Genomic DNA, 259,366 nt, shown 5'->3' with positions numbered 1-259,366 from the left:
CAGGAATTTACTTGGTGATGACATGGCTTACTTTTCCAGGAAGGCAATGAAAGAGAGCTACTACAGCAACAACTCCTGGAGGCCAATCGAAGAGCCCAGGAATACCGACACCAGCTCCTAAAGAAAGAGCAGGAAGCAGAACAGTACCGTCTTAAGCTGGAGGCCATAGCCCGACAGCAGCCCAGTGGAGTTGATTTTACCATGGTTGAAGAGGTGGCTGAGGTAAATGCTGTAGTAGTCACAGAGGGGGAGCTGGAAGAGAGAGAGACACAAGTGACTGGGTCCCCAGGGACCACAGAGCCTCACACTAGAGTTTCCATGGAAACTGTTTCATCTTAATATGCAAGGGCCACAATTTGCACTGTGTTCATATTAATCCTCTTTTAAAAAAGAAAATATACAGAAGACAAACATTGCATAAAAACTAAGAGTGTCTTTAAGAAGAAAACTATAGCAGGGTGCAACGCTTGGGCTCAGGAAGGTTCTCTGTGCAATTGGAAAATTCAAAGCCATATTTAGGGAACATTTCTTCTGAGGGGCCAAAAGAATAAGGACCAAATTTCTTAGCTCACATCATTGCTTTAAGCATAGAAGTAAAAGAATACTGCATGCTGTGGGTTGATTTTTTTTTTTAATTAACTTTCTCACAGAAGATTTTAAGATAACATTTCTAATATATATGCACCAATATATATGCCTTTAATAATTATACCATCAAGTGACCTGAAAATGCCCCTTAGATTTATGATGCGTATCTGTTGGAAAAACTAATTGGGAGGGAGGTTAGACAAGCTTTGGGGAAGAGAAAAGGAATATAGTCCATTTCCAAAGGAGCAGGAACGCCCAACCTTAAGTTAATTTCACTGAAGAGAATTTTCTTTTTTTTTTTTTTTGAGACACGGTCTGACTCTGTCACCCAGGCTAGAGTACAGTGGTACAGTCCTGGCTCACTGCAACCTCTGCCTCCAGGGCTCAGCCTCCCGAGTAGCTGGGATGAAAGGCATATGCCACCACATCACTGAAAAGAAATTTTTGATTGTCTGACAGATATGCATCCATTGTGTGTCTGTAGCTCAGATGCTTGTGTAAGAAACTGAAATAAGCTGGGTGTGGTGGCTCACATCTGTAATCCCAACACTTTGGGACGTTGAAATGGGAGAACTGCTTGAGTCCAGGAGTTTGAGATGAGCCTGGGCAACATAGTGAGAAACGTGTGTCTACAAAAAATTTAAAAATTAGCCAAATATGGTGACAGGCACCTATGGTTCCAGCTACTCAGAAGGCTGAGGTGGGAGGATCCCTTGGGCCTTGGAGGTCAAAACTGCACTGAGCCGTGGTTGCACCACTGCTCTCCAGGCCTGAGTGACAGAGCAAGACTGTATCTCAAAGGAAAAAGGAAACTAGGCCAGGCGTGGTGGCTCACACCTGTAATCTGAGCACTTTGAGAGGCGGAGGTGGACGGATCACGAGGTCAAGAGATCGAGATCTTCCTAGCCAACATGGTGACACCCCATCTCTACTAAAAATACAAAAATTACCTGGGTGTAGTGGCACACACCTGTAGTCCCAGCTACTTGGGAGGCTGAGGCAGGAGAATCGCTTGAACCCAGGGGGCAGAGGTTGCAGTGAGCCGAGATCGCGCCACCGCGCTCCAGCCTGGTGACAGAGCGAGACTCTGTCTCAAAAAAACAAAACAAAACCAAAAAAATAGAAAATATTAGCCGGGCGTGGTGGCACCCGCCTGTAATCCCAGCTACTTGGGAGGCTGAGGCAGGAGAATTGCTTGAACCTGGGAGGCGGAGGTTGCAGTGAGCTGAGATCACACCATTACCCTCCAGCCTGGGCGACAGAGCCAGACTCTGTCTCAAAAAAAAAAAAAAAAAAAAAGGAAACTGAAATAGAGTTTTTAAAAACTGAACTGGAAAGCCGAGGCCAGTAGATCACCTGAGGTCGGGAGTTCCAGACCAGCCTGACCAACATGGAGAAACCCTGTCTCTACTAAAAATACAAAATTAGGGCCGGGCCCGGTGGCTCACGCCTGTAATCCCAGCACTTTGGGAGACCGAGGCGGGTGGATCATGATGTCAGGAGTTCAAGACCAGCCTAGCACAGATGGTGAAACCCTACTAAAAATACAAAAATTTACCAGGCGAAGTGACAGGCGCCTGTAATCCCAGCTACTAGGGAGGCTGATGCAGGAGAATCTCTTGAACCCGGGTGACAGAGGTTGCAGTGATCTAAGATCATGCCACTGCACTCCAGCCTGGGTGATAAAGTGAGACTCCATCTCAAACAAACAAACAAAACAAAACAAAATTAGCCAGGTGTGGTGGCCCCATGCCTATAATCCCAGCTACTTGGGAGGTTGAGGCAGGAGAATTGCTGGGAACCCGGAGGCGGCAGTTGCAGTAAGCCGAGATGGCGCCACTGCACTCCAACCTGGGCAACAGGAGTGAAACTCCATTAAAGAAAAAAAAAAACACACTAGAAAGGAAAGAAAACTTGTTTATGTGGGAGGAGTATATATAAAACCAAAATCCAGGCTGTGTTTCCACAGTGCTGGGAAGTGGCCAGAAAAAGGCTTATGGGGGCTTTGAAACTCTGGTCTTGAGATATAAACTTTGCTCTGACTGGATTTTATAAAATTATAGTGAGGAGGGTACTCTCTTGTCAGAACAACTTGTTTCCAAACATTTATGTAATGTCAAGCTCAGTCTCTCTCTTTTTTTTTTTTTTTTTTTGAGACAGAGTCTTGCTCTTGTCGCCCAGGCTGGAGTGCAATGGCGTGATCTCAGCTCACCGCAATCTCCACCTCCTGGTTTCAAGTGAATCTCCCGCCTCAGCCTCCCAAGTAGCTGGGATTACAGGCATGTGCCACCATGCCCAGCTAATTTTGTATTTTCAGTAGAGACAGGGTTTCTCTATGTTGGTCAGGCTGGTCTCAAACTGCCAGCCTCAGGTGATCCGCGTGCCTCGGCCTCCCAAAGTGCTGAGATTACAGGCATGAGCCACCAAGCCCAGCCTAGACTCTTTAATTTTATCAAACTTTGTTGAATTTTCTAAGTGTCATTTAGGACACATTATGCTTTTCTGTGGAGCTTATATCTTATCCTCTTACGTGCAACAAAAAGGGGGTTGGAGGTAAATGCTGATGATGATGTTTAGTTTTATTTTCTTTTGATCTGGCATGAGTAAATTGCTCTGTTTCCTTAAGCTTGGTCTATTACGGAGCTTTGTGCCTTATAGGGTACTCAGTGTGTGTTGACAAAGGGAATAAGAACTATCAGTGCCATAAAGAACCAAAGATTCTGGCTACTTTGTCTTCTTCCTTTCTCTCCCACTATGCCTACACTTCCTCTGCCCACTTTTGGAAAGTGTTTAACTGCTGGGTTTTCTTTTTCTTTTCTTTTTTTTTTTTTAAACGGAGTTTCGCTCTTGTTGCCCAGGCTGGAATGCAATGGCATCATCTCGGCTCACCGCAACCTCTGTCTCCTGGGTTCAAGCGATTCTCCTGCCTCAGCCTCCCGAGTAGCTGGGATTACAGGCATGCGCCACAATGTCCGGCTAATTTTGTATTTTTAGTAGAGACGAAGTTTCTCCATGTTGGTTGGGCTGGTCTTCAACTCCTGACCTCAGGTGATCTGCCCTTCTCGACCTCCCAAAGTGCAGGAATTATAAGCGTGAGCCACCGCGCCCGGCCACCTGCTGGGTTTTCTTTGTATGTCAGCATGGAGTTTTTCCCAAAGAAAGGGAATATGGGTGGAGAGAGAAAGGTTATGAACAGGTTACATTACAGAGGTTATTGCCTTTGAAACTGGGCCCTCATCATTCTAGACTTGCTTGCTTTGTTATAAATTAGAATAAACCAGAGGGAGATGTGCCAAGTAAACATTCGAATGACTGTTTAGAATATGGTTTTCTTAATTAGCAGTCATGGGGAAAACATGCATTTTTAATTTGGAAAAAAACCTGACAGTTAACATGGTTCTGTTTACCTTGATTAGTGAAGTAATTTGCTGCAGTGTTGTCAGAGGAGCAGAATCATTTGGGTCTCAAAATAGACTGAAAACTTAACTCCCAAAACCATATTTAACAAACAGAATTGGTTATTAGAGATTTATAGGCAAAAATATCAGTTTGGAAATTAACCTTGTCTACTGGCCACCTTAGCTAGATTTTCTCCACAGGTCTGATACTGAACACTTCTCAGATTGGAGAATATTCTGGGCTGTTGGGAATGACAGGGAAATGTGAGGGGGAGTAGCCTAGGTAAGGGTGATGATGAAATTGTTCTATCTGCTGTCAAATAATTGTTTCCTGTTTGCAATGTTTTTATTTTTTCTGAGTCCCTTTGGGAACCAGGTGCTAACAAGAAGCTGTTATGTGTGGGATTTCGGAGCCTTACTTTAATGATAGAGGAACCAAGTATCATTTTAGATGTCTTTTATTTATGTTCTCGGTGCATATGTTGACTTTAATCCCTCTTTCCCCACACCCCGCCCATTAAGGGGGAGGAGGTTAACTCTGCAGATGATATTCAGGCCCAGCCAGCTCATTCTCTGGGGTAGCTACTGACGAAAGGCAGAGAACGTCCATCTAACATGTCCTTCTGAGTATACAGTCACCACTTTTTGGGGGGAATTCTTTAGCAGATCTTATTGTTCTTTCTGCAGAAGCTATCATTCCTACCTCCCCAATCCCCAAAATCTCTAATATAGGCCAAGTCATTTTTTATGATGGGTCTCTGAGACAGGGAAGTTTGTTAGAGGAGAGGCTGGGGTAGAGAGGGAGAGAATGGAGGTATCTGAAAAAAAGTAAGAAAAAGGCATTCATTTTTATTTACTCAGAACAGTCCTCTTGGCATCCCAGATAAGGGAAATAGGATTTGATCTCCAATTGTATTGCTATGGAGAGAATGGCAGGTGAGGATGCTTTGAAGTAATTAGAAATTAAATATTGAATACATTAATGGCAATACCATTTCATGATTTTGTATGTCTTTCTGGATTAGTCATGGAAGTTGGGGAAATATTGCTTAGATCTTCTGGGTTAGAGGATTCCAACTGGCTTATTGGCAAGGTTGGATTATTAAGAATCAAATAGCAGACAAAAATGGCAGGGCATGGTGGTTCACGCCTGTAATCCCAGTACTTTGGAAGGCTGAGGCGGGTAGATCACTTGAGGTCAGGAGTTCAAGACCAGCCTGGCCAACATGGCAAAACCACGTCTCTACCAAAAATACAAAAATTAGTTGGGCATGATGGCACATGCCTGTAGTCCCAGCTACTCTGGAGCTGAAACATCAGAACTGCTTGAACCCAGAAGGTGGAGTTTACAGTGAGCTGAGATTGTGCCACTGCACTCCAGCCTGGGCAATAAGCGAGACTGTGTCTCAAAAAAAAAAAGAAAAGAAAAGAAAAGAAAAAGGAAAAACAGAGAAATGGATCAGAGTTGGTGCTTGAGCACGAGAAACTTCAAGCTTAGGATGGTTGTCTACTTTAAAATAAAGCTGCTGGCCGAGCGTGGTGGCTCATGCCTGTAATCCCAGCACTTTGGGAGGCCAAGGTGGGTGGATCACGAGGTCAGGAGATCAAGACCATCTTGGCTAACACGGTGAAACCCCAGCTCTACTAAAAGTACAAAAGATTAGCTGGGTGCAGTGGCAGGCATCTGTAGTCCCAGCTACTTGGGAGGCTGAGGCAGGAGAATGGCGTGAAACCAGGAGGCAGAGCTTGCAGTGAGCCGAGATCACCCCACTGCAACAGATCACCTGGGCAACAGAGCGAGACTCTGTCTCAAAATAAATAAATAAATAAATAGAATAAAATAAAATAAAGCTGCTGGCTGGGCACAGTGGCTCATGCCTGTAATCCCAGCACTTTGGGAGGCCGAGGTGGGAAGATCACTTGAGGCCAGGCCAACATGGCAAAACCCAGTCTCTACTCAAAATACAAAAATTAGCTGGGGGTGGTGGTGCATCATCATACTGGTGAGAGAAAAAAAAAAAAAGAGGCCGGGCACGGTGGCTCACAAAAAAAAAAAAAGAAAGAAAAAAAAAGAAATTTATCAGTTTGAGAAATGATGAAGATTATTATTATTTTATTTTTGGAGACAGAGTCTCTCTCTGTTGCCCAGGCTGGAGTGCAATGGCATGATCTTGGCTTATTGCAACCTCCATCTCCCAGGTTCAAGCGATTCTTCTGCCTCAGCCTCCTGAGTAGCTGGGATTACAGGTGCGCACCACCACGTCTGGCTAATTTTTGTATTTTTAGTAGAGACAGGGTTTGACCATATTGGCCAGGCTGGTCTCGAACTCCTGACCTCGTGATCTGCCCTCCTCAGCTTCCCAAAGTGCTGGGATTACAGGTGTGAGCCACCGTGCCCAGCCTCTTTTTCTTTTTCTCACCAGTATGATGATGACCATTTTAAGAAAGCTTGTGTGGCTCTCTCCTATCATTACAGACCTCCAGAGTTTGCTGGAAAATTTGAGGCACTTACTGAACTCTTCCTGAAAGTTTCATGTGGAGTGGGAATCAGTTTTTGTCCTAATTTATTAGAGAAGGCTTCCTCTTCTCTACTCCTTGTGCAGACCCATCTCTGGATGGCTAGAAAAGGAGCTTCAGAATGGACTATATGTCATGACCACCTGTATGCACTCTAGGCTCTCATCTGTCTCTATTTTATGTGGTGACTATGTCCCCCTTCTGAGTAGTACTCTTATTTCCTATGCCATTTTTTTTTTTTTTTTTTAGTCTCTGATGCTGCCCTTTGTAAATTTTTATTTTATTTTTTAGCCTCTTTAGTATTAGGGGGTGAGGTGACATTCCTAGACTCTACAGTAGCAGTTTGGCATGTTAGTGGCAGGAAATTGTGATTCCCTATACCCCCCTCCCCCTACCTTTTCTGCTTTAGTGATTCTATTGTTCCTCTCTCATTGAGGCTTTCCCAGGCACCCGAATTTAGTTAGTAGGTCATTTCTAATCTTTGGGGCTTGTCTTTTGTCTCTCCATTCCCCTCCTTCTCTACCCCATATTTTTTGTTTATTCTGAGGTGGTTTGTTTCTGAAAGTTAATCTAGGTCACCTTCTATATCCTGTGCTTCCTAGTTGGCTTTAGACATCTTGTTATAGCAACAATGATGGTAGCAGCTCTGTCCCTGGCTTTGCCCCATGTGCTGTCCTTCTGTCAAGGCCATTTGTGTGTGTACTGGGGCAGGTGTTTGTTGGGGGGATGCGCCCAGACTATTCTCACAATGTCCTCAGTTTTTCAGGTTGTCTGACAGCTTTATGTACAGCATATTTTTAGAAAAACTTAAATATACTTCTTTATTTAGAATAGGGTTTTATTCTGATGAGCAAGTTTGTGTGTATATGTGTGTATGAGCATTTGTATGTATATATACTTATACAGATCTATATTATATATACAGTTTTTGTACTATCATTTAAAATAAAAATATTTGTTTTTTTTGTTGTTGTTGTTTTTGTTTTTGTTTTGAGACGGAGTCTCGCTCTGTCGCCCAGGCTGGAGTGCAGTGGCGCGATCTCGGCTCACTGCAAGCTCCGCCTCCTGAGTTTACGCCATTCTCCTGCCTCAGCCTCCTGAGTAGCTGGGACTACAGGCGCCCGCCACCGCGCCCGGCTAATTTTTTGTATTTTTAGTAGAGACGGGGTTTCACCGTGGTCTCGATCTCCTGACCTTGTGATCCGCCCGCCTCGGCCTCCCAAAGTGCTGGGATTACAGGCGTGAGCCACCGCGCCCGGCCTAAAATAAAAATATTTCTCAATAAAATGTCAGAGCTGATCATTTCAGGGTGCCATTGAATTTGTTTTCATCTCCTGGGCAAAAATTTGTATCTATTTTCTGATCACAGGTGAACCACAGAGCTCATTTTCCCTGTCCAACTGAGCTAATTGAAGGGGGAGGAGTATAGATCTACTAACCCATGCATGCCCACTGCCTTTTCCTTATCCACCTCTCTCAGCGTGGTATTCTTGACAGGCAGAGCAAGTTGAGGTAAGAAATGAAATGAGAATTAGGAGAGCTTTTGACTGACTAGTTAAATGTACATTTTCCTTCTTTCTCTCATCCCCCACTCCCTTCCCTAAAAGCAAACAACTAAGGGAGGAGAAAAGTAGCTGAAGAAAATGATTATGTGCCTTGTGTGGGAGTAAAGTCAATGCTGAGATGTATGGGGAAAAACACCAGACTCAGGAGTGCTTGGAAAGAGTAGATTTACTTTGCCAGCTTCTCAGCTTTTCTTGGTTAATAGGGTGCTTGCTGCTATCTTAATCCAAAATCAGCACACATTTATATTTAAAAATAGGAGGGTCAGTCTGGTAGTAGCACAATCCCCATTGATAGCCAGGGGTGAACAAACCAATTTGACTAGCAAGATGGGTGTCCCATCTAGTGTACAGAGTTCTGAAAAGCTGTTTTGTTGGCAAGAAGGATACCTTTCTTTATAAAATTAGCTTTGAGCCTGTCCAAAGTTAAGGACATATAAGCATCTGTGTTCAGCGACTGGAATCTTCAGCAAGTTCTCAAAGTCAATATTTAGGAAATTGGTCACCTACCATGTACTAGGGTACATGCAGATAATTTCTTTTTGGTAAATACATATAGTCAGCAAATCCTGTGCACATATTCAACTAATAGAAGGTAATTCTGGCAGGCACTTAAGCAATATATATAGTCTTGGCTGTGCTGATGGAAAAAAAGGCAGGAACTTGAGGAGCCTTAAGAACCAAAGCACTAAAAATCTTGTTGAGGCCGGGCGCGGTGGCTCAAGCCTGTAATCCCAGCACTTTGGGAGGCCGAGGCGGGTGGATCACGAGGTCAGGAGATCGAGACTATCCTGGCTAACATGGTGAAACCCCGTCTCTACTAAAAATACAAAAAACTAGCCGGGCGTGGTGGCGGGCACCTGTAGTCTCAGCTACTTGGGAGGCTGAGGCGGGAGAATGGCGTGAACCCGGGAGGCGGAGCTTGCAGTGAGCCGAGATCACGCCACTGCACTCCAGCCTGGGAGACACAGCGAGACTCCGTCTCAAAAAAAAAAAAAAAAAAAAAATCTTGTTGAATTAAATCCTGGTGAGAGAAATTATCAAGATGGGAAAGTTGAGGGGAACTGGAGAAATAAGAACCTAGAGTTCTCTGATGGGTGATACTTTTTTTTTTTTTTTTTTTGAGACAGAGTCTCACGCTGCTGCCCAGGCTGGAGTGCAGTGGCACAATCTCGGCTCACTGCAGCCTCTGCCTCCCAGGTTCAAGTGATTCTCCTGCCTCAGCCTCCCTAGTAACTGGGATTATAGGCATGCACCACTACACCCAGCTAATTTTTGTATGTTTAGTAGAGACGGGGTTTCACCATATTGTCCAGGCTGGTCTCAAATTCCTGACCTCAGGTGATCCACCCGCACTGGCCTCCCAAAGTGTTGGGATTACAGGCGTGAGCCACTGTGCCCGGCTGGGTGATACTTTTTTTTTTTTTTTTTTTTTTTTTTTTTTTTTTTTTTTTGAGACGGAGTCTGGCTCTGTCGCCCAGGCTGGAGTGCAGTGGCCGGATCTCAGCTCACTGCAAGCTCCGCCTCCCGGGTTCGGGCCATTCTCCTGTCTCAGCCTCCTGAGTAGCTGGGACTACAGGCGCCCGCCACCTCGCCCGGCTAGTTTTTTTTTTTTGTATTTTTTAGTAGAGACGGGGTTTCACCGTGTTAGCCAGGATAGTCTCGATCTCCTGACCTCGTGATCCGCCCGTCTCGGCCTCCCAAAGTGCTGGGATTACAGGCTTGAGCCACCGCGCCCGGCCGGGTGATACTCTTAAATAATGGGAAAAATCATGAACTAGGGCAACTTTCCTAAGAGTTCCTTCCTCTGTGAAAAAGAACCCTCTACTCCAAGGAGATCAATAGGTGAAAAATACAGGTGAAGGCTGACGTGGGAGCAATCTAGTGATAACTACAACTATGTAAGGCTTGTGTAAGACATCTGATAGGTAATAGAGTAAGTTAAGACTATAGGAGACTTCTGAACAAAAGTGTGGGGTTGCAGTCTGCTCCTATAACCAGTCCTAAAGTTTAAGGGTAGTGCTGTAAAGGAAAGGAAAGTTTGGGATAGGGCCCAATATTATAAATAATAACAATAGCCACCATGCTTTAAGATTTTGCTGGCCGGGCGCGGTGGCTCAAGCCTGTAATCCCAGCACTTTGGGAGGCCGAGACGGGCGGATCACGAGGTCAGGAGATCGAGACCATCCTGGCTAACACGGTGAAACCCCGTCTCTACTAAAAAATACAAAAAAAAAAAAAAAACTAGCCGGGCGAGGTGGCGGGCGCCTGTAGTCTCAGCTACTCGGGAGGCTGAGGCAGGAGAATGGTCTAAACCCGGGAGGCGGAGCTTGCAGTGAGCTGAGATCCGGCCACTGCACCCCAGCCTGGGCGACAGAGCAAGACTCTGTCTCAAAAAAAAAAAAAAAAAAAGATTTTGCTACGTGTATGGCAATGTGCTAAGTACTCTGCATATACATATAAATACCCATTTTGCAAGGTGGGTATTATCCTTATCATATAGTTGTAAAAATAAGTTGACTTTGCAGAGTCACACACTTGTAAATATTGTCCTTTTTTTTTTTTTTTTTTTGAGATAGAGTCTCGCTCTGTCGCCCAGGCTGGAGTGCAGTGGCGCAATCTCAGCTCACTGCAAGCTCTACCTCCCGGGTTCACGCCATTCTCCTGCCTCAGCCTCCCAAATAGCTGGGACTACAGGTGCCCAACACCACACCCGGCTAATTTTTTGTATTTTTAGTACAGACCGGGTTTCACTGTGTTAGCCAGGATGGGCTCGATCACCTGACCTTGTGATCTGCCTGTCTCGGCCTCCCAAAGTGCTGGGATTACAGGCGTGAGCCACCACACCTGGCCTTTTTTTTTTTCTTTTTAAAGACAGGGTCTCACTCTATTGCCCAGGCTGGAGTGCAGTGGCATGATCTTGACTCACTGCAGCCTCGACCTTCAACCTCCAGGGCTCAAGCAACACTCCTGCCTCAGCCTCCCGAGAAGCTAGGACTACAGGTGCGTACCACCATGCCTGGCTAAATTTTGTATTTTTGGTAGAGATAGGGTTTTGCCATGTTGTCCAGACTGGTCTTGAACTCCTGAGCTCAAGGGACCCACCTGCCTTACCTTCCCAAACTGTTGGGATTACAGGCGTGAGCCATGGCACCCAGGCTAAAATTGTTCTTTCTAAAACTACAATTTCTGCATTGAGTTAATTAGTGTACTTTCCTCTGTGGTTTCCCTTTTGTCAGAATGCTATTTTATTCACTAGCCTTGGGCAGCTTAATTCATCTGAGATTTGCATTTAAGAAACTGAGGGCGCCGGGCGCGGTGGCTCAAGCCTGTAATCCCAGCACTTTGGGAGGCCGAGGCGGGTGGATCACGAGGTCAGGAGATCGAGACCATCCTGGCTAACACGGTGAAACCCCGTCTCTACTAAAAATACAAAAAACTAGCCGGGCGAGGTGGCGGGCGCCTGTAGTCCCAGCTACTCGGAGGCTGAGGCGGGAGAATGGCGTGAACCCGGGAGGCGGAGCTTGCAGTGAACCGAGATGGCGCCACTGCACTCCAGCCTGGGCGACACAGCGAGACTCCGTCTCAAAAAAAAAAAAAAAAAAAAAGAAACTGAGGGCTTGGCACAGTGGCTCAGGCCTGTAATCCCAGCACTTTGGGAGGCCGAGGCGGGCAGATCACGAGGTCAGGAGATTGAGACCATCCTGGCTAACATGGTGAAAACCTGTCTCTACTAAAAATATAAAAATTAACCGGGCATGGTGGCAGGCGCCTGTAGTCCCAGCTACTCAAGAGGCTGAGGCAGGAGGCAGAGCTTGCAGTGAGCCAAGATTGCGCCACTGCACTCCAGCCTGGGTGACAGAGCGAGACTCCGTCTCAAAAAAAAAAAAAAAGGCAGCTGCCAAACTGGGGCAGATCACCTGAGGTTGGGAGTTCGAGACCAGCCTGGCCAACATGGTGAAACCCCGTCTCTACTGAAAATACAAAAATCAGCCGGGCATGGTGGCACATCCCTGTAATCCCAGCTACTCGGGAGGCTGAGGCAGGAGAATTGCTTGAACCCGGGAGGCGGAGATGGCGCCACTGCACTCCAGCCTGGGCAACAGAGCAAGACTCTGTCTCAAAGAAAAAAAAAGAATGAAAGAAACTGAGAAGAAAAATATGATCCAAGCAGCATTTCCTATAAGCTCCCCATAGTAAATTTTGCTTCAAAACTAATTTGGGGGTATCTGCATAGAGTTTCTGGACAGCAATAATTGAGCAAGAAGAGTAAAAGATAATCTCTCTTGTGGGGAATGAATAGGGTCTTCATCTCTAGGTATGCTGGATGTTTTCTTTCTTTCCTTCCAGATTACACTCCTCTATTCTGTAGGCTGTTCTCTGTCCTGGGAGACTGACCTATATGAACATCAATGGGCTTCCTGTGCTTTGGCATCCAGTTGGATTCAGCCAATAGGGAGCCCTGACAGGAGACTGGGGAAAGAGAAAAGACTTAAGTCAATGTATTGACATCTGCCAGGTGCAGTGGTTCACTCCTGTAATCTCAGCTACTCGGGAAGCTGAGGCACGAAAATCACTTGAACCTGGGAGGCAGAAGTTTTGGTGAGCTGAGATCACACCACTGCATTCCAGCCTGCGACTCTATCTCAAAAAAAAAAAGAAAAAAAAAAAAAGTCACTGCTTCTCTCAAGGCACTCTCCCCCTCCAGGACCTAGAAACCAATAACTCCTTTTATCTTTTTAGGCCTAATACAGTTATTAGCCTCCAGTTACTGACCTATCTATCCTTTGCCCATATCTTTAAAAATAGCCCTTCATTATTTTGAGAATGTTGTTTCCTGTTGAGACCCTGTCCGATACACCTAGTAAAGGTAGGTGATCTTTTAGATTTATAGGCTTCATATTTTATCCATGTACTTGAACCTTACTCTCATACATATAACCTTATATTCTTTTTTTTTTTTGAGACGGAGTCTCGCTCTGCCACCCGTGCTGGAGTGCAGTGGCCGGATCTCAGCTCACTGCAAGCTCCGCCTCCTGGGTTCACGCCATTCTCCTGCCTCAGCCTCCCGAGTAGCTGGGACTACAGGCGCCGCCACCTCGCCCGGCTAGTTTTTTTGTATTTTTTTAATAGAGACGGGGTTTCACCGTGTTAGCCAGGATGGTCTTGATCTCCTGACTTCGTGATCCGCCCGTCTCGGCCTCCCAAAGTGCTGGGATTACAGGCTTGAGCCACCGCGCCCGGCATATAACCTTATATTCTTATGAGCCAACAGTTCTGAAAGGTCAACTGCTGGATTAAGTAGCAGAGAGTGACACATACCTGTGTGGTTCTCATGGATGGGACAGTGACATCAAGGAGTTAAAAACCTGAGAGACAATAATAGCTCAGGCCCTTGTGACTTAGCCCCCAAAGAACCCAAGATGTTGAACAGATTTTCAAGCACTGTGACTGTGGAACCTTCTGTGTTTCAAGTCCCCAAAGCCTTACACAAACTGATGGACTCTGACTGCTGGGGCCCTGGTTTCTCCATAACCTCCCAGGATGCCTCTGAGAAATCAGCTTAGAAATCCCTGAGGATGATGATTCTATCCTACTGTTGGCACATTCTAGTTTCCTCAAGACAAAAACTGAGCTAATAGTATGATTAAAAAAAAAAAAGTATTAGCAGATTTCTTGAGGTCATATTTATCCTTCTATTGTCAGGGATAATTTATTTGAATTCATCCTCCTAATTTATTATTCACTACTCTCTATCAGGGAGAGGTATCTGTATTAATGAACTGCATATTTGGTGGAAGTCTACTTTCTTTTGGGTAAATAATTTTCTCACAAAGCACTTAATTTAAATATATATATATTCATATGGCACTTTACAAATCCCTGTTGCCATATGTTCTTTCCATTCCTTACCAAAAAAACAGCCTCAAAGAGGTTGGTTGAATTGCCAAGGTCACATAGAAAACAACGGGTAGAGATCCAGGACTGTTGCTCTCAATGCAACATGATTACTTCTGTTAGCTCTGAGAGTTCAGTTTAGATCTCAGCTCACTGCAAGCTCCGCCTCCCGGGTTTACGCCATTCTCCTGCCTCAGCCTCCCGAGTAGCTGGGACTACAGGCGCCCGCCACCTCGCCCGGCTAGTTTTTTGCTAGGTTTCACCGGGTTAGCCAGGATGGTCTGGATCTCCTGACCTCGTGATCCGCCCGTCTCGGCCTCCCAAAGTGCTGGGATTACAGGCTTGAGCCACCGCGCCCCGCCTAGATACTCTTTGGCTAAAGAAGTCACCATAGTGATAAATACTAATAAATGAACATACTTTATAATTAAACTACAACCAGGACTTTAACCTATAAATTACTGCTGCCTGCGAAGAATTACAAGATTAAATTTCCATTGTATGTATCTCTCTTTTAGGTCTATATGTAAACCTTAGGATCATTTACCCTTTTTCTTTGTGACCACCTTCAAGGCAAGAACTATATTTGAGTTTTGTCCCTCAGAGGACTGTGAAAGGCTGCAGCCTTGAAATTTTTCCTTGTCCTTGCTTTAAAATCTCGGTTTGAAGAGGATAATGAAGTCAAGTGACTGGATTCTCTACTCCTTCCTTGCTTGCTTTCCTCCAGTATCTAGGAAACTAGCACTGGCCCCGAGGCACCTTGGTTTAAGTAAGGCACCCCATACGGGAAAAACTGAGACCTAAAGGACCACTTCAACCTGGTGAAACAAGCGCCACGCAAAAAGAGGTCAGACTCTGGAGGACAACCAAATTTGGCCAGACAAGCTTAACTGAAATGGGAGTAATGTTCAGAGAGCATTAAAAAAAGCCCTGAGGGTAAAATCTATAGATGAAAAGTATAAGGATACAAAGGGAAAGAGATTGCCTAGTGAAAACAGATCGCAAAGTTAGGAATAGGAATAGCTTATGCGCTAGTCTGAAGAAATTACTATCTCACAAGATACCATGCCGTTGCCTTTAGAAAGCGTTTTCACATTCTAGTACTTGAGCTTCTCAAACCCATTTTTCAGATGAACAAATGGAGGCTCCGGGCGAAGTTTTGACCAATCATGATCACAAATAATAAAGCGCGGAACTAGAAACAACTTCAGGCTTCTTCCTCAAATTGTTCTCAGCAGTTTCCCGCCAAGGACATTTAGGTAGCAAACGGGAAGGGGACTGGTGAGGCTTCCTTAGCAGCAAGGGTTGGCTCGGCCCCCAGGCGGCGCCAGCGGGAGAATGTGGGGCTCGAACTGGGCGGACATTGCAGCCAAGTGCGGGTGAAAAACCCCATTTGCAAATTCGCATCAGCTCGGCTGGGCACGGTGGCTGACGCCTGTAATCCCATCACTTTGGGAGGCCGAGGCGGGCGGATCACGAGGTCAGGAGTTCAAGACCAGCCTGACCAACATTATGAAACCCCGTCTCTACTAAAAATACAAAAATTAGCCGGACGTGGTGATGCATGCCTGAAATCCCTGCTACTTGGGATGCTGAGGCAGGAGAAATGCTTGAACCTGGGAGACGGAGGTTGCAGTGAGCCGAGATCAGGCCTCTGCACTCCAGCCTGGGTGACAGAACAAAACCCTGTCTCCAAAAAATAAAAATAAAAATTCGCACCAGCTGCCGCCTGCGTTAGGCCTTAAGCGTCGTTAGCGCGAGGGTGGTGGGCGGGGCAGGTGGTCCTGTTCGTCCCTCTCATTGGTGTCGGGGATAATGGACAGATATCCGCAGCCAGTCCCAACCGGAGCAAAGGGAGCACCACGACAGCCGCACGCTACCTGGTCCTGAGCGCGCGGAGCTCGAGCGCGGCAGCGGCTTCTTGGGGGGTGGCTAAGCGTGCGTGTGACGCCGCGCGAGCTCTCGTCGCCGGTCCAGCTCTCCGCGGGGTCCTCGCCTTAGGGAAGAGCTGGGGGCAGACCCTTGCCTCCGACAGGGCCGAATCCTTTGCTGTTTTTTTGCAGCCTACCCCTCATGCGACCCCAAATCTTCCAGCCAAATTCTCCTCAGGACAAGATTTTCTGATGTGGAACTTCAAAGTAACGTACGCTGTAGCTTCATTTTATTTCTCAAAAAATTCCCTCCGCCGCCCCATCCCATAGACTAGGCCTTTAAGAAAGTCCCTCTTACCTCGATCCAGAAACGAGCTCCGAGGGCCTTCCCCAGCCCCAGCTAAACTTTACGGGGTCTCCCGGGCCCTGGCTCACCTCGACACCATTAGTTCGCTCGTCTCCTTTAGGAAACCTTTCCAGACTCCCCCCGCGGCGAGACCGCAGCCATCCCCTTTCCCGGGAGAGCCCAGGGCCCAGATAAAGGCAGAGGGCGAGGGCGCCCAGAGCGAGCCGACCGACTGCCGCCCTCCCCTGCCCGAGTAAAGTCAGGCAGCGGCTGCGGACACGGCTGTATTGGGAAGCGGAGGCTCCTACACAGTAGGAGAGGCACGTCCCAGACCCGGGAGGCCCGAGGACTCTGGACACAGCGCGCGCGGCCCGCCCGGGGCCCAGTCTCTGCGGGAGCCCCGAGGGGCGAGTTAAGGCAGCTTGGCTGGAAGGGAGCGGGGAGTGGGAGTCCGCCAGCTCCCCCCGAAATGCTGGCTCACTGAGGGGACGGGCTTCTCACCTCCCACTCCTCTCTCGAGGACGGGGGAAAGACAGTCAATAAATAAACCCGAGGCGAAAAGGGGCCACGGGAGACTCTGCGAGTCGGGAAGGCTGGAGGTGCGGGGCGAGGGGGCGGTGAGACGTCCTGAAGAGCGTCCAGCTCGCGGCCGAGAGGACTCGGGCGCCCCCCACGCTGGAGGCTGTGGGCTGCTCCCTTTAAAAGTTGAAACGGCCGCCGTTCGGGACGGCCTGGCGGGAGGAGGGCCTGACGAGGGGAGGCTTCGGGGACAACTGGGGCTTCTCGACGTCCACCCTCTTCAGGGCGCGGCCCCGGTAGCCCTCCGGCCGGCCCGGGTACAGGAGGTGCCTCCCGGGACCCCCGGAGTACCTGGAGGGACCTCCCGAGGGGACTCGAGTGAGCAGGGCAGGGGGAGCCCGGTGGCCGGAGAAAGGTAACCTCCGGCCTCCGCCGACGCCCAGCCGGGGAGCGGGGGCGGAGAGCGCGGGCCGGGCGGGGGCAGAGGCGCACCTGCCCTCGGGGGGCACGTCCAGCCTCAGCGGCGGGGCACACTCGTGGGACCTGGGGCTGGGACAGCCCAAGAGGGCGGGGGCGGGCTCCGGCGGGAGCACCCGCGAGGTTAAAGGGGCGGGGGGCTCGGCCCCCTTTCTGGGCGGCTGCGGGCCGTGCAGGTAGCGCAGCAGTTCCTCCAGGGTGGTGACTTCCACGGCCTGCCCGGGACAGCCGGGCGGCGGCGGCCTCACCAGCACTCGGGGCGCAGGCCCGCCCGCCGCGTGCCCGCCCCGTGAGCGGCCCGGGCCCTCCTTGGCGTTGTTCCTGTTCTGGTTCCACTCCCAGGGGTCCCCGGCGGCGCGGAGGTGCTTGACCGGCAGCTCCGGCGTGGACTCGGGGGTGGGCAGGCAGGTCAGCTCCGGCGGGGGCACGCCCTCCGGAGGCGGCAGGAAGGTGGTGTAGAGCTGCGGCGTCTGCACCGCGTCCCCGTCCTTGGACGGCGGCGGGGGCTCTGGGCCCCCACCGTGGAGCCGGGCCAAACTGCGGAGGGAGAGAGGGCGCGGGAGCCCCGGAGTCTCGATGTCCTTGCCCCGACGTCGGTGGGCGCGGCGACAAGCACAGGAGACCAGGAGGCCAGAGACTGAGGCGCCCAGGGCAAAAGCTGCGGCCACACTGGCCAGGAGGAGTGGGATGGGGACCGAGCGGGAGGCCGAGGCTGGGGGCAGGTCCCGCCGCACGCCTGCCGACCGAGAGGGAGGAGGGAGGCTCAGCCAAGGGGAGGCGGTGCGGGGCACCTAGGCCCAGAGGCGCCGCCGGCAGTTCCCAGGCCTGACATCATCGTCCCTCCCGCTGCTACTCAGCCTCACTCCCACAGCCTTCGCCATCCTCAGGATTCACCTCCCCTGACCCCTCAGCATACAGCCCACGCACTACCCCTCACACTCAGGCCAGAGCTTGGGCCTGGGGATTCCCCATCCCACTTCTGGCCTCTGTAGCCATGCCAAGAGCAACTGCCAACAACTGCTCCTGCAGGAGGACTTGGGGCTGGGATGCCCAATTCTGGGGAGGGGAGGCTCCAAACAGGCGTTAGTGAGCACCAAACACCAGTCAGTGAGGGGCTTAGAACGCTCCGAGAATCAGCAGCCCCACACTTCACTCCTGTCCCTCCCAGGTAGCCCTCTTACCCCGAGTGTGAGCTCCAAGAGTGGAAGACTGGGGCCGGGGGTGGGCATCACTGGGGGGACTGGGGGTCCCAGGGGAAGGGCCAGGACCCGGAAGCACTGGTGGCAGAGACCAGGTCAGAGCCAGTGAGGCTCCTAATCTCTACCCCTGACACCCTTCCAGGGGTCCTTCCTCCCTCCTGTGGAACGCCAGCCTCTAGTTTCTTCTGGGCCTGGGGGAGGGCTCATCATGCAGGACATTGATTTATTTGTTCAAAAAGTACCCTACTGTGTGCCAAGTACTGAGCTACATGCTGGGTATCTGGAGGATGCCAACCCTTTTCCGATACTCCCAGGGTATTCAGAATGCTGCTCTGCTGCTACCACAGGACATACACTCAGGTATGTGGGCTGAGCAAGGGAAGGTGAAGTTGGGACAAGAGGACTCACCATAAGCAGAATCCCCAGGGCCAGACTGACTCCCAGTAGCTCCGTCTATGAAGAAGGGAGAGGGTGAAGATGGGGGGAAGGAGAAGCTTCATGAAGAATTGATGGGGTGACTGTGCCACAGAAGGAGAGAAGGACAAAAGCCCAAGCCTGGGATGGTGTCTGTGGCCATCATGGCCATGTGCAGCTTTGGCGGCAACCGCAGCCGCCTCTTCTGTTTACCTTGGCAGTCACCATGCTCCATGGATTCCTGGTTCCCAGCCTGATCCACATCAGTCCTAGGAGGAAAACGAAGTGGCTCTAGAATTCTGCACCTTGTCCCTATCTCCCACTCTGGCCCTCAGCTCTTAGTGGTGGGGAATTCTATGCTCAGGAAGCCCAAGGACCTGTCACTTACCCACCAGGTTCCCTGATATCCACACAGCCCCTGGAGCTATGCCATCCACAGTATGGGTCCTGAGAAGCCAAGCAGCTCCTAGGGAAAACAGGTGTGTGAGGCTGGATCCCCTTCTACTCCAGTCACTTTCCATTCTGCTGCCTCTTCCCACCCTGGCTTACAGGAGTCTCTCAGCCTCATTCTCTCCTGTCCACCTCAGTCTCTCCACACCCTGGTTGCTGCCCACCTTCAGAATGCTTGAGGTACCTACACACCCCGCAGCCATCCCCTGTGTTTCTCTGCCACCCCAAAGACCTTCGTTTCTGTGCTCTTGCTGGCCCGGGGAGCTTGCCCACACAGGGCCTGGTCTCAGGCCCCTCTCACCTCTGACAGGCTCCATGCCGGGCACACCGGCTGAGAGGGAGGTAGACAATACAGCCAGAAAAAGCCACAAAGAGCCTGTGACCCTCAGTGTCCAGCTCCAGCCCTATGATCCGTCGTGCTGTTTGGGCTGCCCGCTTCCCACTGCACCTAGGGTGAGGCCAAAAGGAACCAGAGATGGACAGATGAGGCTACCTTTTCCCTGCGTGAGTGGAAGAACAGAAAGGGGGGAGGCGCACAAGCAACTGAGCATAACCCATGGAGCTGCCCTGCCCTACCACACTGTCCAGTCTTCTCGCCAAGCCTCTCTAACCCAGAGCTCCCACCCTGCAAAAGCCAATGTTTTTGATGTTTCCAAGCTATTCCCACATCTGCTGCTGCTACTCCCATCCCATCCCTGCTCTGCAGCGAGCCTCCCCTCCAAAGGCCTCACCGGGCAGGGCTGTAGGCATCAATCTCTTCCAGGAGGATGGGCTCAGGTCCCCCGGATCGCCCACCTGGGGGCAGCACCTTCAGCACTGTCCCATCGTTGGAGCCAAGGAACATGACTGTGATGTTACTGTGGGGACCAGCCATGCCATCCACAGCTACTTGGGTCAGTAAGGCCCTGGAGGAAAGGGCCTCAGGTCAGGGAACCTGTCTAGTGGAAGCCTGAGCATTTCAGGGAGAGCCCAGCTGTCCTGGTAGCTGTGCCTGTGCCCTTCCCCCAGGTCCCAGGGTTCCCTTCTTAGCTCTCTCCCTTCTACTTTCACAAGTTCTTCCTCCCACCAATGCGGTTCACCTTACTGGGTCAAAGAAAGAGGAGGGTGGCTGAGAATGGGGTCAGTGGTCAGTGTTTTTCAGCACCATACCTGCTAGTGAGAGTGAGTAGAGGCTGATGGGTGGCAGGCGGTACAGCGGGGTCCAGCAGCGGGTGAGCCTTGATGAAGGTCAGGACATCATCAGGGAGGTCTCGAGAAGAGGAGAACAAGGCAGCTCCCCCTATTCCTGCACAGGATCCTGGTCTGGTGGGTGAATGGGAAGGGGCTGCCTTGGGACTGGGAGCTGGAGCTCAGTTAAGCTCTGTGCCCCCTACTGCTCTCAAACCTGACTGGAAAGCCTTGCTCCCCCTCCACATGACACTCACAGCACTGCTCCCTTCCCTGCCGCAGCTCTTCGGCCCCGCTGCCACCCCACTATAGCTCCCCACCCTGAGGCCTTAAGACATCTCACTCACTCCTCACAATCCCATCTTGGGGGCAGACGCTGCTTGCTTATGCCCCCACAAAAGCCATTTTCCATCCTGGGTACCTGGGTGAGGGGACCCTGTCCTCAGACACAGGAGTCCAGGCCCCATCCAGACTCCTCTGCTCCTTGAACTTGCCCTCAAATCCACGCTCAATCTCATCCAGGTAGAAGGCGCAGACGGCAGAGCCAGGGATGCTGGAGGAGCCAGAAAAGATGCAGGATAGGTGTTGAAAGGAACTGCACAACTTCCCCCAGGAAGAAGTGGTGGCACCCTTCACACCACGTTAGGAGGTAGAGACTGAGGCAGTGAGGCAGCCACTGGGTGCCACACTAGGAGAAAAAATGGTGGGCGACACAGCAAACTGGCTTTGCTCAGAGGTTCCCTTAACTGCCCCCATCAGTAGGCTGTGAAAGGGGAGTTTGGAGGCTGATGAGGCAGGGGACAGATTGGGTCACACTAGTCAGCCTAGTACCAACCTATTGGTCTGGGTGGTGAAGACCCCAAAGAGAGCAGAGCGGCCATGCAGGTTCACAGGCCCAGTCAAGGCCTGTAAAACATCAAAATAGAAAGTAGAGTCCCCAGGGACAGAGCAGTTGAGCCGCAGCTTCAGGAAGGATGTCCAGTGGCGGTCCAAGGCCCGAGGCGAGCCGCCCATGTCACGTTTACATACTCGGGCAACGCGGGAGAACTGCACCTAGGGGAGAAGAGTGGAGTAGACAATGGTGAGACAGACCCACAGGGCCAGCTGTGTGCAAGGAGTGTGGTGAGTTAAGAGCACCAAGGGGCCGGGCGCGGTGGCTCACGCCTGTAATCCCAACACTTTGGGAGACTGAGGCGGGTGGATCACGAGGTCAGGAGATGGAGACCATCCTGGCTAACACAGTGAAACCCCATCTCTACTAAAAATACAAAAAAATTAGCCAGGTGTGGTGGTGGGCGCCTGTAGTCCCAGCTACTTGGGAGGCTGAGGCAGGAGAATGGTGTGAATCCGGGAGGCGGAGCTTGCAGTGAGCTGAGATCAAGCCACTGCACTCCAGCCTGGGCGACAGAGCGAGACTCCGTCTCAAAAAAAAAAAAAAAAAAAAAAAAAGAGCACCAAGGGAGCAATGTGAGGGGCACAGTGAATGATGGGTGTGGCATGGTAGGACAATTTGAGTCAAGGGTGAGGGACAAGCAGGATGTGGGGGCAGATGGCTCAGGGCTATTCCAAGTTGAGGGGTGAGAGTCCAGGGAATTGCTTGTGGAGATTATGGTCAGGAGCTCTCTTCCCACTCAGACTGGCTCCTCAGGATCCAGCAGAACCCTCCAGGTACCCACCCTGATGCCCACCTCCTTACCCTCCCCAGCCGAGCATCCTCCACAGAGACCTCGCGGAAGAAGAAGTAGACATGGTCTCCATGCTCCAAGGCATGGACAAAGTGTGGCTCTAAGATGGGGAATGACAGGAAAGGGTATAGAAGAGTATCTGTACCTGCTCAGAAGCTCCTGGCCCCACATCGCTCTCCCCATTGCATACGTACACATTACCACACCATCTGCCTGCTCCCCACCACAGTCCTCCCTCCCAGGAACAGTCTCCTTTCCCCAGGCCCGCCCTGACCTCGGAGCCACTTGGAGTCGTACTTGGCGGAGCGGAGTGGGGGCTGGGGCCCAAGGCTTCTGTAAACTACAGCATCACTGGCCTGGAAATCCGCAGCTGTGGCTGAGTACAGGCTGCCCTCTGGAGGGATGGATGGAGTGGGGTCAGGGGAGGGCTTAGGGATCTGTATCCTGCCTCTTCTTGGGCCTCCCGCACCCCTACCTAGGCCTGGCCCTGGCCCCTACCTCAACCCTCCACTCAGGGGAATGGGGGAAAGACCCACTGGGAGAGGAGCTGAGGCAGGAGCTCCCTCCAGCCACATGCTTTGTTCTCTCATGCCCGGCTGCACACCTGCAAAGACGGCCACGTTGGACTGGGTGGCATCAAAGGGGCATCGAGCCTGTCCACTCAGTTCCTCACCCTCCTGCTGCAGCGAAGTTATCTGGGGACAGAGGGAGCAGATGCCTAGAACCTTCAGGGTCTTGGAGTCTGGCTCCACAGCCTATTCCCTCCTGTCCCATTGCCTCCTCCCCAGCCCCTCTGGACCCTTGAATTCTGGGCACTCCCATTCCCCTACCCCAGTTCCTGCTCCTTTCCCATCAAACCAATTGCCCATCTTGGGGTCCCCCCAACTCCCATCCTAACCCCCACCCTGTCTTTTGTACCCCATAGCTGCGGCACACAGGACTGAATGAGTTCGTTCCACAGGCAAGGAGCGTCTGGGAGTCCCAGGGAACAAGAACACGAATATAGTTGTAGCACTCGTCCTAGAGAACCCAAAATTCTAGGTCAGTGACAGAGGGTCCTGGGACTGAGACCAGGAGGTAATAGAAAGGTGGGCTTACAGGGTGGGCGTGGTGGCTCACGCCTGTAATCCTAGCACTTTGGGAGGCCAAGGTGGGCAGATTGCCTGAGCTCAGGAGTTCAAGACCAGCCTGGGCAACATGGTGAAACCTCGTTTCTACTAAAATACAAAAAATTAGCCAGGCGTGGCAATGTGCGCCTGTAATCCCAGCTACTTGGGAGGCTGAGGCAGGAGAATCACTTGAACCATGGAGGCGGAGGTTGCAGTGAGCCAAGATCAAGATCGTGCCATTGCACTCCAGCCTGGGCGGCAGACTGAGACTCCGTCTCCAAAAAAAAAAAAAAAGAAAGAAAGGTGGGCTACTCCTCTTGAGGGCAACAGAGCAATGCGAGATAAAGTCTCAAGTAAGCTGTTTGCTGGCCCTCTGGCCTTAGGCAAATCCTTTGGCCTCTCTGAGGAGCCTCACTTTTCTTTTCTGTGAGGCATGAAAGAGAAACTGAAAATCAGGAATTCTCTTTCCTTTCTATTTTCTCCTGTGGCCTGGGATGGAAAAAGTGTGAAGGAAATTCGGCATAGTAGAGGACCAGTTGGACAGGGACTGGGGGCAGAGTAATCCTCTCCTTCCCTCCACATTCTCGTCTCACTCCTTACCGTCAGCTTTCCTCGTACAGCACAGTTCTCCACATCTTGGCTTCTCCATGTTAGATACTAAAGGGAGAAGTTGAAGAGGGAAAATCAGGGGGCAACGGGGTTCCCTCCTCACATTATGGTTCCTTTTGGATTCTTCTTCCCACCCACCTGACCCCCATTAGACCTTTCCCAGCCTCATCTCCATGTCTGCACCTCTTCCCACACAGCCCCTCACCTTGTTGGGCACCAGCCCCTCCCCTTCTTCTTGGGCTTGAAGATCGAAGGAGAAAACGTGATCCCTGAAGGGGTAGGTAAAGAGGGATCAGAGCCTAGTCAAGGCACCCCAGCTGAGCTCCTTAGCCCCCACCTTACCCACAGTCAGCTGTTCAGGGACAAACAGTGCAGACCTTCTGTCCCTCCCCTCCCCACTTCCTCCATGCCTTGGCATTTGTGCTCTGGGTCCAAGCATGTCCACACCCCGTGGCTTGTGCACCTGCATGTGTCCCCTGCAAGATGCTGCAGTGGCCATGCAGGTCCCATGTCTGCCCAGGAGCATGCATGTCTGCCCCACAACTGTGCCACGGCCAGTTTACCGGGCAGCCACTAGCAAGGTCCGGTTCAAGGTCAGGAATCTCTGAAAGTCCAGCCCAAGTTCTGCAGCCACAGCATCATCCTCCAGGCCCCGAAACCAGGATAATGGGGAAGAACCTAGAGGACACAGAGAGGTAGGGTGCTGAGGGCCAGCCAGGATACCACAAACTTCCCCAACACCCTCTCCAACCAGATGAAACCCAGCAGCGGACACAGTGGATGTGTGAGGTTAGAGTGCCCAAAAGCTATTCTTAATACCAATAACACTGAGTACTTAACCTCTGCCAAACACAGTGTTAGCACTTCACATGCATTGTCTCATTTAATACATGGTCTATGAGGTAGCTTTGGCCCCATTTTACAGATGAGGAGCCTGAGGCTAGAAGTCATTTAGGAATTTGCTCATTTAGCTGGGAAGTGGCAATATCAGGATTCAGATCCAGGTCTGTCTGCCTCCAGAGTTGAGCCTAGTCCCTTCTTGGAACTGCCTTACGGCTAGCAATTTCCTTTCACTCCCACCTTGTGCACTGTCCCACTGGAGCATTTATTCACTCCGTTTCCGTTTCTCCCAGCCCTCTGCACCCTCCCCTCAAGGCTCTTCAGAGGCCACCTCAGCCCTCCAAGGTTTCTGCCTCCTCTGACCACCTCACCTCCAGCATCCACCTGGCCTGATCATGGTGGAAATCACAGTCATCAGTGGTCAAAGGATAGCCAGAGTTCAGGGATAAATGATTTAACATTTACAATGTGCTTGGCCGGGCGCGGTGGCTCACACCTGTAATCCCAGCACTTTGGGAGGCCAAGGTGGGTGGATCACAAGGTCAGGAGATCGAGACCATCCTGGCTAACACGGTAAAACCCCGTCTCTACCAAAAGTTCAAAAAATTAGCCGGGCATGATGGCGGGTGCCTATACTCCTAGCTACTTGGCAGGCTGAGGGAGGAGAATGGCATGAACCCAGGAGGCGGAGCTTGCAGGGAGCCGAGATCGCGCCGCTGCACTCCAGCCTGGGCAACAGTGCAAGACTCCATCTCAAAAAAAAAAAGAAATTTATAATGTGCTTGGAGCTGCTTCTAGTACATAGGAGTGTTTGCTATTCTTATATATCCCTCAACAATTACTCCCAGTAACCCAACTGCAGTTCCTCCATCTTTAAAATTACTCTAAATCCTACGAATATAACAGGAACTGCAAATAGATAAAGGTTCTTCTCAGAAAAAGTGGGTTTATGCTTTCTATCATGGTGGGCTTATTGGTGGTACCAGTGGTAGAGAGGTGGGTAAGAGGTGTTAGGAACCACTGAACTAGTGTTAGGCCTTCTCTATGTAGCTAAGAATAACAGCAAACACATATAAAGCATTTATTTGTGCCATACCGTGTTCTCAGCACTTTACATGTATAACCTCATTTAATCCCTAAATAATTCCATGAGGTAGAAGACTGTTTTGTTTTTTGTTTTTTGAGATGGAGCTTCACTCTCATTGCCCAAACTGGAGTGCAATGGTGCAATCTCGGCTCACTGCAACCTCCGCCTCCTGGGTTCAAGCAATTCTCCCACCTTAGCCTCCCAAGTAGCTGGGGTTACAGGCGCATGCCACCAAGCCCAGCTAATTTTTTATATTTTTAGTAGAAACAGGGTTCCACCATGTTAGCCAGGCAGGTCTCCAACTCCTGACCTCAGGTGATCCGCCCACCTTGGCCTCCCAAAGTGCTGGGATTACAGACGTGAGCCACCGTGCCCGGTGACTTTTTTTTTTTAATCTGCCTTTTTTTTTTTTTTTTTAAAGAGATGGGGTAGGGGGTTGGGGGGTGGGAGGACTCTGGCTGTGTTGCCCAGGCTGGACTGCAGTGGCTAATCACAGGCACCATCACAGAGCACTACATCCTGGGCTCAAGTGATCTTCCTGCCTCAGCCTCCTGAGTACCCACCACTGGCTCAGAATACTATTCATTTTACAGCTGAGGAGACTGAGACAAAGAAAGGTTAAGTAACTTAATCAAGGTCATACAGCTAGTGAGCAGCTTAGCAGGGATTCAGACCTGCTAAGGTTTGGTCTAGCTGAGAGTCCACATTCTTAACGTCCACACGATGCTGCCTGTAAGTGAAGAAACCAGGCCCAGGAATGAGAAGCAGCTGGCAGGAGGTGTCAGCTCACTCTACCTGTTTGCTTCCTTTTGCTGGTCTGGCTGTCAGCTTCCTTGAGGCTGGGAGCCTTCCTGCATCTTGCCTCCCACACAGGGGGTCTCAGTCTCTAATTGTTCACAGAGATGGGGCAAGGTAGGTACTGGGCACTCACCTTGAAGGTCAGAAATCAACAGAGGGAGGGGGTCCTGGGGAAAGGCGGCCTGAGTATGGGAAAGTGAGAGCAGCAGCAGCAGCAGCAGCAAGGGCATGAAGTGGGGGGCACGGGGCATCCTGTGCGGGGCAGCTCAGGCCCCAGGGGGTGCCCCCTCACCCATATGCCGGCCCTGAAAGGGGAGACAGGGAAAAGTGGGGGAGGAGCCAAGTTCCCTCTCCCCTGACGCAAGCCAGCAGGCTCCTCTCCTGGTCTATCCCCAGAAGACCCTGTGGGGTGGGGGAAAAGAACCCTGTCTCCAGCACTGCCCCAGTCCCAGCCAGCTGTCATTGTCACTCAAGGTCCTTCCCTCTCCAACTGGCCCGAACTGGCTGCTGTGAGGCCTGCATGCATGACCCCAGGTAAGGACAGGACACACTCGGCCCCCCCTCAGCCTTCTCACTCAGCTTTTCCTCTTCTCTCCTGACTGGGTCTGGGACATTCAGTAGGTGACACCTCCTGACCCCCCTCTTGCTAACCCCTTCTCAGCTATAATTAGAGACTGAAGCCTTAAAATTATAAATAGTGACTCCTTGGCACTGGGAGGAGGAAGAGGGCACCGTGTCTGACTCCCCCTCCCTCCCAGACACCCCACAGCACTCTGGGAGCAATGCAGGCACTGCGCCTAGCCGGGGGCAGCTGTGTGGCTGCCACTGTCCTTTCGAGAGTTGAGGAAGACAGAGTTGGGGGAAGCAGCCTAGAGGTCACTGTCCTGGTCTAAGCTCATGGTCCGGGGGCCCTTTCCACTGCTAGGGAAGAAACTGAGTAGGGAGGAGAGTTGGTGGGGGGGACTGTCTTCACCAAAAATGAATGTGCATCAAAGCCAGATCAGAGGCTAAATTTAGCTCTGGCTGCAGCTGTCTGCCCGACCACTGTGCCACCCCCTCCAGGCTCTCTAGCCCCCTGCTCCTTCCCTGGCTCCTAAGAACCAGTGCATGTACTTGAGTGGGGAAGAGCAGACCCACCCCCTGTGAGAAACCAGGGGTACAAGGGACTAGTGAAGCAAAATGGCTAAACATGCCCCTCTTTCCCTTCCTTCCCTCATCTGCTGCCTCTGAAATTAAAATATAAATAATTCAGTGACAGGCAGGTAATTGTAGCCCAAAGTCCAGGAAAAGATGGATATGGTGGAAGAGATGGTGAGACAGGTCTTCCACCCATCAGCCTCCCTCAGCCAAATGACCCTGTCTGGGGCCCACAGTAGGAGGTATATACCAGCTTCCTGCTTTCCCCTAAAATTGAAGTGAGGGGCTTGGTTGGCTCCAAAAATCAGGTCAAGAAGGGTGAGAATCCTCTCTTTTGTGAACAGATAACTATCCTTCACCAATCCTTAGTTGCCCATCCCACCGTGTCCCCTAGAACAGACCCTAAGCTTCCATGACAAGCACCCTTCCATCTCCCCAGTAATTCTACTCTTGGAGCCAGGACCCAAGTGTGCCCCCACTCCCAATCCAGCATCACTGGTGGGGAGGCTGACGTCAGGTGGGGTCCCAAGAGAGCTGGAGGAGGGAAGAGAGTAGGAACACCTAATGATGACCCCCCCTTCCCCAGGGGCAGAGTAGCAGCTAGCTAACGACCCTCTGGTGTTGAAAGGCTGGGCCTTCCTCCCTCCCCTGACATGTTTCCGGATACTGTTGTTCCCAGGGGAAAAGAAAGGAAGAGAAAGGGACATAGCTTGTCTCTCATCCTCCCCAACCTGCTCTTCCCACCACCCCCCTGCCTCCAAGTTGCCCTGAGCAACTGGTATCTTCACCCTGGAAACAACTTTGGTCTCTGGCAAGTGGGGAGAAGAGCTGGCCCCTCTTCTTGCTCCCTGCTCATGCCTGCTTCCACCCCGTGCCCTCAGGAGCTGCTGCCCTTTCCTTACCTGGGGTGGTGACTCCTTTGGGGGCTTGAGTGGGATAGGAAACCTCTGACCTGATGGAAGACAGGACAAAGGAGGGAAGAGACTGTGTTACACTCCCCTTACCACATCCCTTACAAGTAAATATAAAAATTCAAGAAAAGTCTGCTGAGGCTTGGGTAGGGGAGATGCTGCCTTGAAAATGGGAGGAACCTGATGACACTTCTTAATAGTTTGGTTACAAAGGTGCTGGTAGCTTCATGCCCAGAGATGTAGGGGAAGGGGATGGCCCCTTTCTAGAAACTCCTAGAACTACAGGGCTAGCCTTGGCAAAGGGGGTCACTGGGAGAGTTTGTGGGGCATGGCGACCACTCCCATGTTAAAACCCTCAGAATCCAACAGCCTTCTTAGCAAAAGCGCCTTAGCTAGGGACAATAGAGGCTAATTTGCATCTCATTTACATGCTCTTCATTTCCAGGCAAAATGATCTGATAGCAAGCACCCTCGGCCCTTTCCTTCCTCCCTGAGAGAGCAGGCTGTGCCTCCCTTCCACCCACTCTACACACACACACAAACACACACACACACACACACACACACACTCTCACACCCCACTTTAGGCTGGATTAGTCCAGCCTCTAAAAACGCTTGGCTGGCCTTTGCATTGGCCCTCTAGACTCAACTATGATACATCTTTAAGAGGGCTTCTTGTAGCTGTTTTTGGGGAGCAGCATCTGGTCAGCTCCTCAACTCCTGGCCTGGAGAAAAGATCACTCTGCCCTGGAAGAATCCGAGCTGCTTCACACCCCCCATCTGAAGCACATGGGAGAGACCTGGCTGATTCTCCCCTTTCCAGATCCTCCCCTTGCTGGGAAGAGGAAACAGCCCTTCTCTCTCCTGGCCCCGAAGCCACCTCTGGGGAGTGGTTGGGGTCATAGCCAGAGTCTAGCAGAGCTGTGGAAGGGATGGAGAAGGGGAGACTGGGCTGGGGACAATAGCAGGAAGCCTTTGGGCTGGTCGCCCGCCCCAGTCCACCTTCCTCAGAGGGAGCAGGGTCGCGCCAAGGAGCCTGTGGAACCGGAGCCTTCCTTTCTCCAAGCCATTTCCCCCACTCTTAGCCCTTAGCCCCACACTCAGCACCTACCCTCCTTCCCACCCAACCCCCAACCAGGACAATCCAGGTGTCTAGAGCCTCGAAAGAGGTGGGCCTAGGGCCAGGGGCTCGACGTGTCTCCCCCTCACTGGATCCGGGGCTCCAAGGAGGGGCCGGTAGCAGAGTCTGGGCCGGGACCGGGTCCCAGAGCCACGTTAGCGGGAGGAGGGGCTGGAGGGGCCTGCAGGCGCAGACGGAGAGGGGATGGGAGCGGGGGTTGGGGAGCGGAGGCGGGTCTCCCAGGCCAGGGAAACAGGGCCAGAGGCTGAGAACCGACGAGGGCGGGCCTGAGGCCGGCGCTGAGTGGGGTCCGTGGGCTTAGGAGGCAGTTGCCAGCTCGGATATCCTCCTTGGGAGACCTCAGTCTAACAAAGCCCCGGGCCGAGCGGGCTGAAGGAAGGAGATAGGCGCTGGGACCGAGGTTGCTCGGGGACCCCATTTGCCGCCTCTTTGCACGAGCCAACCCTTCAGAGGGTGCTCAGATTCCGGCTTGCACAAGGACAGAGGAGCACCCGTGACACAAAGTCCAGAACGATGCGTCCCTCTTCCCATCCCTTCAGGGACGTCAGGAGGGTCTAGTTCTCCGCGGGTCTCAGATCCCTAGTTTCCCTGCCGGGAAAGCAAGGGGCCAGATTTTCCACCCTCTCTACGGTGCGCGCCTCAAATAATCCCTTTTCGCGCTTCCCAATCCAGCGGGATGCGACTTGAAGAAAGCCCAGTTGAATGAGGTGCCCAGACTCTGCTCCCACCAGTACAGTTACGGGACTCGGCTACCGTGCCTCCTTCTTCCCTGCACCCCAATTTCGTTGACCCTCTCCGTCAGCCAGGCACACCGGGCGCCGACACCCTCCCTGGTCCCCTGGCGCTTCAGAAGCTTGGCCCCCGCCGGCCGCGCCCTCCTGCTCCCTCCCCGCCTCCCCGCAGCCCCTTCCCTGCCCCGGGTACTTGCTCCAGGATTCGGGTCAGCGAGATGGAGATCGCCGCGGACGGCAAGCGGCCACGCGCTGCGCTGAGTTCGCAATCCGTGGTTGTGCTCAGGCGAGATGCGATGAGCGTCCGAATTGGATGGTGCTCGAATTTGGGGTCCAGGGCGCTGTCGGGAGAGCCCTGGGTCCGAGTCCAGCCGCGGATCCGCGGAGGAAAACAATGCGACCGCCCGGAGCTCTGGGCTCGGCCCCAGCGGCCCCGCCCGCCTCCCAGCCGGGCCCACCTCCTGCCCGCCTTTGGGTCGCGGCGACTAATCCTGCCCTTGGAGGGCGGCTAGACACCGCCTTCTCGTCACCTCTCCGCCAATAGTGCCGCCCGGGGAGGGGCGCCAGGAGCACCGTCCACCAAGAGGGCCAGGCCGGGAGGCTGAACTGGAGACCAGAGACAGACGCGAGATGGAGAGACCCACGGACAGTCGCTGACACCGGGCAGAGGAAGAAATACATACAGAAGCAGAGATCGGCTGGCACAGGAGAGGCTCTGGGGAGAAATTTCACAAGAGAGGAAGAGGAGCTGGGAGGAGAAAGAGACAGGAAACCTGGGAGCCTTGACGGGGCTGGGCTGGGCTGTCAGAGCCTGCGCGATCCGTCCTCCCTTCCCCTCCTATACGGTTTGGGCGACCCTGCTCCCGAGGGAGCCTCCCGCATCTCCCTGACTCTGCCCCCAACTCTCCGTTGCTCCTCTCAATGCTTTTTCCCTCTTTCTCCTTATTTCTCTCCGTAGGCCTCCTCTCGTTCGTCCTGACCCTGATAAGGAGGCCTAGCATGCGCGTGGGGGCTGGAGGCCTGGGAAAGGAAAGGAAGGTGTCAGCAGGAGGTTTCCCTTGTTTCCATGATCTCCTCCCCTCCCACCTCTACAAAGCAGCATGAGTTTGGGCCACTATGGCAAGAACTAGCTAGCAGTCAGGCTGTTGGGTAATGGAAGAGGGCAGGTGAGAGAGGCTGAAGCCAAAACAGATGTGGAAATCAAGACTAATTGACTCAGAGAAAGACACAGACAGAGTAGCAACTCTAAGACCTGAGACAGTAACCCACACAGCCTTACTGCCCCCAGATATATGTCCCACCTTTCCTCAGAGGACCCTGACATCCCTCCAAACAGCAGAACTGTCCCTTCTCCCTCCCCACCCTTCATAAAGCCCCTGGGAATGTCAGTGAGGAGGAAGAATAAAGCTACTACAGACAGGATTGCTTGGTACCTTGGTATTGCCTGGTAGGATTCTTCTCTATGTGGGGCTGGGACAAAAGACATTCTCAAAATTCTCCAGGAAAGTGGGTGGCCTGGGAGACACTGGCATTCTCAGATAGTTTTATCTGACTGAACACTTCTACCCACATCTTGGACTCTGGACTAGAGGAAAGGAGGGGAAAAGGGTTTGCCGCTTTTAGGCCAGCCTTAACTGGACTGTGATCAGGGAGGGGAGCATCGACAACTAGGCTAAGCCCCACAATGAGTACGCAAGAGACCTAAACATACACACACATGTGCACACACACACACAGAGAAAGAGAGAGAGAAAGAGAAGACAGAGACAGAGACAGAGATTTAAGGCCAGGTGAACCAGTAAGGTGAACAGTAACTCAGTAAAGTCAGATCTAAAACAATAGAAGAAGATAAACTGGGACAATATCTACACAGGATTAACTGCGGAGAGATCGTGGGCCCAAGGCAGTTCAGCAGTTGGGGTTGTTTTAAAGGCTGGAAAGAAATTTTGAGAGAGGCCGGGCGCGGTGGCTCAAGCCTGTAATCCCAGCACTTTGGGAGGCCGAGGCGGGTGGATCACGAGGTCAGGAGATCGAGACTATCCTGGCTAACATGGTGAAACCCCGTCTCTACTAAAAATACAAAAAACTAGCCGGGCGTGGTGGTGGGCGCCTGTAGTCTCAGCTACTTGGGAGGCTGAGGCAGGAGAATGGCGTGAACCCGGGAGGCGGAGCTTGCAGTGAGCCGAGATCACGCCACTGCACTCCAGCCTGGGAGACACAGCGAGACTCCGTCTCAAAAAAAAAAAAAAAAAAGAAATTTTGAGAGAAAGACACCTCAAAATATAGAGGCACTGAGAGGTTAAAAGAAATCTCCCCAGCTCCTAGCACAGGGTTTAGGTACTCAGATACATGCTTATTGAATAGATTAGTGAGTGGGGATTAGGGTATAATTCATTTAAAGTTTTAGGACCCAGCTCAAATCTCAGTTCAGTAAGTATTAAACACTTACTTGAGACACAATCTACTGCACAATCCACTGCACAATCTACTGGGTTGTGGTCCCAGACTTTAAGAAAATGATAATACATTTGAATTAAAATAAGATTTACATGTACTAAACTATTAAAAAGCAACACCAAGTCTCAAAAGAAAAGCTACATTGAACATAAATTTCCAAATGTGCAAAGAAGATAATAAATTTTCTCCAAAGACTGCACAGAAAGACGTTTGATACATTTTATCATGGAGGACAGGAAAACTTTGGTGGGAGTTGGCTTGGTGCAAAAGAAGAAAATGTTCTCGAGGGACACAGCTTCAGCAAAAGCTTTTACTTGATGAACAAGGAGCCTGCAGCATGGATAACAAAAAGGTGCTGTGAGGCTGGTATGTGGGAAAGGCACTAGTTAGGAGCAAGGAGAGGGAAAAGGGGAAGACAAATTACAGAAGGCCTGGAATGCCTAGGTGAACTGGTTAAAATCATCTGACAGGAGTAGGATGTCATTTTGAATTCTTGAAAAAGGGTGCAACTTGTCTTTTTCTTTCTTTTCTTTTTTTTTTTAAGCAAGAAGACAGAGACCTACTAGCAAGAAAATAGGTCTAAAGCTGAGGGGAGAGGGACAATCAGACAAAGGCGATGGGAACAGGTTTAGAAAGAAATAAATGAATCTGAGGGCTATTTTGAAGGACAAATCAAAATGACTCTCTTGGCTGGGCGAAATGGCTCACCCCTGTAATCCCAGCACTTTGGGAGGCCGAGGTAGGCAGATCACCTGAGGTCAGGAGTTTTGAGACCAGCCTGGTCAACATGGAGAAACTCCAGCTCTGCTAAAAATACAAAAAAATTAGCTGGGCGTGGTGATGGGCATCTGCAATCCCAGCTACTCAAGAGGCTGAGGCAGGGGAATTGCTCGAACCCGGGAGACGGGAGGTTGCAGTGAGCCGAGATCGTGCCACTGCACTCCAGCCTGGGTGACACAGAGAGAAACTCTGTTAAAACAAAACAAAACAAAACCCTCTCTTCCTACTCCCTTAGTGTTTTGAAGAAAATCACACAGTCCTGGCTAGACGTAGTGACTCACACCTGTAATCCTAGCACTTTGGGAGGCTGAGGTGGGTGGATTGCCTGAGCTCAGGAGTTTGAGACCAGCCTGGGCAACGACAGTGAAACCCTGTCTCTACTAAAATACAAAAAATTAGCCAGGCATGGCGGCATGTGCCTGTAGTCCCACCTACTTGGGAGGCTGAGGCAGGAGAATCGCTTGAACCCGGGAGGCCGAGGTTGCAGTAAGCCGAGATTGCACCACTGTACTCCAACCTGGGCAACAGAGTAAGACTCTGTCTCAAAAAAAGAAAATCACACGTCCCACAGATTGGATTGGAAAAGCACTCTCTTCTAGTCCCCAGGGAGCCATTTCAAACTTCCTCCTTTTTTTGCAAGTTCCTTTCCTTACCATTTCCTTGTTCATCTCAGGAAAACCCTTTTCCATCTTCAGAGAACATAAAGATAATAAAGTGAGGATTCCACCAACTTTTTGCTCTCTACAGATATACTTAGCTGCATCATCATGCCTCTCTCATCCTAGTGAATGCCATCTGTATCTCCTGTCGAAGGTTCACCTATGACTTTACTAGAAGTTCTATGCAGTCCCTGATTGTCTATCTTGCTCAACACTGTATCCTTTCCTTGTAGCATAGTGCCTGCACACAGAAGGTATTAACTTAAAAAAAAAAAAAAAAAAAGGAAGAAGAAGCAGGGTCTCATTGTGTTGCCCAGGCTGGTCTTGAACTCCTAGACTCAAGTGATCCTCCCCTCTCAGCCTCCCAAACTGCTGGGATTACCGACGTCAGCCACCATCTTTAACCTGTCCTTTTCTACTGATATTTTCCCCTTAGCATATACACATGCTCAAGTAACTCCCATGATTAAAAGGAAAACATTCCAAACTTTCTCTTGATCCTTGTCCGCACTCAGTCATCACTCAATGTCTCTCTTCCCTTCATAGCTAAGCTTCTAGAGTTACCTATACTTGCTATATCCATTTTCATGATTCCTATTCTCAATCATTTTAGTTTTTGCCCCCATCAGTCCACCGAGATTGCTCTCATTAAGGCCACCAGTGACCTCCTGGTCACATTCAATGAACAACTCTTCAGTCTTTATCCTTTTGCCCTCTCTGTGCCATTTGACCCTGTTGACTCCCCCTTCCTTGAAATGCTTTCTTCTTTTTTTTTTTTTTTTTTTTTTTTTTTTTTTTTTTTTTTTTTTTGAGACGGAGTCTCGCTCTGTCGCCCAGGCTGGAGTGCAGTGGCGCGATCTCGGCTCACTGCAAGCTCCGCCTCCCGGGTTCACGCCATTCTCCTGCCTCAGCCTCCCGAGTAGCTGGGACTACAGGCGCCCACAACCGCGCCCGGCTAATTTTTTTTGTATTTTTAGTAGAGACGGGGTTTCACCGTGGTCTCGATCTCCTGACCTTGTGATCCGCCCGCCTCGGCCTCCCAAAGTGCTGGGATTACAGGCGTGAGCCACCGCGCCCGGCGAAATGCTTTCTTCTTTAGGCTCCTGAGGTCCTTCTTTCTCTTGACAGAGACTAGGGGCTTAATAAATATATACTTTTAATGAATGGATAGTTTCACTTCTATTGATATGGCTTTTTTTTTTTTTTTTTTTTTAGACAGTCTCACTCTGACGCCCCAGGCTGGAGTGCAGTGGCATAATCTTGGCTCACTCACTGCAACCTCAGCCCCCTGGGTTCAAGCCCTTCTCTGTCTCAGCCTCCGGAGTAGCTGGGATTACAGGCACCCACCAACACGCCCAGCTAATTTTTATATTTTTAGTAGAGACAGGGTTTCGCCATGTTGGCCAGGCTGCTTTCAAACTCCTGACCTCAAGCGATCTGCCCATCTCAGCCTCCAAAGTGTTGGGATTACAGGTGTGAGCCACCACATCCAGCCTAATATAACCTTTCTTAGCCTTCTCTGAACTCCCTTTAAATGCTAGTGTTTCCTATGGTCATGTCCTTAGCCACCTCTTTCTGCTCTACATATTCTCATTGGTCAAGATAATCCAACAATAAGAACAGTTACAAAACCAACAGTTACAATAAACTGTTTTGTTTTTGTTTTTGTTTTGAGATGGAGTCTTGCTCTGTCACCTAGGCTGGAGTGCAGTGGCTCACTCGGCTCACTGCAAGACTGCAAGCTCCGCCTCCTGGGTTCACGCATTCTCCTGCTTCAGCCTCCTGATCTCCTGCCTCAGCCTCCTGAGTAGCTGGGACTACAGGCACCTGCCACCACACCCGGCTAAATTTTTGTTTTTTTTCATTTTTAGTAGAGATGCGGTTTCACCATGTTAGCCAGGATGGTCTCGATCTCCTGACCTCATGATCTGCCCGCCTTGGCCTCCCAAAATGCTGGGATTACAGGCGTGAGCCACCGCACCCTGCCACAATAAACTGTTTATATGCTGCTTACCATAAAATCTAGGTGTTCAACTCAGGTCTTTCTCCTGAGTTCTCGACTCACGTATACAATTGCTTATTGGATACTTCCATTAAGATTTTTCATGTTTACCACTTAGTCTAAAGACAGGAAGTGGCTAGGTGCAGGGGCTCACACGTGTAATCCCAGCACTTTGGGAGGCCGAGGTGGGCAGATCACCTAAGATTGGGAGTTCAAGACCAGCCTGACCAACATGGAGAAACCCTGTCTCTACTAAAAATACAAAATTAGCTGGGCATGGTGGCGGGCGCCTGTAGTGCCAGCTACTCAGGAGGCTGAGACAGGAGAATCGCTTGAACCCGGGAGGTGGAGGTTGCGGTGAGGCAAGATCACACCATTGCACTCCAGCCTGGGCAACAAGAGCGAAACTCCATCTTTAAAAAAGAAAAAAAAAAAAAAAAAAAAGGCCGGGCGCGGTGGCTCAAGCCTGTAATCCCAGCACTTTGGGAGGCCGAGACGGGCGGATCATGAGGTCAGGAGATCGAGACCATCCTGGCTAACACGGTGAAACCCCGTCTCTACTAAAAATACAAGAAAATTAGCCGGGCGAGGTGGCGGGCGCCTGTAGTCCCAGCTACTCGGGAGGCTGAGGCAGGAGAATGGCGTGAACCCGGGGGAGCGGAGCTTGCAGTGAGCCGAGATCGCGCCACTGCACTCCAGCCTGGGGCACAGAGCAAGACTCCGCATCAAAAAAAAAAAAAAAAAAAAAAAAAAAAAAACAGAAAGCTTGTTTTTTATCTTTCTATCCCCAGCACTTAATCATAATGCCTGGCATGCAGTAAGTAGAGGAAGAAATAAATGCATCAAAGATTAAAAACAAACAAACATCCTGTGGCTCAGAGGAAAAACAACAACAACAACAACAACAAAACAAAACAAAAAAAAACAAACAAAAAAAACAAGCTGGGTACGGTGGCTCACTTCTGTAATCCCAGCACTTTGGGAGGCCAAGGCAGGCGGATGATGAGGTCAGGAGATCAAGACAGTCCTGGCTAACGTGGTGAAACCCCATCTCGATTAAAAATACAAAAAATTAGCTGGGAGTGGTAGCGCGCGCCTGTAATCCCAGCTACTCAGGAGGCTGAGGCAGGAGAATCGCTTGAATCTGGGAGGCAGAGATTGCAATGAGCCTAGATCGTGCCACTGCACTCCAGCCTGGGTGACAGAGTGAGACTCCATCTCAAAAAAAATAAATAAAAATAGGATGGGCACGGTGGCTCACGCCTGTAATCCCAGCACCTTGGGACGCCAAGCTGGGCGAATCATGAGGTCAGGAGTTCAAGACCAGCCTGGCCAACATAGTGAAACCCAGTCTCTACTAAAAATACAAAAATTAGCCGGGCGTGGGGGCACACACCTGTAATCCCAGCTACTCGGGAGGCTGAGGCAGGAGAATCACTTGAACCTGGGAGGCAGAGGTTGCAGTAAGCGGAGATCACACCACTGCACTTCAGCCTGGGCGACAGTGCGAGACTCTGTCTCATAAGTAAGTAAGTAAATAAATAAATAAATACCCAAAACAAAAAAAGAGTAATCGGCCGGGCGTGGTGGCTCAAGCCTGTAATCCCAGCACTTTGGGAGGCCGAGACGGGCGGATCACGAGGTCAGGAGATCGAGACCATCCTGGCTAACATGGTGAAACCCCGTCTCTACTAAAAGATACAAAAAACTAGCCAGGCGAGGTGGCGGGCACCTGTAGTCCCAGCTACTCGGGAGGCTAAGGCAGGAGAATGGTGTAAACCCGGGAGGCGGAGCTTGCAATGAGCTGAGATCTGGCCACTGCACTCCAGCCTGGGCGACAGAGCAAGACTCCGTCTCAAAAAAAAAAAAAAAAAAAAAAAAAAAAGAGTAAAAGCTGTGAACTATCTCCAGCTATGTCAGGCTGACTTACTTGACTGCTTTAAATCACACTAAACTTACTCTTTCTCAACTGATATGAGAGTACCGATCTTAACCATGGTAAAACCTCAACTAAAACAAACATAGGACTGTTCCATCCTGAATACTTTCCCAAATAACTGAAGTTTATCCAATTAAGTGCAAAATATCTTCATTTTGCTTCAAAGTAGAAATTGCTCAAAAAAGTACTATTCATTTCCTGTAGATTACACAGTGGAAAGAGCACCATTGAAAGTCAGTGAGACTTAGCTAGATTCATCTCTGGAGTATGGCTTTGGATAAACTACTTATCTCTAAGTCTGACTCTGTCTTCTGTAAGTGGACATACTACCTTCCTGCCTACTTCTTAGGATCCAATAAGATACTGTAGGTGAAATGGTTTGCAAATTCAAAAGTGTTTTGCACATTTAAGATACCATTGTTTCGCCAGGGTGCACAGTGACTTACTCCTGTAATCTCAGCACTTTGGGAGATTGAGGCAGGAGGTCTGTTTGAGTCCACAAGTTCGAGGCTGCAGTGAGCAGTGACTGAGCCACTGTACTCCAGCCTGGGCAAGATAGCAAGACCCTGTCTCTAAAAAAAATTTGTGGCCAGGTGCAGTGGCTCACGCCTGTAATCCCAGCACTTTGGAAGGTCGAGGTGGGTGGATCACAGTTCGAGACCAGCCTGGCCAATATGGTGAAACTCCGTCTCTACTAAAAATACAAAAAAATTAGCCAGGCGTGGTGGCACATGCCTGTAATCCCAGCTACTCAGGAGGCTGAGTCAGAAGAATTGCTTGAATCCGGGAGGTGGAGGTTGCAGTGAGCTGAGATTGCGCCACTGCACTCCAGCCTGGGTGACAGAGCGAGACTCCATCTCAAAAAAAAGAAAAAAAATGTTTTTGGCCAGGTGCGGTGGCTCACGCCTGTAATCTCAGAAGTTTGGGAGGCTGAAGTGGGTGGATCACAAGGTCAGGAGTTCAAGACCAGCCTGGCCAGGATGGTAGAAACCCCATCTCTACTAAAAATACAAAAATTAGCCAGGCATGGCAGTGGGTGCTTGAAATCCCAGCTAGTCAGGAGGCTGAGGCAGAGAATCTGCTGAACCTGGGACGCAGAGGTTGCAGTGAGCTGAGATCGTACCACTGCACTCCACCCTGGGCAACAGAGTGAGACTCTGTCTCAATAAAAAAAAAAAAAGAGAGAGAGAGAGAAAATAAAAGACCTCCCCAAGAATGAAGTAAATGAACATTATAACATGTGACTCCTATGTTACTACCATTTTCCCCTCATATCCTGGTTTTGGATATGTTTTGACTTTATTCTTTCAGCACATATTTATTGAGCACAGTATGTGCCAAGCACTATGCAGACACTAAAACATAATCTGAGCTCAGTGGGTAGAGAGTTAATAAAATCACAAATTACAGATGGGTGCTATGGCTCATGCCTGTAATCCCAGCACTTTGGGAGGCCAAGATGGGCAGAGAGCTTGAGGCCAGGAGTTCGAGACCAGCCTGGTCAACATGGCGAAACCCTGTCTCTACTAAAAATTCAAAAATTAGCCAGGTGTGGTGGCGGTGTAATCCCAGCTATCAGGGAGGCTGAAGCAGGAGAATCACTTGAATGTGAAAGGCAGAGGCTGTAGTGAGCTGAAATCGTGTCACTGCACTCCAGCCTGGGCGACAGGGACAGAGCAAGACTCTGAGAAAGAAAGAAAAGACAGAGAGAAAGAGAGAGAGGGAGGGAGGGAGGGAGGGAGGGAGGGAGGGAGGGAGGAAGGAAGGAAGGAAGGACGGAAGGAAGGAAGGAAGGAAGGAAGGAAGGAAGGAAGGAAGGAAGGAAGGAAGGAAGGAAGCGGAGTTTGAAACTGGAGAGGAAAACAGGTGAAGACTAGGTAGCAGAATTCTGAATCCAGAAGTTGTTATTGTATTTGCATCTTCGTATATTTTTATTCCCTTTATTCTTTTTCTTTTTGTTTCTTTTCTTTTCTTTTTTTTTTTTTTTGGAGACACAGTCTCACTCTATCACCAGGCTGGAGTGCAGTGGCACTATCTCGGCTCACTACAACCTCTGCCTCCCTGGTTCAAGCGAATCTCCTGCCTCAGCTTCCCGAGTAGCTGGGACTACAGGCGCGCACCACCATGCCCAGCTAATTTTTGTATTTTTAGTAGAGACAGGGTTTCACCAGGTTAGCCAGGATGGTCTTCATCTCCTGACCTCAGGTGATCCACCCACCTTGGCTTCTCAAAGTGTTGGGATTACAGGCGTGAGCCACCGTACCTAGCCGAGACAGGGTTTCACCACGTTGACCAGTCTGGTCTCAAACTCCTGACCTCAGGTGATCCACCCGCCTTGGCTTCCCAAAGTGTTGGGATTACAGGCGTGAGCCACCACGCCCGGCCTGGAGCAACTTTTTTAAAGCTTGCTATGATCTGATCTTTTTCCTTCTTCACTTATCTCTCAAACAACCTACATTCCAGACATATATCACCACTTCCTGAGAATGTCCTGTATTATGTTTTTTTCCTGTATGTGCTTACGCCATCCCCATCATCTGGGACTTCTTCCCTATCTCTGGCTATTAAGTAGTTGAATCTATCTTTCCAAGCCCTATCATAATTAAGCTTTCAAAATTATTTAAGTCCCCATTAAAGTTAATGGCATTGTTTGACTAGTATTACTGTTATTTACGCTTAAGGTTATCTCCCTGGCCAGATTCCCTGTAAGATTCTTGATGGCAAGTGTTTTTGTCTCATTCAACAACTGTGACTTCCAGCATGGGTGCAGTGGCTCACACCTGTAATCCCAACACTTTGGGAGGCCAAGGTGGGAGGATTGCTTGAGCCTAGAAGTTCAGCCTGGGCAACAGAGTGAGACCTTCCTCTCTACAAAAAAAAAAAAAAAAAAGGAAGGCCTGGTGGTGTGCACCTCTGGTCCCAGCTACTAGGGAGGCTGAAGTAGGAAGATCTCTTGAGCTCAGGAGGTCAAAGCTGCAGTCAGCTGTGATGATGCCACTGCACTCCAGCCTGGGCAACAGAACGAGACCCTATCTCAAAAACAAAACAACAAACAAACAAAAAAAAACTCAATTGTGACTGCTCCTCATTTTGTATCCCTTTAGCAGCTACAAAGCTCACCCTGCGGTGTGCAGTGGCTCACACCTGTAATCTCAGCACTCCGGGAGGCCAAGGTGGATCACCTGTCAGGAGTTTGAGAGCATTCTGGCCAACATGGTGAAACCCTGTCTCTACTAAAAATACAAAACAAGCCGGGCATGGTGGCATATGCCTGTAATCTCAGCTACTTGGGAGGTTGAGGCAGGAGAATCACTTGAACCTGGGAGGCACAGCTCGCAGTGAGCCGAGATCACACCTTTGCACTCCACCCTGGGCTACAAGAGCAAAACTCCGTCTCAAAAAAAAAAAAAAAAGCAACTCAGTAGGCTTGTTCCTCTGGGCTAGTGATTCAGTGCTGTGCTGGCACCTGCTGGTCACCTGTGGTGTAGCAGCCCTGGTCCCAGCACCTTCCTCCCTTCAGTATTAAGGGTTGTGACAGTCTGTGCCCTTACCTAGCAATCACTGGAATAATATATTAAATACTCGCCCCACAGCACCACCTTTCAATCTGCAGAACTTTTCCCACTAGCTTCCTACCCCAGAAATTTGGACTTTACATCCTTCCCAGTACTGCAGAAATATAAGGACAGGATCTCCAGGAACTGGGCAGCAAGAAAAGAAAGAAGCAATGTGAGAGTAGAGGATGCAAATCCCTTTTCCCCCTTCAAAGAATCAAGACTGTTTCCAACAGAATTCCACTCTTTTTGACCTTTGTCTTATTTCTAGGTTGCTCTTGGGCCAGAGGCCTTCTTGGAGACAGTAGTGATGAACCGGAGGTTGAGCAGAGAGTAGGTAGGCGGGGCTCAAGGGGTGGGGCCAAGCCAAAGGGCTCTCACACTAAGTGAAGCTTCTCCATTCTGTAAGCTTTCCCGGAACATCCAAGGCAAGACTGGCACCCAGCACAGCAGGTGAGGGACCGGCAGTGACAGAATGGTAGACTTTAGGGGTAACGGTGGCAGAGGAGTCTCCAGCTCTTTCAGTCTTAGCTTTTCATATTGTGAAACTCTTGCTTATACAATTCTTGGGTCCTTTGTAGAGCTTAACTTAGTTTTTCTGGTGGCAAGGCAGCCTCTGAAAGACCTGGTTTTGGATGCAGTGGGGGCAGGGCTGAGGGATGCAGGTGGATCCATATCCGTATGGATGTGTGTGAAATGCAAGGAAGTCTTAGGAGACAAGGAGATGGACGGGTAAGGGCCAGAGGGAGAGTATGGCCAGGCCAGAGAGGATTATAGGGAGGACCCAGACAAGAGAAAAAGGGAGACTGAAACAGGGAGAGAGGGAGAGGACATCGGAACAAATGTGAGACGGCAATGGGGGCAATGGAGAGCTGGGTAACAGGAAGGCCAAGGAGGAAGGAAGGCTCACATGGAGCAATCTCCTCTTCCGGCTGGGGAACATGGTCCAGAAAGCCCCAAGGCAAGCTGGGAGCAAAGCAAGGTTCAGGTTTCCACTGGAAGGATTCAGCTGGGGAAGAAACCCCCTCAGTCCCCACCTCCCCTGCCTCTTCAGACTCCCATTTTGGTTTGGGGGAGAGGGCGAGGCTGCTCCTCACTGCGGTCACAGCCACATCCTGCAGAGCAGGGGAGGGGGAAGTAAGAAGCAAAACAACCAGAAGAACCACAGGCGAAGACCATGGGGAGAGAACCCTGGACACATGGAGCTGATATGCCGCCAAGAAGGTCCTGAGTTCAGTGCAGCAGAAGGCTCAGACCTTCAGGACTGCCTGCCCTTCTTGAGGTGCTGGTTTCTTGTGCTTCCTCAGTTGGCTTTAACCACACTGGGAGCATTCTGGGGAAGGAGGTTTCTCTGGATTATTTGGTTTGAAGCCCATCTTTATCATTTACTAGTGACTTTGGCCAAATTGCTAAATTTCTCTTAGCTTCAGTTTTCTCACTGCAAAATGGGAATACCTACCTTAACCTTATACAGGATTGGGAAGACTAAGATGACTGACATAAAGCACTTGGCACATAGTAGGTTCTCAGTAAATGTTAGTTATTACTCCTATTAGGATTCCTGGGATGCTTATGCTTCTTACTTTAAAGGAAGTACAGTGCAATAGCTGCCACTGGCTTTGGGGGCCAAAAAATGAGTTGTGTTTGATCTTGGGTAAATTATTTAATGTAAGTATCATTTGCTCAGCTGTAAAACAAGGATGGTAATACCTATACCACACAGACATATGGCACAGAGTCAGTGTCCAAAAATGGCAGCTGTAAGAATTCTGTCAGGCTGGGCGTGGTGGCTCACACCTATATTCCCAGCACTTGGGGAGGTCGAGGTGGGTGGATCACGAGGTCAGGAGATCAAGACCAGCCTGGCCAACATGGTGAAACCCCATCTCTACTAAAAAATACAAAAATTAGCCGGGCATGGTGGTGGGGGCCTGTAATCCCAACTACTTGGGAGGCTGAGGCAGGAGAATAGCTTGAACTTGGGAGGTGGAGGTTGCAGTGAACAGATATCACACCCCTGCACTCCAGCCTGAGTGACAAAGCAAGACTCCGTCTCAAAAAAAAGAATTATCTGTCAGGTAAGCCCTGTCTTCACTGCAGCAGCAACAGCCATCTTCCCCTTGAGAAGTAACTTGTGCTAGGCTAGCCTCCCGTGTGCCCACATTCCTCCAGCCGGAGCTATCGCCACTCCCATGGGCTGTTTTGGAGTCAAGATTTGCTACAGCACTAAGGGGAAAAAGCAGGAGAAAGGCATAGAGGACTGAGGGGCCTCAGGGGGCGGGGAGGATGACAAACAAAGATGATGATGACATGGAAACTAAAGAAGCAACAGAAAGGGGAAAAGTCATTTCTCTCTTTCTAAGGAAGCCTGTGGCCTTTCTTCTAGTGACTGACCACATACCCCACTCTCCAGGACCCATGGAGTCCTTCAGCTCAAAGAGTCTGGCACTGCAAGCAGAGAAGAAGCTACTGAGTAAGATGGCGGGTCGGTCTGTGGCTCATCTCTTCATAGATGAGACAAGCAGTGAGGTGCTAGATGAGCTCTACCGTGTGTCCAAGGAGTACACGCACAGCCGGCCCCAGGCCCAGCGCGTGATCAAGGACCTGATCAAAGTGGCTGTCAAGGTGGCTGTACTGCACCGCAATGGCTCCTTCGGCCCCAGTGAGCTGGCCCTGGCTACCCGCTTTCGCCAGAAGCTGCGGCAGGGTGCCATGACGGCACTTAGCTTTGGCGAGGTAGACTTCACCTTCGAGGCTGCTGTTCTGGCTGGCCTGCTGACCGAGTGCCGGGATGTGCTGCTGGAGTTGGTGGAACACCACCTCACGCCCAAGTCACATGGCCGCATCCGCCACGTGTTTGATCACTTCTCTGACCCAGGCCTGCTCACAGCCCTCTATGGGCCTGACTTCACTCAGCACCTTGGCAAGATCTGTGACGGGCTCAGGAAGCTGCTAGATGAAGGGAAGCTCTGAGAGCCCCGAGTCTAGCACATTCCACTTTGACAAAATGGCTGACTGAGAAAACACAGATAATGAGCTTCCTAACCCTGCTCAGCTGCCACTAACGCTTTTCAATCTTCAGGCTTCATTCCTTCCCAAGAGTGCTTTTGACTCTGAGACCAGCCCATCCCCACACAGCTGGTGGAGAAGGAGCAATGCTGAGGGGTGAGGCCTCTCTCCCACTCCAGCCCCAGGACAGGAAACAGAACTGCCTGAAAAAGGTGAAGTGAAACTTGGATCTCTATTTCTCCCATAAGGGACTTCTGAAACAGGGAAGCCCCCTCCCATGTGAACCAAGGAAAGGAGGCACAGCCCAGAGAACCCCTCTGGGGACACTAAAGACAGAAGAGGGGAAGGTGGCCCTTAGAAACAGAGCTTGGACAGATGCCAGAGGCTCTGTTCCAGAGTGCAGGAGGAGGGGGCTAGGGCAGGGGAGATTCTCATAGGGGAAATAAAACTACTAGAATATGCACAGGGCTCAATGTTTAATCTGTCCAGCTTCGTATACCTTATAGTCATCACAGAAGAAAGGAGGTATATAAACACCACTTCTCTCACCTTTCATCATTTCCAAACAGGAGACTGAGGGAGATTTCCATTATTATTGAGGTTCCCTTACCTACTTCTGTTTGAGAAACAAACAAAACTGTACCATAGATCAGTGCTACAAATTGCAAATAAATATGCAGTGAGGAGGAGGGCATAGAGAGAGAGGGTCTAGAGGGTAGGGGGCGTAACAAAGAGACTCTCACAACTGGCTTCCTCTTCAAACCCCAAGGAAAGCCTCCTTCCATCTGTTCCCCTCATCACAGGCTGAGCAGAACAGGTCAGAAGGGTGAACTGGTAGAATGGAGGGTTCAGGTCCCTACAGTGCTGCTTTTTCTCAGGGTCAAGAATTGTGAAAAAGTTACAGGGAATTGGTTAGTCAAGACTGAGCCCATTCAACAGGAATGGGGTACCAAAAAAAAAAAAAAAAACTCAGTTCAAATCTGTCCCTTTAAGATTGGAGAAAAGGCCAGCAGTCATCCATTCTCTGCGGTAGGCTAGGTCACCGATTGCCTCATCCTCAATCACATGTCTGGCCAACAAGGTGGGGAAGGTGGAGAACCAGCACTCATTGGCTCACTGTTCCCAGGTTCTCTCACCCCAGGGCTATAGAAATTCCATTTTTTAGCTAAGAGTGGGAAGGAATAAAATATAGCAAATAAATATTACTTCAATATTAGCACCAAATAAATTATGTCACACAGTTGGAGATGAGGAAGAAGCTGAGGGGGAGTCTCTGCTTCCCTGTTCTAAGGCCAGGGAATGGTAAAAAGGATAGGAAAGGCAACAGGGATATAAAAAGAGCCTTTTGAGTCTAAAGGACTCAACTCTAGATTCAGCCCAAGAACTGGGAAAGGTCCAGTTCCCATTCCCTAATCTTGCCAATAAAACTGCCCCAGGCCAAGGAATTTTTGGCGGACAAGGAGGCTGGGGAAGATGGCTGGAGTGGAGGGAGGCAGGCTGGTAAGCCATGTTCTTGAGCCTCACCTCAGGCTCCTCTCCCCCTGAAGTTTCTCCTTCAACATCTTGCTTCTCTCAGTCAGTTCTGGGGACATCAGAGTTTGAAGATTTCATCCTCCTGGTCCCGTAGTGTCCGGGTCCGAGAGGTACGGGTCAGCGGCACGGGACCTAGGACTGCTCGTTGCTGCATCCGAGGGGAGCTCAGGTGGAGACCTGCATCTTCCCCAGGTACCCTGCAAGTGAGGAAAGGGGGGAAAGAGTGACAGATCAAGGGAAGAACCTCACAATGGGCTAAGTGAGAGGTACATGGAAAGCTGTCTTCTAATACATAAGCTGCTGCTTCAAGACAGTCTCAATACCTTCTAGATAAATCCTAACCCTAATGCTCCTTCATGGATGACCAGAGCAGTAAAAACAGTTAACTGTCGGCTGGGCATGGTGGCTCACGCCTGTAATCTCAGCACTTTGCGAGGCTGAGGCGGGCAGATCATGAGGTCAGGAGATCGAGATCATCCTGGCTAACACAATGAAACCCCGTCTCTACTAAAAATACAAAAAATCAGCCAGGCGTGGTGGTGGGTGCCTTTAGTCCCAGCTACTTGGGAGGCTGAGGCAGGAGAATGGCATGAACCCGGGAGGCGGAGCTTGTGCCACTGCACTTTAGCCTGGGCAACATAGTGAGACCCCGTCTCAAAAAAAGTCAACTGTCTGACTCCAATAAGAACACAGAACCCAGTTTTCCACTGCCTCTACCTGTGTCAGCAGGCATCGTCTCTGCTCATTGCTTTGGGGCCACATGGGGGAAAGGTATCACCTTGCCTCTGTTGGCACTGTGCTTACTTACTTGTGTTTGTGGTTAGGTAAGATAGGAAGAATGGAGGAGTCTAGGGAGGAACTTATAAGGAACCATTCAACACTCACCCACTTTCCCCTTTTTTCAGCTTCTGGGCAGCAGCCTTCTTGGACAGGCTGATCTGTGAATCAAGCTTCTTAAGGAAATCAGAGGCAGAGAGGTCATGGATGGGCGTGGGGGTTTCCTGGCCAGGTGTGGGGAAGACTTCACCATTGGCACGTCCTGCTTCTGTCTCTTGTTTCTTCCTCTCAGTTGAGTGTGGCCAAACTTCATCGTTACTTGGGCGTACTTCTTCCTCTCCATCTTTTTCTTCCTCAGAATCCAAACCATTGAACAGGTCTCTGGGCTCTGTCAGGATGGGGATGTAGAGGGTTTTCTTCAGGAAGATGGAGTCATTAGTGTAAAGGCGGTTTGCACGTTTAATCTGTTCCATCTTAAAAAAAAAAAAAAAGAGTCAACAAAATTCAGGACAGTAATAATGATCAATCTTACATTGCATCTCGAGCTTTTTAAAGTGACTGCACAGAGTCTTCTTTGATTCCATAACAACCAAGCTAAAGTACAAAGGGCTGACATTATTTCTACTTTATAGATGAGTGGTTTTCACACTTTTTGGTCTTAGGGCCCCCTTACATTTTAAAAACTTATTGTGCAAGCTGGGCACAATGTCTGATGCCTGTAATTCCAGCTACTCAGGAGGCTGAGGCGGGAGGACAGCTTGAGCCCAGGAATTAGAGTCCAGCCTGAGCAATATAGTGAGACCCCATTTCTAAAAATAAAAAAATAAAATAAAAATAAATGAATAAATAAATTAAAATGAAGGAACTGAGGCTCAGAGAGGTTAAGCTACTTGCCTGAAACTATCTATCAAGTTAATGACACAGCTAGAACGACAATCCTGGGTCTTTTCACTGCTTCTGGGAAAGGTTTTCACACTACACTATTAACAATGTCAGTAATAAATATTTATTTTGTCCTATCTATTCATCACTGGACCTAGTGACTGGCATCACCATCTATTTGCCTGGCCTTCCAAGGTAAAAACATCAATGTCATCCTTAACTAATACTTGCCTTTCATCACCATACCAAGTGGTCAACAAAACTGCTTCAAAAATCTCTCTCACATCTGGTCTCATCTTCAGGCCTATTGCCAAAGATTTAAAATAGACCCAAAGTATTTCTCATCTGGGGTTATTACAACAGTTTAACTGGCCTTCCTCGCTCTATTTCTACTCATCCACCTCTTGGCATCTATCTTTCTAAAAAAATAAATCTGATTAACCCACTACCCTGCTTATAAACCTCCTACGGGGTCCTCATTGGCTAAAGATAAAAACCAAATTAGCATTCAAGGGCTTTCTCAATCCAGCTCCCAAAGGAAATGTCTAGATTAATCTCCCTTTGCCACCTCTACATTTTGCTATCCTGAACTTTTTATTTTTCTTTGAACATTCCATGATCTTTTTCACACTTTATTCATGCTGTTACTTCTGCCTGAAATGCTCCTGCCCCTCTACTATCCCATTCTCTGCTTGGAAAACTTCTATTCATCAACCACCACTCCCTTTGTGTTACCTTCTTCAGGACTCCTAATGCATACTGTAAATATTGCTATAATCATACATAACCCTACTATAATATTATTCACCTCTTTAAATATTTGCTTTGCCTAAACCCTATGAGTCCTTTAAGGGCAAGGATTGTGACTTGCTGTCTCTGTATCCCCAGGCAGTCGTTAGCATCCTACAGACTTTGACACATAGCAGGGGCTCATTAATGCTTTATTTAAAAATTATTAATTATAATTATCTAATTATTATAATAATTAGATAATGAAATATAGAAACTACAGATATAGTATATTAGTATTTTTTTTCTTCTTTTTTTTTTTTTTTTTTTGGAGACAAGGTCTCACTCTGTTGCCCAGCCTGGAGTGTAATGGCACAATCTCAGTTCACTGCAACCTCCGCCTCCCAGGCTCAAGTGATCCTCTGCCTCAGCCTCCCCAGTAGTTGGGATTACAGGCACATGCCATCACACCCAGCTAATTTTTGTATTTGTTGTAGAGATGGGGTTTCACCACATTGCCCAGGCTGGTCCTATACTCCTGAGCTCAAGCAATCCACTCGCCTCAGCCTCCCAAAGTGCCGGGATTACAGCACAGGCATGAGCCACCACGCCTGGCCCACCCCAGCCCCTTTCCAACTAAAATTTAATCTTTCTGATTTCCTATCCGTTTTTTTATTTTGAGACAGAGTCTCGCTCTGTTGCCCAGGCTGGAGTGCTGGAGTGCAGTGGTGCGATCTCAGCTCATCACAACCTTCACCTCCCAGCTTCAAGCAATTCTTCTGCCTCAGCCTCCTGAGTAGCTGGGATTTCAGGCGAGCACCACCACGCCCGGCTAATTTTTGTATTTTTAGTTGAGACAGTGTTTTGCCACGTTAGCCAGACTGGTCTCGTACTCATAACCTTAGGTGATCCACTTGCCTCAGCCTCCCAATAATGCTAGGATTACAGGGGTGAGCCACCATGCCTGGCCCTGATTCTTTGTTAATACCTTTACAAATTCACCACGTTCTGTCATTTGTAATCATTATTTGTGTACCTGTTTATTTCTCATTAGGCCATAAATTACATGAGGACAGCAACCATATAGTTTAAGTTTCTGTCTCCCAGAAAAGTTATCACAGTGCTTTAAATGTTGGCTAAAGCATAAAAATGTTGGCTAAATTCAACATTTGCTTGAGTGAGATGGAACAAGAAAACAGGGGTGGGGGTAGGGGGAGTAACCTCATCAACTTCAATGCTATACATTTTTACATCTATCCAATTTCCCCCATGCATGACCTGAAATACTTGGTGTAGAGTACCTGTTTTGTGCCAGGGAAGCCGCCTTACTAGAAAGAAGGCAGAGCACTGAGGAGGAACCAAGAGCAAGGAGAGGTAGGCACTTTAGGAACTGAGAACTAAAAATAAGCTCTCCATTATTTGCTGTAAACGTTTAATCACTCTCAATGTAAAATTTTCTGTGTGGTTTACAGAGTCAGACAGACCTGTTTGAATCCCATATCTGACAATCATTATTTGACCTTAGTCAAAATGGTTAACCAATCCAAGTCTCAGTTTCTTCATCTGCCAAAAGGGAACAATAAATGTATACTTGATATGGACGTGAGGGTGAAATGAGCTAACGTATGTGAAGCCCCTAGCACAGTGTCTGGCATGATAAAATAGGAGCTGTTCCTCTCCATTGGAATAGTAGAGCAGAACTTGTCCCAACCACGCAGTGCAACACTGTGATGGGAAAACAAAGATAAAGGCAGAACAGAGTTCAACACATTAGGAACATTTCAGGGGAGGTTACCTAGAAGGTCCACTACATTCTTCTCAGGACTAAATCCCTCCTGACTCTTGTCTGCACCCCAATCCTGGAAAACTCACCGTCACCCCATATTTGAGTGCTAGTCCAGCCAGGGTGTCTCCGGGCTCCAACTGATGCTCCAGGCGTCTTTCCCTCACTGGGGAGCAGGCCGATTGCACCAGGCTTCCATATGAACGAGCCCGGCTCCCGTGAAGCAGTCCTGACCCCCCTGGCGGGGGCTGTCTAGACGGGGAAGCCATCTCTTCACCCTGCCGACAGCTAGGTTGCAACTAGGGGAGGCCCGACCGAGACTGCGAGTGACAGGCCTGAAGTCTGGGAATAGATATTCAGGGGATTCCTTTCCCCTTCTCTCTTCCCCTGTGTCCCCGCCTCCCCAGCACTACGCCACCTGCCCCCTCCCGGTTTCTCCTCCCTCCAACTCCTTATCCACAAATCTGTCCCTTGAGTATTCAGTCCCTCCCTGATTCGCCCCTAAGCACCCCTCCGACTTTGAACTCCCCCACAACTCCTCGCTACATTGACCTCTGACCTTTGAACTCTAGAAATAATCCTCAACACTCTTTCCTCAGTTTGCCCCCAAGTAGCCTGGCCTCAGGGCGCTCCCACATCCCAGCTCTGCCCGGTCCCGGGGTTTGTTTGCTAGAGCCAGGAACAAATCAGGCCCACCCCAGGTGAACTGTCGCCGCAGACGAAGAGCGTGAGGATTGCGAGAATTTGTAGTACACCTTCCACTCAGAGATCCTCACAGGTCCGCTCCGCATCAGATAGGTCACACCCTCAAATTTCGGCTCCACATCTAGGTTCTTGTCCCTCTAAACGCCTCAGATCCACCAAGATGCAAGGGCCTGGATCCAGCTGAGCGGCAAGGTCTTTGAGGAAAAGACTTCATTTCCCAAAAGGCGTCGCGTCTGCAGAGTCGCACGGCACCATAGGAAATGCAGTTCCCTCCACGCGCCAGAGAGTGGATATCCGGATGGCGCAATGCATGCGTGGAAGTGCATTCCCGGAAGTACGGGGGCCGACAGGAAGACAAAGAGAAAAGAGAAGGCGCTGTCCCGCTCTTGCTACGGTGGCCTAGAGGAGTGGCGAAACCGGAACAAGAAAATTTATCACTCTGGGACTCACAGTCGTGATGTCTTTCAAGAGGGAAGGAGACGATTGGAGTCAACTCAATGTGCTCAAAGTAAGCGTGAGCGGAGAGGATCTGCAGCCTCTTCAGTCGCTCTCTGAAGGTTGGGAAGGAGCGTTGTTTCATTGCTCTGGCAACAACTCGGGGGTGCAGGAGAGAACCAGGCGACTTAGAGCTGTGTAGTGACTCCTTTTTCGGTCTATGATCGCTGTTCTCCCCAGGGTCCTTATGTCCTTATTCCGTTTGACTCCTCATTTCTGTCATTTAACTTCCATCCCTCTCTCCTATCCTGCTGATCCGTCCGGATTTCTTCCCCTACTCCCTGCAGAAAAGAAGAGTCGGGGACCTCCTCGCCAGTTACATCCCAGAGGATGAGGCGCTGATGCTTCGGGATGGACGGTAAGAGCGAGGAGTGGCTCAAGCCTGAGGGTTTTGCGGTTAGAGGCTCAATAGCTGTGTTGCCCAGGCTGTCCTTGAACTCTAGGGCTCAAGTGATCCTGCCTCCTCAGCGTCGCGATTAGCTGGGATTACAGGCGCACGCCACCACGCCCGGCTTCAACAAACTTTTGTTATTAATTAGGACAGCAGAAGTATCTAGGATTCTTTGGCGGCTAGTGAGGACTGGAAGAAGTGGAGATTGGGTCACCAGGGAGTTGGGTTTTGCAAAGACTGCTAGGACAGGGTGGGACTTACGGCAGGGACAGGCCCAACCCTCTTCCCCTGGACCAGTTATCCTCTTCTCTACCCCTGCTCAGCTTTGCTTGTGCCATCTGCCCCCATCGACCGGTACTGGACACCCTGGCCATGCTGACTGCCCACCGTGCAGGCAAGAAACATCTGTCCAGTAAGTTCGGGGGAAGACAGGGGATGGGGAATAAATCGAAATCTCTGCACACCAGCCTTGGTGCTATGCTTTTAATTCTGTTTCCCTTTCTCTTCAGGCTTGCAGCTTTTCTATGGCAAGAAGCAGCCGGGAAAGGAAAGGAAGCAGAATCCAAGACATCAGAATGAATTGAGGAGGGAAGAAACCAAAGCTGAGGTAATCAGAGAGTGGAGAGTGTGTTCTAGGCAAGACCCTGCTGCACACACCAGGCTGGAAGGGCAGAGGGCTGAAGGCTCTGACTCTGTCTCCCATCTTCTTACCAGGCTCCTCTGCTAACCCAGACACGACTTATCACCCAGAGTGCTCTGCACAGAGCTCCCCACTATAACAGTTGCTGCCGCCGGAAGTACAGGTATGGGAGGGGAAAGCCAGAGGTAGGAAGGCTCGGAAGGAGATAGAGGGCTCTGAAAGTGTTTTCCAGTCTGTATTCTGAGGAATACTAGCGTTCTGGAGATGTTACTTAGTGTTTCAAGAAAAGGAGAATTTTGGCCGGGCACGGTGGCTCACACCGGTAATCCCAGCACTTTTGGAGGCTTAGGCGGTGGATCACTTGAGATCAGGAGTTCAAGACCAGCCTGGCCAACATGGTGAAACCCCGTCTCTACCAAAAATATAAAAAATTAGCTGGGTGTGTGGTGTGTGCCTGTAATCCCAGCCACTCAAGAGGCTGAGGTGGAAGAATTGCTTGAATCCGGGAGGCAGAGGTTGCTGTGAGCCAGGATCATACCACTTCACTCCAGCCTAGGTGACAGAGTGAGACTCCATCTCAAAAGAAAAAGAAAAGGAGAATTTTGTGATTTTTAAATAAAGTTTGGGAAATGGCACTTTGTAATTCTACTTGAAGAGTAACAGTTTTAGGCCGGGCGCAGTGGCTCAAGCCTGTAATCCCAGCACTTTGGGAGGCCGAGACGGGTGGATCGCGAGGTCAGAAGATCGAGACCATCCTGGCTAACACGGTGAAACCCCGTCTCTACTAAAAAATACAAAAAACTAGCCGGGTGAGGTGGCGGGCGCCTGTATCCCAGCTACTCGGGAGGCTGAGGCAGGAGAATGGCGTAAACCCGGGAGGCGGAGCTTGCAGTGAGCTGAGATCTGGCCACTGCACCCCAGCCTGGGTGACAGAGCAAGACTCCATCTCAGAAAAAAAAAAAAAAAAAAAAAGAGTAACAGTTTTAAAAGCTATACAAAGTCTTAAGAATTAAAAAAAAAACTTGTAAAATTTAAAGCTAGCCTTTCCCAAATTCATGATTCTAAAATCCTTTGTATGCAGAACTTACTAATATCTTGAAAAATATAGTTTAAGAAACACTGTTTTAAGAGGTTGGGAGTCATAGGAGAGTTGGCCCTTTCCCTTACTGCTTTTACAGACTATTCTTCTCTACCTAGACCAGAAGCCCCTGGTCCCTCTGTCTCCCTTTCTCCTGTGCCACCCTCAGAGGTCGAACTCCAAAGCGGGAAGATCAGTAGGGAACCTGAACCTGGGGCTGGCCCACAGGCTGAGGAGTCAGCAACTGTCTCAGCCCCTGCACCCATGAGCCCCACAAGAAGACGAGCCCTGGACCATTATCTCACCCTTCGAAGGTGAGTGTGCCTAATCAGTTTCCTCAGATTTTCTTTTCTCTCTGACCCTTCTTGTTTCAAAGCTTTTTTTTTTTTTTTTTTTTTTTGAGACGGAGTCTCGCTCTGTCACCAGGCTGGAGTGCAGTGGTGTGATCTCATCTCAGCTCACTGCAACCTCCGCCTCCCAGGTTCAAGCGATTCCCCTGCCTCAACCTCTCGAGTAGCTGGGATTACAAGCATGTGCCACCATGCCTGGCTTATTTTTTGTATTTTAGTAGAGGCGGGGTTTCACTACGTTGGTGAGGATGGTCTCAATCTCCTGACCTTGTGATCCACCCACCTCGGCCTCCCAAAGTGCTGGGATTACAGGCGTGAGCCACCGTGCCCGCCCCCCAATTTTTTTTTTTTTTTTTTTTGAGACAGAGTTTTGTGTGTTCCCCAGGCTGGAGTGCAATGACACAATCTTGGCTCACCACAACCTCCGCCTCCGGGGTTCAAGCGATTCTCTTGCCTCAGCCTCCCAAGTAGCTGGGATTATAGGCATGCCCAGCTAATTTTATATTTTTAGTAGAGACGGGGTTTCTCCGTGTTGATCAGGCTGATCTTGAACTCCCGACCTCAGGTGATCCACCTGCCTTGGCCTCCCAAAGTGCTAGGATTACAGGCGTGAGCCACCATACCCGGCCTCCTATTGTTGTTTTTTATCTTTGGTTTCGTTTTGTTTTATCCACCCAACTTACATGGCTCTCAATTTTTTCTCACCACTAACTTTTTTTTTTTGGTAGAGACAGGGTTTCACCATGTTGGTCATGCTGGTCTTGAACTCCTGACCTCAAGTGATCCACCCACCTTGGCCTCCCAAAGTGCTGGGATTACAGGTGTGAGCTCACCACTAACTTCTTAATAAGCCTCTTTCCTAATCGATGCTATTTTCTCTGATGTTTCCAGCTCAGGATGGATCCCAGATGGACGAGGTCGATGGGTAAAAGATGAAAATGTTGAGTTTGACTCTGATGAGGAGGAACCACCTGATCTCCCCTTGGACTGACACCCTTTTCCCATTCATTCACAAATACACTGCAATGGGTGCTGAGAACTTAACTTTCCTTAAGTCTGGTTCCTTGTCAGATCTCAGGATTTCAGATCTGTTCATTCTCAATCCAACTACTCCTTTCCTGCCATGTACACAGCTCTCCATACTTTTTTTTTTTTTTTTTTTTTTTTTTGAGGCAGAGTCTTGCTCTGTCGCCCAGGCTGGAGTGCAGTGGCCCGATCTTGGCTCACTGCAAGCTCCGCCTCCCAGGTTCACGCCATTCTCCTGTCTTAGCCCCCTGAGTAGCTGGGACTACAGGTGTGCACCACCACACCCGGCTAATTTTTTGTATTTTTAGTACAGACGGTGTTTCACTGTGTTAGCCAGGTTGGTCTCAATCTCCTGACCTTGTGATACGCCCGCCTCGGCCTCCCAAAGTGCTGGGATTACAGGCGTGAGCCACCGTGCCCAGCCACAGCTCTCCATACTTCTAGCCCCTCCCCCACCTTCTACCAAAGCCATGCCAAGCGTCAGCTGCATCAGCCTGGTGCCCTATTAATAAGACTGTCAAAAAGAGGTCTTTGCCCTTCATGTTGTCTGCCTCCTTCTCCACTACCACTCAAAGTCCTTTCCCCCTTCAAACCACATGAGGACTGTGGGTAGGCACTGGAGGGACCTGGCTACATCTGGAAACAGGGCTGCGGCTAAGTTCCCTGTGAAAGTAGAAGAGTTGAAAGGCGTTGGCAGGGTTATGGGGAACACCAAGGGAGGGAGCTCCCCCACCTCCTCCTAGTAACCTGAACCTCTCTGCCTGCTGATCCCCAGAGTATAAATAATCCCCTGGTGAACTGGCAGTAACCCTTGGGGGTTAGCGCCAAGATTCTCACCCCAAAGTCCAAGGAAGGAGGCAGGCAAAATGGATATAAGGGCTTTTATTTACAGGAAAGGAGGACAGATGAGAATTTAAGTGTCTAGTGCTCCCAGCTCTAGTTGGTAAAGGGAAATGCAGTATTATCTCTTCTTTTGCTGGCGACCTGTAAAGGAGGAATATTAAACATAAGTGTTTGTTCCAGCTACTGCTTTCTGCAAAGGCACTCTTCTCCTTTCCAGTCCCTTAGCCAAACTCATAAATTGGTAGTGTCTTAGGCCACCTTACAGGCCCATCCCACATTAACGAAACAAGAAACCACACCACAAATAAAATTACAATACCTCTAAACAAGTATTGTTATCTCTAGTATCCTTTCTACCTCTCTACTCGTCCATATTTGGGGCAGGGGGAGTTTTCTGTCTACTTTCTGATCACTCTTGGGATTTGAACTTCTCATGTGAATAGCTCTTTGGTAGCACGCTGGGCTATTAGTCATTAGGTCTGCTTTCAGGAGGATCCACCAATTTCTGCACTTCCCTGCCCACTCCACACATCATGTCTGCAGTTACTCACGTAGTTCATTGTTTCGGGTCATGGCCTGGGCTGCCCGAGCTCGCGGCCCCTGCTGCGTGAAGTGGTAGCCAAAGCGGACAATAGAGGGACACTGCTCTAGCACGGTGGCCATCTCCATCTCCACTGCATCACCAGGCCACTGGCGCTGGGGGAGGGAGAGGCAAAAGCTGACCGTCACCCTCTCTGGGCTGTTTACCATCCCAGACCACAGATCCCTTTGGGAGGTCAAAGAAGCTTGTTTCTCCACAGTGGTTGAAGAGAGATGCTGACTTGGCTTCCCTCATAGAGATAATGAAGAGGAGAATTCAAACAAGATTAAATAAGATAGCTGCCCCAGTGGCTGGCTCAGGGAGGAGACTCCTCAATGAGACTGAATGCTAACATCAGGGGAAGGGAAGGCTGACCTGATTGTCTACACGGAGCTCAGTGAGTGTGGCATTTTCCCGAACTGCCTTCAGCACAGCCATGAGTCCTGTGCTGCTAATGAAGTTGGATTCGATGTTTAGGCTCTGGAGGCTACGATTCTCACGCAACATATCAGCCACTGCCTGGGTAGTAGGGACTTGGGTTAGGATTAGGGAACAGTTTCACAGATGACTGAGGAAAGAAAGAACAGGAGCAAGAGGGAAACACAGCTCTTTGAGAAGAGTCCTTGAGGAGCTATAAATGGAGCTAGAGGGATACAGAAAGCAGGGTGGATAGCAGGGGAAAGCAGGGAGATGAATGTGCAGTAGGACTGGGGGTGTTAGAGAGGGTTGAGAGTTAGGAACCATGGCACTGAAGGTAGGAGTCTCCATGAGGGCTGCCCTAAGAAGGCATGATGAGAATAGTACTCCCTAGCAAAACCCTTTATGACAGCCATGCAAGGGGTGCATGTAAGATGTGGAAGAAGGCTGGGGATGTCGACTAGCCTTACATTGGCGATGGGGTCACCACTCCTCGTGGCTACCAGACTGAAGCTCCGCACATAGGTATTTGCTTTCATTGCTTCACACAGCTCACTTAGCATGGGTATTGGGATGTCCTACCAGAGGAGAATAGGAGATGGTGGGCTAAGGGACTCTTGGATGTCAGTGGTTATCCAGAGTTACGGTTTGGAGGATGCAAGTCAAATACCTGTATATTATTCAGGTTCACCTCCTCCAGCTCTTTGTCATTGCTTCGGACCCTCTTTAGTATCTCCTCAATGTTTGTGGGATTTGGGGGTTCATCCGGCACTGGCTTATACTTGTCAGGCTGTACCACACCTGGTGAGTGAGGGCAGGAAGGGAACCCAACATGTTCCCCACAATCTCCTCCCCATTGGTTTTTTCGCTCTATCCACCTAGGCTGGAATGCAGTGGCACAATCTCAGTTCACAGCAGCCTTGACCTCCCGGGTTCAAGCAATTCTTGTGCCTCAGCTTCCCAAGTATAATAGCTGGGATTACAGGTGTGCACCTGGCTAATTTTTGTATTTTTAGTAGAGACACCATGTTGGCCAGGCTGGTCTCGAACTCCTGACCTCAAGTGATCCACCCTCCTCAGCCTCCCTAAATGCTGGGATTACAGGCATGAGCCACCACGCCTGGCACTCCACAGGTTTTCTCATCACTCATGCAGCATGTTCTCTCCCAGAATCATCAGTTTCACCCTTTTCTACCTTCTCCCAGACACTAGGACTGCCTGCCCAGAGCCCTGGAGACCATGCTCCCCAAACACACTCACTACTAATGCCTTCGGTATTGCAGATTTCTCCGCTGCAGAGGGCATCATAGTATTGCTTGTTGCTCATCAGTGTGTACATGTCCAGAATTGCTGGAGAGGGTAAGCAGAGGGGTCACAGGGAATGAGAAGGAACCTGTTCCAAGCCTCCCTCCTACCTCTTTCTGAATATGCTGCATTTTTAAAGCCTGACCACTTACACTTTGTCAAAGAAGTTCCCTACCCTCTCTCAGCCCCAGGGGTCCTTTCCATAAACTTCTGAAGGCAGTAGTTTCTAAAACATTGAGAAAGGGCTAAGGGAAGGTCCCTTAGGAGCCACTAGAGGGTAAGGGAGTCTGTAGTGACTCTCCTCTTTCAGCCAGAATGGTTCCACTTTTTTTGTTTTGTTTTGTTTTGTTTTTTGAGACAGTCTCGCTCTGTCCCCCAGGCTGGAGTGCAGTGGTATGATCTTGGCTCACTGCCACCTCCACCTCCCAGGTTCAAGCAATTCTCCTGCCTCAGCCTCCCAGGTAGCTGAGACTACAGGCGCACGTTGCCACGCCTGGCTAATTTTTTGTATTTTAATAGAGACGGGGTTTCACTGTGTTGCCCAGGTTGGTCTTGAACTCCCGAGCTCAGGCAATCTGCCCACCTTATCCTCCCAAGTGCTGAGGTTACAGGTGTGAGCCACCGTGCCCAGCCCAATGGTTCCACTTTTATTTGCTTTTACAATCCCTGTAAAATTGCTCTTGAGGTGTTATTAAATTTAAAAATGAATAAATATATAAACAAAGAAGAAAAGTTTGAAACTACTGCTTGAGGCTTTCTTAGACATCCACATTCTGGTTGAGGCCCTTCCTCACTAATCCCATGTCATGACTAGGATCCGCCTGCCCCTGATCCTGTCACCCTTAACTTCCCACAGCTACCCACCTGCGATGTCACACATTTCAGCATCTGTGGCATGTGCCAGTGCCTCCTCCAGCTCAGGCTCCAGGGTGATCTGCTCCTCTGCTGGAATTTCCCTCTTGGGCTGAATATAGGGTTTCCCTGATAGGGAGATGAAGGATGGTTCAGGTAGAGGTAATTTCTCCCAAGATCCTGGCCTCCAGGTTTCTTTCCTTCTCCAGGAGGTAGAATGCTGGGTCACGAGGGGACATTGGAAAGCCTGAATCCTGTACAAGCTCAGGACTCCTAGTCCCCTGATCTATCAAGAACTGAAGAGTGCAAGCTGGCATTTAAGTGTCAGGGCATCTGAGTCCCTAGGCAACTAGGAGCTGGAAGGTGAGAGGAAAGCTGGAGTGGGGGACAAGTGAGAGACAGCATAGCCACTTGGGTTCTACGAGGAGGCATGGATGTCAGGGTCCCCATACCCTTCTTCTCGCCTGTGAAGGGCACCAAGTCATCACGCTCTTTGACTTCTAGTGCCTGCTGCTCCAAGTACTGCAAAAGGGCCTCTCGGTCCAGTGGCCCCGTTGGGCTCTTCTTTGTCTGGTCACGTTGTCTCAGTCCAGCTGGCAGGAGCATGTTCTTAGGGATGAGTTTTGGGGAGCAAGTCAGACCTCCCCTCTGACCTAGGTACTGCTAGGGCTCCCTAAAACATCTCCAGACACCTTTCCCCTGGCCTTCTTAGGCCTCTAGGTCCTGTAGCAAACCCTATTCTCAGCCACCCAGAGCCCAACACCGTTCCCAAATGCCTGGGACTGCCCCTGGTTCCCTGTGCTAGAGCCCTTACCTCAGGGTCCATCTCCTGTAGCTCGCAGTCCAGCTGCTCTAGTTCCTCGGGGCTCAAGGTCCTTAGGATCTCATCTTCATCTATGTCTCTGTATTTCTCCAGTTCCTTCTGATATGATGACATGGTGGCCCCCACCCCCTCCCCACTGTGTGGCACTCACAAAGCCTGGGGAACATGGAACAAAAGGATGGACAATGGTAAGATGGACAGGGGCACAGCAGGGACACAAAGAGACCAGCCAGGGGGCAGAACATTGAATTGAATTTCTTGGAGATTAGAAATCTAGTTGAAGATGGGAAGTTGGAGAAGATTAGGTTGTTTAGAGTTACAACTAGAGTCTCCTTTCTGCTTCCCCAGCTTCCAGCCACCCTGGATGAGGATCCCAGACATCTAAGCTGGGTTTGTCTTCCCATAGTATGACAGAGAAATCCTGGCAGCACCCCTCCCCTATAACCTCACTTGTCCAGTGCCTTTGCCCTAACACAGCTGCTGGAAGCCCTGCCAACACAGCTGGTCCCATGCCCAGTTCCTATTGAAAGGGGGCGAGGGGCGGGGGAATAGAGAGTTTCAGGGAAATTCCTCCTCTCCTCCTCATAATCCAGGCTTTTTCCTAAACTGGATTTAAAAAAGCAAGGAAAATGGGTGTAAAGGGAAGAGACAGTCTCTTACCCCATTCTCATTTCCCTTTTTATTGTGGGGCATCAAGATTTCATTTTCTGTGTTTGCTAAAATTTTAAATCTTAAGGGAAAACAAGGGCTCGGAGCTGTTGGGGAACTTCCAGGTTGGGGGAAGGGTAGTAAGGCCTCTGGAGAAGGGACCGAGTCCCCATAATCTGTCCCTTGCTTTGGACAGGAAGGTGACACTAGACCAATAGGTGTAAATGGAGTAAAGTTTCTTTAAAAACAGTGGGAATATTAAACTCACACAATTTTGTATAATATAAGATACACACGAGGAACTATACATACACACTATGCTGAATATGAAAGATCCAGAAAGTATGTGAGACACTCACATCGACAATGTAAACTATATACAGTTAAGGGGTAGGACGGCACAGTGGCAGAAATATACAGAGTAACAGAGACAGGGACACACTCCACATCATTCCACATAGGAGCCACTCTTCTCCCCCCACCTCCCACCGGGCTCTCATCCATAAGCCCCCTGTCTCCCCCACCTACCAGTTCTGGTGGCCACCTCCCTTCTCACCTCCCGTGTCAGTAGGTCTGTCTGTTCTACTAGAGCACCGTCCCAGCAGCAGGAGGAGCCCAGTGCCGGGGGAGAGGGTGGGGGAACAGTGAGCTCAGCATTTTATTATTTTAGCTCTGGCCAGGTGGGGGGTAGTGGGAGATCACATATACACAGCCCCCATACCCTGCCCAGCCCTGAGAGCCTCTAGTGGTCATTAACAGCCATGGCATCTCCTCCACTTCCCTTCATACAAGCCCCAGTCCGAGACATCGGAGTTCGACTAGAATCAGCCAGTTCCTCCTCATTTGGTGCCTGTTGTATTCAAAAGAGTGAGTGTAAAGTGATATGAAGGTCAATATAAGGATGTATTTTGGTGTGCAATTTTCAGATGTTTATAATTTAGCTGGAGGAATGAATACAATTTAGAAACGACAGCTCATAATAAATGCTATCAAATAAAGACCCAAATATATTTAGGTATTCATAAATACTTCTTGCTCCCAAACCTAGACTGGACACCAGACAAAAGGGATCTTTCTATTTTATTAGATTAAAAAACACAACGAAACCTGTAAGAACTAGGGGAAAAAGAGAAAGAAATAGAGAAAAGATAGGGCAAAGATCAGAGGTGACAAAGGGGAGAAGCAGGGAGAGGAGATGGAACAGCAAGAGCCCCAATCAGGGCAGGAAAGAAGTTTCTGAGGACTAGACGTCTCTTCATTTAATGACAATTTTCTGGCGCAAGGCTCGGGGCCCAGAGCCAGGGAGGGGCTCAGGTGGCGGCGGGCCGGGGCCCAGGGCTGAGGCAGTGGGTGGCAGTCCATGGGCAGTAATGTACTTCTTGTAGGCCTCGCGAATGATCTTGAAGGCTCGAGCAGTGGCGTAGGGTATGTCTGTAACAGGGTCCCGGTATAGGGCTGGACGATGGGTCACTGGACAGACCTCCCGAACAGGGACTTTTGGGGGCCGCCCTTGGGGGAACCACTCCTCGAAAGTTGCATCATCACTAAAAGTGATGAAGGTACGTGAGCAGCGAGCAGGGGCGTTGACGGGTCCCGTCCCAGCATGAGGAGTCAATGCAGACGCTGAGGGAGCAGGATCAAGTCTGAAGACAAAAGACAAAAAAGCACAAAGAGCTGAGGAGAGAAGATAACAGATACAGAAAGAAGGAAATCAGGCTGGGTGCAGTGGCTCACGCCTGTAATCCCAGCACTTTGGGAGGCCAAGGCAGGCAGATGACGAGGTCAGGAGTTCGAGACCAGCCTGGCCAACACGGTGAAACCCCGTCTCTACTAAAAATACAAAAATTAGCCGGGCGTGGTGCCAGGCGCCTATAATCCCAGCTACTCAGGAGGTTGAGGCAGGAGAATTGCTTGAAGCCAGGAGGCAGAGGATGCAGTGAGCCGAGATCGTGCCATTACGCTCCAGCCTGGGTGACAGAGGGAGACTCCATCTCAAAAAAAAAAAAAAAAAAAAAAGAAAAAAGAAAAGAAAGAAGGAAACCAGATGTGAGGAAAGAGAAAAAGGAGGCAGGGTGTTGGGAACATTCTGAGGAAGCTACTAAGTGATTGATGGGAAAAAAAGCTAGGCTAGAAGGAAAAACAGGAAAGAGAAGAGAGAAGCTAAAAGAAAAAGGAATAAGAAAGAAATAGTCCAGGCGCGGTGGCTCAAGCCTGTAATCCCAGCACTTTGGGAGGCCGATACGGGTGGATCACGAGGTCAGGAGATCGAGACCATCCTGGCTAACACGGTGAAACCCTGTCTCTACTAAAAAATACAAAAAACTAGCTGGGCGAGGTGGCGGGCGCCTGTATCCCAGCTACTCGGGAGGCTGAGGCAGGAGAATGGCGTGAACCTGGGAGGTGGAGCTTGCAGTGAGCTGAGATCTGGCCACTGCACTCCAGCCTGGGCGGCAGAGCGAGACTCCGTCTCAAAAAAAAAAAAAGAAAGAAATAAGCTGGGCTGGGTGCGGTGGCTCACACCTCTAATCCCAGCATTTTAGGAAAATGAGGCGGGAGGATTACTTTAACCCTGGGCAACACAGCAAAACCCTGTCTCTACAAAAAATACAAAAATTAGCGTGTGTGGCTGTACTCCCAGCTACCTGGGAGGCTAAGGTGGGAGGATTGCTTCAGCACAGGAGATGGCGGTTGCAGTGAGCCGAGCCTGCACTACTGCATTCCAGCCTGGGCGACAGAGTGACACCCTGCCTCAAAAAAAAAAAAAAAAAAGAAAATGAGCTGAAGGGAGTGAGGAATCTGAAAGAAATCTCCAAGTGTTAAGGAGAGCTGTGTGAGACAAGCAAGCAAAATGGGGCTAAGAGAACACGAGCTGAACACACAATCTCTTTTCTGGAGATTCACTCACCCTTCTATGTCAATATTCTCTTCCTTGGGACCCGGCTCCCCAACAAGTGGCACTGTCACTGAATGATAGGTGATTATGGGCCCAGGGCACTTCCGCTTCTTATGAACCTGCTTCTTTTTGTCAGCCTCAAGCCGCTCATATGTCTCTTTAGGGTCAAAGGAAGAAATGAGGGGATGATCAGAATGCCCCTTTTTCCCACATCCCAGTTCTGTCCCACGATCTCTCAATTATCTTCCTGGCTATCTAGTCACTGCCAACTACCAGAGAGAACTATGGAAATCCCCTAAGGCCCTCTGGCACCTCCCATTTTGTAAGTTTTCTGCTTATAAGTTTTTTCTTGACATCCTCTCTGCTCATTTCTCAAGTATACCTGGGCCCTCTATACTACCTCAGAGTTGGAAGGTACGCTTTGATGAAGAGCTTATTTGCTTTCCCAGATACCAAAATCTCCTCTACAAATGCCCTGTCAATTCACTCCCATAGCTGGGTGTGCTGGCACATGCCTGCAATCCCAGCTACTTGGGAGGCTGAGGTGGAAAGATTGCTTGAGCCCGGGAGGCGGGGGCTGCAGTGAGCTGAGATGGCACCACGGCACTCCAGCCTAGGCAACAGAGTGAGATCCTATCTCCAAAACCAAAAATTAATAAAGTAGGAAATTATATTTAACTATAGAGATTTCTGGTCGCTCTTAAACAACAAGAAAATCTGGCCACCCTGGGTCTGTATTCTTACAGGGGAGCAATTAGCTGAGCTGAGTAACTGTTCCTCCTTTCAGGCACTCCTCTCCAGTTCACCACCATCCCTCTGGCTGGCTGCACACTTCATGTTACCTGCCTGGTCTCCGTGACACTGCTCTGTGGCAATGCACTATTGGTGTATATGTCTCCTCCTTAAGGGCAGTGACTATAACTCATATTGCCCAAATATTATCAGGGTGATACAGCATTCTGCATATTACAGGAACTCATTAAATATTTGTTAATGAATAAATGAATCAAGGCTGGGCACAGTGGCTCACGCCTGTAATCCCAGCACTTTGGGAGTCCAAGGTGGGTGGATCAGCTGAAGGTCAGGAGTTGGAGACCAGCCTGACCAACATGGTGAAACCCCGTCTCTACTAAGAATACAAAAACTATCCGGGTGTGGTGGCACATGACTGCAATCCCAGCTACTTGGGAGGCTAAGACAGAAGAATTGCTTGAACCTGGGAGGCAGAGGTTGAAGTGAGATTGCACTATTGCACTCCAACGTGGGCAACAAGTGCAAAACTCTGTCTCAAAAAAATAAAAAAAATTGTAAAAATTAAAAAAAAACGGGTCGGACATGGTGGCTCACACCTGTAATCCCAGCACTTTGGGAGGCCAAGGTGCGTAGATTATGAGGTCAGGAGATCAAGACCATTCTGGCCAACATAGTGAAACCTCATCTCTACTAAAAATACAAAAAATTAGCTGGGCGTGGTGGCGCGCACCTGTAGTCCCAGGTACTCTGGAGGCTTAAGCAGGAGAATCGCTTGAACCCAGGAGGCGGAGGTTGCAGTGAGCTGAGATTGTGCCACTGCACTCCAGCACAGGCGACAGAGTGAGACTCTGTCTCAAAAAAAATTAAAAAAATAAAATTAAATTAAAAAAAGAGGCTAGGCACAGTGGCTCACGCCTGTAATCCCAGCAATTTGGGAGGCCAAGGCAGATGATCACGAGGTCAGGAGATTGAGACCATCCAGGCTAACGTGCTGAAACTCCGTCTCTACTAAAAATACAAAAAATTAGCCGGGTGTGGTGACAGGCGCCTGTAATCCCAGCTACTTGGGAGGCTGAGGCAGGAGAATCACTTGAACCTGGGAGGCGGAGGTTACAGTGAGCCGAAATTGTGCCACTGCACTCCAGCCTGGGCGAAAGAGTGAGACTCCATCTCAAAAAAAGAAGAGTATGGCCGGGCGCGGTGGCTCAAGCCTGTAATCCCAGCACTTTGGGAGGTCGAGATGGGCGGATCACGAGGTCAGGAGATCAAGACCATCCTGGCTAACACGGTGAAACCCCGTCTCTACTAAAAAATACAAAAAACTAGCCGGGCGAGGTGGCAGGCGCCTATAGTCCCAGCTACTCGGGAGGCTGAGGCAGGAGAATGGTGTAAACTCGGGCGGCGGAGCTTGCAGTGAGCTGAGATCCGGCCACTGCACTCCAGCTTGGGCGACAGAGTGAGACTCCGTCTCAAAAACAAAACAAAACAAAACAAAACAAAAAACAAAAAAACAAAAAAAGAAGAGTACTCTGGAAACCCTTCCAATGACTGAACCTCTCTTGCACTTGAACTGTTTGATAATACTGCTTTCTTTCCCTTGAGCCAATCTTCCAACCCCTCTACTTTCTTCTTCTTTTTTTTTTTTTTGAGACAGAGTCTCACTCTGTCACCAGCCTGGAGTGCAGTGGCGTGATCACAGCTCCCTGCAACCTCCCCCTCCCAGGTTCAAGCAATTCTTCCTGAGTAGCCTCCTGAGTAGCAGGGACTATAGGCGCACGCCACCACGCCCAGCTAATTTTTGTATTTTTAGTAGAGACGGGGTTTCACCATGTTGGCCAGGATGGTCTCGATCTCTTGACCTCGTGATCCGCCTGCCTCAGCCTCCCAAAGTGCTGGGATATCAGGCCTGAGCTACCACACCTGGCCCAACCCCTCTACTTTCAAACACTTGCCTACACCCTCTGGAATTCATGCTCTGTAATCTGCCAACTCATCTATATCCTCGAGCTCCTCACTCAGCATTCCTTCCATGATTTGCCTTACCAGAAACCTGGTCATTCACTGAGGCCACCACTCCTCTCTGCAGCCCTCTGGTGGAGGTTGCTCATTCTCTTCATCCCTACAGGATATACCTATGTCCTACTGGGTCCCACCCTGTAGCTTTCAGATCACTACTTTTCTGCCTACAAGCAAAACTCCTTTCTCTTTTGAGACCTGTGCCAAGAGTCTAGATTAACTTCTGTCCTTCCTAATCATGGTCACTCCCTCCCTCAATGAAGACTTTGGCAGTGGTTTCTACTCTTCGTCTCTACCCTAATTCCTATCATCTTAGGGTCACCCTGGTGACTTTGAAGTGCTCATGGGTAGCCCCTTCAACACTGCATGGCCACAATTTATCACCTCATCTCTAACAACCTTCTTTTCCTTGTCACTTTACTTTTATTTTTTTTTGAGTCTCACTCTCTTGCCCAGGCTGGAGTGCAGTGACGCAATCTCCACTCACTGCAACCTCCGCCTCCCGGGTTTAAGTGGTTCTCCTCAGTGATTCTCAGCCCCCCAAGTAGCCAGGACAACAGGTGCACACCACCACGCCTGGCTAATTTTTTGTATGTTTAGTAGAGATGGGGTTTCTCCATGTTGGCCAGGCTGGTCTCGAACTCCTTACCCCATGATCCGTCCGCCTCGGCCTCCCAAAGTGCTGGGATTACAGGTGTGAGCCATTGCGCCGGGCCACATTTTCCTTTTTAAAGCATGCTTAGGTTGCTCACTGTATTATTTCAATCACTTCAGTCACTCTCCTGTCAATAATTCCCTTGCCCTGATCTGGACTGCTGAGTGCTACTGGAGAAAAATAACAGCACAGACTGCAACCACCATAAATTCATTCATGGTCCTAGTCTTCAGCAGGTCCCTCAATACTGCTCGATATCCCACATCAGTAACTATTTTAAATGCTCCTCAGTCTCATCAAGCTTCCAGCTGTATCCCTAATGTTTGACAGATGGAGCCGCATAATGAAAAAGACATCAGGTGAGAACCACTGCAATGCCCTCCCTTTGGATTACAAACCTACAACTGTAAGCCACATTTTAAAATAGAGACAGGGTCTCACTATGTTGCCCAGGCTGGTCTTGAACTCCTGGGCTCAAGCAATCCTCCTTCCTTGGCCTCCCAAATTGCTGGGATTACAGGCATGAGCCACTGCACTCGGCTAAGCCACACTTTCTTTTTTTTTTTTTTTTTTTGAGACAGAGTTTTGCTCTTGTTACCCAGGCTAGAATGCAATGGCACGATCTCGGCTCACCGCAACCTCTGCCTCCCGGGTTCAAGTGATTCTCCTGCCTTAACCTCCCAAGTAGCTGGGATTACAGGCATGTACCACCACACTCAGCTAATATTTTGTATTTTTAGTGGAGATGGGGTTTCTCCATGTTGGTCAGGCTGGTCTCGAACTCCTGACCTCAGATGATCTGCCTGCCATGGCCTCCCAAAGTGCTGGGATTACAGGTGTGAGCCACTGTACCCGGCCACCACACTTTCTTTCTCACCTCCCCCATCTGAGGCCAATTCCTCCACCATGCTGCTCTATCTCCCAGCCTTGCCTCCCATCTCCAAAAACCTACACTATTAATAACCTTTCTTTCTTCTCTTTCTTTAAACTCAGTTGTTTCTCATGAAAGATATAGTTTCTAATTATCTTCAAATAAAATAAAAACAACTTTACCTTAATCTCAGACCCCTCTGTAGCTTCTATTCCCTCTTCTACCCTTCATAGCCAAGCTTGCAAAGTTTTGCTCCCCAATATACTTCGATATGGCTTGGTCGCCAATAAGTGCTAAGGTCATGTCTGACCTCTATCTCACTGAAACCAATGGGCACTTCTCAGTTCTATTAATCATCATCTCAGCAGCAATCAGTAGTCACTCTCTCGAGGCATTCTCTTTCCTGGCATTTTTAACACAAACTCTCCTGGGTTTCTCCAACTCGTTGGTCACTTCCAGGCTCTTTTCAAAGCTCCTCCTCTTGTATGAAACTATCACGCTTTAGTGTCTGCAGGACTCTATCAGGCCTCTGTTTTCTCACTCTGTGCTTTCTCCCTGCATGCTCAGATGCACTCCAATATTGTTAATTACCATCCATATTCTAAAGACTTCCGAATTTATATTTTCAGCCCAGATCTCTTATTGGAACACCAGATTTGCATATTTAACTGACCTCTCATCACTGCATGAATTGCTCACAAACTCCTTAAATTCAACATGTTCAAAAATAAATTTATTTTTTCCCCACTGAACTTGCTCCTCCTTAAGGGTCTCCTAAGCCAGTTACTGACACGGAAAACCTAGGAGTCACTCTCCTTACGGTAGTCCAAACCAATCAATGTGGACAAAGGATGCAGACTGTAACTACAGTAACATCAAGGTGACCTTGTTGCTTGTGAGCCACCACACCCATGCCCAGCGAAGTTATCTAAATTGCAAAACTATTATTAGGCCAGGCGTGGTGGCTCACGCCTGTAATCCCCGCACTTTGGGAGGCTGAGGCGGGCGGATCACGAGGTCAGGAGATCGAGACCATCCTGGCCAACACGGTGAAACCCTGTCTCTACTAAAAATACAAAAAATTAACCGGGCGCGGTGGCGGGCACCTGTAGTCCCAGCTACTCGGGAGGCTGAGGCAGGAGAATGGTGTGAACCCGGGAGGTGGAGCTTGCAGTGAGCCGAGATCGCGCCACTGCACTCCAGCCTGGGCGACAGAGCGAGACTCTGCCTAAAAAAAAAACAAAAAAAACTATTATTAATCTGGTATGGATGGGTCCCAGATATTCCAGGTAAATAATCTCCCACTTCTGGGAAATTACATCTGGCTTATGCATATTCAATTATGTATGGTTGGCCAAAAAGAAAAAAAAAAGGAGAGAGAGAACAACAATAAAAAGGAGATTCAGAAAGAGAAAAATAGCCAGGCACGATGGCTCACGCCTGTAATTCTAGCACTTTGGGAGGCTGAGGCAGGCAGATCATGAGATCGGGAGATAGAGACCATCCGGGCTAACACGATGAAACCCCGTCTCTACTAAAAATACAAAAAATTAGCCGGACGTAGGGGCATGCACCTGTAGTCCCAGCTACTCGGGGGGCTGAGGCAGGAGAATCGCTTGAAGCCGGGAGGCGGAGGTTGCAGTGAGCCAAGATCGCGCCACTGCACTCCAGCCTGGGCGACAGAGAGAGACTCCGTGTCAAAAACAAAAAAAGAGAAAGAAAACATATTAAATACTGTAGGTGATTCCACATGCTATTTCACCCAGAAAGTATGTACCAGGAGGTATGAATCTGCTGGTCCCTCAATTTCTCATGTACCTTTCATGATATGAGACTCTTACTACTCTATAAAGAAGTATATATTTTTGTATAATATAATACCGTACATGGTTCTATGCCTATAAACTGGAGAGGTTTTTGTTTTTTTTTGAGACGGAGTCTCGCTCTGTTGCCCAGGCTGGAGTGCAGTGGCGCGATCTCGGCTCACTGCAAGCTCCGCCTCCCAGGTTCATGCCATTCTCCTGCCTCAGCCTCCCGAGTAGCTGGGATTACAGGTGCCCACCACCACACCCGGCTAATTTTTTTGTATTTTTAGTAGAGACGGGGTTTCACTATGTTAGCCAGGATGGCCTCGATCTTCTGACCTTGTGATTCGCCTGCCTTGGCCTCCCAAAGTGCTGGGATTACAGGCGTGAGCCACTGCACCCGGCCGAGGGTTTTTTTTGTTTTGTTTTGTTTTTTTTGAGATGGAGTATCGCTCTGTAGCCCTAGCTGGAGTGCAGGGGTATGATCTCGGCTCACTGCAATTTCCATCCACCTCCCAGGTTCAAATGATTCTCTTGCCTCAGCCTCCCAAGTACCTGGGATTACAGACATGTGCCACCACGCCCAGCTAATTTTTGTATTTTTAGTAGAGACAGGGTTTCATCATGTTGGCCAGGCTGGTCTGGAACTCCCAACTGCAGGTGATCCACCCATCTTGGCCTCCCAAAGTGCTGGGATTACAGGTATAAGCCACCACGCTTGGCCCAAACTGGAGAGATTTTTAAAGCAATACCATAAAATGAAGAGATTTTTAAAGCAATTTATCTCATGAAGGACTAATCTGCTGACTTTACATTCTCATGATTATCATTAAAGTCAACATTATCACCCCCTGCTTTTTTTTTTTTTTTAAAGAGATGGGGTCTCACTATGTTGTCCAGGCTGGTTGTGAACTCCTGACCTTAAGCAATACTCCTGCCTAAATTCCCTGAGTCATTAGGTGTACACCCTATTTTATAAACAAGAAAAGCAAAATGTGAATAAGTAAAGTAATTTACCTACAGTCTGAAAGCAAGTGAATAGCAGAACCAGGATTTGACCTCAGTTCTATACAACTCTTATTTTACACCAAAGTACCTTAGCTTGTTCTTCAGAGTGCTCATAACTGCCTAGACCTTTGCACCTAATCATCTACTCTCTGCCATTTCTTCCTTCTGATTCTCTCATCCCAAATTTCCATCTCTCCAATTCTTTGGTTCTTCAGGTCTCATGGTTTTTCTCATGCCCCTCAGCCCCTCTACCCACTTTTTCTGAAACCACAGACTGACCCAGTGAACGTAAATTAAGCTCTTCTGTGATCTTGGCCTCCCGGAGCAGCTCCTCCTGGGTTAGTGGCCGCTCACAGTGGGGCCCCTTTCGCCGTCTTGACTGGCCCTGCCTCTCCTGTACCCGAAGGAACGTTTGTCGTGTATGCTCAGCTGTAGACTGACGCATGGACTTCCTACCTGGAAGAGAGTGAGATAAGAAGAAATCTTTGAATTTACGTCCACCTATTTTATTTATTTATTTATTTTTATTATTATTTTTTGAGATGGAGTCTCGCTCTGTTGCCCAGGCTGCAGTGCAGTGGCACGATCTCGGCTCACTGCAAGCTCCGCCTCCCGGGTTCACGCCATTCTCCTGCCTCAGCCTCCTGAGTAGCTGGGACTATAGGCACCCGCCACCACGCCCGGCTAATTTTTTGTATTTTTAGTAGAGACGGGGTTTCACCGTGTTAGCCAGGATGGTCTCGATCTCCTGACCTCGTGATCTGCCCGCCTTGGCCTCCCAAAGTGCTGGGATTACAGGCGTGAGCCACCACGCCCAGCCCCCATGTCCACCTATTTTATTTATTTATTTTTAAATTTTGTGTTTGGAAATAATTTCCTTTTTTTTTTTGAGACAGAGTCTCGCTCTGTCACCCAGGCTGGAGTGCAGTGGCACAATCTCAGCTCACTGCAAGCTCCGCCTCCCACGTTCACGCCATTCTCCTGCCTCAGCCTCCCGAGTAGCTGGGATTACAGGCATCCGCCACCATGCCCGGCTAATTTTTTCGTGTTTTTAGTAGAGACGGGGTTTCACTGTGTTAGCCAGGATGGTCTCGATCTCCTGACCTCGTGATCTGCCCGCCTTGGCCTCCGAAAGTGCTGGCATTATGGGCGTGAGCCACTGCGCCCGGCCAGAAATCCTTTCTTTTTTTTTTTTTTTTTTTTTTTTTGAGATAGAATCTCGCTCTGTCGCCCAGGTTGGAGTGCAGTGGCACAATCTCGGCTCACTCCAACCTCTGCCTCCCGGGTTCAAACGATTCTCCTGCCTCAGATTCCCGAGCAGCTGGGACTACAGACACATGCCACCATGTCCAGCTAATTTTTTGTATTTGTAGTAGAGATGGGGTTTCACCATGTTAGCCAGGATGGTCTCAAACTCCTGACCTCAAGATCCACCTGCCTCGGCCTCCCAAAATGCTGGGATTACAGGCGTGAGCCACCATGCCTGGCCTCAAAATAATTTCAAACCTACAAAGTTGCAAGAATAGTACAATGAATACTCATGTATCTTTTACCCCATCACCTATTGGTAATATTTTGGCCCTTTTGCATTTTGTATGTGTGGTTTTTTTCTGAATGATCTAAATTAGATAACTAAAGTTGTAAACATCATGGCCTTTATCCCTAAATATTTCAGTGTGTATTTCCTAAGAATGAGGATTTTCCTATCCATAGTAAGTTATCAACATCAGTAAATTTTTTTCTTTTTCTTTTTCTTTTTTTGAGACGGAGTTTTGCTCTTGTTGCCCAGGCTGCAGTGCAATGGTGTGGTCTTGGCTCACTGTAACCCCTGCCTCCCAGGTTCAAGCAATTCTCCTGCCTAAGCCTCCCAAGTAGCTGGGATTACAGGGGCCCACCACCACACCTGCCTAATTTTTGTATTTTTAGTAGAGATGGAATTTCACCATCTTGGCCAGGCTGGTCTCGAACTCCTGACCTCAGGTGATCCACCCGCCTTGGCCTCCCAAAGTGATGGGATTATAGGCGTGAGCCACTGCACCCAGCAACATCAGTAAATTTAACACTGATATGATATTGTATCATCATATTCCAATTTTCCCAATTGACCCAAACATCCCTACTCACTGTCAGAGCCGTCATCTTGTAGTTCTAGTGGCAGTAGTGCCTTCTCTTCTCGGGCCTTTTGAGAGCTACCAGCCGGGGTGTTGACCTTTCGAGGCCTTAAGCTCTTGAGAGGCTCCTGAGGACAGATTGGAATCAGATACCAGGGAACAGAAGAAGTAAGGAGAAATATGAGGATCTCAATGAGAGAAAACTAGCATTGCCAGAAATGGAAGTGGCAAAGGGAGTACTGGGACCTGATGAAAGAGGGAATAGGAATTGAGGAAATCCAAGAAAACTAGGACTCCTCCTGTACCTTATAGGCCTTGGTGACTACTCGGCGCTTCCTTCTTGGCTCTTCTGCTTCTCCATCGCTGGATGGTTCATCCCCTTCATCAATATCAAAGTCAGAGTCCACTTCGTCCTCTGTATCTGACTGGTCCCCTTGATACTCATCATCTCCGGATTCCTAAGGACACAGGGAGATGAGGGTTGGCTGGCAATGGAAGCCTTAATGACCCTTCAGGAAGAACAGAATCTCTCAACTTTCTTGATAAGGGTTGCCCTACTCTCCTTCCTAATCCAGTCCTTCATTTTCTTCAAGCAAGAAAACTTTCTAGCTAATGGCCTTTGGCTCCAGTACCACCTCCTTCCAACATTAATTGATAGCGCTTTACCTGCAACACACTGTGTTAAGTACTGGGAAACAAAAGGATATGGTTTGGTCTCTACTTTCAGGGGCTTACAGTAAAGGGGATAACATAATCTTACTTTTTTTTTTTTTTTTTGAGATGTGGGTCTTGGCCAGGCACGGTGGCTCATGCCTGTAATCCCAGCATTTTGGGTGGCTGAGGTGGGCAGATCACTTGAGGCCAAGAGTTCGAGATCAGCCTGGCCAACATGGTGAAACCCTGGCTCTATTAAAAATACAAAAATTAGCTGGGCATGGTGATGCACACCTGTAGTCCCAGCTACTTGGGAGGCTGAGGCAGGAGAATCACCTGAACCCAGGAGGCATAGGTTGCAGTGAGCTGAGATAGTGCCACTGCACTCCAGCCTGGGCGACAGGGCGAGACACTATCTCAAAAAAAAAAAAAAGGCATGAAGAGGAGTTAAACTATGGTTGAAAACACTGTTAGTATTTAGACAGTCAAGAGGGAAGAAGGAATCATGGGCGATGAAATAGCAGAAACAAAGGCGCAGAAATGGTAATTTCTGTTTGGTACAGCATGTTTATGGAATAAAGATTTAGATCTAAGTAAAACTTTTCTCTATCAAGAAACCTTGTTAGCCAACTGTGTTTCGCTCCAGCACTGCCTCCTTCCAACACTGATTGCACTGTAGGACTATATGATTTGAAAAGAAGGTTGCGGCCGGGCGCAGTGGCTCATGCCTGTAATCCCTGCACTTTGGGAGGCCGAGGCGGGTGGATCATGAGGTCAGGAGATCGAGACCATCCTGGCTAACACGGTGAAACCCCATCTCTACTAAAAATAGAAAAAAATAGCCAAGCGTGGTGGCAGATGCCTGTAGTCCCAGCTACTCAGGAGGCTGAGGCAGGAGAATGGCGTGAACCCGGGAGGTGGAGCTTGCAGTGAGCTGATATCGCGCCACTGCACTCCAGCCTGGGCGGCAGAGCGAGACTCCGTCTCAAAAAAAAAAAAAAGAAAAGAAGTTTGCATTCCTGCATTCCATTTATGGAGAAACTTAAATGTCACACTAATAAACACAATTTTAACCTGCAGGCCAATAATTCTCAATCCCCTCCATCTCCTTATTTGTCCGACCATTGATAATCATTGTTTATGTAAACTAAAGTTACTGAGAGAAATATGTGTCATTCCTCAGATGTGTTGGGACAGAAAAACAGCTGAGTACTGCTACTATGGATAACGGAGAGCCACCGAAGATATAGGGGAGGGGTAACAGTATGTACAAGGGGTATTTCAGAGAGCTCTGGAGGCAGTTAGATGGCCTGAGTAGAGAATGTGAAGTACAGCCTAGACCTGAGGTGATACTGTTTAGGGCTAGAATGGCAGCCATATTAGAAAGAAAAGGGAAAAAAGTCAGTTGAGGGAGAGGGAGTCAACTGGGCTGGGTGACACCTCACACATGTGGCTCTCTCTTCAATCAGTGATGCAGACTAAAGGGCTAATCTTGGTACACATGATGCCAAAGCAAGCAAATAACACAGATGGTTGACCCTCCAAACCAGCCAGAGTTCAATTTTGCACTGATGACCATCATTTCCTCCCAATTGATGCCTGTAAAAGACAGCCTGGGAACACATTAATCCCCTCAGCCTTTATCTGGTATTAAGCCATATCACCGGAGGGTAGTAGATCAACCACACATTAGCTTAGTGCCCAATCAAAATACTTGCACTAAATTACTACCATTCCTTTGCCTTTTATTGAGTCATTAATACACATCACTAGATAAGAGAATGTTTGTATATCATCTACGAAAACCGTTACTTTTTATAATATAAGGATATAATGATAAATGCTCCCTAGGATTTAAGACTGAATAAGTTTGTCTCTCTTGAACAACTTGTATGCTTCTTTCTTACTAAAAAAAGAAATACAAGGTTTGGCTACCAGGAAGCTCACAGCTAAATTTAATATCAATTGCTATTACCATTTTAGCAGAGGTTCCTGGTACAATTACTTCTGATCTGTCTCTATTTTTACCGTTTCTACTTTTTGTTTATATTGTAAGCCTCCTTAAATCCTTGTTGGAAGCATGAAGGGTACATATTAAATAACGAGTCGTAAAATGACAGAAATAGGAAAATGGCCTTAGAGGAGGGATGAGAAAGTTCTATTTTAAACTAGTTGGTCAGGGCTGTGTCAGTAATGACTCAGTGATGTGGGGTTTTTTGTTTTTGTTTTTTTTTTTAAACGGAGTCTCACTGTCGCCCAGGCTGGAGTGCAGTGGAGTGATCCACTGAAACCTCCGCCTCCCAGGTTCAAGCTAGTAGCTGGGATTACAGGCGCGTGCCACCACGCCCAGCTAATTTTTTGTATGTTTAGTAGAGACAGGGTTGCACCATGTTGGTCAGGCTGGTCTCGAACTCCTGACCTTGTGATCCACCCGCCTCAGCCTCCCAAAGTGCTGGCATTACAGGCGTGAGCCACCACACTCAGCCCCTAAATCCTGTGGGTTCTATTCCTTAATTTCTCTTGAATCTTTCTGTTTCTCTACTGCCATGCCGCCTTCAAGCCATTCTCATTACAGAGTAAGTAATCTTTCTAAAGTACAAATTTTATCGTGGAACTCGGATGACTCTTCTCAGTCCTCTGGATGAACAGCAAAACTCCTTAACATGGCTCACAAGGCCCTAAATGATCTGGCCCATGCCTACTCCCTCCAGGCTTATCAATCTTTAGTCTCCTTCATGCTCTGGAGAATGAAAGTAGACTTGCAGGTCCTAGACCAGGATCTCAACGTCTTTACATACTCTCCCCGATCTGCTCTGTGGACTACCTTTCTCCTTCTCCCACTTTTCATCAAGCTAAGGTCTACTTTTCAAACTGTCCTCAGCTTAAACATCATCCCTCCAGGGATGCCTATCCTGATCAACAGCTTTGGTTCAGATGTATTACCTTAACACTCTATCTTATATCTTACACCTTGTTTTAGTCCTTATCACACATTTTGTTTGTTTTTGAGACAGAGTCCTGCTCTGTCGCCCAGGCTGGAGTGCAGTGGTATGATTTCAGCTCACTGCAACCTCCTCCTCCCAGGTTCAAGCGATTCTCTGCCTCAGCCTCCTGAGTAGCTGGGACTATAGGCGCACGCCACCACGCCTGGCTAATTTTTGTATTTTTAGTAGAGACTGGGGTTTTACCATGTTGGCCAGGATGGTCTTGATCTCCTGACCTTGTGATCTACCTGCCTTGGCCTTCCAAAGTGCTGGGATTACATGCGTGAGCCACTGTGCCCTTCCTATCACACAGTATTTTAACTGTTAACCCAACCAGTTACCCCACTGGGGCATGGAGTATGTAAGGACAGAGCACTGTTTTTAATATTCTCGGTTTCCCTAGAGCCCAATACAACCTATCACCGATGGCATGCACTGGGTATTCAACACATTTAAGAAACGGGTAGATTCAACTAAAAAAAATTTAGCAAGTGGCAGCCCAGTCCGGACACCTCACACATAATGTTGAACAAAACAGACCATCCCTAACTTTATACAGTTTACAATGCAATAGGAAAACATAAGCAAGTAAGCAAACCGAATCTAATTACAAACTGAAATATGTTCTGTGGGAGAAATAAATGGGGACACTTGTTAGGATAGTCAAGGAAGGATTATCTTCCTGAGAAAACATATACATTGAGACTTGAAAGCTGAAAAAGGAGTGGGCTAATCTCTACCTTTGGAGCAGTTCCTTTCCATGTCTCAGGTGAATAATCCGGCAGTGGGCCAACAAGTATACATCCAGCGACTGACTACTACTATCTGTGTGCCTGACGTATGCTGGAGGTCAGAAGTACAGTGAGAGATGGAACTACGCAAGTATGCGGTAGGTTTCTGCCGTTCTCTGGAGTGCCTCCGCAAAGCTTCTCCGTCTCATGCCCCTTTGACCCCATCCAGAGGTCTCCCTTGTAGGACTCCACACTATCCGTCCCCCCGCCCCGCCCCGCCCCCCGGCTCCGATTCACCGCACCCATCTAGGGTATCAGCTCCCAGAGCTCCGCTCTATTCCCCGCCTTCTTCTTCTTTGTCCGGAGATCCTCCCTCCAGGGCTCCTCTTCGCTTCCTCCCCTCCCTTTTCCCAGGCTCGGATCTTGCCTCTGTGAAACCTCCATAAGTCGTCTGGTAGAACTCATCTTCCTCCTCTGCCTCCAGAAGCCCGGAAAGCCGGTTCCCAGCGGTCTTCCGGGGTGCCCGGCCCCCAGCCAAACTCATACCGCCTAAGGAGACTGCTCCGCCACCTGCAGCCCCTCACCAGCTCGCTTCTGGGAGCTCGACGCTCGACACCGCTACCTGCGGGTGGACACCAGCGGCGGAAGTCGGACGTTTACAGGCAGAAGTAACAGAGTGTCGAGAGACTCCTAGTCCCACCTTCTAAACCCTCTTTACTCTTCAGCCTCTCCTACTCCTGCGCGGAACCTCTAGGCCGCTTGCCCTAGTGCTCAATGAGTCCACTTGGTGGCACGACGACCCGCATAAACCTAAGTCAACACATTTTCTTTTATTTATTTTTGTTTTTAATATATATATATACACACACACACACATATATGTATTTTTTTCGTAGGGTCGCTCTGTCGCCAGACTGGAGTGCAGTGGCACGATCTCGGCTCACTGCAACCTCCCTCTCCCGGGCTGAAGCAATTCTCCCCGAGTAGCTGGGATTACAGGCGCCCGCCACCATGCCCAGCTAATTTTTGTATTTTTAGTAGAAACGGCTTTCACCATGTTGGCCAGGCTGGTCTCAAACTCCTAACCTCAGGTGATCCGCGCGCTTCGGCCTCCCAAAGTGCTGGGATTACAGGCGTGAGCCACCGCGCCAGGCTCACATTTTCTTTTAGAAGAGGTCATTCTCCCCGGTCCAGTCCGTTTTCCACACTGCTGCCAGTAGGAAACTTTCAAATTTTCTAAAAACCCAGATTTTGCCAGTCCTCTCCTCAACATTTTTTAATGGCTCCACATCATCTACAAGATAAAGTCCAAAATCCTTGAGAAAGAAAGCATAATATTGTGGTTAAAAACACAGCCATAGACATTTATCCGAAGGAAAGGACATAATTCAACATAAGGAAGCTGATTTAGGAAAAAAAAAAAAAAAGGAAATCAGTATTTCCAAGAGACGTCCGCACTCCATATTTATGCACCCCCATATTTAATGCAGCATTGCTTATAGTAACCAAAATAGGAAATCAATCTAGGTGTCCAACAACAGATGAATAAAGGAAATGAGGTGTATATACACAAATGAATACTATTTAGCCATTAAAAGGAACAAAATCCTGTCATTTGCAGCAACATGGACGGAATTGGAGGACACGTTAACTGACTTAAGCCACGAACAGAAATTTAAACACTGCGTGTTCTCACTCATATGTGGACGCTTTAAAAAAATTGATTTCATAGAAATAAAAAATAGAACAGATGATACTGGGGGCTGGGAAGTGCAGGGGGAAGGAAGGGACAGGGAAAGATTTGTTTTTTTTGTTGTTGTTGTTGTTTTTTTGAGACGGAGTCTCGCTCTGTCGCCCAGGCTGGAGTGCAATGGCCGGATCTCAGCTCACTGCAAGCTCCGCCGCCTAGGTTTACGCCGTTCTCCTGCCTCAGCCTCCCGAGTAGCTGGGACTACAGGCGCCCGCCACCTCGCCCCGCTAGTTTTTTGTATTTTTTAGTAGAGACGGGTTTCACCGTGTTAGCCAGGATGGTCTCGATCTTCTGACCTCGTGATCCGCCCCTCTCGGCCTCCCAAAGTGCTGGGATTACAGGCTTGAGCCACCGCGCCCGGCCAGATTTGTTAAAAGACACAAAATTGTGGCTCACACCTGTAATCCCAGCACTTTGGGAAGCCGAGGGTGTGGATCATGAGGTCAGGAGTTCACGACCAGCCTGGCCAAGATGGTGAAACCCCATCTCCACTAAAAATACAAAAATTAGCTGGTCATAGTGGTGGGCACCTGTAATCCCAGCTACTCGGGAGGCTGAGGCAGAGAATTGCTTGATCTCGGGAGTCGGAGGTTGCAGTGAGCCAAGATCGCACGCCATTTGCACTCCAGCCTGGGAAACAGAGGGAGACTCCGTCTCAAAAAAAAAAAAAAAAGACAAAATTGGGCCGGGCACAGTGGCTCACGCCTAGTAATTCCAGCACTTCGGGAGGCTGAGGCAGGCAGATCACGGGGTCAAGAGATTATGACCATCCTGGCCAACATGGTGAAACCCCGTCTCTACTACAAATACAAAAATTAACTGGGTGTGGTGGCACACACCTGCAGTCCCAGCTACTCGGGAAGCTGAGGCAGGAGAATCGCTTGAACCCGGGAGGCAGAGGTTGCAGTGAGCTGAGATCGTGCCACTACGCCCCAGCCTGGCAACAGAGCAAGACGCCATCTGAAAAGAAAAAAAAAAAAAAAGACACAAAATTACCATTTTTTTTTGAGACGGGGTCTCTGTTGCCCAGGCTGGAGTGTAGCAGCAGGATCATGGCTCGCTGGCTCCTTGACCTCCTGGGCTCAAGCTGTCCTCCCACCTTGGCCTCCCAAAGTGAGAGGTTTACAAAGTGAGCTGATTAAAGCCGTGAGCCACCACACCGGCCCCAAATTACATTTGTTTGTTCATTTGTTCATTTGTTTGTTTGAGATAGGATCTCACTCTGTCGCCCAGTCTGGAGTGCAGTGATGCAATCACTGCTCACTGTGGTCTCGACCTCCTGGGTTCAAGCGATCATCCCACCTCAGCCTCCCAGGTAACTGGAACTACAGGCTCACATCACCACACCCGGCTAATTTTTTGTACTTTTTGTGAAGATGAGATTTCTTTATGTTGCCCACAGTGGTCACCTGGACTCAAGTGATCCCCACTCCTCAGCCTGTCAATGTGCTGGAATTACAGGCCTGAGCCACCTCGCTTAGCTCCAAATTACATTTAGACAGGAGGAATAATTTCTAGTGTTCTTGGCCGGGTGCGGTGGCTCATGCCTGTAATCCCAACACTTTGGGAGGCTGAAGTGGGCAGATCACCTGAGATTAGGAGTTTGAGACTAGCCTGGCCAACATGGCAAAACCCCATCTCTACTAAAAATACAAAACTTAGCCAGGCGTGTTGGTGGGTGCCTGTAAGCCCATCTACTCAGGAGGCAAAGGCAGGAGAATCACTTGAACCCCAGAGGCAGAGGTTGCAGTGAGCCAAGATCGCGCCATTGCACTCCAGCCTGGGCAACAAGAGTGAGACTCCATCTCAAAAAAAAAAAAAAAAAAAAAATTCTAGTGTTCCATACCACTGGGGGATGACTATAATTAACAATAATATATAGTGTCAAACAGCTAGAAGAAGGATATTAAATGTTTGTGTTGGAAACAAATAAATGATACATTTGTGAGGCCAGGCACTAGGGCTCACGCCTGTAATCTCAGCACTTTGGGAGGCTAAGGTGGGCAAATTATTCCAGGTGGGTAGTTCAAGACAAGCGTGACTGACATGGTGAAACCTTGTCTCTACTAAAAAGTACAAAAACTGGCCAGGAGTGGTGGCAGGTGCCTGTAGTCCCAGCTACTTCGGAGGCTGAGGCATAAGAATCGCTTGAAACCAGGAGGTGGAGGTTGTAGTGTGCTGACATTGTGCCACTGCACTCCAGCTTGGACGACAAAGCGAGACACCATCTCAAAATAAATAAATAAATAAATAAATAAATAAATAAATAAATAAATGATACATTTTTTAGATGACAGATATGCTAATTATCCTGATCTGATCACTATATATTTTATGTATTGAAACATCACTATGTACCCCATAAATATGTACAATTATGTGTCAATTAAAAATTAAAATAAAATAAAACAACAACAAAAAGAGAACACAGCTTTAGAGTCAGCCAGACCTGAATTTGAGTGTGAGCTTTAAGGTCTTTTAGCTGTATTACTTTGGACCAGTTGCTTTACTTCTCTGAATCTCAGTTTTCTCATCTGCAAAGTGGGACTGATAACAATACCTATTTTTTAAGGTTGTAGAAGATTAAGAGATATAATTCTTGGCCAGGTGCCGTGGCTCACGCCTATAATCCGAGCACTTTGGGAGGCCGGGGGGATGGATCACAAGGTCAGTAGTTCAAGACCAGCGTGGCCAATATGGTGAAACCCTGTCTCTACTGAAAATATAAAAATTAGCCGGGCGTGGTGGCGGGCGCCTGTTGTCCCAGCTACTCGAGAGGCTGAGGCAGGAGAATCGCTTGAACCCGGGAGACAGAGGTTGCAGTGAGCCAAGATCGTACCCCTGCACTCCAGCCTGGGCGACAGAGCAAGATTCCGTCTCAGAAAAAAAAAAAGACAGAGAGAGATAATTCTTGTAAACTGCTTAGCACAGTGTTTAGTAAGTGCATAGTAAGTTTCAGTATGTGGTAACTACTACATGGCATTCAGTATTCAGATCCTTCATAATTTAGCCTCTCCCTGTCTTTCTAGTCACACCTTCTGCCACATCACTACTCCAGCATCACTCCCCCAACAGCCAACTCTCTGTCATGCCTCTATGCCTTTCTTTCTCCTTAGAATCCTTTTCCTTTCTTGTCTAATTTTATGGGATAGTGGAGTCTTCCTGAACACCCATTCCTCTCTTTCCAGGCACAATTTATATAACTGTGGAGATGATGCCTTCTGTAGTCTCTGGAATAGTTCCAATCTCAAATAATGTCTGTTGTAAAGACTCTGTTCCCATTTTTTATTCTGAAAATATGGTTATCAAACCATAGCACTTACACAAAGTTTATGATGGCACCTATTACATTGTATTCTAGTGGTTCACATGTCTGTTCCCTTCATTAGTCTGTGATCTTTTTGAGGGCAGGGGCTTAATCCTTTCCTTTTTTTTTTTTTTTTTTTTTTTTTTTGAGATGGAGTCTCACGCTGTTGCCCAGGCTGGAGTGCAGTGGCGCGATCTCGGCTCACTGCAAGCTCTGCCTCCTGGGTTCACGCCATTCTCCTGCCTCAGCCTCCTGAGTAGCTAGGACTACAGGCGCCCGCCACCGCGCCCGGCTGATTTTTTGTATTTTTAGTAGAGACGGGGTTTCACTGTGGTCTCGATCTCCTGACCTTGTGATCCGCCCGCCTCGGCCTCCCAAAGTGCTGGGATTACAGGCTTGAGCCACCGCGCCCGGCCAATCCTTTCCTTTTTTTAATTAAAAAAATTTTTTTGGAGACATGGTTTTGCTCTGTCACCCAGGCTGGAGAGAAGTGGTGCAATTTTAGCTCACTGCAGCCTAGACCTCCCGGGATCAAGTGACCCACCCACCTCAGTTTCGTGAGTAGCTGCGACTCTAGGTGCGTGCCACCATGCTCAGCTAATTTTTGTACTTTTTGTAGAGATGGGAGTTTTGCCATGTTGCCCAGGCTGGTCTTGAACTCCTGAACTCAAGCAATCTGCCTGCCTCAGCTCCCAAAGTGTTGGCATTAGAGGAGTGAGCCATCCTGCCTGATGATGGGCTTAATCTTCATCTATGTATACCACGAACTCTAATACAGCCTGGGACGTAGCCTGGGCTAAATAATGTTAATTGAGCAAATTAATTAATGAATGATTAATTGAATAAATAAGCCATCCTCTTATTGTAGAATCCTTTCCTTGCTCTTGCTAGTCCCCACCCCTTCATTCTCATCTTAGAAACTGTTCTGGCCAGGCATGGTATCTCACACCTGTAATCCCAGCACTTTGGGAGGCCGAGGCAGGCAGATCACGAGGTCAGGAGATCGAGACCATCCTGGCTAACACGGCGAAACCCCGTCTCTACTAAAAATACAAAAAATTAGCCAGATGTGGTGGCACGTGCCTATAATCCCAGCTACTTGGGAGGCTAATGCAGGAGAATTGCTTGAACCTAGGAGGTGGAGGTTGCAGTGAGCCAAGATCGCGCCACTGTACTCTATCTAGCCTGGGCAACAGAGGGAGACTCTGTCTCAAAAAATAAATAAATAAAATAAAGAAAGTGTTCTAAGATATGAAGGAAACTTTAATAAAGGTGTGGGTGTGCACTCATGTGTACTGAAGTCTGTACCTGTGGCCCTACTTTGAGGTCATCGGATTGTACCCCCTTTCCCAAAGCATGTATTGGTGAACTCCCTTTTCTGTTTCCTTGGGGGCACTAAGCCAACATGTCCTGCTCTGCCCCTGTTTCCACACCCTGTCACGTCACCACAGTTCTACTATGCCAGGAATGTTACTGGAGAGGAGTGGTTCCATGACTCAGAGGACACCCCAGGGATTGAGTGGGAGTGAGGGCGCCCCAGGGACTGAGTGGGAGTTGATGAAATTAAAAATAAAAATAGTGGTAGTTGGTGAAAATAAAAACTAAAAATATAAAAAATTAGCTGGGCGTGGTGGTGCGTGCCTGTAGTCCCAGCTACTCGGGAGGCTGAGGCAGGAGAATCGTTTGAACCCGGAAGGTGGAGGTTGCAGTAACCGAGCGCCACTGCACTCCAGCCTGGGCGACAGAGCCAGACTCTATCTCAAAAAATAAATAAAATAAAATAAAATAAAATTCACAGATTAGCTCACAGGGAGAAGATTCCTCTGTTTGACTGCATTGGTCATTCTGGGATTTATTAGTCTGCTTCCAATTTTAAAATCAGAAACAGCTTTACATCAACACCAGCCGATTTCTGAAGTAACTCAGGAAATGGTAGCAACCCTATGCCTTTCCGGAAAACAAGGATAATTTATTCAACAAATATTTATTTATTGAATACCTATGAGCCAAATCCTGTGCTAGACAGTGTGCCCCTCACCAGTTCCTGTCCTGTTTAGTTGAGTGGAGGGTATAGGTATAGGCAATTATAAAATACTTCAACACTACAAAATTCCACTGCTGCGGAATTACAAACAAGATTTTGTCTACTTCCGGTGCCCAAAGGAAGACGAATACTCCAGCAGGTGGCAGCAGGGAAACAATTATTTTAGATCTTCGTAAGGGAGGAGTAGAAGGCTGCCGTAAATGCATGGGGATTTATCCTTTTTTTTTTTTTTTTTTTTTTTTGAGGCGGAGTTTCGCACTTGTTGCCCAAACTGGAGTGCAATGGCGCCATCTCGGCTCACCGCAACGTCTGCCTCCCAGGTTCAAGCAATTCTCCTGCCTCAGCCTCTCGGGTAGCGAGTAGTTGGGATTACAGGCAAGCTCCACCACGCCTGGGTAATTTTGTATTTTTAGTAGAGACGGGGTTTCTCCATGTTGATCAGGCTGGTGTTGAACTCCCGACCTCAGGTGATCCGCCCGCCTCCGCCTCCCAAAGTGCTGGGATTACAGGTGTGAAGCCACTGCGCCCGGCCATTTTTTTTTTTTTTTTTTTTTTTTTGAGACTGAGTTTCGCTCATCTTGCCCAGGCTTGAGTGCAATGGCGCGATCTCAGCTCGCTGCAACCTCGACCTTCTGGGTTCAAGCGATTCTCCTGCCTCAGCCTCCCGAGTAGCTGGGATTACAGGCGCCTGACACCACGCCCAGCTTATTTTTTTGTATTTTTAGTAGGGCCGGGATTTCACCATGTTGGCCAGGCTGGTCTCGTACTCCTGAGCTCAGATGATCCACCCGCCTTGGCCTCCCAAAGTGCTGGGATTTCAGGCGTGAGCCACGGTGCCCGGCCTGCATAGAGATATTCTATGGATGTTCGGGTCCTAGGTTACTTTATGAGGACCCACAAGACATCTGGAAAGAGGATAATCAGGCCATTCTGGGGGTTACAAAACCTGTTTTTTGTTTGTTTGTTTGTTTTTTGAGACAGAGTTTCACTCTGTCGCCCAGGCTGGAGAACAGTGGCGCGATCTCCGCTCACTGCAAGCTCCGCCTCCCGGGTTCACGCCATTCTCCTGCCTCAGCCTCCCGAATAGCTGGGACTACAGGCGCCCGCCACCGCGCCCGGCTAATTTTTTGTATTTTTAGTAGAGACGGGGTTTCACCGTATTAGCCAGGATGGTCTCGATCTCCTGACCTCGTGATCCACCCGCCTCGGCCTCCCAAAGTGCTGGGATTACAGGCGTGAGCCACCGCGCCAGGCCACAAAACCTGTTTTAATGGAGTTCTTTCACGGGCTATGAATTTGAGAGGATCTATCTAACCGACCCTTACCCCGAATGTTTTCCCATTTCTCTTCATTTATTCATTCCACAGATAATTATGGAGCCCCTACTATGTACAAAGTCACGGGAGGAGCTGGAGATACAAGAGTGAAGCAAACACAGTCCTTGCTCCCCAGAAGTTTTACAGTCTGTTCAGAGAGACAGGTCTTCCCACCAGGGTTCATAACCTACGGGGTACTTTGTTAAAAACGAGCAGGGTTACTACGAAAACTACAATGGGAGAAATTTTTCTGTGTATCTCCATGCCCTTTGGAGCACAGATAATTGACAGTTGGAGGCTAAAGGGCTTGGGTCCCAGGAAGGTTGTGCTAGGTCCCTGATTGCCTCCCGTGCCCTTTTTTTTTTTTTTTTTTTTTGAGACGGAGTCTCGCTCTGCCGCCCAGGCTGGAGTGCAGTGGCCGGATCTCAGCTCACTGCAAGCTCCGCCTCCCGGGTTCACGCCATTCTCCTGCCTCAGCCTCCTGAGTAGCTGGGACTACAGGCGCCCGCCACCGCGCCCGGCTAGTTTTTTGTATTTTTTAGTAGAGACGGGGTTTCACCGTGTTAGCCAGGATGGTCTCGATCTCCTGACCTCGTGATCCGCCCATCTCGGCCTCCCAAAGTACTGGGATTACAGGCTTGAGCCACCGCGCCCGGCCTCCGTGCCCTTTTTTGACAGGTCTTCACTGATTCATGCATCAAATATTTGCGTCACTGTGCCTAGCTTTGTGCTTGAGGCAAACAAAACACACATCTATTTCGAATGCCATTCAGAGGAAGGTAAGACAGGCACGCACGTTTAACTAAATAGTAAACAGAGTAGTAAAACAGGAAAAGGACTAAGAAGAGTTCTTGGTGGCATTAAATGTTTTGTGATATTCGACACCTTAACGTCTCTGACTTGACACCAGTACACCCGCAGAGAGTTCTTTTCTGGGTTAGGAATTTCAGAGGACTTGGCTGACCGACTCTTGTCCCGAGTTCAGCTCACTCAACCCAGTCCTAGCAAAAAACTGAACCTAAGCGAATCTGCCGAGCCACCGTAGGAAAGGTCGGCCAAATCGCGCGCGCACATCTTCCACCCGTGGACTCGTCAGGGCGTGAGACCTACCTCACGTGACCATTAGCAGCCTCCCGATTGGTTTTGCTCCTTTTCTCTCCCCAATCAGTGGGCTGATGCGCCGAGAAGGTCGGGCGCATGCGCAGTGCTCAGATTTTGCTTGGCTACCCGGAGTGAAGCGAACGGGTTGGGCGATAAACAGGCCCTGGCTAGGGAGGACGGAGAGGGGGCGTTCGCTCCTCTTGGACTTTTCATGCCTCGTTTTTTTTCCCAGATGTGGCTTGGTCTGGACGCAAGGTCCCAGCAGCCAGCTTAAGCTTACTCTTTTGTGAAAAGGGAAAGTATCCCCTGTGGAAAGCAGTTAAACTTGTGGAGGGAGTGCGAGACGTGAGTTCTCCCCCATGCCAGGCGAATGGTGTGGCCTTGAGCTGGTCCAGGAGCCGGCTCGACGTGTCTGAGGGAGGCCCCAGAGGGGGCGGGGAGGTGACCCTGAGAACGCGGGTTCTGTAAAGAGACGTTGGGAAGATTCGATTCCGAGAAGAGGAAGAGCCGGATTGAAAGAGAGCCAGGCCTCTGAGTGGGAGGGGGCTGCTAAGATGGCGTCGGCCTCCTCCGGGCCGTCGTCTTCGGTCGGTTTTTCATCCTTTGATCCCGCGGTCCCTTCCTGTACCTCGTCCTCAGGTAAGCCGGACAGGGCGTGGGTAGGGAGCTGGTGAGGAATATGGGATGGGAGGAAGAGCGAGACCTAAGAGGGTACCTGTAGCTGGGAATGTCCTAGGGGTTACCGGTAAGCGGGGGCGAATTGGGCTTTCAAATAGGAATTTCCGAGCGGGCAGGAGGAGTTTGAGGAAAAGATAAGTTTGATTAAGAAGTTGTCGAAAACGTTGGTTGTCTTTGAGGAGGAGAGATGGAGATTGAAGGTGGGGGTAGGTGGCCGGGCGCGGTGGCTCACGCCTGTAATCTCAGCACTTTGGGAGGCCGAGGCGGGTGGATCATTTGAGGTCAGAAGTTCGAGACGAGCCTGGCCAACGTAGTGAAACCTCGTCTCTACTAAAAATATAAAAATTAGCCGGGCAGTAATGGCGTGCGCCTGTAATCCCAGCTACTCGAGAGGCTGAGGCTGGAGAATCCCTTGAGCCTGGGAGGCAGAGGTTGCGGTGAGCCGAGATTCGGCCACTGTTCTCCAGTCTGGGCGAGAGAGTGAGACCCAGTCTCATTAAAAAAAAAAAAAAAAAAAAAGGTGGGGATAGGAAACAAGAGAAACGGAAGGGAATAGAGAAACTTAAGAAAGTAAATAGAGGCCTAAGAAGTAGAGAGGAACTACTTAGTGTGAGAGGCAGGTAGAATCTTAAGTTGATTGTGGGCTAATTGGATGAAAATGTTGAAGAGAAGCCATGGGACTTAAAAGATATTTAAGAGTTATTGGACGCTTTCGATTTCTGGAGAGGTAGGGAATGGTGAATTTTGTTGCGGTGTCTGGGAGTTGCTGAAGCCATCTTTTCCGTCAGATACTCCCCTAATGTGTCACCCTTTCTCACTTCGCACCCCCACCCTTAGGCGCGCACAGGCACACTGACACACATACACATTTTCTCAGACTAACTCCTTTGGTAATTCCCAACTGTAAACTGCCCAACTTTGGGAAGGAATGGAAATTTTGAAGAGAGCCTAAGGAATGTAGGAAATTAAGGTCAAAGACCTTAAAAACAGATGGGAAAGATGGAATGGAGTCTTGAATTGCAGTAGAGACTGCGAGAAGTGATGTTTTGGAAATTAGGCCTGAGAAGAAAGATGGGCGGGGGGTGACTGTAAGTGTTGTGGGGGAGTATTGCATAATAGAAAATGGACTGGAAGAATGCTTAGGCTGTATCAGGAGATTGGAATTTGGAGAATGGAGCCAGGTTAATGTAGAGAGCTCAATGTATTAATAGTTAGAAACGAATGAAGATTGAGGGAGGGCTGAGGAGGCCCACAAGAAAAGCAATAGATTGTGTGTAGGAGAGAAAGTGTGTGTATGTGTGTGGGGTGGGGGGCGGGAGGTGAGTCAGAAACTGAGCTCTTCCATCAGAAGTGTCTGATGTTTCACGGTAACTGCTGCTTTTATACTGTGAACAGACGCTGCCAGATGTTGGATGCTTTGCTTGAGATTTTGGTATTTCCTCAGGCCTGGTATTGCGTTTTTGCTATTTAGAATTTGCTGAATAGGATTCCTTCCACCTTTCACATTCCAGCTCAGATGCTGGAATATCTAGTCACACATATCTTCTTTGTAAGCTGCAGTTTTATTTGTGTATCTCTATTTTTAGTTTGTTGAGAGGGTTTTTTTTTTTACCTTTCCTATAAAAGTATTAGGGAACCAGAACAACTCATGCTGCATTATAAGCATGAAATAGGATAAAGTAAAAGTGACAGGGTTTTTATTTTTAATAGAGTAGCTCCTTAATTTGAAACCTGTTCCCCCTCTAATCCCCAGCCCAGAAAGAAGAAAGGTTATGTATGGTCCGTAAACAAACTTCTCAACTATTAAGTCAGGTGTTTGCTCTGTACTCTTTGATATTTTGTAGGTCTTTATGTTTTCTGTCAGATGCTCTCACTAACAGTTAATAATACAAATACAAATTGTATAAATTTTTTTTTTTTTTTTGGAGACAGTATCGTTTTGTCACCCAGGCTGGAGTGCAGTGGTGCCATCTTGGCTTACTGCAGCCTCTGCCTCCCAGGTTCGAATGAGTCTCCTGACTCAGCCTCCCAAGTAACTGGGAATACAGGCATGTGCCATCAAGCCTGGCTATTTTTTTTTTTTTTTTGTATTTTTAGTAGAGATGGGGTTTCATCATGTCAGCCAGCCTGGTCTCAAACTCCTGACCTCATGTAATCTGCCCACTTCGGCCTCCCAAAATGCTGGGATTACAGGTGTATTGCAAGGTCAGGAGTTCAAGAGCAGCTTGGCCAACATGGTGAAACCCCATCTCTACTAAAAATACAAAAAAATTAGCCAGGCATGTTGGCACAGGCCTGTAATCCCAGCTACTTAGGAGGCTGAGTCAGGAGAATTGCTTGAACCCGGGAGGCAGAGGTTGCAGTGAGCTGAGATCACGCCACTGCACTCCAGCCTGGGCAACAGAGCAAGGCTCTGTCTCAAAAAAAAAAAAAAAAAGGCAAAAAGTGGCTACATTTCACGCTGTTGATGGACTGTAGAAAGATTATAATGGTCACCTCCAAATCCAAACATGGTAATTGCTCCAATAGCAAAAGTAGTTAAACATCTCTTAAAGCTTATGATTTGCTTTATCCTGTGTATTTCACTTGTCAGCAGTATAAAAGACTGGCTCTGGATTAATTGTGAAACTATCTAGACAGAGGTTTAATATTGGTGGGGAACAAACTTTCTTAAATAACCTCTTCTTCCCAATTTAAATGACAGAAGATTTGGAGTGCCTAAAATTATGAGTGGTTTATCGAAAACTGTCAATCTGTCCTTGGCTATGACATTTTTGTTTTATATCCATTTTCAGCATTGTCAGAGAACATTGTCCTTTAGGATTTCAGAGTTTCACCAGAACTTAAGTGGAGTTCAGCTAAACAGCTAAGAACAATAAATGGTTTTAGGATGGTTGACACACACACTTCTTGAATTTCTACAGGGCTAGCCTTCTAGCCTTTAACAATTTAGGAAATCATAAACCATCATTTGTTCCTGCCAACTTTCTAATTTCTCTGGTACCATGCAGACAGAGAAACACTCTCTTCCAATCACAAATAAAAAATCTTTTTTCTTTTTTTTGAGGTGGACTCTTGCTCTTGTCACCCAGGCTAGAGTGCAGTGGGGTGATCTTGGCTCACTGCAACCTCAGCCTCCCGGCTTCAAGCAAGTCTCCTGCTCAGCCTCCCAAGTAACAGATTATAGGTACCCGCCACCACATCGGCTAATTTTAGTAGAGACGGGGTTTCAGCATGTTGGCCAAGCTGGTGTTGAACTTCTAACCTCTGGTGATCCACCCGTCTCGGCCTCCCATAGTGCTGGGATTACAGACGTGAACCGCCATGCCTGGCCAGTAAAGTCTTTTTTTATTTTGAGAGAGAGTCTCCCTCTGTCGCCCAGGCTGGAGTGCAGTGGGGCAATCTTGGCTCACTGCAGCCTCTGCCTCCTGAGTTCAAGCGATTCTCCCGCCTCAGCTTCCCAAGTAACTGAGATTACAGGCACCCGCCACGACATCCGGCTAATTTTTGTATTCTAGTAGAGTTGGGGTTTCACCATGTTAATCAGGCTGGTCTCGAACTCCTGACCTCAGGTTATCCTCTCACCTTGGCCTTGCAAAGTGCTGGGGTACAGGCTTTAGCCGCCGCCACCGGCCTTGCTTTTTGCCCTTTTTACCACCATGAGGAGAGTAAAGATTTTCTGTCTTGGAGGCTTGATTTGAAGTTAGTGGTTGGGTTAGAAGGGATAGGATACTAAGGTATACACTGCTCCTATGAAATAAAAGTTGTGGAGTGAAATCATGTGTGACTTCCTCAAGGAAGAGCACTTGAGGTTGGGTACTGTGGCTCACACCTATAATCCCAGCACTTTGGGAGGCCAAGGCGGGCGGATCACCTGAGGTCAGGAGTTTGAGACTAGTCTGGCCAACATGGTGAAACCTCATCTCTGCTGAAAATACAAAAATTAGCTGGGTGTGGTGGCAGGTGCCTGTAATCCCAGCTACCCAGAAGGCTGAGGCAGGAGAATTGCTTGAACTCAGGAGGTAGAGGTTGCAGTGAGCCGAGATTGCGCTACTGTACTCCATCCTGGAGGCAGAATGAGACTGTGTCTCAAAAAAAAAAAAAGAGAAAAAAGAAAAGCACTTGAAACCCTAGATAATCATGAGCTGTAGTTCCTTTTGCTTCAGACTAGAACATTTTTTAAATGGTCATCGCTCACCTATATTACTTTATGTGCACAAGTGATTTAGACATAACTTTACAGCTGCTTACCTGACTTTTTCTCCCCCTTAACTGCTCAGGGAAATACAGAGGATACAGGATTGGAGCATTTTTGCTTGAGACTTTTATAGTAGGGACAGCCTCATCAGCCCATGATTCTGATTGCTTTGTTCTTCCCAACAGAGCCCTACCTGTAACCTGCTATAATCTGTTAACTCCAGTAGTAGGGGTTCTTGTTGATCTTTTTTTTTTTTTTTTTTTGAGATGGAGTTTTGCTCTTGTTGCCTTGGTTGGAGTGCAATGGCGCGATCTTGGCTTACTATAGCCTCCGCCTCCCGGGTTCAAGCGATTCTCCAGGCTCAGCCTCCCAAGTAGCTGGGATTATAGGCACCCACCACCATGCCCGGCTAATTTTCTTTTCGTATCGGGCTTTCACCACGTTGGCCAGGCTGGTCTGGAACTCCTGAGCTCAAGTGATCCACCCACTTCAGCCTCCCAAAGTACTAGGATTACAGGCGTGAGCCACCATTCCCAGCCTGTTGATGTTTTTTTGATCTGTGTTCTTTTGTGTACAGTGTAAGCCATTTGTGGGCTGATTTCTTTCGCAATTCTTCCTCTTAGTGAAAAGTAAAGCAGTTTAGATCATGTTGAATGAGAAACTGAAATTTAGAAATGTAAACATAGGACACAATGTCAGAGTATCACCAGGTGCCATTTTGGTTGATATTTTATAAGTAGGGAGGTATTTTTCTGTTTACTCTTTATAGGGATTTTGACTCCCTCCACCCCTTTTTCCTTTTGTCACCTTGGTATATTCTGCCAGAAAACTGGTATCAGAATGTCATTGCTTCTGATTGATTTATTTCTGCCATGACTGCTGAAGCCCATTGTCAAGTATAATTAACTAGTCTAATAGGTATCCAGTTTCTGATATTAATTGATAATGTGTACTTACATGTTAGTGTTGAATATCAAAATTGTATGTTTTGCTTGTTAATGTCTCTGGGCTTTTTTAGGTTAATTTAAAACTCTTCTGATTAATACCTTTGCTCAAATATGTGCTACCTAATAGCTATTAAATATTTTATTTGCCTGTTTTTCTTTGATAATAAAGTGGAAACTATAGCCTTTGAAGTGAACAACAGAGATAATACCAGGACAGCCAGCAAACTGGGGAGAGGGAAGGTGGTAATTTTATCCTTTAAATTGTTCTCTCCTAGAATTTTATTTATTTATTTTTTTGAAACAGAGTCTTGCTCTGTCGCCCAGGCTACAGACCAGCGTAGAGCAGTGGCGTGATCTTGGCTCACTGCAGCCCTCGCCTCCCAGGTTCAAGCGATTCTCCTGCCTCAGCCTCCTGGGTCACTAGGATCACAGGCGTATGCCACTACGCCCAGATAATTTTTGTATTTTTAGTAGAGAGGGTTTCCCCATGTTGGCCAGGCTGGCCTTGAACTCCTGGCCTCAAGTGATCCTCCTGCCTTGGCCTCCCAAAGTTCTGAGATTACAGACGTGAGCCACTGCCCAGCCTCTCTCCTAGAATTTTGGAGTATTCTTACTTGACATAAAGAAGGGAACAAGAGCCGGGCGTGGTGACTCATGCTTGTAATGCCAGCACTTTGGGAGGCCAAGACAGGTGGATGACCTGATGTTAGGAGTTCCAGACCAGCTTGTCGAAACCCTGTCTCTACGAAAATTACAAAAATTAGTGGGGTGTGGTGGTGTGCTCGTGTAATCCTAGGTACTAGGGAGGCTGAATCAAGAGAATCACTTGAACTCAGGAGGCGGAGGTTGCAGTGAGCTTAGATTGCACTACTGCACTCCAGCCAGGACAACAGAGCAAGACTCCGTCTCAGAAAAAAGAAAAGAGAACAAGAAAACTAAAGTTAATCAGTTTATTTTTCCCTATTCTTTTTGTTTGCTGGGTTTCCTTGATCAAGGACAAAAGTATACTTCAAGAATATACTCTTTCCTGATGGCCAGGTAGAGAGGGAATCTTTGTTTTTCTGAGCTCCAGACCCAGCCCAGAGAGACTGAATGAAACACCACCGATGGTGTTTCCTAGAGGAAACCCTAAGAAGCCCGTTTCCCCTATTGCACCTCACTTCTCTGCCCTTTCCCATCTAAATAGAGTGTTTAATTTTCATGTTTATCCTGTTTTGTTCATATTTCTTGTAAACTTCTATTCTGTTACTGTTTTCTATTTGAAGTGAACTTTTTTCCCTCAACTGCTCCGTCTTGTTTAACTGTCTCCATTTTTCTTTATCTTCTTGTGAAATTTCAGTCTGTTTATTTGTAATGGTTGTATTCAGTATGTATTAATTTACAAATATCTAATTCCTGGAAAGTCTCTCTGTTGGAATCTGAGGAAGACATTGGCAAAAAGAGAGGAAGGTAGGTCTGTTGTAGGGAGTTCAGCATATTCTTATTATTTACCTTGTATACTTAATTGAGCAATATGGAAATAATCCAGAATAAGCTATCTGAAAAGATTAGAGATGTTGGTTGGGGGTGGGCAAACGGGAGGTGAGCAAAGGAAGTTGGCGGGAGGGAATGGAAAGAGGGTTTTTTGTTCTTGTTTGTTTGTTTTTAGGATATTTAATTAGAGTATATTAACCCTTTTTTTTTTTCGAGATGGAGTTTCGCTCTTTTGCCCAGGCTGGAGTGCAGAGGTGGGATCTCAGCTCGCTGCAACCTCCACCTCCCGGGTTGAAGTGATTCACCAGCCTTAGCCTCCCAAGTAGCTGGGACTACAAGTGCGTGCCACAACATCTGGCTAATTTTTGTATTTTTAGTAGAGACGGGGTTTCACCATGTTGGCCAGGCTGGTCTTGAACTCCTGACCTCAGGTGATCCGCCCACCTCAACCTCCCAAAGTGCTGGGATTATAGGTGTGAGCCACCATGCCAGCTATTTTTGTATTTCTAGTAGAGACGGGGTTTCACCATGTTAGCAGGCTGGTCTCAAACTTCTGACCTCAGGCGACCCTCACTGCAACCTTTGCCTCCTGGGTTCAAGCGATTCGCCTGTCTCAGCCTCCCTAGTAGCTGGGATTACAGATACGTGCCAACATGCCTAGCTAATTTTTGTATTTTTAGTAGACACGAGGTTTCACCATGTTGGCCAGGCTGGTCTTTAACTCCTGACCGCAAGTGATCTGCCCATCTTGGCCTCCCAAAGTACTGGGATTATAGGCGTGAGCCTCCGTGCCTAGTCTGAAATATGTTCATTTTAACCCAGCAAAATTCATTGCTTTTTCAAGATAGATAGGACCAGATTTGGAAATAGAATTAGTAGGTGGCTATCTACTAAAAATTTCAGGTGCCTCTTGGCCATGGGTAGCTTATTCAGGAAACCCAAGTCTTTTAAGGAAGGACTTGGATTTTTTTCATAATTTCTTTTTTTTTTTTTTTTTTTTTTGAGACGGAGTCTCGCGCTGTCACCCAGGCTGGAGTGCAGTGGCCAGATCTCAGCTCACTGCAAGCTCCGCCTCCCGGGTTCACGCCATTCTCCTGCCTCCGCCTCCCGAGTAGCTGGGACTACAGGCGTCCGCCACCTCGGCCGGCTAGTTTTTTGTATTTTTTAGTAGAGACGGGGTTTCACCGTGTTAACCAGGATGGTCTCGATCTCCTGACCTCGTGATCCGCCCGTCTCGGCCTCCCAAAGTGCTGGGATTACAGGCTTGAGCCACCGCGCCCGGCCTTCGTAATTTCAAAGAACGTTTTTGTGCCAGGGGATACATATTTGAGGTCTGAGAACCATGAAACTTGTTTTGTAGGACTAGAAGCAAAAGTTGACTAGAGGGAAATGTAGAGTAGAGTTATTTTAATTTAACCCCCTCATTTTCCAAATTGGGAAACTGAGGTAAAGATGTTGCATAAAGGCTATATGTTACATATATATATATATATATACTTTTTTTTGTTTTGTTTTGTTTTTTTTTTTTGTTTTTGAGATGGAGTCTTGCTTTGTCCCTCAGGCTGGAGTGCAGTGGCATGATCTCAGCTCACTGCGACCTCCGTCTCCCGGGTTCAAGTGATTCTGCTGCCTCAGCCTCCCGAGTAGCTGGGATTACAGGCGCACACCACCACGCCTGGCTACTTTTTGTATTTTTAGTAGAGACAGGGTTTCACCATGTTGGCCAGGCTGGTCTCGAACTCCTGACCTTGTAATCCACCTGCCTCAGCCTCCCAAAGTGCTGGGTTGATTACAGGCATGAGGCACTGTGCCCGGCCATGAAGGTTAATCTTAATATGTTGCTCATTCTTTTTTTTTGAGACAGAGTTGCACTCTTGTTGCCCAATCTGGAGTGCAGTGGTGCGATCTTGGCTCACTGCATCCTCCTCCTCCTCCTGAGTTCAAGTGATTCTCCTGCCTCCCTAGTAGCTGGGATTATAGGCACGCGCCACCATGGCTGGCTAATTTTTGTATTTTTAATAGAGATGGGGTTTCTCCATGTTGGGTCAGGCTCTTCTTGAACTCCTGACTTCAGGTGATCCACCCGCTTCGGCCTCCCAAAGTGCTGGGATTACAGGTATGAGCCACTGTGCCTGACCGGCTCATTCTTTGATACACTGCTTTTAGTTGGCTATTAGCTGAGGTGACCCCAGGACTGGTAGATCAAATTGCTTTCAAGCTTTTGTTTCTAGGCGCATCCTTGCACTTCTGACTCTTTCCTAGAGGAGGCTTAGGAAAAATTTACACCAGCTAAGAAACAGAATTTAGCTTTTCTCTGAGATGTGTCTTGGTTTTCTTCTTCTTCTTCTTCTTTTTTTTTTTTTTTGAGATGGAGTCTCACTGTGTCGCCTAGGCTGGAGTGCAGTGGTGCAGTCTTGGCTGACTGCAAGCTCCACCTCCTGCTTTCAAGAGATTCCCCTGCCTCAGCCTCCTGAGTATGTGGGATTACGGGCACATACCACCACGCCCGGCTAATTTTTGTATTTTTAGTAGAGACGGAGTTTCACCATGTTAGCCTGTATGGTCTCGATCTCCTGACCTCGTGATCCGCCCGCCTTGGCCTCCCAAAGTGCTGAGATTACAGGTGTGAGCCACCACGCCCGGCTGACTTGGTTTTAATTGGCTTGATCCAGTCATTATTGAGGATGTTGTGATGGTACACTTTTTTTTTTTAAACACACTTCCTTAGAGCTATGTGTTCAGCAGTACTTCTCAGGAGGCAGGTTGACATTTCGAGAGTATTTTCAATTGAAGAATAATTTGTGTCTCCCACCTGCAGGCGTATAGAGTGTCTTTCAGTATTGCAAGTTAACTAGGACCAGAGAGATTGCCTCAGATAGTCCAGCAAATGACTGGGTAGATTTTGTTTTTGTTCTATTATGTTGTAAGGAGTTTTGCTTTCTTTTTCCCCAGGCCAACACAGAGTCTTGCTCTGTTGCCCAGGCTGGAGTGCAGTGGCATGATCCCATCTCACTGCAGCCTCTGCCTCCTGGGTTCAAGTAATTCTGCCTCAGCCTTTCTAGTAGCTGGGATTACAGGCACGTACCACCATGCCTGGCTAATTTTTTTTTTTTTTTTTGAGATGGAGTTTTGCTCTTGTTGCCCAGGCTGGAGTGCAATGGCATGATCTCAGCTCACCGCAACCTCTGCCACCCAGGTTCAAGTGATTCTCCTGCCTCAGCCTCCTGAATAGCTGGGATTACAGGTATGCGCCACCATGCCTGGCTAATTTTGTATTTTTGGTAGAGACGGGGTTTCTCCATGTTGGTCAGGCTGGTCTCGAACTCCTGACCTCAGGTGATCCGCCCACCTCAGCCTCCCAAAGTGCTGGGATTACAGGCGTGAACCACCATGCCCAGCCTGTATTTTTAGTAGAGACAAGGTTTCACCATTTTCGCCAGGCTGGTCTTGAACTCCTAACCTTGTGATCTGCCTGCCTTAGCCTTCTAAAGTGCTGGAGTTACAGGCGTGAGCCACCGCAACTGGCCTGCATTTTTTTTTTCTTTCTTTTTTCTGAGATGGAGTCTTGCTCTGTTGCCCAGGCTGATTGATGTGCAGTGGCGCAATCTCAGCTCACTGCAATCTTTGCATCCTGAATTCAAGAGATTCTTGTGCCTCTGCCTCCCAAGTAGCTGGGATTATGGGCATCTGCCACCATGTCTGGCTAGTTTTTGTATTTTTAGTAGAGATGGGGTTTTGCCATGTTAGCCAGGTTGATCTTGAACTCCTGACCTCAGGTGATCTGCCTGCTTCCGCCTCCCAAAGTGCTGGGATTACAGGTGTGAGCCACTGCGTCCGGCCCCTCCCCCGCTTTTTTTTTTTTTCTCGAGACTGGATCTCACTCTGTCACCCAGGGTGGTGTACAGTGGCATGATGATAGCTCACTGTAGCCTCAAACTCCTAGCTCAAGTGATCCTCCCACCTCAGCCTACTCAGGTTTACAGGCATGGGCCACCACACTGCTATTTTTTTTTTTTTTCTTTAAGTGGAGATAGTCTCACCATATTGCCCAGTCTGATCTCAAACTCCTGGCCTAAAGTGATCCTCCTGCCTCAGCCTCCCAAAGTGCTGGAATTACAGGCATGAGTCACCCTGCTTGGTGTGGCTCTCCATCTTTATCAACCAAGAGTTCACTGAGAGTTAGCATTTTAATTCCAAAAAAGCTGCTTATCTCTTTGTGCTCTCTGTAGGAATTATTGACATACATATCTATTTTTTGAGATGGAGTCGTGCTCTGTTGCCCAGGCTGGAGTGTAGTGGCACGATCTGGGCTCACTACATACCTCCCGTCTCCTGGGTTCAAGTGATTTTCCTGCCTCAGCCTTCCAAATAGTCAGGATTACAGGCATGCGCCACCATGCCCGGCTAATTTTTTTGTAGTTTAGTAGAGATGGGTTTCGCCATGTTGACTAAGCTGGTTTCGAACTCCTGACCTCAGATGATCTATCCACCTCCGCCTCCCAAAGTGCTGGGATTACAGTCGTGAGCCACTGTGCCTGGCCTTATTGACATATTTATGTAGTAGTGTTGGTAGGTAATTAAATTGGACCTTAGGGATTGTTTCCCTATGACCTGTTTGGGCAACACTCCAGTTGTCTGAGGAATGCATATCCGGCTAGCCTCTAGCATCCCCAAATTATATGTGTATTTCAAACATTAAAGTCAGTCACACACTGCTTGTTGGTTTCTCATCAGTAGATGATGTCATTGCATCTCTGACAGAAATGCTTCTGCTCTGAAAGTGCAGGGAGAGGCTGTGCTATTAAGGCCAACTCTGTTTTGTTTCACATACTAGGGTGAGGGGAACTCATTTCAGAACTATTTGGCTGAGCACAGTGGTTTACACCTGTAGTCCCAGCACTTTGGGGGGCTGAGGCAGGCAGATTGCTTGAGCTCAGGAGTGTGAAACCAGCCTGGGTAACACAGTAAAACCCTGTCTCTACAAAAAATATAAAAATTAGCCGGGCATGGTGGTGTGTGCCTGTAGTCCCAGCTACTCTGGAGTCTGAGGGGAGAATCACTTGAACCTGAGAAGTTGAGGCTGCAGTAAGCTGTGTTCCTGCCACTGCCCTCAAGCTTGGGTGACAGAGTGAGACTTTGTCTCAATACCAAAAAAACCCAAAAAAACTTAAAAAGATATTTTGTTGGCCGGGCCCAGTGTCTCACGCCTGTAATCCCAGCACTTTGGGAGGCCGAGGCGGGCACATCATGAGATCAGGAGATCGAGACTATCCTGGCTAACACAGTGAAACCCTATCTCCGCTGGGTGTGGGTGGTGGCAGGCGCCTGTAGTCCCAGCTACTCCCAGCTACTCGGGAGGCCAAGGCGCGAGATTGGTGTGAACCTGGGAGGAGGAGCTTGTAGTGAGCCGAGATCGCCTCAGTGCACTACAGCCTGGGCGACAGAGTAAGACTCTGTCTCAATAAAGAAAAAAAGAAAAAAAAAGGCTGGGCACGGTGTAATCCCAGCACTTTGGGAGGACGTGGCCGGCAGATCATGAGGTCGGGAGATCGAGACCACCCTGCTAATATGGTGAAACCCCATCTCTACTAAAAATAAAAATATAAAAAAAAATTAGCCAGGCGTGGTGGCGGGCACCTGTAGTCTCAGCTACTTGGGAGGCTGAGGCGGGGGAATGGCGTGAACCTGGGAGGCGGAGGGTGCAGTGAGCCGAGATCACGCCACTGCCCTCCAGCCTGGGCGACAGAGCGAGACTCCATCTCAAAAAAAAAGAAAAAGAAAAAAAAAAAAGAGAACGTGAACAAAATATCTTTTTCTGCCCCCACACGTGGCTAATTTTTTGTGTTTTTAGTAGAGACGGGGTTTCACCGTGTTAGCCAGGATGGTCTTGATCTCCTGACTTTGTAATCTGCCTGCCTCGGCCTCCTGAAGTGCTGGGATGACAGGCGTGAGCCACTGGGCCCAACTGACTTTGCCTTTTTTTTTTTTTTTTCTTTTGAGACAGAGTCTGGCTCTGTGGCCCAGGCTGGAGTGCAGTGGTGGATCTCAGCTCACTGCAAGCTCCGCCTCCCAGGTTCATGCCATTCTTCTGCCTTAACCTCCAGAGTAGCTGGGTCTACAGACGCCCGCCACCATGACCAGCTATTTTTTTGTTTTTAGTAGAGACGGGGTTTCACCATGTTAGCCAGGATAGTCTCGATCTCTTGACCTCGTGATCCACCCGCTTCAGCCTCCCAAAGTGCTGGGATTACAGGTGTGAGCCACCGGTGCCCGGCCTGCCTTTTTTAAAAAAATAAAATTTGGGGCCGGGCGCGGTGGCTCAAGCCTGTAATCCCAGTACTTTGGGAGGCCGAGGCGGGTGGATCACGAAGTCAGGAGATCGAGACCATCCTGGCTAACATGGTGAAACCCCGTCTCTACTAAAAATACAAAAAACTAGCTGGGCGAGGTGGCGGGCGCCTGTAGTCCCAGCTACTCGGAGGCTGAGGCAGGAGAATGGCGTAAACCCGGGAGGCGGAGCTTGCAGTGAGCCGAGATCGGGCCACTGCACTCCAGCCTGGGTGACACAGCGAGACTCCGTCTCAAAAAAAAAAAAATAAATAAATAAAATAAAATTTGTATTTTTTTGTGGTAGTGCTCCTTGTGGAGCAGGGCTACCTTATAGGCAGTGTGTCCAGAGTAGCCTGGACATTGTATTTAGCAGAAATTGACTGGGTCGTTTTCACTTTGGCTTTTGACTTGACTGGTTCTGCTGTTCTGGAATTATTTTAGTAACATTAATGATTTCCTAGCTTATTTTCATAATTTAGAAGCTAGTTCTTTAATATTTTTGAAGTCTTGGCATCCAGGAGATATGCTGAAATTGGGAATCCCTGTTTTATAGGAGACTGTTGATTTTTGAGGGATATGGTTCCCTTTTTAAGAGAGAATCTCTTATATGTGCTGATACAGGTATGTTTCAGGTTATATAGGCATCTGAAAGTAATATGTAGTTGAGAAAGAGGGTATGAGAACATAAGACTTATTTTTAGCTTAGAATCGTCAGCAACATTTCTGGCATTTTCTTTTCATATTTTTTTTTCCTTATCTTTACAGTAGCATAACATGATTGTAATGAGCTTGAGTTAATGTGTGTGTTGGGAGTGTGGTGGTTTGTATGTGTGGGACTGTTGAGTAGTGGTTTACTGGGAAAAATGGGTTATTAAGCAAAGAAAATGATAGTAAAGCCATTCCTTTTCTTTAATTGTTAAATTATGTAATATACACATTAAAATATTTGTGTAGTTTATATAGGTAAGGAAAAATATAAATTTAAAGTTATAAAATAAGCCTATTTCCACTATCAGGAAATGGTCATCTTTTAACATTTTGGTATGTAATCTTGTGCACCTTTTCTATGTGTATAAATACATGTGAATTTGTAGATAAATGTTTTATAAAAACTTGTATTATGCTATATAATTTTTTTCCACTCAATATATTGACATCCATAAATATACGTAAAAATAATGGTTATATAGTGTTCCATTTTATGACAGCACCATGATGTATATTATTGTTCCCTATTGTTCATTTAGATTCTTTGAAATAATGGGATCTGTGTAATTCTAGTTATATATACACTGCTCTAATCCTTGTATATCCTTGTAATGTATATCCTTGTATATACATCTTTGTTGGCTTCACTGATTACTTAGGATAACTTAGTACTTCTTGGTCAGATTGTCCATAATGATTTTTAAGGCTTTTTGCTTTGTTTTTTTTTTTTTTTTTTTGAGACAGAGTTTCGCTATGTCGCCCAGACTGGAGTACAGTGATCCCATCTCGGCTCACTGCAGTCTCTGCCACTCAGGATCAAACGATTCTCATGCCTCAGCATCCCTGGTAGCTGGGATTGCAGGCGCTTGTCACCAGGCCCAGCTAATTTTTATATTTTTAGTAGAGATGGGGTTTTGCCACGTTGGTCAGGCTGGTCTCGAACTCCTGACCTCAAGTGATCCACCTGCCTCAGCCTCCCAAAATGCTGGGATTACAGGTGTGAGCCACCGCACTCTGCCGACTTTTTGCAAGTTAGTACCAAATTGCCTTCAAGGAGCGGAAGATCCTCAAACAAAATCTACCTTGTAACTCTCGCCCAGGCTGGAGCGGAATGGTGTGATCTCAGCTCACTGCAACCTCTGCCTCCTGGGCTCAAGCAATCGTCCCACCTCAGCCTTCTGAGTAGCGCCACCACACCTGATTTTTGTGTTTTTAGTGGAGACCAGTTTTTGCCATGTGGTCTCGAACTCCTGGCCTCAAGTGATCCGCCTGATTTAGCCTCCCAAAGTGCTGGGATTACAGACATGAACCACCATGCCCAGCCTGTGCATTCTTTTTCTTTTTCTTTTTTTTTTTTTTCCTGAGACGGAGTTTTGCTCTTGTTGCCCAGGCTGGAGTGCAATGGCGCGATCTCGGCTCACTGTAACCTCTGCCTCCCAGGTTCAAGTGATTCTCCTGCTTCAGCCTCCTGAGAAGCTGGGATTACAGGTGCTTGCCACCGTGCCCGGCTGATTTTTGTATTTTTAGTAGAGACGGGTTTTCACCATGTTGGCCAGGAGGCTGGTCTTGTGAACTCTTGACCTAAGGTGAGCTCCTCGCCTCCCAAAGTGCTGGGATTACAGGTGTGAGCCACTGCGCCTGGCATTCTTTTTTAAAAGGTAAGAGTCTGGCTGCAGAGGAACCTTATACCTGAAATGTTTTGCTGTCTGAATTCACTCCAGAGTGAAATGACTTGAAGTACAGGTTTTGTGACTACTAGAATTTTTGTGTCAGAGGCTTCTCCTTCTGCCATTTTTTGAACATTTTCCTAGAATTACAAAAAAATCATTCCACATTTCACAGTATGTTGCTAGGAATCTGACCAGGTCCAATTCATAATTTTAAACTTTAGAGTTTTAAAAACATGTATGCTTATGCTGTAAGCAAATGGAACCCCAGGAGTAAGTGATAACTTTCTGTTTTTCCTCATTAGGTTTCAACTTTCTGTGCTGTGGCGTCAGCCATAAGAGAGGTAGATTTGATGTGTATCTGTGCTAAAGAAGCATGAGCTCCTTACAGTAACTAGCAGCCAACTCCTCTTCCCAATAACATTTGCAGACTTCTTGGAGTGGTAGTTCATGGTCTTCTGAGAAGGCTGTGGATGCCTTACAAGCATTATTTGACTCTAGCTCCCATATCTCACTGCCCTCTCCAAAAAAGATGTTATCCTAACCTGGAAGTATCTTTTCTCAGAATTTTTCAGTATATTATGAATCAGTGACTACCTTTTCTCTCCCTTGAAATTTTCCTGTAACTTCATGTTCATTTCCTTTTGTTTCGGTAAACCTGTCTCAACTCTTTTCCTTTTCTCTTTCTGTTGTACCTCTCATTTCCCCTGACCCTTCCTGTCCTGTAGATGGTATTTCATAATTCACAGTGATAATAATTGCTAGCATTTATAGACATTTATTGTAGATTAAGTAGAGCATTTATTATAGATTAAGCCTATACGTAACTTGTTTAATTCTCATAACAACCTTAGGAGGTACATGTTGTTTCTTCCACATTTTATAGATAAGGTAGCCAGTCTGCTCTAGAGAAATTTTAACCAACCTACCCAAGGTTACCTACTTAGTAAATTTTTTTTTTTTTTTTTTTGAGACAACGTTTTGCTCCATCACCCGGGCTAGAGTGCAGTGCTGTGATCTCAGCTTACTGCGACTTCCGCCTCCTGGGTTCAAGCAATTCTTGTGCCTTAGCTTCCAGAGTAGCTGTGACTACAGGTGAGTGCCACCACGCCCAGCTAAGTTTTGTATTTTTGGTAGAGACGGGATTTCTCCATGTTGGCCAGGCTGGTCTTGAGCTCTTGGCCTCAAGTGACTCACCCACTAGGCCTCCCAAAGTGCTGGGATTACAGGCTTGAGCCATTGTGTGCAGCTGTAAATGTTAAATCTAGTATTCAAACCTAGCAAACCTAGGTGTTCTGATTTCTTTTTGTTTCTTCTTCTTCTTTTTTTTTTTTTTTGGTTTTCCCTGGGATATAGATTTTCAGGTGTTCTGATTTCAGAGCCTGCATTCCTACCCACTGTGCTGCTGCTCCCCTCACTAATTTGAAAGTCTGTGTGTGAACTAACTTTACTTAAAACCGGGTTAAATATTTGTTGTTACTGTCTGAACCAAGAGTCCTTGGGTTGAAGGAGAGGGTAGTACAGAAGGGAACTTCTCCTTCTGACTTTAGCCTTCCTAAATCAACAAAATTCTGAGCTCCTTTGTGTACAGTAGGTGGAATTATTGTTCATTCTTTCAGAAGCATTTTGATTTTATTAATGTATTAATTTATTTTGAGACAGGGTCTTGTTCTGTCACCCAAGCTGGAGTGCAGTGGCACAATCATAGCTCACTGCAGCCTTGACCTCCCAGGCCCAAGCCATCTTCCCACCTCAACCTCGCAAGTAGCTGGGGCTACAGATGTGTACCACCATGTCCAGCTAATTATCTTTTCTTTCTCTTTTTCTTTTTTTTTTTTTTTTTGAGATGGAGTCTTGCCCAGGCTGCAGTGCAGTGTTATGATCTTAGCTCACTGCAACCTCCACCTCCTGGGTTCAAGCGATTCTCCTGCCCCAGACTTGCAAGTAGCTGGGATTACAGACACATGCCACCACGTCTGGCTAATTTTTGTATTTATAATCTTTATAGAGATGAGGTTTCAGCATGTTGGCCAGGCTGGTCTTGAATTCTTGGCCTCAGGTGATCCACTGCCCACTTTGGCCTCCCCAAGTGGTGGGATTACAGGTGTGAGCCACTGTGCCTGGCAGTGTTAAAATTGTTAATGTCTTGTTACAAAGACAAAAAGGTATTTTCTATGCTAGTGAGAACCTTAACATCTATAAAACTGTGAAACTGCACTTTCAAGTATCAGACTTGAAAGTTTCTGCTCCTCTAGAATACTGGCATTGCCTAATTCAGAACAAAGGTAATCTCACTGAAAGAAAGGTACTTTCATATTCTTTTTACAAATGATGTTGATGAGTGTTGCTAGAGGAACAGTGTTGTTAATTTCCTTGAGAGGACCTGAAGGAGGACAACTATACCCTTAATCCTATCAGTGAAAATGAAACATTTCCTTGTCTCAAGGAAAAGGAGGGGGTACCTTGAGGGAAGAATATATGTGTTCATGTTGTCCATTAGCAAATCTGAGATTTAGTTAGTTTGTTAGAGCATTCTAGTTCCATTGGTGCTTTATTGTTCCAGCTGCTTTCTAGTTGGCCAGGAAATTAAAAACCAAAGATGAGGCCGGGCTCAGTAGCTCACACCTGTAATCCCAGCACTTTGGGAGGTCAAGGTGGGTGGATCACAAGGTCAAGAGATCTAGATCATCCTGGCCAACATGGTGAAATCCCGTCTCGACTGAAAATACAAAAATTAGCTGGGCGTGGTGGTGCGCACCTGTAGTCCCAGCTACTTGTAAGGCTGAGGCAGGAGAATTGCTTGAACCTGGGAGGTGGAGGTCGCAGTGAGCCGAGATCGTGCTGCTGCACTCCAGCCTGGCACCAGAGTGAGACTCTAACTCAAAAAAAAAAAAAAGCCAAAGATGATTCAGAAGAAAGTTTTGAATTAGGGATCATGAATGTGGGTTCTAGTTTTGGCTCTTATCACTGCCTATGCTTTGATTTTGAGCCCATTCCTTAACCTCTTCCTCTGTGTTCTTATAATAAAAGGGATTAGGCTAAAAGTTAGACTAACAATCTCTTTCTGAATGATTTTGTTCTAATATAAGTGGTTATTGACTTGTAATAAGTAGTTTTGGCTTGAAAATTGGAAAGTAGGCTAGGCACAATGGCCCACGCCTGCAATCCCAGCACTTTGGGAGGCTGAGGTGGGCAGATCACTTGAGGTCAGGAGTTCGAGACCAGGCTGGCCAACATGGCAAAACCCTGTCTCTACTAAAAATACAAAAATTAGCCGGGTGTGGTGGGGCACACCTGTAATCCCAGCTACTTGGGAGGCCAAGACAGGAGAATCACTTGAGCCCAGGAGGCAGAGGTTTCAGTGAGCTGAGATCACACCAGTGCACTCCAGCCTGGATGATAGAGCAAGACTCTCATCTCAAAAAAAAAAGAAGAAGGGCTGAGTGCAGTGGCTCACGCCTGTAATCCCAGCACTTTGGGAGGCTGAGGCGGGCGGATCACTTGCATTCAGGAGTTCGAGACCAGCCTGACCAACATGGTGAAACGCCGTCTCTACAAAAAATACCAAAAAAATTAGCCGGGCATTGTGGTACATGACTGTAATCCCAGCTACTCGGGAGGCTGAGGCAGGAGAATCTCTTGAATCTGGGAGGTGGAGGTTGTGGTGAGCCGAGATTGCACCATTGCACTCCAGTCTGGGTGACAAGAGCGAAACTCCATCTTAAAAAAAAAAAGAAACAAAATTGGAAAGTAGGCCTTGTGTCGTGGCTCATGCTTCTAATCCCAGTATTTTGGGAGGCCGAGGTGGGAGGATCGCTTGAGCCCAGGCATTCAAGACCAGCTTGGGCAACATAGCTGAACCCTGTCTTTTGTTTTTTTTGAGACGGAGTCCTGCTCTGTCGCCCAGGCTGGAGTGCAGTGGCCGGATCTCAGCTCACTGCAAGCTCCACCTCCCAGGTTCACGCCATTCTCCTGCCTCAGCCTCCCGAGTAGCTGGGACTACAGGCACCCGCCACCTCGCCTGGCTAGTTTTTTTGTATTTTTTAGTAGAGACGGGGTTTCACCGTGTTAGCCAGGATGGTCTCGATCTCCTGACCTCACGATCCGCCCGTCTCGGCCTCCCAAAGTGCTGGGATTACAGGCTTGAGCCACCGTGCCCGGCCTGAACCCTGTCTTTACATATTCTTTCCTTTTTTTTTTTTTTATTTTTCCCCGAGATGGGGTCTCCCTATGTTGCCCAGGCTGGTCTCAAAACCCTGGGCTCAATTAATCCGCCCGTCTTGGCCTCCCAAAGTACTGGGATTATAGATGTGAGCCACTGTGCTCAATGCCTGTCTCTGTTTTTATTTATTTTGTTTTTTTGAGACAGAATGTCACTCTGTTGCCCAGGCTGGAGTGCAGTCGCGCGATCTCTGCTCATTGCAATCTCCGCCTCCCAGGTTCAAGCGATTCTCCTGCCTCAGCCTCCTGAGTAACTAGAATTACAGGTGGGTGTCATCACGCCCGGCTACTTTTTTGTATTTTTAGTAGAGATGGGGTTTCACCTTGCTAGCTAGGATGATCTCGATCTCCTGACCCTGTGATCTGCCTGCCTTGGCCTTCCCGAATGCTGAGATTACAGGCATGAGCCACCATGCCTGGCTTGCCTGTCTCTATTTTAAAAAAGTCAGCTCTGGCCGGGCACGGTGGGTCAAGCCTGTAATCCCAGCACTTTGGGAGGCCGAGACGGGCGGATCACGAGGTCAGGGGATCGAGACCATCCTGGCTAACACGGTGAAACCCTGTCTCTACTAAAAAATACGAAAAACTAGCTGGGCGAGGTGGCGGGCGCCTGTAGTCCCAGCTACTCGGGAGGCTGAGGCAGGAGAATGGCGTGAACCCGGGAGGCGGAGCTTGCAGTGAGCTGAGATCCGGCCACTGCACTTTAGCCTGGGTGACAGAGCGAGACTCCGTCTCAAAAAAAAAAAAAAAAAAAGTCAGCTCAGATTAAGAAGTTTGATTATCCAGACTTGTTTTATTTTCTTCTGTGGTATTTTTTTCCTTTACTTACATTATACAATCGTCAGATGCACGTGAAGTAGAGAGAATAGTATAATGAGCTTCCATGTACTTATCACCTAGCTTTTTTGTTTTTTTTTTTAAGACAGGGTTTTGCTCTTTCGCCCAGGCAGGAGTGTGATGGTGTGGTGTGATCTCGGCTTACTGCAACCTCCGTTCCCTGGGTTCAAGCGATTCTCCTGCCTCAGCCTCCAAGTATTTGGGATTACAGGCGCCCGCCACCTTGCCCAGCCAATTTTTTTGTGTTTTTAGTAGAGATGGGGTTTCACCATGTTGGCGATTCTGGTCTCGAGCTCCTGACCTCAGGTGATCCACTTGCCTTGGCCTTCCAAAGTGCTGGGATTACAGGCGTGAGCCAGTGTGCCTGGCCTATCACCTAACTTTGATAGCAGCATTTTGCCAATCTTCTTGCATCTATACTTCATTTTTCTACCTCTACCTTCCTGGAATATTTTAAAGCAAGCCCAGTCCTCATGGGATTTCATTCCTAAATACTTCAGAACGTATCAATACACTTAAGGAATCTTTTAGAGGTGAGGATGGGAGAGTATAATATAACTACAATAGTAGTGTCACATCTATAAAATTAATATTTAACTTTTCTTCTCAAAGCTCTTTTCTCAGAAATGTCTTTTTATGGTTTATTTTTTTCTAATCAGTACTCAAACATGTTTCGCACATTATATTTGGTTATTTCTCTCTGAAATCCTTAATTAAAATAGTTTCCAAACCCTGTAGTATTTTTTGAGGGACAAATGAGATATATTTGTAAGTTTCCAAAGTGTTTATACAAACATAAGTTGTTCGGTCATAGGAGAGAAATAACGTTTCTAAAAATATATCAGCATTGCAGTTTAGTGTTAATAGTCAGCATTAAAGAGAAATGAGAGAATGTGGAGATGCCTGAGTGATGGAGAAAAAAGCAGGAATAATTTGGCATTGAACCGAGGCTGAGATATATTAAAATTGAGCCAGTGTGGAGAAGCTGGCTTAGGACCTTCTCTGTAGCATTTATAGCCAAGCTATCAGCATTTATAGCCAAGCTATCACCTATATACCCACCCTTGGATAATAGGTTCTCCTCTCTTATCGTACATGCCACACTTCCAAGTGTGGACTGATGATAATAAAGACATTCAAATAATGCCCTTTGAGAGTTTTGCCTTAGATGGGGGGCTGCAGGTGTCAAGATTCTCAGATAAAATATTTTCTTCTAGGGAAGAATAAACTTATAATGCTGTCTCCCTACCCAAAATGATAATGATATATATAAATCATGGGTATGGATTCCAAAATGATAATGTATACCTACAGTATTTTTCACAAGGACACTAGAAAACATTTTCTGTTAAACAGTATTCTGGTTTTATCCATAGGGATGAATCTCATTCTCTTTAAAAATTGTCTGGCTAACAGCCAGGTGCAGTGGTGCAGGCTGATAGTCCCAGCGACTCAGGAGGCTGAGGTGGGAGGATCACTTGAATCCAGGAGTTTGAGACCAGCCTGGGCAACATAGTGAGACCTCATATCTCCAAAAAAGAATAATAGCAAAAAAAAGCAAAATCAGCTGGGCATGGTGGTATACGCCTGTAGTCCCCACTACTCAGGTGGCTGAGGTGGGAGCATCACTTGAGCCTAGAAGGTAGGGGCTGCAGTGAGCAGAGAGATTGCACCACTCTACTCCAGCCAGGGTGACATTGTGAGACCGTGTCTCAAAGGAAAAAAAAAATTAATATATGTGTGTGTGTGTGTGTGTATATATATATATATTTTTTTTTTCCTTTTTTTGGATTTAAAATAGGTATGATATTTTTCTCTTCTGTTCCTTGGTAGGTTGGATCTCTGATGTATGCCACAGGGGCAAAACTTTAGGCAAGGAAGAGAGTAGTAGGTCTTGTGTCCTGATTCTGCTCCTCTCTTTGTCACTTGGTCTGAGTATTATTACTTAGACTCTAATAGCATCATCATTCTGCGTACTCTTGGAATTAGTCCCAGTTTTGCAGTCGCAGATAGCTAAGCAGTTGGCACCAAAATTCCATGGAGCAACATCTTCTTATCTTTATTCTAGGTACTTTGCAAGAGTGTAGCAGCCCTAGAGCTACATGTTTGTGTGATAAAACTAGGAAAGGTAGCAAAGTAGAACTTTTTAGGGAGTAAGAAAGCTTCAAAGCCACTCTACATTGAAATTACTTATCTGCTTTTTTTCCCTTGTTTAACTTTGTTCAGTGACTTTTTGCATACAGGGGAGCTTACTTTCTGGGTGGTAACTACGAGACTAGAAGCAGATGCTGGCTATTGGTTCTCCCTGGTCTCTTCTAAACCCTTTCCTCTGGGTTAAAAGAGGAGAGGATAGGCCAGGCGCTGACCAAAGAGTCTAGAATCAGCATTTTTATTCTCAACTGAAAGCATGCAGAGTACCTCATTGAGAATCAGATTCCATAGTTGTTAGTGTGTACAAGCATGTGGGTATGTTGGGGGATGGGACAGCTGAGGGTTTTGGCAGGAACCGTGTTCTTTGAGATGATGATTAGAATTTCACGAAGGTCTATGTAAATTGGAAATTAAACCTTGCTGTGAGCCTAACTTTGCTCTTGTGGGCACGGTGGCTCACGCCTGTAATCCCAGCACTTTGGGAGGCCAAGGCAGGTCGATCACGAGGTCAGGAGTTCAAGACCAGCCTGGCCAAGTTGGTGAAACCCTATCTCTTCTAAAAAATGCAAAAACTGGCCATGCGCAGTGACTCACACCTGTAATCCCAACACTTTGGGAGGCCGAGGCGGGTGGACCACCTGAGGTGAAGAGTTCGAGACCAGCCTGGCCAACGTGGTGAAACCCCATCTCTGCTAAAAATATAAAAATCAGCCAGGCGTGTGGTGGGCGCCTGTAATCCCAGCTACTCGTGAGGTTGAAGCAGGAGAATTGCTTGAACCCGGGAGAAGGAGGTTGCAGTGAGCCAAGATTGCACCATTGCACTCCAGCCTGGGTGACGAGCAAAACTCCGTCTCAAAAAGAAAAAAAAAGGCCGGGTGTGGTGGCTCACGCCTGTAATCCCAGCACTTTGGGAGGCTGAGGCAGGTGGATCACGAGGTCAGCAGATCGAGACCATCCTGGCTAACACGGTGAAACCCCGTCTCTACTAAAAATACAAAAAATTAGCCAGACGTGATGGCACACGCCTGTAATCCCAGCTACTCAGGAGGTTGAGGCAGGAGAATCGCTTGAACCCAGGAGGTGGAGTTCACAGTGAGCCGAGATTGTGCCATTGCACTCCAACCTGGGCGACAGAGCGAGACTCTGTCTCAAACAAACAAAAAAAAAAACGGGCGGCAGAGCAAGACTCCATCTAAAAAATAAAAATAAAAAAAAAGGGACAGGTGTGGTGGCTCATGCTTGTAATCCTAGCACTTTGGGAGGCTGAGGTGGATGGATCACTTGAGGTCAGAAGTTTGAGACCAGCCCGGCCAACATGGTGAAACCCCACCTCCACTAAAAACACAAAAATTAGCTGGATGTGGTGGGAGGCACCTGTAATCCCAGCTACTCGGGAGGCCGAGGCAGGAGAATCGCTTGCAGTGAGCTGAGGTCATGCCACTACACTCCAGCTTGGGAAAAAAAGAAAAAAAAAATGATATTTCCCAGAGGAAATATGAATATTTGAGTAAGAAAGGGGGCTAGAATAAAAATGGAATATGCACAAGGCCTATGTGAGTATGGAGAAGGAGAGAGGGACATATAAAATTGCTATCCAAAAGGATCTGGTATCACTGAGCAAGAGGCAGGAGTTTACACTCATGTTTAGTTTGACTCAAACTCTGATGCCTTCAGTGTGCTTGATAGAGATGTGAATGTGTGATACACTCTTATGATTGTGTGTGTGTGTTTTTTTTTTTTTTTTCCTCCTAGCAGCATCTGGAATCAAGAGACCTGTGGCACCTGAGGTGAGTTTCATATTGATACAATGGTTACTAAAACTTTAATTCTGGGATAGAAGGAACCTGTTTATGACATTTTTATTTTTTATCTACTTAGGTCTTGGAAGCTAAACAGGATTCTTACATCTCATTGGTAGGCTAGAAATTATGCAACTCAACTTTTATTGTAGTTTATTTTAAATATTAACAATATCTCACATTTATTGAGCATTTTAAATGTACCAAATGCAACGTGTACCAAAAAGTAAATATGGTACCTAAGTGCCCTTTAAGATATTCTTATTTAATCCTGCAAACAACTACAGTGAGGCAAATACTGTTATCTGTTTTACAGATGAAGAAAGTGAGGATTACATAGTTATTAAATGGGATTAGTAAAGCTGGGATTCAAACCCAGGCAGTCTGACACTAAAGCTCACTTTCTTAGTTTTGCTGTTATGGCCTCCTGATTACATACCTTCAATGAATATGAAGAACTTCTTTGAGCTATGCAGAAACTACTAGTTTCCCAAGTTTCTGTTTTTTGTCCAGAATATCGTCAGTTTGCTCAACTTTCTTCCCATGGAGTATTTCCTAACCCTCTTCTCACTTCTTGCCTCTCCCCTGGGTTTTGTGAAATGGGCCTCAGAATGCAGGCCCTTTTGACCTGGGACTTGAAGCTCTCTCTCAGAACATCTTCCAGCATCTGTCAGGTGATATACTGAGAGTTTTCTGGTACTAAGGGCCTTGGCTGAAGGAATAGAACTTGAATATCAGGTCTTAAGATTGGGACATCCAGCCAGTCACGGTAGCTCGTGCTTGTAATCCTAACACTTTGGGAGGCTGACGTGGGAGGATTGCTTGAGGCCAGGAGATCGAGACAGGCCTTTGCAACATAGTGAGACCCGGGTTCTACAAAAAATAAAACGTTAGCCAGGTGCACACCATAGTCCCAGCTACTTGGGATTGCTTGAGCCCAGGAGGTTGAGGCTGCAGTGAGCCATTATCACACCACTGCCCTCTAGCCTGTGTGACAGAGACAAGACCCTGTCTCAAAAAAAACCTGTGACATCCTGTTTCCACTGGTCTCTCAGCCTTCTGGCTTATTAACTTAATGCGTATTGATATCATGAAGAGTAATTTCATCTGTTGCTCTGGCATCTTGGCTCTTAGGGATAACGTTCTAGCTTTCTAGACTGCTGTACTGGTTTACTCCCTCTCTTCTTTCTTGCCTTTTTTTTTTTTTTGAGATGGAGTCTTGCTCTGTTGCCCAGTGTGGAGTACAGTGGCTGGGCTTGATCTTGGCTCACTGTGTCCTTCGCCTCCCAGGTTCAGGCAGTTCTCCTGCCTCAGCCTCCTAAGCAGCTGGGATTACAGGTGCACGCCACCATGCTTGCCTAATTTTTGTATTTTTAGTAGAGACAGGGTTTCACCCTGTTGACCAGGCTGGTTTTGAACTCCTGACCTCAGGTGATTCCCCCCTGCCTTGGCCTCCCAATGTGTTGGGATCACAGGTGTGAGCCACTGCACCTGGCCTCTTTTCTTTTCTTTTTTTTGTTGAGACAGAGTTGAACCCTGTTGCCCAGGCTGGAGTGCAGTGGTATGATCTTGGCTCACTGCAACCTCTGCCTCCTGGATTCAAGTGATTCTCCCGCCTCAGCCTCCTGAGTAGCTGGAATTACAGACGCATGCCACCACATCAGGCAAATTTTTTGTATTTTAGTTGGAGATGGAGATTCACCATGTTACCCAGTCTGGTCTCAAACTGCTAGGCTGAAATGATCCTCCCCACTTGGCCTTCTGAGTAGCTGAGATTACAGGTGCACGCCACAGCACCCAGCTATGTTTCCTTCCTTCCTTCCTTCCTTCCTTCCTTCCTTCCTTCCTTCCTTCCTTCCTTCCTTCCCTCCCTCCCTCCCTCCCTCCCTCCCTCCCTCCCTCCCTCCCTCCCTCCCTCCCTCTTTTTTTTTTTTTTTTTTTTTTTTTTCCCTGAGAGAGTCTTGCTTTGTCACCCAGGCTGGAATGCAGTGGTGCAATCTCACTGCAACCTCCCCCTCCCAGTTTCAAGCAATTCTCTGTCTCAGCCTCCCGAGTAGCTGGGATTACAGGTGCCCACTACCGTGCCTGGATAATTTTTGTGTTTTTAGTAGAGACAGGGGTTTCACCATCTTGGCCAGGCTGATGTTGAACTCCTGACCTCGTGATCCACCCGCCTCAGCCTCCCAAAGTGCTAGGATTACAGGCGTGAGCCACCGCACCCGGCCATCACCCAGCTATGTTTCTGCTAGTATTTAAAAATACTCACCTTTGGTTGGGTGCAGTGGCTCATACCTGTGCAGAGTCTCAAAAAAATAAAGAATAAAAATATTCACTTTTATTTTCTGTGTCTTCTGAGGACCAAAGGGAAAATATGTGTCCTTTGGAGTTTTCTTCTGTGATATTTTAGCCACTTAATTCATTGGGAACCAACATTATAGCTGTATATTTGTGTGGGATAGATCTTCTGAAGGTTTTGTAAAATGTTTTTAATCTAGAAAGAGTATATTGTTTCAGTTTATTTTGATACATCATTGTGGTAGCTATTTGGTATCTTACATGGGAATTTGTATTATAATCTTGACTCTTCTTCTAGGTGCCTTATGCCTCTGGCATGCCCATCAAGAAAATAGGCCATCGAAGTGTTGATTCCTCAGGAGAGACAACATACAAAAAGGTGTGTCTGGATGGAACCTTCTCATCTTACTCCAGGAGCTCAGCAGCTTACTCTGGGAACTCAGTCTCCTTGAAATTACTCTCTACATACTGACTGTCCTGTTTCTTGGTATCCTAAGCTTTTGCGCGTAATACAGCTTAGACTTTAGAATTTATTTCTCAAAGGGTAAATTGTCTCCTTTGTGTATATGAATGTTTAAATGAGAATTTTTTTGGCTGGGCACGGTGCCCCAGGTCTGTAATCCCAGCACTTTGGGAACCCGAGGCAGGCAGATCATTTTAGGCCAGGAGTTCAAGACCAGCCTGGCCAACATGATCTAACTCTGTCTCTACTAAAAATACAAAAATTAGCCAGGTGGCATACGCTTGTGGTCCCAGCTACTCAGGATGTTGAGGCAGGAGAATCGCTTGAACCTGGGAGGTGGAGGTTGCAGTGAGGTCAGATTGTGCCACTGCACTCCAGTCTTGGTGACAGAACGAGACTCCATCTCAAAAAAAAAAAAAATTTTTTTTTTTTTTTTTTTTTTTTTTTTGAGACGGAGTCTCGCTCTGTCGCCCAGGCTGGAGTGCAGTGGCCAGATCTCAGCTTACTGCAAGCTCCGCCTCCCGGGTTCCCGCCATTCTCCTGCCTCAGCCTCCCGAGTAGCTGGGACCACAGGCGCCGCCACCTCGCCCGGCTAATTTTTTGTGTTTTTAGTAGAGACGGGGTTTCGCCGTGTTAGCCAGGATGGTCTCGATCTCCTGACCTTGTGATCCGCCTGTCTCGGCCTCCCAAAGTGCTGGGAAAAAAAAATTTTTTTAGTGAACAAATCTGGCTTTGGTTGCTATTTTACTGAGCTGAAGAAACTGGGTTTCCCTGTTAGGTGTAAATATGTAAGAAGGCCGTGAAAACCATTCTTATCTTACCATAGGGAGCCATGTCTCTCGCAGTCTTTCTGTCTTTTTCTCCATTGCTGGATATATATCAATAGAGGGCCAGGTCCCAGCCCAGCCTGTTTATACAAATATAGGCAATAGGTCAGATTTTTTTTCCTCTTTAATTTTTTTTAGAGCCAGGGTGTCAATCTGTCACCCAGGCTGGATTGCAGTGGCATGATCATAGGCAGGTAGCGGGAGGCTTCTGTAACCTCAGACTCCTTGGCTCAAGTGATCTTCCTGCCTCAACCTCCTGAGTAGCTGGGACTACAGGTGCACACCACCGCATGTGGATAATAAAAAATTAGTTTTATGAGATGATCTCACTGTGTCGCACAGGCTAGTGTCAAACTCCTGCCCTCAAGCATTCCTCCTGCCTAAACCTTCCAAAGTGCTGGAGTCACAGGGGTGATTGACCATGTCTTGCCTCCTTTTTTTCCCCACAAAGACAGTCATTTAGCTGGCGAATAGTACCTAGAACATCTGCTTTTTTGAGCTCTGAATATCAAATGGACTGGAAAGGAGCAGTAATAGTGAAAAAGTGGAAAGTGAGCTGGTGAAGGGAAAACAGAAGCATCCTGGATCCTTGAGGGATCCAAATTCTTGAGTTCTGGACTAATTTGCAGATGGTTTAGGCTTCCTGAGGGACAGTGTTCAGTCTCCCATTTAGCATCTGTAGTTTGTCTGATATGGGGTGTGAAGATTTCTTGGAGATATATTTCTGGCCTATGTAAATTTTGTGTTCGTTCTCTATTTCATTGTCCCAAGTAGCAGAGGTGGACTGACTCATTCTCAGTCAAGGACCTGACAGTCCCCAGAATGGGCTCTGAGGCTCATGCCAATTACTTTTACTGAGCTCTTCATTTAAAAATTTTTTTTTTTTAAGAAATGGGATCTTGGCCGGGCGTGGTGGCTCAAGCCTGTAATCCCAGCATTTTGGGAGGCCGAGACGGGCGGATCAGGAGGTCAGGAGATCAAGACCATCCTGGCTAACACGGCGAAACCCCGTCTCTACTAAAAACACAAAAAATTAGCCGGGCGAGGTGGCGGCGCCTGTGGTCCCAGCTATACGGGAGGCTAAGGCAGGAGAATGGCGTAAACCTGGGGAGGTGGAGCTTGCAGTGAGCTGAGATTCGGCCACTGCACTCCAGCCCAGGCGACAGAGCAAGACTCCGCCTCAAAAAAAAAAGAAAGAAAGAAATGGTATCTTGCATTTGGGAGGCCGAGGCAGGTGGATCACCTGAGGTAAGGAGTCCAAGACCAACCTGACCAACATGGCAAAGCCCTGTCTCTACTAAAAATACAATAATTAGCCGGGCACGGTGGCGGGCATCTGTAATCCCAGCTACTCGGGAGGCTGAGACCTGAGAATAGCTTGAACCCGGGAGGCGGAGGTTGCAGTGAGCCAAGGTTGCGCCATTGTACTCTAGCTTGGGCAACAGAGCGAGACTCTGTCTCAAAAAATAAATAAATAAATAAGAGAAATGGGATCTTGCTCTGTTGCCCAGACTAGAATGCAGTGGGTGCGTTGATGGCTCACTGCAGCCTTGAACTCCTGGGCTCAAGCCATCCTCCTACCTTAGCCTCCAGAGTAACTGGGACTATAGGCCTCAGCCACCACATCTGGCTTATTTAGCTTTTTTATTTTATTTTATTTTATTTTTTTCTAGGGAGTTTTGCTCTTGCTGCCCAGGGTGGAGTGCAATGGCGCGATCTCCACTCACCACAACCTCCGCCTTCTGGGTTCAAGTGATTCTCCTGCCTCAGCCTCCCAAGTAACTGGGATTACAGGCATGCGCCACCATGCCTGGCTAATTTTGTATTTTTAGTAGAGATAGGGTTTCTCCATGTTGGTCGGGCTGGTCTTGAACTCCTGACCTCAGGTGATCTGCCTGTCTTGGCCTCCCAAAGTGCTGGGATTACAGGCGTGAGTCACAGCACTCGACCATTTAGCTCTTTTTTTTTTTTTTTTTTTTGAGACGGAGTCTTGCTCTGTCGCCTAGGCTGGAGTGCAGTGGCGCGATCTCGGCTCACTGCAAGCTCCGCCTCCCGGGTCACGCCATTCTCCTGCCTCAGCCTCCCCAGCAGCTGGGAGTACAGGCGCCCGCCACCACGCCTGGCTAATTTTTTTTTGTATTTTAGTAGAGACAGGGTTTCACCGTGTTAGCCAGGATGGTCTCAATCTCCTGACCTCGTGATCCGCCCATCTCAGCCTCCCAAAGTGCTGGGATTACAGGCGTGAGCCACCGCGCCTGGCCAGCTCTTTTTATATGTTGAATATTGAAATAAAAAGATGAGTTTCTATTCTAACTGGGGAGGCAGACACTTAAAAACAACAGTAATAATTTATTTTCCTTTGACCTATTTGTACATTAAGAAAACTATTTGTAGGCTGGGCGTGGTGGCTCACGCCTGTAATCCTAGCACTTTGGGAGGCCGATGCAGGCGGATCATGAGGTCAGGAGATCAAGACCATCCTGGCTAAGATGATGAAACCCTGTCTCTACTAAAAATACAAAATATTAGCCGGGCGTGATGGCAGGCGTCTGGTGTCCCAGCTACTTGGGAGGCTGAGGCAGGAGAATGGCGTCAACCTGGGAGGCGGAGCTTGCAGTGAGCCAAGATCACGCCACTGTACTCCAGACTGGGCGACAGCAAGACTCCGTCTGAAAAAAAACAAAAAAACAAACAAAACTAGTTGTAATTTAATGCCCATTGAGGACCAAGTAGAAATATAAGTAATGTCCGGTGGAGGTTGGGGATGAAGCAAATAGAGCAAAGCTGTCTAATCAAAGTTTCTGCAATGATTGAAATGTGCTGTATCTGTGCTATCCAATATGGTAGCTAAAAGCCACACTTGTAAGACTGAGGAAATAAGTTTTAAATTTAAATTAACTTAAATTTAAAGAGCCATGTGTACCTGGTGGCTACTGTTATCAGACAGCAAAGATCTAGATGATGCGATACTTTCCCACGGGCTTGGAATCCTGGATTGTAAGAGTGGGGCTCTTGCATTTGTGTTTTGACCGTAGTTTGATAATTCTAAATCTGAATACTACTCTCAGAAATAATTTGTCTTTCATGCTTTCTTCTTCAGTTAAGAGCTCTTTTACCACACTGTTGTCCTTTTGTTTGAGACAGTCTTGCTGTGTCACCCAGGCTGGAATATAGTGGTGTGATCTTGGCTCACTGCAGCCTCCACCTCCCAGCTTGAAGCAATTCTCCTGTCTCAGCCTTCCGAGTAGCCAGGACTACAGGTGCATACCACCTCACCCAGCTAATTTTTGTGTTTTTAGTAGAGACAGGGTTTTACCATGTTGGCCAGGCTGTTCTTGAACTCTTGGCCTAAAGTGATCTGCCCACCTCCGTCTCCCAAAGTGCTCGTATTAGAGGTGTGAGCCACCGCACCCACCCCACCTTTTTGTCCTTGAGACACTAGTCAGGCTCTTCCTTAGAGGACTGAAGTTTCTGCCACCAGGCAGTCAGATCAGAATATTAGTTAATTTTAGGGCTGGGCATGGTGGCTCATGCCCGTAATCCCAGAGCTTTGGGAGGCCTAGGCAGGTGGATCACCTGAGGTCAGGAGTTTGAGACCAGGCTGACCAACATAGTGAAACCCCATCTTTACTAAAAATATAAAGAATAAGTAAGGCATCATGGTGCATGCCTGTAATCTCAGCTACTTGGGAGGCTGAGGCATGAGAATCGTTTGAACTGGGGAGGCAAAGTTTGCAGTGAGCCGAGATGACGCTGCTGTACTCCATTCCAGCTTGGGTGACAGAGCGAGACTCATTCTCAAAAAAAAAAAAAAAAAAAAAAAACCCACAAAAAAACCCAGGAATGTTGGTTAATTTTAGTTACATTCTATATCAGATGAAGGAAATGTTTAGAGGGCTCCAGATACACTCTGGGGGCAGAAACCTTAGGAGTGGGAACTAACAATGTTCTGTCAATACTATGTGTCTTCCAAGTACAGATATGGAACTCTTGTTTAGGTGGGCCAACAGGAGCACCTTGCCTAGCTGAGGCTGGCTCAGAGAGTCCAGCTTTGCTACTCTGTATCCTCACTGTCCTTCCAATCTTTACTAAGCTTAATTGCAGAGTACAGCATAGGGATGGGGAGACTGGATTGTCCCAGTGTTATCTAAACTATTGCTCAGACTAAAGGACATTTGTTTTAAAGTGTTTCTTCTAGCTTCTCCCTTCTGAATTTTTATTGTTATGGTCCTACTTATACTAGGAATTTTCTTCTAATTTCTCTTGTTTCTCAGACAACTTCATCAGCCTTGAAAGGTGCCATCCAGTTGGGCATTACCCACACTGTGGGGAGCCTGAGTACCAAACCAGAGCGTGATGTCCTCATGCAAGATTTCTACGTGGTGGAGAGTATCTTCTTCCCCAGGTACAGAGTTTAATGTTCAGGAGCATGTCCTGGAAATGTGGCCTTTTCAAATCAGCCCAGGGCAGTTTTAGGGGTTCAGGTCTGACAGTTTAGGCATGTGTCCAATTCTTTTTTTTTTTTTTTTTTTTTTTTTTGAGACGGAGTCTCGCTCTGTCACCCAGGCTGGAGTGCAGTGGCCGGATCTCAGCTCACTGCAAGCTCCGCCTCCCGGGTTCACGCCATTCTCCTGCCTCAGCCTCCCGAGTAGCTGGGACTACAGGCGCCCGCCACCTCGCCCGGCTAAGTTTTTGTATTTTTAGTAGAGATGGGGTTTCACTGTGTTAGCCAGGATGGTCTCGATCTCCTGACCTCGTGATCTGCCCGTCTCGGCCTCCCAAAGTGCTGGGATTACAGGCTTGAGCCACCGTGCCCGGCCTGGCATGTGTCCAATTCTTAACCTGGTTATAATCAGGGTGTTGTGGGACTAGAGAGTTCGGAGAGCAGATGCTGTCCTCTAGATGCTTCCATTAGCCTCTGTCCTATGGATTGACCTGTAAAACACAATCTCATGCATTGGATAGGAGGCAGTATGATTCCTTCTTATTCTTATGTCTTGCTGTCCATGCTGTGCCATTGTCTCACTAAGTAACTCATCTAAGGGCCCTGATTCTCTTAGGAAGAATGTATTCCCCCACTCCCCCGACCATGAGGTGACTCTTGAGTGTCTTCGCAAGGTAGATTTTCTGGATGATAGGGACTGGCAAGTTATGGCTACCTCTGTTTAACCCCACAGTGAAGGGAGCAACCTGACCCCTGCTCATCACTACAATGACTTTCGTTTCAAGACCTATGCACCTGTTGCCTTCCGCTACTTCCGGGAGCTATTTGGTATCCGGCCCGATGATTACTTGGTAAGCACCTGGATATCAGGACCCTGTGACTCCAGTATCAGAGGGATATTCCCAAAGGAAGGCCCCTTTTCTCCACAGTCTCGCTCTGGTTTTTATTTAGAAAAGAATTGCGTCTGTAGGTGATTTTTATGTTGGGCAAGGCCCTGATGTGTCTAAATCTCTTAGTTCTTCTCTGTTTGCCCCAGTATTCCCTCTGCAGTGAGCCGCTGATTGAACTCTGCAGCTCTGGAGCTAGTGGTTCCCTTTTCTATGTGTCCAGTGATGATGAGTTCATTATTAAGACAGTCCAACATAAAGAGGCGGAGTTTCTGCAGAAGCTGCTTCCAGGATACTACATGGTAAGGCAGAGAGAATCACTGTCCACCTGTGCTGCCCACTTCTGGGCAAGACTAGGGAGGTTGTCTTCAGCAGGGTAAAACTGTCAGCACTTCTATCTTAAGAACGTAGTACAGGCCGGGTGCAGTGGCTCACGCCTGTAATCCCAGCACTTTGGGAGGCCGAGGCAGGCGGATCATGAGGTCAGGAGATCAAGACCATCCTGGCTAACATGGTGAAACCTTGTGTCTACTAAAAATACAAAAAATTAGCCAGGCGTGGTGGCAGGGGCATGTAGTCCCAGCTACTCGAGAGGCTGTGGCAGGAGAATGGCGTGAACCCGGGAGGCGGAGGTTGCAGTGAGCCAAGATTGTGCCACTGCACTCCAGCCTGGGTGACAGAGCAAGACTCTGTCTCCAAAAAAAAAAGTGTAGTTCAGTTTTGTGCTTTTCACCCTATTTCTTTTGCCTCTCTATGGTAAAAGAGGTTTTGTTTATCTGTTCTATTTTAAGTGTTGCCAATCTCCTGGGCTCAAGTGATCCTCCCACCTCAGCCTCCCACGTAGTTGGGACTAAAGACACGCACCACCACGCTTGGCTAATTTTTGTAAACTTATTTTGTTTTTTCGTGACAGAGTCTCGCTCTGTCATCTAGGCTGGAGTACAGTGGCGCAATCTTGGCTCACTGCAACCTCCACCTCCTAGGTTCAAGCAATTCTCCTGCCTCAGCTTCCTAAGTAGCTGGGATTACAGGTGTGCGCCACCACAGCAAGCTCATTTTTTTTTAGTAGAGACAGGGTTTCACCATGTTGGTCAGGCTGGTCTCGAACTCCTGACCTCGTGATCCGCCTGCCTCAGCCTCCCGAAGTGCTGGGATTACAGGCATGAGCCAGTGTGGCCGGCCTAATTTTTATACATTTTTAGTAGGATGAGGTCTTGCTATGTTGCCCATGCTGGTCTCAAATTCCTGAGCTCAAGTGATCCTCCTTTTGGCCTCCCAAAGTACTGGGATTATAGGCATGAGCTATTGCACCTGGCTGTTTTCGTCTTCTATTCTTAGTTCAGATTCTAGTTTTGGGAATGAAGTAGGTTATTTCCCTTGATAATACTCTCTGCAGCCTTACTGTGACTGATTGCTATTGGAGGTTCTGGAGAAGTTAGGTAATCCTTACCTGCCTTACTACCCTCAAGAATATACTATACCCAGGGCAGAGGGTGTCGTCTTCTCTTAAATCTCTCTGAAGAAATCTATCCATCTTACATTGGTATCCTGACTGATTTCTGTATTGGAGAGTCTGTGGCACAACTTGATGGTGAACTTATCATTGAAATAGATGTATAGGGAAATTTAAAGCATATATGATGTAGGTTTATGGGCAGACAGATTGTGTCTGAATCTCATATAGGAGATAAAGGGAGGATGGGTGGTAACTTTTGCCCTCAAGTTTCACTGAAAATCAGCTAAGTTGTTCTCCTACTTCTGTTTACTTTTGTGTTCTCAGAACCTCAACCAGAACCCTCGGACTTTGCTGCCTAAATTCTATGGACTGTACTGTGTGCAGGCAGGTGGCAAGAACATTCGAATTGTGGTGATGAACAATCTTTTACCAAGATCGGTAAAAATGCATATCAAATATGACCTCAAAGGCTCAACCTATAAACGGCGGGCTTCCCAGAAAGAGCGAGAGAAGCCTCTTCCCACATTTAAAGACCTAGACTTCTTACAAGACATCCCTGATGGTCTTTTTTTGGATGCTGACATGTACAACGCTCTCTGTAAGACCCTGCAGCGTGACTGTTTGGTGAGTTTGTTATTTAGACACCAAAAAATCTGAGTTACTAAAACAGCTTGATTGTTCTTAAGCATTAAGTTTGTGGGAGATGGGACTCTGTTCCTTAGCACCGTATGTCCTGGGCTGTATTTAAAATAACTTTTAATTAGTTCATTGCTATTCCTTTACAGTTTTTTTTTTTTTTTTTTTTTTTGAGACGGAGTCTTGCTCTGTCCCCAGGCTGGAGTGCAGTGGCCGGATCTCAGCTCACTGCAAGCTCCGCCTCCTGGGTTTAGGCCATTCTCCTGCCTCAGCCTCCCGAGTAGCTGGGACTACAGGCGCCCGCCACCTCGCCCGGCTAATTTTTTGTATTTTTTTAGTAGAGACGGGGTTTCACCGTGTTAGCCAGGATGGTCTCGATCTCCTGACCTTGTGATCCGCCCGTCTCGGCCTCCCAAAGTGCTGGGATTACAGGCTTGAGCCACCGCGCCCGGCCTTCCTTTACAGTTTTGCTTTCTCCCCATTTATCCTCCCACAGTGGGATTTATTTCCTTCTCTAGCTAGCCTGGGCCTCATAGTCAAATGTTCTGCTTATTTTCACACCAGCATCATCCTTCCTCAGATTTTGGTCCTGGCTGCCAAATCCAAATTTATATTTTGGAAGCTGAGTGCTGCTGAAGAATATTATAGAAGCATATATACTGGCATCTCTACAGATTTATGATGTCCAACCCCACTTGGGCTTTCAATATCGTTCTTCAGTCCATTTGCTGTTGCTCTCAATAGGGATTTCACATGTTTGGCACTTAACCATTTTCTGACTCTCATCTCCCTAGCTTTGTTTCTTAACAAGCTACCTTAACTTTTTATCCTATTTCATCCTCTCATGCTGCACCTGTCATTAATAGATAAATGTATCTACGTTTTACTTTATTTTTTATTTTTTGAGACAAGTTTCACTCTTGTCGCCGAAGTTGGAGTGCAGTGGCATGATCTCGGCTCACTGCAATTTCTGTCTCCCAGGTTCAAGCGATTCTTCTGCCTCAGCCTCCCAAGTAGCTGGGATTACAGGCGCCCATCACCATGCCTGGCTAGTTTTTGTATTTTTCTTTTTTTTTTTTTTTTTTTTTTTTTTTGAGACGGAGTCTTGCTCTGTCGCCCAGGCTGGAGTGCAGTGGTGCGATCTCGGCTCACTGCAAGCTCTGCCTCCCAGGTTCACGCCATTCTCCTGCCTCAGCCTCCCGAGTAGCTGGGACTACAGGCGCCCACAACCGCGCCCGGCTAATTTTTTGTATTTTTAGTAGAGACGGGGTTTCACCGTGGTCTCGATCTCCTGACCTTGTGATCTGCCCGCCTCGGCCTCCCAAAGTGCTGGGATTACAGGCGTGAGCCACCGCGCCCGGCCGTTTTTGTATTTTTCGTAGAGACAGGGTTTCACCATGTTGGCCCGCTGATTTTGAACTCCTGACCTCAAGTGATCTGCCTGTCTTGGCCTCCCAAAGTGCTAGGATTACAGGTGTGAGCCAGCGCACCCGGCCTAGATATCACTCTTGACCTCTGTACTCTTCTATCATGTGAACACTTCCCAGTGTTGCACATACTAAACTGTATTGTGTTTATTTTACATTTGTATCCCTTTCTAAATGTATAATGTCCTTGAGGACAGAAACTCTCTAATATCTTTATATCTCTGTAAGGAGGCATAGTGCCTACATGGTGGGGATTCAGTAAATGTTTAACTCAATTGAAGCTAGTCATATAAGGTCCTACCACAGATCTGTTCTGTCACAAAGTGTACTTTACCACAACCTCATTGTGGAATCTTCACAGCACAAATACGTATTACTTGTTCTCTTGAGAAGGTAGTGTTCTCTTCATGGAGACATACATGGAAAGAACAAAGACAATCTTGTGGGCTAGGCAGTGGGACTTGGAAAAATTATATTTACTCAAATGAGAGAAAGCTAAGGGTATGTAAATAAAGACTAACCAGGCTGGGCGCGGTGGCTAACGCCTGTAATCCCAGCACTTTGGGAGGCTGAGGCAGGCAGATCACCATGTCAGGCGTTCAAGACCAGCCTGGCCAACATGGTGAAACCCCAACTCTACTAAAAATACAAAAATTAGCTGGATGGGGTGGCACTGTAATCCCAGCTACTTGGGAGGCTGAGGCAGGAGAATCGCTTGAACCAGGAGTTGGAGGTTGCAGTGAGCCGAGATCGCAACATTGTACTCCAGCCTGGCTACAGAGCAAGACTCAGTCTCCAAAAAAAAAAAAAAAAAAAAAGGGTGGGGGCATAAAATAAAATAAATAAATAAATAAAATCTAGCCAGAGGGGGGTTAACATACTTTTCTCCAGGGAAAAAAGTAGGAAGAGGCAAAGGATAATCCTGTGTTTAGCCTTACAGGTTCACTGTAAGGCTAAATTAAATAATTACATCATGAAAGCTGTCAAGCCAGGCGTGGTGGTTCATACGAATAGTCCCAGCACTTTGGAAGGCTGAGATAGGCAGGTCCCTTGAGTCTAGAAATTAGAGACCAGCTGGGCAGCATGGTGAAACCCTGTCTCTACGAAAAATAAAAAATTAGCCAGGTGTAGTGGTGTGTGCCTGTAGTCCCACCTACTTGGGAGGCTGAGATAGGTGGATCCTTTGAGCCTGGGAGGTTGCAGCTACAGTGACCCGAGATCACATCACCGTACTGTAGCCTGGGTAACAGATTGAGACCCTTTCTCAAAAAAAACAAAAAAAATTGTGAGATCCTGCAAAATATTTTTATTTCTCCCAAGGCTCAGATCATGTTTTTTCCTTCCGTTAGGTGCTGCAGAGCTTCAAGATAATGGATTATAGCCTCTTGATGTCAATCCATAATATAGATCATGCACAACGAGAGCCCTTAAGCAGCGAAACACAGTACTCAGTTGACACTCGAAGACCAGCCCCCCAAAAGGCTCTGTATTCCACAGCCATGGAATCCATCCAGGGAGAGGCTCGACGGGGTGGCACCATGGAGACTGATGACCAGTGAGTGGGCTCAGGGCCACTAGGGAGGAGAACATAGGCCCACAGCACTTTTTCTTTTTCTTTTTTTTAGTTTCACTCTTGTTCAGGCTGTTGTGCAATGGCACGATCTCGGCCTACTGCTACCTCCACCTCCTGGGTTCAAGCGATTCTCCTGCTTCAGCCTCCTGAGTAGCTGTGATTATAGGCGCCCACCACCACACCCAGCTAATTTTTTGTATTTTAAGTAGAGACGGGGTTTCATCATGTTGGCCAAGCTAGTCTATGAACTCCTGACCTCAGGTGATCCACCCACCTTGGCCTCTCAAAGTGCTGGGATTACAGGCGTGAGCCACCGTGCCCTGCCACAGCACTTTTTCTTTAGGAAGGGACCCAGCTTCTGGAAAGGAGTAGCCTTGACTCAGCAGTTGGATCAGTAACATTAATGTTTACAGAAGTATAGAATGAGTTTGAATGAGCTTGCTTAATATGAAAGGAAAAGAAGATTAATTTCAGGTTTATAATGTATGTGGGAAGGAGAGCTATTCAAGAATTAAAGACTTAAAAAATTATAGTCTTAGATGCGTGTCTGCAAATTATATTAGAACTTTATTATCATTTTTTAATCTTTTTGTTAGTAATATATTAGAACTTAATAAAAAATAATTAATGGGCTGGGCACAGTGGCTCATGCCAGTAATCCCAGCACTTTGGGAAGCTGAGGCAGGTGGATCACTTGAGTCCAGGAGTTTGAGATCAGCCTGACCATCATGATGAGACCTCATCACTACAAAAAATCAAAAATTACCCAAGTGTGGTGGTGAACACCTGTGGTCCCCCCTACTGAAGAAGCTGATGAGGTAGAAGAATTGCTTGAGCCCAGGATGTCAAGGCTGCAGTGAGCCACTGTACATGCCACTGCACTCCAGACTAGGCAGAGAGAATGAGACCCACCCTGTCTCAAAAAAAAAAAAAAATTATTACAGACTTCTTTGTGGAAGGCATCCTTCTTCATCATGGATCTATCTAGTAAGTGTAATTACTGAAATACCACAAATATTAGATTGTTTATTTTTTTAAGATATCCTGTAACATGACTCTCAAGAAGAGTGTCTTAGTGGGCATAAATTAAGATAGCAAAAGTACTGAAGTTGAATTAATTAGGAGAGCATTCCCAAAATTGCTGAGTAGTGGAATTTTAGATTCTCTTTGATGGAATCAGAGTGGAAGAGGTAGGCAAGGAGATTTGGAGAAAACTAGATTACTCTAGAGAGTTCCTGGGGTTAGAGAAAGGATCTCATTTTCTCCTGTTTTTTAAATATATTTTTTTCTCTTTTTGTTTTCTTGATCACTTATTGTCTGATCTCCTGGTTTATGGAAGATGAGGCAGTTATGTTTAGGTTTCACTTCCCTGTCCTGATCTGACTAAACTAGCCAACAGATTTTCTCACCCTTTCCTTTTTGCCTTTTCCAGTATGGGTGGCATCCCTGCCCGGAATAGTAAAGGGGAAAGGCTTCTGCTTTATATTGGCATCATTGACATTCTGCAGTCTTACAGGTGAGGAGCATATGGATCCCAAATTAAGAGAGGGTGGATACAGATAACCACTCATGTTTCTCTTTTAGATGGGTTTGTTGCCAAGTTCTTCCGGAAGCAAGAATAGTGAGTTGCAGTCTGGCTACTTACTTCATTAGTTTTCAGATGGTTTATTTCCTTGATTTTGCCTCTTTCCCCAGCCTTTACAACCCTCCCTTCCCCATCTCCCCAGACATAATGTATACCTTCTGTGGAAAGCTGAGTCAGTCTTGGAAGCACCAGGGTGGAATATGCCATCTGTCTGGCTCTTTGCAAAAACCTATGAGATGAGTCATGCTCCACATTGGGATACAGCTAGAAACGTTGCCCTTTTCCATGGAGGAAAAACAGGAGGGTCACTGTGTTCTGTAAAAAGTATCAGCCTGTGGAACTAAGAGGCAGTGAAGTGATCACCAGGGAGGAGCTGGAAATGTTAGACCCCGGTTTTGTTCCTGTAAGGTTTTAAGTACTAATGAGGACTGGACAGTACTTGGTTTGTTGGTTCAGTATTATCATCCAGTTTTAACTACCCTTTCCAGTGTTGCCCATCTGTTCCTTCAGCTCTCCTTTTATAATAAATATTCATGTTCCTGATTTGCCAGGGACATAAATTGCCCTTTTCCCATGGGGGAATAATTGACTTACCTAGAAACAACATTGGTCTCCATGATGACCCAGCACTGCTGTGTCTGTTCTTGGGAAAACCAGTGTACCAGTAGATGTGCTTTCTCAGCTTCTGTCTTTTGAAGGTTTTCTATTAGCCCTTTAACCCCCTAAAATATAAAGTTATTAAGATCATTTATTGAAAAATGACATGAGGAGGTGATGTACATTTTTCTTGCAGGTTTGTTAAGAAGTTGGAGCACTCTTGGAAAGCCCTGGTACATGACGGGGTAAGTAGCAATACTAGAGGCTCTCTTACCCACTTCTGCCTCCATCACTTCTGATTGGCCTCCTCAGTTTCTTGCAATTTTTTTCTTTTTTTTTTTTTTTTTGAGACAGGGTCTTACTCTGTCACCCAGGCTGGAGTGCAGTGGCATGATCTCGCTTACTGCAACCTCCGTCTCCCAGTTTCAAGTGATTCTCCTGTCTCAGCCTCCCGAGTAGCTGGGACTACAGGCACACGCCACCATGCCCAGCTAATTTTTGTACTTTTAGTAGAGACGGGGTTCCACCATGTTGGTCAGGCAGGTCTCAAACTCTTGATCTCAAAGTGATCTGCCCACCTTGGCCTCCCAAAGTGCTGGGTTGAGGCGGAGTCTTGCTCTGTCACTCAGGCTGGAGTGCAGTAGCATGATCTCAGCTCACTTCAACCTCCACCTCCCAGGTTCAAGCGATTCTCATGCCTCAGCCTCCCATGTAGCTGGGATTACAGGTACCCGCTACCATGCCTGACTAATTTTTGTATTTTTAGTAGAGATGAGGTTTTGCCATGTTGAACAGGCTGGTCTCGAACTCCTGACTTCAGGTGATCTGCCCACCTCGGCCTCCCAAAGTGCTAGGATTACAGGCGTGAGCCACCATGCCCGGCCTTTTCCATTTATTTCATTTGTGGGTTTTACCCTTCTGCTAGGGGCTCAGTCTGGGGGAAGATAGCCCTTGGACTAAAGGTCCTCTTGCTGGGCCTCCCTCTAACTCTATAGCATTTCTTCTGCTCTGCAGGACACTGTCTCAGTGCATCGCCCAGGCTTCTACGCTGAACGGTTCCAGCGCTTCATGTGCAACACAGTATTTAAGAAGATTCCCTGTAAGTGGTTTCTACCAAGTGACTGCCTACTCTGACCAGTGGCTCCCTTACCCCAAGAGAACAGAGGGCAGGACACCTCTGGTAGGGAGCTGCCAACGCCAGAGGCCTCTCCTCCCACCTACATCCCATGAGAGCCATTTCTTACCCTTTGTGTTAGTCAGTCTGTCACAGTCGTTTCCAAGTTGCTGTTTCCCCCTTGGCTCTTCCTGCATATGTCAATGAGGTGAGGGCCATTTCTGGGGAACTGGGATTTGCAAAAAAAAAAAAAAAAAAAAAAAAGTGTAGTTGTGGATGTAGGATCCATGCCACAGAGATAGGCAGAGCCAGACTTTTATGTACAGAGATATGCAATGAGGTTACCAGTGTTCTGTTTTATCTTCTAGACTATCTCAAGTGGTTAGAGAAGCATTTACTGATTTCTGCTTAGCACATGTTTTGTTCTCTTTCCTCAACTTTCTTGTTTAGAAAGTGCCAATATTCTTTTTTTGCAAGTCTTCCATGCTGCTGCCACAGCAAATTCTAACTTCTCTTTCCCTTCTTCTCCTATTAGGCATCATTAGTCACATGGCAAGGGAGAGGGGACCTAGGCATGCCAGATAGTCTTAAGGGATATGGAAAAACCAGGCTGGGTGCAGTGTCTCACACAATCCCAGCACTTTGGGAGACCAAGGCAGGAGGATCAGTTAAGCCCGGGAGTTTGGAACCAGCCTGGGCAACATGATGAGACCTCATCTCTACAAAAAATTTTAAAAAGATAAGGAAAAAAATCATTTCAATCTTTACAAAATGATAAATATACAAGGGTCAATTATTTAGTGCTGGGCACATACGTGCTAAGAAGATGTAGAGTGAAAGTGTTACCTTTCTTGACCGGGCACGGTGGCTCATGCCTGTAATCGCAGCACTTTGGGAGGCCAAAGCAGGTGAATCACCTGAGGTCAGGAATTCGAGAAGTCTGACCAACATGTTGAAACCCCGTCTCTACTAAAAATACAAAAATTAGCCGGGTGGTGGTGCGCACCTATAAACTCAGCTACTCAGGAGGCTGAGGCAGGAGAATCACTTAAACCTGGGAGGAAGAGGTTGCAGTGAGCTGAAATAGGGCCATTGCACTCCAGCCTGGGTGACAGGAGAGAAACTTCATCTCAAAAAAAGTTCTTAGGTTTTACTATAGGATACTATTAAAGAAAAAAGGGGGCCAGGCGCAGTGGCTTACGCCTGTAATCCCAGCACTTTGGGAGGCCGAGGCGGGCGGATCATGAGGTTAGGAGATTGAGACCATCCTGGTAACATGGTGAAACCCCTCTCTACTAAAAATACAAAAAAAAAATTAGCCTGGCATGGTGGTGGGCGCCTGTAGTCCCAGCTACTTGGGAGGCTGAGGCAGGAGAATGGCGTGAACCCGGGAGGCGGAGCTTGCAGTGAGCCGAGATCGCGCCACTGCACTCCAGCCTGGGCGACAGAGTCAGACTCCATCTCACAAAAAAAAAGGAAAAGAAAAAGTGGGCGGGGGAAGTGGCACACACCTGTAATCCCAGCACTTTGGGAGGCAGAGGTGGGTAGACCACCTGAGGTCAGGAGTTCGAGACCAGCCTGACCAATATGGTGAAACCCCGTCTCTACTAAAAATACAAAATTAGCTAGGCATAGTGGCGCATGCCTGTAATCCTAGCTACCCAGGAGGCTGAGGCATGAGAATCACTTGAACTCTGGAGGCGGAGGTTGCAGTGAGCCAAGATTGCGCCACTGCACTCCAGCATAGGCAAACGAGCAAAACTCCATCTCAAAAAAAAGGAATAATGCATTAGGGTACGTTTCATCTGATGGAAGTAGAGCAGCTGTCAAGGCTCCATGTTGGAGGGGTAGGTGTGGATATGTTTCCTTTCCTCTAGGTTTTATGCCTCTTGGAAAGTGAAGTGAGCTAACACCTTGTTCTCCGAATAGTAGTTCATAGAGCCCATCTTTGTTGACATTAGCTTTTTCACTTTTCAGACCAACTTTGGGTGTGTGTTGGGGATACTAGCAATTACTTGTATGGATGTCTTGGTAATGGTTGCTAAGGTGGTTGCTAAGTAGGCTCTCTCTTTCCCTTTTGAAGTGAAGCCTTCTCCCTCCAAAAAGTTTCGGTCTGGCTCATCTTTCTCTCGGCGAGTAGGCTCCAGTGGCAACTCCTGCATTACTTACCAACCATCGGTCTCTGGGGAACACAAGGCACAAGTGACAACAAAGGCGGAAGTGGAGCCAGGTCAGCACTATGGCTGGGGTCTCCACGTGATGGGGTGCTCCTTCCCTTCCTTCTGAGCCTTTACCTTGTCTGGCTAGGACCTCTGCTCCCATTTCTATCCAGGAAGCCAAGCTGCTACATATTTTTCCTTGTATTTACCGTACCCCATCTTCTCTTTCTTTTTTCTAGGCGTTCACCTTGGTCGTCCTGATGTTTTACCTCAGACTCCACCTTTGGAGGAAATCAGTGAGGGCTCACCTATTCCTGACCCCAGTTTCTCACCTATAGTTGGAGAGACTTTGCAAATGCTAACTACAAGGTTTGTTTATTGGCCCCTTTCTCCATATAATCTTATCTCTCTTTTCAAGTCCTTGGAAACCTCTATAATATGATTGCATCGTAATAAATTACCCCAAGGGTTAGTGGCTTAAAATAACAAACATATATCATACTTTCTGTGGGTCAGGAATCCAGGCCCAGCTTAGCTGGGTCCTCTGGCTCAAGATTTCTCATGAGGTGGCATTTAAGCTGTTGGCCAGGGCTAGGGTCTCATCTGAAGGCTCAAATAGGAGAATCTGCTTCTAAGCTTATTTATGTGGTTATGGGTAGGATTTCGTTCCTTGTGGGTTGCTGAACTGAAGGCCTTAGTTCCTTGCTGGCTGTTGTCTGGGGGCTTCCCTCAGTTCTTTGCTACATGGACTTCTCCATAGGACAGCTCAGAACATGGCACCTGGCCTATCTGACAGTGAACGAGAGAGTATGTGCCTGTGCAGAAACCATAGCCTCTTATAAGTTAATCTCAGAATTGACATTCTACTACTTGTGCTATATTCTGTTCACTAAATGCAGCCCACACTCAAGAGGTAGGGATTACCCAGAGGTGTGAATACCAGGAGGCGCAGGGATCATTGTGAGCCATCTTAGAAACTGCTTGTCATAGTCTGCCCTCTGGTCTCCAGAAATTTACATACCTCCATGTCCAAAATAAACTGACCCCTTCCAGGATCTCCAGAAGTTTCATCCCATTGTAGCATGAGCTCAAAGTCCAGAGTTTTATTACTTAAATTAGGTCCAGGTTTGGATGAGCCCCCCAGGTATAGTTCCTTAAGCACAGCTCCTCACGAACAGTTCTTCTCAATCTGTGAACTTGTGGAACTAACGAGACAGTTATTCTTTCCCTGTGTACCTAGCACACAGTGGTGAGACAGGCATTAGATAACCAATATACACATTTCTGTACATAAAAGAGGAGAATGGGAGGCACAAAAAGGAGTCATTGATTTTATTAGCTGTTCCAAAATCCAGGAAATGTTGGAGTTTCTTTTATTAGGCCTCAAAGCAGAATAATTCTCCATGGTTCTTGGCTCTACCCTCTAGACTCTTGGTTTTGTCTTTTGAGTCTTCCTTTTTCATCAAAGCTAGAGTGTATTTTTACCTGAGTTCTTTTCTCAGCCTGCTTCTTTCCAGTAGAATTTTGGGGGAACTAGTGGTCTCTTTATTTTGTACTGTTTGTCTTTTTTGATCCAAGGTGGCAGTGTTTCTACTGATACAGAAGATTTTGTGGGCCTCCTGTGATTCACTTTTTTTTTTTTTTGAGACAGAGTCTCGCTCTGTCGCCCAGGCTACAGTGCAGTGGCACGATCTCAGCTCACTGCAAGCTCTGCCTCCTGGGTTCACGCCATTATCCTGCCTCAGCCTCCCGAGTAGCTGGGACTACAGGCGCCCGCCACTTCGCCCGGCTAGTTTTTTGTACTTTTTAGTAGAAACGGGGTTTCATCATGTTAGCCAGGATGGTCTCGATCTCCTGACCTTGTGATCCGTCTGTCTCGGCCTCCCGAAGTGCTGGGATTACAGGCTTGAGCCACCGCGCCCGGCCGAGCCTCCTGTGATTCTCCTTGGGATTTACTCCATTAGACAAAAGCCACACTCATAAATATCTTCTTCATGAGACCTAAGCTTACAGACCCTGCTTTTCGGTTGAAAGGATCTGTGAAACATAATCTTTTGAACAGCCTTTTGTATGACTGAATAGCGCAATCAGCCCTCCATATCCACAGGTTCCACATCCCAGATTCAACCAACTGTGGACTGAAAATACTTGAGAGCCTGGTATGGTGACTCATGCCTGTAATCCCACCATTTGGGAGGCTGAGGTGGGAGGATTGCTTGAGGCAGTTTGAGACCAACCTGGTCAATAAAATGAGACCCCCGTCCCTTAAAAAAAAAAAAAAAAAGAAAAAAAAAGAAAAAATAGTGTAAAAAAAAAAAAAAAATTCCGAAAATGTTATGTTGTTGCTGACATGTACTGTACAGTTAGGCCTACAATGGTTGTGTCTGTACTTAACATGTACAGAATTTTCTTGTCATTATTCCCTGAACAATGCAGTATAACAGCTATTTACATAGTATTTACATTGCATTAGTTATAAATAATCTAGGAATGATTTAAAGTATATGGAGGGCCAGGCGTGATGGCTCACACCTGTAATCCCAACACTTGTGGGAGATAGAGGCGGCCAGATTACTTGAGCCTAGAAGTTTAAGATCAGCCTGAGCAACATGGTGAAATCCCGTCTCTACCAAAAATATAAAAAAATCAGCTAGGCGTGGTGGTATGTGCCTGTAGTCCCAGTTACTCAGGAGGCTGAGGCAGGAGGATCGCTTGAACCCAGGAGGCAGAGGTTGCAGTGAGCTGAAATCGTGCCGCTGGACTCCAGCCTGGGTGACAGAGCGAGACCCTTTCTCAAAAAAATAAATAAAAATAAAGTATATGAAGGATGTGCATAAGTTATATGCAAATACTATACCATTCTATGTAAGGGACTTGTGCTTGTGGATTTTGATATTCAAGGAGAGGTTCTGGAACCAGTTCCCCACAGATACTGAGGGCTGACTATACTCTGAACCAATACCTTTTGTTTTTCTGAGGTCTTATTGAAATGTTTCACAGTCACGTTTGGCTTCATCTTTATTTTATTTTATTTTATTTTTTTGAGACGGAGTCTTGCTTTGTCACCCAGGCTAGAGTGCAGTGGCCGGATCTCAGCTCACTGCAAGCTCCGCCTCCCAGGTTCACGCCATTCTCCTGGCTCAGCCTCCCGCGTAGCTGGGACTACAGGCGCCTGCCACCTCGCCCGGCTAGTTTTTTGTATGTTTTAGTAGAGACGGCGTTTCACCATGTTAGCCAGGATGGTCTCGATCTCCTGACCTCGTGATCCGCCCGTCTCGGCCTCCCAAAGTGCTGGGATTACAGGCTTGAGCCACCGCGCCCGGCCTGGCTTCATCTTTAGACCACATTTTCTTGGCAGTGCCCTGGAGCTTATCCTTGCTCAAAAGCCTTTTTTTTTTTGGGGGGGGGTAGACATGATGTCTCACTGTGTTAACCAGGCTGGTCTTAAACAGTCCTCCTCCCTCTGCCTCCTAAAGTGAGCCACAGTATGTGGCCTATCATTTCTTAATTTTAGCATCGTTTGCTCTCTGGAGAGGCTTAGAATTTTCAAAACCTATCAAGTTCTGGTATTTTTGTTTAATAGTCCTTCCCATAATTTCTTTCTGTTCTCTTACATTTTACTATAAGCATCAAGAGAAAACCAGGTGGCACCTTCAGGACTTTGCTTGGAAATCTCCTTAGCTAGATTGTCCAATTCTTTAGGCACATATTCTACTTTTCACATAATCACAAATCACATTGTTGCTAAACTTTATGCTGCTACCTTACTAGGATCTCCTTTCCTTCAATTTCCAATAAAATTTTTCTCAGTTTAAGCCCTCACTGGTAACCCCATTTAAGTCCAAAATTCTATAAACAGCATATTCAGGACACTAACTTTTCACTAAAATGCTCCTCCAAGCCACCCCCAATGTTTTGTTTTGTTTTTGTTTTTTGAGATGGAGTCTCACTCTGTTGCCCGGGCAGGAGTTCAGTGGCACGATCTTGGCTCACTGCAATCTCCGCTGACAGGGTCTCCCTCTGTCCCCCAGGCTAGAATGTAGTGGCACTATCTTGGTTTATTGCAACTTCCACCTCCCAGATTCAAGCAATTCTCCTACCTCAGCCTCCCGAGTACCTGGGATTATAAGCATGCACCATCATGCCTGGCTAATTTTTGTATTTTTGATAGAGACGGGGTTTTGCCATGTTCCTCAGGCTGGTCTTGAGCTCGTGGCCTCAGGTGATCTGCCTGCCTCAGGCTCCCAAAGTGCTGGGATTGCAGGCATGAGCCACCGCACTGGGCCACCACCCCCAAATTTTAGATTTTTGTTACAGCAGCACCTCAATTCCAGGTGCAAAAATCTGTATTATCTATTATTGTGTAACAAATTACCCCAGACTTAGCTGTCAAAAACAAACATTTGTTATCTCAGTCCGAGTGTGGTGGCTCACACCCGTAATCCTAGCACTTTGGGAGGCCAAGGAGGGCGGATCACCTGAGGCCAGGAGTTCAAGACCAGCCTGGCCAACATGGTGAAACCCTGTCTCTACTAAAAATGTAAAAAATAGCCAGGCGTGGTGATGCGTGCCTATAATCCCAAATACTCAGGAGGCTGAGGTGAGAGAATTGCTTGAACCCGGGAGGCAGAGGTTGCAGTGAGCCATAATTGTGCCACTGCACTTCAGCCTGGGCAACAGTGAGATCCGTCTCAAAAAGAAAACAAAAATTTGTTATCCCAGTTTCTGTACCTTAGCTGGATGCCTTTGGCTCGGGTTCTCTCTGGAGATTACAGTCAAGCTATTAGTCCAAAAGCTTATCTGAGGGAAGATCAGGTTCTCAGCTCACTTACATGGTTGTTGGCAGTATTCGGTTCCTTTGTCACATCGCCCTCTCCATAGCCAGCTCTTAGCATAGGAGCTGAATTTCCTCAGAGCAGGCAAGCAGGGGCTAGAGCATGAGTCCAAGAAGAAGCTATGATATTTTTATAATCTCATCTCCGAATTGACATTCCGTCTCCTGTGCCGCATTCTGTCCAGGAGAAGAGAATCACTAAGTGCAGCCTACACTAGAGAGGGGAGAGAATTACACAATGGCATGGATCTCAGGAGGCAGGGATTATTGGGGGGAATCTTAGAGAGTACCTACCACATCTGGAGATTGAAACAGAAGAGGGCAGAGTACTGGGAAATGTTTTATAGTATTCAAGAAGCCAAATATAGTTAATTAAAACAGTGTGCTTTGCCAGGAGCTATGGCTCATGCCTTTAATCCCAGCACTTTGGGAGGCCGAGGCGGGTGGATCACAAGGTCAGGAGATCGAGACCATCTTGGCTAACATGGTGAAACCCCGACTCTATTAAAAATACAAAAAAAAAATTAGCTGGGTGTGGTGGTGGACACCTGTAGTCCCAGCTACTCAGGAGGCTGAGGCAGGAGAATGGCGTGAACCCTAGCAGAGCTTGCAGTGAGCAGAGATCGTGCCACTGCACTCCAGCCTCGGTGACAAAGCGAGACTCTGTCTCAAAAAAAAATAAATAAAACAGTGTGCTTCAAAATCTAGTAGCTTCTTAGCCTCTTCTTTCCAAATTCTAAATTGATTCTGAAGTGAAAATTAGAGAAGCAGTATGAGATTTAAGAGGGGAGTCCTTTGTTGTTGTCTTCTAATTCTTTTTCTCTCTGCTTCTGTTTTTTTTTCGCCTGTTAGTACAACCTTGGAAAAGCTTGAAGTTGCAGAGTCAGAGTTCACCCATGTGAGTGTCTGGGATGTGTGGGAGGTGAACGTTTTGCAGGGTATAAAGAGGATCACTCATGGCCTGGAGCAGGAAGTTAATTGGCAAGATTAGAGGAGCTGGGTACCTCCTAAATCTTGTTTTTTATTTTTTATTTTGTTTATATATATATATATATATATATATATATATATATATATATATTTTTTTTTTTTTTTTTTTGAGACGGAGTCTCGCTCTGTCGCCCAGACTGGAGTGCAGTGGCGCAATCTCGGCTCACTGCAAGCTCCGCCTCCCGGGTTCACGCCATTCTCCTGCCTCAGCCTCCCGAGTAGCTGGGACTACAGGCCCCCGCCACTGCGCCCGGCTAATTTTTTTCTATTTTTAGTAGAGACGGGGTTTCACCATGGTCTCGATCTCCTGACCTTGTGATCCGCCCGCCTCGACCTCCCAAAGTGCTGGGATTACAGGCGTGAGCCACCGCGCCCAGCCTATTTATATATTTTTTTGAGATGGAGTCTCACTCTGTTGCCCAGGCTGGAGTGCAATGGTGCAATCTTGGCTCACTGCAACCTCCGCCTCCTGGGTTCAAGCAGTTCTCCTGCCTCAGCCTCCGGAGTAGCTGGGACTACAGGCGCACGCCACCATGCCCGGCTAATTTTTGTATTTTTTAGTAGGGGCACGGTTTCACCATATTGGACAGTCTGGTCTCGAACTTCTGGTGTCGTGAGCACAGGTGTGAGCCATTGCACCCAACCATCGTGTTTGTTTTGTTTTGTTTTTTTGAGACTGAGTCTCGCTCTGTGGAGTGCAGTGGCCTCTCAAAGTGCTGGGATTACAGGCATGAGCTACCGCGCTTGGCCGCCATCTTGTTTTTTTAAAAATATCTTTGGTACCTGATACTTGGAGGCTGAAGCTGAAATAGAAACTTCTTAACGCTTGAAATCCATTCCTGCTTAATCTCATACTCCACATCCTTAACTTTACACTCTCCTTTTACAGTAAGCGCAAAGCCTCAGAAGACCTGGAACAAGATTCTGCCATCTCTGTGATCCCGAGATGTGTCAGGCCTTGCCCCATCAATGCTGAATTTTCTTCTACTTGGTCATCAAAAAAGGAGTGTAATAGAAGCGAGGGGAGCTCCTCCTCCATCTTCTTACTGAAGAAGAACCTCCTCTCCTTCCCCTTCCTCATGAATGGGCATTAGTGCCTCAGACAGTTGAGGACCGAAGCATCCCCTCCACTCCAGAGTTGGGTGGTACGGATTTTCAACTGGCTAACCCTTGGCCTCCACAATTGAATTTTTTTCAGACCCCCATTCTTCATGCTGGAAATGGGATTGCTGTACTTGGCAGTTTTCTTTCCCCTCATCTTTGACCAGGAACTGGACTTTTAGTTTCCTCAGGACAGACTAGCTGGCACATTATCTCCACCTTAGTTCTTTCTCCCTGATCCCTGGAAGAATACCCCTGTAATCTCTGTAAAGGTTTTTGGGGGGATAAGGGAGTTTAACCACCTCTCAGCGTTCTTTTTTTTTTTTTTTTTCCCTGAAAAAAGGAAAAAGCGCACAGCACACAGTTTCAAGCCAGCTTCAGATCAAAACTCCAGAAGTGTTGACAAGATGCCTATTCGTAGGGTTCCCTCAGAAGAGCCATGGTGTTTGTGAAGAGAAGAGTAGTGATTGCTCTGCCAGAAGCAGCTCCTCTTTAAGCTCCACCTTTCTTGATGAATTTCTTAAGGCTGAAGGAATGGAGAGTGGGACATGGGGTAATCTTTACCCCTTTTGTTAAAACAGGAGGCAGCCATGGGCTGGGAGATCATAGCCCTTCCTAGGCAGAATCCTGTTCACTGCCAAGCTATAATAATTATTACTATTTTGCAATTTGAAATATATTCTGGTTGATTTTCTTTTTTTTTTTTTTTTTTTTGAGACGGAGTCTTGCTCTGCCGCCCAGGCTGGAGTGCAGTGGCCGGATCTCAGCTCACTGCAAGCTCTGCCTCCCGGGTTCACGCCATTCTCCTGCCTCAGCCTCCCGAGTAGCTGGGACTACAGGCGCCCGCCTCCTCGCCCGGCTAGTTTTTTGTATTTTTTTAGTAGAGACGGGGTTTCACCCTGTTAGCCAGGATGGTCTCAATCTCCCGACCTCGTGATCCGCCCGTCTCGGCCTCCCAAAGTGCTGGCATTACAGGCTTGAGCCACCGCGCCCGGCCTTCTGGTTGATTTTCTAAATGTGAAGACTTACTAAATGAATTTTAGATCATTCTCCAAAGGAGATTTTTTTGCTCTTCTCATCTTTTCCAACAGTGTTCTCCTGTTTGTGGAGCTAAGGTGAAGAGGGGACACCTGTCTGTTTTATCAGGCAGTCCGTATCTATGAGACCAGGAAATATTTTCTTAAACTCATGGGGAGACAGCAGATTCTTGCCTTGGTGAGGTCATTGCTGTGCCATATGTCCTACCCCCCTGTCTTCATGCAGGGAAGTTGGAAATGGGGGCTACATATGCTCTCTCCTCCCCATCTACAAGAGTTGTGGTTTTCCATCTGATTCTTCCACTCTTGTCAGGGGAAGAAGGGGGCCTGGTATCTCAGGCAGATTGTTGAATTCTTGTTCTATCCCTTCTCTATCCCACCCTGCCTTGATAATATGTTAGCCCATACCCCAAATAACTGTCTATATTAGACACCCCCAGCCAGTTTCTGGCTGCCTGTCTTTGCTGCCATGTTCTTTTTTACAAGAAGGAAAGAGTTCTTGCTATTTTTTTTCATAATTTACTATTTATGATGTATTTAAGTGTTTTATTAAGGACACAGTTCTGTTAGGGGTGGGAGGGAATATTTAAGGGAGGGCTGGGTCTTAGGGAAAGGAATGGGGAATCAACATTTTTATGAAGTGTCACTATTTGCCTTTACTTTGTATTGTTCAGAAATGGCAAATACAATATAAAAGTGATACATGGTTTTAATGTAATAAACTTTAATCGGTTATTTAGATCTCTTATTTCTTCTGATTCTTTTTCATATACCATCTGCTCACACTCCTTCTCCACCACGCAGGCTCAGTTTTGTTCGTGTTGCCCTAAACAAAGGCTGCATACTTTCCAGCTTGCAACACTGCAGCTTCACTCTTAAGGCTTTATGTCCGTATGTCCTCTTCCTCAGCAACCCCATTGTCTTCACAAGGAAAAGCGGTGAATGAATATGAGGGGAATTACTGTAGGTCTCTTGCCTAGGTTGCAACCCAGTTTAACAGGGATTTGGAGATTCAAAACTCATTTTACTCAGGTTTAAGAAGAAAGGAGAGGGACAGTGGGAAAAGTAAGTTTGAGGTTGCTGGCCTTAGTGATTCCCTCCCTTTCATTCCCTTGACCTGGCCCTAGGGTGTCACTCTTAGAAGATCATAGAGATTGCAATGCATAGAGTAGTTGGAGATCAAAGAAATAATTGTCCTTCAAGAGTTTCTAGTTTCCGGGAGGAACACAAATACACGAAAACAATGTATTATATGTGAGACAGCTACTTAAGCTATCTGAAGGTGGCACAGAACATAAAAGGGGGAAAAATTGACAGTTATGTGGGATGAAAGTGTTAGAGAATGTTTCACTTCCAGCACAAGGACTAGATGCACGAGAATGGCCTGTTTTTGAGAACAAGGAAGAGATCATGGTGAGAATATTGGAATAGGTATAGTTAGAGGCAATATTGGGAACCCTGAAATATTTTTTGCCCCAATAGGATGTGATACAAAATAATTGAGAGACTAACAAAGTTTCATCAGAATTAATAGAGGATTGGCCGGGTCCAGTGGCTCACATCTGTAATCCCAGCACTTTGGGAGGCCAAGGCAAGTGGATCACTTGAGGCCAAGAGTTAAAGAGCAGCCCGGTCAACAATGTGAAACCCCATCTCTACTAAAAATACAAAAATTAGGCCAGGTGTGGTGGCTCACACTTGTAATCCCAGCACTTTGGGATGACGAGGTGAGCAGATGACCTGAGGTTGGGAGTTTGACCAACATGGAGAACCAACATGACCAATATGGAGAAAACCCGTCTTTACTAAAAATAGAAAAAATTAGCTGGGCGTGGTGGGTGCACGCCTGTAATCCCAGCTACTTAGGATGCTGAGTCAAGACAATCTCTTGAACCTGAGAGGCAGAGGTTGCGGTGAGCCAAGATTGAGCCATTGTACTCCAGCCTGGGCAACAAGAGCGAAACTCCTTCTCAAAAAAAAAAAAAAAATTAGCCAGGCATGGTGGCAGGTGCCTGTAATCCCAGCTACTTGGGAGGCTGAGACAGGAGAATCACTTGAACCCGGGAGGCAGAGGTTGCAGTGGCTGAGATTGCACCATTCATTGCATTCCACCCTGGCAACAGAGGGACACACTGTCTCAAAAAAAAAAAAAAAAAAAAAGGAAAGGCACGTACTTGGATTGGAAGAGGAATGGGGATTCTCAAAGTTTCTTTTTCTTTCTTTTTTTTTTTTTTTTTTGAGACGGAGTCTCGCTGTGTCGCCCAGGCTAGAGTGCAGTGGCCGAATCTCAGCTCACTGCAAGCTCCGCCTCCCGGGTTTACGCCATTCTCCTGCCTCAGCCTCCCGAGTAGCTGGGACTACAGGCGTCCGCCACCTCGCCTGGCTAAGTTTTTGTATTTTTTAGTAGAGACGGGGTTTCACCGTGTCAGCCAGGATGGTCTCGATCTCCTGACCTCGTGATCCGCCCGTCTCGGCCTCCCAAAGTGCTGGGATTACAGGCTTGAGCCACCGCGCCCGGCCTCTTTCTTTTTTTTTTTGAGACAGTTTCACCATGTTTGCCAGGTTGGTCTCAAACTCCTGGCCTCAAGTGATTTGCCCGCCTCGGCCTCCCAAAGTGCTGGGATTACAGGCGTGAGCCACCACACCCAGCCCATATTCTCAAAGTTTTGAATTTGATTTTCCCACAGCCCCAGCCAGTCCTCCTTTTGTCTGAATAAGGAGAACACTTTTTTCCCTAATAGAAATTGGAGGTTAACATGTTTTAGGCATAAATGTTCTACTTCCCTGACCTTGTCACTCAAAGTGTACTCAACTACTGAGTGGGGTGGTGTAGATAATCCTCTTATGATCAGAGGGTCCCTCTAGCGGTGAGCAGCGACTAGCGCTTATTCTCTAGCTATATCCTCTAATTTATAATCAGATACAAGTAGGGTCTGTTAGTATAAAACTTCTAACTAAAAGAGAAATTAAAATCATAGGATAATAAAGTTGGAAATCATCATCTGGTCTGACATTTTACTCTTAAGCATGTCAATCTCAGCTATTCTGAAAAGTATTCAGAGATGAAGTCTCATTCTTTATTAGTTTTTCCTTTTTTCTTTTTTTGAGACGGAGTTTCACTCTTGTCGCCCAGGCTGGAGTACAATAGCACGATCTTGGCTCACTGCAACCTTCGCCTCCCGTATTCAAGGGATTCTCCTGCTTCAGCCTCCAGAGTAGCTGGGACTATAGGCACCCGCCACAATGCCTGGCTAATTTTTGTATTTTTAGTAGGAAGGGGTTTCACCATGTTGGCCAATATCTTCTCGATCTCCTGAATTCGTGATCCATCTGCTTCGGCCTCCCAAAGTGCTGGGATTGCCCAGCCTTGGTTTTCTTTATTTTAGAGTCTTGTTCTATCACCCAGAGCAATCCCAGCTCACTGCAGCCTTTACCTTCTGGGCTCAGGCAACTGTCCTACCTTAACCTTTCAAGTAGCTGAGACTACAGGCCTGCACCATCACAACCAGCTAATTTTTGTATTTTTTTGTTGCAACGGGGGTATCCAGGCTGGTCTCGAACTCCCTACCTCAAGTGATCTGCCCACCTCGGCCTCTCAAAGTGCTGGTATTACAGGTGTGAGCCACCATGCCCAGCTGGCCTTTATTTTTCATTATGGAAATTTCCAAACCAAAAGTAGAGTAGTATGGTAAACCACTGTGTACACATAACCCAGCTTCAATAATTATCAACATAAAAGGCCAGTGTGGCCGGGTGCAGTGGCTCAAGCTTGTAATCCCAGCTTTCGGAGGCTGAGATGGGAGGCCCAGAGTTTGAGGTTGCAATGAGCTATATATGATTGCACCACTGCTGCACTCCAGCCCAGTGAGACCTTGTCTCTTTTGTTTTATTTAACACCCTGTCTCAAAAAACAAAACAATTTGTTTCTTCCAAAGGATTAAATCCCAAACTTCATATACTTTTTTTGTCTATGAATATAACATATAACCCTTAATAAAGATTCCTTTTATAATGGTGACAACTTTAACACTATTATCATGCCTAAAAAAATTATTTAATATCAAATATCCAGCTGATGTGATGGCTCACACCTGTAATCCCAACACTTTGAGACTTTTTTTTTTTCAGAGATGGGGTCTCACTATATTGCCTATGCTGGTCTCGAACTCCTGCACTCAATTCATCCTCTCACATCAAAAAATTAAAAACAAATGAGCCGGGCTTGGTGGCATGCACCTATAGCCCCAGCTACTCAGGAGGCTGAGGCAGGAGGATTGCTTGAACCCTGGAGGTGGAGATTGCAGTGAGCCGAGATCAGGCCACTGCACTCCAGTCTGGGCGAAAGGGCAACACCCTGTCTCAAACAATAAAATTTTGTAGAGACGGAGTCTGGCTGTGTTATCCAGGCTGTTCTCAAACTCCTAGCCTGAGTTGATCCTCCTGCCTGGGCCTCCCAAAACGCTGGGATTATAAAACCTAAGCCATTGCATCAGGCCTTAAATGTAATTTTTGATTAACAAACCAAAATGGTTTAGTGGTTTGTTCTTTGGGAGATTAGTTAATATAATTGAGTTGTCAAATCTTTTCTGGGCTCTCTACTGGGCTTAGGGAATTGTAAAGATTAAGACACATTGCTGGCCAGGTGTGGTGGCTCACGCCTGTAATCCCAGCACTTTGGGAAGCTGAGGCGGGTGGATCAACTGACGTCAAGAGATCGAAACCAGCCTGGCCAACATGGTGAAACCCTGTCTCTACTAAAAATACAAAATTAGCCGGTCATGGTGTCACGCCCCTGTAGTCCCAGCTACCTGGGAGGCTGAGGCGGGAGAATTGCTGGAACCCAGGAGGCAGAGGTTGCAGTGAGCCTAGATCGAGACACTGCACTCTAGCCTGGGTGACAGAGTGAGACTCCTTCATCTCAAAAAAAAAAAAAAGACACGTTGCCTACCCTTAGTTAAATGGGGGAGGAGATAAATATACAAATAAATTCAATTCAAAGGTATAAGGGCTTGTTGAATTAAAATTCTACAGGGAACTGAAGGCTGTAGAAAGTCATTAGTGATCTCTACTTTTTTTTTTTTTTTTTGAGACGGAGTCTCACTCTGTCCCCCAGGTTGGAATGCAGTGGCGTGATCTGTGCTCACTGCAATCTCTGCCTCCCGGGTTCAAGCGATTCTCCTTCCTCAGCCTCCAGAGTAGCTGGGATTACAGGCGCCCGCCACTATGCCTGGCTAGTTTTTTTTTTTTTTTTTTTTTTTTAAGATGGGGTCTCACTCTGTTGCCCACGCTTGAGTGCAGTGGTGCAATCTCGGCTCATTGCAATCTCCGTCTCCCGGGTTCAAGTAATTCTCCTGCCTCAGCCTCCCGAGTAGCTGGGATTACAGGCGTGCGCCACCATGCCCGGCTAATTTTTTGTATTTTTAGTAGATACAGGGTTTCACCATGCTGGTCAGGCTGGTCTCGAACTCCTGACTTCGTGATCCGCCGGCCTTGGCCTCCCAAAGTGCTAGAATAACAGGCGTGAGCCACCGCGCTCGGCCGATCCCGACACTTTTTTTTAAAATGACGAAGCTGGAACCGACACAGCACTTTCAAAGGTTCCTCCATAGCTCCTCTGAGATCCGGCCAGCGGGAAACCCCAACTGGGAACTGCAATGGCAGGGAAAGTAGAGGCTAGATCCTGTTGTGTTACCGCGATTCCCTTCAACTACCCACAAGAAGCCCATTTGTTTGGCGGCGCCTACAACTCCCAGAACGCAACACGGGGGACGGAGGCGGAAGCTGCTGGCCAAGCCGAGGTCTGTGATTGGTGAAGAGCGATGGGCCAATTGGAGGAGTTGTTGTTAGGCCGTCCTGGAGAACCGGTCGGGAGGGAGGAAGGCGGCAAGATGGTGTTGGAAAGCACTATGGTGTGGTGAGGAGCTACCTCGGGGCAGGAGGGGCACAGCTGGGTCCCGGGCGCGTGTGGCGCCAAGGCAGGGCGGGCCTGGGGTGGGGGCCGGGAGCTCATGGGCGAGAGGCGGCCCTGGGCCCGGAGGTTAGGAGCCCGCTGGAGTCCCTGAGTCATCCCGGGGCCGTGGAGTGGCAGACAGTCCCTGGTTACCCCTCTCACCCCCAGGGGGACGGTCATTGACCGGTCATTCCTGCTGCCTTTCTCTGTTCTAGCGCCGTCTTCTCTAGAGCAGCCCGGGTCTGTCCTTAGCCACAGTTCTGCTTCTCGGACTCATCGTAATAGTTTTCTGCCCTCCTTTCTTCGCAAAATAATGTCTATTAGAAAAATAGATTATTAATCCCTTCCTCTCCCCATTCCCTCGTCTCTAACTTCATTACCTTTCCCTGTGTCATCTTCAAAGGTACCATTTACAGATTGCTTTTTATGTCTCAGTCATTTTGTTTATCTCACTTAAACCTCACAACCACACCTTAAGGTAGATTATCTCTCCGTTTTACGGTTCAGGATACCGAGTCTCAGCGATTTTGAGTGATTTGTCCAAAATCACACAGCTAGTTAAGTGGTGGAGTCAAGATTTAAACCCAGGGCTGTCTGACACAAAGGCTTTATCCGGTGAGGTAGCTGTCTTCGCCAGTCTCAGGCTTGGGCTGAGTACCTATTAGGAGTCACATTAGATGGGGAGGACATAAATTTTTGCAGGATTGCAAGAGTTCCTTCTACCTGTAATCATTGAATGTAATACAGAATAGTTGACGAACACAAATCACCAATTGGGTGAGACAGACACCTATGAGATTTCGTCTTTTTAGTTTTTTGGGGGAGCATAGCGTTGCCAGGTAACATACAGGATGCCCAGTGAAATTTGAATTTCAGATAAACGATGAATAATTTTTTTTTGAGAGGGTCTCGCTCTGTCGCCCGAACTGGAGTGCAGTGGCCCAATCCGGCTCACTGCAGCCTCCGCCTCTTGGGTTCAAGTGATTCTCAATGATTGAACTAATTTACACTTGCACCAACGGTATACCAGTGTTCTCTTTTCTCGCAACCTTGCCAGCTTCTTTTTTGACTTTTTAGGATAGCCATTCTGACTGGTGTTAGGTGGTATCTCATTGTGGTTTTGATTTATTTGCATTTCTCTAATGATCAGTGATACTGAGGTCTTTTTCATATGCTTGTTGGCCGTATAGTATGTCTTCTTTTGAAAAGTGGCCAGGCGCGGTGGCTCAGTTCTGTAATCCCAGCACTTTGGAAGGCCGAAGTGGGTGTATCACCTGAGGTCAGGAGTTCCTGACTAGCCTGGCCAACATGGTGAAACACTGTTTCTACTAAAAATACAAAATTTAGCCAGGCGCGGTGGTGGGCGCCTGCAGTCCCAGCTACTTCGGAGGCTGAGGTGGGAGAATCGTTTGAACCCCAGAGGTGGAGGTTGCAGTGAGCCGAGATGGTGCCACTGCACTCCAGCCTGGGCGACTGAGTGAGACTCCCTCTCAAATAAATACATAAATAAATAAAAATAAAGTATCTGATATCTGTTCATGTCCTTTGCCCACTTTTTTTTTTCTTTTTGAGATGGAGTTTTGCCCTTCTTGCCCAGATTGAGTGCAGTGGTGCCATCTCAGCTCACTGCAACCTCCGCCTCCTGGGTTCAAGTGATTCTCCTGCCTCAGCCTCCTGAGTAACTGGAATTACAGGTGTCCACCACCATGCCCAGCTAATTTTTTGTATTTTTAGTAGAGACGGGATTTCATCATGTTGGCCAGGCTGGTTTCAAACTCTTGAGCTCAGATGATCCACCCGACTCAGCCTCCCAAACTTCAGGGAATACAGGTGTTGAGCCACCACGCCTGGCTCCTTTGCCCACTTTTTTTTGTTGTTGTTGTTCTTACTGCCCAGGCTGGAGTACAATGGCACAATCTTGGCTCACTGCAACCTTCAGCTCACCGCAACCTCCACCTCCCGGGTTCAAGCGATTCTCCTGCCTTAGCCTCCCGAGTAGCTGGGATTACAGGCATGTGCCACCATACCTAGCTAATTTTGTGTTTTTAGTAGAGACAGGGTTTCTCCATGTTGGTCAGGCTGGTCTCAAACTCCTGACCTCAGGTGATCCACCCGCCTCAGCCTCCCAAAGTGCTAGGATTACAGGTGTGAGCTACTGTGCCCAGCCCATCTTCCAGGATTTTTATAGTTTTGAGTTTTACAGTAAGTCTTTAATCCGTCTTCAGTTAATTTTTGTGTATGGTTTAAGAAAGGGGTCCATCTTCAATCTTCTGCATATGGCTAGCCAGTTATGCCAGCACCAGTTATTGAATAGGGACTCTTTCTCCTCACTGCTTTTGTCAGTTTTGTCCAAGAGCAGATGGTCATAGGTGTGCAGCCTTATTTCTAGACTCTCTATTCTGTCCCATTGGTTTCTGTGCCTGTTTTTGTACCAATACCGTGTGGTTTTGGTTATTGTAGTCCTGTAGTAGTAGTTTGAAGTTGGGTAAAGTTGCCTCCAGCTTTGTTCTTTTAGCTTAGGATTGCCTTGACTTTTCCGGCTCTTTGTTGGTTCCATATGAATTTTCAAATAGTTTTTTCCTAGTTCTTTGAAGAATGTCCTTGGTAGTTTGATAGGAGTAGCAGTGAATCTGTAAATTGCTTTGGGCAGTATGGCTTGTCTGTTTGTTTGTTTGTTTGTTTATTTATTTATAAGACAGAGTCTTGCTCTGTCGCCCAGGCTGGAGTGCAGTGGTGTGATCTCAGCTCACTGCAACCTCCGCCTCCCAGGTTCAACTGATTATTGTGCCTCAGCCTTCCAAGTAGCTAGGATTCCAGGCACCTGCCATTATACCTGGCTTATTTTTTGTATTTTTAGCAAAGATGGGGTTTGGCCATGTTGGCCGGGCTGGTCTTGAGCTCCTGGCCTCAAGTGATCTGCCCACCTCGGCCTCCCAAAGTGCTTGAATTACAGGTGTGAGCCACCATGCCTGGCAGTATGGCCATTTTAATGATACTGATTCTTCCTATTCATGAGCGTGGGATGTTTTTCCACTTGTTTGTATCTTCTTTATTTGAGCAGTATTTTGTAATTCTCATTGTAGAGATCTTTCATCTCCCTGGTTAGTTGTATTCCTAGGTTTGTTTTTTTTGTTTGTTTGTTTTGTTTGTTTTTCTGAGATGGAGTCTCGCTCTTGTTGCCCAGGCTGGAGTGCAATGGTGCCATCTCGGCTCACTGCAACCTCCGCCTCCCGGGTTCAAGGGATTCTCCTGTCCCAGCCTCCCGAGTAGCTGGGATTACAAGCGCCTGCCACCATGACCAGGTAATTTTTTTTCTGTATTTTTAGTAGAGATGCGGTTTCATCATATTGGTCAGGCTGATCTCAAACACCTGACCTCAGGTGATCCGCCCACCTCAGCGTCTCAGAGTGCTAACATTACAGGCGTGAGCCACCGTGTCCAGCCAAGGTATTTTATTATTTTTGTGGCAGTATGCACGTAGTTCTTTTTTTTTTTTTTGAGACCCAGTCTCGCTCTTGTTGCCCAGGCTGCAGTGCAATAGCGTGATCTCAACTCACTGCAACCTTGGCCTCCCGGGTTCAAGCAATTCTCCTGCCTCAGCCTCCTGAGTAGCTGGGACTACAAGTGTGTACCACCACGCCTCGCTAATTATTGTATTTTTAGTAGAGACGGGGTTTCACGATGTTAGCCAACACTCTCGAACTTCTGACTTCAAGTGATACACCTGCCTCCACCTCCCAAAGTGCTGGGATTGCAGGCATAAGCCACCATGCCCAGCCTATGTTATAGATTTTTTTTTTTTCTTTTTTTTTTTTGAGACGAAGTTTTGCTTTTGTTGCCCAGGCTACAGTGCAATGGCGTGATCACCACAACCTCCACCTCCTGGGTTCAGGTGATTCTCCTGTCTCAGCCTCCCAAGTAGGTGGGATTACAGGCATGTGCCACCATGCCCAGCTAATTTTTAATTTTTAGTAGAGACAGGGTTTCTACATGTTGGTCAGGCTGGTCTCGAACTCCTGACCTCAGGTGATCTGCCCGCCTCGGCCTCCCAAAGTGCTGGGATTACAGACGTGAGCCACCACGCCCAGCTATTGATATTTTTAAGTTACCTTCTTCATTTCTTGTATTTGGATTACTGCCATTTAATGGGAGGGTTAAATTATCCATGACAAAGCTTAGTAGCACTTAAGTGCAGCTTATAGGAAGGTGCTGTGGTTCATCAGTAGATCACCACCTTTGGAGCTCATCAGAATCACTTTGTAAAGATTTAAAAATTTTTTTGGCTGGGCACAGGTGAAACAGGTGATTATCTGAAACACAGATAACAGGTGGCTCACACGTGTTATCCCAGCACTTGGGGAGGTAGAGGCAGGAGGATCACTTGAACTCAGAAGTTCAAGACCAGCTTGGGCAACATATTTAGACCCCTGTCTCTACAAAACAAGGTAGCTGGGCGTGGTGGCTCACACCTATAATCCCAGCTACTTGGGAGGCTGAGGTGAGAGGATCACTTGAGCCCAGGAGGTGGACGCTGCAGTGAGCCATGAGTGCACCACTCTACTCCACCTGAGTGACAGAGCAAGACCCTGCCTCAAAAAAAAAAAAAAAAAAAAAAAAAAAAAAAATTCCTCATTGGTTATTCTGAGTCAATAAATGTGGGCTAAGGCTTGATCATCTGTATATTTAAAAAAGGAAAAAAAAGCTACAGGTGATTCTATGAAGACTGAGAGCTGCTGCTATAGGGGGCCCCTGGAACTGGAGAGAAGGTTTTGGAGAACTTCTACATTTCTTCTCTCTTGTCCTTCAACCCTAATCTGGCAGTGTGGACAACAGTGAGTATATGCGGAATGGAGACTTCTTACCCACCCGGCTGCAGGCCCAGCAGGACGCTGTCAACATAGTTTGTCATTCAAAGACCCGCAGCAACCCCGAGAACAACGTGGGCCTTATCACACTGGCTAAGTATGGGGGACAGAGGAGGAGGGGACTCAGTAGGTGGGTGGTTGTTACATGCTACTCTTCTGTAGATTCCTTGAGGCTGCTTTTGCCCATCACCTTCCTAGATTGCCTTCTTCACTTTTTAGTGTAAATGTTAATAGCAACTTGTTTTTTGTATTAACCTGCTCGGTTTAATTTAATACAGTACAGAAGCTAAATCTCCTGGGGTGAAATTTCTGTTTCTTTTTATTGTTTGTTGGGCAGGGCTAGGGTAAGGGGTGAAATTTCATAATATATTTTAAAGTCAGTGAAAAGTGATTTTGGGCTGGGCGCAGTGGCTCACGCCTGTAATCCCAGGAGTTTGAGACCAGCCTGGGTAACAGGGCAAAACCCTGTCTCTACTAAAAATACAAAAATTAGCCAGGTGTGGTGGTGGGTACCTGTAATCTCAGCTACTCAGGAGCCTGAGGCAGGAGAATCGCTTGAACCCGGGAGGCGGAGGTTGCAGTGAGCCAAGATCATACCACTGCACACCAGCCTGGGGGACAGAATGAGACTCTATCTCAAAAAAAAAAAAAAAGAGAAAAAGAAATTTTTGGATCAGAGCCCCTAGGCATATATCACACATCCTTTTACCCTGAAAGTGTTTTGTTTTAGGAACTGGTAATTCTTAAATGAGTAGCCTCCCACTCCAGTGTACATAGTGTTAGCTGGGAAAATGGGTCTGGAGGTGGAGAAGACAGGAGAGATACAAAGTAGCATCGTTATTTTGGTGGATTCTCAGGGCCCTGTGAGCCTTTAAAAGGAGTTAGGGGAAAACATTTGGAAGTAGAGGGCAGGTTTCTTACAAAGCCAACCACTTAATTATTTCTGTGCTTGGTTTCCATTAAATACTAGATATTTGATTAAGAAGAATAGAGGCCAAGCACAGTGGCTCACACCTGTAATCCCTGCATTCTGGGAGGCCAAGGCAGACGGATCACTTGAGGTCAGGAGTTCGAGACCAGCCTGGCCAACATGGCAAAACCCTGTCTCTACTAAAAATACAAAAATTAGCCGGGCATGGTGGTGCACATCTGTAATCCGAGCTATTCAGGAGACTGAGGCAGGAGAATCCCTTGAACCCAGGAGGCGGAGATTGCAGTGAGCCAAGATTGTGCCACTGCACTCCAGCCTAGGTGACAGAGCAAGACTTTGTCTCAAAAAATAAAAAAGAAGAATAGAGATTACAGTTAGAATAGAAATAGTGGTTATTATCCAGGTCTTTAAAGAAAACTCAGACACAGTTTAGAGGTAGTTGTGCTGACCTGAACTCACTGAAATGCTTTTCCTACATCCCAGTGACTGTGAAGTGCTGACCACACTCACCCCAGACACTGGTCGTATCCTGTCCAAGCTGCACACTGTCCAACCCAAGGGCAAGATCACCTTCTGCACTGGTATCCGCGTGGCCCATGTGAGTCCTACTGGGTTCTCTGGACTGTTTCTCCCTGCTCTGAGGTCCTGCCTCCATCATACTTATTTCTCCCCTGGATTCCTGAGCTAGGACCAGAGCAAGAGAAAGTTAACTTGGCATAGAAAGGATATGGGGGATGAGTCAAGGGTAGTTGAGGGTTGTAAGGGGAAAAATCCCTAGAATTGAGAATTAAGGTTGGGTGTGGTAGCTCACGCCTGTAATCCCAGCAGTTTGGGAGGCCAAAGGAGGAGGATTGCTGAAGGCCAGCAGTTTAAGACCTGGCACATAGCGAGACCATGTTTCTCTTTTTTTTTTTTTTTTTTTTTTTAAAAAAAAAAAAAAAAGGCTGGGTGCGGTGGCTCACACCTGTAATCCCAGCACTTTGGGAGGGTCACCTGAGGTCAGGAGTTCGAGACCAGTCTGCCCAACGTGGTAAAACTCCATCTTTACTAAAAATATAAAAATTGGCCAGTACTCGGGAGGCTGAGGCAGGATAATCGCTGGAACCCAGGAGGTGGAGGTTGCAGTGAGCCGAGATCGTGCCACTGCACTCCAGCCTGGGTGACAGAGCGAGACTCCATCTCAAAAAAAAAAAAAAAAAAAAAAGGAGAATTAACCTCCCTTCTTTATGCACAGAGAGTCACAGCAAAAAGGGAGGAATTGGGGGTGTTAAATCTTGTGTGAGCGTGATGGTAGATGGTATACTTGAGGTACAAAGAAACTGTAAGAAAACGGAACCGAGTGACAGAGGAAAGAGCTGAGTGATTTCTCTGGTTGACTCTGAGAACTTCCTCTCCCTTTACAAGCTGGCTCTGAAGCACCGACAGGGCAAGAATCACAAGATGCGCATCATTGCCTTTGTGGGAAGCCCGGTGGAGGACAATGAGAAGGATGTGAGTCCAAGTGGCAGCTGGGGAATGTGGGCAGCCAGTGTTTGGGACTGAGGTCTTTCATCCCTCAGGAGAACCTGGCAGAGGCATCAGGCTCATGACTTTGGGGAAAGGTGAATGTGGAGAATTCAGTTTTTCTGTTGTAGGACCTTGGGGAGGTCAATAGAGTTCTGTATGCTTTTATGCGGCAGGTCCTTTCCCCCCTCGAGTATGGAACAAATTTCTTGATTTTTCTCCCCTTCTTCCCAGCTGGTGAAACTGGCTAAACGCCTCAAGAAGGAGAAAGTAAATGTTGACATTATCAATTTTGGGGAAGAGGTGAGTAGGGACTGATTGGAGGGCATTGGCTTAATTTGGTTATAAACAGAATGGTCCTTAACCCTGAGGAGTGTGGGCACTGTAGCAGAGTAGTATGGACGTGGCAAAGAACAGGGAGCAAGGCCTGAAGGAGGGCGTCCTGTGTTCTTTCCTCACCAGGAGGTGAACACAGAAAAGCTGACAGCCTTTGTAAACACGTTGAATGGCAAAGATGGAACCGGTTCTCATCTGGTGACAGTGCCTCCTGGGCCCAGCTTGGCTGATGCTCTCATCAGTTCTCCGATTTTGGCTGGCGAAGGTGGTGCCATGCTGGGTCTTGGTGCCAGTGACTTTGAATTTGGAGTAGATCCCAGTGCTGATCCTGAGCTGGCCTTGGTGAGCAAATGTTGACCCCAGGTAGAGCCCAAAGGCCCTTTTTTGTTCTTTTCTGGCACACACATCACAGAGCTTCTACTAGGCTGAACAGTCCTAGACACTCCCAGTAACTCATATTCCAAGACCTCCTTTTGCCCCCTCTTCCCTATACTTCTGTCTGATCTCTAGGAGCACTAATGTCAGACGCTTTCTTTTTCACTCCCCCTGATGAAAACCAAGGCTTCTCCCAAGTCCTTTTTAATCCTATACCACTGCTTATCCCTCCAGCTTCTCTGTGTGATAAACCAGAAGCTGCCCCTTTATGTTCCTTTCCTACACCCCAACTAACTTTCCCAGCTCCCTGTAGGAGTGAGGGCAGGGGAGCCCTGATTGTGCCCTGCTCTTCATCAGGCCCTTCGTGTATCAATGGAAGAGCAGCGGCAGCGGCAGGAGGAGGAGGCCCGGCGGGCAGCTGCAGCTTCTGCTGCTGAGGCCGGGATTGCTACGACTGGGACTGAAGGTGAAAGAGGTGGAATCTGAAGTCCTGGGACTGTGGGATGCTAAACATTGAAAGCTGGGTATAGGCACTGCAGGGAGAGTGTGGAGGTCTGACAGAGTAGGAATATGTGGGAGGGCCAGGCTAGGGGAATGGCTTTGGAGGCTGGCCTGTGTGGATATGGCATCAATTCTACCCTGCTCCTCTTTTCCTTTTCCCAGACTCAGATGATGCCCTGCTGAAGATGACCATCAGCCAGCAAGAGTTTGGCCGCACTGGGCTTCCTGACCTAAGCAGTATGACTGAGGAAGAGCAGATTGCTTATGCCATGCAGATGTCCCTGCAGGGAGCAGGTGAGCCAGAGCCTGGGTGGTGCCTAGGCAGAGGGCTGGGATGAAGAAGGGTAACTGAACAGAGTGACCTCTCTTCCTCAGAGTTTGGCCAGGCGGAATCAGCAGACATTGATGCCAGCTCAGCCATGGACACATCTGAGCCAGCCAAGGTGAGACCCAAACCTGCCCCCGCATCAGGTTTAAAGTCCTTGAATTTAGATCCTCATCCCTCTGAGGCTGGGAGCATTTCTACCATAGCTAAGTCCTTTGAGGAGCAGAGGGAAACACATGGATATGCATTTCTTACATGTAAACCTTGCTAAGGTAGCAATGCTAGTGGTCAAAGTTGGATAAGTGTCCTCATGTTCTGTAATTTTCCTTCCTTGCTGGTGGGAGCAGCCTGGGCAGTTCTCTAGGATGTCTACCCAGGAGGGAGAAAAGAGGGTCTGGGAAAAAGAAAAAGGAGAACTGGGTGTCTTGAGAGCAGGAAACCTCAGTGTGATGGAATCTGTTTTTCTCCTCAGAGCTCAATTAACAGAGTTCTCAGGCCGGGCGCGGTGGCTCAAGCCTGTAGTCCCAGCACTTTGGGAGGCCGAGACGGGCGGATCACGAGGTCAGGAGATCGAGACCATCCTGGCTAACACGGTGAAACCCCGTCTCTACTAAAAAAATACAAAAAACTAGCCGGGCGCGGTGGCAGGCGCCTGTAGTCCCAACTGCTCGGGAGGCTGAGGCAGGAGAATGGCGTAAACCCGGGAGGCGGAGCTTGTAGTGAGCTGAGATCCGGCCACTGCACTCCAGCCTGGGCGGTAGAGCGAGACTCCGTCTCAAAAAAAAAAAAAAAAAAAAACAGTTCTCAACAGGTGCCTCCTCTATTTGGTCAGTAATAACTGTTTGCATTCATGCCATAGAAAGGATTTTGCTGATTTGTCCTTTCCTTACCTCGGCCAGAGGTGCCCGAATCCCCACACAGTCAGAAGGCAGGGGAGCTCCGGCAGCGGCATGCTCCTGTCCTTCACACCTGCTTACTCCCTGCTGCTCCACACCCTCCCCTGAGCTCACACTGCCTGTTTGCAGGAGGAGGATGATTACGACGTGATGCAGGACCCCGAGTTCCTTCAGAGTGTCCTAGAGAACCTCCCAGGTGTGGATCCCAACAATGAAGCCATTCGAAATGCTATGGGCTCCCTGGCCTCCCAGGCCACCAAGGACGGCAAGAAGGACAAGAAAGAGGAAGACAAGAAGTGAGACTGGAGGGAAAGGGTAGCTGAGCCTGCTCAGGGGACTGCATGGGAAGCACGGAATATAGGGTTAGATGTGTGTTATCTGTAACCATTACAGCCTAAATAAAGCTTGGCAGCTTTTTTTCCTTTCTTGCTTCAAATAGTGATGGTGTTGAGTGTGAGAGAGGGGAGGAGCTCCTGGCCTAAAGAAGAGCCTTCCTTGTTGAGTTCTCCATGTCTCTCTTTCCACCTGTCTGGGCCTCCTAATGTGCCGGGATTACAGGCCCAGGAGCCATGTTTCCATTTCTAATGAACGAAGACCTTGTTTAAACCATCTTCTTGCCAATAACTTTTACTCTGCACTCTGACACAGCTGAACCCCAAGTGTGGAATGGTACTCAACCTTTTCAGTTTTTTCATGTGTACTTCTAAGGTTCAGCAAGTTTAGGTTATTTGGCCAAGGATATTTAGCTAATGAAGAGGTAGAACCAGGATCAAAATCCAGACTTGTCTCAGACCTGTCTCACCAGTTGAGTCACCACCAAACAGTAGTTTCCTATCGCTCGCTGCCTTCAGTGACCCTGGTCAGCCCTGCAAGTCAGTTCCTTGTAGCAACTACTATACCTTCCTCTACTCCCCCATTACTCTCAACAGAAGCCTGACATCTTTACAGAGTCAAGGTCTTGAGGCAGGAAGCTCTGGCTCCCTCCTTCCCGCCAGCACCTCCCTGCATCAGTTATGCTGTCTCCCGAATATCTGCTGTCCTAAACACCCTGCTGGCGTTTTCCTCTCAGTGTACACGCATCAAATCCACACTACAAGTAACCCTACCTTGAGACTTTATATCATACTGTTTAAATATTTCACAAGGAACATCTATTCCCTTTATAATTTTTTTTTAAAGTATGTTTTTTTTGGCTGGGTGTGGTGGCTCACGCCTGTAATCCCAGTACTTTGGGAGGCCAAGTTCGGTGGATCACAATGTCAGGAGTTCAAGACCAGTCTGACCAATATGGTGAAACTCTGTCTCTACTAAAAATACAAAAAAAAAAAAAAAAAAATTAGCCGGGCATGGTGGCACACACCTGTAATCCCAGCTACTCAGGAGGCTGAGGCAGGAGAATTGCTTGAACCCAGGAGGCGGAGGTTGCAGTGAGCCAAGATTGTGCCACTGCATTCCAGCCTGGGTGACGGAGACTCTTGTCTCAAAAAAGTATATATTAAAAAAATTTTAAAGTCTGTGCTCTGTCGCCCAGGCTGGGGTGCAGTGGTGTGATCATAGCTCACTGTAGCCTCAACCTCCTAGCCTAAAGGATCCCCTTGCCTCAGTCTCCTGCGTAGCTGGGACTAAGGCACACACTACCACACCCAGCTAATTTTTTTTTTTTTGAGATGGAGTCTCACTCTGTCGCCCAGGCTGGAGTGCAGTGGCGCTGTCTTGGCTCACTGCAACCTCTGCCTCTCAGGCTCAAGCAATTCTCATGCCTCAGCCTCCCAAGTAGCTGGGACTATAGGTGTGTACCACCATGCCAGGCTAATTTTTAATTTTTTTTAGAGAGATGGGGTCTGTTTCCCAGGTTGGTCTTGAACTCCTGGGCTCAAGTGATCCTCCCACATTGGCCTCCCAAAGTGCTGGGATTATAGGTATGAGCCACCGTGCCTGGCCCATACAGTTTTAAAAGTTAGATTTGTAATAAAAATTGGTAGGGTCCTGCCCCAACCCTCTGCAGTCTTGAGGCCTACTCCCAGAAGTAATTTAACTTCTTAGCTAGCTCTTCCTGTACTTACTTCCTTATTCCCAAAGAATGAATTTATATGGCTATTTCTTAATTTTTCCATTTTAGGCATTATCTATACTATTTACTATAGAATATTATAATTTATTTTTTTTTGTTGTTTTTGAGGCAGAGTTTCGCTCTTATTGCCCAGGCTGGAATGCAGTGGCACGATATCTGCTCACTGCAACCTCCGCCTCCCGGGTTCAAGCGATTCTGCTGCCTCAGCCTCCCAAGTAGCTGGGATTACAGGCATGTGCCACCACGCCCGTCTAATTTTTGTATTTTTAGTAGAGATGGGGTTTCACCATCTTGGCCAGGCTGGTCTTGAACTCCTGACCTTGTGATCCGCCCGCCTCGGCCTCCTGAAGTGCTGGGATTACAATGCCTGACTAATTTTTATATTTTTTTTTGTAGAGACGGGGTTTCGCCAGGTTACCTACACTGGTCTCAAACTCGTGAGCTCAAACAGTCTGCCCACCTCAGCCTCCCAAAGTGCTGGAATTACAGGCGTGAACCACCACACCCAGCATTGTTTTTTTTTTTTATTCTTTTACTTTCAGAAATAGAAACCTCCTCTCAAATTGGTCAAATACAGTAGGTAACCTGTTAACCTCATGTGATGGCCTCCTGAGCTTGCTCCAATGTGGACTGGTTGTCCTAAACCTGCTGCAAAGTTGCAGTTTTGGCCCTTCCCTACACCTTCATCCTGGGAATCACTTCTTTCCTGGATGCCATGTTTTGGTTTTCTTTTGTTTCATCCTCTGTTTTAACAGAATTTGTCATCCAGTAGCTTCCTGAGAAAGAAGCACAGCAAGTTTATTTTGTGTATGCCTGAAAACATCTTGGCAGAGTATAGAATTCTACATTTAAAATAATGTTTCTTTAGATTTTGAAGGCATTGCCTCATTGTTTTCAGTTTTCTTTTTGTTTGTTTTTATTTTTCTCAATGTTTCAGCATCCAGAGGAATCTTGTTTGTTGGTGTTGAGACAGGATCTCACTTTGTAATCCAGGCTGCAATGCAGTGGCATGAACACGGCTCAGGCTGACTTGCTGCCACTACCTCTGAGGCTCAAGCAATCCTCTTGCCTCACTGTCTCAACTATCTGGGACTACAGGTGCATGCCACAACGCCCATCTGGATTTTGTATTTTTTGTAGAGATGGGGTTTCACCACATTGCCCAGGCTGGTCTGGAACTCCTAACCGTAAGTGATCCGCTCACCTTGGCCTCCCAAAGTGCTGGGATTACAGGCGTGAGCCACCTTTCCCATGGCCTGTATTCTAGTTTTCAGGGGGTATTATTAAGAAACTAGGGCTGGGTGTAGTAGCTCATGCTTGTAATCCCACACTTTGGGAGGCCGAGGCGGGAGGATCACTTGAGCCCAGGAGTTCAAGAACAGCCTGGGGAACATGGCAAGACTCCATTCCCCCACATTTTCTTAATTAAAAACAAAAAACAAATTAGCTGGTTGTGGTGCAGTGCACCTATAGTTCTAGCTACTCATGAGGCTGAGGTGGGAGTATCACTTGAGCTCAGGGGTCCAGGCTGCAATGAGCAGTGATCACGTTACTGTACTCTAGCTTGGGCAACAGAGCAAGATTGTCCCAAAAAACAGAAAAAAAGCATTCTGTTTTTATATCATGGGTGCAATATCTTCTCTTATATATATATGTATTTTTTTGATACAGAGTCTCGTTCTGTCGCCCAGGCTGGAGTTCAGTGGCATGATCTCAGCTTACTGCAACGTCTGCCTCCTGGGTTCAAGCGATTTTCCTGCCTCAGCCTCCTGAATAGCTGGGACTACAGGCATGTGCCACCATACCTGGCTAATTTTTGTATTTTTAGTATAGACAGGGTTTCACCATCTTGACCAAGTTGGTCTTGAACTCCTGACCTCATGATCTATCCGCCTCGGCCTCCCAAAGTGCTGGGATTGCAGGCGTGAGCCACCGTGCCTGGCCAATCTTAATTTCTAAGGATAGTAATTGCAGTTTTAGGATATTTTCTTCTGGTCCCCTCATTATGTGTTACTCTCTGGGCTCCTCCTCATTTGGCTTCTTTTATGTTGGAGACTGCCTTCAGCTCTCAGATGATTCTTGGCTGTCTGTCCCCACTTAAGAGAGAGCTGCCTGGAAACTCCATGGATGGGGTGCGCAGAGACTGTCATATGTGGGCTTCCCTGGGAGTAAGAAGGGAGAGAGCAGCCTTTGAGTTCCTGTCGGCTTCTCCTGAGTCAGTCATCTCCAAAAAGGAATTTTCCAATCCTCCTTCCCCTGCTTTCAGAGGACCAAGGACTTTTCTGTGTTTGAGCCTTTCTGGGTTCTAAGACTGATTATTTTGTTCTTCGTTGGCTCTTCACTCCCTACATTATGAGCAGAATGGAAAAATCCCCAAAGTTAAGTCAGTTATCTTGCACATCTGGCTTTCCATTTATCAAACTAAATCTCTCATTTGCTGTAGTCTTCTCTTTGTCCTTGTGCTCTTTCATGTCTTATTTTTTGTTTACTTATTTTTATTTTTTATTTTTTGAGACGGAGTCTCGCTTTGTCGCCCAGGCTGGAGTGCAGTGGTTCGATCTCAGATCACCACAAGCTCCGCCTCCCGGGTTCACGCCATTCTCCTGCCTCATTCTCCCGAGTAGCTGGGACTACAGGTGCCCACCACCACGCCCGGCTAATTTTTTGTATTTTTAGTAGAGACGGGGTTTCACCGTGTTAGCCAGGATGGTCTTGATCTCCTGACCTCATGATCCTTGGCCTCCCAAAGTGCTGGGATGACAGGCATGAGACACTACGCCCGGCTATTTTTTGAGACAGGGTCTCACTTTGTTGCCCAGGCTGCAGAGCAGTTGTGCCATCATGGCTTACTGCAGCCCTGGCCTCCCAGGCTCAGGTGATCCTCCCACCTTCACCTCCCTAGTAGCTGGGACTACGGGCACGTGCCACCATCCCTGGCCTTTTTCACTTCTTTACTCTTATTTTGATGTGATTTCTACGGTGAGCAGAGATAAGCTCAATTCACGACATAACTAGAAACTCTTCCTTAAGTTCAGTTACCTAATTCCTCTAACTCATAAGGTGGTTGTGAAAATTAAAGGTGGTTATGTGTGTGTAACAAGATGTTGAAAGGTTTTCCCGGTTGTGTTGGAGTTTGAGCTGAGTCTTAAGGACAGAAGTGCACACAGAAGTGTATTTTTAGTAGAGACGGGGTTTCACCATGTCAGGCTGGTCTCAAACTCCTGACCTCAGGTGATGCACCTGCCTTGGCCTCTCAAAGTGCTGGGATTACAGGCGTGAGCCACCGCGCCCAGCCTTCCTTTTCTTTTGAGACAGGGTCTCATTCTGTCACCCAGGCTGGAGTGCAGTGGTGTGATCCTGGCTCACTGCAACTTCTGCCTTGTGGGCTCAAGTGATCCTCCCACTTCAGCCTCCTGAATAGCTGGGACCACAGACAGGTGCCACCATACCCAGCTAATTTTTGTATTTTTTGTAGAGATGGGGTTTGCTATGTTGCCCAGGCTGGTCTCAAACCCCTGGGTTCAAGCAATCCGCCTGCCTCAACCTCCCAGAGTTCTGGGATTACAGGCGTGTGCCACTACATCCAGCCTTAACTGCTTTCTAAGGCAAAATAGGGAACTATCTGACTAAGTGCTTCGCAGGTACTAAGGGTTACCAGCTTTCCAGCCTGTACTGGGTATATCATTCCTGACAACTGCCTAACCCACTTTTCCTAAGCCAATGCCAGATTTTATTTATTTTTGTTTGTTTTTGGTTTTGTTTTTGAGACAGGGTCTCACTTTGTTGCCCAGGCTGGAAGGCAGTAGCGCAATCTCAGCTTACTGCAGCCTACGCCTCCTGGTTTCAAACGATCCTCCTGCCTCAGCCACCTGAGTAGCATGTGACACCACGCCTGGCTAATTTTTGTATTTTTATTTTTATTTTTATTTTATTTTTTTTTTTTTTGAGACGGAGTCTGGCTCTATCGCCCAGGCTGGAGTGCAGTGGCGCGATCTCGGCTCACTGCAAGCTCCACCTCCCGGGTTCACGCCATTCTCTGGCCTCAGCCTCCGAGTAGCTGGGACTACAGGCGCCCGCCACCATGCCCGGCTAGTTTTTTTTTGTATTTTTAGTAGAGACGGGGTTTCACCATGTTAGCCAGGATGGTCTCGATCTCCTGACCTTGTGATCCACCCACCTCGGCCTCCCAAAGTGCTGGGATTACAGGCTTGAGCCACCGCGCCCGGCCTAATTTTTGTATTTTTAATAGAGACGACGTTTCGCCGTGTTGCCCCAGCTGGTCTCAAACTCCTGAGCTCAAAGCAATCCACCCACCTTGGCCTCCCAAAGTGCTGGGATTATAGATTACAGTCATGAGCCATATGCCCGACCCCTCTTTTATTTTATTTTTTGAGATAGGGTCTCACTCTGTCCCCACGGCTGGAGTGCAGTGGCATGATCACAGCTTACTGCAACCTTGACCTCCCAGGCTTAAGCAATCCTCCCACCTCAGCCTCCCAGTAGCTGAGACCCACAGGCAGGCACCACCATGCCCGGCTTATTTATTTATTCATTCATTCCATGAACCAGCTAATTTATTTATTTTTAATTAATTATTTATTTTGAGACAGAGTCTCCTCTGTCGCCCAGGCTGGAGTGTCTCGGCTCACTGCAACCTCTGCCTCCCAGGTTCAAGCAATTCTCCCTGCCTCAGCCTCCCGAGTAGCCAGATTACAGGTGCCTGCCACCATGCCCTGCTAATTTTTGTATTTTTTAGTAGAGACAGGGTTTTGCCATGCTGGCCGGGCTGGTCTTAGATACTCTTACTTGACTACTTACTTGCAGTACTAATTATGAATTGACTTGGAATTGCATTTATGTTTGTAACAGAGACTAGAAGTAACAGAGAGTTAAACAAGATGGAAGTTAATTTTTCTCTCAAGGTAATGAAATCTGGATGCAGGCAGTCCAGGGCTCATCTAGTGTCCCCAGGAATTCATCAGGTTCCGAGGCTGGTCTGCATCCTTGAAGATCTCTGTTTTTCTCCCTGCTCTGCCATCCTTAAAGGCCTGTGTTTGGCCGGGCACAGTGGCTCATGCTAGTCCTAGCTACTTGGAAGGTTGAGGTGGGAGGATCTGGGAGGATCCCTTGAGCCTGGGAGGTTGAGGCTGCAGTGAGCCTCGAACATGCTGCTGCATTCCAGCCTGGGTGACACAGTGAGAACCTGCCTCAGAAAAAAAAGGCTTTGGCTTTCTCAATTTGCCTGAAAAATCACAAGATCACAAGATCCTTTAACCATCAGGCCTGTGTTCTAGACAGGAAATAAATAGGAAGGGGAGAGGAGAAAATGATTGAAAGAATTAAAGGGAGCATATGCCAGCTGCTTGACCTTCTTTAATTTTAATTTTTATTTTTACCTTCTGGTGCTCTCCTTGTCTCCCTGCCTCTACAGAGACAAAAAATAACAATAATGATATAATAATTAGCTGGGCATTGTGGCATGCGCCACTAGTTCTAGTTACTCAGGAGGCCAAGGTGGGAGGCACTGCTTAAGCCAAGGAATTTGAGGCTGCAGTGAGCCATGATGAGGCCAGTGCACTCCAGCCTGGGCAACACAGTGAGACCCTATCTAAAAAAAAAAAAAAAAAGTTTGAGGGGGCCAGGTGCAGTGGCTCATGATTGTAATCCCAGCACTTTGGGAGGCCGAGGCCGGTGGATCATGAGGTCCAGATCAAGACCATCCTGGCCAACATGGTGAAACCCCATCTCTACTAAAAATACAAAAATTAGCTGGGTGTGGTGGCACGTGCCTGTAGTCCCGGCTACCTGGGAGGCTGAGGCAGGAGAATCACTTGAACTGAAGAGGTGGAGGTTGCAGTGAGCCAAGATGGTGCCACTGCACTCCAGCCTGGTGACAGAGTGAGACTCTGTCTCAAAAAAAAAAAAAGTTTGAAGCTGAATTATTAACATACAGGTTTAATTACTGTATCTTCCTCGTGAATTGAAACATAACAATGTAGTAACTCTTTATGACTAGTTAATACTTTTAGTCTTAAATTTTATTTAATCTAATATTAACACAGCTACACCAACTCTGTTTTGTGGTGTTTCCCTGGCGTATATGTTTTTCTATTCTTTTACTTTTAACCCCTCTAGTTATTTTTCTTTTTTCTTTTTTTTTGAGACGGAGTCTCACTCTATCACCCAGGCTGGAATGCAGTGGCATGATCTCGGCTCACTGCAGCCTCTGCCTCCCAGGTTCAAGTGATTCTCCTGCCTCAGCCTCCTGAGTAGCTGGGATTACAGGCGCCTGCCACCGCACCCTGCTAATTTTGTATTTTTAATAGAGACAGGGTTTCACCATGGTAGCCAGGCTGATCTCGAACTCCTCAGCAGATCCGCCTGCCTCGGCCTCCCAAAGCACTGGGATTACAGGTGTGAGCCACTGTACCTGGCCAAGCCTCCAGTTTTCTTTGAGAATGTTATTCTAGCCCACCCCACGCAGCTAATTTTTGTATTTTTTAGTAGAGATGGGGTTTCACTATGTTGGCCAGGTGGGTCTCGAACTCCTGACCTCAAGTAATCTGCCCAACTCGGCCTCCCAAACTGTTGGGATGACGGGTGTGAGCCAACACGCCTGGCCAGATATTATCACTAGTATCTCATATAAGCAATGTTGATTTAGCTTTACCCACAAATCTGCTAATCTTTTTCTCACCAATTATTGCTTCACAAACCATTCTGGGATAATATTTATTTTTCTGGAAGTAAATCCTATTTTTTTTTTTTTTTTTGAGACAGAGTCTCTGTCACCCAGGCTAGAGCGCAGTGGAATAATCTTGGCTCATTGCAACCTGCAACCTCTGCCTCCTGGGTTCAAGTGATTCTGCTGCCTCAGTCTCCTGAGTAGCTGGAACTACAGGTGTGCACCACCACACCCAGCTAATTTTTTTGTATTTTTAGTAGAGATGGGTTTCACCATGTTGGCCAGGCTGGTCTCGAACTTCTGGCCTCAAGTGATCCACCTGCCTCAGCCTCCCCAGAGTGCTGGGATTACAGGCATGAGCCACCACACCTGGCCTAAATCCTATAGTTCTTTTAGTGAAGACATGTTGGTAGTCAACTTTCTCAGCTTTTGTTTGTGTAAAATGTCCTTGTTTCATCTTCATACATAAATATATTAGATATAGAAATCTGAATATATGAATATATTCTCCCAGCACATTGATGATATAATTCTACTGTTGGGTTTTCACTGTTGCTGTACAGAAGTCAGATATCAATCTAATTGCTATTTTTATTTTTATTTTTTTGAGATGGAGTCTCTCTGTCACCCAGGCTGGAGTACAGTGGCGTGATCTTGGCTCACTGCAACCTCCATCTCCTGAGTTCAAGTGATTCTCTTGCCTCAGCCTCCCAAGTAGCTGGGACTATAGGCACGCGCCACCACGCCCAGCCTCTAATTGCTATTTCTTTGTAAGTCTTTTTTTGTTCCTGAGCTGACAGATGATTATAGTATCTTTGTTTCTGATGTTCTACACTTTCAATATAATGTGTCTGGGTATAGATTTATTTTCATATGTCGTGCTTGGGATTTGTTGGGATTCCTGAAACTGAGGACTAATGTCTCATCAATTTCATAGTACTATTAGCCACTAACTCTTTTTTTTTTTTTTTTTTTTTGAGACGGAGTCTCGCTCTGTCGCCCAGGCTGGAGTGCAGTGGCCGGATCTCAGCTCACTGCAAGCTCCGCCTCCCGGGTTCACGACATTCTCCGGCCTCAGCCTCCCGAGTAGCTGGGACTACAGGCGCCCGCCACCTCGCCCGGCTAGTTTTTTGTATTTCTTAATAGAGACGGGGTTTCACCGTGTTAGCCAGGATGGTTTCGATCTCCTGACCTTGTGATCCGCCCGTCTCGGCCTCCCAAAGTGCTGGGATTACAGGCTTGAGCCACCACGCCCGGCCAGCCACTAACTCTTTTTTGAGAGTTGGGGTCTTGCTCTGTTGCCCAGGCTGGAGTGCAGTGATGCAATCATGCTTCACTGCAGCCTCCAACTCCTGGACTGAAGCAGTCCTTCCCACTTCAGCCTCTCGAGTAGCTGAGATTACAAGCGCATTGCACCATGCTTTGCCTTTTTTTCTTTTGAAGTGATGTCAAACTTACATAAAAGTTGCAAGTATAGTCCAAAAGACTTTTTCCCCCCTGAATCATCTGACGGTAAGTTGCCAACTTAATTGCTCATTATCCCTGAATACTTTAGTATACATTTCCTAGAAAAAAAAGACATTCCATTACATAACTAGAAAACAATCACACAAATCAGAAAATTAGCACTGTTATATTATTACCATCTAATCCTCAGATTTATCAACTAGCCCAATAATGGCATTTATAGCAAAAGAAAAAAAAAATAGTTTAGAATTTCATGTTGCATTTAGTTGTCATGTCTTTCTAAATTCCTTTAACCCAGAAAAGTTCCTGATCTTTCCTTGATTTTTATGACCCTGACACTTTATTTATTTTTATTTTATTTGTATTTATTTATTCATTTATTTTTTGAGACGGAGTCTCGCTCTGTCACCCAGGCTGGAGTGCAGTGGCGCAATCTTGGCTCACTACAAGCTCCGCCTCCTGGGTTCACACCATTCTCCTGCCTCAGCCTCCCGAGTAACTGGGACTACAGAGGACCGCCGCCACGCCCGGCTAAGTTTTTTGTATTTTTAGTAGAGATGGGGTTTTACCGTGTTAGCCAGGATGGTCTCGATCTCCTGACCTTGTGATCCGCAAGCCTCGACCTCCCAAAGTGCTGGGATTACAGGCATGAGCCACTGCGCCCAGACTTTTTTTTTTTTTTTTTTTTTGAGACGGAGTCTCGCTCTGCCGCCCAGGCTGGAGTGCAGTGGCCGGATCTCAGCTCACTGCAAGCTCCGCCTCCCGGGTTCACGCCATTCTCCGGCCTCAGCCTCCCGAGTAGTTGGGACTACAGGCGCCTGCCACCGCGCCCGGCTAGTTTTTTGTATTTTTTAGTAGAGACGGGGTTTCACCGTGTTAGGCAGGATGGTCTCGATCTCCTGACCTCGTGATCCGCCCGTCTCGGCCTCCCAAAGTGCTGGGATTACAGGCTTGAGCCACTGCGCCCGGCCGCGCCCAGCCTATTTATTTATTTTTGAGACAGAGTCTTGCTCTGTTGCCCAGGCTGGAATGCAGTGGCACCATCTTGGCTCACTGCAACCTCTATCTCCTGGGTTCAAGTGATTCTCCTGCCTCAGCCTCCTGAGTAGCTGGGATTACAGGCACTTGCCACCATGTCCAGCTATCCTCTGTATTTTTAGTAGAGTCAGGGTTTCACCATGTTGTCCAGGCTGCTCTCGAACTGCTGACCTCAGGTGATCTGCCCACTTTGGCCTCCTAAAGTGCTGGGATTACAGGCATGAGCCACTGTGCCCGGCCAGACCCTGACACTTTAGAACATTACAGTCCAGTTATTTATTTATTTATTTTTTATTTTGTTTTATGACGGAGTCCCGCTCTATTGCCCAGGCTGGAGTGTAGTGGCGTGGTCTTGGCTCACTGCAACCTCTGACTACTGGGTTCATGCGATTCTCCTGCCTCAGCCTTCTGAGTAGCTGGGAATACAGGTGCCTGCCACCATGCCTGGCTAATTTTTGTATTTTTAGTACAGCCAGGGTTTCACCATGTTGGCCAGGCTGGTCTCGAACTCCTGACCTCAAGTGATCCGCCTGCCTTGGACTCCCAGAGTGCTGGGATTACAGACATAAACCTGTAAAATAACTGGCCCCGGCCAGTTATTTTGATTGCCCCTTAATATGGATTTGTCTGATGTCGGATTCAGGTTATGCATCGTTGGCAGGGATAGCACAGTGATGCTGTTATTCTCGTTGTGCTGTATCAGATGGCACACAGTTTTAATTTGTCCCATTTTTTCATAATAATAAGGGGTGAGTGGGCAGGGTACAGATAAAATAATATTGGCCCTGATTTGATAATTGCTGGAGCTGGCTGATGATTACCTGGAGGCTCATACTTTTCTTTTTTTTTTTTTTTTTTTTGAGATGGAGTCTCGCTCTGTTGCCCAGGCTGGAGTGCAGTGGCGCGATCTCGGCTCACTGCAAGCTCCGCCTCCCAGGTTCACGCCATTCTCCTGCCTCAGCCTCCCCCCGAGTAGCTGGGACTACAGGCACCCACAACCGCGCCCGGCTCATTTTTTGTATTTTTAGTAGAGACGGGGTTTCACCGTGGTCTCGATCTCCTGACCTTGTGATCCGCCCGCCTCGGCCTCCCAAAGTGCTGGGATTACAGGCGTGAGCCACCGCGCCCGGCCCATACTTTTCTGTTTACTTTTATGTGCTTAAAATTTTTCAGCATATTGAAATATTTTTTAAAATCTGAAGCAAAGATATTTAAAATATTTTATCTAGCATATTAAGGCACACTGGTACCAAGTAGGATTTCAGTGTTGTTCCATTTACTATAATGCTGGGAAGGGATGATCTTCAAATTAAAAAAATATATGTATGCAGTCTAGGCTCAACCCATAGGTCCACAGTTTGTAGTCTTTGTCCTAGAAAATGAAAGAGTATGGGCTGGGCACAGTGGCTCATGCCTGTAATCCTAGTGCTTTGGGAGGCTGAGGCAGGAGGATAGCTTGAGCCCAGGAGTTTGAGACAGCCTGGGCAATATAAGGAGACCTTGTCTCTACAAACTATATATATACACATATATATTTTAATTAGCCAGATGTGGTCACACACACCTATAGTCCCAGCTACTCAGAAGGCTGAGCGGGAGAATTGCTTGAGTCCAGGAGTTCAAGGTTACAGTGAGCTATGATGACACCACTGAACTCCAGCCTGGGTGATAGAGCAAGACCCTGTTTGTTAAATAAATTTAATAAATAGGCCAGGTGGGCTGGGTGTGGTGTCTCATGCCTGTATTCCCAGCACTTTGGGAGGCCAAGGTGGGTGGATCACCTGAGGTCCGACCAACCTGACCAACACAGTGAAACCCCATCTCTACCAAAAATACAAAATTAGCCGGGCGTGATGGCGCACGCCTGTAGTCCCAGCTACTTGGGAGGCTGAAGCAGGAGAATTGCTTGAACCTGGGAAGCTGATTTGCAGTGAGCCGAGATCGCACCACTGTACTCCAGCCTGAGCAACAAGAGTGAAACTCCATCTCAAAATAAATAAATAAATAAATATAAAAATAGGGTAGATGTGGTGGCTCACACCTGTAATTCTAGCACTTTGGGAGGCTGTTGTGGGAGGATCACTTGAACCCAGGAGATCGAGAGCAACCTGGGCAACATAGTGGGACCCCATCTCTACCAAAAATAAAAAAATTAGCTGGGCATGGTGGTGCATGCCTGTAATCCCAGCTATTCGGGAGGCTGACATGGGAGGATCACATGAGCCCAGGAGCTCAAGGCTGCAGTAAGCCGAGACTGCACCAGGGCACTCCAGCCTGGTCTCACTCACTCCAGCCTGGAGAGAGTGAGACCCCCTCTCAAAAAAGAAAAAGCCAGGCATGGTGGCTCACGCCTGTAATCCCGGTATTTTGGGTGGCCAAGGTAGGCAGATCACGAGGTCAGGAGTTCGAGACCAGCCTGGCCAGTATGGTAAACTCCGCCTCTACTAAAAACACACACAAAAAATTAGCCAGGCATGGCAGTGGGCACCTGTAATCCCAGCTACTCTGGAGGCTGAAGCAGGAGAATCGCTGGAACCCGAGAGGTGGAGGTTGCAGTGAGCTGAGACTGTGCCATTGCACTCCAACCTGGGTGAGAGCGAGACTAATAATAAGAAACAGTCACAGCTCTCCTTGCTCGATTACTTTCTACAGGAGCATGGCAGTTACACCACTGAGGCATTCCTCAGTGCCCAGCGAAATTTTGTGCAAAGTTGTGCTGGGTACTGCTTGGTCTGCTACCTGCTGCAAGTCAAGGACAGGTAGGTACTTCTGCTGCTCATCCTAACATTTCTCCAGGGTTCTCTCCATCCCTTCGTGTGTAGTTCTCAATTACTTATTACTGCCCTCCATGGCAAAGATGTGAAAAATGAAACAATATATTTTAAGCAAAGACAGAAGGTTTGTGAAGACTAATAATAATAATAATAACAATCGGCCGGGCGCGGTGGCTCACGCCTGTAATCCCAGCACTTTGGGAGGCCGAGGCAGGCGGATCACGAGGTCAGGAGATCGAGACCATCCTGGCTAACACGGTGAAACCCCGTCTCTACTAAAAATACAAAAAATTAGCTGGGCGTGGTGGTGCGCGCCTGTAGTCCCAGCTACTCGGGAGGCTGAGGCAGGAGAATGGCGTGAGCCTGGGAGGCGGAGCTTGCAGTGAGCCGAGATCGCGCCACTGCACTCCAGCCTGGGCGACAGAGCGAGACTCCGTCTCAAAAAAAAAAAAGGCCGGGCGCGGTGGCTCACGCCTGTAATCCCAGCACTTTGGGAGGCCGAGGCGGGCGGATCACAAGGTCAGGAGATCGAGACCACGGTGAAACCCCGTCTCTACTAAAAATACAAAAAATTAGCCAGGCGCGGTTGTGGGCGCCTGTAGTCCCAGCTACTCGGGAGGCTGAGGCAGGAGAATGGCGTGAACCCGGGAGGCGGAGCTTGCAGTGAGCCGAGATCGCGCCACTGCACTCCAGCCTGGGCGACAGAGCGAGACTCCATCTCAAAAAAAAAAAAAAAAAAAATAATAATAATAATAACAATCAAGAATGGGGATAGGAGTAGTATAGGACAGAGTAGGGTGAGACAGAAGACGGCTGCAACAAGGAAAGGTGGTGGGTACTATTAACGGAAGGTGCGCACCATTAATCTGGTGGTCTATGTGTGCATCTCCAAAGATTCCTCCTACTAGCCGGCACAGTGCCTCACATCTGCAGCCCCAGCTACTTGGGAGGCTGAGGTGGGTGGATCACTTGAGCCCAGGAGGTTGAGGCTGCAGTGAGCCGTGATTGCCCCACTGCACTCCAGCCTGGGTGACAGAGCAAGACCTTGTTTAAAAAAAAAAAAAATGTGTGTGAGTGTGTGTGTGCGTGTGTGTGTATATATATATATTCCTCTTACCCTTTCCCAGGCAATGGTTACCACAATTCTGCTACTATCACCATTGATTTACTTTGCCTGTTCTTGAACTTTATTTTTTATTTTTGTTTTATTTTTTGAGACGGAATCTTGCTCTGTTGCCCAGGCTGGAGTGCAGTGGCACGATCTCAGCTCACTGCAACCTCTGCCACCCAGGTTCAAGCGATTCTCCTGCCTCAGCCTCCCAAGTAGCTGCGATTACAGGTGCACACCACCACGCCTGGCTAATTTTTGTGTTGTTAGTAGAGATGGGGCTTCAGCATCTTGGCCAGGCTAGTCTTGAACTCCTGACCTTGTGATCCACCTGTCTCAGCCTCCCAAAGTGCTGGGATTACAGGTATGAGCCACCACGCCTGGCTTGAACTTTATATAAATGGAATCATACTATATATGTATAGTGTATATATATATACACACACACACATATATAAATGGAATCATACTCTCTATATATATGAAGTTCAAGATTTTTTTTTTTTTTTTGAGTCGGAGTGTCACTCTTATTGCCCAGGCTGGAGTGCAATGGCACAATCTCGGCTCACCACAACCTCCGCCTCCCAGGTTCAAGTGATTCTCCTACCTCAGCCTCCTGAGTAGCTGGGATTACAGGCATGCACCACTATGCCTGGCTAATTTTTGTATTTTTAGTAGAGACAGAGTTTCTTCATGTTGGTCAGGCTAGTCTCGAACTCCTGACCTCAGGTGATTCGCCTGCCTCGGCCTCCCAAAGTGCTGGGATTACAGGTGTGAGCCACTGCACCCGGCCCATTCCTGTTGATTTAAATATCCAGGTAAATGAGTCTTCCAGGCCACTGGCCTCTCAGTCTCTTGATCTCCCCTTCTAGTCCATTCCTCTCTCCTGAATGCGTATTTCCTACCTTTTTTCTCCTCAAACTCCTAGTTTCTTCATCATCCTCACTCTTAGAGGGTGATCTTGATTTTTTATTCTTATAGAGTTTGACAACACATGCTCTTATACCACTGGACAACAGAAACAACAAAGAGATATCCCACAGCTCCCCAGCTCCCTCGACCCATGCCCGCTCACTCTGCCTTCTCTCCCAATTATTATTCGGGAACTGTTCCTGCCGCTGTGTAAGGCAATGCCTCTGTTTGTGAACTTGACCCTCTCGCTCACCTTCTGAAGAACATGGTTCCAGGAACTTTCCTTATCGCTCTGCTACTTCAGTTTTTCCTGTCTACAGGATCCTCTCCACCCGTGTACTAACATACAACTTCTTCATCTTCAAATAAATAGTCCTTTCCTTGGGTCAGTAGAACCTGATGAGAAAAAGAGATAACTATTAAAAGAAACAGTCCTTTCTTGGTCGCTTTTTTTCCTCTAGTTACCATCTTTTTTCTCCTTCCTTCCTTTGAAAGAGTTTTATAGTGACTTTTCTTTTTTCCTCCTCCATTCTTTTGAACCCATTCCATGCAGGCTTTTGTCCCCACCAGTCCATCAAATCTCTCCTTATCATGATCACCGGTGACCTCCATTTTGCTTAAATCCATTGGTCAATTCTCAGGTTTCATCCTATTTGATATTTTAGTGGCATCTATCATTCTCTCTTCCTCTTTCTTGAGATACTTTTTAAATTTAGCTTGAAGGTTACAACATTCTCCTGGTTCCCTCCTTCCTCTTTGCTGTTCTTCTCATCTCCTTGACCTTTTAACTTTGGAGTTTCCCGTGCCTCAGTCCTCCCTTGGTGATCTCATCCATTCTGACCTGGGTTTTAAACACTGTCTATAAGCTGATGACACCTACATTTGTATCTCCACTTGGATGTGTAATACCTCAACATGACTAAAACTGAGCTACCGACCTAACCCCTAAAACCTGCTTCTCCTGTAGTCTTCTCAGCTCAAGAAATGGGGCAATATCATGCTTCTACTTCCTCAGCCTCCAAGCTCTGGAGTCTTTTCTTTCTCTCACACCGCACTTTCAACCCTTTTAAAACGTAAGTCAGGCCACCACGTCATCTGTCTCCTTTTGATGGCTTCCTATCCCACTCTGAGAAAATGCCAAAGAACTTCCCATAGCTTCCAAAGCATCCCATGACCCAACTCGCTCCTCCCACCCACTCTGGAACACACTCCCCACCTGAGGACCTTGTACTTGTTCTTTCTTCCTGGAATGTTCTTGTCCCAGATAGCTGCATGGCTCACTCCCTCATCTCCTTCAGACCTTTACTTTACCACCATCTTCTTGGAAAGGCCTTCATTGTCCACCCTATCTAAAATTGCAACCCTCCCACACTTACTGTCATCCTTCCCTGCTTTTTTTTTTTTTTTTTTTTTGACGGAGTCTTGCTCTGCGCCCAGGCTGTAGTGCAGTGGCGCAATCTCGGTTCACTGCAACTTCTGCCACCCGGGTTCAAGCGATTCTCTTGCCTCAGCCTCCCAAGTAGCTGGGACTATAGGTGTGTGCCACCATGCCCAGCTAATTTTTTGTATTTTTAGTACAGACAGGGTTTCACCGTGTTAGCCAGGATGGTCTCGATCTCCTGACCTCGTGATTCACCCGCCTCGGCCTCCCAAAGTGCTGGGATTACAGGTGTGAGCCACCGCACCTAGCCGCCTGCTTTGTTTTTTGATTGTTTTTGTTTTTAAATTAACACTTTATTTTATTTTTTTTTTTTGAGACGGAGTCTCGCTCTGCCGCGCAGGCTGGAGTGCAGTGGCCGGATCTCAGCTCACTGCAAGCTCCGCCTCCCGGGTTCACGCCATTCTCCTGCCTCAGCCTCCCGAGTACCTGGGACTACAGGCGCCCGCCACTGCGCCCGGCTAGTTTTTTGTATTTTTTAGTAGAGACGGGGTTTCACCGTGTTAGCCAGGATGGTCTCGATCTCCTGACCTCGTGATCCGCGCGTCTCGGCCTCCCAAAGTGCTGGGATTACAGGCTTGAGCCACCGCGCCCAGCCAACACTTTATTTTTTACAGCATTTTTAGGTTTACAGAAAAACTGAGCACAAAATGGGAGTTCCCACATATCCTCTCTCCAGTTTCCCGTTGTTATTGAGACAAGGTCTTGGTCTTTTGCCCAGGCTGGAGTGCAGCGGTGTGACTATACCTCACTGCAACTTTGACCTCCAGGGCTCAGGTGATTCTCCCTCCTCAGCCTCCCAAATAGCTGGGACCACAGGCGTGCACCACCATGCCACACTTAAAAAAAGTTTTTTTGTAGAGATGGGGTCTCTTCATGTTGTTCAAGTTACTCTATTATTCATTAATATCTTGCATTAGTGTGGTACATTTGTTACAATTGATGAACCAATATGGATTCTTTATTATTAAGAGACAGGGTCTCACTTTGTTGCCCAGGCTGGAGTGCGGCAGCAGGATCATAGCTCACTGCAGCCTCAAACTGCTGGGCTCAAGGAACTCTCCCGCTTCAGCCTCTTGAGTACTTGGGACTACAGGTGTGCGCCACTGTACTCCGCTAATTTTTCTAATTTTTTTGTTGATCCTCCCGCTTTGGCCTCCCAAAGTTCAGGGATTACATGTGTGAGCCACCACGCTCACAGGGTTCAGTCTTTGTGTTGTACATTCCATGGCTTTTGACAAATGAATAATGCCATGTATCCACTATTACAGTATCATACAGAATAGTTTCAGTGTCCTTAGAGTCCCCTGTGCTCCATTTATTCATCTCCCTCCCTCCACCTGAACCCTCGGCAACCAACCACTGATCTTTTTACTCTCTCTAGTTTTGCCTTTTCTAGAATGTCACATAGTTGGAATCATACAGCATGCAGCCTTTTCAGATTGGCTTCTTCATTTATTCACGTGCACTGCAGATTCCTCTGTCTTTGCATGGCTTGATAGCTCTATTTTATTCCTTGGCAGCTATCAGTTCTAATATTTATTGTTTGTCTTCTCTTTAAGAATGTGTGTTTCATGACAGGGCTTCTTGTCTGCTTTGTTAACTGCTGCACCCCCAGTACCTGGAATAGTACCTCCTTCCATGGTTGTGCTAAGGATTGCATGAGTTATTAATGATATACATAAAGTTTTTATTTGTGTGTGTGTGTGTGTGTTTTTTTTTTGAGACAGGGTCTTGCTCTGTCTCCCAGGCTGGAGTGCAGTGGTGCGATCCCAGCTCACTGCAGCTTTGACTTCCTAGGCTCAAGCGATCCTTCCATCCCAGCCTCCCCAGGAGCTGGGATCACAGTCGCCTGCCAACACCCCTGGCTAATTTTTTTTTCCCAAATATTTTGTAGAGGCAGAGTCCTGCTATGTTGCACAGGCTGGTCTCGAACTCCAGGGCTCAAGCGAGCTACCCACCTAGACTTCTCAAAGTGCTGGGATTACAGGTGTGAGTCCCCCATAATACTATGTGTATATGAGTAGTAACTGTTATTCCGTATAGGAAGACCAGAAGAGGAGGTGGAAACGGAATGCCGGTTGCTTACATAGGGACCCTTAAATAGTCCTCAGAGAAGGAAGAGCATCTGAGCTGGAGCGACTGGGAGCAAATGCAGGCGGACCAAGCACACAGGTTGCAAGTCTCCGGGAGAAAGGGCACACTAATCCCAACTGCCAATTACTTTACAAAGCACGTTTACATTCTAAAATCATTTAATCCTCACAAAAATAATATTGTCAGGTGGTATTATAATCCCCGTTTTACCCATGAGAAAACAGGATCTGGGAGGTTGAGCGACTTGCCCATTGCCATCATAGGGCAAGTGGTGGCTCCAGAATTCCCATCCATAAGTTCTGACTCATACTTCAAAGGAGCTCGGAAACTGCCGGGGCTCGATGGGGAGTCCTGGTTCCAGTGTCCTGGGACTCCTGGGCAGCGTAACAAAACCACTTTTAAAAACCCTGCCGGGCGCGGTGGGTCACACCTGTAATCCCAGCACTTTGGGAGGCTGAGGCGGGTGGATCATTTGAGGTCAGAAGTTCGAGACCAGCCTGGCCAATATGGTGAAACCCCGTCTCTACTAAAAATACAAAAATGGCCGGCCACGGTGGCTCACACCTGTAATCCCAGCACTTTGGGGGGCCGAGGAGGGCAGAGCACGAGGTCAGGAGATCGAGACCATCCTGGCTAACATGGTGAAACCCCGTCTCTACTAAAAATACAAAAAATTAGCCGAGCGTAGTGGCCGGCGCCTGTAGTCCCAGCTACTCGGGAGGCTGAGGCAGGAGAATGGCGTGAACGCGGGAGGCGGAGCTTGCAGTGAGCCGAGATCGCACCACTGCACTCCAGCTTGGGTGACAGGGCCGAGACTCCGTCTCAAAAAAAAAAAAAAAAAAAAAAAAAAAGCCGGGCGGGTAGTGTTGCACACCTGTAATCCCAGCTAGTCGGGAGGCTGAGGCTGGAGAATCGCTTGAGCCTGGGAGGTGGAGGTTGCAGTGAGCCGAGGTCCCGCCACTGCACTCCAGTCTGGACTACAGAATGAGGGCCTGTTTAAAAAAAAAAAAACTTCGCCAAGGTAGGGAGCAGTGGCTCACGTCTGAAGGATCTCTTGAGACCAGCCTGGGCAACATGGCAAAACCCTGTCTCTACAAAAAATTAAACTAGCCGGGCGTGTTGGCTGTCTCTTGTAGTCCCAGCTACTCAGGAGGCTGAGGGGGGAGGATCACTGGGGCCTGGGAGGTTGAGGCTGCAGTCAGCCGTGATCGCACTACTGTGCTCCCACCCGGGCAACAGAGTGAGACTGCCTCAAAAAAACTAATTAAAAAAAAAAAACACCATGCAGTTAACGAGCGGCTGCGTGCGCGAGGTGGCACGCTGGGCTTGCAGACGAATTCTGCCAGTGCTATTAGAATATTTAAGAGATTCATTTTCCGAGCGACTCCTCCCTTTCCCCCGCCTGCAGGGGGCGTGGCAACAAAGCGCGGGAAAACTCGACCTTGACCCCACCCCCTACTCCTTGCTGGGGGCGGGGAAAAGGGGAGCTCTTAAATGGGAAATGGAGCTGGGGGGTACCTCCAGCCCATACTTAGGAAGCCTATCAGTTGCCCCTTTAAGGCCTCTTTGGAAATGGCCCAGGCCACGCCAGCACTCCTAACGTCGCCTCCCCCGCTTCCGGTCCGCGAGCACTTCCCAACCTTTAGGTCCCGATTCCTTCCACGTTCGGAATCCCGTACCCCGTCCACGCCCTCCCGCAGAGGGAGGAGCGACGGGTTACGCTGTGGCCCAGGAACTGGCCCGTGCGAGGATCCCATCCATCAGATTATATGGCGATTTAGACGGTGGGAAGACAGCGAGGAAATGGTCAGCGGATGACGTAATGTTTGGGGTGGCGTCCCATTCTGTGACTTCTGCCCGGCATCAGTGACACGGAATTAGCTTGAAACAGCGCAAAAGGACCTACACTTCCGTCCTGCACTCCGACTCAGTGCGGTTCTGCTCAAAGCGCCCACCACACAGAAGCTGGATTCCTTCGATTCGCGAAAGTGAACTGCAGCTTCAAGCTTCGAGCGGCCAATAGGGAGCGAGGGGCGGAGACGCACCTGGGCGCTCCCCTCTCTAGTAGGAAAGCCGGGAAGCAGGCTGGCTTCTTTCTAAGCGACAGTGGCGGAGGCCAATCGTTTCCGTGACTTGCAAATGGGGCAGACGGACCCTTGCGCAGCCAATGGGGAGAGGTATCTTCAGAGGGCCTCGGCCCCTTGCCCAATGAGCATAAGAGGACTGTGCGGGGCTAGTTCCGAGCGGCAGTACTTAGGACCAACCCAGTGCGGGGCTGGGAGGGGCGCAGGGCTGAGCGAAGGGGGCAAGGGCCAATGGCGAGTGCGAAAGCGGGCAGCCCAGACCCGGAGCGCGGAGGGAGGAGAGGGAGGGGGGAGGCTGAACCGGAGAGAAGCAGGAAGTAGCGGCGGCCGCGGGGAGGGCGGCGGTGGCGGCAGCGGCTGGAGTGGGGTAGAGACCGCCGGGTCTCGGCCCGCACCAGGAGCGGAACAAGTAAGCGTGCCTGGGGTAAATACCCGCCCTTGGCTCCGCCCACTTGGGGGGGCGGGTAAATACCCCCGCCCCTCCCCCACTTGGTCAACTACCCCCTTCTCCGCGCCGCCCCCTGGGGCGGCTTCTAGGAGGGCCCAGACACCGCCTCCATCCATTGGGGCGGATGGGCAAAACTCCCGGCCTGTTGAAAGCACAGCCCCTAGCCGGGTAAACCCCCAGGAGGGTCGAGAACCCCAAGTCCTGGCGCCCCCAGCTCGAGAGGCACCCGAAGTGCGGCCCGGAGATTGGAGGCTGCGGGATGTCGCGACCTAAAATGGTGTCCGTTCCCGGGGATGGGGGCGGGGGGACTGGGCCAGGCCGGAGCGGAGCCTGCACCCCGACTGGGCGCGGGTCAGCGTCCGGGCCCGGGCAAGAATCAGGCTTGCGCCCCTGGCCCCATGTGCACCCTCCGATCAGTCTCCAGTCTCTAGCGAGCCTCCGGGAGTCCGCGGCGGAAGGAGGTTCCGCTGCGCCCGGAGGCGAGGGGACGAGGTCCGAGTTGGGACGGACCCCGGCTAGAGAGCTGAGAGTCGCGCAGAGACCGCCCCTTCTCTCCTCCCCTCTTTCCCAGCTCCCCACCCCATCCTGTGTAGTCCTGGGTCCCCAGGTGCTGCGCAGCAGGTACCAAAGGGCCTGGCCTGACTGAGGCCCGGCCTTCGCTTCGCACGCCGGTGCGAGTGAGAGAAGCGCCGCGCGCCTCAGTTTCCCTTGTAGTTTCTCTTGTGTACACCCCGCCCCCTCCTCGCAACCCAGGACTTGTTCCCCGCGCCGGCCCTCGGCAGATGGCAGGGACTTAATTCCGCCCGCTGCCCAGCTTGGCCGCAACCTAATCGCCGCCAGCCCCTCGCCCTCCTCTGCGCTGCAGGCCTTGGGCCCGGGCAAAGGGCAGTGAAGCCCCCACTCGACCTGGGTCTGTTCAGCCTTTTCCTGTTCAGCCTCTTTGGCTTTTGGGGAAGCACAGAGGGAAAGGGGGCAGGGGAGATAGGAGCCCTAGAGACAGGGCTCAGCAGTCGCAGGAAGGCCTGATCTTCCTTGGCCTTGAGCTCGGCGACTTGCTTGGTCGACTGCTCTGAGTGGGTGGCCATCGGATGACCTCTAAGTCACTGGAACTCCCAAGAGGGAGGTGGCTGGCGGCGGGGGGTGTGCGGGTGAGTTCACAGGTGTTTTCTAGTCTTTGCTGGTCTTCCCTGTACCAGTCCACTTCTGAGTACCTGAATGGAAGGTAGCTCAGGCCTCTGATCAGGAGGGAGCCAGGCTTAGGAGCCAGGCCCATAGAGACAAGGGGTTTTGTTTAAACCCAGAGTCTGCAGAATTAAATAGGGTGGGAGTGAGGGAAGGACTCCCCCTTTGTCTGGTTGGTATCCTTTGCCCCCACCCCACCTTGGTCCCAGGAATTCCAGCTGCCACATGCTGCGGCTGTCTCTAGTTACAGTATGAAGGCTGGAGAGAAGTGGGAGAACTGGCTTCGAGAAATGGCCTGCAACCTGGGCATGGAATGGATAGGGATAGATTCTTCAGTTGCTTCTTCGTAGATACAGAAACAGTCATGGGGAGGCACTGGCAGGGGACAGACATGGGTCTCCCACAAACTCTGAGCTGGCCTGCATGTTCGATTAGTGCCACATAATTCTTGTGGGATTTTAAATTTTATTTTTTGCACTTGGCTAGGTTGAGGTTAGGTGAAACTTCCTGGGCTACTGTTGCCACAGGAAAATGGAAAGGGTGAGGAGTTTAAGTTAGGGAATGGAATGGGGTGAGGAGCTCGGAGCAGAAATGATAGGTGAGGGGTGAAGGAGCCTGGCTTTTCCCCACTGTGGCAGCTGTGCTGGATAAGTGTGTACCCTGGGAGTTTTAGCCTCAAGAGAGCAAGCTGCGGAGGGGTGGTGAAGGAGGGGCTGGCTAGGGGAGGGCCAGGCGCTCTGGGGAAGGTAGTGAGCGAGCAGCAGGTGTTTGTGACAGGAGAGGCCTAGGCTGGGGCCCTTGTGACCAGGCTGCCATCACCATTTTCCCCTCTGTCTCTTCTCTTTGTCTCTTTCTGTTCCTGTGTCTTATTTTTTCCATCTTGGTCTCTTGGGTAATTTCCTTGAGTCCTTTTCTCCCTGCTGACCAAGCTAGATCTCCAGGTGCCAGTGATGGCCCCAGGTGCCCTAGACTTGATCCTGCATGACCCCTGACTCTTGCCTCCGACCCCAGCCCTAGAGTTCCAGGGGTTATTCCTTTCCAGCTCTTCCTTGACCTGACATGTCCTTGCTTGGTTCATCTGGAATAGTGAATCGTATTCTTGGTGTGATTCTTACATTAGCAATTTCGTATTGTGCTCAGAATAACCCTATGATATATAGATCACTTGTGCTCTCTGTCTTGTCTTTTCTTTTTCTTCTTTTTTTTTTTGAGACAGGGTCTCACTCTGTCACCCAGGCTGGAGTGCGTGGCGTGATCATGGCCCATCACAGCCTCGACCTCCTTGGCTCAGGGGATCCTCCCATGTCAGCTGGGAGGCATAGCTGGGAATACAGGCATGTGCCATCATGCCTGGGGAGTTTCACCATGTTGCCCAGGGTGGTCTTGAACTCCTGGGCCCAAGTGATTGACCTCCCAAAGTGCTGGGTTTACAGATGTGAGCCACCACACCCGGCCATTTGTGTCCTCTTTCAAACAGCAAAAGTAAGGCACTGAAGAAACTTGCTTGTACTGCAGGCCCCTGATAAAGCTGAACGAGGATCATTTCTTTAGTCTTGGCTTACGGCCTTGCCCCTTTGTACACATAGCCTTTCAGATCTCTGTGGACCCCAGAAGATCCATGAAGAATATGAATTGATTCCATGTGGACATGAATGAGCCCTTAAACCTAGAGTATCATATACAGCATCCTCCTTAATGATAGTATCGATTATTTGGTTCTGTGCTGGGCACAGGAGGGGATGAGCTGGTTTCCACCAGGATGCTCACTGAGCTCCCCTGTTCCTGTATTTCTTCTTCTTTTTTTGTGTGTTTTTTCCTGAGATGGAGTCTTGCTCTGTCACCCAGGCTGGAGTACAGTGGCACAATCTTGGCTCACTGCAAGCTCCGCTTCCCGAGTTCAAGCAATTCTTTTGCCTCAGCCTCCCGAGTAGCTGGGACTATAGGTGAGTGCTGCCACGCCCAGCTACTTTTTGTATTTTTAGTAGCCCCGGGGTTTCACCATCTTGGCCAGGATGGTCTTGATCTCCTGACCTCGTGATCCGCCCGCCTCTGCCTCCCAAAGTGCTGGGATTACAGGTGTCAGCCACTGTGCCTGGCCCCCTGTATTTCTTTTTGAGACAGGGTCTTACTCTGTCCAGGCTGGAGTGCAGTGGCATGATCTTGGCTCGCTGCAACCTCAACCTCATGGGTTCAAGTGATTCTTCTGCCTCAGCCTCCTGAGTAGTTGCTATTACAGGCATGCGCCACCACACCTGTCTAGTTTTTTGTATTTTTAGTAGAGACAGGGTTTCACTATGTTGGCCAGGCTGGTCTCAAACTCCTGACCTCAAGTGATCCACCTGCCTCAGTCTCCCAAAACACTGGGACTACAAGCATGAGCCACCGCACCTGGCCCCTTCCCTGTATTTCTGAGAACTCTCTTCTCTCCTGCTTTCTCTGGATTTTGGAGCCTGCCAGGGTATGGACACTAACCTTCTGATTTTAGGGTTTGGCAAACCTAGCAGCTCTGTAGGATTCATGCTGTGGTGGAGGTGTACCTAAGTTGGAGTGCATATGGGTTCTGAGAGAGGATAAATATGGAGATGCTGAGGAAAGAGCTCCAGGATCTCCAGACATCTCAGTTTCTCCTTATTCCTGTTTTCATCAGGTCTGGGACCTGCCGATATGGGGGACATGAAGACCCCTGATTTTGATGACCTCCTTGCTGCCTTTGACATCCCTGACATTGATGCAAATGAAGCCATCCATTCTGGGCCAGAAGAAAATGAGGGGCCAGGAGGCCCAGGGAAGCCAGAACCAGGTGTGGGAAGTGAATCTCGAGACACAGCAGCAGCCTCAGCTGGGGATGGCCCTGGAGTTCCAGCCCAGGCCTCTGACCATGGCCTGCCACCGTCAGACATTTCTGTAGTTAGTGTCATTGTCAAGAACACTGTGTGTCCTGAGCAGTCTGAGGCCCTGGCTGGAGGCTCAGCAGGGGATGGGACCCGGGCTGCTGGGGTAACTAAGGAAGGGCCTGTGGGGCCTCATCGAATGCAGAATGGTTTTGGGGGTCCTGAACCTTCCCTCCCAGAAACCCCCCACTCTCCTGCTCCTCCCAGTGGGGGCACCTGGAAAGAAAAAGGCATGGAAGGCAAAACTCCCTTGGACCTGTTTGCTCATTTTGGCCCTGAGCCAGGGGACCACCCGGATCCCCTGCCTCCCTCTGCACCCTCTCCCCCTCAGGAGGGGGCTATGACCCCACCTCCTTTCCCCTCTTCCTTTGAGCTGGCCCAGGAGAATGGCCCAGGCGTGCAGCCACCTGTTTCTTCCCCACCGTTGGGGGCCTTGAAGCAGGAGAGCTGCAGCCCCCATCAACCCCAGGGCCTAGCCCCACAAGGCTCAGGCTCCAGCCCTGAGGCCACGGACATCCCTGCCAGTGCCTCGCCTCCCCGAGTTGCTGGGGTGCCCTTCTTCAAGCAGTCTCCAGGGCACCAGAGCCCTCTTGCCTCCCCCAAACTGCCCATCTGTCAGCCCTTGAAAGAAGAAGAAGATGAGGGGCCAGTGGACAAGTCTTCCCCAGGAAGTCCCCAGAGTCCCTCTAGTGGGGCTGAGGCTGCAGATGAGGACAGCAATGACTCCCCTGCCTCCAGCTCCTCTAGGCCTCTTAAGGTGCGGATCAAGACCATTAAAACATCCTGCGGGAATATCACAAGGACTGTAACTCAGGTCCCTTCAGATCCTGATCCACCTGCCCCCTTGGCTGAGGGGGCCTTCTTGGCTGAAGCTAGCCTCTTGAAGCTGTCCCCTGCAACACCTACTTCTGAGGGTCCAAAGGTGGTGAGCGTACAGTTGGGTGATGGTACAAGGCTGAAAGGCACTGTGCTGCCTGTGGCCACCATCCAGAATGCCAGTACTGCCATGCTGATGGCAGCCAGTGTGGCCCGCAAGGCTGTGGTGCTGCCTGGGGGGGCTGCCACCAGCCCTAAGATGATTGCTAAGAATGTGCTAGGCCTGGTGCCCCAAGCCCTGCCTAAGGCTGAGGGGCGGGCAGGGCTGGGCACTGGGGGACAGAAGGTGAATGGTGCCTCAGTGGTGATGGTGCAGCCTTCAAAGACAACTACTGGGCCGAGTACAGGGGGCGGCACAGTGATCTCACGGACCCAGTCCAGCCTGGTGGAGGCCTTCAACAAGATCCTCAACAGCAAGAACCTGCTCCCTGCCTATAGGCCAAACCTGAGCCCACCAGCTGAGGCTGGGCTGGCCCTGCCTCCCACCGGCTACCGCTGCCTGGAGTGTGGGGATGCCTTCTCGTTGGAGAAGAGCCTGGCACGGCACTATGACCGCCGGAGCATGCGCATCGAGGTCACCTGCAACCACTGCGCCCGCCGCCTGGTCTTCTTCAACAAGTGCAGCCTGCTCCTGCATGCACGTGAACACAAGGACAAGGGGCTCGTTATGCAGTGCTCACATTTGGTCATGAGGCCCGTAGCCCTTGACCAGATGGTGGGGCAGCCGGACATCACACCCCTGCTGCCTGTAGCTGTCCCACCTATCTCTGGACCTCTGGTCTTGCCTGCCTTGGGCAAGGGTGAGGGGGCCATCACCTCCTCTGCCATTACTACAGTTGCTGCTGAGGCCCCTGTCCTGCCACTCTCCACTGAGCCGCCTGCTGCCCCTGCCACTTCTGCTTACACGTGCTTTCGCTGCCTGGAGTGCAAGGAGCAGTGCCGGGACAAGGCTGGCATGGCAGCTCACTTCCAGCAGCTCGGCCCCCCTGCCCCTGGGGCCACCAGCAATGTGAGTCACCTTTCACAGCCCTTCTGTGGGGACAGGATCTAGGAAGGCGTTGGGGGCTTGGTTAGAAGTAATAGAGACAGGACACTCTTCACCGACTTTCCTTGTTTAATCCACTCGACAGGTGTGCCCAACCTGCCCCATGATGCTCCCCAATCGCTGCAGCTTCAGCGCCCACCAGCGCATGCATAAGAATCGACCCCCCCACGTCTGTCCTGAGTGTGGGGGCAACTTCTTGCAAGCCAATTTTCAGACCCATCTCCGGGAGGCCTGTCTGCACGTCTCTCGCCGTGTGGGATACAGGTGCCTTGGACCCTTCCTCCATAGAACTGTAGGGTTTCGTGTGTCCTAGCCTCAGCCTCAGATGGCCTTTCAAGATCCCCGCTGTATCCCTCAGCCCTGTTTTGGCAAACAACCCTGAGATAGTACGTCCTGCCTTCCCGTCGTCCCCCATGGAGATGGGGGGAAGCAGGGCCACCTCTGGAGCTCCAGCTCTCCCTCGGCAGCCTCCCTTGGGGAATGGCCTCTACACCTCTCTCATTTCTCCACCCTGCTCATGCTCCACTACTGATTTCCTTCTTGTAGTCTACCCAGTCCCAGAGAATAAATGTGTGGTCCCAGGTTGGGCATGGAGATGCCTCCCACCTCACCACAGGGCCTCCTGCTTCCTCCCTAGGTGCCCCAGCTGTTCAGTGGTGTTTGGGGGTGTGAACTCCATCAAGTCCCACATCCAGACGTCGCACTGCGAGGTTTTCCACAAGTGCCCCATCTGCCCCATGGCCTTCAAGTCTGGGCCCAGCGCCCATGCCCACCTCTACTCCCAGCATCCCAGCTTCCAAACTCAGCAGGCCAAGTGAGGCCCGGGGGAGGGCCGGGCCGGGCCAGGGAGGCAGGGCTGGTGGGGTGTAGGAGGGGAGGGGCTGCACCCCTCCCTGCCTGATGTCTGCATTGTCCTCACCTCAGGCTGATCTACAAGTGCGCCATGTGTGACACAGTCTTCACTCACAAACCCCTCCTCTCCTCACACTTCGACCAGCACTTGCTGCCCCAGCGTGTCAGTGTCTTTAAGTGCCCGTCTTGTCCTCTGCTTTTTGCCCAAAAAAGGACCATGCTGGAACATCTCAAGGTACAGGAGCAGAGGGATGGGGGATGGGTGCTTAGCTGTACTGACCTGGGGCTGGGGCCACATACTTCAGAAGTGGGGGGCTTTGGCACAGCCAGGCCCTCCCCCACAACAGCAGCCTCCCTTGTCTCCTCTCACAGAACACCCATCAGTCTGGGCGCTTGGAGGAGACTACTGGGAAAGGGTCCGGGGGTGCCCTGCTGACCCCCAAGACTGAGCCTGAGGAGCTGGCTGTTTCTCAGGGAGAAGCAGCCCCTGCTACTGAGGAGTCATCTTCATCTTCAGAAGAGGAGGAAGTACCCAGCTCCCCTGAGCCCCCCCGTCCAGCCAAACGGCCTCGGCGGGAACTAGGGAGCAAAGGCCTCAAGGGTGGGGGTGGGGGGCCTGGAGGCTGGACCTGTGGCCTGTGTCACTCCTGGTTCCCTGAGCGTGACGAGTATGTGGCCCACATGAAGAAGGAGCATGGCAAGGTGAGTGAGCCCCAAGGGGAGTACCATGGGCTGGGGGCAGCACTGGGACTGCCAGTGTGACAGTGGGGACGGGGTCCTGGAGCCTGGCTCTGACATCTACCCATGCTCTCCTAGTCAGTGAAAAAGTTTCCCTGTCGCCTTTGTGAGCGCTCCTTCTGCTCCGCCCCCAGCCTGAGGCGTCATGTCAGGGTCAATCACGAGGGCATCAAGCGAGTGTACCCCTGCAGGTAAGTCTTGCTCCCCGCTTTTTCTCCCTGCCCAGCACGTGACTCTCCCCGTATGCCAAAGTACCTTTGCACCTGCGACGTGTCTAAGTGGCCTGATGGTTGGGGTCTCCCTCTGCTCCAGCAGCCCCCTCATCAGGAGCAAGGGCCTTGGCCTTCGGGCTGTGCCCCTGCTGCCATCCTGTCCTCTCCCATTTCAGGTATTGCACAGAGGGAAAACGCACCTTCAGCAGCCGCCTGATCCTGGAGAAACATGTCCAGGTCCGGCATGGCTTGCAGCTTGGGGCCCAGTCCCCTGGCCGGGGGACCACTTTGGCTCGGGGTTCCAGTGCCAGAGCCCAGGTAGGCAGAGGCCCGGCCTGCTGTGCTAGGGCTTTGAGTGGGAAACTGGAAGGTAGAGACTGTGGCCTCAGGAAGTGAGCGTGGGGGTGCCAAGGACAGTGGGGATGGTGGTAAGGCCCAGTTTCTTCCCCTTTTCTTCAGGGGCCAGGTCGGAAACGCCGCCAGTCTTCTGACTCTTGCAGTGAGGAGCCTGACAGCACGACACCGCCAGCCAAGTCCCCCAGGGGCGGACCTGGATCTGGAGGCCATGGCCCCCTGCGCTACCGGAGCAGCGGCTCCACAGAACAGAGCCTCATGGTGGGGTTGAGGGTGGAGGATGGTGCCCAGCAGTGCCTCGACTGTGGCTTGTGCTTTGCCTCCCCTGGCTCCCTGAGCCGGCACCGTTTCATCAGCCACAAGAAGAGACGGGGTGTGGGTAAAGCCAGTGCCCTGGGGCTGGGGGATGGGGAGGAAGAGGCCCCTCCATCAAGGTCTGACCCCGATGGTGGAGACTCACCCCTGCCTGCCTCTGGAGGCCCACTGACCTGTAAGGTCTGTGGCAAGAGCTGCGACAGTCCTCTCAACCTCAAGACCCACTTCCGCACGCATGGCATGGCGTTCATCAGGGCTCGGCAGGGGGCTATTGGGGATAACTAGGCCCTAAGCCTGGGACTGACCAGCCCCTTCCTCTTGGAGCCTGGTTTTCCCTGCTGCTGCCTGATCCCCTGGCTGGGGAGTTTCATTGACATTAACATTTTGTTAATTCCTCTCTCAAACCTGAAGAAAAGCTTTTGAGGATTATTCTAGTTATCTGCAACCTCCCTTTGGGTTTGGCCCTGGAGTCCTAGTAGAGTGGACCCTCCATTCCTCTTTTCTGAGCCCAACACTAATTATGCTCCTGCTGCAGAACCCCCAGTGTGGGCCTGGGGTTGGGAGGATGGGACTTAGGTATTCCTGCTAGACAGGTTTAGGGAAGGACTGATGGGGGTGTCACGGATGGACACATCCCTCCACAATTCCTTCAGGCATGGACTGGAAATTTCCTCCTCTGGGCCAGGCCCTACCCTAGTGCCCCCTCCCCCCCAACTCACTGGCACTCAAGCCCCCTACCCCTGCAGTGCCTTTCACTTCTTTTTTTCCCCAGAAATCCAGGGGGGGTGGTTGGTGGGGATGAGTCCTGTCAAGGGGGCCATAGGAGAGGAGGGGACAGGCTCTCAGGAATCCTTTATTCTTGTAGTAATAATACTAACAGTGGGGGAACTAGGGAGAAAACCAGACCATTAAAACTGTTTTTGGTCTAATCTCCATTCAAGCCTCTCTTTTTCTGTGACTTGGACAATGTGGACTTGAAGCGGGTGAGAGAACATGGAAGGCCCTTTCTTCTCAGGGAAGAGGTGGTGGTGACCAAGACAGGCAGGGAAGAAGCAAACCTCTTTCTGTGTGGTGCCTTTTGTATCTTGGACACTGAGGCATCCGTTCACACCTCATCCCCAATTTCCCCCCAGAAAACCTGGAAATGACACAAGTGGCTAACTAAGGACTTTATTTCAAACAAAAATTAAAAATAAAAAATTGAGAGCTCTTTTCCCTGGGTTTGGGGAAGGAGTCAGGGTAGGGAATTCCCCATGGCTAGGCCAGTACCCTCAGAACACTGGAGGGCTGTGGGAATTCCCTTCCTTGCCCATAATGGGGAACCTCAGCAAGTGCAGGGCCCACGCAGCGCCCGCCAGCAAGGGGAGCTCGGGCCACGGGTCGGTCCCTGGGAGGGGTAGAGCTGGGCAGCAGCATGGCCAGTGGCCAACCACAGGATCAAGTCCTAAGTACCGAGAACCTACTCTTCCCCACTTCCTGGGCCCCAGAACGGAATAAGAGGATGGTCTGTGGAAAGAACCTCTCAAACCCCTACAAGGAGAAGAAAGGCCCCGGCGTCCCTCACATTCATCGCCTCTGTTTTCTGGAGGGCAGTGAGTCCTGGAGCCTGTCCGGTGGTAATACTGACACAGAGCAGGAGGGGCAGGGAAGCCCCAGCAAGTCTGGACCCCACAGCTGGCTCTCCCACCCCCCCGGCAAGCTCCCGCAGTTACCACATGATCCTTCGTGTTTCTTGCCTTCCATTTCCCTTGGGTGGATGGTTGGGTAGGTGGGGTTTCCTGGTTTGGGGTTTCTCAGACAAGGGCCCTCTAGGGAGGGTGCCCTGGACCCCCCCGCCAGCACTCCTGGGCTGAGGAGCATGTCACATGATGCCGTTGGTGAGGTACTGGAAGCCGTCATAGAGTTTGGTGGTGATAGACCGCATACTGCCATCCACCATCTGCTCCACCAGCAGCTGCAGCTGCTCCTCAGTCATGCTCATGTGGAACCTCTCTTTGAGGTTTCGAATGGTGCTGGAGCCATGGAAGCAAGGAAGCTGAGAACCTGGGGGAAGCAGTGGGGGTTCAGGGTCATGGATGGACAGGAGGGAGGGGCAGTGGTGCCAGCCACAGCAAATACAAAGCTGGGGCATCTGAAGTGCCCTTTCCCTCCCACCTCAGGTCCTTGATGGTGTGGGTACAGTTCTGCTTGGGCAGAGAGAAGGAACCGACAGGACCCCTCATCATCCCACACCTAAGCCCTTCTGTAGGTGAGGGCATGTGGGCAGAGAAGGGAAGGGGACCAACACCACATCTCCCTCAGTAAGGGTGGAGGGGCCCAGAGGGCAGGCTGGGAGGAGACTGAAGGGAGTGGGCCCTGAGCTGGGCACTTATCTGGTTGCAGACCTCTGCCTATGCTACGTCTGACACTCACAGATGACCTGGGCCACCGTCATCATGGGGCCAGATGGGGATGATCCTGAGCAACGGCGACAACCTGTGGGGTAGGGTCAGGAATGGGGAGGGGGGAGACTGGCAGCTCAGACCTGGTATACACCTGGAGCCTTGGGCGGGGGGGGGGGATGAGGACAGAAGGGGGTCCTGAGCAAAAGACTAGATGGCAAGACTGTAGTGGAAGGAGATAATGATGAGAGGGGAAGTACTTCTCAGAGCTGAACAGTGGCAGAAGACGGCAATCAGAGGTCATAGTGGAATGGGGAAGAGAGATGGAAGGAGACTGAGAAACTCAGAGCTGGACAGGGGTGGGGAGGTGAGGAGGGACCAGGAGGCTGTAAATGAGCCTGTTTTCTCCCTAAAGATGCCAAGGAGGCGGGTGCTGCTATCCCCTTCCCCAACCTCCTGGACTTAGCCTTACCAGGGTCAGGAGGAATGTCCTAAAGGAGAAACAAGGCACTGGACCAGAGCTAGAAACCCTCTGGGAATCCCCCTCCCTCAACCCAAGTCTTGGGGTGGGATCAGCTTTCTTATGCTCCAGAGCTCCTACTTAAAGGGGAAGCCTGAGGCACTATGGCACCTGACCTCACCCCAGCCCCACCTTGCTGCATGATCTCCACGATCTGCACCACCTTGTCCATGTGTTTCCGAGCGGCAATCAGCCCTTGCAGCATCAGCATCTTATAGTAGTTGAACATGTCGCCATCCAGGCCGCCCATCACCTGGAAAGGGAAGAAAGCGTTGTGTGCACAAGGGGACTCACACCAGGGATGGTCCCTGTCCTCACTGGCCTACCAGAACTCCTCTTCCTCTTGGGGCCCTGTTATTTCCCCCCTTATCAGGCAGGAAGCTCCCAGGAACTCCTGCCTCACCCCTAATTACTGCCTGTTCTGTTCATCCCTAATTTGCAGGGAGCCCATCAGCTCCCCCTCCCATGACAGAGAAAGAATACAATGACCCCAGAGGCACCTCTCCTTCTTGACTCACATCCACAAACTCTGTGGTCAGCTTAAAGGCTGACGTCTCAAAGCCCAGATTTCGGGGTGAGCTGGAGAGGATGAAGCCAAAGTCGATGTGGATGATGTGGCCTTCGGCGTCCAAAAGGATGTTCCCATTGTGTCTGAGGAGGGGGGGAATACACGAGAGGAAGAGGCAGTAGTAAGTCTGACTGAGGCTGGAACCTCAAGCAGCAGTACACTGGCCACATGACACCAGGCAGGGGGGGGTCCCCTGCCATGTTTCCTGCTGCCTGTAACTCCAATCTCCTGTCCAGTTTCCTAGGACCTAAAGCTATCAGTGGAAAGAAAGGAAATCAGAAAAGAAAACTGCTAACAAAGGCTATGGGGTCTGAAATTGCTATTAATAATTTAATAAAAATAGTTTAAGATTCTCCCAATTTCCCAGAAATTGCACTTCTGGCACCCAAACTATCCCAATCTAGTAGATAATCCAGAAGCAAGGAAAGAGGGCCTCTGAGGCTCCAGCCAGCTTTCACAGAGGCCAAGTGCGCTATCCAGGGGAGGCTCCACTCAGAGCCTGTTTACCTGTGGGTTATTTGTAACTCCTGTCACCCCACTGCAGATCAGAGGCCTCACCAGAAGGGAGCAACAACAGAGGCAAGTGGGCTGAGTGGAGCTGAAAGGTAAAATAGTGTGGGGGTTTCGAGGGGTAAGTTTTAAATCACTTATGTAAAAAGTCTCAGGAGGCAGTACTACAGGGCAGCTGTAGAAGAGTTAAAGGGAGATAAATTCCAGGTCTTTGTGATTCCCACATGAATGGCCAGTAGCAGAAGGAACAATTAACATGCTAAGCATGTGAGGCCTGGCCTATTCAACATAACCGGCCTCCTCAGTGTCAATAGAGGCTTTGTTAGGCTAAGAGCTCATGGTCTGAGGGCCACCTTCTCTGGGGTTGGTTTGGCCAAAAAAGCAGGGACAAAAGGAGAACCTACTCCCACCTGAGTTCTTCCCTTCTCTGGGAAAACACTAAAGATTTAGTAATCCAGGCACTATCTTGTGAGCTAGAATGGTTCTAGGAGTTGTCATGATTCAACCTCACATTTTACAGGTGAAGAAACAGAGGCCCTGAGAGAGGAAGTGATTTACTTGCCCAAGGTCCCAAACCCTCTCTTTCACTACCAGAGTTAGCTCCAGCTGGAAAGCTGCTTAGGACTACTTCTGAAGTAGTTAAAGAGATGCTAAAGCCCGACTCCAGTATGGGGCGTCTTTCATTGTTGCCACTTCTTTCCAGTGGTTGATTCCATTCATGGCTTGACTATATTCTTTTTTGAGGTACTATGAACGGCTTATCAGCTACCTGCCCTCCTCTATTCCTCCTTTTTTAGAGGATGGACTCTCATCTTCCAAACATACTAGTTTCCTAAAGGAAAGCCCTGGGGCCTGACTAGTGCCAGCTTCCCTGCCACCCATTTACTCAATCCCAGGGCTGAGCTCTGGGCTCCCTGGGCCCTGAGTTCAAAATCCTGACACTTCGAGATAGTCTGAAGCTTGCAATCAAATTCCTTATAATTACATTCTCAGCTGGGCACAGTGGCTCATGCCTGTAATCCCAGCACTTTGGAGGCTGAGGCAGGTGGATCACCTGAGCTCAGGAGTTTGAGACCAGCCTGGCCAACATGTTGAAACCCTGAAACCCCGTCTCTACTAAAAATACAAAAATTAGCTGGGCGTGGTGGTGCATGCCTGTAATCCCAGCTAATCAGGAGGCTGAGGTGGGAGAATCACCTGAACCCTGGAAGGCTGAGATTGCAGTGAGCCGAGATCACACCACTGCACTCCAGCCTGGACAACAGAGAAAGACTCCGTCTCACCAAAAAAAAAAAAACAAAAAACAAAAAACTTACATTCTCCTATAGTTCTCAAATGCAGAGCCTGGGTCCATTTGTAGGGCTGGGAGGGTGGAATGAGCACAGGGTCTAATAGCTACCTGACTGTTTCCCTCATGAGGAAACACGTGTCTGACAGGGTTTTCATCTGGTTTAAATATAAGAATGTCAGGCCATGGTAGAACTTAATAGATGCTAGATTTCCCTTTTTTTGAGACAGAGTCTCACTCTGTCGCCCAGGCTGGAGTGCAGTGGTGCGATCTTGGCTCACTGCAACCTCCACCTCCTGGATTCAAGTGATTCTCCTGCCTCAGCCTCCCGAGTAGCTGGGAATACAGGCGCCTGCCACCACACCCGGCTAATTTTTTATTTTTAGTAGAGATGGGGTTTCATGGTCTTGGTCATGCTGACCTCCTGACCTCAGTTGATTCGCCCACCTCAGCCTCCCAAAGTGCTGGGATTACAGGCGTGAGCCACTGCGCCCAGCCTAAGACTAATTTTTATTTTTATTTTTTGAGATAGAGTCTCGGTGTCACCCAGGCTGTTGTGCAGTGGCGCAATCTTGTCTCACTGCAACCTCCACCTCCTGGGTTCCAGCAATTGTCCTGCTTCAGCCTCCCGAGTGGCTGGGATTACAGGCATGCGCCACCATGCCTGGCGAGTATTTGGTATTTTTAGTAGAGATGGGGTTTTGCCATGTTGGTCAGGCTGGTCTTGAACTACTGACCTCAAGTGATTCACCTGCCTCAGGCTCTCAAAGTGTTGGGATTACAGATGTGAGCCATTGTGTCCAGACTAGATGCTAGATTTCTAATAAGCTGCTCTGTTAGCTAGCTAGTTATTTTGGTATTTTTAGACAGGGTCTCGCTCTGTTGCCCTTAACCTCCTGCTCAAGTGATCCTCCCACCTCAGCCTCTGAAGCAGCTGGGACCACAGCTGTATCCCACCATGCTCGGCTAATTTTTGTTTATTTTTTTGTAAAGACAGGATCTCATTAGGTTGCCTAGGCTGGTCTTGAATTCCTGGGCTCAAGCGATCCTCCTGCCTCGGCCTTGTTAGCTAGATCTTCTTTTTTTTTTTTTGAGACTCGCCCTGTTGCCCGGACTGAAGTAGTGTGGCATGATCTTGGTTCACTGCAATCTCTGCCTCCTGGGTTCAAGCAATTCTCCTGCCTCACCTCCCAAGTAGCTGGGATTACAGGTGTGTATCACCAAGCCCAGTTTATTTATATATATACATTTGTTTTTTTTTTCAGTTTGAGTTTCACCCTTGTCGCCCAGCCTGGAGTACAATGGCGCCACCTTGGCTCGTTGCAACCTCTGCCTCCCGGGTTCAAGCGATTTTCCTGCCTCAGCCTCCCAAGTAGCTGGGATTACAGGCGCCTGCCACCATGCCCAGCTGATTTTTTTTTTTGTATTTTTAGTAGAGATGGGGTTTCACCATGTTGGCCAGGCTGGTCTTGAACTCCTGACCTCACGTGATCCGCCCACCTCAGCCTCCTAAAGTGCTGGGATTATAGGCATGAGCCACCACACCTAGCCATTGTTAGCTAGATCTTAATGGGCCACCATGTTACTGGAAACCCCAGCAGCACCGGCCACTGCATTTCCGCCTTCCCAGGACAGCTGCCCTATGCCGAGGCAGAGACGGAACTTATAGGGGCATTCAGGGCAGAGACCCTGGATCACTGTTGGGAGAAACTCTTAGAAGGAAGGGCCTAGATGGTGTAATTATCTTTGTACATTATCTGCCTCACCTACATGTGTAGTTAGGTTTCATCAAGGTCATGTGATATTGAAAAAAAAAAGACAGCTCTGGGCAAAACAACAGATACTTAAAAGCTGTGGAAATCATATGCTGGAATAAGAAGTGAGGAGAGTTCATGGCTGAGAGTTTCCACTTGATCTCCATCATGTTTCTCCTTTTTGCTCTCAGTCACGAACCACTACCCTTAGTGCCAGGCCCTATTATCGCTCGCTTTGTTGCTAAACACCCAATTACATCCGCCTTCACCCACCGTGCCACAGGGCATTTACTCAACACAGACTGAATCATGTCATTCCTCTGCCTGCAAAATAAAACACCTAAGCTTCACAATGAAGGCCCTTCAACTGGCCTCAATTTACCTGCCTGATGGTAGCACCTCCTATTCCACTGCCATGCAGTGCAGTCTGTGCTTTAATCACAATTCAATTATTTCTTCTAGCTGGGATGTACCTTCTCTGCAGCTTCCTCCGTCATCATTCTCCCTTGTTCTTGAAGACCCTGCTCACTCAAACCCTTGGTCCTCCCATAAATCCTTCATTTCTTTGCCCTGTTACCCTAGTTCTTATTAGTCTGCCTCCTGACTTAATGTCATGTGAACACATCTGTCTCTGCTTAAAAATATTGTTTCATTTTTCACATCTTTGCCATGGAGGGCAGTAATAAGTAATTGAGAACTACACACGAAGGGATGGAGAGAACCCTGGAGAAATGTTAGGATGAGCAGCAGAAGTACCTACCTGTCCTTGACTTGCAGCAGGTAGCAGACCAAGCAGTACCCAGCACAACTTTGCACAAAATTTCGCTGGGCACTGAGGAATGCCTCAGTGGTGTAACTGCCATGCTCCTGTAGAAAGTAATCGAGCAAGGAGAGCTGTGACTGTTTCTTCACCTGATGGATGGACACAGCGTTGACCACTGGTTCAATCATGCCACTATCAGCCGAAATCACAAGAATCTTGTATGGCTTGATCCAAAGGGGCACTCGCTCCTGTTCCCAAATGGACTGTGAGGAGACATGAAGGATACAGGACTCTTACCTTTCTCCAAACTAGAGAAGGAGGCTAAAACTCCTCCCTTTCTCTAACCTCTTTCCTTGCTGGCACTGGATTCTAAGCCATCAAGTGAGTAAGACTCACTTAACCCAGTGAGAACCAGGGAGTTTTGAAAAGAAGTCTAGGGCCTGACAAAGTCAGGAAACTACACTTAGGTATGTGGGAAAAGGTATCACATAAGTAGAAAGTCCAAGAGAGGCAGGGAGAACAGGGAACTTCACTATCCCCTCTCAAGCAGGGAGAATGGGAGCTGTAAGTTCAAATAATAAGAAAAAAGAGGCCAGGTGCAATGGCTTATGCTTGTAATCCCAGCACTCTGGGAGACCAAGGAGGGTGGATCACCTGAGGTCTGGAGTTCAAGACCAGCCTGGCTAACCTCAGTAGAGAATGAAACCTTATCTCTACTAAAAATACAGAAATTAGCCAGGCGTGGTGGTGCATGCCTGTAATCCCAGCTACTCAGGAGAATCACTTGAACCCAGGAGGTGGAGGTTGCAGTGAGCCAAGACTGCACCACTACACTCCAGCCTGGGCGACAAAGCGAGACTCTCTCCAAAAAGACAAAAAAGAAAAAGAAAAAAAAAGAAAGGATTTAGGTCCAGAGAAGACTTCTCTGGAAAATGAAAACATTTATATGGTATAAAGAACAGTATTAAACAAATTAAGTGGCTTGCAGGTAACTAACCCAGGGGGATCAGAAGATCAATATTTCAGCACACTATAACCTACCTGCTACAGACCATTTGGGAAGTTTTTATGTTGTTTGTTTTTTAAAGGGGGAGGACCAAATTATTATTATTTAAAAATTTGGGCTGGGCACAGTGGCTCACGCCTGTAATCCCAGCACTTTGGGAGGCCGAGGCAGGTGGATCACAAGGTCAGGAGATCAAGACCATCCTGGCTAACACAGTGAAACCCCGTCTCTACTAAAAATACAAAAAATTAGCTGGGCGTGGTGGTGGGCGCCTGTAGTCCCAGCTACTCGGGAGGCTGAGGCAGGAGAATGGCGTGAAGCCAGGAGGTGGAGCTTGCAGTGAACCGAGATCACACCACTGCACTCCAGCCTGGGCGACAGAGCGAGACTCTGTCTCAAAAAAAAAAAAAAAAAATTTGATTACAACCAATTGTGTTGGCATTAAAATTAGAGGCATTAAGTTTGAATAATGGATATATGCCAAAAACCAGAAATTGAATTTGGCAAAAACGGGAAAGGAAGTCTTCCAGTAATTTCAGTTTAGAAATCAATTTAGAGAAATGAACCCCATGTTTACAATGATTGTACCACAGATTTAAACTTCAGTAGTGCATTAGTAAACTGTTCACATTTAGATCTTCAGCTTGAGATTTGACAGCTATTTCTTGAAAAAATCTCAGTGTCTTGTATAAATAAATTGGTCTTCCATGTACCTTAGCACACACTTAACACTAGGAGAAGGTGGGTCACTAAACTTTGCCTTAGCAAAATTTTGGTTTTGGCTCACTTCAGTTAGAGATGCTGATTTCTTCAGCCAGGCGTGGTGGCTCACACCTGTAATCCCAGCACTTTGGGAGGCTGAAGTGGGCGGATCACCTGAGGTTGGGAGTTCGAGACCAGCCTGGCTCACATGGAGAAACCCTATGTCTACTAAAAAATACAAAATTAGCCGGGTGTGGTGGTGCATGCCTATAATCCCAGCTACTTGGGGAAGGCTGAGGCAGAAGAATCGCTTGAACCTGGGAGGCAGAGGTTGCGGTGAGCCGAGATCACGCCACTGCACTCCAGCCTAGACAACAAGAGCAAAACTCCATCTCAAAAAGAAAAGAAATGCTGATTTCTTCAAATGCATATTTTTCTTAGAGACAGGGTCTTACTATGTTGATCAGGCTGGAGTGCAGTGGCTATTCAGTCTCGATCCTTTTACTGATCAGCACAGGAGTCCTGACCTGCTCCATTTCCGACCTGGGCCAGTTCACCCCTCCCTTAGGCAACCTGGTGGTCCCCTGTTCCCAGGAGGTCACCATATTGATGACGAACTTAGCATGGACACCCAATTGGCATAGCGGACTATAGCCCAGAACTCCTGGGCTCAAGACATCCTCCTGCCTCAGCCTCCTGACTAGCTGAGACTACAGGCCCATGCCAGGGTGCCAGCCCATTTTGGAAGTTTTGATCTAAAAGGCAAACCTAGCACTCTAAAGTTCTGACTTGGAACAGGGCAGGTGCAAGTCACAAAAGGGCCAAAAGAGGCCGCTGTGGAGTTGTTCCTATGGCTATTCTTCCCAAGGGAAAGTTGCCTAGCTTTTCTTTTTTTTTTTTGAGACGGAGTCTCACGCTGTTGCCCAGGCTGGAGTGCAGTGGCGCGATCTTGGCTCACTGCAAGCTCCGCCTCCCGGGTTCCCGCCATTCTCCTGCCTCAGCCTCCTGAGTAGCTGGGACTACAGGCGCCCGCCACCGCGCCCGGCTAATTTTTTGTATTTTTAGTAGAGACGGGGTTTCACTGTGGTCTCGATCTCCTGACCTTGTGATCCGCCCGCCTCGGCCTCCCAAAGTGCTGGGATTACAGGCTTGAGCCACCGCGCCCGGCCGCTTTTCTTTACTCTGCTTTTGTTTTAGACCTGGGCAGGAAGGTGAGAATAATCTGTGTAGTTACCTCAGGTTGGCTGGAGTTGTGCTGAGTTCCCCTCCTCTCTCTTTTTTTTTTTTTTTTTTGACAGAGTCTTGCTCTGTCGCCCAGGCTAGATTGCAGTGGCGCGATCTTGGCTCACTGCAACCTCCGCCTCCTGGGTTCAAGCGATTCTCCTGCCTCAGCCTCCTGAGTAGCTGGGATTACAGGCGCCCGTCACTGTGCCCAGCTAATTTTTGTATTTTTAGTAGAGACAGGGTTTCACCATCTTGGCCAGGCTGATCTTGAGCTCCTGACCTCGTGATCCAACTGCCTCGGCCTCCCAAAGTGCTGGGATTACAGCCACTGTGCCTGGCCTCTCCTTCTCTTCTCTTACCTGCAGTTGCTTCAACACCTGAAAGGCCAGAAGCTCTTGCCGAAGGTCATCCCCACACTTGACAATGACTGACAGGAGCCGCCAACTGGGGAGATGGCCATAGGGGGAGCCCTCTCTGATCCTCCTGTGAGGAGAGAAGTAAAGGGTGTCAAAGGTTGATGCCACGGTGAGGACAAGAGACATAGCTTCCACAAAAAATTCCAAGCAAATGCCCCATAGGGCAAGGACCCAGACAACCTGCGAGTCTGACAGATTTTTTTGGAGGCTGCGAGTCTGACAGATTTTTTTGGAGGCTGATGGACAATAAAGTTGGCACAGTGAGCCCCTGCAACTGCCTCTGAGCTTTAAGAGGTGTTCAGAGACCCACACCCAACTCACCGTACTTTCTCCTGCCAGGGCTCTTTGAGAGCAACTGCAGAAGGATCTTCTGGGTCTCGTTTGAAGGCTGTCGGGGTATGAGCCAGCTGTTCCGAAAGGCGCCGGCTGTGAGGAAGAAAATACATCATTTGCTTGGAGGAGCTACCCACAAGCCCCATGCCATCTATACTGACATTTCCTGCACTGTCTCCTGGATTCTGGGCACACTAAGATAGGAACCCAGGCTGAACGGGACTCATGGAAGAAAACATAACCAGTGACACCTTTTTGCTAACTTAGTGATTGTAGTCATGTTAAAATTAAGATTACCAGGCACTCCATATTCCTCTATCAAGACTGATTCAGAATGGGTGTCTCTAGAATCTGCATTTTTTTTTTTTTTTTGGACAGAGTTTTGCTCTGTCTCCCAGGCTGGAGTGCAGTGGCATGATCTCGGCTCACTGCAAGCTCCACCTCCCAGGTTCACATCATTCTCCTGCCTTAGCCTCCCGAGTAGCTGGGACTACAGGCGCCCACCACCACACCCAGCTAATTTTTTGTGTGTATTTTTTTAGTAGAGATGGGGTTGCACTGTGTTAGCCAGGAGTCTCGATCTCCTGACCTTGTGATCCACCCACTGCGGCCTCCCAAAGTGCTGATATTACAGGTGTGAGCCACCGCACCTGGCCTAGAATCTGCATTTTCAACAAGGCCTCCTTCCTCCCTCTGGATTCTGACAAACAGTCGCTTTGAGACCACACTTTGAGACACACTGCTCGAACTCCTTCCTGGGGTGCTTTTTTTTTTTTGAGATGGAGTCTCGCTCTGTTGCCCGGGCTGGAGTGCAGTGGTGCCATCACGGCTCACTGCCAGCTCGGCCTCCTGGGTTCATGTCATTCTCCTGCCTCAGCCTCTCGAGTAGCTGGGACTACAGGCGTCCGCCACCACGCCCGGCTAATTTTTTTGTATTTTTAATAGAGGCAATATGATCTGGCCATACCGGATGTCCCCTGCTGCAATGAACACAGGCTCCTTGCTCTCCTGGCTAGTGATGCTGTCCACAGAGAACTGGGAGATGTTGTCACAGCTGTTGGTGTGCACTTCGGGGAGCTGGAGATAGCAGGGGAGTGCTGGTCAGAAGTGCTAAGTATAGGTCTCCTGTCTTTCCCCTCCTGCTTGCTTGCTATCACTGCAGCATGCTCATCCCTCCCTTTCAAACTCTGCTTACACACCATGTTGATTACTTGGACCCCAGGCTGCCCAGAGCAGCATTTCTCAACATGTGAACTACCTGCATCAGAATTACCCGGAATGCAGACTCCCAGGCCCCACCATCAATCTGAATTAGAATTACTGGGAATGGGATCTGAAAGTCTGAATTTTTAACAAGTTCTCCAGAAGACTTCCAATGCACTGAAGTTTGCAAACCACTGCCAGGACCATCACAGGAGCTCAAAATTTCAGCCTCACTGAGAACCCCCCAAGGCTAGGGATATGTTCTCCCCTAGGGTCCAAAGCAGACCCTCTACAGACTAGCTTCTGACAGTTTCTTCAATCTAAGTCATTCAATCTTATCTTCTCATCTCTCTCTAACTACAGAATATTCTACCAGACCCCAAGGCCCACGTCAAGTCTCTTCTCTCCTTTATACCAGAGCATTTCTTCTCAATTCCATTTGTCACCTAGTACACACTGCTTTGTTGTATATCTAAATTTTTTTTTTCTTAAATGTCTAATGTCTCCAATTGGACTGTAAACTCAAAGACAGAGATTCTGTCTTTTGGCAGAGTGAAACCTGGCTGTGTGTTTTTTTTTTTTGTTTTTTTTGAGACAGAGTCTCGCTCTGTCCCCCAGGCTGGAGTACAGTGGCCAGATCTCAGCTCACTGCAAGCTCCGCCTCCCGGGTTCACGCCATTCTCCTGCCTCAGCCTCCCGAGTAGCTGGGACTATAGGTGCCTGTCACCTCGCCCGGCTAGTTTTTTGTTTTTTGTTTTTTTTTTTTAGTAGAGACGGGGTTTCACCATGTTAGCCAGGATGGTCTTGAACTCCTGACCTCAGGTGATCCACCCACCTTAGCCTCCCAAAGTGCTGGAATCACAGGTGTGAGCCACCACACCTGACCCTGGCTGTGTTTTTGGTTTGTTTTGTTTTAAGACAGGGTCTCACTCTGTCGGCCAGTTTGGAAGGCAATGCTGTGATCTCGGCTCCCTGCAGCCTCCGCTTCCCAGATTCAAGTGATTCTTGTGCTTCAGCCTCCCAAGTAGCTGGGATTACAGGTATGCTCCACCACACCCGGCCTTTTTTTTTTTTCTTTTGAGATGGAGTTTTGCTTGTCACCCAGGCTGAAGTGCAGTGGTGTGATCTTGGTTCACTGCAACCTCTGCCTTCTGGGTTCAAGCAATTCTACTGCCTCAGCCTCCCGATTAGCTGGGATTACAGGCACATGCCACCACGCCTGGCTAATTTTTGTATTTTTAGTGGAGACGGGGTTTCACCATGTTGGCCACACTGGTCTCGAACTCCTGACCTCAGGTGATCCACTCGTCTCATCCTCCCAAAGTGCTGGGATTACAGGCGTGCGCCACTATACCCAGCATAATTTTTCTATTTTTAGTAGAGATGGAGTTTCACTTTGTTGGCCAGGCTGGTCTTGAAATCCTGACCTCAAGCGATCCACCCACCTCGGCCTCCCAAAGTGTTGTGATTACAGGTGTGACCCACCGCGCCTGGCCAGCTGTGTTAATAGCTCTACATAAAATTCTGCTCTGGCTCTTCATGCCCCAGAATAAAGTCCAAGTTTCTTTCCCCAGCTTATAGGGTCCTTCCTGTAGCCTGGTCCATGCCCACGTGTCCAGTCTTATTCTTCACCACTTCTTACCCCACACCTGCACATCACAGCCAGACAAAATTTCTTTCAGTTCCTATAATGGCCCAAGCTCCCTCTTGTCTTCTGGCCTTTGCATGCAGTGTTCCCTCTGTCCAGCAGTCTTTGTCCAGCTAATTCCTACCCATGCTTCCAGCCTTAGCTGAGAGATTACTTCCTCCAGGAAATCTCTTGTGATGCCTGCCCTAAGTCTGGTGCTCCTATAATGTCCTATCCTTTCCACCATGACCTGGCTCTCACCACACAACTACTTGCTTACTGGCCTTGTTCTCTTTCCAGTTAGGTCATAAACCCCTTGTAGGCAGGGGCCAAGTATTGTTCACTAGCACACAGCACTCAGGTCCGGCACATAGCAAGCCCTCAATAAATATTTCTTGAATGAATTAATGTATGATTTCTCATCCTCTGTTATTCTATGACAATTTTATACAGGTGTTCAATAAATATTTTCATTAAATTTCTCTCACTCCCCTTGGCCTAGAAGTTCCTCTTTACATTTAAATCTGAATTCTTTCACCAGGAAAACAAGCTCCACCTGAATCTATTCCAGACTAGAGTTGTTCAGAGCTTTCTCCCTCTTACCTCTCACTACCTGCACCACTCATTTGGGTACTTGCCTTACCCCGCCTTGGGATATGCTGCCTTGTTTCCAATATAGTGACAGCTCCTGGAGAAAGCTCCTGTGCCCCCGCATTACCTCCTTGAAGCTTCCTCACCTCCACCTGCAGCTCGCCTATGTCATCCACCGACCAGGCCTCATCATCGTTGTCATAGTTAGGCACAGTGCTGAAGCTGCCAGCTCGCTGCTCATGGGTGATACCACATTCGGGCAAGTTCTCTACGGACCTCGTACTCCGAATTCGGTTCTCAGGGATTCGGGCAGGGACACTGGTGGTGTCAAAGTTTTCACATTCAAGGACTTCCACATAAATCAGGTAGGGAGCCTGGGGAAAGAGTGAGAACAGTATTTGCAACTTACTTCCACCATTCACCCCCAAGTCTCAACTCCGTTAGCAAGGTTCTTCCTGCTGTCCTTTCTCCTAGCTCCAGCCTTCATTCAGTAGTCCCCTGAAACTATGAACAACTGAGCTCCAAAATGTACAGATGATGCATTTGGGCCAAACCACTCTAGACTATCAATTACAGCCTGTAAGGGAGGCCTAGATGCCTCTGTGGGTTTGTCCTGAAGACAGGGCCCAGGGAGCTACAGTGGACAAAAAGACTGGGACAAAGCTGGGTACTGTCCCAAGGAGCATCCCAAACTTCAGTATTTCCTTTGAAAGAAAAATATGGGCCAGGCGCGGTGGCTCATGCCCGTAATCCCAGCACTTTGGGAAGACGAGGAGGGTGGATCATGAGGTCAGGAGTTCAAGACCAGCCTCGCCAAGATGGTGAAACCCCGTCTCTACTAAAACTACAAAAAGTAGCCAGGCGCGGTGGCAGGTGCCTGTAATCCCAGCTACTCAGGAGGCTGAGGCAGGAGAATCACTTGAACCTAGGTGACAGAGGTTGCAGTAAGCCAAGATTGTGCCATTGCACTCCAGCCTCAGTGACAGAGTAAGACTCCGTCTCAAACAAAAAAGAAGAATCTGAACCATGAATATTCCAGTCAGCATACACATTCAGCTAATTCTCTCCAGTGTGAGTTGGGCATCCTTCTCTCCTTCTGTCTGCTCACTCTGCTCAGAAAAGGTCTTAGAAACAAAATATTTCTCTATGCTTATGGTTGCTGTATCTGGAAAGCTCAAGAGTTATAGAAGGGCTGGAGAAGAGCTACCAAAATGACTATAAGGTGTGGTAAAGAGCAATTCTCCTAAGATACAGCAAGAAGGAAGCTAAAAAGATTAGGTTTCTTTGGTCCAGAAAAACAAAGCCCAAAAAAGGATACAGGAGGGCTCTCAAAATCACAATCGCACTGAGACAGTCATGGTCGACATATGCATCATAAACTATGAAGGGAGACTAGGATGTTGGTGGGGGCATCACTGGTCATACACACAAACCCTGAACAACCATGGGTGAAGAGTCACATCCAGGGTAGGGGTTTGGGCCAGAACCCATCTACCTTGTCCTTGGAGTTGAGGACAACAGCCTGTGTGTGGGGTACACGGACCACGTGGTGGTCAAAGCCAGCAGTGGGCAGCCAGACTCGGGCAGGGAGCTTATGGTTGAGCAGGGAGAGCTCTGAGATCAGCCTCTGTGTTTTCTGCTCTTTGGTGGGGAGTGTGGCCAGCCGCTTGCCGATCGCCATCAGGGACTTGATGAATTCTCTCTCAGGAGCCAGTCGAACAGGCTACAGGCGTTTGGGGTAAGACAAAAGATGGTGAAGAAACCATATAATACAATGGCCCACCCACTCAGTCACTCCTGGCCATGCAGGCCGGAGACCCCAGTATCTGGAGAACTTCAAGAAAGGAACTGCTTTTTAGTCTTAGTAGGCGCTTCCACCCACCCTTCACAGCTTGAATTGAGAATAGCCAGCACATTCCTTCCCTACAGGCTATCCTTGAGGGTAAGGGAGGCCATGAGTCCAGGTAACTAGGATGCACCCCTCTTCTCTTGAACTTGGGTTCCTTAAGGACTGTACCAAGGCTTCAGAGTGAGCAGGGGGACAACATCTGGATAGGTTAGCCAGGGGCACAGAAAGAAGAGCTGCTTACACCTGAATTGTTTCACCCTTCTCAAGAACAGGGTTGTCCCTCTTTCCATCTGGATCCCTGGGCTAGATCTCTGCCGAGGGGCTCTGCCAAGTCCCGCAAGGCTAGAGAAGGGAGCCCCATATCAATATTTCCACTTTCAAAGAGGGAAGATGCTCGTCATTCAAATTACTTCTGTTGATTTCCATGGTATCCCCCTGTCCGTCCCACAATCTCTTACAAGGCGTCAATGCACATGCAGGGGATGGAAAGAGTATGAGCTGATGAGCAGACTTTACATTAATCAAGGAGAAAGAAAAAGCAGATGGAAGGAGGTAGGTGGATGGAGAAAGCAACAGCTCCTTTTAGCCCTTGATGATGGCCCTGAAGGCCTGTCTCTTTTAGTGACTCCTCTTTGGGTCTTCTTCCCCTACCTCTCAGTGACTAGGTTCCCTATATGAATTCCCTGCTGTGAGTTTGGCTCCTTGTGCTGGGCAATTCAGTCATCCTCAGAATGGGCAAGGTTCGTCTGGGAAGTAAGGTGCAGGTGGGGAAAAAGAGGGACTCAGCTAGACATGAAGAAGGGCTCTCTTCCCAGTCTAAGCCCTTCTACCGTAAGGGGCATTTTATCAAGATAGCCACCCAACTCCCTATCCCATCTCCCCTCAGCTGGATAAGAACAATCTCTCCTCCTCTTGTAGAAACAGCATTTGACTCACCAAGCCTTTCTCTCCCTTTCCATGTGTCTTGCTTAGTTTCTGGATTGAGAATTTCTATCCTTGCTCCCTCGCACTTTAAAAGAGCTTCTTTTGAAAACTGGGGAGTATCAGATCTACCTCTCCACGTGCAACAGTGCCAGGATTCAAAGGAAAAGCTCATTGTGGCCTTTGCCTCTTGGGAGATGGCTCAGAGTGCCACATAGGGAATGAAAGAGGATGTCTGAATCCTTCAGGAATGCTTTAGGTGACATTGTTGAAAAGAGAAAAAGGAAAGGAAAACAATGGAATTGGGTTTCTAAGGTCCCTGAAAATATCTTGGGCGTTTAATAGAGAAAGAAAATAAGAGGAAATTTGAAGACTCACTTCTTCCTTCATCCGAATCCACTCAGATGGCAACTGATCTCTGTCCCAAGGACCCTCTACCCCAACCAATTCATAATCATCTCAGATTAGAAAAGGCAGAATTCCTTCCCATTCTCAAATCAGCATTTGGGTTAGGGGCCCCTAAGTTACATGAGCATGTTGGAAATGTGACCCCAGGCCTCAAGAGAGAGGCTTTGCCACATGGGAGGAGATAGGAATCATGACTGAAAGGGGATTAGCACAGAACAGAGAAAACTGATTTGATAGACAAATCAAATAGAAAATATAAAAAAAATCATCCAAACTCCCAGAGGTCCTGCATTTCCTCTCACGTCTTTGCCCAGCAACAAGGTCCAAGACCCTGTGGGACCAAAGGGTCATGGGTTAGTCCAGAGGGAACAAGAAAGGAGAGGGGATTATGGAACATCCTGGGCAGTGAGCTGGAAAAAGGGAAGAACTCAGACCTGGAAAAAATGTGGTTGAAGTTAAAAAAGAAAACCAGTTGTGGGGAGGCAAAACTTTCCTTCAAGCCAAGTCCTATTTGTTTTTGGAGTCAGCTCACCAGCACAGGGCCTAACATTTAGAAGATTATTAATAAATAGTTGATAATCTCACGGCAGAAGCCATGGGGAAAGGGTTCTGGGTGGGAGAAACAGGATCCTGGGGGTTTCTGCTAGGCAGTTTTTGGCTCCAATCCAGGAGTGAATTCTACCTCTCTCCCAGCTGTTTGCTCCAGACACTCAGGAGCTGGGGGCTGAGCAGCACTATACTCCAGCTGTCTCTGAGAGAAGGATCAGCTGAGCTCATCTCAGCCTGGGCTCAGGATTTCCACCGCAAAGGTCAGGGAGAGGAGATCTGGGAGGTCTGGGAGGGAGGAGCTGATCTCCCAGGAAGAAAAGGGGCATTTTAACTTCAGCCTTGGCCTGGGGGCTCAGAAGACCTGGGGACGGAGAGGAAATGCGGCCATTGGGGGAGCCTGCCACCCAGTCCCAGCCTGACCCCACTTACGGAACTGAATGAATTATCAATACTCTCGGTGCTGGAGGAGAGCTCCTGGGAAAGGGCCAGAGGGCAAAGGGAGAAGGAGGGGGTGGGAAGGGAGGGGAGAGAGACAAAGGTAAAGAATTTAGCTCCAACTTGGATCGTAACTGCTTCTCTAGTGAAGTTCTACCTTTCTGCTTTAATAAAAGAAAGTCAGCTCAGAAATGCTACTTGCCCAGATGCTTGACCACTTGTGGGAGATGCTGGAAGGGCAGCTCAGACTTTAAGGTCAGAAGGACTGAAGAGACAAAGCAGCCTCTGCTTTTCACTTTATTCCCTTCTATTCTCAACTGAGTGGATCTTCCTTCTAGGCCAAAGCTCTAAAACTGGGTCCCTAGGGCAGTAACTGCACTGCCAAGCTTCCCTGCTTTTTTTTTTTTTTACCCACTCAGATGCTCTCAACCAAATCCTTCTCCATGGGGACCACCACAGGACTGAACTTAATAAGCTGCATGGCTCCCATACTGGAAACCCCATGTTCCTCCAGCTTTTTGGAAACCTCAGGGAGGAAGAAAAGTTAAACTTTCAGTGGCAGGTATACCTCTTCTCTAATTAGCCGCATTATCACCCTGGGAAGCTGAATCCCAACCTTGAACCTGTGTGACAAAGAGCATGCTAGACCAATAAGCCCAAAATCTCTGGGCTGGATGCTGATGGGAGAGAAGGATAAATCAATCTCCTATCTACCAAAACTCCTTAGGCTTCCTATCAGGCTATCCACATGACAATCAATATATTACGATTTTTGATATAAGTTGGGGAGTTAGGTCCTAGCTATATCCATCTAGAAAGCTGACTAGCTGGATAGCAGCTGTCCTAGTTCCAGCCCAGAGGATTTATCTAAACATCACCCCATTCCTGTGTCATACATGTCTGTGTGAAAAACAGGAGAAAGAGATGGTGTCAAACTCTCACTCAGCAGCTCTGAGGAAACACTCATGCACAGGGTTCATCCTGGGTTCTGTCCAACATGGTCTACCAGGGCAGGGAACGGGGCAGCACGTGTGCACAAATCTAGGTTGGGAGGACGTTGGTGTTGGGGTGTTAGACTTAAAAGACAAAGTCCTAAGAGCTCCCAGGGCAGGAGGGCAATGGTCAGTGAGTTTCTACTCTGAAATCTGCTGAGTAGATTCAAGCATCCACTTGAACTCAATTCCATGGTTTCAGTTCTATTCTAGCTGGAGATCCTATACTCAGGTCCTTCCTTGAAGAAAGTGGGGAATGGAGCACTTTGAGGGAGAAGCCACACTTGGAAACATGCCCCTAACGCAACAACTCTTCCATTTTGGGTAGAAGGTGGTGGGAGAATTAAGGCAGTGAGGATGTCAGAGTCTATTATGACTTAGTGGTTCTATTTCTACCTATGAGCTGGTTGAAGAAGGAACAGCAGGCAGGATATTGGCTCCCTGAGCAAAGCTCCAGCTGATTCTCACAGACAGGTCCTGTCTGACTCATTAACAGCCCTGGGGGAAGGGAGGTAGATCATGACCTGCTCCTCTCTTCCTACTCCCTAGGCTTGAGTCACTCATACTGAGTCAGCTCCAGGGAGTAAAGATGAAGCAAGAAGCTGACATCACACTACATCAAGCTAGAAGGCCTACTGGGGCTTCCAGTGTGACATGTGGCAGATTCCTCTGTACAAAGGTTGCAGTTCTGAAAAGACAAAGCTAATCTACTAACAGTGTCATTATGTGGGGGAGGGTGTGGTACCTAAATCACTCTCTCCTCTTAGCTCCCCCATTCTATACCAAAATATTTGCCATTTGGTTACAAATGGGAGGACAAACTGCCTGAGCAGAGTTCCCCAACTAGGCTGACAAAATGGCTTTGAAGGGGCAGGCTTTGAGGAGCAATGGTGGAAAATGTGAAAAATCAGCGCAAAGCCTTCTGACTGTGGGAGACAGTGTAAAGGATTCCTCATAGTAAAAAAGAGAACACTGTGAGAGCTGAGCAGAGAACAGCTCTGCAGGGAGACCATGGGCAGGAAGAGAACTGTACATGCTGACCCTGAGCCTCTTCTTTGAGGCCCAACCTCACCCTTGGGAGCTCCTCTACCACTGGTGGGAGCATAGTATTAAACTCAGAACCTAAAAGGAAAGCAAGAGACTGGAAGCAAAGTGTTAGGGTCTACCTAGAGATTCTCCTAAAGTATCTCTACTCAGGCGTTAATTATGTGCCTCATCCCAGCACTTTGGGAGGCCGAGGCGGGCGGATCACAAGGTCAGGAGATCGAGACCACGGTGAAACCCCGTCTCTACTAAAAATACAAAAAATTAGCCGGGCGCGGTGGCGGGCGCCTGTAGTCCCAGCTACTCAGGAGGCTGAGGCAGGAGAATGGCGTAAACCCAGGAGGCGGAGCTTGCAGTGAGCCGAGATCGCGCCACTGCACTCCAGCCTGGGCGACAGAGCGAGACTCCATCTCAAAAAACAAAAAAACAAAAAAACAAACAAACAAACAAAAATTATGTGCCTCATTTTAGTAAGCTGTATACTTCCTGCTTATGGCAGAAAACAATTTTTTCAAGAGAGTCACAAACTAAACAGTTTCCTAGATACCGAGGTTTTCATTATTACTTTACACGTTCCTAGAGGGGAGGATAACATTTTATCCCCCATCCTCCACAGCCTCTAGCACATGGCTTTGCACACTGTACAAGGTCAATAACTACATGTTGAGTGAATGAATGTTACATGAAAGGGAAGAAGGATGAGTAAACGGAAAACCAGTTCCTTTGGTATTTAGGGGACAAAGGCCTTGACAGACATATCCTCAAAATGCCAAAGGGGCTGGGTCCAGTCACTCATGCCTGTAATCCCAGTGACTTGGGAGGCTGAGGCGAGAGGATCACTTAAAGCCAGGAGTTTGAGACTAGCTTGGGCAACACAGCAAGACCTCATCTTTACAAAAAAATTTTTTTAAATTAGCCAGATGTGGTGGTACACAGCTGTAGCCCCAGATACTTGGGAGGTTAAGGTGGGAGGACTGTTTGAGCCCAGGAGTTAAAGGCTACAGTGAGTTATGACTGTGCCATTGCACACCAGCCTGGGCAACAGAGCAAGACCCTGTTGCAACAAAAAGGGCGGACAGACAGATGGACGGGTGGGCAAAAGGAAGGACAGACGGACGGACAGACGGAAGGAAGGAAAAGGGTTGGGAGAGACCCCTGTGCTGAAGACTCTAATGCTTAGAAACCTAGTGATATTCATGTTTCTCTCTGTCTCTTTCTTGCTCTCCCATTTTCTGAGGAGCCATAGTGAATTCAGGTATTTCATTCCGTCAGTATCAGATAACACTGGAGTGCCTGGGAACATAGTATCTCCTTCCTTTCCTGCATCTAGTGACCCAAGATAAGGAGTCAGGTTGGAAAGAATGGCAGCTACAGAACCCACCCTAAATGATATAAGTATTCACCTAATACCTGCCTCTCAATGCCATCCATAATCCTATCCTGGAGTGGGAGTTAGATGCAAGGAAAGAGGGACCAAGGATCAGCAAAGCGAGAAAAGTCCTGAGGCCTCAGCTTTTCTGGTCCTAAGACGAGCACTACAAAATGGATACAGAGAAAAGCCAAGCCTGACAAGAGGCACCAAGGAATTCACTTCCAGCTGCTCACCCTCTGCTACAGGTTTGACCCCAAGATGGGACAGCTATCCAACCCTTCATGTTCCACCAGAATCTGGATGACTCTTCTTGTTCTGCAGCAACTTCCCTTCATGACCCAGGGCTCTGCTGCCAAGCTCAACCAGAAATGAAAATGGTCCATTCTAGCTCTGACAACAGTTTTGGCTTTGCCTGTGCATGGATGTGGAAGCTTAGATGGCCATAGACTGGGCCGTTCTTCCCCACATGGCTTCTGACAGCTGGGGACCTCGGGAAGTACATATTGAGAAATAACCAAGGCAGTTCAGCTGAATGATTATGAGCACCAGCTAGAGATTTGAGTCCTGGTCTGACATTCACTAGTTGAGGGACCTTGGGCAAAACATCTAATCTTTCTAAGCCTCAGTTTCCTCGTTGGTAAAATAATACCTGTCTCTCAGCATGGTTGTGAAGATTAAATGTAAAGTACTTGGCAAGATGCCTGGCACATAAGTGCTGAATAAATGTTAGCACTTTTAACTTTACCATTATTAAATTATCCTAACAAAATTCCAAATTTCCAGAGAGCAGGCTCTATAGTTTCCCTCCCTCTTCCTTTTCTCTAGTCACTCTGACTTCCCTCTATTTGAAAGAAGTCCCATTGTATCAAAAACGTGGGTGGGTTATATGTCCCACAGAGGCAGATGCCAGGACCATAGCTATATGCATTTTTCAAAAAGTGCAAATTCCTACTTTTTTTCTCCCTTCTTGTCTAGGCTGGGCTGGAAGCCAGGATGGGAGCCTGGCCAATGGTGAGTCAGAGAGGAGGACTGGAGCACCATTGTCTGGCTGGGACACCAGGTCACTGACACTTGGTAGTTCACTGGGCAGCTTTCTCTGCTATCCGTCCAGATGTGGAGTGAAAAGTGGGTATAACCTATTCATGTGGCCATCTCTTCCCTGCTCTGTATCCTAAATTATACCTCCAACTGCTGTTGTAGCTTCCTCTTCTTCCCAGCCTCCAGGTCCTTGACTAGGCACTAGATTTACTTTATACTAAGAGTGCTTTCTCTTCCCTTTGTGCTTCTCCCAAATGGTATGGGAAAGATACCAGCAAGGCACTCTTTCCCACAAGGAAAGGCAGGCAATAAAGGCATTCTCCAGATACCTCAGTGATAGAGAATGAACCTTACACTTATGTCAACAAAAGGTAGGATCTTCAGGGGGTAGTGAAAAGGGATTAGATTGTGAGTAGGAGTGGCCAGGAGAATGAAGCTGATATTTTATCTAACATCTCCCCTACCCCAGCACACACAAAGACAATAACACCCTTTCCTTTCCCACAGATGCTTCTCTGAGAGGCTCTGGTAGCTATCTCAAGTCTCAGGTCAGGGTGTGGAGGGCTTCTGCCACAGTTCTCATTAACACAGTAGGTATTAATGGAATGGCAGTTTGTTTGTTTATTCATTCGAGACGGAGTCTCACTCTGTCGCCCAGGCTGGAGTGCAGTGGCGCGATCTCTGCTCATTACAACCTCTGCCTCCCGGGTTCAAGGGATTATCCTGTCTCAGTCTCCCAAGTAGCTGGGATTACAGGCACCCGCCACCATGCCTGGCTAATTTTTGTATTTTTAGTAGAGGCGGGATTTTGCCATGTTGGCCAGGCTGGTCTCAAACTCCTGACCTTGTGATCTGCCTGCCTCAGCCTCCCAAAGTGCTGGGATTACAGGCGTGAGCCACTGCGCCTGGTCAGTGCAGTTTAATAAAAATGATTTGGGGCACCATCAGGAGCATCAGCCTTGCCATTACCTATACGACCTGAGGCAACTCACTTTTCTCTCTCTGGGTCTGAGTTCTTCCTTTGTAAACTAAGGCAGTCAAAATACATGAATTCTAAGGTCTTTCCATTTTAACATTCCATGCTTTTATCAGTGAAATGAAACAGAGGGAGGACAGAAAGAACAGCATGACCCTGTGTGTATATAGAAGGCATCCTGTCTCCATGAAGCCCTCTGCCACCTTTTGTCTCTGGCCCTCCCCAGAATTTTACCTCATCCTCATTCTCCACTTTAGGGTTGCTGGCTGTTCGTTTCAAGTTGCTGCTGAGACTTATGCTGGCAGTGGCATCTGACTTAGAGCGCTGGTGAGTCCTTTTGGAGGGAGACAGCCCTGTGTCAGGGGCCGGGCTCAAGGAGGGCAGCTCCCTCTTCCTGTGAGCTGGCTTTAGCTCATCTGAAAGGATCAGCTTCCGTAGCTTGGTCCCACGGGAGTGTCGCTGAGTGGAAATGTGCATGTCTGAAGAGTAGGCCCCAAGCAACAGGGCACACTGGAGGGAAAAGTTAATGCTCTGGCGGCAACGGTGGACTATGTAGGGCTTAATGGCATCACCCACGTCCTCATCCATGTGGATGTACATGTTAAGCAACTGGGGTAGATAGAAGTCCACGTCCTCATTGCGAAAGCAGAAGAGCCGGTTGCCGATGTAGGCTTGTACTCCAGGCTCCTTGGAGTTATACAGGTATGAAATGGCCATGGAGATGTCAAACAGTTTTGACTCAAACAGCCTCAGGAGCCAAGACTGTTTAGCTGAGTTGTTCTGCCGCCGTCTTCTTGCTCCTTTGGCTGTGCCTGAGGCCACTGTGGCCCCCATCTCATCTTCCTCCTCCCTGATCTGGGCAGGTGGATCATCTAGGCAACGGATCTCACTGTCCACACCATCCCCATTGACCAACTCCAGTGGGGTGCCTCTGCTAGAGACTGCCACGCCTCCACGCAAAAGCTTGACCTTCTCCAACACCTCCTGGCAGGCCTTCTGGGCCACCTCAGGATCAATCACTGATAATTCCCCGACCCCCTCCGTGATGACACTTAGCAGGGACCCCCCATTATTCCCTGGTGGGCCAGAAGTGGGCTCAGAAGTTGGCTTCAGGGGGGCAGGCTCCACTACTGTATCTCCCATGGCCACAGCCAGACTTCGAGCTTCCAAGCTACAGGAAGAGGGAGGGAGAAAAGAACAGAAAGGGAGATACATACACACACTGGTTAGTGGTACCATCCTCAGGTCTTCCCTTTGCTATGACACCTTCCCAGGTACCTCCTCTTTTTGTCTTCCTGGACTCCTTCAAAATCAGATAAGAAGACATCTCCTAGGAAGCTTTCCTGACTACTTCCACTTCTGATTACATTACTCATCATTCCTCCTGTACTTAGTTACTCAGCTTAGCCTCTGTTCTTAGCTTATATATGTGAAATGTTGTTTTGTATAGGTTGTATTTATATAGATTTACAAATTCTTTTTTTTTTCTTCAGCCAAGGTCTTGCTCTGTTACCCAGGCTGGAGGGCAGTTGCACAATCTGGGCTCATTGCAACTTTGACCCCTGGGCTCAAGCAAGCCTCCCACCTCAGCCTCCCAAGTAGGTGCACACCACCATGCTTGGCTTATTTTTAAAATTTTTAATCTTACTGTTTTTGAGACAAGGTCTTGCTCTGCTGCCCAGGCTGGAGTGCAGTGGCACGATCAGAGCTCCCTGTAGCCTTGATTTTCTGGGCTCAAGCAATCCTCCCACCTCAGCTTCCCAAGTATCCAGGACTACACACATGTGCCACCATGCCTGCTTAATTTTTTAAATTTTTCTGTAGAGACAAGGTCTCACTATGTTGCCCAGGCTGGTCTTGAACTGAGCTCAAGCAATCCTCCCTCCTCAGCCTCCTAAAGTGTTGGAATTACAGGCACAAGCCACCATGCCTGGTGATTTACAGATTCTTTGGGTAGACTGAGAAGCAATTCAGGTGTTATTCCCTTGTTCCCTAACTCTTCAAATACTTTTCTATCCACTTGCTCTTCCTGTCTCCCTTTAAATGCCTGCTATAACCTTTTTCTTTTCCTCTTTAGACTATATTTCATTACTCATACAACATTCTACAAACAGGTCCTGTGCATCTCGAACCTTTATTTTTGTTTTAGAGACAAGTCTTGCTCTGTTGCCCAGGCTGGAGTGCAGTGGCGTGATCATAGCTCACTGTAACCTTGAACTCCTAGGCTCAAGGCATCCTCCTGCCTTAGCCTCCCGAGTAGCTAGGACTACAGGTGTGTGCCATCATGCTCAGCTAATAAAAAAATTTTGTGTATAGATGGGGTCTTGCTGTGTTGCCCAGGCTAGCTTTGAACTCCTGGCCTCAAACAATTCTCCCACCTCAGCCTCCCAAAGCACTAGGATTACAGGCGTGAAACACCATGCCCAGCCATCTTTATTTAATATTAAAATCTTGGCTGGGCGTGGTGGCCCACGCCTGTAATCCCAGCACTTTGGGAGGCTGAGGTGGGCAGATCACAAGGTCAAGAGATCGAGACCATCCTGGCCAACATGGTGAAACCCCGTCTCTACAAAAATACAAAAATTAGCCAGGTGTGGTGGTGGGTGCCTCTAATCCCAGCTACTCGGGAGGTTGAGGCCAGAGAATCACTTGAACCTGGGAGGTGGAGGTTGCAGTGAGCCGAGACTGCGCCATTGCACTCCAGCCTAGAGACAGAGTGAGACTCTGTCTCAAAAAAAAAAAAAAAAAAAAATTAAAGTATTTATATATTTTTCTAGTTACAGGTATTTTTTACCTTCCCTTTTAAACTCAAAGCTCCCAGAAAATAAAGGCCAGCAAATATCATGCCAGGCTTCACTTAGAAGAAGGCAGCTCTAAAACAACTATCATCAACCCTGAAGAAGCTGTGCCATTTCTCTGGTTGTCTGACGTCATGACATCACACCCTCTTTCTCCAGTGCTGTGGCTGCTGACATATAATGGAAAGAGCTCTGGACTTGAAGGCAAATAGGCTGGGGTTCAAAATCCTCATTCAGCCTTTTAGAAATGTGCAACTTATGCAAGCCATGTATCCTCAACTGCAAATTGGGAAAAAACACTGCCTTCTCATTGTTGCTGTGTGGAACAAATACCATCACGTGTACGAATGAATCTAGCACAGTCTTTGGTACATAATAGTACTCAATAAATGCTAGTTGAGGCTGGGGGCAGTGGCTCATGCCTGTAATCCCAGTACACTGGGTGGCCGAGGTGGGTGGATCACTTTGAGGTCAGGAGTTCAAGACCAGCAAGACTCTGTCTCAAAAAAAAAAAAAGACAAAAAGAAAAAGAAATGCTAGTTGAATCCTCATCACCTAAAAGATTACTAACCAGTGTGTGTGTAACATAGAACTTATATTGTTCTATGAGGGAAGCAAAGAGTTCCAACTGTTTGAGAATCTTCCAAAAATACTTATGACATTATGACAGCTTTCTCTGCCCCAATACCACTCCCCCCACTGTCATACAAACATTCTAACAACTGGAGGGGCTGTGAAAAGGCAAAAAGAAATCAGGCTAGGACTTATAGGCCTTCCAAAGAACAGGGAGGAACAGGAGTCACAAAACAAAGAACACCTCCTCTAGAGAAACTGTTGGAAGTTCAGTGAAGGAACACTGCTGACCAAAGACACTGCTCTGCAAGAGCAATCCTTCAGGGCCTCACCAAATCTGGAATCAGTGCAGAACAGGGGGAAATTTCATCAGATCAACCTGGCTCCAGAATCTGACTATAGCTAACAAAGGACTCAGAGGTCTCTTCACAAAAATACTAATAGAGTGAGTCTAAGACACACTCAAGAGCATGAGCAAGAGGAAGAATTTTGTAGAGTTGGAATACAGGTAATTTCCAAATATTAGTGACATCACCTTCAACACTGGTGACGCTGGATGCAAATACTTTGGGTAGGTGGAATAAGGAGGCCTAGAGATTCTTTAGTCCCTCTGGGAGGCAGTTTTCCACCACCACCCTTCCAGTGTCTATTCTTGTACCTCTGAAATGTTAAGGTTACTTTTTTTTTGAGACGGAGTCTTGCTCTGCCGCCCAGGCTGGAGTGCAGTGGCGCAATCTTGACTCACTGCAAGCTCCGCCTTCTGGGTTCACACCATTCTCCTGCCTCAGCCTCACAAGTAGCTGGGACTACAGATGCCCGCCACCACGTCTGGCTAATTTTTTGTATTTTTAGTAGAGGCGGGGTTTCACCGTGTTAGCCAGGATGGTCTTGATCTCCTGACCTCGTGATTCGCCCGCATCAGCCTCCCAAAGTGCTGGGATTACAGGCATGAGACACCGCACCCGGCCCAAGGTTACTATTCACTGCCCATTATCATATAGTCCAGCTTCCTGCCTCCCAGCAGTCACCACTAAAGTTTTGCAGAAAGATGGATGGGGAACTCTTCTGTTCTCAGAGAACACCAAAAAAGGCTATTTCTGTTTCTTTCTGCCAACTCTGCCAAGCAAGTTCATTCCTGAATTTAATATCCCTGATGCAGCTTGAGCTTGGTATTGGTAAGAAGGTGGCAACTCTTTCACTATGCTCTCTCCCGAAATTAGGTAGTGCCCTCTGAGCAGTAGACCCAGCATGGCTGCCCATGTGGATATGTCTCTACTCGCAACTGTGAGTTGCACGGGAATAATAAGAAGGAAGCTTTAATCATTCCCTGCCACGCCTTCATAGGGCACTCTCATCAGAGGGTCACTGATTCAACTGGGACCACTACCTTTTAGGTCTGCTTAGAAACTCATGTGATAGCCTCAATCATCTTAAACAATCAACTTCTTTTTCTCAGTCTCTATGGTTGGTACATCCTTTCCTCTCCCTCTATTCCACAGACTTTTAAGTCACTGAAAGCTCATAGAAGTCCACTTTTCAAAACTTTCAGGGGAAATACAGTTCAGACATTCTCCCACATATAGTGTCTCAGACCTCACTAGAAAATTTAGCAGATGCCTGCCTCAATTAACTATGATTGGGATTATTACCAGCACCAGGAAGGCAAATAAGGATACTATCACCTCTTTTATCTCACAGGCAAAAGAAAAACTCCCAGGGCTCAGCTAAGAATCACATCACAGTATTCAGAGGATTTTGCTACGGAACAGACTCTCCCTCCCGGCAGCTTTTACTCCTCAGGGAGCCAGACAATGTTGAGAGCTGCAGGAAAAACAGACTCCTCTCCTACATAAGCAGCTCTGCCACTAGAAACCACCCAACTGGAGCTGGGCCTCTTCCCTGGCCTCTCAGGAACCCAGGCACTGCCTGCATCTGAAGCAAGTCATATAGAGAAGAAGGTGTTGAAGGGAATAGGGTTAAATTGCTTTAGTTATTTACTATTTTATTACTATTATTTTTATTTTACTTTATTTATTTATTTTTTTTTTGAGACAGAGTCTCGCTCTGTTGCCCTGGCTGGAGTGGAGTGCAGTGGCACAATGTCAGCTCACTGCAACCTCCGCCTCCTGCGTTCAAGCGATTCTCCTGCCTCAGCCTCCCAAGTAGCTGGGATTACAGGCACCCACCACCATGCCCGGCTAATTTTTGTATTTTTTGTAGAGACGGGTTTCACCACGTTGGCCAAGCTAGTCTCAAACTCCTGACCTCAAGTGATCCGCCTGCCTCGGCCTCCCAAAGTGCTAGGATTACAGATGTGAGTCACCGTGCCTGGCCTTATGTTTTATTTTTTTTGAGACAGGGTTTCACTCTGCTGCCCAGGCTGGAGTGCAGTGGCATGATCTCAGCTCACTGCAACCTCCACCTCCCAGGCTCAAGCAATTCTCATGCCTTAGCTTGAGTAGCTGGGATTACAGGCATGCACCACCATGCCCAGCTAATTTTTGTATTTTTAGTAGAGATGGGGTTTCACCATGTTGGCCAGGCTGGTCTTGAACTCCTGGCCTCAGACTCCCAAAGTACCCGCCTCAGCCTCCCAAAGTGTTGGGATTACAGGCGTGAGCCACTGTTCCTGGCCTATTTTTTTTTTCTTTTTTTTTTGAGACAGGGTCTGGCTCTGTTGCCCAGGGTGTGGTGCAGCGGTGAGATCATAGCTCACTGCAGTCTCCACTTCGTGGGCTCAAGTGATCCTTCCACCTCAGCCTCCCGAGTAGCTGGGACTACAGGCACTCACCACCACACCCAGCTAATTTTTATATTTTTTTGGTAGAGACGAGGTCTCGCCATGTTGGCCATGCTGGTCTCAAACTCCTGGGCTCAAAGTGATCTTCCCGGCTCAGCCTCCCAAAGTGCTAAGATTATAGGTATGAGCTACCACACCCAGCCTGCTTTAGCAATTTAAATAATAAAAGATGGCCAGCGCAGTGACTCACCCCTGTAATCCCAGCACTTTGGGAGGCCAAGGCGGGCGGATCACCTGAGGTCGGGAGTTCCAGACCAGCCTGACCAACATGGAGAAACCTCCTCTCTACTAAAAATAAAAAATTAGCTGGGCTTGGTGGTGCATGCCTGTAATCCCAGCTATTCGGGAGGCTGAGACAGGAGAATCCCTTGAACCTGGGAGGCGAAGGTTGCAGTGAGCTGAGATCGTGCCATTGCACTCCAGCCTGAACAACAAGAGCGAAACTGTCTCAAATAATAATAATAATAGTAGTAATAACAATAAATAGGCTAGGCATGGGTAATCCCAGCACTTTGGAAGGCCGAGGTGGGTGGATCACAAGGTCAAGAAATCGAGACCATCCTGGTCAATATAGTGAAACCCCATCTCTACTAAAAAGACAAAAATTAGCTGGACGTGGTGGCGCACGCCTGTAGTCCCAGCTACTCAGGAGGCTGAGGCAGGAGAATCGCTTGAACTCGGGAGGCGGAGGTTGTAGGGAGTCCAATCGTGCCACTGTGTGCTCTCCACCCTGGCGACAGAGCAAGATTCCATCTCAAAAAAAAAAATGGGAAAGGGATTCTCCAAAACCAAGATCCAGATATGGTTCTCAACATCAGTTCATTCATTTTCTTCAATTTTTTTAATTTAAAAAATTGTTTTATAGACACAGGGTCTCGCTCTGTTGCTCAGGCTGGTCCTGAACTCCTTGCCTCAAGCAATCGACCTCCCAAAGTGCTGGGATTACAGGTGTGAGCCACCATGCCCAACCTGGTTCATTTATTTTTGAATGCCAAGAAAATATGCCTCTGTGGGCATATTTTTACATTACAGACGTGGTAGCTCTCGCCTGTAATCCCAGCACTTTGGGAGGCCAAGATGGGCAGATCACGAGGTCAGGAGATCGAGACCATCCTGGCTAACACGGTGAAACCCTGTCTCTACTAAAAATACAAAAAATTAGCCGGGCTGGTGGTGGGCGCCTGTAGTCCCAGCTACTCAGGAGGCTGAGACAGGAGAATGGTGTGAACCTGGGAGGTGGAGCTTGCAGTGAGCCGAGACTGCACCACTGCACTCCAGCCTGGGCAACAGAGTGAGACTCTCTCAAAAAGAAAAAAAAAATGCCTTTGAGGGTAACTGTTATAAAGGAAGTGAAAGGACTAGAAAGCAAAAGAAAAAGTGAAGGAAAAAGTCCTGTATTCAACAGCCTTCCCCTTCTAAGTCAGAGGAATAAGAAAAAGTGACAGAAGACAATCTAAATTTTTAATATTAAATGACTCCTATGGCCTTCAAGGGAGTTCAGACAACTGAGGCTCTACGCTTCACACTGGGAACCTAAATTCTCCTTCCAGTTAGACTGGAAGGGAAATGGAAGAGGCCGCCCTTGTTCCACAGCCTAACAGCTGGCCCCTAGGAAAAGGGGGTGGAAGATGGGAAGTGTTGACAACTGACTGAGTTCCACAGCTCCCTACTGGGCAAAGCAGGGAATTCTGGTCTGAGTGACAAGGAATTGTTACAGGTCAGGCAGAGCAGCAGCTGGAGAAAACAGAGAAGATATACACTTATATTGGTTAACCTAGCTCCCCATTTCCTATCACCTTGAAAGATTCTAGGCAAACAACTTTCTACTCGCCTCCACTGAAGGACTTATTGGATCAGTCTCTGCTAGGACAGAATGGTAAAGAGCCCCAAATCAATCCCCTCACCCAGTTAATCACCACTCTCTTTTGCAAATCTTTTTCCATGGACTAGATAAATATGGATTGGTTTGAGCCAATTCTGATATTTTTATGTTTTTATATTTTCATATAATGGCTTTAAGAGATCATCTGATATAGTGCCCTGCTTCCAAGCAGGCAGGCAGGCTCAATTTTCCTCCTTTTAAAGCATCCTTTATTTCCCCACCCCTTGCTTTTTTTTTTTCCTTTTTCTTTTTTAAGAGACAGGCTCTTACTCTTTTGCCCAGGTTGGAGTGCAGTGGTGGAATCATGGCTCGCTATATGATTTCTGGTTGGGGATGCTTCCAAGGAGGAAAGCTTCTTCCTGGCCTCAAGCTATCCCCACGTGGGCCTCCCAAAGTGCTGAGATTACAAGGCATGAGCCACCACAATAGACTGCTATCCTTTTTTTATACATCTTATAATCCTCTGAGATGGATCCACAAGAGATGGAAAAACAGGTAAGGAAACCAATATCTGACATTCATTCTACAAGGTGAATTAAGAGAGACTGTCAAAAATTAATGGAAAAGAAAGAGAGGTTCAAATATAGTAAATATTATTTAAAGTTACACAGGTGTCCAGTAGAAGAAATAAAAACAATTACATAATTATGTAAATGAGGGGTATATCCTCTAAAGCTAAATCCTTGTTTGTAACAATAAGTAAAGAAATAGAGGAACAAACAGCCAGGCGCAGTGGCTTGTGCCTGTAATCCCAGCACTCTGTGGGGCTGAGGTAGGTGGATCACCTGAGGTCAGCACTTTGTGACCAGCCTGGCCAACATGGTGAAACCCCGTCTCTACTAAAAAATACAAAAAATTAGGCAGGCGTGGTGGCGGGTACCTGTAATCCCAGCTACCTGGGAGGCTGAGGCAGGAGAATCACTTAAACCTGGGAGGCGGAGGTTGCAGTGGGCCGAGATCGCTGTAATCCCAGCACTCTGGGAAGCCAGGGCGGGTGGATCAACTGAGGTCAGGAGTTCGTGACAAGCCTGGCCAACATGGTGAAACCCCATCTCTACCAAAAAAGGCAAAAAATTAGCCAGGTGCGGTGGTGGGCATCTGTAATCCCAGCTACTCGGGAGGTTGAGGCAGGAGAATTGCTTGAACCCAAAGGCAGAGGTTGCAGTGAGCCGAGATCCTGCCACTGCACTCTAGCTTGGGCAACAGAGTGAGACTCCATCTCAAAACAAACAAACAAAAACAACAACAACAAAAAAAACCCAAAAAAAAACAAAGAAACAGAGGAACTAGCATTTTATCTAAAGCTATGGTGACAACCTTCAGAACACTGAGATAATTAAAGAGGTTAACTCTGTGAGAACAGGAATAGGGATGAACAGAAACAGGACTGTTGTTTTTTTTCATAAACTCTTTGAGTACCATTGGATTTGTTACCAAATGCATGCATTCCTTCAAAAAAAATTTTTTTTGAGATGGAGTCTCGCTCTGTCACCCAGGCTGGAGTGCAGTGGCGCCATCTCAGCTCACTGCAACTTCCGCCTCCCAGGTTCAAGCGATTCTCTGCCTCAACCTCCCGAGTAGCTGGGATTACAGGCACACGCCACCACATCTAGCTAATTTTTGTATTTTTAGTAGAGACGGAGTTTCACCATGTTATCTGGTGAAACATGCCAGGCTGGTCTCCAACTCCTGACCTCAAGTGATCCGCCCACCTCGGCCTCCCCAAGTGCTGGGAATACAGGCATGAGCCATGGTGCCAGGCCCAAAAATAATTTTTAAAGAGAGGTTGCTCCTCAAAAGAGACTCCATATCATCTTTGGCTGCCTGTTCTGCTGTTGAGGAGTACCTCCTCAAGTCTTAAGGTCTAATTCAAACCTTCCTTTAAGGATGTCTCAACTCATCTCTCCCCTTTGACCTCAATGGTAAAGGTAGAGATTGAGCACTCCTTTTTCCTTATAGAAACTCAGGGCCCGGCAGTGAAGCCAGCTCCAGCCCTACCAGGATCCAGGTAAATGCTGACACAAGGCCCAAGAGAGTGCGGGCATTAGAGGAGAGGGCATTCTCAAGCAACTAGCAGGAGGGTAGGGAAGGCAGTGGTCTCATGGTAGTTAAGTCAATATTGATTCAGGCTGAGAACTCTGTGCTGAGCCATGGAGCTGGTATAAGCAGATTCCAGCCAGATAGCCCAAGCCAGCTCTGGGAGCCACTACTGAAACAGACAGATGGCAAAGAAAGCAGCCTGCGCACTCACCTCTCTCTGAATTGTTCCTCCCTACTGCGGGTCCCAAATACACTTGGACTGGGTCCCCTCTTGTCCCATGCCAATTATTGAAGGGTTCCTCCCAAATCTCTTCCCCAAATCAAGGAATCTCAATTTGCTGCTTTGCATGGTGTTCAGCATTCTCATGGAGTGTGGACCCAACTCTAAGAAGAAAGCAGATACGAGAGCAAATACGATTTCTGGTTGGAGATGCTTCCAAGGAGGAAAGCTTCTTCTCCTTTTTTCTTTTTTTTTTCCCCCCTGAGACAGAGTTTCACTCAGTCACCCAGGCTGGAGTACACTGGCATGATCTCGGCTCACTGCAACCTCCGCCTCCTGGATTCAAGTAATTATCCTGCCTCAGCCTCCTGAGTAGCTGGGATTACAGAAGCCCACCACCATGCCTGGCTAATTTTTTGTATTTTTAGTAGAGACGGGGTTTCACCATGTTGGCCAGGCTGGTCTCGAACTCCTGACCTCGGGTGAGCTGCCTGCCTCAGCCTCCCAACATGCTGGGACTATAGGCGTGAGCCACTGCGCCCGGCAGGAAAGCTTCTTCTAATAAGGGGAATTATGTGGAGATTGTACCATGGCTAACAACAAGGAAGAGAAAGGAAGTGGGATAAGATGACATAACTACTCCCAAACAGGCCTAGAATTAGAAACTGAATGGAATTTTATGTGCCCTTTCACTATCACAGGCTGAGAGAGACATGGCAGCAACTAGTTGCCTAAGTCTCAGTTCACTCCAAGTTCTCTTTTCCAGCCAGTTTCCTTGAAGTGCTTTCCCACAAACATACTTTCCACCTATAGAATCTGGAGTTATGGATCAAGTACATGAGGAACAGCACAGAAAATCAGCCACTTAATGCACTGGGCGAAAAAGCAAAGCAGATGAAAGAAGCAGTCCTGGAGCTTGTCTTTCAAAATGACTTACACCCCTGGTTGTGGACTAGAAACATCCGACAGAAAGATCAAGGTGAAGGAAAATTCTCTGGATGACTAAATCATCACTAATAAATACCTTTTGCCTGGGGAACCCAAAATGTTTTGTAAACAAAGAAACCAAATCTGATTTTTTTCCCCCAACCCACGTCCTGCTACCAACTTATTACTGCACTGATACCTATAGAGAGTGGGCCATTTTCCAAAAGGATCGCTTTAGAGGTCAAGTGAGGAAGTCACATGCTGAACCCAGGAGTCCTGATTGTGAATGTATAAGCTCTTTCCATTGTCTCATGTTCCTTTTTCCAGTTACACCCTTACCCCACTCCAGGCCTGAGTTCTTATGGAACCCCAACCAAAACTATTCTAGTAAACCACAAGAGTAAACTGATTCCTCATGGATCTGGACAGGGGTGGGAAGGCACTCTATTCTGTGATTCCTTTAACAAAAGCCTAAAATTAAATAATCTGAAACAAGATTTCTCACAATCTCATTCAATTTCCATGCAGGCCTGTTCATCCCTCCTAGTGGCTGCTCCGGAGTAGTCAACCAAGTGTAATCTGATAGGGACTTCTTCAAAACTTGCTCCGGCCTTCAGAAACACCCTTCTGTCCTGAACGGCCTGAGGCAGCTGAGGCTCCCCCTGTTCACAACACATTTTTCTTCTTAGTTCAAGGTTTAGTTGATCCTGAAATAAGTGGTATGTGGAGATAAAGAGTGTGACAGAGAACGCAAGAAGACCACGGGAAAAACAGAACCAAATGTCACAAGGATCAGCAAAATCCTTGAAACTCGAGGGAGGTGTCAAAGGTGGAAATCCTGAATGGGAAGGGCACTGTCAAACCTCTCCCCTACAGACAGAAACCTCTAGAAGGTTGGGTGATTGAGGAGGCAGAAAGAGAAGCTACAGAAAGTTAAGGGTAGGGATCATAATGCATCCAGAGAAGAGTGAGGACTAGGTTCAAAGTAAGAATGTAAATGGCACTTTGGGATTGATGACAAGGGCCCGAGATCCCTTGAGGAGAAGGGAACAGGCAATTCTTGGAAGCCAGGAGCTGGCTGGGTGGGTGGGTGACGGTGAGGTAATGGAATCAGAAGCAGCACAGGAAGACAGGGATACAATCGCTGTCTCAGGGAAATGGGAACCCAGCGCCGGAGTTGCACAGGGACATCGGAAGAAAAGGGCAAACCAGGAAAAGAGGTAAAGGTGGAGTCCATGGAATAGGTTTGGGGCAGGGGCAGAGACGACGAGGAAGGACAAGGATGGGCCTATGGGAGTCGTCTGATGTGGAAAGGGTTCATGACTTAAAAAAAGAATAATTCGAGATGTAGGCAACAGGGATAAGAGTAAGGGAGGGGGGAATCCCCGAGGCAGAGGGAGGAGCTAATAGAAGAGGAAGCCAAAAAGCGGAGGAGGACCCCAGGCCTGAGAGGAAAGGGTGGAGAAGGAACCCGGGGTGCAGTTGACACCAGGAGGGCAGTTTCGTAGTCGAACTCAGGTGGAGAAGACTGTGCGGGACAGGGTGGGAGAGCGACCACCCCCCCAACAGGGCAAAGGTGACTCATGGAGGAGGAGTAGCTTACCTCTGGGGGACCCCCGCGGAGGGGGTGCGGGCAGTCGCGGTCGGACTGCCGACACCGCCGCCTCAGCAGCAGCGACCGCTCCCGGGTTCCATTGGTCGCCTGCGCTTCCCTGACAGCGGCCGCGGCGGCTGCACCAGGCCCCGGCTGCGGGGCTGCCCGCGGCGCCGCCTGAAGGGGCCTTCAGGCTGCCACAAGTCGACCGGGCCACACAACCTCCTCTTCCTCCCTCAGTACAACCAAGACAAAAAAAATAATAATAAAATAAAATAAAATAAAATTCCCCAGCAGGTCTCGATGTAGTATTCTTTTCCTAAATCCAAGCCAAGCCCTTCTTCCCAGGATAAGCTTTCCTGCTTCTCCAACGCTCAGGACCCTACCGATCCCATAGTAATCTAAGGAGTCGGGTGAGCTGCCCGGAACATGCCTGTTCAGAAATAGAAAAGGGGGCGGGGAAAAGATGTTTGGAAGCTCGCGAGGGAGAGAGGGCGAAGGGAGGAGCTTACGGGTGGGAGGAGGGCACAATCTTTATGAAGCGGTTCTAAGCAATAGCGTTTGCGAGGCTAAAGAAGCCGAGAGAGAAGTAAAATTTGCTGCATAAGTAGGGTGAGCTGGCGGGCGTGGGTGCCCTGTTAGAGAAGTATGGACATATGCATACTTCCAGAAGTATATTAACATGCAAATTATATGTAAATGACCGTTTGAGTAACCAACCAAATTACCGTAATCAATGACTTTTCCCCATCCCCTACGCTACAATACTCCCTTAGTAAATCAGGCCGTGGGATGGACGCTGGGTTTCAAGAAGGGCGAGCAGGAAGACGGCGGACGGGGAAGACGTTCTCCCTCACTGCCCTTTTCCTACTTATCTTTGAGGACGATTTAAACCCCTTAACGTTTCGGGAATGGCGCGGTCCGACCGCGTCAGTCTTTCGCCGTTAGAGAGGCCCGACTCGAGGCCGTGGTTCTGCCTCCGAGGTCACCACCAGCCTGGGCAGCCTGTGACCTCCAGCATCCATACGCCGAGCCCTCCTGGGAGGGGCTGGACAGGGCCAGGTTGGGAGAGGTGAGTGAAATGGCAAAGGCTTGGAGGGCACAATCCCTTCTTCCAAACAAAACGAAGCCATATTAGGCGAAACAAATAAACAAAAACACGCCATGCAAATGGGCCTCTGGTGTTGCTTTTGTGTAATTTTCGTTTGTTTGTTTTGTAAAGACAGGGTCTTGCTCTGTTGCCCACGCTGGTCTCTAACTGCTAGCCTCAAGCAATCTGCCGGCCTCAGGTACCAAAGTGCTGGGATTATAGGCCTGAGTCACCTCACCCAGCCAGCTTTGTGTATTTTTCGGTTAACATTGTTGATTTAGAGCTCTCTTTGTCCTCAGAACCTCTGTCTCAACGTCTTTCCTAGGCTTTACTTAATATTCAATGCCCCTCGTTAGGGCCTTACATAATACATTGAGGCTAGTTACTTGAGGCCGGGGCTTGAATGCCATCTTCCCTGCCACTTACAAGCTGTTTGATTTGGAATAACTAATGTAACCTCTTTGAACCTCAGTTTCTATGTCTACAAAGAAGACATATGGATGAAGTAATATTAGCCCATTACAGGGTTTTGTGAGGATCAAGAGAGTACAAGTTGCTACTATAATACTTTATTATTAATTATTGGGACAATCATACAGGATAGATGATGAAAGAGTCACTACTTACAATGTTTAATTGGAAGGCAGAATAAAGTGTAATAGCTTGAAAATGCCTGTGTAAAACATGCAGAATGTACAACAGTAGAACAAATGGGGTACCTAACCTAATTGTTGAAGGAACATAGTAGAGTTTAAGTTAATTTGGAAGGCCTATATGTGTATGGACACACACACATACACACACACACACACACACACATCAGTATATGGTGAATGAATGAATGGAAGGCTTCTTAGAAATATTGTGAGTCAGGTCTTAGAATAGATATTGGATATAACCCAGCAAAATAAAAGACGAGTGAGCATTCTGAAAGCAAAAAAATTGTATGTTGAAGAACAGAAATGGGAATTTGTTCATATCATGAGGAGAGGGCAAGCAGACAAGCTAGGTTAAAGTGGGAGTACAGTATGAAAGATGAACAAAGAATGGGGACAAGAGTGCCAAAGATAGTTTAAATTTGTCGGCTGGGCTCAGTGGCTGACACCTCTAATCCCAGCACTTTGGGAGGCTGAGGTGGGCGGATTGCTTGGGCTCAGGGGTTTGAGACCAGCCTGGGCAACATGGTGAAACCACATCTCTACAAAATACAAAAATTAGCCTAGCTGGCATGGCATGCACCTGTAGTCCCAGCTACTTAGGAGGCTGAGGTAGGAGGATCACTTGAGCCTGGGAGACAGAGGCTGCAGTGAGCCGAGATTATGCCACTGCACTCCAGCCTGGACAATGGAGTGAGACCCTGTCTCAAACAAAATAAAAAATTATCGGCCTGGCATGGTGGCTCATGCCTGTAATCCCAGCACTGCACTCCAGCCTGGACAATGGAGTGAGACCCTGTCTCAAAAAAAATAATAAATTATCGGCCTGGCATGGTGGCTCAACGTCTGTAATCCCAGCACTTTGGGAAGCCAGGGTGGGTGGATCAACCAAGGTCAGGAGTTTGAGACCAGCCTGACCGACATGGTGAAACCCCATCTCTACTAAAAATACAAAAATTAGCTGGGCGTGGTGGCACATGCCTGTAATCCCAGCTACTCGGGAGGGTGAGGCAGGAGAATCACTTAAACCCGAGAGGCGGAGGTTGCAGTGAGCCAAGACTGCACCATTGCACTCCAGCCTGGGCAACAGAGTGAGACTCCATCTCAAAAAACAACAACAACAACAACAATTCTCACCACTGGTCTGGAGTAGGGGGAATCAGCAGTCCACATGTTAGGCCCACTAGCTCTTGGCCAGTTTCCAATCAGCTGTCCCGCAAATATCATGAGGTGATGACCCTGCTTTAGCCTAGAGTTTAAAATGTCATGTATCCCCTCAAGGGATAGCTTTCCAAACAGCCACAAGACTAGCCTTTCGAAACACTGTAGAAAGACATGTGACAACCTTTTTTATAGTAGGAAGTTTTCTTATTTTCCAATGACAGAAAAAATTTCAGGAACATCTCTGTTCAAATTTGAAGCAGGAACTTTTTATAGCTAGTCAGTTATAGACCACCCCACTAAAAATACACACACACACAAACATAAGTAGAAGAGTTTAAGTTTCCTATTTATAGCTCTAAGGGTTCATATGTGTAAATTCCTTCCTTCCCTTCCTCCCTCCCTCCCTCCCTTCCCTTCCTCCTTCCCTCCCTCCCTCCCTCACTCCCTCCCTTCCCTTCCTCCCTCCTTCCTTTGCAGAGTCTCGCTCTGTCACCTAGGCTGGAGTGCAGTGGCGCGATCTCGGCTGAAGGGATCCTCCGCCTCCTGGGTTCAAGTGATTCTTCTGCCTCAGCCTCCCAAGTAGCTGGGATTACAGGCATGCATCGCCATGCCCAGCTAATTTTTGTATTTTTAGTAGAGACAGGGTTTCATCTTGTTGGCCAGGATTGTGTTGATCTCTTGAACTTGTGATCCGCCCGCCTCGGCCTCCCAAAGTGCTGGGATTACAGGCATGAGCCACTGTGCCAGTCCCATATGTGTAAATTTATTTGCATCCCTTTATGACTGTCTTTCTGCCTTTTTCTGGAGGTTTTTTGTTTGTTTGTTTGTTTTGTTTTTTTTATCATCTTCTGTTTTTTGTTTTTGTTTTTTCTGAGACAGGATCTTGCTTTGTTGCCCAGGCTGGAGTGGCGTGATCTCAGCTCACTGCAAACTCTGCCTCCCGAGTTCAAGCGATTGTCGTGCCTTAGCCTCCCAAGTAGCTGGGATTACAGGTGAACGCCACCACACCCAGCTAATTTTTGTATTTTTAGTAGAGACAGGGTTTCACTATGTTGGCCAGGCTGGTCTCGAGTGATCCACCCGCCTCGGCCTCCCAAAGTGCTGGGATTACAGATGCACAGCACCATGCCCAGCTAATTTTTGTATTTTTAGTAGAGACAGGGTTTCACCATGTCGCCCAGGCTGGTCTCAAACTTCCAACCTCAGATGATCTGCCCACCTTGGCCTCCCAAAATGCTGGGATTATAGGTGTGAGCCACTGTGTCTCTACCAAAATCACAAAAATTAGCCAGGCGTGGTGGTGTGCATCTGTGGGAAGACTTAGGCAGAAGAATTGCTTGAACCTGGGAGGTGGAGGTTGCAGTGAGCTGCAGTCATGCCACTGCACTCCAGCCTGGGTGACAGAGTAAGACTCTTACACACACACACAAAGACTGAATGCAGAAGCAGATATGAGAACCATCTGACATTAAAGAAATTTCCCCCTTTAAAAACAATGCCAATTGTCTCACTGATTTTTTTTCTTGTTTTAGAAAATATAGTTATTTTTCAAAAATGATTTAGTTAAAAAATATATATGTGTATATATATTTCTTTCTTTTTCTTTTTGATTTGAGACAGAGTCTCACTCTGTTGCCCAGGCTGGAATGCAGTGGCACCATCTGAGCTCACTGCCAACTCCATCTCCCAGGTTGGAGCCATTCTCTTGCCTCAGCTTCCTAAGTAGCTGGGATTACAGTCACCCACCACCACACCTGGCTAATTTTTGTATTTTTTGTAGAGACAGTGTTTCACCATGTTGGCCAGGCTGGTCTCAAACTCCTGACCTCAAGTGATCCACCTACCTCATCCTCCCAAAGTGCTAGGATTACAGGCATGAGCCACCACGCCCGGCCAAAAATGGTTTTTAAATAAATATTTTGAGTAAGTTATGTTTTCCTTCCCCACGTTTGTCTTTTTTCTCCTCAGTCTCCTTAGTTGTCAAATTGTAAAACTGAATGCTATTCTTTCCCCCCATGTTAAATTTAAAAGCATAACATTTGTGGCTGGGAATGGTGGCTCATGCCTGTAATCCTAGCATGTTGGGAGGCTGAGGTGGGTGGATAACCTGAGGTCAAGAGTTCAAGACCAGCCTGGCCATCACGGCAAAACCCTGTCTCTACTTAAAAAACAAAACAAGGCCGGGCGCGGTGGCTCAAGCCTGTAATCCCAGCACTTTGGGAGGCCGAGACGGGCGGATCACAAGGTCAGGAGATGGAGACCAGCCTGGCTAAATACGGTGAAACCCCGTCTCTACTAAAAAATACAAAAAACTAGCCGGGTGAGGTGGCGGGCGCCTGTAGTCCCAGCTACTCGGGAGGCTGAGGCAGGAGAATGGCATAGACCCGGGAGGCGGAGCTTGCAGTGAGCTGAGATGCGGCCACTGCACTCCAGCCTGGGCGACAGAGCGAGACTCTGTCTCAAAAAAAAATAATAATAATAATAAAAAAATAATAAAAATAAAAATAAAAATTAGCCAGGCCTAGTGGTGGGTGCCTGTAATCCCAGATACTCAGGAGGCTGAGGCAGGGAGAATTGTTTAAAACCAGGAGGCAGAGGTTGCAGTGAGCCAAGATTGCATCACTGCACTCCAGCCTGGGTGACAGAGGGAGACTCTGTCTCAAAAAAAAAAATTAAATTAAATTAAAAAGCTTAACATTTGTGATATGCTCTAAAATTTCTCACTTCACTGAACCTATTTTTAGAAAATTATCTTTTGATTAAAAAAAAAAAAATCACTCATCTCTATGTAAGATCCCAAGGAACCACTATAGGTGTAGATGGTTTTGCACTTGGATGGTGGGTGACCCTATGGGAACCTATGCTATCCTGTGTACACACAGAGCCTCTAGCTTTGGTAGGAAAGTATGTATGTTTTGCACATTGAGGTGTGGGGAGGGCAGGAAATTACCAACAGAATAAGATAATGTCATTTATTTGTCTTGTTTATAAACTGGGGAAAGAAGTTGGCTTATTCAAAAGTCAGTAAAATATGACTCTAGTTATATCTTTTTTTTTTTTAAGACAGAGTCTCATTCTGTTGCCCAGGCTAGAGTGCAATGGTGCAATCTTGACTCACTGCAACCTCTGCCTCCCAGGTTCAAGCAGTTCTCCTGCCTCAGCCTCCCCAGTAGCTGCAATTACAGGCATGAGCCACCACTCCCAGCTAATTTTTGTATTTTTAGTAGAGACAGGGTTTCACCATGTTGGCCAGGCTGGTCTCAAACTCCTGGACTTGAGATCTGGCCGCCTCAGCCTCCCAAAGTGCTGGGATTTTATATTCTGTAACTTACCTTGGATATCTAAATCCGTTTTGTTGTTTTCTGCTGAGTCCTGTTCATGGTAGCTTGTTTACTTGTATATTTTATATTTTGGGGTTTTTGTTTTTTTGTTTTTTGTTTTGAGATGGCGTCTCGCTCTGTCACCCATGCTGGAGTGCAGTGGTGCAGTCTCAGCCCACTGCAACCTCTGCCTCCTGGGTTCAAGGGATTCTCCTGCCTCAGCCTCCCAAGTAGCTGGGATTACAGGCGCACGTCACCACACCCGGCTAATTTTTGTATTTTTAGTAGAGACAGGGTTTCACAATATTGGCCAGGCTGGCCTTGAACTTCTGGCCTCAAGCGATCCACCTGCCACAGCCTCCCAAAGTGCTGGGATTACAGGCGTGAGCCAGTGTGCCTGGCCTATTTTATATTTTGGGGTTTTGAACTCATATTTTGTTTAATCTGTGGGAATCCTGAGGACCTTAATTAGGAATACTTCCCTCCAGAGAGGATTTGCATTTGCATAAACCTGGAACTATGTTAGCCCCTTCAGGAATCCAGGTTTAATTCAGGAGTTGCAGGTTTTTCTTCCCTTCCCTTGGCTTAGGCCCAAGGCTTAGACTATGATCATAATGCTGACACTGGCATTTGTCCGCAGGGCAAACCTGCTTCTACTACTCCATGTGGCTCTTCCTTTATATAGGTTTCAACTTTTTTTTTTTTTTTTTTTTTTTGAGACGGAGTCTTGCTCTGTAGCCTGGGCTGGAGTGCAGTGGCCGGATCTCAGCTCACTGCAAGCTCCGCCTCCCGGGTTTAGGCCATTCTCCTGCCTCAGCCTCCCGAGTAGCTGGGACTACAGGCGCCCGCCACCTCACCCAGCTAGTTTTTTGTATTTTTTAGTAGAGACGGGGTTTCACCGTGTCAGTCAGGATGGTCTCGATCTCCTGACCTTGTGATCCGCCCGTCTCAGCCTCCCAAAGTGCTGGGATTACAGGCTTGAGCCACCGCGCCCGGCCTTAATTTTTTTTTTGTTGAGATGGAGTCTCGCTCTGTCGCCCAGGCTGGAGTGCAGTGGCCGGATCTCAGCTCACTGCAAGCACCACCTCCTGGGTTCACGCCATTCTCCTGCCTCAGCCTCCCAAGTAGCTGGGACTACAGGCACCCGCCACCTCGCCCGGCTAGTTTTTGTATTTTTTTTAGTAGAGACGGGGTTTCACTGTGTTAGCCAGGATGGTCTCGATCTCCTGACCTCGTGATCCGCCCGTCTTGGCCTCCCAAAGTGCTGGGATTACAGGCTTGAGCCACCGCGCCCGGCCTTTTTTTTTTTAATTTGTGTTTTTTTTTTTTTGGTGGAGTCTCGCTCTGTCACCCAGGCTGGAGTGCAGTGGCGCGATGTCGGCTCACTGCAACCTCCATCTCCTGGGTTCACACCATTCTCCTGCTTCAGTCTTCTGAGTAGCTGGGACTACAGGCGCCTGGCACCATGCCCGGCTAATTTTTGGTATTTTTAGTGGAGACGGGGTTTCACCGTGTTAGCCAGGATGGTCTCGATCTCCTGACCTCATAATCTGCCCACCTCGGCCTCCCAAAGTGCTGGGATTACAGGCGTGAGCCACGGTGCCTGGCCTGTACTTTTTTTTTTTAGTGATTTATCTTTCTAATAAACTCAGCAATGTGCTAAAAAGTATGTTTGCTGTGATTTATCTAGAATCTAGTTGTATTTTAATGGGATAGCCCTTTCTCTTATCCATGCTGTCAGAAGTAGGAGTCCTTTCCTGTGGTTTTGATATTTTCCCTCTTGTTTTTTAAGTATCAGGCATTTTTTAGAAGCTGGTTTACTCAGACCCCAACTTCAAACATTCTAGCTGGGGAGACGGACAAATAAATGATCACAGCACACTGTGAGTTATATAAGTAGTGAGCACAGAGTGCTAAGGGAGCCCAGAGAGAGATCATGTGTGTCAGGCAAGAATCAGAGATGACTTCCCTGTAGATGTGAGTAGGAGTTAGCTGCACAAGTCAAAACTCACAAAGCAAGGACAAAACAACATAAGACATATTGTAAAACAAAAAGAACTAAGTCATGATACTCTACCGCATAAGAGCTGTAAATTCAGAGACATCAGCTTGGGCTGTATATATATATATATACGGTTTAAAAAATCTATAGCAGATAATAGACATGAAAGTTAAGGACAGTGGTTACTGCTAAGAAGAGGCAGGGGACAGGCTAGGGAGGAACACAAACACAATGGTATTTCAAATGTTTTAATGTATAAATTGTGTTGTGGGTCATAGGTACTCATTAGTATGCTTCATAATTTATTCACATTAGATATACTCTTTATAGATACCAAACATTACATATTATAATTTCTTTAAATCTGCTCTGGTGGAAATAAATGAACACATGAAGTCTCCCTGAAAGAAAATCAGTGTTTTTGGGGAAGAACCAAGATTCCCTGACAGAAGCTACCCTATGTAGAGGACAAAGTAGGTCTTCAATAAATATTAGTTGGTTTACTGCTTCTCCCAAGGATACATCTGGAGGGTCTGCATTCCGTTCTCATTGGTGCTGCCTGACCACAGAACTAGCTCTTTCTGTGACATCTAACCTAAACCCCGCAGTCCTAAGTCCTGACACGTATGACAAGATGCTGCCACCTGGTGGCTACAGAATAGATTTAATGGCTAGGAAGTCTTTCATGCTAGCTGGTGGAACTGGCAATAGGGAGAGATAGGGAAGCAGGAATGAGGAGAAAACAAAAATTAAGAAACAGGAAAAGGAGCTCCATCTCTAAGATGGAGGCAGAAAAAAAGGGACTATTGTCTAAATGAGACTGGAGAGTCCCTACAGGAAAATGGCTTCCCTCTCCTTCATTCTGAGACTAGAAACAAGAGGAAAGAGGCTATAGCTTGTATTGAGGGAAATGCAAGACTGAGGAGAAAAAAAAGCAGGTCTAGCTGATCTCAACTTAGCAAGCTAAAATAATAGTAGCCTGGCGTCAGCGGCCACCCAAGCAACTGCATGCTCCTAGTTTCCACTTGGGGAATCCATGTGATTTTGGGGAGGCTGACCCCACCCTTTTCCCCAAAGGTGTAGTCCATGGTGTAGAATAAGCAAATTAGCATGTACCATCCTCCTGGCCACAATGATTGGTCAGGGGTGGACATGTGACCCAGGCCTAATCAGTGTGAATGTTAGGGCTTTTGCTGAGATTTCTGGTACAAAGATGCCTTCTTTTTCTGATTGGACATAAATGGGGAAACGTGTAATCCTAGGAATGCTAGCAGCCATTAAGTGGCCCAGACTTAAGATGGTCCTACAGAAGACGCAACAGTGAGAAAAAAAATCAGTCCGGTATTTAGAGACATACTGAGCTACTGGGTCAGGCTTCACCTGGAGCCAGCACTACCTATGGACTTTCCAGTTACATGAACCAATAAACCCTTTTTATTTTAAGCCAGTTTGAATTAGGTTTTCTGTGATTTAAAACCAAAAGATCCCTAACCTATACATTCATCATAGCCCATTCCTACCTTCCCACAGGATAGCACAGGGAATACAGGTAAGGTCACTACAGATTTATTGGTTATACTAAAGCCAAGGGTATCAAGCTGAAAAGGTCAGAGGCAGCAACCAGGTACTAAGTAGACTGGATGACTCAGCTGTCTGTACAGAAGAGAATGGACTTCTTTAGGAAAAGAATAGCCAAATGAGAAGCAAGTGCAGAGAAGGGCCTCCACTAGGCAAAGTTAATGTAGGGATATAAACACTCTTCCCCACAGACCTATATCATGGGGGTGTTGCTTTGGGGTCTTTATGCTCCTGGGATAAGGAATTTTGAAGCACATGCTCCTTTAAGTCTTTATTACCCTGTGGTGCAGTGCCTACCTCTCCCTTTGCCAAAGGAAAAGCCTCCTTTTGGCTTCTGCTGCCTCTGATGACACTCACTTTTGAGGGGACCAAGGGAATTTTATCTTCTGCTTCTTTGGTATGCCGGGAACTGGGGCCCCTTCCTCCTTTGAAAACAGTACCATCTTCCTGACCCTGGGCAAGCACTGCCCCCTTTTCAGCCTCTCCCATTGGCCCTGGCCTTTCTGCCCCTCCAGCTGAGTTGCCTTCCCCTCCTAAGCCCCATGTCTCCCATGGTAACCTTGACTGGGCAGAGTCCATGGCAGCTGCTGACTTCTGAGGGGTAGAATTCCTTTCCCCACTGCCACCTGACTTTTTTCGAGGGCGCCCCCGTTTCCTTTTGGCATCACTTGCTGTATCCTCTATATCCTGCTTTGCTGCTTTAGCTGGTGGATCCTGCCCACTGGCCTCACTCACAGGTACTTCAGCTGTCCTCTTGACACCCTTGTCATGTGGTCCTGGGTCACCACCTATGCCTACCTCTCTGTTCTCTGTGCCCCGGGGCTGAGTGAGTCCCCCAGGTGGAGCTCGCCCAGGCCCAGGCCCAGGCCCAGGTCCAGGTCCAGGCAAAGCAGGAACAGTTGGTAAGATCATGTTAATGATGGGTACAGCTGCTGAGGGTGCCCCGGCCCTACTAGACAGAGGCAGTGTAGCCACTTTCAGGGCACCTGAAGAAAGCCTGGGGGCCAGAATAGGTGGAGAGACTGGGATTGGTGGAATAAGCGAGCGAGGGGCCCGGGGAAGGAGCAGAGGCAGCCGAGCCACTAGGGCGTTAACCTGCAGGTTATTGGCTCCTGGGGCTGAGCTCTCAACTACACTCTTCTTCCGCTCTCCACGTGCGAGAGGGCCAGCCCCAGTTCGGGCTTCCAGATCCTTAGGAGGCTAAAAGGTAAAGAGAGGAACACAGTAAAGTGTGAAGACTGAATACTGGAGGAAACATAGACACCAGAGGCACAGGAAGTGGAAAAGCATGGGACCCAATAGGAAAAGGATATACTAAGCCCCCAGCCCAGGACAGCGAAGTCAGGGCCACTGACTTCCTTACCTGGGCCGGTCTCTCCAGCTTCTTATGGGCTTGTGAACCCTCTGGGTTCTCTACACCATTCTTTGGTTTAGATGACCGTTCCCGAGGTGCATGTTCATCCTCTTCTGCAGAGGTGCCAAAAAGGTAATAGAGTGAAGGTGAGGAAGAAACTGAGGAATAGGAGAGTGAGGCAATTCTGATTCACTGACTGGTACAGACAGGAAATGGGGTGCTAAAGCATGTCTTAGAAGGGTCTCCAGGAAGAGAGGGCAAATCCAAGGTGTCTCTATTCTGTGTGTGGGAGGGTCACTGAAGCTGAAAGTGGGTCAGGGTTGCTGAGACATAAGAGAGGGTCCACCCACCAGCAAGCCCCATGGCCTTAAGCACATGGGCATGTGCAGATCGGGCAGAGATGAGATGCTGCTGTAGCAGGAAGCGGGCGACCTCAACGATGGAACTGAAAGACCGTTTCAGGATCCGCTCTGCCCAGTCACACGTCAGGGCACAGGCTGCCTCCACCAGTTCATCTCGAGGTGCTGGGGTTACTTCTGGGCCCATTTCTGGCTGAAGTGGGGAAGGACATGCCCAATCACTCTCCAAATTAAATAACCCTTGTCCCCTCTCTTGAAGTGACCTAAGACTGTTGACCAAAGCTGAGACCAGACTGGGGACGGGAGTAGCCTCTACCTATCCCACTGCAGAAGCCCACAAGTTCTCTTCATCCTCTGCCTCAGCTGCAGGGTTGGCAGAAGGGAACATCATACCTAGAAGCTACGTACATAATGACTGAGGCTGTTAGCCCTCAAAACATGCCCCAAAGACCTCTGCCTTTTACCTGGGAGAGAAGAGTAGAATTGGAGGGTGATTTGGTACTTACACTCTCAGAACCCTTTAGGTCAAGTCCAGGCAGGGGTGGCATAGACACCAAGGTCTTCCTTCGTATGCCACTGTAGCAATATCTGATGCAAGTTAAAGAGCAGCCAACACATGGCAATCTCCAAACCCCTTGAGCAAGTTAAGCTGTTCCACTCCTGGGTCTCCACACCCTAAGTCTTCCTCCCAGGTCCTCCACCCCCAACCTCTCTAGTCAAGGATACTTGGACTGGCCCCGGCCACCAAGCCTTCGAGCTTTGATGTCAGGGAAGATCTCTCTGATGATCTTGCCAAAGTTGGCTGTGCTGAGTGGGCGGCAACAGGCGAGACTCTCACAGTACTTCCTGAGTGAGAGGGGAGCAGAGTGGGAACATACTCAGAGAAGGAGGCCATGGGTAGGCTCGAAGGGTCCCTAGGGATCAAGTGTGAGGAACCCTTTAAGAAGGCAGGCTTTGGCCGGGCGCGGTGGCTCAAGCCTGTAATCCCAGCACTTTGGGAGGCCGAGACGGGCGGATCACGAGGTCAGGAGATCGAGACCATCCTGGCTAACACAATGAAACCCCGTCTCTACTAAAAATACAAAAAAATTAGCCGGGCGAGGTGGCGGGCGCCTGTAGTCCCAGCTACTCGGGAGGCTGAGGCAGGAGAATGGCGTAAACCCGGGAGGCGGAGCTTGCAGTGAGCCGAGATAGCGCCACTGCACTCCAGCCTGGGCGACAGATCGAGACTCCGTCTCAAAAAAAAAAAAAAAAAAAAAAAAAAAAAAAAGAAGGCAGGCTTTAATCAAGGCAGGAAGCTCTTCATGGGTGAGGGGGTCCTATGCCAACCAATCCACTCACCCCACCACCCACCCTTCCACCCACCGATAGGCATCATAAACACTTTGCTTTGGCAGACAGGTGTCAGTGTGCTCTTCCAGGTGGTTGCGGATCCACCTATAGGCATACATGTACTCCTCATTGCTCAGTGTACTTGGCTCTGAGCTACAGAAACAAAAGGAACAAGCATTACTAAGACCCTAACAGTTGTCCTGGTTCTTCCCAAACTACCACTTCAGTAGTGCTGGACCAAAGTAGTTCACCCAGAATCTACCTTTCCCTGGTAAACCAAGTCAGGGTGGGGACCTTACCTCTTCATCAAGGACAGCAGTTACGAGTCTTCCTATTTACCTCACCCCTTCCCAGTGAACCTTTCTCTAAGAATCAGAACCTCTGCCATCTAAAAATACCATCAAACCTACCTTTTGTCTCCAGTGCTGGGTCCTGAGGGGAGCTGAAGGTAGAGATACAGCTTGTCATTGTCAGAAAATTTCTGTACATCTTGCTGAGGTAGGACAAAACAGAGGCAGGAGAAATAATAAGGCCAAGAAGGACCCAATGTAGGACCCTCTGATTCCCACCCCAAAGTCTAGCTGACTTAGAGGGTGTCAGACTGAAAAGGACCTTAGAAATTATTTGATAAGGCTGGGCGCGGTGACTCACGCCTAATCCCAGCACTTTGGGAGGCCAAGGTGGGCGGTTCACGAGGTCAGGAGATCGAGACCATCCTGGCTAATACAGTGAAATCCCGTCTCTACTAAAAATACAAAAAAAATTAGCCGGGCGTGGTGACGGGCGCCTGTAGTCCCAGCTACTGGGGAGGCTGAGACAGGAGAATGGTGTGAACCCGGGAGGTGGAGCTTGCAGTGAGCTGAGATCGCACCACTGCACTCCATCCTGGACCACAGAGCGAGACTCCGTCTCGAGAAAAAAAAAAAAAAATTATTTGACACTAGGTGCTCTGAGGGGCCCTGTAGGCTACCACATCGAGGAGGGGAGTAGAGGAGATCAGCTCTGAATTCATCTCTGCTGGGCTTCTACACAAGCGCTCACAGAGATCGAGTGAGAGGCACAAAGTCAAACTGGCAGCAAGTTTGCAAAGCCAAGGATCTTCTGACAAGATAGACCCTACCTCTCCCACATCAATGTTTTGTTGATGCCCATCATCCTCACATCCTCCTCCCTCAGCATTTCCATCCCTCTATTGCCCTCTTCCCCAACACACTTACCAGGATTCCCTCTACTTTGTTCTGCACGGCCTTGCTGTGGGGAATAGGAGAAAGCTGGAGGTCACACACGAGGTTTTCTCCCTCTCTTTATCTGACTGCTTAGGAGGGAAAAGGGCTGAAATGCCCAGCAGGTGCTCAAGCATTGCTACCATGGCCAAGAATCTCCCTCTGCTCCCATGCCCTTGCTGAGAGGCAGTTCATCTACAGCCAAAGTGAAGTGCTGCAGGGATCTATACTCAGGTCTTGGACAGGATTTGGAGATGTGATCAGTACTTACGAAATGGTACCTCGGAGCCTTTGAAGAAGGGTGGTAGGTTCCCCAGCCTCAGCACCACCTGGAGGGGGCCTTCCCCCAGTCTTGGGGCTCTTAGCATCAGGCTCATCTTCTGCCATCCCGGCATGAGGGCTAGAATTGAGAGGGACAGGCATAAAGATGTAACTCACACTGGCCTTCCCTTCCCCTGAAGGCCCCAGGGCACTCCTCATCTCTTTACCCAGAAAGGCAGAGAAACAGAAACAAAGCCTCCGAATTTCCCCAGTGGTCTTTTTCTCACCACTTGCCTTCTCCGAAAATTAGAAATTATTCCATTACTTCGCCAGGCCCATATATACCCAAAGAGATCTTTGCCATCTCCATTCTATCTGCCCCACCTTTTTGAAGTTTCCTAAATCTGGAAAACTGTAAAGGAAGAGATAGGGGGATTGGGAATCCATGTTAGCAAGAAATTTTCATTTCTGCCTCTGACCCCATACTGCCCTCCTCCCCCTCAAAAACAACAGTAACAGCCACAAAACAAAGTTCTCTAATTCTCAAAAATACTCCTCACCATTGCATATGCTTGGGAGGTCAGAAAGGATACGAACATATTCTGCCTTTCTAGGCTTGGAAAAAAAACTGGGCCCAAGTTCTCATTACTTAATCTCTCCACGACTTCCCCCGCTGCTCCCCCTCCCCACGTCGCCGGTCCCTACGTCATCTCCCACAACAGCCCATCCTGAGGCGCGCCCCCACCTCCTTCCCTTCCCCCTCCATTCAATCCCCGGTTTCTGCAAAGTGGAGGGGGGGTGGGGCGGGGTAGCGGAACTCATGGGCTGGGCGTCAGAAACCCGGCAGGGGAATGGGGTCCCAGATTCCGGGCACGTGCACATGGGTGAAGAAGCTGTTGAAAATACAGCTACAGTCTTTTTCTGCTCTCCTCCCAACTCATCTTGCCCCCTCCCTACCTCTGAACAGTCGCCTTCCAACACAAGCAACAATAAAGGTAAGGGAGAAAGAGAAACTACCTCGTAGCCACCTCCACTCCGGCCCAGCCCCAAGGTCCTGGCCCAGCCGGCTCGTGCGTTGCTTTATTTTCCTTTTTCTGAATGGTTGTAACAGCCGCGATCTGCCTAGATACACGGGCGGCCTGCTCTGTCATTGGTCACTGCTGCCACCCCGGAGACAGAAGGCGCCGGGCTCGTACCGGCGGCCGCTGAAGTCTGCCTGGTAACAGAATCTGATTGGTCAATAGGGGAGGGAAAATCCAAAATTGGTCTTATTTGAGTCAAGAGGGGGAAGTCCGGGTTGGGTTTCGGTTAAAACTGGGGTCGGTTGGGACTGCAGGTCCCAAGAGATTCTTCTCTTAAAGGGACCGCAGGATAAAAGAACGAGTGCTCGTCTCCCTTTGGAACTGTCTTTTCTTTTGCCCTCCCCTTTTGTGTTTCAGTTTAGTCTACGGTCCTCAGAGCTACCGGAAGAGAAGAATCAATGGATGATAAAATAACTAGAAAATGATGGATAGGAGTGATGGAAGTTCGCTGTAAGCTCCTATAACCCCCCATCCATCACAATCACCACATGCCTAACACAACCTGCAGACACACTCACTTACAACAGACCTGCAGTCTGGGCTCTTTCCTTCTTGATGGAGGCCTCAAAACCTCAGCAGTTGTACCACATTAAACTAAAATGCTTTTTCCCTGTTAGTGTTTCTTGATTTCCCGTGTGTACTTTCCTTCCAAGGAGTTGCAAATGCATTTGCATCCCCATAGTTCTGCAGTCGGTGAACCCTGGAATTTTGATGGACTCCCACGGGAGTGCTGGATGCCAGAGGAACTTTTTACCCTCAGGGAACATTGTACTGAACAGGTTATGGGTTCTTAACCCTTTTCCTTAAGACGTTTTAAGGTTATGAATCAGACGAAAGCAATGGACCCTCTACCATGAAAAATGCACACACAGACCAAGTTTTGCATCTAATTTCAGAGAGATCATGGACTACAGGTTGCAAGCCTCTTAAATGGATATATTTTGTTTTGCACAGCGGACATGTTACAACCAAAACTGTATTTGCCATCCTGACATCTAATACGTTCTCCAGGCTCATCATTAATGTGCTTTTGTAAAGAAGACAGCAGTGCTGCCTGAGCTCATCACCATTGCCCTTTACAGCCTGCCTTTCCCTATTACCAGCTTCTATGAGTACTGGAGGAAGCCAGGAGATTGTGGAGTTGGGGGAATAAGGATATATTGGCAAGAAGGTTTTCTTTTTTCTTTCTTTCTTTTTTATTTCTTTGAGACGGAGTCTCACTCTGTCGCCCGAACTGGAGTGCAGTGGCGCGATCTCGGCTCACTGCAATCTCCGTCCCCTGGGTTCAAGCGATTCTCCTGCCTCAGCCTCCCGAGTAGCTAGAACTACAGGTGACTGCTACCACGCCCGGCTAATTTTTTTTTTTTTTTTTTTTTTTGAGATGGGAGTCTCAGTCTGTTGCCAAGCTGGAGTGCAATGGCACAGTCTTGGCTCACTGCAACTTCCACCTCCTGGGTACAAGCGATTCTCCTGCCTCAGACTCCTGGGTAGCTGGGATTACAGGCGCCTGCCACCACGCTGGGCTAATTTTTGTATTTTTAGTAGAAATGGGATTTCACCATGTTGGCCAGGATGGTCTCGATCTCTTGACCTCATGATCTGCCCGTCTTGGCTTCCCAAAGTGCTGGGATTACAGGTGTCAGCCACCGAGCCTGGCTAATTTTTTGCATTTTTAGTACAGATGGGGTTTCACCATGTTGGCCAGGCTGGTCTCGAACTCCTGACCAGCAAGAGTCAGATCTATTAAGCAACAGAAAAGCTCTCAGCAAAGAGGGAGCCCAAAAGAGGGTTGCCAGCTATGAGGCTGAGTGGGAGGGTGAGGAGGGCGGCTTATGGAGTGGGAAGGGGAGGAGTGTGCTGACCGGGCCTGCAGGCTATCTTGGAGAAAGCACCACTCAGAAAGAGGTATGATAGTGTAAAGAACCAATTGGAGGCAGAGGTGAAGGCTTGGCTCAACAACTTGGCCTGGAACCAATCAGGGGCTGAAGTGAAAGCTTGGGCCAGGACCTTGGCCTGGAACCAATCAGGGGCTGAAGTGATGATTCACCCTATGTAAATAAAGACTCCCCCTGTGGCCAATCACAGAAAGATAAGCATATGTAAAATAGGTGAAAACTAAGAGACTAAGGTGTGCCAAAGAGAGAGAAATATGTCCAAAAAGGGAGTGGTATTTGTTCATCTGAGACACTATTACACATTGCCTACTAAGATTGGGAGTGATTTATTTTTTATTTTTTAAGACGGAGTCTTGCTTTGTCACCCAGGCTGGAGTGCAGTGGCACAATCTCTGCTCACTGCAACCTCCACCTCCCGAGTTCAAGCAATACTCCTGCCTCAGCCTCCCGAGTAGCTGGGATTACAGGCTCATGTCACCACACACAGCTAATTTTTTATATTTTTGGTAGAGATGGGATTTCACCATGTTGGCCAGGCTGGTCTCCAACTCCTGACCTCAAGTGATCCGCCCATCTCAGCCTCCCAAAGTGAGCCTCCCAAAGTGTTGGGATTACAGGCGTAAGTCACCGTGCCTGGACTTCTTTTTTTTTTTTTTTTCCACCTCTGCACTCCAGCCTGAGTGACAGTAAGACTCTGTCTCAAAAATAAATAAACGAACAAACAGCTGGGTACAGTGGCTCATACCTGTAATCTCAGCACTTTGGGAGGCTGTGGTGGGTGGATCACTTGAGGTCGGGAGTTCAAGACCAGTCTGGCCAATATGGTGAAACCCCATCTCTACTGAAAATACAAAAATTAGCTGGGCTGTGGTGGCGCGTGCTTGTAATCCCAGCTACTTGGGAGGGTGAGGTGGAAGAATCACTTGAACCTGGGAGGCAGAGGTTGCAGTGAGCATAGATGGTGCCACTGCACTCCAACCTGGGCAGCAGAGTAAGACCCTGTCTCAAAAAAAATAAGTAAAAAATAAATACAATACAATACAATAATAAAAAATAATACAAAGACAAACTGCAAATTGGGAGAATATATTTTGAAGACATATAACTGACAAAGGATTATTATCTGGAATTTTTGAAGACTTCCTACAAAAGAAGATAACCACCTGGGCATGGTGGCTCACTTCTGTAATCCTAGCACTTTGGGTGTTTGAGATGGGCAGATCACTTGAGATCAGGAGTTCGAGACCAGCCTGGTCAACATGGTGAAACTCTATCTCCACTTAAAATACAAAAATTAACATTAGCTGCGCATAGTGGTGCACACCTGTAGTCCCAGCTACTTGGGAGGTTTAAGTAGGAGAATCGCTTGAACCCGGGTTGCAGTGAGCCAAGATAGCACCACTACACTCCAGCCTAGGCAACAGAGTGAGACTGCCTCAAAAAAAAAAAAAAAAAAGAAAGAAAGAAAGAAAAAAGAAAAAAAAAAGAAAAAGAAAAAAAAGATAACAAACTAGAAAAATGGATGAGAATTTCACAAAAAAGCAGAAATGGCTCATAAACATATGAAAAGTTATTCCCTATATGATAATCAGGAAAATGCAAATTTTAAAAGATACCATTTCACACCCACTAAATTGGCTTTTCTTTTTTTTCTTTTTTTTTTTTTTTGAGGCAGGGTCTTGCCCTGTCACCCAGGCTGGAGTGCAATGGCATGATCATGGCTCACTGCAGCCTTGACCTCCTGGGCTCAAACAATCCTCCCACCTCAGCGTCCTGAGTAGCTGGGATCACAGGCACGCCACCACACCCAGCTAATTTTTTTTTGTATTTTTTGTGTAGACGGAGTGTCACCTTGTTGCCCAGGCTGATCTTGAACTCCTGAGCTCCAGCAATCTGCCCACCTTGGCTTCCCAAACTGTTGGGATTACAGGTGTGAGCCACAGCAAAAGTTTTAACGTCTGGCAATATTGAGGGTTGACATGGTAATGAATCAACAAGAGCATTCACTGTTGTGGGAGTGTAATTTGGTGTAACTGTTTTGGAAAATAGTTTAATATTACTTGGTGAAGTTGAATATGTGAGTATTTCAATTTACATTTAATATATCGGTAATTGCTCTCTTAGACATATGCCCAAAAACACAGGCAGTAAAGTTTATAGTCTTACTGCTTGCATTAGTAAAAACTGGAAATGATCCAATATCCACAAACCCTAGAATGATAAGTTGTGATATAGTCACTGGATGGAATGTCATAGATCAGTGGAAATTAATGAGCTACAGCCACACATATCCATTGGATGAACTTCAGAAAGTTAAAAAGCCAAAACACAGAAGAAAACATACAGTGCAATGCAATTTATAAATATTTAATGTCAGGCAAAACTGAACAATATATTGTTTATGGGTAAATACATATGTGGTAAAAATAATTAATAAAAAGCAAGAGAATCATGACCATAAAATTAAGGATAGAAGTTACCTATGATGAGCAAGGGAAAAGAGGTTTGGGAATGGTTGGTTGGCAGTTAGTAACACCTTACATAGCATCTAATTTAATATGCTTGTTTTCCAATGAATGGCCAGTCATTTCAATATATACTGCCATTTTCTTCTTCTTATAACTGTTTCCTTTTGCAGTTTTATCATCTGCTTTTATTGTGTACTAACTTTCTTTGTATAGTTGGGTGTATTTCTGGACCTTAGCCTCTCTTTTTAAAAAATTTTAATTTTAGGTTTTTTTTTTTGTTTTTTGTTTTTTTTTTTTTAAGACAGAGTCTCACTCTGTCACCCAGGCTGGAGTGCAGTGGCAGGATGCTAGCTCACTGCAGCCTCAAACTCCTGGGCTCAAGTGATCCTCCCACCTTAGTGACCTGAGTAGCTGAGATTATAGGCGCATGTCACCATGTCCAGCTTGTTCTCTTTTGTTGATTCTTTTTGTCTATTTCTGCACCCATAACACAGTTTTAGTTAATGTAATTATATAGTACATTTTGAAATCTAATGCTGAGAGTCTTCTGTTATTGGTTTTATTAATTAAAATAATTATTCCTATATATGGAAGATTGTATTTTCCAAACGTGGCCACAATGTTTCTGGTTCCACACACTATTTCAGAATCTTACAACTTCCCTGTCAAGAGGTGGAGTCAGCCGAGCGTGGTGGCTCACGCCTGTAATCCTAGCACTTTGGGAGGCCGAGGTGGGCAGATCACTTGAGGTCAGGAGTTCAAGACAAGCTTGGCCAGCATGATGAAACCCTGTCTCTACTAAAAATAGAAAAATTAGGCTGGGTGCGGTGGGTCACACCTGTAACTCCAGCACTTTGGGAGGCTGAGGCAGGTGTACTACCTGATGTCAGAAGTTTGAGAGCAGCCTGGCCAACCTGGGGGAACTCCGTCTCTACTAAAAATACAAAAAATTAGCTGGACATGGTGGCGGGTGCCTGTAATCCCAGCTACGTGGGAGGATGAGGTGGGAGAATCACTTGAACCCAGGAGATGGAGGTCGCAGTGAGCCAAGATCATGCCATTGCACTCCAGCCTGGGTGACAGAGTGAGACTCCATCTCAAAAATAAATAGATAGATAGATAAATAGATAGATAGATACATAAATGAAAGAAATGGAGTCTAGTCCCTGTTTCCTTGAACCTGGGAAGGCCTTTGTGACTGGCTCAGTAATTGGAATGTGGTGGAAGTGATGCTGTGTGACTGCCAAGTGTCGGCTGGAGTAGGTGACACGCCTTCACCTTTGCTGCTCTCTCTTGGAACCCAGCTACCATGTTGTGAGGGAGCCAAGCAGCCATATGGAAAGGTCATGTGTAGATGTTCTGGCCCCAGCCCCAGCTGAAGGTCCGAGTGACAGAAGCGTGAGTCTCCAGACCTGTGAGTGAGTGAGCTATCAGATGATTCTAGCCTCCAGCCTTTAAGCTGCCTCCACTGACACCGAGCAGAGACAAGCTATTCCTTCTGAGCCCTGTCCAAACGACAGATTTGTGGGCAAAAGTGATGTTGTCATTGCTTTAAGCCACTAAGTTTTGGTGTAGTTTGTTACACAGCACTAGGTAACTGGAACACTATACATTCGCATTTCCGGTCTAGTTTTAGAAACAGCTTGTCAAATTTCATAAAAAATCCTCACCCCTCTGAGGTAACGTGTTCTGATAAGTATCCTCCCGTATTCACTTCCATGTCATTGCAAACAGGACCACTTAAATAGAGGGGTTTTTTTGTTTTGTTTTTTGAGATAGAGTCTCGCTCTGTTGCTCAGGCTGGAGTGCAGTGATGCAATCTCAGCTCACTGCAACCTCTGCCTCCCAGGTTCAAACGATTCTCCTGCCTCAGCCTCCTGAGTAGCTGGAACTACAGGTGCGTGCCACCATGCCCAGCTAATTTTTGTGTTTTTAGTAGAGATGGGGTTTCACCATGTTGGCCAGGTTGGTCACAAACTCCAGGCCTCAAGTGATCCGCCCTCCTTGACCTCCCAAAGTGCTGGGATTACAGGCTTGAGCCACTGCGCCTGGCCTTAAATAGAAGTTTTTGTTGCTATTGTGGTTGAATTTGTTTTTAAAACTGGGGATTACTATAGTTATAGAGTTATTCACACAACTCTACGATTACTTTTTTCCATGAACAATGTGTTGCACACATTCCTCTAGGTCAGATAGTATTGAGGGTAGAGAGTCTGCCACACATCAAAATCAGGAAGTCAGGGAAGGGACTCCTAAGAGCATGCCAGAGGATGGCACGGAGCAGATATCCAGAGCATGGAGCCAGCTGGTCAAACACTTGGAAGATGAAAGTGGGAGGGCTGGATGCAGGAATGCGAGAAGGATTCTCTGAGATGAGTGCAATTGCCCGATGCTGTCTTTTAGAGACTTACTGGAGAGCAGTGTGTGAGATAATGCTTGAAGGACCAACGATGGGATAGACATCTCCCAATGCTCTCTTATCTCCTTTGTCCTGACGGACTGGCAGTACAGCTTTTCTGAGGGTGTCCTTGAGCTCAACAAACTTTCTTTTTTTTTTTTTTTTTTTTTTGAGACGGAGTCTCGCTCTGTCGCCCAGGCTGGAGTGCAGTGGCCGGATCTCAGCTCACTGCAAGCTCTGCCTCCTGGGTTCACGCCATTCTCCTGCCTCAGCCTCCCGAGTAGCTGGGACTACAGGCACCCACCACCTCGCCCGGCTAGTTTTTTGTACTTTTTAGTAGAGACGGGGTTTCACCGTGTTAGCCAGGATGGGCTCGATCTCCTGACCTCGTGATCGGCCCGTCTCGGCCTCCCAAAGTGCTGGGATTACAGGCTTGAGCCACCGCGCCCAGCCTCAACAAACTTTCTAGAACCTTCTACATGGCCTTATAAGCCATGGTGTTGGCAGGAGATCCTAGGTGATATGGTAGACTTTTCCCACAGCACACTCCCCAGCTTTGCTATTCTTGCTCATCTAGCCTGGTTCTGGGGTGTGGGGTAGAATCTTTGTGAATGCAGCACAGAGAAGTGGGTGCAGCTACTCAGGAGGCTGAGGCAGGTGGGTGGGTACCCTTTCCACATTGCTGGTGCCTGGGTTGTGTGTTACAGGAGGGCCTCTTGTTTTTGGAGTCGTTTCGGTGACATAGGGTTAGACATAATGAGAGGACGCCAAGATCAGGATAAACATGAATAGGATTTTAAGCTTTTATTGTGAAAAAGATTTCTTTCTTTAAAAAAATTAATTTTATTGTGTATATTTAAGATATACATAATGTTACTATAGTGAAGCAAATTAATATATACATCATCTCACACAGTTACTCTTTTTTTTGTTTTTGTTTTTTGGGAAGAACAGCTAAAAACTATGAAAAATTTCAAACATGTAAGAGGAGAAGGAAGAATGTAATCAACACCCACATACTGCTTGACCACATCCTGCTTGAATGATCGTCCACATCTGACCATCTCTTTTTTTTTTTTTTTGAGACAGTCTTGCTCTGTCGCCCAGGCTGGAGTACAATGACATGATCTCCACTCACTGCAACATCTGCCTCCTGGGTTCAAGGGATTCTCCTATCTCAGACTCCCTGGTAGCTGGGATTACAGGCATGTGTCACCCCACCCGGCTAATTTTTTGTATTTTTAGTAGAGATAGGGTTTCACCATGTTGGCCAGACTGGTCTCGAACTCCTGACCTTGTGATCTGCCCACCTTGGCCTCTCAAAGTGCTGGGATTACAGGTGTGAGCCACAGCGCCCGGCCCCTTTTTACTTTCTCTCTCTTTTTTTTTTTTTTTTTGAGGCAGAGTCTCGCTCTGTCGCCCGGGCTGGAGTGCAGTGGCCGGATCTCAGCTCACTGCAAGCTCCACCTCCCGGGTTCACGCCATTCTCCTGCCTCAGCCTCCCGAGTAGCTGGGACTACAGGGGCCCGCCACCTCGCCCGGCTAGTTTTTTGGATTTTTTAGTAGAGAAGGGGTTTCACTGTGTTAGCCAGGATGGTCTCGATCTCCTGACCTCGTGATCCGCCTGTCTTGGCCTCCCAAAGTGCTGGGATTACAGGCTTGAGCCACTGCGCCCGGCCTTTTTTTTTTTTTTTTTTTTTTTTTTGAGAAGGAGTTTGGCTCCCGTCGCCTAGGCTGGAGTGCAGTGGTGCAGTCTCGGCCTGCAACCTCTGCCTCCTGGGTTCCAGCGATTCTCCTGCTTCAGCTTCCCAGGTAGCTGGGATTACAGGCACACACCACCATGTCTGGCTAATTTTTGTATTTTTAGTAGAGATGGGGTTTCACCACGTTGGCCAGACTGGTCTCGAACTCCTGACCTCAGGTGATCTGCCCACCTTGGCCTCCCAAACTGCTGAGATTACAGGCGTGACCCACTGCGCCTGGCCCTGATCTTTTTTTGTTTTGTTTTGTTTTGTTTTGTTTTGAGACAATCTCGCTCTGTTGCCCAGGCTGGAGTGAAATGACGTGATCTCGGCTCACTGTAACATCAGCCTCCCATGGTCAAGAGATTCTCTCGCTTCAGCCTCCTGAATAGCTGGGATTACAGGCATCTGCCATGAAGCCCAGCTAATTTTTGTATTTTTAGTAGATAACGGGGTTTCACATGTTGGCCAGGCTGGTCTTGAACTCCTGACCTCAGGTGATCTGCCCACTTCAGCCTCCCAAAGTGCTGGGATCACAGGCATGAGCCACCGCGCCTGGCTGAGCCACTGCACCCAGCTGATCATCTTGTTTTATCCATGCCTTCCCACTCTAAATTACTATAATGCAGACATTCATTATATTGTATCATCTTTAAATACTTAGGTATTTACAGTAAATAATTTAATGTGATTAAAAAACAAAGACTATCTTTTTAAATAATGCCCAATGCCATTATCACACCTAAAAATAAAAAATTATTTCTCAATATCATTACACATCCAGTCACTGTTCACATTTCTCTAGTTTTCTCAAAAACTGTATTTTTCTCTTGATAGGTTCAAATCAGGATCAGCAAAGGTCACACACTGCATTGTATTTGGTTCGGTTAATGTGTTTCCCAATTCTTTCTAATCCATAGTCTGTCTCTCTCAATGGGTCTGTTGAGGAGACAGGTCATTTGCTCTATAAGATTTCCCACATTCTGGATTTTTATTATTGTATCTTTATAGTGGTGTGTATTTGTTTGTTTGAGACAGGGTCTGGCTCTGTCACCCAGGCTGAAGTTCAGTGGCATGATCACAGCTTACTGCAATCTCCACCTCCTGGATTCAAGCAATTCAAGCAGGATGATGGGTATGTGTATGTGGACGTTTATTACATTCTTCCTTCTCCTCTTGTATGTTTGAATTTTTTCATAATTTTTAGCTGCTCTTGCCAAAGAAACAAACAAATGAGTAACTATTAGAGGTAATGTGTGCCTGTGGTCCTAGCCTCAGCCTCTGGAGTAGCTGGGACTGCAGGCACATGCCACCATGCCCAGCTAATTTTTGTATCTTTTTGTAGAGAGGGATTTTTGCCATGTTGGCCAGGCTGGTCTTGAACTCCTGAGTTTAAGTGATCTACCCAGCTTTGTTGCGGGAAGTCAGGGACCCCAAACGGAGGGACCGGCTGAAGCCGCGGCAGAAGAACATAAATTGTGAAGATTTCATGGACATTTATTAGTTCCCAAAATTAATACTTTTATAATTTCTTGTACCTGACTTTACTGTAATCTCTGAACATAAACTGTGAAGATTTCATGGACACTTATCACTTCCCCAATGAATACCCCTGTGTTTTCCTATGCCTGTTGTTACTTTAATCTCTTAATCCCGTCATCTTCTTTGTAAACTGAGAAGGATGAATGTCGCTTCAGGACCCTGTGATTGTGTCAACTTCACAAATTGTTTGTAGAGCATGTGTGTTTGAACAATATGAAATCTGGGCATCTTAAAAAAAAGAACAGGGGCCAGGCGCGGTGGCTCAAGCCTGAAATCCCAGCACTTTGGGAGGCCGAGATGGGCGGATCACGAGGTCAGGAGATCGAGACCATCCTGGCTAACACAGTGAAACCCCGTCTCTACTAAAAATACAAAAAATTAGCCGGGCGAGGTGGCGGCGCCTGTAGTCCCAGCTACGCGGGAGGCTGAGGCAGGAGAATGGTGTGAACCCGGGAGGCGGAGCTTGCAGTGAGCTGAGATCCGGCCACTGCACTCCAGCCTGGGCGACAGAGCGAGACTCCGCCTCAAAAAAAAAAAAAAAAAAAAAAAAAAGAACAGGATAACAGCGATGTTCAGGGAACAAGAGAAGTAACTTTGAACTGGCCGCCGGTGAGCCGGATGGAACAGAGCTATATTCCTCCTCTTTCATAAGCAAATAGGAGAAATATCGCTGAATTCTTTTTCTCAGCAAGGAACATCCCTGAGAAAGAGAATGCGTCCTGAAGGTAGGCCTATAGACGGCCCCTTTTAAGGTGTCCCGTCTTTTATGGTTGAAGCTGATGGGATGAAATAAGCCCTGGTCTCCTATGGTGCTCCCAGGCTTACTAGGATGGGAAAATTCCCACCTAATAAATTGTGGTCAGACAGGTTACCTGCTCTCAAACCCTGTTTCCTGATAAGATGTTATCAATGACAATGTGTGCCGAAACTTCATTAGCAATTTAATTTCTCCTCATCCGGTGGTCCTGTGATCTCACCCCGCCTCCATTTGCTTTGTGATATTTTATTACCTTGTGAAGCATGTGATCTCTGTGACCCACACCCTATTCGTGCACTCCTCTCCTTTTGAAAATCGCTAATAAAAACTTGCTGGTTTTACGGCTCGGGGAGCATCACGGATCCTGCGGACATGTGATGTCTCCCCCCTACACCCAGCTTTAAATCTCTCTCTCTTGTGTTCTTTCCCTTTATTTCTCAACCCAGCCGAGACACTTAGGAAATAGAAAAGAACCCACGTTAAACATCGGGAGCGGGTTCTCCCCATACAGCTTGGCCTCCCAAAGTGCTGGGACTACAGGCGTTAGCCACCGCGCCTGGCCTATAGTATTTTTAAACTTGTTCTTCTGTTCCTTGTATCTCCTATAAACTGATGAGAGACCTAGAGGCTTGATCAGACTCTTTTTTTTGAGATGGAGTTTCGCTCTTGTTGTCCAGGGTGGAGTGACTGCAGTGGCGCGATCTCGGCTCACTGCAACCTCCCGGATTCAAGTGATTCTCCTGCCTCAGTCTCCCAAGTAGCTGGATTACAAGTATGTGCCACCAGGCCTGGCTAATTTTTTGTATTTTTAGTAGAGATGGGGTTTCACCATATTGGCCAGGCTGGTCTCGAACTCCTGACTTCAAATGATCTGCCTACCTTGGCCTCCCACAGTGCTGGGATTACAGGCGTGAGCCAACACACCTGGCTCCCTTTTTTTTTTTTTTTTTTTTTTTTTTTTTTTTTTTTTTGAGACTGAGTCTCATGCTGTCACCCAGGCTGGAATGCAGTGACATGACCTCAGCTCACCAAAACCTCCACCTCCCATGTTCAAGCGATTCTCCTGCCTCAACCTCCCAAGTAGCTGGGACTACAAGTGCACGCCACCATACCTGGCTAATATTTGTATTTTTGGTAGAGATGGGGTTCGCCATGTTGGTGAGGCTGGTCTCGAACTACTGGCCTCAAGTGATCCACACGCCTTGTCCCCCCAAAGTGCTGAGATTACAAGTGTGAGCCACCATGCCCGTCCCTTTTGCTCGTTTTCTAACTGGAGTGTTTGTTTTTTTACTGTTGAGTTTTGTTTTTGTTTTTGTTTTTGTTTTCTTTGAGACGGAGTCTCGCTCTGTCGCCCAGGCTGGAGTGCAGTGGCCGGATCTCAGCTCACTGCAAGCTCCGCCTCCCGGGTTTACACCATTCTCCTGCCTCAGCCTCCCGAGTAGCTGAGACTACAGGTGCCCGCCACCTCACCCGGCTAGTTTTTTGTATTTTTTTAGTAGAGACGGGGTTTCACCGTGTTAGCCAGGATGGTCTCGATCTCTTGACATCGTGATCCGCCCGTCTCGGCCTCCCAAAGTGCTGGGATTACAGGCTTGAGCCACCGTGCCCGGCTTTACTGTTGAGTTTTTAGAGTTTTTCATGCATTCTAGATACAAATCTTTTGTCAGATATGGCATGAGTCCTTTAGACATAGCCCCAGTTGTCTTTTTTTTTTTTTGGAGACAGAGTCTCGCTCCGTCGCCCAGGCTCGAGTGCAATGGCGCGATCTTGGCTCACTGCAAGCTCCGCCTCCCAGGTTGAAGTGATTCTCCTGCCTCAGCCTCCTGAGTAGCTGGGATTACAGGCGTGTGCTACCATGCCCCGCTAATTTTTTTATTTTTAGTAGAGATGGGGTTTCACCATTTTGGCCAGGCTGGTCTCGAACTCCTGACCTCGTGATCCACCCTCCTCGGCCTCCCAAAGTGCTGGGATTACAGGCGTGAGCCACCACTCCTGGCCGCCCCAGTTGTCTTCAGTAGTTTCCCTGCCTTTAGGTATGGCAATTGCTCTTACCAGAATGAACAAGATGAATGGGATGGAATATTGTTGAGTGGAATTTTAAGCTTTTAGGAAGAGATAGAAATGATGTAGAACTACATTATCCTTTCTCATTCTGAAGAAGTTTGATTATTGAAGAGAACAGGGCAGAGACTAAGGAGAGAAACTTATGGTAAAACCTTGTAAATCCCAAGGCTCCCTGTAACTCCCTACTCATCTTGAGCACTTCCTTTATATCCATTTATTCATTAAAGCATGCTAAGTGCCAACATCCAAGCTAGGTACTGGGAATTAACAGAGAGTTTCGATTCAAACAGACATGTGTTTATGATGAGGTTAAGTGCAGCAGGCTTTGTGGGTGTTAAGATGGGCCCCTGGCCTGGAGGAGCCAGGGAAGGAGGTTTCCCAGAGGACATGGAAATCTGGCTTGGATGGCAGGTGAGGCAGAAGGAGGGAATCGGGACTCCAGTTGAGGTGGACGTCTCAGAGAGTGTGTTTAAAGGCCTCAAAGGGAAAGTATGGTGTATTCCTGGGGTGGTGAGACCATACTGGGGGTCCTAGGCTGCTCCAATGTTTAAAAGAAAGATACCTTTTCAGAAGACTGAAAAGAATGTAAGTCAATACCTGAATGTTATTTAATATTGTCTAGGTAGAGAATAAAGGAGTCAGTAGAATTACCATTTGGGCTGGGCACGGTGGCTCATGTCTGTAATTCCAGCACTTTGGGAAGCCGAGGTGGGCGGATCTCTTGAGTTCAGGGGTTCGAGACCAGCCTGGCCAATATGGTGAAACCCAGTCTCTACTAAAAATACAAAAAGTATCCAGGTGTGGTGGCACATGCCTGCAATTCCAGCTACTTGGGAGGCTGAGACAAAAGAATTGCTTGAACCCAGGAGGCAGATGTTACAGTCAGCCAAGATTGTGCCACTGCACTCCAGTCTGGGTGACAGAGCAAGACTCTATCCAAAATAAAATAAAATAATAATTACCATTTGGCTGCTGTCTCTAAGGGTCCTGACATTTCTATTAGATTCCTTCTATAAAGAATTGAGCCAGGTGTGATGCTTACGTTAGGCTGCAGCGAGCTGCAATTGTGCCACTGCATTCCAGCCTGGGCACCAGAGTAAGGCCCTGTCTCAAAAAAAAAAAAAAAGAAAAAAGAAAAGAAAAACGAATTGAAGGCTGGTCATGGTGGTTCACTTGTGTAATCCCAGAACTTTGCAAGGCTGAGGCAAGATGATCACTTGAGCCCAGGAGTTTGAGACCAACCTGAGCAATATAGGGAAACTTTATCTTGAAGAAGAAGAAAGAAGAAAAGAAGAAGGAGGAGAAGGAGGAAGGAAGGAGAAAAAGAGGAAGAAGAAGGAGAAGAAAGAAGAAGAGGAGGAGGAATAAGAAGGAGGAGGAGGAGAAGAGGAAGAAATGAAGAAGAGGAAGAAGAAGAAGAAGAAGAAGAGGAAGAGGAGGAGGAGGAGGAGGAGGAGAAGCACCTAGCACAGGGAAAGGAGACATCTCTGAGTAAGGTTCTAAAATACCATCTGGGTGAGGAGACAAGAGTGCCATGGCCTGGCCTGTTGGATTGGTTCACCATGGTGTTCTTAGCCCTCCTGTGTGTTAATGTTTCTGTATTCTAGGTAGAGGTGACACATTTAACCTCCTGATATGGTTTGGATCTGTGTCTCCATCATATCTCATGTTCAGTGGTAATCCCTAGTGTTGGAGGTAGAGCCTGGTGGGAGGCCTCAAAGGTATTTCAGAGACCTTTGCAGCAGCTCCTCCCATCACAGGTCCAGAGGCCTAGGAGGACTGAATGGTTTTGTGGGCCATGTCCAGGGCCCCCTTGCTCTGTACTGCTCCCTGCATTCCAGCTGCTCCAGCTCCAGGTGGTGGCTCAAAGGGGCCCAGGTGTAGCTTGGGCCACTGCTCCAGAGAGTGCAAACCTAAGCCTTGGCAGCTTCCACGTGGTGTTAAGCCTGAACCTGTGCAGAGTGCAAGAGTTGAGGCTTGGGAGCTTCCGCCTAGATTTCAGAGGATGTATGGAGAAGCCTGGGCTCCAAGCAGAAGCCTGCTACAGAGGCAGAACACTTATGGAGAACCTTTACTAGGGTGGGGTGGAGGAGAAATGTGGGGTTGGAGTGCCCACACAGAGTCCCCACTGGGGTGCTGCCTAGTAGAGCTGTGAGAAGAGGGCCACTGTCTTCCAGACCCCAGAATGGTAGATCCACTGCCAGCTGGCACCCTGCAGCTGGAAAAGCCACAGGCACTCAACACCAGCCCATGAGAGCAGTCATGGGGGCTGAACCCTGCAAAACCACAGGGGCAGAGCCCAAGGCCTTGGGAGCCCACCCCTAGCACCAGTGTGCCCTGGATTTGGGACATGGCATCAAAGGAGATTATTCTGGAGTATTAATATTTAACAACTGCCCTGCTGGGTTTTGGACTTGCATGGGGCCTGAAGCCCCTTTCATTTGGCTCATTTCTCCCTTTTGGCATGGGAGTATTTACCCAATGCCTATACTCCCATTGTATCTTGGGAGTAACTAACTTGTTTTTTATTTTACAGGCTTATAGGTGGAAGGGACTTGCTTTTTCTCAGATGAGACTTTGGGCTTTGGACTTTTAAGTTAATGCTGGAATGAATTAAGACTTTGGGGATTGGCCGGGCGCGGTGGCTCAAGCCTGTAATCCCAGCACTTTGGGAGGCCGAGACGGGCGGATCACGAGGTCAGGAGATCGAGACCATCCTGGCTAACACCGTGAAACCCCATCTCTACTAAAAAATCCAAAAAACTAGCCGGGCGAGGTGGCGGGCGCCTGTAGTCCCAGCTACTCGGGAGGCTGAGGCAGGAGAATAGCCTAAACCCGGGAGGCGGAGCTTGCAGTGAGCTAAGATCCGGCCACTGCACCCCAGCCTGGGCGACAGAGCGAGACTCCATCTCAAAAAAAAAAAAAAAAAAAAAAAGACTTTGGGGATTATTGGAAAGGCATGATTGTATTTTGAAAGGTGAAAAGGATGTGAGATTTGGGAGGGAGCAGCAGCAGAATGATATGGTTTGAACCTGTGTCTCCAACAAATCTCATGTCAAATTGTAATTCCCAGTGTTGGAGGTGGGGCCTGGTGGGAGATGACTGGATCATGGGGGATGGGTTTCTCATAAATGGTTTAGCACCACCCCACCTTGGTACTATCCTCGAGATCATGAGTGGGTTCTCCTGAGATCTGATTGTTTAAAAGTGTGTGGCACCTCCCCCTCACTCTCTCTGTCTCTTGCTCCTACTCTGGCTATGTGATGTTTGTGCTCCTCCTTCACCTTCTGCCACGACTGTAAGTTTCCTGAGGCCTCCCGAGAAGCTGGGCAGATGCCAGCGTCATGCTTCCTGTAGAGCCTGCAGAACCATGAGCCAATTAAACCTCTTTTCTTTATAAATTACCCAGTCTCAGGTATTTCTTTACAGCAATGCAAGAGCAGCCTAATAAACCTCCCAACAACTGAGTTCTCCCAGTAGTCTTGCCATCAGTGGAAATTTATTACACTATACAGAACAGGGGTCCTGGGGTCTCCTGTGTGTGAGGGAGCATATTACATTGTCTTGGGAGTGATGGGTGAGATTTTTAGGTTCATTAAAAGAAAGCATGGGTTAAAAAAACAAAACTTCAGAAACACAAATTTACATTCTCTACCCCCAGGTCTCCTTGTGACAATCATCCCCAAAATTTTCAGATTCTGTCTGGCCATAAAAGTGAGATTTTGGCATTATTAGCATCACTGGTGTGAACTAGTTACCATAACCCCCCCCAGAGGCCTCTTTAGCCTTTTCTTGTACAAGATACAAAGCGTAGACAGAAGAGGAGACACAGGCCTCAGGCCCCCAAAGACAAGGCCATCTGAAGAACAGGGTCAACAGTTTATTTCTTGGTGCCTCCAAGAGCTCATGGAAAAGAAGCACAGTGAGCAACAAGCAACAGTGGTCGGTAAATGGATACCACTCAACACGTTGCCACAGTCTCAGCTTGGCTGTGTGGTACATGCTGCCAAGGGTTGGGTGCCAAGAGAGAGCAGAATGAAGCCAGGTCCCCAAGGAAGTGAGGGCTCAAAATATGGACTGAGGGTGATGAGGGTGGAGTTCAAATCCAGATGTCAGAGCTACAATCGCCCCCAGGGTAGCGGAGTTCATGGGCGAGGGCTGGGCCTAGAGGCTCCTTCCCGAAGTCCACCAGGAAGTTGGGGTTCAACTTCAGCCCTCCTTTTACTGTGTCTACATCAACCTGCAGCATCACAGAGCCTTCCCTGGTGGAAAAGGGGAATGGGGTAAGGGAGAAGTCAGAGATTTTAGGGGAAGGCTCCTGAGGAACAAGGAATGACCAGGGTCTTGATGGGCCATCTGTGTGGTGGGGTACACGGGTCTCCCTAAGGAGTCTTCAGAAAGCCAAACGACCCCTCTGGAAGAGGAGGGCTGGGGAGGTGAGCCCATGTGTCTGCTTCTCACCTGATGAGATCAGGGTAAAACTGCTTGTCCCAGGCGCTGTACAGCGACGTGGTCACGTAGAGGCGCTTCCCGTCCAGGCTGAGCTGGATCATCTGAGGGCCTCCAGCCACCCGTTTTCCCTTGGGAAAACCAGGGGTCAGAGCCCAGGGTAACACACAGATCCTAGGCACCACCCCAAATCCAAGAGCATGCTCAGCTGCTCCCCCACATATTCCTCAAGCATGGGTCTGAGGAGTCCAGCAAGTAGGGGGAGAGGCTCTTACCTTGACCACCAGGGGCTCTGGCTGGGACTTTAGTTCCTGGTCCTCTAGCACTTGCACGGGGCCTCCCTTAACGATGCTGCCCCCGAGGAAGAGCTGGATGGGGAGGTGCAGAGGATAAGGAGGACCGTAGTGGGAGGCGCACATGTTGCAGGAAGAGCAGCTTGCCTGACTGGGATCCCTCTTTCCTTTCAGACATGCTCTGCATGCCCATCCCTGGCCTGGACAGTCCTGGGCCTTCGCTGTCCCGCAGCCCACATGTCTGCTTTTCCTGCACCTCCCTCATCATCCGCCAGCTGCTTCAGACCATCCACCCCATCCCCAGATTCTCTTATCCTTCCTTCCTTCCTTCCCTTCTGCTCCTCCTGCCAGGGCCCCCACCTGTCCTGTGAGGCGGGGTCTCTGTGGATCAGAGACGTCATACTGCCTCAGGTCCCCATGCAGCCAGTTGCTGAAGTACAGGAAGCGGTCATCCAGGGACAGCAGGATGTCGGTGATCAGGCCTGGGGGCGGAGGCGAGTAGAGCCTTTAAGGACTCTTGTTTCCCAGGCCAAGAATCAACTTTCCCGTGCCCTAGGCACTCACCTGGCATTTCGGGCAGCAGCCAGCCCTTCACTTTCTTGGGGGGCACCTGGATCACCTTCTCCACTGACCAAGTACCTCCCTACGTTGAGGGGTGGAGGGTTAGGTTAGCTGGCAGAGAGGTGAGCCTATCAGAATTGGGGACTGAGGGTTAGATCTGGGTTGCCCAGACCTGGGAGGGAGAGAATAGATGACCGGCCTTCTTTCCACTAGGATCTAACTCCATGCAAGCCCCTTTAGGCAGGGGTTGTGTCTGCTTCATCACTGCATTCCCAAAACATAGCACAGTGCCCAGCACAGAAATTCACTGAGTAGTTTTTGAATGAATGAATAAATATGGCCAGTTAGGGTTCAGGCAGAAGTTGGCCTACCACTGAGAGAAGAGAGACAAGGCATGCAGCCTCGTTTTTTTCGTTCCTGGAGATGCCTGGGAGCACCATTACAGAAGCCTGCTTAGGTAGAGCTGCTGACAAAACTACTGGGAGGGGAGGGCCAGAGGGCGTATGTCACCTCGTTCTTGTAGAAGCGCTGGATGGTGGAGCTGAGTGCGCAGCCCACAAAGCCTTGGGCAGCATCTGGGTTGTGCAGGAAGCGGATCTCCAATGGAATAAGCCCATCTTTTAGAGACAGGGTCTGCACGATCTCATGGCGCTGCCAGTCCCATACATATAAGTGGCTCCCGTACAGCCCTGGGGTGGGAGTGGGGCCGGAGGATAGGCTCAGCATCAGGGGTTGGAAGGCATGGGCAGACAGGCCACTAACCAGGGCAGAAGGTTAAGAAATGGATTGGAGGGATCAGGAGGACGCTTGAGCAATCTGAGCATGCAGTGCATCCTATGCCATCTCCCTCAGATTCTGGGGCCACAGGAGGGAAGTGCGGGGCTGGGAGATTTGGAGCAGAAAGCAAGGGGATGTGGGCCCAAGGCTCCTGCTGGCCCATGGGGGGATTCTCACCAGCCTCCACATCAGCAGGGTTGAAGCCATCTCGTAAGACATTGGGAGCTGCCCACTCAGTGCTGATCATGACATTGTGTCGAGGCTGGTACCAGAAGTCATAGCCCAATGGCGCAGCACCCCCAGGTCGCTCCCATGTCCCCTTCACCTCGAATGTCTCCCCATCCAGCAGCACAAAACCCCCTGAACAGGGAAGTAAGTAGGGTGGCAGATAGAGGCAGTAGAGACACTAACCCCACCCTCCAGCCCTCTCCCCCAGGCATGTCTAAGAGGCTGAAAGCCCATTACCTCCACCTCCACTGCTGGATTTGCCAGCTCCTTAAATTCAGGCATCCATGGCTGGGGGCACAGTGTCTCATACCCGTAATCCCAGCACTGTGGGAGGCTGAGGCGGGCGGATCACTTGAGGTCAGGAGTTCAAGAACAGCCTGGCCAACATGGTGAAACCCTGTCTCTATCAAAAATACAAAAAATTACCCAGGCATGGTGTCACGTGCCTGTAATCCCAGCTACTCAGGAGCTTGAACCAGTGAGGTGGAGGTTGGAGTGAGCTGAGATTGCGCCACTGCACACCAGCAGCCTGGGCAACAGAGCGAGACTCCATCTCAAAAAAAAAAAGGAAAAGAAAAAGTAAATAAAAAATTCAGGCATCCAAAGGGTCTCACCCAGGCATTCAAAGGTGGCCAGGTGGCAGGGGGTGCTTTACCCTAGTGCCCCTGTCTCCTATCAACTTCATCCCTCTCTCAGACCACAGCAGAAATGTTTCTCCTACAATATCTTCTGGGACTCAGTACCTGGTATTCTGTTGTCCAGCCTCCCACTTTTGGAGTGGGATTCCTCCCAGAGTCTAAGCTCCATTCTGCTCACTACATTTTTTTTGAGATAAGGTCTCACTCTGACGCCCAAGCTGAAATGCTGTGGTTCAATTACAGCTCATTGCAGCCTCGACCTCCCTGGGCTCAGGTGATCCTCCTACCTCAGCCTCTTGAGAAGTGGGGGTTACAGGCCTGCACCACCACACCCAGCTAATTTGTGTATTTTTAGTGCAGAGTTGCCAGTGCCAACTCTGTGTTATCGGCAGACAACACACAGACGGGGTTTCACCATGTTGGCCAGGCTGGTTTGGAATTCCTGAGCTCAGGCGATCCGCTGGCCTCGGCCTCTTGAAGTGCTGGGATTATAGGTGTAAAGCACCACACCTGGCCTGTTTTGACTATAACTTTGAACTGAATTCATCAGTGAAGACTCATCTTAATAGAAATATTCAAAACTGAAGTTACTTGCTAACATTTAAAATACTGACTGGGATCCAGCTCACTGGTTCTCCTTGGAAAGTCATTCCATCCCTCCCCTTCCATTCTGCTCCTCCCACAGAACAATGCTTTCCACATTTCACAGCTATGGAAGTTTTCATGAGCACATATGCTGGCAGGTACCTTTGCCATTGCCCTTGAGGTCTCCCAGGGAGCTGATCATCACCTCCCCGCTGGCCAGGCAGTGGCTGGTGTGGAGAAAGGCCAGTTCGCACTTGGCATGGATGTCCTTGGGCTCAATGACCTGGAAGGGGTGGGGAATGGTGTCAGAATCATACGGGACTGGGAGTCCCTGCTCTTAACCGCCATACTCCTCCTACTTCTATCTGCTGACTCTGTCATCTTTTCCTTCAAAACATGGACACAACTCTCCCTGTGGGAATATGACAGAGATTCAGTCTGGTAACTTCTACAGAGCAGCAAGGGAAAGTCAGAGAGATTGCTAATAACTCCCCGGGCAGGAAGCGCTGACCTTTCCCCGTGTGTCCTGAAGGCACACGCAGCCCTGTGAAACCATAAGCTCCTCCCGGGCTGGCCCAGACCTGTGTTAACTCTGTATTACCAGTAGACAACACAGTACGTGCTCGGCACCAAGAGTGCACTAAACAAAGTGTTGGGAGGGACTGGAGTTTTTAAAAGAAGCCCTGAGCTCCTAACCGCATAGGGGGACTAAATGGCTCCCTCCCTCTCTCAGAGTAAAACAAGAAGCCTCCTCCCTCTTCTCCAGTGCCCTGGTCACCGTGCTGGAGGGTGATGACCCAGAATGCCTGGGTAGACTCTGCTCTGAAGTCC

The 259,366-nt window shown here is 48.2% G+C and overlaps 13 protein-coding genes and 2 long non-coding RNA genes across 176 annotated transcripts in view; 7 read left to right on the top strand and 8 right to left on the bottom strand.

Moving 5' to 3' along the window:
• GABPB2 (GA binding protein transcription factor subunit beta 2) overlaps positions 1–4,249 on the top strand; it is a 58,740-nt gene extending 54,491 nt beyond the window's left edge. For 15 of the 29 annotated variants that reach the window (XM_045364047.3, XM_073995969.1, XM_045364029.3 and 12 more), the window contains one exon: positions 40–1,395. In XM_045364047.3, the coding sequence (XP_045219982.2) occupies positions 40–339 (300 nt within the window). In that variant the 3' untranslated portion in view covers positions 340–1,395. Of the gene's footprint in view, positions 1–39; positions 1,396–2,748; positions 3,314–3,446 lie in introns of those variants that run through there. The other 14 variants (XM_065546208.2, XM_073995928.1, XM_065546201.2 and 11 more) reach the window with 2 other exon arrangements.
• Positions 4,250–16,102: 11,853 nt separating this feature from the next.
• Positions 16,103–30,847, bottom strand: SEMA6C (semaphorin 6C). Of its 23 annotated transcripts, XM_065546183.2 has the most exons (20): positions 30,652–30,847; positions 28,574–28,623; positions 26,668–26,839; positions 24,373–24,487; positions 24,015–24,078; positions 23,801–23,857; positions 23,010–23,111; positions 22,696–22,786; positions 22,366–22,485; positions 22,103–22,191; positions 21,242–21,459; positions 20,828–20,959; positions 20,389–20,541; positions 19,971–20,144; positions 19,541–19,687; positions 19,178–19,255; positions 19,003–19,058; positions 18,784–18,828; positions 18,358–18,453; positions 16,103–17,912 (listed from the first exon to the last, which is right to left on the bottom strand). In XM_065546183.2, exons 3-20 carry the CDS (start codon positions 26,783–26,785, stop codon positions 16,879–16,881), a joined length of 2,889 nt encoding a protein of 962 aa, XP_065402255.1. In that variant the 5' UTR covers positions 26,786–26,839; positions 28,574–28,623; positions 30,652–30,847; the 3' UTR covers positions 16,103–16,878. The 23 variants fall into 23 exon arrangements, with proteins under 23 accessions (XP_065402255.1, XP_065402254.1, XP_073851921.1 ...); XM_065546182.2 differs by lacking the exon at positions 18,358–18,453 and having other exon boundaries at positions 29,233–30,847; XM_073995820.1 differs by lacking the exon at positions 18,358–18,453 and having other exon boundaries at positions 24,273–24,487; positions 26,532–26,839; positions 30,648–30,847.
• Positions 30,848–30,984: 137 nt separating this feature from the next.
• LYSMD1 (LysM domain containing 1) lies at positions 30,985–51,489 on the bottom strand. Of its 7 annotated transcripts, XR_012415106.1 has the most exons (5): positions 51,255–51,489; positions 50,648–50,900; positions 47,273–47,637; positions 46,379–46,584; positions 30,985–31,169 (listed from the first exon to the last, which is right to left on the bottom strand). XR_012415106.1 is itself a non-coding variant. In XM_015452270.3 (4 exons), exons 2-4 carry the CDS (start codon positions 50,825–50,827, stop codon positions 46,446–46,448), a joined length of 684 nt encoding a protein of 227 aa, XP_015307756.3. In that variant the 5' UTR covers positions 50,828–50,900; positions 51,255–51,489; the 3' UTR covers positions 45,314–46,445. The 7 variants fall into 7 exon arrangements, 5 of the variants coding, with proteins under 5 accessions (XP_015307756.3, XP_015307759.3, XP_015307753.3 ...); XR_010587387.1 differs by having other exon boundaries at positions 50,648–51,489; XM_015452270.3 differs by lacking the exon at positions 30,985–31,169 and having other exon boundaries at positions 45,314–46,584.
• Positions 42,250–45,317, top strand: TNFAIP8L2 (TNF alpha induced protein 8 like 2). Of its 3 annotated transcripts, none has more exons than XM_005541928.4 (2): positions 42,250–42,298; positions 44,259–45,317. In XM_005541928.4, exon 2 carries the CDS (start codon positions 44,264–44,266, stop codon positions 44,816–44,818), a length of 555 nt encoding a protein of 184 aa, XP_005541985.1. In that variant the 5' UTR covers positions 42,250–42,298; positions 44,259–44,263; the 3' UTR covers positions 44,819–45,317. The 3 variants fall into 3 exon arrangements, with proteins under 3 accessions (XP_005541985.1, XP_005541986.1, XP_015313021.1); XM_005541929.4 differs by having other exon boundaries at positions 44,232–45,317; XM_015457535.3 differs by having other exon boundaries at positions 44,209–45,317.
• A 222-nt stretch (positions 51,490–51,711) lies between the features above and the next one.
• Positions 51,712–56,415, top strand: SCNM1 (sodium channel modifier 1). 7 transcript variants are annotated; one of them, XR_012415103.1, is made up of 7 exons: positions 51,712–51,771; positions 52,046–52,116; positions 52,473–52,561; positions 52,659–52,756; positions 52,864–52,952; positions 54,037–54,181; positions 55,109–56,415. XR_012415103.1 is itself a non-coding variant. In XM_045363899.3 (7 exons), exons 1-7 carry the CDS (start codon positions 51,721–51,723, stop codon positions 55,206–55,208), a joined length of 693 nt encoding a protein of 230 aa, XP_045219834.1. In that variant the 5' UTR covers positions 51,712–51,720; the 3' UTR covers positions 55,209–56,415. The 7 variants fall into 7 exon arrangements, 5 of the variants coding, with proteins under 5 accessions (XP_045219834.1, XP_005541991.1, XP_073852240.1 ...); XR_012415104.1 differs by having other exon boundaries at positions 53,968–54,181; XM_045363899.3 differs by having other exon boundaries at positions 53,987–54,181.
• TMOD4 (tropomodulin 4) lies at positions 56,112–61,295 on the bottom strand. Of its 3 annotated transcripts, none has more exons than XM_005541935.5 (10): positions 61,240–61,295; positions 60,055–60,219; positions 59,693–59,849; positions 59,253–59,369; positions 58,344–58,433; positions 57,754–57,884; positions 57,554–57,661; positions 57,042–57,185; positions 56,638–56,782; positions 56,112–56,227 (listed from the first exon to the last, which is right to left on the bottom strand). In XM_005541935.5, the coding sequence occupies exons 2-10, from the start codon at positions 60,175–60,177 to the stop codon at positions 56,205–56,207; spliced, it is 1,038 nt and encodes a 345-aa protein (XP_005541992.1). In that variant the 5' UTR covers positions 60,178–60,219; positions 61,240–61,295; the 3' UTR covers positions 56,112–56,204. The 3 variants fall into 3 exon arrangements, with proteins under 3 accessions (XP_005541992.1, XP_005541993.1, XP_045219827.1); XM_005541936.5 differs by having other exon boundaries at positions 61,268–61,295; XM_045363892.3 differs by lacking the exon at positions 57,042–57,185.
• Positions 61,296–61,774: 479 nt separating this feature from the next.
• VPS72 (vacuolar protein sorting 72 homolog) lies at positions 61,775–77,812 on the bottom strand. 3 transcript variants are annotated; one of them, XM_005541921.4, is made up of 6 exons: positions 77,620–77,812; positions 73,129–73,281; positions 72,837–72,951; positions 70,992–71,168; positions 63,617–63,761; positions 61,775–62,354 (listed from the first exon to the last, which is right to left on the bottom strand). In XM_005541921.4, the coding sequence occupies exons 1-6, from the start codon at positions 77,734–77,736 to the stop codon at positions 61,967–61,969; spliced, it is 1,095 nt and encodes a 364-aa protein (XP_005541978.1). In that variant the 5' UTR covers positions 77,737–77,812; the 3' UTR covers positions 61,775–61,966. The 3 variants fall into 3 exon arrangements, with proteins under 3 accessions (XP_005541978.1, XP_005541980.1, XP_015312992.1); XM_005541923.5 differs by lacking the exon at positions 63,617–63,761; XM_015457506.3 differs by lacking the exon at positions 70,992–71,168.
• Positions 77,813–86,820: 9,008 nt separating this feature from the next.
• Positions 86,821–139,885, top strand: PIP5K1A (phosphatidylinositol-4-phosphate 5-kinase type 1 alpha). Of its 43 annotated transcripts, none has more exons than XM_073995747.1 (17): positions 86,821–87,349; positions 103,685–103,806; positions 111,676–111,707; positions 111,799–111,834; positions 114,313–114,393; positions 119,579–119,709; positions 120,482–120,599; positions 120,785–120,937; positions 122,416–122,715; positions 125,504–125,709; positions 127,160–127,243; positions 128,106–128,154; positions 128,924–129,008; positions 131,107–131,253; positions 131,422–131,551; positions 136,869–136,914; positions 137,896–139,885. In XM_073995747.1, the coding sequence occupies exons 5-17, from the start codon at positions 114,331–114,333 to the stop codon at positions 137,896–137,898; spliced, it is 1,515 nt and encodes a 504-aa protein (XP_073851848.1). In that variant the 5' UTR covers positions 86,821–87,349; positions 103,685–103,806; positions 111,676–111,707; positions 111,799–111,834; positions 114,313–114,330; the 3' UTR covers positions 137,899–139,885. The 43 variants fall into 43 exon arrangements, with proteins under 43 accessions (XP_073851848.1, XP_073851851.1, XP_073851765.1 ...); XM_073995750.1 differs by having other exon boundaries at positions 111,673–111,707; XM_073995664.1 differs by lacking the exon at positions 103,685–103,806 and adding an exon at positions 103,017–103,055.
• A 5,109-nt stretch (positions 139,886–144,994) lies between these two features.
• Positions 144,995–155,243, top strand: PSMD4 (proteasome 26S subunit ubiquitin receptor, non-ATPase 4). 6 transcript variants are annotated; one of them, XM_005541920.5, is made up of 10 exons: positions 144,995–145,058; positions 149,916–150,056; positions 151,374–151,488; positions 152,295–152,381; positions 152,628–152,696; positions 152,856–153,071; positions 153,462–153,570; positions 153,768–153,899; positions 153,981–154,048; positions 154,956–155,243. In XM_005541920.5, exons 1-10 carry the CDS (start codon positions 145,033–145,035, stop codon positions 155,124–155,126), a joined length of 1,134 nt encoding a protein of 377 aa, XP_005541977.2. In that variant the 5' UTR covers positions 144,995–145,032; the 3' UTR covers positions 155,127–155,243. The 6 variants fall into 6 exon arrangements, with proteins under 6 accessions (XP_005541977.2, XP_005541976.2, XP_073851901.1 ...); XM_005541919.5 differs by having other exon boundaries at positions 153,462–153,579; XM_073995800.1 differs by lacking the exon at positions 151,374–151,488.
• A 2,431-nt stretch (positions 155,244–157,674) lies between these two features.
• LOC123567204 (uncharacterized) lies at positions 157,675–176,538 on the bottom strand. Its single transcript, XR_010587341.2, has 3 exons — positions 176,057–176,538; positions 171,135–171,277; positions 157,675–159,242 (listed from the first exon to the last, which is right to left on the bottom strand). It is a non-coding gene; the product is annotated as an uncharacterized lncRNA (long non-coding RNA).
• On the top strand, positions 176,036–186,348 carry ZNF687 (zinc finger protein 687). 8 transcript variants are annotated; one of them, XM_005541887.4, is made up of 9 exons: positions 176,036–176,593; positions 180,778–182,906; positions 183,028–183,206; positions 183,580–183,756; positions 183,867–184,029; positions 184,167–184,496; positions 184,611–184,723; positions 184,921–185,062; positions 185,204–186,348. In XM_005541887.4, exons 1-9 carry the CDS (start codon positions 176,584–176,586, stop codon positions 185,696–185,698), a joined length of 3,738 nt encoding a protein of 1,245 aa, XP_005541944.3. In that variant the 5' UTR covers positions 176,036–176,583; the 3' UTR covers positions 185,699–186,348. The 8 variants fall into 8 exon arrangements, with proteins under 8 accessions (XP_005541944.3, XP_073851601.1, XP_005541945.3 ...); XM_005541888.4 differs by lacking the exon at positions 176,036–176,593 and adding an exon at positions 176,781–176,909; XM_045363709.2 differs by lacking the exon at positions 176,036–176,593 and adding an exon at positions 176,781–176,924.
• A 219-nt stretch (positions 186,349–186,567) lies between these two features.
• PI4KB (phosphatidylinositol 4-kinase beta) lies at positions 186,568–222,872 on the bottom strand. Of its 19 annotated transcripts, none has more exons than XM_065546000.1 (14): positions 222,727–222,872; positions 221,629–221,830; positions 220,188–220,360; positions 210,118–211,054; positions 204,456–204,500; positions 201,795–202,022; positions 200,446–200,673; positions 197,846–197,955; positions 196,867–196,971; positions 196,489–196,612; positions 193,195–193,460; positions 188,833–188,965; positions 188,447–188,567; positions 186,568–187,456 (listed from the first exon to the last, which is right to left on the bottom strand). In XM_065546000.1, exons 4-14 carry the CDS (start codon positions 211,024–211,026, stop codon positions 187,275–187,277), a joined length of 2,451 nt encoding a protein of 816 aa, XP_065402072.1. In that variant the 5' UTR covers positions 211,027–211,054; positions 220,188–220,360; positions 221,629–221,830; positions 222,727–222,872; the 3' UTR covers positions 186,568–187,274. The 19 variants fall into 19 exon arrangements, with proteins under 19 accessions (XP_065402072.1, XP_005541949.1, XP_065402091.1 ...); XM_005541892.3 differs by lacking the exon at positions 220,188–220,360 and adding an exon at positions 187,826–187,888; XM_065546019.1 differs by lacking the exon at positions 204,456–204,500.
• An 8,309-nt stretch (positions 222,873–231,181) lies between these two features.
• On the bottom strand, positions 231,182–238,156 carry RFX5 (regulatory factor X5). Of its 18 annotated transcripts, none has more exons than XM_065546076.1 (11): positions 238,014–238,156; positions 237,344–237,468; positions 237,067–237,195; positions 236,790–236,823; positions 235,983–236,065; positions 235,606–235,725; positions 234,967–235,086; positions 234,747–234,828; positions 234,232–234,433; positions 233,891–233,994; positions 231,182–233,727 (listed from the first exon to the last, which is right to left on the bottom strand). In XM_065546076.1, the coding sequence occupies exons 3-11, from the start codon at positions 237,180–237,182 to the stop codon at positions 232,726–232,728; spliced, it is 1,863 nt and encodes a 620-aa protein (XP_065402148.1). In that variant the 5' UTR covers positions 237,183–237,195; positions 237,344–237,468; positions 238,014–238,156; the 3' UTR covers positions 231,182–232,725. The 18 variants fall into 18 exon arrangements, with proteins under 18 accessions (XP_065402148.1, XP_065402134.1, XP_073851704.1 ...); XM_065546062.1 differs by having other exon boundaries at positions 237,351–237,468; XM_073995603.1 differs by having other exon boundaries at positions 237,441–237,468.
• On the top strand, positions 237,808–238,752 carry LOC102134982 (uncharacterized). Its single transcript, XR_273420.5, has 2 exons — positions 237,808–238,051; positions 238,496–238,752. It is a non-coding gene; the product is annotated as an uncharacterized lncRNA (long non-coding RNA).
• Positions 238,753–254,486: 15,734 nt separating this feature from the next.
• The window catches only part of SELENBP1 (selenium binding protein 1), an 8,692-nt gene continuing 3,812 nt past the window's right edge, over positions 254,487–259,366 (bottom strand). For all 5 annotated transcript variants that reach the window (XM_065546142.2, XM_073995773.1, XM_045363695.3 and 2 more), the window contains 8 exons: positions 258,698–258,818; positions 257,262–257,444; positions 256,818–256,996; positions 256,311–256,389; positions 256,107–256,228; positions 255,729–255,821; positions 255,466–255,584; positions 254,487–255,266 (listed from right to left, as the gene is read on the bottom strand). In XM_065546142.2, coding sequence (XP_065402214.1) covers positions 255,104–255,266; positions 255,466–255,584; positions 255,729–255,821; positions 256,107–256,228; positions 256,311–256,389; positions 256,818–256,996; positions 257,262–257,444; positions 258,698–258,818 — 1,059 coding nt within the window. In that variant the 3' untranslated portion in view covers positions 254,487–255,103. The remainder of the gene's footprint in view (positions 255,267–255,465; positions 255,585–255,728; positions 255,822–256,106; positions 256,229–256,310; positions 256,390–256,817; positions 256,997–257,261; positions 257,445–258,697; positions 258,819–259,366) is intronic.

This window comes from Macaca fascicularis, chromosome 1 (assembly GCF_037993035.2).
Source record: "Macaca fascicularis isolate 582-1 chromosome 1, T2T-MFA8v1.1".
Lineage (NCBI taxonomy): Eukaryota > Metazoa > Chordata > Mammalia > Primates > Cercopithecidae > Macaca > Macaca fascicularis.
Note: the sequence above shows the minus strand (reverse complement) of the source record. Positions and strands in the feature narration are given on the sequence as shown.

What these genes read in the sequence shown, in the direction of transcription:
- SEMA6C (XM_065546183.2), bottom strand. Translation starts at nt 26,785, where the DNA reads ATGCCCCGTGCCCCCCACTTCATGCCCTTGCTGCTGCTGCTGCTGCTG. An exon ending in CGGCATGGAGCCTGTCAGAG is followed by an intron (nt 19,256 to 19,540) that starts GTGAGAGGGGCC and finishes TGTTTTCCCTAG; the next exon opens with GAGCTGCTTGGCTTCTCAGG. An exon ending in CCCTGGGGATTCTGCTTATG is followed by an intron (nt 18,454 to 18,783) that starts GTGAGTCCTCTT and finishes CTCTGCCACCAG; the next exon opens with TGCTTCCGGGTCCTGGCCCT.
- TNFAIP8L2 (XM_005541928.4), top strand. Translation starts at nt 44,264, where the DNA reads ATGGAGTCCTTCAGCTCAAAGAGTCTGGCACTGCAAGCAGAGAAGAAG.
- LYSMD1 (XM_015452267.3), bottom strand. Translation starts at nt 50,827, where the DNA reads ATGGCTTCCCCGTCTAGACAGCCCCCGCCAGGGGGGTCAGGACTGCTT. An exon ending in CACTCAAATATGGGGTGACG is followed by an intron (nt 47,638 to 50,647) that starts GTGAGTTTTCCA and finishes TTTTTTTTTAAG; the next exon opens with ATGGAACAGATTAAACGTGC. An exon ending in CTGAAAAAAGGGGAAAGTGG is followed by an intron (nt 46,585 to 47,272) that starts GTGAGTGTTGAA and finishes CCTCACTTGCAG; the next exon opens with GGTACCTGGGGAAGATGCAG.
- SCNM1 (XM_045363899.3), top strand. Translation starts at nt 51,721, where the DNA reads ATGTCTTTCAAGAGGGAAGGAGACGATTGGAGTCAACTCAATGTGCTC. An exon ending in CTGATGCTTCGGGATGGACG is followed by an intron (nt 52,117 to 52,472) that starts GTAAGAGCGAGG and finishes ACCCCTGCTCAG; the next exon opens with CTTTGCTTGTGCCATCTGCC. An exon ending in TGCTGCCGCCGGAAGTACAG is followed by an intron (nt 52,953 to 53,986) that starts GTATGGGAGGGG and finishes TTCTCTACCTAG; the next exon opens with ACCAGAAGCCCCTGGTCCCT.
- TMOD4 (XM_005541935.5), bottom strand. Translation starts at nt 60,177, where the DNA reads ATGTCATCATATCAGAAGGAACTGGAGAAATACAGAGACATAGATGAA. An exon ending in CTTCACAGGCGAGAAGAAGG is followed by an intron (nt 59,370 to 59,692) that starts GTATGGGGACCC and finishes TCTCCCTATCAG; the next exon opens with GGAAACCCTATATTCAGCCC. An exon ending in CAATACCGAAGGCATTAGTA is followed by an intron (nt 57,885 to 58,343) that starts GTGAGTGTGTTT and finishes CTCACTCACCAG; the next exon opens with GTGTGGTACAGCCTGACAAG.
- VPS72 (XM_005541921.4), bottom strand. Translation starts at nt 77,736, where the DNA reads ATGAGTTTGGCTGGGGGCCGGGCACCCCGGAAGACCGCTGGGAACCGG. An exon ending in TAGTCACCAAGGCCTATAAG is followed by an intron (nt 72,952 to 73,128) that starts GTACAGGAGGAG and finishes ATCTGTCCTCAG; the next exon opens with GAGCCTCTCAAGAGCTTAAG. An exon ending in ACAAGATGACGGCTCTGACA is followed by an intron (nt 71,169 to 72,836) that starts GTGAGTAGGGAT and finishes ACTCTCTTCCAG; the next exon opens with GTAGGAAGTCCATGCGTCAG.
- PIP5K1A (XM_065546087.1), top strand. Translation starts at nt 87,265, where the DNA reads ATGGCGTCGGCCTCCTCCGGGCCGTCGTCTTCGGTCGGTTTTTCATCC. An exon ending in AAGCCCTGGTACATGACGGG is followed by an intron (nt 128,155 to 128,923) that starts GTAAGTAGCAAT and finishes TCTGCTCTGCAG; the next exon opens with GACACTGTCTCAGTGCATCG. An exon ending in AAAGGCGGAAGTGGAGCCAG is followed by an intron (nt 131,254 to 131,421) that starts GTCAGCACTATG and finishes TCTTTTTTCTAG; the next exon opens with GCGTTCACCTTGGTCGTCCT.
- PSMD4 (XM_005541919.5), top strand. Translation starts at nt 145,033, where the DNA reads ATGGTGTTGGAAAGCACTATGGTGTG. An exon ending in TGGAGGACAATGAGAAGGAT is followed by an intron (nt 152,382 to 152,627) that starts GTGAGTCCAAGT and finishes CCTTCTTCCCAG; the next exon opens with CTGGTGAAACTGGCTAAACG. An exon ending in CTGATCCTGAGCTGGCCTTG is followed by an intron (nt 153,072 to 153,461) that starts GTGAGCAAATGT and finishes GCTCTTCATCAG; the next exon opens with GCCCTTCGTGTATCAATGGA.
- ZNF687 (XM_005541887.4), top strand. An exon ending in CCCCTGGGGCCACCAGCAAT is followed by an intron (nt 182,907 to 183,027) that starts GTGAGTCACCTT and finishes TCCACTCGACAG; the next exon opens with GTGTGCCCAACCTGCCCCAT. An exon ending in GTTCCAGTGCCAGAGCCCAG is followed by an intron (nt 185,063 to 185,203) that starts GTAGGCAGAGGC and finishes CCTTTTCTTCAG; the next exon opens with GGGCCAGGTCGGAAACGCCG.
- PI4KB (XM_005541892.3), bottom strand. An exon ending in TAGGCGAGCTGCAGGTGGAG is followed by an intron (nt 197,956 to 200,445) that starts GTGAGGAAGCTT and finishes TGCTATCTCCAG; the next exon opens with CTCCCCGAAGTGCACACCAA. An exon ending in CGTGGAGATCATGCAGCAAG is followed by an intron (nt 187,889 to 188,446) that starts GTGGGGCTGGGG and finishes CCTACCCCACAG; the next exon opens with GTTGTCGCCGTTGCTCAGGA.
- RFX5 (XM_065546051.2), bottom strand. An exon ending in ACAAAGTAGAGGGAATCCTG is followed by an intron (nt 236,066 to 236,789) that starts GTAAGTGTGTTG and finishes GTCCTACCTCAG; the next exon opens with CAAGATGTACAGAAATTTTC. An exon ending in AGCTGGAGAGACCGGCCCAG is followed by an intron (nt 233,728 to 233,890) that starts GTAAGGAAGTCA and finishes TTTACCTTTTAG; the next exon opens with CCTCCTAAGGATCTGGAAGC.